Source organism: Panthera pardus, unplaced genomic scaffold (assembly GCF_024362965.1).
Source record: "Panthera pardus isolate Hobbes unplaced genomic scaffold, ASM2436296v1 HiC_scaffold_12, whole genome shotgun sequence".
Taxonomy (NCBI): Eukaryota; Metazoa; Chordata; class Mammalia; order Carnivora; family Felidae; genus Panthera; species Panthera pardus.
The window spans coordinates 70,112,433-70,400,790 of NW_026526677.1; the positions used below are offsets into that span (position 1 = coordinate 70,112,433).

General features: G+C 37.5%; 3 long non-coding RNA genes across 4 annotated transcripts; 1 reads left to right on the forward strand and 2 right to left on the reverse strand.

The window, feature by feature from the left end:
- The first annotated feature begins 1,422 nt into the window (after positions 1–1,422).
- LOC109267319 (uncharacterized) lies at positions 1,423–205,947 on the forward strand. Of its 2 annotated transcripts, none has more exons than XR_008421243.1 (4): positions 1,423–1,647; positions 4,702–4,777; positions 166,470–166,586; positions 205,761–205,947. It is a non-coding gene; the product is annotated as an uncharacterized LOC109267319 (long non-coding RNA). The 2 variants fall into 2 exon arrangements; XR_002080029.2 differs by lacking the exon at positions 205,761–205,947 and adding an exon at positions 169,704–169,814.
- Positions 22,379–29,088, reverse strand: LOC109267317 (uncharacterized). Its single transcript, XR_002080028.2, has 3 exons — positions 29,033–29,088; positions 27,991–28,100; positions 22,379–23,153 (listed from the first exon to the last, which is right to left on the reverse strand). It is a non-coding gene; the product is annotated as an uncharacterized LOC109267317 (long non-coding RNA).
- LOC109267316 (uncharacterized) lies at positions 102,751–117,808 on the reverse strand. Its single transcript, XR_002080027.2, has 4 exons — positions 117,663–117,808; positions 116,117–116,302; positions 113,382–113,472; positions 102,751–103,033 (listed from the first exon to the last, which is right to left on the reverse strand). It is a non-coding gene; the product is annotated as an uncharacterized LOC109267316 (long non-coding RNA).
- Positions 205,948–288,358: the final 82,411 nt, after the last annotated feature.

Sequence of the window (288,358 nt, forward strand, 5' to 3'; positions counted from 1 at the left end):
AGTTTTCAGAGTACAAGTCTTTCACCTTCTTGGTTAAGTTTATTCACAGGTATTTTATTCTTTTCGTACAATTATAAATGGAATTGTTTTCTTAATTTGTCTTCTTGCTCCTTTGTTATTAGTGTGTAGACATGCAGCAGATTTCTGTATGTTAATTTTGTATTTTCCAACTGAATTCATTTATTTTAATTGTTTTTTGGTGGATTCTTTAAGGGTTTGTATGAATAGTATTATGTCATCTGCAGATAGTGAAAGTTTTACTTCTTCCTTACCAATTTGCATGCCTTTTATATCTTTTTCGTATCTGATTGCTATGGCTAGAACTTATAGTGCCCTTTTTCTGTTCTTAACTTTGTATTGTTTTCTTTTTCATAATTAAAAAGAATAAAAATTCAAGCAGTGAATGAAGAATGAAATGTTGGTTTTCTCATCCAAATCCTTAACTACTATCAACTGTCTGTTGTGTAATCTTTCAGTAAATTTGTGTGTGTGTGTGTGTGTGTGTGTGTGTGTGTGTGTTTACTTTCACACACAAAAAAACACAGGTTATTCTAAACATACTGTTCTATATCTTAATTGATTTTTTTCCAAGTAACAATTTATCTTGAAGATTTTTTCACATCATGTAGACCTATCTGCTACATTTTGTTTTTTGTCAATAACTTAGTAGTAGGTATGTTATATTCCTAATAAGTGGAAGTAATACAGTTTATTAGTCCTCTATTAATGCACATACAGCTTATTTTTCCTTTGCTTTAAAAACAATGCAGGATTCATTTATCTGTGCACATTCTTTTTTGCATATGCATACAATTACAAGATGTATTTTTAGAAGTTGAATTTCTAGGTCAAAGGTGTGTGTAGTAAAATTTTGATAATCTCAAAAAGAGGTCCTCCAAGAGAATGAACACATTTATATGGCCACTAGCTATGTATTTGTAATTATCTCTCCATACACTTACCAACACTGTGATAACTTGTTTTTTTACAGAGATTAAGTTTTTCATTGACAGGATTTAGTTCATCCTCTATTAATCATTTTTTTCCCTGTAGGAATGACTTGATTTGACAAACATTTAGTCTCGTAAAACTTTATTGTGTGTGAAGTATAATATTAGATGTTTGGAGAAGTCAGAATTCATTAGATACAGTCTCTGCTTCTGACCAGATGCTAACACAATTGACGGAGGCAGACACATTCTGTCCTCAGATTACCTTTCCCACCATATCTATTTGTAATAACTTTTGTGAGCACTGTGGGACTGAAAATGAGCAAGTTTCATGAATATTTTAAGTGAGTACTAGAAGTTTCATGAATATGTTAAGTAGGTGTGAGAATTTCCATGAATATATTAAGTAGGAGAATGATTAGCATGGATAGTGCAGCCATAGCTCACTAACCTCTATATCCCACAAGCTCATTTGCTACCTTTGCATTTTTTTCACTGTTATCAGCTAGTACAAGGAGATATGGTTGAGGATTTATGACTTACCATGTCTCTTTCATGCCTCTTACAGGTTAGCTGACTCACTATCCCAGGTGTCTATAACTAGATTAAAACACTTCTGTATCACTGAAAAAGAGCTCCCCTCTGGAAAACAATGATGCTTTAATGAGCAGCCGTATACCAAAATCAGGACAACAAGGTAAATAGTAAACATAAATGAGGCTTCTGGAAGCAAAATGGATGGCAGGAGGATTGGAGACAGGTGATGAGAGTTGAGGAGAAACAACAATAGTAGCAAAATAGAAAAATGAAGACAAATATTGGCTACATTTAAGTTCTCATAGGCCTTAGGTTTTTAATATTCATCTTTATTAACTTAGGCTGAATGTGCACATGAAGTATTCTTTAACAGAGACCCATTCCTTATTAAATACTTCAAAGTAAATAAGTGCTCTGGCCTCCTCTTTGACCTAGTCTTGGCCCCTGGGTGATGTGATTAAGGCCACTTTAGCTGTTTAGTGCAAGTAGCTGGATACCCCATAGATGAGGGAAGAGGAAAATGACTTTTTTTCTTTTTTTTTTCTTTTTCTTTTTCTTTTTCTGTTTCTTTTTCTTTTTTTTTCTTTTTTCTGCACACAAAGAGAAAGGAGGCAACTGTCTCCCATCTCTCCTGAAAGGTTTCTTTCTGACTCCAGCCCTTTGATATGCAAATAAAATCACTCCAACTACTTGATAGTCCTTTGCCTCTAGGATTTGTGACAAAGAGGTATCCCAAGGTCAGGGATACTTATTACAGGGATTACTTAATACTTCTTGAAATAGAAATACCTTTGTAGATAATGGTCCCTTCTCCAAGAACCTTTTCACCTAACCTAGGTACCTATCCTGGGACGTACCCACTTGACTTTTGGGGATAAATTTTAAATGACAGATCTAATCTTATGGTATGTAGACATGTTTCCAGAAGTGAAAGTAAGCTTTCCCTTACTTTAGAGCATATACATTTTTGTAGCTCAGAAGGCTAAAGCTTTTTGCAGGATCACTGACAAATTCTGGGAAATTTTATTTCCCCACACCTTGGTAAGGCTGCATCCTGGAATGAATTCACTCAAGCTGTTCCTGGTCTTTACTGAGATGCATTGCTTTGTGAACAGGCAGGGATTGGGAATCCATAAACCCACCTAAATTTAGCAACAGTTTATAATATATACTATGTATATTATATATAATTATATATATTATAGGAATATATATTATATATAATTATATATATTATAGGAACATATATATTATAAGAATATATTATATATTATAGGAATATATTGTATATATTATATGTTATATATTATATATATTATATGTTATAGGAATATATATATTATATTATGTTATAGGAATATATATATTATGTTATAGGAATATATATATATTATATGTTATAGGAATATATATTATATATATTATATGTTATAGGAACATATATATTATATATATTATATGTTATAGGAACATATATATTATATATATTATATGTTATAGGAACATATATATGTTATAGGAATATATATATTATATATATTCCTATATATTCCTATATATTATAGGGATATATTATATAATTATATAGGAATATATATAATTATATAATATATGTAATAGTCATTATATTTCTTGGGAGTAAAGAAAGGGAGTTTAATTTTTGGTTTATTTTTTGGAGGGATTTTGGAATGTGTTGTAGAGGAGCTGGCTCTTAAAAATGGACAGGAATTGTCAAAGAGAAGGGGGTTGGAAAAATTTTCAAGCGGTGCTTCTCAAAATTTCCAGTAGAGGACTCCAAAGAGCAAAAGGCAGTGACCACAAACCTCTGGGGCTGGGATTGGAGAGGTGTGTGTGTGTGTGTGTGCTACCACAGCCACCACCTGTAGTGGTGTTAGAGAGAATAGTTAGAAACAGGCTTATCACTGCCTTGAAATTTCATTTGAATTTTGCATTCAAATTCAAATAATACAGTTTCACTTCCAAATCTTTGTGATCAAAGTTAAGAATGTCCTCGTTTCTCCTCCTTTCTTACATCCTTAGACAATAGTTCGTCTATTTAAAAAAACTGGGACATAGATGGCTCATCACAAGCAGAGTCATGGAGGTTAGACTTGAAGGAAAGTATAGAGAAATGTGAATTGGTTGTTGAGTTGGGATGGGGGAGGCACATCCAGTAGCTAGTGATGGAAAAATGGTGGACCAGGCAGCACATTGCATAGGTCCTTGAATGCTGTACTAAGAAATTAGTATTTGACTTTACAGTGGATGAAAATCTAATAGTCTTGGCAAGTGAAGTGCTGAATAACATAAGCTGCAGGAGGCAGAAGGTGACTTAGAGGCAAAAAGTTCTCTAGGAAGCTATTGAGGATGAGAGAACTGTGGGCCTGAATTGGGACCTTGACTTTGGGAGAAGAGGAGGTGTAGATCTGAGTTGAACTGGGAGATACAACCCACATTGGATACAGAAGATCAGAGTGAAATGAGTACAGGATAATGCCTAGACTTGTACCCAGAGCATTTGAGAGGATGATAAATCTTCCCAGAGAATCTTTCCTTTGATATTTTCTGCTTTGTGTTTTTCTCCCCCTCCCACATTGATGTTCAAATATACAAAGTATTATTATTTTAAGATCAAGTCAAATTATACCCACAATACACTTTTTTTGTTTCTAAATTTACCAGGTAGATCTTAAAATATTATAAAGGTAGATATAAAAAAATTAGTTTTTCTCCCCATCTCACTCAGAAATTACTTCATGGCTTCAAAATCTATAAAATAAAATTTCCTTACAGGGTAGTAAAAATATCTATTAATTCTAATGGAGTGTTGTATCTATTCTAACTGAGGCATAATTGCCAAAATAATAAATGCTTATTGTGGTAAAATCCAAGTTGAAATTTCCATCTCTAGAATCTCCCACCCCCTGTCAAGAAACCCACTCTTTCTAGGTTAAGACTGTTCATGGTGGTTTGGTGCTTATCTCTTCAGACCTTTTATCTTTCTATGAATATTTAGTTTTATATACATGATATATACACAACATATATGTATACACTATATGCAGTTACTACTGTATGTAGAAACGTATATAGTTTGGGTTTTTTTTAAAAAGAAGCATGGATATTTCTCAGTTTTTTTTATTGCTTGCATATAGTTGGAATACATATATAAATGTACCATAATTTAACTGTCCCCTTTTTGATAAACATTTAGGTTACTGACAAGCAAGTCTGCATTTAAAATACATCAGCAACTGGGATGCTAGTCATGGTGCAAATTAAGTCAGCTGGTGAGTGAAAATCCATCTCAAATTTTTATTTTGATAACTTTGCTTAAATTTTGTTGAGAATACTCACATGATGATACCATTGATGGCAAAGATAATTACTCTCAGATTCTGTTAGTAAGAGTGAGAATTTAATTCATACTTAGAAGAAATTTGGCAATATGTATTAAGAGTTTGAAAAGAAATTACAGATCGAAGGAGATAAATCAATTTCTGGGGATAAATTTCAAAGTAATAATGGTGTAGAAAAAGATTTATGGATATTTAATAGTGTTATTAATAGAAAAAACATGAAAACATACTAATGATTAAGTAAAATACAGCACATTAATATGACTGAATTATAGTTTGCAGCCAACATAACCATGTTTTCACATTTAGTTGCATGAAAAATGCTTGTGATACAATGTCAAATGAAAAAAGCTGGTGTAATCTCTTGAAATATTTTATTTATATTTTCAGTTTTCTATAGGAAACGTTTTTTTTTTTTACATAAAGAATAAACCTTACTGTGATAATTTGTGCTGGAAGAAATAACAGATGTTATGAAGGGAAGGTCTTTATGAAAGTTAGTAAGGTGTCTAAGGTGTCTTCAGATAGGGGAGCATCATTTTGTTTCTGTTTGTGTGGCAAGTGGGGCAGCATCATGGGGTCTCACTCTGGATAAGAAGATGAAGGACTCACCAGGGGACTATAACACAGAAGGTGATGTTAGCCTAGTTGAGTTTTCTTGTGAATTTTTCCAGTACGAAGCACATCTCTTTTTCATCTTCTGAAAGCATCCCTCCCATGACTAACACAGATGGAGGACAATGCCCAAATCTACCACTTTGAAATCAGTTTAGAGAATTGCATTGTAAGTGAAAGCACATTTTGGAAAACTGTTCAAACCTCAAAGTTTTGAGACTTAGGGGCCAATATGAGAGAAGCTATTTTACTCTTTGAAGTTTTAAGGTGAAAGAAGGCAGAAATCTCTAGCAGAGATTCTGCTAGAAGGCAGATTTCTAGCAACAGTTAAGAAGTAGCAAGCAAGCACAAAATTTTATGTAGGGTTATTCTACTTGAAACAAGAATTCTACCTGTTACCTATGTCATAATTCTTGGTATTTTTAATTTTTTTTAACTTAAGGGAGAATGTCTAATCTGTAGTTCAAATAAAACTGCCAATAGTTTAATTCCATTCCTTTGGACCATGAAATTAAGACACCTACCATTGCTTGATGGTAACACATATCAGTGTTACTTTTTATGATGGTTCAAAAGGTCTGTAAGATGAATAACCAAACCTAATGTGTAAGATGAACAAATGTAGTAAACTGGTTTCCCAATTTCCAACTATTCATCAAGTGGTTTTATGTGTCCTAACCTCTTCCCCCCCTTCCTACTTCCTATTCCCCACTCTTCCCCCTTTTCCCCTTCCTTTATAAAAATTGCTCCCTCCTCAGCCAAATTATGTGATTTTGGTGTAGGCAGAAAATCATAACACCTCAGTCTTGGGGTGCAGAAATCAGAGTCCTTTCTGAGCATCTTGAATTGCATATATGCAATTCAAAATTGCTTTCTGGCCATTAGCCTAGAAGGATATAAGCTTGAAATTGTTTATGGTTATATTTACAGGCTTGTAGAAAAAACCCAGGGTTGGATTTCTATCTCTTGGAATCAAAGAGTTCTGACTATTTCAATGATTCTATTGGATTAGCAGTCAGAATCAGAGATAGCAGTAGGTATACAGAATTATCCTTGGGCATACTAACTTTATTTAACTCTAAAATCAATATGAGTATTTAAGGAGTAAAGCAGTAGGCATTTTGCAAAAGATGCCAAACTTCAGTTTCTTTGAAACCATTTAGCTGTGGGGAAGAGCTGGAGATGATTAGGACAGGGAGTTTGACTTATAAATAAGAAATGAGAAGGGAGCAGTGATACCCTTCTATAGCACAGAAGCTATGTCTTGAAAAGGAATAGAAGGAATTAATTTAGAATCCCAGGCTTCCCACTTTTCATCTGCTCTCAGAAACGGAAATGTGATTGAATATATTATATAGTGATAATACAGAATTTGCCCTTTTCTGATTATAAGAAAGATAAGCCTGTGGATAGATTTCTTGCCTATTGGTTCAGCTGAAGAAAATCCTCTTTCTATCTTATATTGCTTATATCAGCGAGGGTCCATGGAAGCTGTGGGATCCCACTTTCTTTTGCTTGACAAACACTGGGGAAGTTTTTTTTTCCATCTTTCCTACCACCACGAAAATGTCACTCTCCAAATGGACTATTACCATCTTGGTATCCCTTAAATAGATTTCTGTATCTTAAAACATGTGGAATATATTTGAGATTAATATGTTTCACATCAAAGTCTAAGTGCTATCAGTTTTAAAAGTCAATTTGTGGAAAATCAAGTCCAAGTGGTGACTTTATTTGTACTCAGTAGAATTCTGAATTCCTCAAATTATCATTTTCTCAATTTCTAGTTTGAGATCTTGGTCTAGTCTTCCTCTGGCTAATGTATAAGTGGTATTTTGACAATTGATTCATCACTTGGGGGTGCATCAAGTATTGTCTCCTATGTGTATCTAGTATAGAATATGGGTGGTATTGATGGAAAGAACTTTTCAGACTTTACATAGAGGGAAGCACATATAAGGTACTGTGTTAGAGCAAAACATCTATAATCTTACCCTAATTCCTTAATTTATACACTGTTCCTCTTTGTGCAGGGAAGTACATTGATGAAAAAAAAATGATGGATTACACTGTTGGTACTTTAAAAGTTATTTTCCAGCATGGATACTTCCTACATGATTACATAAGAAGAAGCCCTTGTATAATCTAACAGCGCCAATTAGGCATTGGCAGTCTTTGAAAGCTGTGGATAGTTCTTCTTCCCCTAGTGCCTGTCAGTGTTTGGTGCTGGCAGAGAGAGTTGTTTTGAAAAGATGGTGGTGGGTAAGAAGAACTGCCTCCTACCACACCTTTGAGATGAGGGGAACAGAAGCTGTATGTGACCTCACAGGAAGAAAATGGGGTTTAGAAGAAATATTCTCTCAGGCACTGGAAGGTGACAGTGGGAGGGGCCAGGAACACTGTGGAGCCACTTGGCCTGTACCTCTCTGCAGACAAAGCAGTTATGCTTTGTGGGCACTCTCAAGCCACCTTTGGCTGACCTTGATACAGACCAGTGATTCTCTCTATACATTTTTAAAAATAATTTTACTGAGGATTAATTGATGTATGATAAGCCACATGTAAAGTATACCATTTGGTAAGTTTTGACATAAGCATGTACCTGTGAAGCTATTACCACAATCAAGTTAATAAAAACATAACTCCTAGAAGTTATGCTATCCTCATGGCACCTTCATAATTCCTCTCACTAGCTACTCCCTGGTCTCCTCTACCTTCATCCCATTGTAATGACTGATTTACTTTCTGTTCCTGTAAGATTAGTTTTCATTTAATAGAATTTTCTATATATGAAATCATATAGTATATAGTCTCTCTTTTTTGGGGGGGGTTTATTTCTTTAACTTAGCATAATTATTTTGAGATTCTTCCATAGTTTAACACTTATCAGTAGTTCATTTCTTTTCATTGCTGATTAGTATCGTAATGTATGTATATACCATAGTTTGTGTATTCACTCACATATTGATGGATATTTGGGTTATTTCCAGTTCTTGGCTATTACAAATAAAGATTCTGTGAATGTTTGTGTACAAGCCCTTGGACACAAGCATATGATCATATGCTTTCATTTCTCCTGCATGCATATCTAGAAGTAGAAGTTTGGGTCATATGGTAGGTCACATTTAACTTTTTGAGAAACTTCCAAACTATTTTTCCAAAGTCCTACCAGCAGTGTATGAGATATCTAGCCCTTCTACCTCCTTGCCAACTTTTAAGATAAGCTTTATAATTTAATAATTAAGCTTTAATAATTTAATGCTAATAGGTGGGATGTGGTACTCGTTGTAGTTTTAATTACATTATTCTAAATCTGACTATAATTGTGGATTCATTTTTCCTTTCAGTTCTTAGTTTTTGCTTCATACATTTTGCTTACTTTGTTTTTACATGCATAAATGTGTAGGGTTGTTATATTCTCTTCATGAATTAACCTACTTATCATTATCAAATAACTTTCTTTATCCTTGACAGTATTATTTTTTTAAAAATTGTTTTAAATCTTTATTTTTGAGAGAGAGAGAGAGAGAGAGAGAGAGAGCGAGCAAGGCAGGGGAAGGGGGGTGGTGGTGAGGAACATAGAGAGAGAGGGAGACACAGAATCTGAAGCAGGCTCCAGGCTCCACACTGTCACACACAGCCTGATGTGAAGCTCGAACTCAGGAACCATGAGATCATGACCAGAGCTGAAGTCAGCTGCTTAACCAGCTGAGCCACCCAGGCACCCCTTGACAGTATTCTTTATTCTGAAATATCCTTTGTTCAAATATAGCCATTCCAGCTTTCCTTTGATAATGTTAACATGGTATATTATTTTTCATTCCTTTACTTTTAGTCTGTTAATGTCTTTATGTTTAAAGTGTGTTCCTTTTGGCAGCATATAGTTTGATCTTGCTTTTTAATCCAATATGATCATATCTACCATTTAATCGAGGTATTTAGGCCATTTACATTTAATATAAGTATTGATATGTTAGGTATAAATATACCTTCTTTTTCTTAGTAGTTTCATCTATTCTTTCTCTTCTTCTACTTTCCTTATATTCTGGATTAATTGAATATGATTCCACTTTATATCTTTCATTGGCTTGTTAACTACAACTCCTTGTTTAATTTAGTGGTGGCTTAAGGATTTATAGCATACATCTTTAATTTATTACACCTTTCAAAAAATATTACATCATTTTGCACATAGTGAAGAATCTTAACCATATACTCTCATTTTTTTTCTATAAAGAGGTAGATAGTATTTTAGGCTTTGTGTGCCATATGGTCTCTTGCAACAAATCACCTCTACTGTTGTAGCTCAAAGCAGTCATAGGTGATACATAAATTAATGAGAATGACTGTTTTCCAATAGTAGTTTATTTTAAAAAAAGCAAGAAGGATTTGGTCTTAGTCTGTTTGGCAGCTATCACAAAATATCATAGACTGCATAGTTTATAAACAACAGAAATTTGTTTCTCATGGTTTTGGAGGCTTAGAAGTCTGAGATTAAGGTCAGATGAAGGCCTTCTTCCAGTTTGCAGACTTCTTGTTGTAACCTCACATGGAAGAAGGGGCAAGAGATCTTTCTGGAGCCTCTTTGATAAGACACTAATCCCATTTATGAGGGGTCCACTTCCCAGGACCTACTCATTGCCCAGAAGCCCCACCTCCTAATACCATCACCTTTAGGCAATTCCTGTTGCCAAAATTCAGCATATGAAATTTGGAGAGGTAACAACATTCATACCACAACATAGTGGGCTGTAGTCTGTTGATTCCTGGTTTTAAATAGTCAGTTATCTTTATATAAAGGTATTACCATATCTGGTGTTCTTCCTTCCTTTATGTAGATTCATATTTTCCTCTCCTTCTGCCTAAAGGACCTTTTTCTTAATACATTTATTGTACTGATGAACTCCTGGTGTTGAATTTTTTTAGATTTTCTGTGTGTGAAATAGTCATAATTTCACCTTCATTTGCAAAAGTTGTTTTTCTGGGTATAGAAGTCTAATTGACAGTTATTTTCCTTTTGTATTTAAAAAATGTTATCTCTTTTCTCGCTTGTGTTTCCAATAAGAAGTCTGCTGTCATTCTTGTCTTTATTCCTGTGTACATGTAACTTGTAGTGTTTTCTCTGGCTGCTTTTAAGATTTTTCTGTTTACTATTGGTTCTGAGCAGTTTGATTATGATGTGCCTTGGTATAGTTTTTTCATTTTTTTTGTATTTTGAACTTCTTGGCTCCCTACATTTATAATATCAGTCAAATACGGAAAAAATTTTGTGTCCTTATTCTTCAAATAATCCCCTCCCCTACACACACATAAATTTCAGGGATCTACTTATTTGTATATTTGGACTTTCATGCTCTTTCCTTAATCTCCTCTTTATCCTTCTACATATTTTATTTTTTGTGATTGATTCTGGAGAGTTTCTATCACAATGTCTTCAGGTTTACTAGTCCTCTTTTCTGCAAATTATAATTGGCTGTTTATCTCAACCAGTGCATTTTTCACTTCACATATTTTATTTTTTAATTCTAGAAGTGTAACTGGGATTAAAAAAATACCTTCTATGTTTCTATTTCTTAACATATGGAATAACATTATGTTTTAATTTCCTTTTCTGCTAACTTTAACATTTATGTCAGTTGTGGGTGGGTTTTGCTTTTTCTCATAACGGGTTGTATTTTCCTGCTTTTTTGCTATGTGACTGGATTCCAGACATGGATTTTTTTTTTTTTTTACCTTGTTGGGGGGCTTGATATCTTTGTATTCCTATAAGTTTTCTTGAGCTTTGTTCTGGATACAGTCCTTTTCCTTGGATATAGATTGATCCTTGTGAGTTTTACTTTTAAGATTTATTAGTTGGGTTTCAAGTAGTACTCGATCTAGAGATAACTATTTGCCACTATCAAAGCAAGAGTTTTTGGGTATTCTACCCCATTCCCCATGATTTATGAAGTTTTCCAATATGCCTATGTAAGATCAGGCAGTGTTCCTTCTAATTCTTTGGGTGCCTTTTCCCCCAGTGTTAGGTCATTTCCTTACAGGCACATGTTGATCAGCACTTAGCTAAATAATCTAGGAAAATTTTTTCAGATCTTCAGAGTTCTCTCTGTGCTATTCTTTCCTTTACAGGAGTCTGCTCTCTAACCACCTTGGTCCTTTTGGACTTTTAATTTCATTTCCTCAACTTAGGAAGTTCAGTGGGCTCTGTCTGGTTTCCTCCCCTCTGTATTGAACACTCTCAAGAGAGTTGGGCAACTTTATCTCTTATTTACTTCCTATTCTTAGGGACCACTGTCATTCTTTGCCTGATTTCCAGTATCTTCAAAACCATAGTTTGATATATTTTGTCCATTTTTTGGTTGTTTCAGGAGGAGAGTAAAGTCTCTCCAGACTTTCAGTTATATATATTCCAGATTGTCAGTCTTCCAAGGCAGTAGGTATCACACAGTAGAGTGGTTAAAGTATTAGGTGTTTTAGGAGTACTTAGTAAATAAATTTCTTTGCTCATATTTAGAATGAATTAGGAGATGGTTGTGGAGCCCAAGATATAGAGACTGAGATCAGCTTATTTCTCATAAAATGAAGTTGGAGAAAGTAGTTAAGGTTTGCAGTCAGCTCACTAACATTTCACCTTGATTAAGAGAATAAAAGGCTGCATGGAGGTCCATCTCCTAAACCCTACAGATAAGCAACTGCCACCCCTGGGAAGACCTGGGATAGGCTTTGAAAGAGGCTTTGAATGCCACTGTGTAGGAGAGGTCCCTACCTGTGGAAACTAGAGGAGTGGAGATGAATGATTTTACAAAGAGAGTGGGTTCAGCAGCAAATAACTCTTGGTTCTCCCAAGTGACTTTGTACAAATTAACCGCTGACTTTATTTCTTCTTTTTTGAAGAAAGAAGCTGTTATGCAACCTTCAGAAAATTTATGTAGTGTGTGTTCTCTGACCGTCCTCTACCCCACACTCTCACTCTCTCTCTCTCTCCTTGTTATAGCTACTTACAAAGCATAGGAAATTGTGGGTAGTCATTACTTCCAATTTCACAGAATCATAATCACCCCCATAGTTGTGTGAATGAGAATAATAAATGATAACAAACTTGCAGTGATAATCCTGTCTTACATCAATATTGAGGTTCTCAAGACTATTCAATTTGGAGATGCAAGGATGTCACCAGTGTAAGGTTTGAACTCTGACCCTACTCCAATGCCATTTCCTAGAGCATTCCCCCTGCATCAATACAGTAGTTACTAAGGAATTTGGGAAACATCCTGCCCATCTGGGTCCTATAGCCCTGTGATGGCTCCCTTGCTCTGTCATCTGTCCATTGTCGAGTTCAGAATATAAGGCACACAATCCTTCTGTCAAGTGCTTCCAAATCCAGTGTAAGCAGAAGGCTTTCAGAAGCTCAATAACAATAAACCTCCATTCATTTTCATCTCAGTTAATTAGGAATTAACAGCAGGTTGACAAGGTCTAGGCTGAAATTTACCTTGGCTTTGAAAGGGCTCTCTTTATACACAGTAAAAATTAATTGGGTAAATAGAACATCAGGTGAATGATGGGAGAGAAAAAAAGGAGAAGCATTTAATTGCTCACATGATAAAAAAAAACAGCCTTTCACAAACAAATAACAACAATCTCATATCAGTAGAAAAAGTGGAAAGGGTTGGATATTTAGAGCCCTGAGTGCTCCTCCTATGTCTTCTCTAACTACTGTATCACTTAAGTACAACTACTTTCCTTCCTTGGACTTAGTTGGCTCCTCCATAAGATCCACAGTTGTTCTCCATGCCCTTTAGTGACCTAATACAATGATAGCAATTGATATGCTCCATTTAAAATAAACTCTAGGTCTTCATTAAGCTAGGCAGATACTGTTGTAAGAAGGACAGTTCCTTTCCAAGATGTCTAGATAAATCACCATCACCTTTGCATGCCAGTCTCTCTCAGTTCCAATTTGTTCTCGCTTCTGCCAGTGATCTTTTCTACAGTGCATTCTGACTTGGTCTCTTGGGTCCTGGGATAAAGTCCAAACTCTCTACCAGGGCACATATGAGCTTCCACAAAATCTCCTGCCTTGGAGATCCCGTACACAGGGCTTGAGTGTCAGCCTGCTGGATTATGTACGTTCTCAGAATGCTCTTCATTCCTTCAGACTTGGTGTGTTTGCACCTGCTCTTCCCTTGTTTTGTCCAGGAAATGCTACAAATCTTTGAAACCTTAGCTCAGGCAACTCTTCTGTAAATTCTCAAGTCCCCCAGATAGAATTGGTGACTTCCTCATCAGTCTTTCCTTGGTTGCAGTCACAATGTAGTATGATTGCCTCCTCTGTCAGACTGTGGATACCTTCATCCCAGGGTTTGGTTCTATTCCATCTGTATTTCTGAGGTCCAGCATGGGAATACAAAAGGGCTTATTGCATGGATGAATGAAAACAGCATTTAGAAGTAATAAAGAGGCAATTTTATAGCTATGTCATAATTTTTAAATGTCCTTATTTGAGATTGGCTTTTCTCTGATAATCTGAATTAGTGAAGGGTACTGACATTTCTGAGGATTATCTAAGAACCATTAGTCAGAAATATTCTGTGTGGAAAATTGCATTTAAGATGAAGAAAGAGTTTAGTTAGTGAACTGAGACTGCATGTTAAAGAACAGTAATTTTGAAAAAGTCATGGGTGATTTTTTTTAATAGTGCTTTTATCAGCCATAGTAATACAGCCTGGTTTATTTGATGTTAAGCAGAATTGTAGCCATGTTTCTTGCATGTCCGTTATGAATTGTAATTAATGGTTTTAGAAATGGGTGGGCTTCCCCAGAGTCTATAAAATTTTGGCCCCTGAAGGTGAGGTGTTCAGATAGAGTCTTAAGACTATCTGATGTGGTTGCTGAAAAGGGAATTCATGTATTGAGTAGGAGTACATTCAGATCAAAAGAATTTTTTTGATACTATGAATTTCTAGATTTATAGATAAGAAAAATTTGGCTTGAGAAGGTGCTCCATATCTATTCAGTGAATTCAGGGTTTCTTTTCACTAGATGCCAGTAGCAGCTCCATTCCCATCCCCAGGTGTGAAAAAGGTTTCCATACATCAACAAATGTCCCTTGGGAGGAAAATTGCCCTATTGAGAACCACTGAATTAAATGAATCCATCAGTAAACATCACCTGAGGAAAGCTGAAAGGCTACACTAAATCTGTTAAATTTTTACTTTTGATATTTGTATTAAGATTAGACTCAATAAAGACTTATTCTGCATTTGCCAGTGAGGCAATGAACAAGACACTGTGCTAGGTACTGTGAAATTATAGAGAGCTGAAGAAATCTACTGTCTTGTTAAAAACCTACAAATAATTCTTAAGGACATCTTTGGACAGAAAAGCAGTGCAGAGAGAGCTGATGTAGCATAGCAGTTTATAGCATAGCATCAATGCATGCAATTTACTGGTTTTAATCACAGAATCTGGAACCATATCTGGGTTTCAAATACTAAGTACAATGTGCTCTAGCTGTTAAGTTGGAGAGGGGAGAGAACACAAGCTACTTAACTGTCTTATGCCTTAGTCTTTTTATCTGTAGAATGAAAATGATAATAAAAGACTATATCACAAGGTTCTTGTGAGAATTAGATGAATTAGTAGATTTAAGGTGTGATGCCTACTGCATAAAAAGTACTGTTAACACATTTGTTGAATCAAATAAACCATTGGCTGAGAAATGCATCATCTTTATGCACTTAATGCCACTAAGATAGAAAAAAAGGCTAATAATTGTAATTTAATAAAAATATCAGTTACGGGTTGGGCTCATCCTGATTTCAGAGGTGTAAAAAAAGTGCATTCTAGATTTGATGTAATGTAAATGTTTAGTATTATCATGGCTTAGTAGTCAGATTTGTATTTGAATTCTTGTGCTGCCACTTTTTAGCTTGGTCACCTTGAATCAATTATTTATTCTTTGAACTTTTTTTCTCATCTGTAAAATGGAAACAATAATTGCCATCTCACAGGGTTGTAGCAGACATTGAAGGATTGTAAATCACCTTAGCAAAAATGAGGTGCTTAACACATGGTACCTATTATGAACATAGATGTGTGGAAAACTGGAAATAAATGCTTTGCATGTGACATTTTGTCACATGAGAGAGTTTAATAGAAAGTGCTGTTAGGTAAGAGGATGGTGTCATCAAGGCAGGACATGAAGGTTCTCTGTCAGTTCTAGATACTAAGATCACTTTCTCTTCCCTTCCCCTTTATTATTTGAATTTTTAACGTATGTTCAATCCTGCATATGTGGCATTAGAGCCATATTCCACCAATTCAGAGGACTTACTTGTTAGATGGGAAGATAAGATCAATGGGAGTGGAGAGAAGAAAGGGAGACTACCATTAATGTAGTATCTTCTATATCTCAGAAATATCACTGTGTGCATTGTTGTCATAAAAACACTGTAAGGTAAATCCTATTGTTCCCATTATGGATGAGGAAACCGAGGCTTATAGAGGTTAAAAAATTTGTTTAAGGCCACATATTTAAGAAGCAGAGCTGGATTTTCCACTAAAGTTTTCCTGACCATTAATGCTGTAATCTGTTACAGTGTGGGTAAAATATTTTCGTAGGAATAGAAGGAGTAGCTAATTAAATGCTGTGACATAGGAATTCAAGGGGAGCAACCTTGAGTTGAATTGTCAGGGAAAACTTCATGCAAGAGGGCACTTGGAAAGGAAGATGAAATTTGATTAGGCAGAGGAGAGAATCCTAACTGCTACTCAAGTATGTTAGATAGGAGGATATTACGAATAAAGGTCAAGATTACCATGACTTTTCAAGGGGGTAGTGGGGAGACTGGGCTGGCTGAATCCGGGGAACTGAGTTTTATGAGTCCAAGGAGCATGTGTTGCCTGTTCTCCTCTATACCTCCAGCACCTAAACTGCACTTAGCCCAGAGTAAGAGCTTAGTGATTGGGTAATACTGCTGAAATACAATTGAATGGATAGTGGGAAATGAAACTCAAGTCATGGTTTAGGATCTCAGAAGGCCTGAATGTCAAGTTGAGTGGTTTGGACCTAGCCTGTTGGTAGAGAGAAGCAGGTTTTTGAGCAAGAGAATGGCAGTAATAATTGTACTTTTAAAGTGCTTACTATTTATCAAGCAGTCTCCCAAGTACCTTATACATAATGTTTCATTTACTCTTCACAGCAAATCTATGAAATAGGCACTATTATATTCCACCCTGTTTTTCAGATGGAAAACTGAGGTATAGGGAAGTTAGAAAACTTACCCAAAGCCATACAGCTATTACGTGACAGAGCTGAGATTTGATGCTAGGAAGAGATCTTCTTCCATGTTCATATTCTTAACCTCTACACTCTACTGCCTTTTACTGAAAATGGTTTATGTATGATGTTTCTTGCCAAGGGCCCATTTTTAATGTCTTCTTGCAGTTTATGAATCTGTGAATCAGTGGCATGAATGAGTGTATAAGTAAAGACCTTTTTAAAGTTAAAAAGTTTCTAATCTCTCTCTCCTATGTGTTGTTTATACTCCCCACCCCTGTCCTGAGTTCTTTTTGTGCCCCGACAAAAACAGGAAAAAAGAGAAGTAACGAACATCTTTTTCAACACATTGGTAACCTTTAGTAACTAGTTATCACAGAGAAGATTGAAAACATGAGTCTCCAGAAATGCCAAATTTATTACTTCCCTTCTGATGGTATTTAGATATTGCTAAATTTCTGGGTCCAAGGGAGAAATGAATTCCAACATCACATGCTATTTTGAAAGTAGGGGAACCAGGCATTGAGTCTTCGTCTCCATAAAATGATTTTCTCAGAAAGTCCAGAGTTACTAGATCTGTGCCTGTCCCGTGGCAGGTGCTGTATATTTACTTATTAAAGAAATAAGTAGGGTCATAAAAGGAACAGGGATTCAGACTTAAGTGATGTATATTTAAAAGTGACAGAGGGAGGGGGACAAAACAGAAGAGACTCATAAATATGGAGAACAAACTGAGGGTTACTGGAGGGGTTGTGGGAGGGGGGATGGGCTAAATGGGTAAGGGGCACTAAGGAATCTACTCCTGAAATCATTGTTGCACCATATGCTAACTAATTTGGATGTAAATTTTAAAAAATTAAAAAATTAAAAAAATATTTAAAAAGTGACACCCTGCAGCTATAGGCTATGTGACCTTGGGGGAGTCACTTAATCCCTCTTAGTCTTGGTTTTCTCAACTAATCAAAAGAGATAAGAATAATTACCTTACAGGATGGTGGAGAGGAATTAGTGAATCAAAATGAGATAATTGTGTACAAGTCACCCAGTAAACTGGTATAGATACCTTAGAACCAATTTTACTTAGCCCTATGTCAGGGGCAAACCTCATACCTCTCCCCTTTCTTATACAGCCAGTGCCCAAACAGTAGCTGTAAATCTATTATTGTACTGTAGTATCTAACACATGATATTCTACATAACCTAGTAAATATGACTAGATGTGCAATGGACATAAGAATTGTTACTACTCTTAGTTATTCTTTGGAAAATATTATATCAACAAATGACAGAGAGGCATGGCATAAATTTTGTCTTCACTGGTGTATTATGAAATGAAGAATAAAGATTCCATTTCTAATCTTTGAGAAATTTAATTAATCCCATTTTGAGAAGCCAAAAGGAAGAACTGTAAAATATGGGGAATGAACAATCTTCCAGAGCAGATCCTGTCACTTGACCTTTAATTGGTAGAACCAAGGCAATCAGAAGGGACCATAAAGTTTAACATGATTTACAAGCTCAACAGGGTGGTTGTAAAAATTAAGCAACTAACACATGGCATCTTGCACATGGTAGGTAATTTCAAATGGCAGTTACATTTTCCTCTTAAACATGTAGTAACTCATTCATTCACACAACACAGAGACCCTCCCATCACTTGTCAGTAGAAAGCCTATGTGGTGTAGTGAAAAGTGGGTTTGAAATGCAGGCAGAGAAAAAATTGCAGTGGTCCTCAAAGGGCATGCTCTTTTTTTCTTTGTAGACAGTGGGGTAACTGAATGTTTTTTAGAAAGGGAGTGATAGGAAGTGTTCTGTTGTCAACTCAGTTTACACAAAATAACTGCCACTATTCCTCTCTCACACTGTTCCTCTCTCCTTACACTCTTCTCTGGTATTCTATGGTGTTCTGTAGTTTTTGTTAAGCTTTTCTTCCAGTTAGTTAATCTAATTCCCAAAACAGTATACTGGTGCGTGATTTATTACGATCTGTATTTCACCAGTAAAGAAACAGAGGGTCACGTTAATTTGACCAAGAGACAGAACTTCTACTTGAACCCAAATCTTAGTGTTCCAAGCCTTGTCTTGTTTCTTCTATACTCCACCACCATAAAAGGTGATACTTTTTAATAAGTAAACACTTTTAAAATAAAAGCCAATATAGGCTTGTATGTCATCTACCTACTGGGGAAACATACACTACAGCCCTAAACACCTTGTTTACAGGCCATGAAAATAACCATTAGACCTGGAATACCCTTATTGTTGGGTTTTATTTCAGTACTATTTATTTAGTGACTTTTCTCTCAGTGTATTTCTGATGGCTGTCATTTGATTTACAGACCCACTGAGAAAAGAAGTCATTTCAAATTGTTATTATTTCACAAAATAGCACTGTGTTTTAACTGTGCCAATTTTGCCCCTGGCCCAGTGTCTTTAAGAGTGTGTATTTCCTGGACCCATATCTATTGCAGACAGTGTTCTGAACACTTTAGTATTGTTACTAAATCCTAGTTTAATTTAGCATTGCTACTAAGGTCCTGGTTAGATTTTTTAATCAGGTTCACTGCATAGAAATGGGGGTACCTTTTGTTAGCTACAGTTAACAGGCTTCAGCTCTTGATTCATGCTTTAAGTGCTGGATGGAAACCTCACGATTTGTACAGTGTAGTTGTGCCTTTATGGATAAAGACACTGAGGCCAAACAGGGGAATGGAGGCAGTGACTGAGGTGAAACTCTAACTTAGGTGACCTAGTTCCTGTGTATCACTGTGACTTTAAGAATATCCTGGGGACCAGCAGAATTGATGAAACCTGTGAGCTTTTAGTGATGCAGAATCTGGGGTCCCACCCCAGCCTAAGTGTATCAGAATCTGAGCTGTAGCAAAATACCCAAGTGATTTATACACACATTAAGGTTCAAGAAGCACCATTTTAAACTAACTTGAGCTTTTACTTGCGTAGGTATGTGTAGGTGTGTGGGTATGTATGTGTAGGGAAATGAAGCAGGGAGGGCAAAGAGAGAGGAAGGGAAAGAGAAAGGGAGAGAGAGAATGACTGATTCTGGGGAAGTATGGATGGGCTGAAGGTGATGAAATGCCACATGATGTCCTTTAAACACTTGACAAATGGGGCTGGCAATCAGAAATGAGATCTAGGAAGGGATACTAATCTAGAGGGCATCTCTTAATAGGTGGTAGTTGAAACATGAAGGGATGTGATCATCTAGAGAGAGCAGGAAGGAAACACTACTGTTTAGAAGCTGGCAGGCCCAGCTAAAACGGCTGTAAAGGAAAGGCCAGAAGTCAGCATGAGGACCTCTGTATGTTCTACAGGCAAAGGAGAAGGGTTTCTAATTCTCTGGTTAATGTCCTCAGATAACAAAGGTTAGAGAGATGAAAACTGAAAATTCTCCTTTATATTTGATAACTGGTTGTTTGGCCAGGGGCCTCAGCTAACTGTGTCCTTCCAATTCCAGCACCTGTCATTGGGCGGATGTTTCAAATGCTAACCTCAGGCCATTCTTGCTTTTGAGAGTAGGACCTTGTGTGGCAAGTGCTTCATCTGCCATACTCTGAGGCTGTGCCTGGCTTCCGTCCTGCCTCTCTGTCTCTGACTTCCTAACTCCTAACTTGTCTGCAGGCTGCTGGACTCAACTTCTCATCTGACCCTTTTTCCACCCATTTGTGTATTTCCTTTTTCAGACCATCAGTGCCTCCTGACTTAGGTTTGCTTGGCCTAATATCTAATACCAGATTGTTTCTATTCCCCTCAACTCCTAATATTTAGGTTGAAATTATTTAAGCTGTTAAGTCTCTAGACAAAATAACTAGGACACCAAACTGTGTTTGGGACTTCTTAGTTTAATGTGATGGGAGCATCTCTCCTCTTAGAATAAGTAGCTTATTGTTTAAAATAAACCTCGGGGAGCAGATGGGATCCCAGGAAGAAGTCCTTGGTGCTAATGGCTTAACTGATGCACCAGGAGGGAAGTATTAAAAAGTTAAGCCATTTACTTCAACACAATTGTCTGTACATAATTTTTCATGTATTTTTTTTGGGGGGGGTATCAGCATGATTCTGGAGGGAAGTGGAAAACATTTTACAACTTTTTAAAACCGCTGGTAGAATTTAAATTCCTAGTTACTGATTATTGAAAGTTATTGCATAAACTCTCCAGTAGCTGGCTGCCTTTTCTTTTTTAGGCTGGATTGGAGGCATTAGCCAAATATAGCCAAATTCACTGAGATTATCCCCAAACAATACTTCTTTGTGCCAGGCATTGGGTACTTTCACAGATTATCTTGTTTAGTCCTTACAACAACCATGTACAGTAGGTGTTGTTACCTGTATTTTGTACATGAGTCTCCCCAAAGTTACATAGTATTAGTGTCAAGAAACAGTATACAGACTCAGTGGGTAGTAATTCTGTGTATAATAGGGTAATTTTGAAACCTGGGTCAGAGTCAGTAGAAATAAGTATTATAGAATAAAGGAGTATTTTCTATATTTCCTTTATAAAAAATCAGAAACTTATTTTACCAGAGGCAAGGTAGTCCTTCTAAATCTGTGGTTCAAGGAAAGAGCTACAGGATGGTGACAAAGGAGAATTTCCCCACGAATGAAAGATCCTGGGGCAGCTGGGTCCTCACTCAGCTATGCACTTCCACTTATGCTTGACTGGCTATTTTCTGCACCTGGAATGCTTATCTTCCCTGCTTACCATCTCTTTACATCCATCACCATCTTCAGTAAATGCCTTTGTGAAATCCTCTATGAGGCCGCTTAGGGTGCCATGAACCTCAGCTTCTCCATCAATAATTTGGAAATGATAGAACTAATCCATGACATCATTTGTTGTTTGAATAAGGGTATAACATATGTGGTAATTTTGATAAAGAATAATGTGAAAATATAAAACACTGGGAACAGGTATGGGCCCACATGAAAACTAATCCAAAATAGAAGTTCTGCTGTATTGAATTAAAAACAAATTGATGTGTTATGGAGGTTCAATAACCAAAAATGAAAAAAAGAATGGCTGAAACTAAAGAACACACTTAATTTTTGAAAGAAATGTAGAGAAACCTGTTTAAAACTGTTTTGAAATGGCTAACTGGCCCACTGAGAATTAAAGCTATTTGTCTGGAAACTGCTTTTAAGTATAAATGACACAACTCAGTAGTGAGAGACATTTGAACATTTGAGGCTACCTTGCTATAGTTTAGATATTAATGTCTGTTCTCTTTAAGCTCATATACCACTTATATATATTTTTATTTTTTTAATATTTATTTCTGAGAGAGAGAGAGAGAGTACAAGCTGGGGAGGGGCAGAGAGAGAGGGAGACACAGAATCAAAAGTGGGCTCCAGGCTCTGAGCTGTCAGCACAAAGCCCAATGTAGGGCTCGAACCCGCAGACTGTGAGATCATGATCTGAGGTGAAGTCAGCTGCTTAAATGACTGAGCCACCCATGTGCCCCATCATATACCACTTATCTTATATTTCTTTTGAAGCAGTGGTTAAAATAGACATTTTATCAGAATATCTATACCTGACTCTTACCATAATTGTAATTCAACATAATAAATATTTGGTGAGTTACAAATATAGTCCATGGTATTAGGCATGGTAGAGACCCAGAAAATTCAAACAGAATTTATTTTTATGATGAATTCCATTACAAATGTAAGTCTCATGAGGGCAGACATAGTTTTATTCAGATTTTGCATTTGAAGCCAAGGCAGGAAGCACTGGTATAAGAGGCCAGCAATAAAAGAATTAGCTTTAGGTTGGTTAGCGATTCTGTGTTAACACATAAGTCCAGAATTAGGAAAGGGTTGAAGCATTTATGTATTCTTGAATATACTATATTGTGAATGGAGAAAAAGCTGTTAACATAGGATGGGTAGGGAATGGAATCTTTCTCTGTGGTCATAGTAGACTTTGGCTTTCATCGCTTCTAAAGAAGGTGAAGGTTTTTGTGGCTTTCATTGTCTTGCCTTTGCTAAAAGTTCATCACTGGACAAAATAACAAGCAGGAAATGCAAAAAAAAATTTAGTAAAATAAAGGTAACTAAAACAGAGTATTAGATGGAAAGATGGGGAAGTAAGAGCTGGTAAAAGGGAAAGGCCTGGAACAGTGATATGCAGAGTGTTTCCTTTGTAAATTGTGAAGCTTTGTTGGAAAGGTATTTTTGCTGAGCACCCTCCATGGGTAAGGTGGTTAAAAAATGTAATGAAGGTGAAAACATTTGCTTTACTGACCTGTCTCCTATTTGAGGTATGATGGGGCATTTGACATCATTCCCTTCAACTTTGGTGGTGCTAAGGGTTGCAGACCCAGGAAGGGCCTTGGGCTCTTCTTGAATGACTGACACAGTCAGGTACTCGGTGTTCAAACATTAGTTTGAAGGCTCTTTAAAAGAGAATGGTAAGAAGTGAGAAGATAAGATTAGAGGCTTAATCCCTCTTTAATTACATATGTGATCTTGGGGAAGTGCTGAGGTCAGCTTACTAGTTACTGAAATGGACCTAAGAATACCTTCTCTACCTAATGTTAAGGATAAAATGAGATAATTTCTGTGAAAGTGTCATGTAAACCCCTAATTGTCCAATGAAGTTTCCTATCTCTATTTGTGAACAAGTAGGTATCATTCTAGGGTAGGGTGGAGTGAGGGTGTTTAATTACAAATTATAGTTCTTTTAAAATGTGAAATCGTGTCCACTAATAAGCAATAAATCCATTTTGAAACGTTTTCTTTTAAATAACCCTATACTTTGTCCTAAAGTCTTATCCAAGTATGGTCTCAACAGAATTCTTTGTAAAAAGTTTGGACTCATTTGTTAGAGTTGCATCATATTTCTGTTTTGTTGGAGTATAATTTATCTTTCCATATTCCCACATCTTTCCTGGTTTTATTTGAGTTGGCCAACTATTAAAAATGGGTTTCTCTGAGATTACTCCCTAAAGACCTATCAAAAAAGAGCAGAAGATCATCCTAGAGTGAGCATTAGACACTGAGGTAGAGGACAATGAGCTTTCTTCCCTAGATTTTGAGTTGTCTCTGGTGGTCCAATTAAAAGTTGATCAAAACAATAAGAAAGAAAAATAGAGGCAGAAGAAGGAGAGCTGGGGGAAGGGGTGTTTAGGTAGCTCTTAGTCATAAACTGAACTAGAACAGTTTGGTTACATTTGGGAGTTTTTTTTTTCTTTCAACAAGGCATTTAAATGGAGAGCTTGAAAAAGCTCAGAAAGAAGTTCATTGCAGTAATACAGAATGGAAATGCCTAGCTCAGTAAAGTGAGAAATTTCTGGTGCATTTGGTAACTGAATATGAAATCTTCAAGAAGCTATAAAGACTGATTTAATTGTGCCTCTAGTGTTATGGGAAATAACTTATTGACGCAGCAGGTTTTGTAACTTGAGCTGATGTTACAAGCTGGCTCTAAAATGTTAGAAACCAGACAAGAGTGTGAAGACTAATTAATAAGCTAGACTGATCCCTAAGGTGTTGTCTGTGTCTATGCAGAGTTGTTAGGGAAGTTTGAAAATGTGTGAAGTTCTGACTTACTGGTCATTAAAGTATTGAAAGTATTCTGTCCAAGTCAGCTTGGCATTTGCATGAGAAAGCCAAGCCAATAGGAGCAGGTTTGCTCTCTTCATTTTGCCTCCTCTAATTGTTTCCTGATTGACAGGTGGACAGATATGTGAATGTAAATGCAAACCGCTCTGACAGCTACTGTAAAGAAAGGGTTGCTTATGATGATAAAATATTTGTAGTAAGCAAGCTTCTGTGTCTGTGTTCTATAGTAGGTGGCTATACAATGCATGCACCATGGCTGCTGTCTTAACTAACAAAAACCATGTGCTCATACAGCATGGGATGATATGCAATTGGTTATTAAATGTTCTAATAGGAAATACTTCTAGACAAACTCCAGTTGAGGATGCATAGGGGAATATTGTTAATAATTGTAAAAGTCTTAGCTTTAATAGATCTAAATGTGTCAGGCCCTGGGAGGGGGCAGAAGGTCTCAGTGGCTGTTCCACAGTCTTAGTTCCCAATGCTTGAGCACAGGGTTTGGCTAGTGATGGGTGCTGTGTGAACAGAGCATCCAAGATACAATGAATCCGACATTTGGGAATAAGAGTGCTAATAATAGTAATAACTAAAGTAATAAAATCTCTTCTGATAGTGTACAACTGAGTTGCTGCTTCTTGAATCCCTCTCCTAAGATGAGGTTGAAAGTCTAGAGCAATGACCTCTCAGATCTGCTGTAAGCCAGGCTCTTTCACTCTCAGTGCCCCTGCACACACCATTCCTCCTTGCTTCATGTTGTGTCTTTATAGGCCTCTGAAGTGAACCTTTATCATCTCTTCTGTGTGCCCAGAAACATCAAATATGCCTCCTATTCCTGAAGCATTCATTCTCTACTCTGTATGTCTCAAATTCAGAAAGTGGGCTTTCTCATTTTCTCTTGCATGTGACCTGGGCTCCACCAGTCAGATGCACTGACCCCAGATTCAGAATTGGAAAGTAGAGCTTCTGAGGTGGCAGGTTCATCAAGTTCCAGAGGCAGCACTTGGTCAAGTCCTGTGGCCCAGGACTGGATCTCTGCCCAGAGGTGGCAGTAGCAGTTTCTCCACTGGAGCTGTTCCATAATAAGCTTTGGGGTGTTACTCCTGGCTGCATAGTCTCTCAGAAAACCTGTGAGCTTTCCTCTGATAAAGTGATTTGCTGCTAAAAATAGGCAAATGCATTCTGTTGTTTGTAGCTAAGAATCCTGTGTGATATGCTCAAAACTCCGCACAGAGAACTCACCTCTGTGAAGCTGTCCTTGACTCTTCTAGAATGAGTTTATTTTCCATGTCCATCTCCCTGACCCCTAGGAGCACCTGTAGTTTCATTCAGCACAGGACATGATTGTTGCTTGTCTAAGGGTCTGTGCTCGCCTTCTCCCATGCCCAGCATAGCACCTAATGAATGGTAGTCCCTCCGTAAATGCGTATGAGTCAAGTTATCATCTGATCCAGGTCTTATTGCCTTGTTGGGAGAATACCTGTAGTGCTCTGTAAATCAGCTTGCATACCCTTGCATGGTATGACCGTGAGGAAACCTTTCAGGAAACATGCCTCATGCCTTGATGAGCATTTCTTGTTTAGAAGTCACACTTGGTCTGACTGATACTAGATTCTCTCTTGGTGTCCCCAGTGGTGCTTGCTCATGCTTTATTACATTAGTTTTCTTTACTTTTACTGTTTCCAGCCTGGCCAGGTGCAGCACTCCCTGTTGTAACTGCCTGAATGATTTGTTGAACCCTATTGTGTCTATTATGTGTGTGTGTGTGTGTGTGTGTGTGTGTGTGTGAGTTTTGGACTGGTAGTAGCAATGTGGTATCAGCTGAGGCCTAGGATACTGAAACAAAGAGAATGAGTATTTTTACCTCATCTTGCTGATTCCCCCACAAGCCCCCACCTGTAAGTATACAATTGCTACCCTGTCTGTGAGCAGCTGTGCAAGTATCGTCTTGGTTTCCTCATCTCTCTACAGGCATGGAAATTTAATTTACTACTGTCCCTTGCTCTGTACTGGTATCACACCTTTTTGTGGGATACAGAATCTGCTGTCTCCATCATGCACCTGGAGTCAACCATACTTCTTCATCTCATGAACATCTTAAAAAAAAATCTTTTCCCCCTTTTGGAAACTTTATGCCATAATAATAGTTTCATATTCTTATGAACAAAAAAAAAAAATCAAGGAGGGGGGATGCATCTGTGTTTAACCTCTGTAACGAGCTGTGATCCTTTCATTATTGCTTAAATATATGTCTGAAATTTTGGTGTTTTAAGAGTCAAAAAAAAAAAAAAAGAAAAAAAAGGGTAAGCAGGGTAACATCCAGATGAAATAGTGCAATTTCACCTCACTGTCCTCTCTTAATTAATTTCAAGGTGAAACACACAGGGACCATGAAAAGGTGGAACAAAAATGAGACAGTTCAAGGCCCATTCTATTTTTGTTTCCTGAACTCAGTATATCCTAAAATTGGAAAGCAGAATCAAGGTGTTAGCATGGTATTAGCCTGGGGAGATGTGACCGTGGAGGTCATGCAGTAAAAGGGCACTAAAGTATGCATATTGCATGAGGGATTAATTGCCAGGAGCATGTGAAAAGAATTATGGAAGTTAATATCCAGAGCCTGAGCAAATACTGACATGGCAAAGTCATTACATATCTGCAAATATAGGAGGATTCTAAGGCAATAGATTAAAAAAGAGATTAGCTTCTTTCTTCATATATGATAGAAGATGCTTTGGGGGAAAATCACCAAAGATGAGCTGCATTGGGTAGTTTAAATATTTTCAAGTTATAATTCTCAACAATGCTCATAGTGACGGAAACGCTGTTTAAAAAAAAAAAAAACAACAATAGGGGAGGGGCACTTGCGGTATTTCCTGACTCTGTGGTACACCTTCCAGTCAAGCTTGCTTATTTTGTAAATCTGTAGCTATCGTGCTGTATAGTGAAGATCCAACTTTATCATGCAGAGCCTGAGGCACTATTAGATCCTAAGCACTAAATGGAATTCAATTATGCTCTCTCTATCCTATTTACTAAAGCAGAAAATTGGAATCATTAGTCTTTGAGCAGCATTTCTTACTTGTGGGTAGGGACGGGGCAGAGACCTTTCTTCCTCCAGGAGAACGTATCACTCTCCCAGCGGGCAATATGAAAATATGTATTTAACATTATACAAATTTTCAAATTGAAATGTCACAAAAGGCCATTAGTTTTGTAATGTAAACTGCATCAGAAAAGCTAAAGGGAACTTCTTGGCTGATGGGAACATACAGAAAATAAAATGTCCTTTGTCTCTCACTGATTCCATTATGAAGACAAGAGCAAGGCCTATGGACCTAGGCAGAGAGTAGAAGCTCCAGGAAAGTGGAGATTTTTATGTTCATCAAGAAGGAATGTAGTTTAAAAAACATTGAGAAGCATGGTCCTATCATAGTGTGACATATAACAGGTCCCATAACAAGTATCCCATGTTTACCATTAACTGGAAAAATTCAATCTAATAGATTTCCTGGCCATTTTTGATTAATAGAAGATCAATTTGTTACCCTTTTGATTATATATATATATGTGTGTGTGTGTGTGTAATATACATATATATATATGTATATATATATATATACATATATATATATATATACATATATATATATATATATATATATTTCACCTTAACTCTTCTTGGTAGCATATAGACCTGACCTTCACATAATGGTTTGTTGAAAGCCAGAGGGATTCTTTATGGCACTGTGGAGTTCTTCCTCTGCTGGAAGCAGTTTGCTGGTACAGAAGAAAGAGAAATTACTGAGAACAGATGTCTCTTTTGATTTGATTCTTAGCAAAATGGGGTAATGGAGTGCCCACTAATGCATGGAATCTGTTACAACTATTCTCTTGCTTGGCTTGGAAGAAGCACACAAGTAAGATATGTCTTTTCCTTCATATTTTCATTTCTCACTAAGCTTGTTAGGAGAAGAAATGACATTAAGAAATTCTGTGTAAGTGTTAAATTTGTCACCACTTCCAAATGTAGCCCTGTTTAGAGTTAAAAAAAAAAAAAAAAAAAAAAAAAAAAAACCAATACAGGAATCTGAAAAAAGGAAGAAAAGGATGTAAGCCATGTAATTATCAGATAGCTTGAAAAAATAATGGTTTCAACTGTATTTTCCTTAAAACTCCAAGATCTCATGCCAAAATTAAAATGCAGAATCCCTAATACATGGTTAATCCTTCAAGAATTTTTTTAACAGCTGAGTGTGCAGCTACCATGTTCTAGTAACTTAAGAATCATATTTTTCTCTCCCCTTTACTTTTTTTTTAATTTCAAAGGTGTGTTTTTAAGAAAAATCCTTTCTAAATGTCCTTTTGATGATTAGATTTGCCGTTTTTGGCAGAACCAGGTCCTCTGATACACATGTAGAATCCCAGGGAATCCTTCCATTAAATGCAGCAAGAACTCTGTGCTTAGGAAGGCTTTGTGCTCTTTCTTGTTTTTTTCAACGTAGAGAGGATTGGGAGAGATATAGAAAAGGACAAAGATATCAGCATGAATGAATCTGGATTCCAATGCTAAGGCCAGACATTGTATGGCATATATACTTGGGGGAGAACATGAGGCTAAAGTCACCATATGAAGATGTGGACCAGTATTTTTCACTAGTATGCTGAAGGATGCTAATAGCTTTTTTTTTTAATGAAACATGGCCACTTACATGAAGAGTGAAGCTGTTAAGCATCCTGACATAGAAATGGCTTCCATGAGTATTGCTAATGCTTGTTATGCTGGACATTGTGACATCAAGATGTGACATGACAGTGTGAATGTGTCTTACTGTATCTGGCCCTGGAATTGTGTGAGCAGAGCTTACGGGAAGGAACTGGAAGCCTGTCTGTTGAATGTTCTTTGCATCATCAGATATGTAACATTGTAAGTAGAGAATTCAGTTCACACAGATGCCTACTTAATGCCATCAAAAATAATTTAAAAAAAAAACAATATTTGACCAACCGTGCTAGAAAAAAGGCTCTTTCCATTTATTTCTATCAAAAAATGATACTACAAAATTGTTGTAATATGAAGAGACAACCAGAAAAAACAGCAAAAATATGTATGAGGAAGTATTATAGAAATGGATCACGCAGTAACTTAGTGAATGTATGTTATTTTTCTGACTTCAGTGATGTTTGTGGTATTTGTCAACTTTAAAAAAATTTACATTTTATTAGCATTTCTTTTTTTAGCCTTAATCCATGTTAAAATTTATATCTATCTCCTATTTACTTTTATTCTTTCTCTTCAAAATGGCTCCTCAAACTGTATATGATTCAGTCTTCCCCAAAACTGGATTTGTAACGGTGAATCTGCTATTTGACTTTATAAAAACTAATCCCAGACAAAAAGTCTGGAACCTTTTAGATATGTGCGCAGAGTTTTGAAACATATCCTGAGGGAGGGCATTTCTCAGGTGGCTGTGGACAGCTTTATCTGTTCTGTTAGCATGCTTATTGTTTGTACAATTTTCCATTAGTTAGTCTGGGGTGGATTTGGGCTCTGACAGGGCTCATGATTAAGTAGCTCATCCAATATTTGGTCCTCAGTGCTGTCCAAAAGGATTAATTAAACATAATTTATCAATAAGAAATAAGTCTTGTTAATTCAAATGAGCCAAAATAAGAATAAGAACAAGAATGTTCTTAGAGACCATAATTGTGAATAAAATAAAATGGAAAAGGATGTAAGGACTATCTATCCATTAATAAAGAGTAGTCTTGTTTGCATTGGTTACTGATGTGTTACAGCTGGGTCTTATCTTAATCATTTTAAATCCATACAACTATAACAACAACAAAATGGAGGATGTAATTCATCATTCAGTTGCTGTTTGCCCTCAGAACATAATGGAGCCATAGGACTTTGGTTCCCAATGCGTGATTTCTGTTTGGGGCTTGGTGAGAACTCAGACTCTTTTGGTAGTGATATTAATCTTAATTGAATACACATGATGACAACACAGCCAGTAGAACAGAGAGGGAAGGGCAGCTAAATAGCTCTGCTTGAGTGAGTTTCAGCTTAACACTTGCTTGAGGGGAGAAGCCAGTGAAGCCACAATTGTGTATTTGTCAGGAATCCAGGGGTGATGGAGACGCTGCTCTTCCACAAATGACAGGCTCTGGAAGTCATGACCTCAAATTAGAATTGTGAGTTCCTCCATACTGTGGACTAAGGACTTGGAACACCCACAAGCCCACCTGTGCTATGAACTTATTTTTAGATCTGCCGCCTTCTCTTCACCTTTACGTTTGAAGCCTCCTCTGGCCTTCCCTACTTCTCTCTAGACCACATACCCTAACTTCATTTATTTTTACCATGGTTATTTTCCTGTTATGTTGTTAAATTAATGGTCATGTCCTCTTACATTAATGATAGTAAATGACATTTGTTATTAACGATAGCGATGAAAAGTCTGTAACAAAGAACAATAATAGTGGATGCCATATATTAAATGCCAAACACTTTTCACATATTGTCTTCTTGAATTTTCACAAAAACTTTTTAAAGTAGTTATAATTGTTTCTATTTAACATTTCAGGACACTGAGACTCAGAGAAATAATGTACCCAAAATTATGCAGCAAAGATCTTTTTGGGGGAAGGTAGAATCTAAGTACCATGTTATTTGTATATTCATTTTCTATAGAATAATTTTTTTATTTTATATATCATGTAATTATACTTCATTGGTGTGTGTGTGTTATATGTATGTATGTGTATATACTATATATATACATATATATACATATATGTATGTATATATGTGTGTGTGTGTATATATATATATATATATATATATATATATATATGAATCTATTATGTTTCTCTTACCATAATATGAGCTCACTGAAGGCAGGTATGTCTCCTATTTCAAATTTGTATCCTCAGATGCTTACAGAATCTACTAATCTAGCAAATTCATAAATGGACCTTTGTTTTCTCTTCGAGTCTTTCTGGGCATTTTGTCTGGTGGGTGTCAGAGACTAGAAGAATGTGCCTTGATTTTAGGCAAATTAGTTCAATTATATTTAAAGGATTTGATGTCCAATACTGTACAGAAAAACATCAGATTAGAAACGGTGAGACTCTTATTTTCAGTGCAAGAGTGGGCATACATTAACTTTGTAATTAAAAAGAAATGGACTCATTACATGGGTTGTAGCTTTGCAATTGACTATATATCTGTGTACCCAAGGGTTAGGTTCTTGAAAAATATCTTAGTGTAGATTTCCCTGAAAATAAAGCCTAAGTAAAGAGCTTGAAGACAGGTGGTTTATATGGGAATATGATTCCAGGAGCACAAGTGAAAAAGGAAGGAATGAACAGAGGAGGGAAGTCAGTGCCCACTGGTGATGTGTTGCTTAATCTTGTGGGGAAATGATGTCTAAGAATTATCTACCTGAGGAAAAAAGGAGAAACATTTATCCCTTAGCTGCTAGTTCCATTGGTCAAGGATTGCCACGTGATGTTAAATCTCTTGCTTCTGGATTGTGATATGTAGACAGGGGTGGGGATGGGAAATTCCCGAGTGACTAAAAGAAATGGGTTTTTGTAGCAGTGGGCTGGAATAGGAGATGAAACTGAGAGGGTTTTCAGTAGTATTCAAGAAATGTCAGTTATACTTAGGTAATGAAAAATGCTTTTATCAAGGTTGATGAGAAGATCAGGATATACTGAGCAGGTTAAAAATGTTCTTTTAAATCAATGTATCAATATGAACAAGTCACCAGTTTGAGGATACAAAAGTTTCCAACAATGTCCAATTGATCCAGATGACAATAACGGAAGTCTGTTAGCTATGTTAGTTTCTATCTTCTATATTAAAATTAATTTTTGTATATGAAGTCTCTCTTAAAACCAATGGTATGTCTGTTGTTTCACTAGGATGAGCCACTCACCTGCTGACATCTTTAGATTGTTTTTAGTGAAATGAAAGTTGACAGGATTTTGCTGCTTCTTTATCATTGTAATGTTAATGATTTCTAGTTGGATATGTTTAACTTACAATCTAGTATTTTAAATTTATACACTAAAATAAAATACGGGGATACATGTGAGTTTGTAGAGTATCATCTCTGTACCTCTGAGTAATGTGGAGCAACATGAAAACTGAGGATGCTTTTGAAGGTGAGGAAATCACCTGCATCATGCTGTGATGTGTTATTCTATTCTTTTTCATGACCTGTCAGTCTTCTTGAATAGCACTGTTTTCTAATATAGCCTAGTGACTGAAATAATCTGCATAGAGCTTTGATTGTGGATTGTAAGATCTCTACAATATCATTTTCAGCAAGAATCCTGATCTAACATTATAATGTTTAAGCCTGGAATACCAGATGGGACCTATCACAAAACTCTTAGACCTGGAGAGGTTATCACAAAAGGAAAGATAAAATTTTTTTAAAAAGGAAAAATACTGAAAAGCAACTCAGAACAGTGTTCCATGTGAATGATGGAGAATATCTGAGGAATGGTAACATACATTCTCAGATCATAAAATGCACTGAATATTAAATGTAGTCAGTAAAAACATACCAATTTCTAGTCATAGTGAAAATGAAAAATGTCAAGGAAAAGGAGATAATAAAAACTATCAGATGGAAAAAAGATTGCCTTTAAAAAAACAGTAATTAGGTAAATGGTAGATTGCAGATAAAGAAGAATGGATATGGGAAGGAAATAGAGTAATATCATCCAAGTGCTGTTGGGAACTAATTCTTGGCCTGGAATTTATACCCAGTTAGGTTATCATTATGGAGGGAATAAAGATGAAGACATTTTTAGGCATACAAATATCAAACATAGATCCTTACTTGAACTATTAAAGGATAAATTTCACCAAACAGAAAGAAGAGGATAATGTGATGACACAGATAGTAATAACATTTTTATGATCTTTATTTAAACTTTACTTACACCTTTTTTTAACACTAAAAGATAATTATAAAATTCTAAGCTGGATAGACTAGGAGTATGAAAGCATACCAGTGTTCTTATAATTTGGGAGGAGGATAGAAATACTGAAGTACTTTATATTTCATAAGAAAAGCTAGGGGATTCCAACCTAACATGGCAACATAGGAGGTTCCTAAATTTCCCACTTCCCATGGATGAACCAAATCTATAGTTACACAAGGAGGAATTTCCTCAGAAATCCAGAAACTGTTTGAGTTATTTCACGTATTGGGTGACTGAGAAAATGCCTACATCAAAATAGGTAGACCTGTTCTCACCATAAAATCAACTCCCAATACAGTGCTGTATAGAGTCAGGGGGGAAACCCCAACTCCCAGCTTCTCTCTGAAGAGGGAAAGGTCTGGACCACACATCTAGTGCCCCAACTTTTAAGGCCGTCACCCAAAGCATGGTCCCTCAGATCATTTAGCTGAAAGCAAATGGGGCTTTCATTCATGGGGCCCACAGACCTATAGCAAACAAAGATATCACTTGGCCATGGCTATCCCCACAGAGTTCAATGCAGAGGGAACAGGCAAAAGCACCCATTCTCTTGGTCTTTGTCTGGAAGGGTTTTGGATGAATACAAGTTATTGCCTGAGGATCTGGCATCTGATTAGTAGGCATCTAGGTGTTGACTGTGATTGAACTTGGAACATGAGAGAACTGGTGATCACTCCCCTCCCCACTTTTCTCCCTCTGGTTTTCTCCAACAAAACTGTTATTAGCATCTCCGTGAAAGATGCTTGTCCACATATTTAGCACTTCCAACTTTTATAGCTACCATCTGAGGGCTGGGTCCCTAAATCACAAGGCTTGCATTTACAGTTCTACAGGACTATAGCAAACAGAAAAGGAGTTTTTGTAAGTGGGTGTAGGAACACTCTCCCCCCTCCATACCCATGGCAATACAGCCTGGATTAGTGCAGAGGGAGCAGGCTAAAATGCACAGTTTTCCCCTTAAATGGGTTTGACTGCATACTTTCCCAGCTGCTGACTAAGTGTCTGGCTTCTAATCACACTACATCTAGGTGCTGACTACAAACATCTCATTTGAGACACTGACTGGTCTTGGCATACTCCCAACTACTGGGATTGCCCCAAAACAAAGATGGTGGTTTGAGAGGCAATGAGAAGCATGTGCTGGGCTGATGATGAGGTTCATCTACTACATTAAAATTGTCTGACAAAACTGGGAGAGGTGGCTTTTTTCTATAACATGCAGAAAGAAAAGCAGAAGGTATCTACCCCTCCATATTCATTGAAACATTATTCATTATAGCCAAGATACGGAGACAACCTAAGTGCCCATTGATGGTTAAATGGATGAAGATATGGTATCCATATATAATGGAATATTAGCCTTTATTTTTATTTTTTCACTATTTGAGAGAGATAGAGCGCAAGCAGGGGAGGGGCAGAGAAAGAGGGAGATTCTCAAGCAGGGTCTGCACTGTCAGCCCAGAGCCCAATGTGGTGCTCAAACTCATAAAACTGTGAGATAATGACCTGACCCTAAATCAAGAGTCAGAAGCTTAATCAACTGAGCCACGCAGGTGCTCCACTCAGCCTTTAAAAAGGAGGAAATCCTGCCAGTTGGGTAAACATGGATGAACCCAAAGGGCGTTATGCTAAATGAAATAAGCCAGAGAAAGATAAGTACTGCATGATATCACTTATATGTAGAATCTAAAAAAGGCCAAACTCCTAGAAATAGCAGAAAAGTGGTTTCCAGGAATTGAGGAAAGTAGAAGTAGATTGGTAGAAAGGGTACAAACTTTCAGCTATAATACAAAGAAAGCCCGAGGCTCTAATGTATAACATGGTGACTGTAGTTGATAACACTGTATTGTATAATTGTAATTTGCTAAAAGAATAAAACTTAAATGTTCTTCCATCAAAAAAGTAAACGTGAGGTAGTGCCTATGTTAAATAACTTAATGGTGGGAATCCTTTCACAATATACCTATATAAAATTCATGTTCTGTACTTTCTATTACTTTCTTTGGTCAATTATACCTCAAAGCTGAAAAAGGAAAAAAAGCTATAAATAATGCATGTTAAAATTGAAGGATAGTCTACAGGAAGAGGAAATAGGATATAGATTTTAGTTAACCAAACTCCAGTATATCTTAAATCTGTGGGTCTTTACCTTGACTGTAATTAATGTGACCATGTAATTTTTCATCTATACTGGCACGTTTCTGAGAGTGAAAGATGGTATAGTGGATAACCATGCAAGGAAGTGGGCATAAACTGGGAATGTCCTAGGCCCAAATCTGAACATATAGTCACATGAATTATGATAAATATAACAACTTTTCCTCCTTCTTAATTCAGGCCTTCATGGAAATTGATGCCTCATGTCCCAGTCTTTCTATATCCCCTCTTTTTTTTTTTTTTTAAGTAATCTCTACACCCAGTGTGGGGCTCAAACTCATGGCCACAAGATCAAGAATTGGATCCTTGGCCACTAAGCCAGCCAGGTGTCCCTATATCCCCTCTTCTACTTCATATCTGGCTTATCTGAATTTGCAGAAGTCTCACAGTTCAATTATTTCTCTAGGTCCTTTGCTACAGTGGCAAATCCCACTTTCACATGTATTATTTTCTACAAGCCTGATTTTTTTAAGCTTAATAAATTAGGTCAAGATGACCTATTCAAGCTCATGTAGTCAGTGAGAAAGAAAATATGATTGTAACAATGGACTCTCATACTCTATTGACACAGTGGTTTCTAAACATTTCCTAGGCAACAACCTGATATGTGTACAAATGGAAATAAGGTGCTGTTTTGATGAACAGAATAATGACCTCATTGCTCTTGTGTCCCTTACCTTTTCATTCACTCCCCTTGTGTCCCTTAATTCAAACAACAACAAAGAGAATTGAAGTGGTCACTCATGAGCCAATGCGTTTACTGCTTTGAGTCCGTTCCCCACTCACGGTCTATGTTGGGGGTAGGGGCCAAGGTGGGGTGGCTTATTGTGTAGCCCAACATTCACTCAGAGATTGACTTACATATCTATGACATCTTCTCATATAAGATGTACTTATTTTCTTCCTGAAACTTAGGTCTGGTTTATGTTGTAGGAATTCAACTCAGAGTGAAATCTTAAGCTATTTTGACCTAGGGAGTTTGGAATCACTTCATACCTCGTCGGAAGTGATTCCTCATCTTGACCTGTCAGCTAACAGTCTAAACACTTTAGATGGACAATAGGGCTTGCAACTGCATACTAGCTACCCAAATAAGTTTTCTTCCTTTCAGTGTAATGGTCATAATAGCAATCATAATAAAAAATCAATCTATCCAGGTAAGGGACCCTGTAGTTTTTATCCTTTGTCTTCCCTCTGCTACCTAAACTCGGCTAGTATTTCTCTTTCCTAACATTCGTAAGTTTGCCAAGTTCCTATGGTTTAAAAAAAGAGACATTTCTCTGTGAGAGTGGAATAAGGCAATATTCACTTTTATATTGTGTTATCTTTCCAGAATTTAGTTTGGCAAACCCCCAAATTTTCCAGGGCTTGGTGAGCCCACTAGCGTACATGGTAGATAATGACTATTCTCAGTTGAGTTAAGAGAGTTATTTCACATCTCTTCTGAAGAGCTACCATGGAATGAATAAAGCTTCTTGACTTTTTTTCTTTGTCTTTAATCTTCAGTAAATAGTTGTTGCCTGGGAAGCAAAGCAAACCCCATAAAGCAAAAATGAGAAACTAAGAAATGGTTATTTATCATTAAAAGGCAGAAGTAAGGGAGTAGTGACAAGACAAAATCATTGTGGCTTAATACCTTAAATCTATACAGTGTGGGAAATATTTTGTTTTTATCATCATATTAGTGCTAAAGTGCTCATTTGCTGATGAAAACTCCTTTATTCGTCTGAATGTTTTTCTCACCAATGTTCCTACTCAAGACCCATGAGGGAAGGAGACATCTTCCTTTGCCTGTTATGAAAGAAAATTGTTAATTCCCAGTTTCTTAGCTTTTAGGGTATTTATAAAGAAGTAGCAACTTATTCAGCATATTTATAATTGGTTGCAGTGAAATTTCCTTGTCATAGGTCTTGACCTCATTTCTGCTTTCATTACTAGAAGATCTCTGATAAGTAGATTGGGTTGATGTGGGGGCCTAGAGGCCAGCATATTTGGACTTCCTTTTATTCCATGAAATTGTTCTTGGGGCACTTTTGTGTACCTAGAGTCTCAGTTAGAAAGCCTCAAGGATAAAGCCCAAGTACCCAGTGCTTAATAATGGTAATCTTACCTGCATGAGTAAGTAGAGAAAAATTGATCCTATGGAATTCCAGAGAAGCTAGAGGATGACAGACTAGCCTGGTAAGCTCCCCACTAAGAGAGAGGTAGTGGGGAAAGGTGGACTGAAATGCACACTTTAGAGGCTGTGTGGGGTAGTATGAGGAGCGTAAGTTTAGGAAAGCAGAAGAGAGAGTTCTTGAGATTATAGAATGCTGTGCAATTACAATGTAATTCCCTTTTTAGGACAACCCCAAATCTTCTATAAAGTTACTACATTCACAGTATGATGACTTAAGACATGGGGTGGAACAGAAAAGTGTACACAAGGGAAGCATAGGCAGGGAGAGCATATGGAAGAAAGGTTGAACATTTTTTTGAAGATACTGGTGGGGCTTTCCCACAGGTTAGCCATATCTTTGAGGAATAGGACAGCATGAATTAGAATAGATTCCAGCATCTTGGAATAGATTTTTCTCTAGTACTGAGCCATAAGTGTGCAGTCTCCCCATGTTTGCTGCATGCTGGACACATAGTTCTAAGGAATGGAGCCTGACTCAGGGTTGTCCTGAGAATATTACTCTAAAGTCAGAAGAAAGTTGGAAAAACTGTTCCATGGTCAGAAGAGAAAGTCATCATTTAAAACTTGATGTTTTAGGGGCGCCTGACTCAGGGTTGTCCTGAGAATATTACTCCAAAGTCAGAAGAAAGTTGGAAAAACTGTTACATGGTCAGAAGAGAAAGTCATCATTTAAAACTTGATGTTTTAGGGGCGCCTGGGTGGCTCAGTCGGTTAAGCAGCCGACTTCGGCTCAGGTCATGATCTCACGGTCCGTGAGTTCAAGCCCCGCGTCAGGCTCTGTGCTGACAGCTCAGAGCCTGGAGCCTGTTTCGGATTCTGTGTCTCCCTCTCTCTGACCCTCCCCTGTTCATGCTCTGTCTCTCCCTGTCTCAAAAATAAATAAAACGTTAAAAAAAATTAAAAAAAAATAAAACTTGATGTTTTAGAACGAGAGCTAAATTTATACCTTGTAATGTGAGCTTACTTAGAAACTTCCTTTTAAAACATCAGGCTTGAAGTTGGTATGCAACCTAGCCTCTGTCAATACATGATTCTAAGAAATAGTGCTCTGAGAAGAGGATTTTGAGTTACCACTAGAAATGTTACAGAGATGTGCAGAGCAAAAGAAACAATGCTAGAAAAAATTAGCATAGAAGACTGGGATTGAAGGATGAGTCCTGATCAGGGTCCTAAGGTTCCTGTATCATTTGAGATGAGGCACAGAATACTGGTCAACTTCAGATTTTGTCAAAGTAACCACTAAATAGAAGGAGCATAAAATGTTTAATTTTCAAACCTGGGGAGAAGAGAATTGAAACAGAAATGTTACTAATTTAATAGAAAACAGGAATGAGAAGACAAAGGTGTGGGGGGACAATTTGCAGTGGAGAGCAATTTGGAAAACCCTGGCTGCCTAGACCAAATCTACCCATGCAGCTTTTAGTAAACCTTGGAGGCATTTTGACTTCACCTGTAGTGGGGGAGGTGTCTGCAATTTCATGATTAATGTAGTAGATTCATAGAGAAAGTGGAGCTGCTGTAACCATTGTCTGTTCCCAGAAAGAATTAAATATTAGGGCTGGAAATGGAGGCAGTAATTCAATCGTGGGGGACTGGGGGAGATGTGGATAGACTCGATTTTTTGAAAATCTCTCAATATTGTACAGTCTCTTTATATTTGTTCAATAAAGAATGAATAGTGCTTCCTGGGAAAGCTTATCTTTTTCACTAGCTCATACACTGTGTGCTCAGTTTTCACTCTTCTGTATTTCATTGCACACACCTAAGGACACTATAAAAATAGCTCCCCCCGCAAATGACCCTTTACTTTTAACATTTACAAGGCTAAATTGAAACATAACCTTTAAGAAATTATTCTCATCCCTTTTTATTTTATTTTTTGTCTTTTTAAATTGAGGTATAATTGTAGTACAACATGTTTCAGGTGTACAACATAATGATTTGATATCTGTATATACTGTGAAATGGTCGCCACAATGAATCTAGTTAAAACCCATCACTATACATGGTTGTAGAAATTTTATTGTGATGAGAATTTTTAAGATTTACTCTTCAGGGCGCCAGGGTGGCTCAGTTGGTTAAGTGTCTGGCTCTTGATTTCGACTCAGAACATGATCTCATGGATTTGTGAGATCGAGCCCCATGTTGAGCTCTATGCTGATGGCGTGGAGATTGCTTGGGATTTTCTCTCCCTCTCTACACCTCCCCCACTTGTGCACATGCTCTCTCTCTCTCTCTCAAAATAAATAAATATTTTAAAAAAGTATTTACTCTTAACAACTTTCAAATACGCAATACAGTATTACTAATTATAGTCACCATGCTGTACATTATATACCCATGATTTATTTATTTTATATTTGGAAGTTTGTACCTTTTGACACCCTTCGCCCATTTTGTCCACCTCCCAATTCCCACCTGTAATAATCACCAGTCTCTGTATCTATGAGCTTCTTTCTTTCTTTCTTTCTTTCTTTCTTTCTTTCTTTCTTTCTTTCTTTCTTTCTTATTCTACATGTGAGATAGTACAGTATTTGTCTGTCTCTGACTTATTTCACTTAGCCAAATGCCTTCTAGGTCCATCTGTGTTGTTGTAATTGGCAAGATTTCATTCTTTTTTAGGGCTGAGTAATATTCTGTCACACACACCACATACACACATACATTCTACATTGTCTTTAGTCATTTATCCTTTGATGGACCTTAGGCTGTTTCCATATATTGGCCATTATAAATAATTCTCAATGAACATGGAGGTGCATATATCTTTAAAGTTACTGTTTTTATTTTCTTTGGATAAATATCCAGAAGTGGAATTGCTGGATCATATGGTAGTTCTATTTTTAACTGTTTGAAGAACCCCTCTACCGTTTTCCATAGAAGCTGCATCAATTTACATTCCTACCAATAGTGCCTGAGGGTTCCCTTTTCCTCCCCACCCTCACCAACACTTGTTTCTTGTCTTTTTGAAATTGCTATTCTAACAGGCATGAGGTGATATCTCACTATGGTGTTGATTTGCATTTCCCTGATGATTAGTGACAGTGAGTATCTTTTTATGAGCCTGTTTGCCATCTGTATGTCTTCTTTGGGAAAATGTCTATTCAGATCATCTATTTTTATTTTTTTAAGTCTATTTGTTTATTTTGAGAGAGAGAGAGAGCACACAAGTGGGGAAGGAACAGAGAGGGAGGGAGACAGACAATCCCAAGCAGTCTCCACACTGTCAGCATGGAGCTTGATGTGGAACTTAAACTCAAGAAACCATGAGAACCTGGCCTGAACAGAAATCAAGAGTCGGATGCTTAGCTGATGGAGCCACCCAGGAGCCCTTCATCTATCTGTTTTTAAAACAGATGGTCTGTTGTTGTTGTGGTTATTGTTTTTACTATTGAGTTGTAGATGTTCTTCATGCTTTTTGGATATTAACCCCTTATCAAATAAGCGATTTGAAAAATTTTATCCCATACAACAGGTTGTCTTTTCATTTTGATGATGGTTTCCTTTGCTGTGCAGAAGGTTTTTAGTTTGTTATAGTTCCAGTTATTTTTATTTACTTATGTTTTTGCCTTTGCTTTTAGTTCTAAATCTCAATTTTTAGACGTTAGATGTCTGTATAAAATTTCCCTTAGGTCTAAGGTCTATACTCTTGGGCTCTGTTAGGCTATAATTAGTGATTTAAGAAGGAATAGTTTATCTGTATTATTTGAGAATACATTTTCTTCCAGTTATTCTGGTATGTCAGGTCAAGATAATTAAGGAGTTGGAAGTTTGGACTTTATCTCTTTGGCTTTCTAACTCAATAGACCACACAGACACCACACAGACCACCAAACCAGTGACCACACAGACACCAAACCAGTGTGAGGCAGATTCCCGAAAAGTGCTAGTTGGGACTATGTGAAGTGGAAATGTCCACAGTCTTGTTTTAGTCGCTGTAGGGTAGGCATCATGTAATAGATTGATTTTCGAGGAATTAAAATCAATAAAGAAGAAGAAAATGTAGTGATGAGCTGTTCTCTACCCTGAGCAAGAACACAAGTGTGAAAATACCACTTCCCTTTCTTTACAAATGGCAGAGATGCCATAGGAAGGGGCTGGAGAAAACAGGGCACCCACTAGGTACTGCTTTCTCCCAGTGCATACAAGTCAGAGCCACAGTGGTAGGTCTTCCATCAAGGGGTGGAGAAAGTAGGATCCCTTCTGGAAATCCAGCCCATCTCTTGGTGACCATTTATCCTGGTTTCTCCCTGTGGTCTAGATTCAAATCCTATTTAGAGAAAGTTTAACCTGGCCAGAATTCAAGTGTAGGTTTATCAGACATCCAAATCTATGCTTTTTCTATTGCTCCAAGCTGCCTCCAGGGGCCACTATTACGTTTTTGTTTTTGTTTTTGCTTTTTAATTGCATACAGGCTCCAGTACTATGCCACAAGCCCAAATGGTAATTAATTGGTAAAAGTTGAATGAAAAAAGGAATGTATGAAGAAATAGTTTGAAATCTGAGAAAGCCTATCAGCCCAAAAAAGAGGAAGATGGAAAAGAGAACTTTTACCTAAGGTTGTTGTTCTAGCAATACATTTCCTGTATGGGAGTTATACTCTCACACATTTTGTCTATCTAGTAGCTGTGTTCTATAGATGGCCCCTTGTTCATATTGGGAATAGTAGCTTCTGTGCTTTTTGAGCATCACAAGGTTTGAGCACATTTACTAAGGTCCATTGTCTCACATCTGGCTCTTGGTTGGCCACCTTTACCTTTGGTGCCCAGCCTGTGCAACATTTCTTAAACTGAATTCATCTTTTCTTTCAAGCTTCCACAAGTCACTGTTTTTCTCTAATGACATAAGTCACCCAGCTTGAAGTCCTGCCTTATTTTGTGGACTTCTCCCTTTTCCTTCCCCTTCACATCAATCACTTGGTCAAGTGGGACATGAACACTTGGGAACAACCTTTCACAGTAAGGTTGTTCTGAAGCCATAAAACTCCCTCTCCCACCAGCTATATTTATAGCATGGTCAGTGAGGAACAAATCTTTTCTGAATGATTTATTATTTCCATCTTTCTATCATTATATTCCTGTTGTCTCTTCTCTCACTCACAGTACATTTCTCTTACCCAAGGAACTCTTAACGACTCCCTATTCCTTCCAGAGTAAAGACTGAACCATCAGAACCAAACCTCTAAATTCTTGCTACTGTACATTTTTTTTTTGTTGTTGTTTGAGAGTAGTACTTTCTCTAAACTCTATTCCAGAAAGCAGTGAGACATCATTCCTCTGTGGCCTTCTACATGAGGTTTGTATTTAGAAGAAGCTGAGTTAGGTGGGCCTTTGGACCCCCATCCCTGTCTCAAACAGAGAAGCTCCATTTTGTTTATTGTGATCCGGCATATGTTTTGTTTCAAATAGAGTTTCCATGGATTTATAAAGTTTAAAAACCATTGTTCTTACCAAAAACTGAGTACGTGCTATTTTTAGTTCATACTCCAATGCCTTCCCATGTCTAGGTGCTTATGTTCATGTTCCCCTGTATAGTCTCCATACATGGCAATTTTGTAGTGATTATCACCAAAAACATAGCCTTACCAAGTAGAAAGCCATCAAAGTAGGGTAGGTCTGTACACAGAGGACATTCACACAGAGAGCTTATTTCCCTTCTTCCTACTTGTCCTTTTATCTCTTTTCCAGGTGTGTACCAATGCTGTGCCCTATTCTCAGCATGCTTGGCCTTTCATCTCCTCATAACCATGGCATACTGATGGCCTAGCTCAAATTCCTTTTCCATAGGAAGTCTCCTAAAGCCAGAGCTGAATGTAATCTCTCCCCCTCTCATCACATCTTTTTATTTCTCCTTCTCTTATTTTGCTGAACATTTCCCACATGTGGTTACTTGCCTAGTTATTTCTGTTTAAGGCTCCTTCCTCCCACAACACTACGACTTCAGAAAGGCATGATCTGATTTTGAGTTTGTGTATCCTGTGTCAGTTGCCATGGCCATCTTCAAATTGGCTAATTAAAATAGCCAATTTAGCCATATTTTTTCACTTTGTATAGCTGAAAATTGCTGGACTGACTACATCAATTGTGACACATAATATCAGCACAATAGCACATTTGAACCTTCTGAGACTCTCAGCACAGCTAATTTAATTCCCTCCGGTGTTGGGAACAACCTTTCGCAGTAATCCACATGGTCATTCTGAAGCTGTTAAACTCCCTCTCCCGCCAGCTATATTTATAGCATGGTCAGTGAGGAATAATTCTTTACCTCTGGTGTTGAGAAGGTATCAGGGCAGATGTGGGCATTATTAATAAATCTCTTCAAGGTTTATGCCAGCTCTCTTTTGGAAACCAGGATTTGTAGTTCATTCTAAGCATGTAGTGTCTTTTAATTTTTTTTGGTAAGATTTATATCTAATTCTCTATACTAAATTATCTTTCTAGGCATAGATTTTTCTCACAGTGCACGGGGTTTAGAAAATTCGTAACATAACTCTTATTTTCCACTTTATGAAAGAAAACCAATGGTCATGTTAGTGTTCTTGTCAGTATCCGCAAGACAGAGATAATGTCAGAATCTGTTTGACAAAAATGAACCCGAGGTTTGTGGTTGATGGTAATTGAATAAAAATATTAGCCATGGAGCAAGGATGACATCAACTCCTGAAAACAATGACAAAAATTTAACTGACTGGACTAAGGAAAAAGTTAAATAATTAGAAGAATGACTTTTTTTACTTTGGGAATCTAACCATTCAAGAAAAGATACCACAGGGGCGCCTGGGTGGCTCTGTCGGTTAAGTGTCCGACTTCTGCTCAGGTCATGATCTCGCGGTTTGCGAGTTCGAGCCCCGCATCGGGCTCTGTGCTGACAGCTCAGCCTAGAGCCTGCTTCGGATTCTGTGTCTCCTCCTCTCTCTGCCCCTCCCATGCTCATGCGCGCTCTCTCTCTCTCTCTCTCTTTCTCTCTGTCTCTTAATAATAAATGTTAAAAAATTTTTTTTAAAAGAAAAGATACCACAAATTCACTGTTCCAATAATGGTTTGCTGATCCAGGGAGGTGATTTCGTTGAGAAGGATCAAATATATATGTTGGGTTTTTATATCTGTCATGCCTTGGAAGTCCATCATTGGGTATGGATTGCCATGTCTCCCAAGTGAGAGGAACTGTGCAAGCCTGGATGGTCTACCTTCACATGAGCAGCAACATCAGTGCACTGTGAGTCCCTCAAAAGCTTACTGTAAGTTCATTCATTCGTCAAACATCTATCACATCTTCAGTGTCACCAGCACTGTCTAGGCTCTAGTTGGAAGGCCTTTACAAGAGTAGAAATTACTAGACTAAAAATTACCGCCTTTAGGAAAAGACATTTTAAAATTAATTCAATACCCATTTGTTGAGTATTTATTGTGGGCTGGCCACAATAAAGCTGGGCTGGGTCAGGAAATGATTCACAGTGTGCCGCAGCGTGCTAAGTGCTCTGGTGACCTCTTTAAACAGAGCTGGCCACAGAGTAGTTGCTCAGAAAATGTTTGTGGGGTAAATGAAGAAGGGACAAACTGCTTAAAGATAATTTCCAAAAAAGAGTAAATTTGTTATTCTCATACAGATACAAGAATGAACATGTGTTAAAGATTTTTAACTCATAAAGGAATCAGGTAAATATGATGGACAAGCAAATGTGATTCAAAAAAGAAAATGCAAAAAAAGGGGCATAGTTGTAGACCAGAAATATTGAACTAAATATATAAATGGAGGCAAAACTAATTTTTTATTGGAGTGGGTAGAAAGACAATTGAATCTCTGCAGGGCAAGATAAAACTTAAGTGTTTATAGATAAGAATCATCTTGCATTACTCGCAGTTACTCACAATGTACTCAGTTGCAAAATAGCTTAAAGACAAGCAAAAGTAGAATCATATAACCTGGAGTGGTATTTCTAGATAATACATAGGTTTTTTTTTTTTTCAATTTAAAAATTGTATTTAAATCCAAGTTAATTAACATATAGTATAATAATCATTTCAGGAGTAGAATTTGGTGATTCATATAACACCCAGAATACACAGTTTTTCATGCAAATATAATTTATTTCCCCCTACAGAATAGCTTCGACAGGGTGTGGCTTGCATACTTCACAAGTAGAAGGGAACCGGTGGTGGGTCCCTCATAAATGTTTGAATACCAGAATGCTGGTTCCATATAGCCCACTATATTGGGGCTTATTGTTCTATTTTCTTCATAAAGAATGAACTTTACTTTCCTATGAGATAAAAATGTGGTAAGGTAATGTTTTGACATGATGTTGCTACAAAACACCTCCACAAACATTATTAATTAATTCTTATAACCACCCTGTGGAGTAGTTGGGGAGAAGATGATTATTTCTATTTTGCAGTGAGGGTGATGAGGGCTCACACTGAAGTTGTCACTAAACTGAGGAGGAAATGTTGGTCTTGGGACTCAAACCCTCATTTTCTTGTTTTAAACTTCTCACTCTTGCCATCAAAAGAGGCTAAGATTATCTCAGCAATAAAACATGAGCAAGTTCCTTATGTTTACTTATATTACAGAACTTTGGCCAGGATTTTTATTAGGAAAAGAAAGATATCACGTCTCTTCATCATCTACATAGACACACAAGAAAAGTGAATGTCCTTATCTCTTCACTCCAGATCTTTCTTGAAATGACCCAGGAGAGAAAATGCTTGAATGCCATCACTCTTCCATAAGCACTCTATATGATCATATGCTTAAATGACATAAGTCAACAGTCACTGAGCACCTTCTGCCAACCTTAAAAATAAAATAGTCGGTTATTTTAGTAGCAACATGATTTTTTTCGGGAACAGCAGAGGAAGTGCAATTCAGGACAAGCGAACTTTGGCAAACCACAGGCAAGTCCAAAGAGACAGAAGGTCAGCTTTTATTAGGTGTTAGGAGGAAATTGGGAGGGTTGTTTGGAACAAAATTTCAGGGGAGAACAGGAGTTGAAGGTTGCGACAGCTTCTCGTTGGCTGCAGGTGGTAGTTAGTGCTTTGTTGCCTGGTAGGTAGCAATCTTCCTTCTTTGTTGTAAAAGCAGGAGATGAAGTTCCTATGTGGAAAGTGTCCTGCCTTGTCAAGGTAAGAGTAATGTTGCTGGTTTTGTGGAAAGCAACATGAGAGCTCCCCCCATCAGGTTTCCCATTTTCACACTCCCAACACCTGGAGGTATGAGGTAAAATACACATTTTGTATTTTCTGTTTGGTCTCTTTCTAACTGTTAATATCTGGAGTGGTGTCTTTTCATCATCAGCATTATCGATAACATTGTTTTTATTCTAGATAGAGGACCCACATGAGTGGGGAAGAGGCAGAGGGAGAGAATCTCAAGCAGGCTGTTCACTTAGCGCAGAGCCCAAGGCAGGGCTCCATCCCATGACCCTGGGATCATGACCTGAGCCGAAATCAACAGTTGGACGTGAAAGTCAATGAGCCAACAGGTGCCCCTATTGATGACTTTTATTGAAAGGCTCTGTGGCATATTTTCTCCAAGCACTAATTTTAGTGCATTTAAAAAAAAATTTATCATCTCACTTATACCCCACAGTAATCTTAAGGGAGAGAGATTTTTATACCCATTTTACAGATGATAGAATAAAACCTCATAAAAGTTAATGAACCTCATCAAGATCACACTTAGTGAGAGATTCTGACCTATTTCTGACTCCAGAGCCTGTTATGATTATTGCGACTTGCCCTGCAAATCACTGTTTCCTTTAGGCTGTGTCCAGTGGCTCGCTATTACTGTGTGAGTGATAATCATTGAGAAGAATCCTAAGCACACATGAAATGTTGATACAGTGGGATACATCTGTTAAACTCAAATAACCACAACAAAATGCCAGAACACTGATGCTTAAATCAGGTGAGCACCATTGGGGGAATGGGAAGAAGACTCTGAACTCCATTTTAGACAAACAACAGTGGTGGAGCTGGATTATTTTTAAATTTACAATAAACCTGTGCATAGGCAGGGCTTTTCCCTCGTTCATGATTTTCCATGAGAAAGCTCAGGATCTCCAGATAGGCCTTTCCTTTCTTCCTGTATCGCCTCAGGTATGTTCCCTAAAGCACAATATCTGTATTTAATTATGCAAGCGATGGGGTTCCTCTAATTTCCCTCAGAAGAGAGTTTCCCAGGCTCAGAGTCTTCATGCTTTGCCATTTCTCTTGGTGATCGGTATGCATTCTCTTTGGCTTAATTTTCTTTCCTTAGTCTGGCTCCTTTCCTCTCTGTTATAATTATCCTCATGTGAGCAATAGCATTTTCTGCTTGACTTTTTTTTTTTTTTCCTCCAAAAGGTAATAAGTTCACATGCTGGCCTTTGTAATTTTGCTGAGTAAGCAGTGTCCCCTCTGGACCAATCTCACCCTTGGTGTCACTTCTTCCTGTGTCTTCCTTCCTTCGGCTTTCCTTCCTTTCCCTTTCCCCACACAGGAGGGCACAGAGAATAAACCTCCAGGTAATTACATTCAAGCCTGTTAGAAATAACCAAGCACAAAATCAATGAATACTCTAAATCACCACATTTTTAAGACTTTAAATTACCAAGTTATAAAGTAAAATTCTTAGATTTTTCCTTCTTCCCTTTCTCTCTGGCCATTCACATGGCAGAATGGTCTGATTCACAAGTGTTCTATACACTTTGCTTTTTAAATTTTGTCCAGTTTTAGGATTTTGGGATAAATACCCAGAAGGATTGGGTCCTATTTCCCAATAGGATTGAGCCCTTTTTTAACCAGAGATACACCACTAAACTTTACTGTACCTCAGTTTCCTCATTTAATGTGTAGCAGGAGGTTTTTAAAATGGGAAAATCCTGTTCTCCTTGGGTTAACTCTCCTGGACTCTGAGTAGCATTCTTGGTTCCCTCCCGACAGATATGTAGCCACCTGTCCACCTTCAGATCAGACCTTTGGTTTTCTGGTTATCCAGCACATAAACCTCTGCTCTCCCGTTGATTTGAGAACAGATTCTTGGACACATATCCCCACTTACACTGCTCTTTGCCCATGTTCTCCTAACTCAGTCCTCAGGCATCTATTCCATTTGACCTGCCTCATCTGCTCTGGATCAATAGCAAACATACACAAATCATCTTGAAGTGTAGGGCACAGGATGAAATCTTTTATTAATGTGGGTTACTCCTGAGGACACCGGCAAGTTCTCTCTACTACTCAAACTCCAGCACTGCCATTTGTGTCTTGACTTATAAAAGCAAATATGTAGTTTCTGGGAAGCTCAGTTTCTGCATAAGTAAAATGGAAATTACAACAACACCTGCTTCACATATTTAAGCCAGGCCAAAATGCTTTCTGTTAAGTGCTACATAATTATTTGAAAGTATATTTCCTTGGGGGAAAATCATTAGCTCACTCAAGATGGCATTTTGATAACTCCTATTGTCTGGAACAAATCTATGATTCTTAGATGCTAGAGATTCCACAGGGCTTTAGGCCAAAATCTCACCCTCAAGGGAGATAGCATCTCCACTCATCCTATATTCATATGCTTCTTGAGAAAAAATGGGATTGATCATGAATTTGGTATTTGCTAGATCACAATTCAATTTGTTTCTTCTGCAAAGGCTTTTCTAATAAGACGTGTTTCAACCATTTCATTTCTTCTTCCTAGGTATTTTGACTATTCTTTCTTTTATATTGCTGCACATTCTGAGATTAGACAGGTCTTTAACGTGAAAATTCATGTACCATTTCTCTAGCCTCCATGAAGATGCACAATGATAGCTAGATTTTAAATATACTCATTAATGAATATGTAACTACACCAAGCAAGTTTATTAATTTTCTATTAAAGGATTGGCAGTTGATAATGTTTTAGAGTTACTTTCCACAACAAAATTGCTCTGAAGTGTGCAAACAGTTGGAATGTGATGCTGTGGTATTATTTATTGTAGATGACTGTCTAATTTTTTTTTGCTATCATAATTCATTTTGTGTTTATCTCTGATGAATGTCTTCTTGTCTTTACACGTGATAGATATTTTCTCCAGTATAATCAGTCTTTCAGTGGATATTCTTTCTCATATTTATTTCTGCTAGAAATATAACTCTACCCCAGAAGAGCTGGTATATTTGATTTTAATTGCTTATGTTCTATCTGTTTTGTTGCAATCACAGATGGAAGGAACTTTGAAAAGTCGTTTAATCAGTTACTCTGCCTTTAGGCAAAAAGGATGAAAACAGAATAATTTATAGGATCTATTTAGAAAGATCTGCAAAAAGACAATTGTGTTTCCCTTTTGGACAATCACTTTTTTTGGGGGGGCAATCGCTTTTTCTTAAACATTTTAAAGTTCTTTATTTTTAGAAAGGGCGTGTGTGTGCTTGAGCAAGGGGGGGCGGGGCAGGTGGTGGTGGTGGAGAGAGAATCCCAAGCAGGCTCCTCACTGTCAGCATAGAGCCTGATGTGGGGCTTGATTCCACAAACCTTGAGATCATTGAGTCAAAATCAAGAATGGGACTCTTAACTAACTGGACCACCCAGGCACCTGGGAGGTGGGAAATCACTTTTTAAAGATATAATTACAATCTTGCTTCAGTTTTCTTTCTTTTGGAAAAAAAAAAACAGGTATGCTTTTCCTTTAATAGAATTAGGAGTGCTCATTGAATTGCATTTGTTATAACAGATATAGTTGCCAGTTAGTTTTATGCTTTAGATGCTTTTTATAAAAAAAAACATTAACATTGGGGCACCTGGGTGGCTCAGTTGGTTAAATGTCTGACTTTGACTCAGGTCATGATCTCACAGCTTGTGAGTTTAAGCCCTGGGTTGGGCTCTGTGCTGACACCTCAGAGCCTGGAGCCTGCTTTGGACTCTGTGTCTCTCTTTTTCTCTCTCTTGCCTGTCCCCCACTTGTTCTGTATGTCTCTCTCTCTAAAAATAAAAACATTAAAAAATTTGTTAACGTTTATTTTTGAGACACACACACACACACACACACACGTACACACAAAGAGGGAGGGAGATAGAGAACAATGTGAAATTCATATACACATGTTGGTGGGTCAACAAAAGAAGACCTGTGTGGAATTTTTATATAGAATTCTTGGTGAGGGGTGCCTAGGTGGTTCAGTTGGTTCAGCAGTCTCCCTGAGTTGAGAAGATGGAGTTCAGAATTCAGAGTGGCCACAGTGGGAAGAATTTGCAATGCAGAGAATGGAGAGGACAGAGTTACAGAGAGACCTCTGGAGATCTATAAAGGCAACCCCCTAAAATCCTAGCTAAGTAGTTATCTTCATGTGCATTTGAGGAAAATACTCAAGGCCAGGGAAAAAATTACCAAGTAGTATGAGGCAACACAATCTAGGGAGGGTGCACATGGCTAGGCATAGTTCCTGGTCTCACTAGCCGTGGGAAGAAACGCTCCTCTCATATCATGTAACAAGCAGAGCCCCCAGAGGAGATAAATTGCTAAAGTAAGGGAAAAGGAGAAAGGAATGTATCTGTAGAACCACCCATATCTCTGTGCTCTCAAGAACAGAGAATGTCAAGTGTCTACAATGACATTATTTGAAAAAAAAAAAAAAAAGAAGTTTCCAGTTTGAAAATTCCATCGTTCTGGCTATAGAAACACAACCACTGATTCTGGTGGAGTAAAATTAGTGGGCATTAGATAGTGGGGAAGAAATATGGAGCATACTAAATCCATGGGACAGTAAGAAATCATGAGAGTCTGATAATAAACTGGTTTATTGAATTAACAAAGGCCAAGCGAATACATTCTGGGAGAGGACAAAGGATGTAAAAATGTGATAAATTCCTCATAGTTCATAGGAGAAAGTTACCAGTTGATTTTATTTCAAGTCTGCAAAACTAAACACAGGTATAATTAAAAATTGGACTGACATTTTTCAAATAGCTGTAGGATAAAAGCCAATAAAATACAGAAATCAAAGCAAAACCTTAAGAAAGCCATTTAGGGGTGCCTGGGTGGCTCAGTAGGTTAAGCATACGCCTTCGGCTCAGGCTCAGGTCATGATCTCAGTTTGTAAGTTCAAGCCCTGCATCAGGCTCTGTGCCTGGAGCCTGCTCCAGATTCTATGTCTCCCTCTCTCTGCCTACTCTCTCTCTCTCTCAAAAATAAATAACACACACACACACACACACACACACACGTACAGAGAAAGAGAGAGATATTTAACCCTTGATAGTTATTTATTCTCATTTCATATGCCTTTGTTTTGTCAGATGATACTTAATGTAAAAGTTAAGATTAAGTAGTACCTGCAATAGTCCAAACCCTCCTCTGAGCATCTTAATCTCTTATTTTTCTAAACATCATTTCCCCTCCACAATGATTCTATGAGGGAATATGATTATCATCTCCTTTTTTCCCAGGCAAGGAATTCAAGGCTCAAGGAGGTTAAGTGAATTGTATAAGGTCTCACAGGACTAGCGAAGTGTAGAGCCATGATTTGAACATAGACATTCAGTCATATTAAAATAAATTTGAAAACAGCATGTATAGGGAACTCCTTGAAACTACTGATCATGTCCTACATGTTTTTTAATGTACTCCTCTAGTCCTTTTCCAGTCCCCAGGATAAGAAATGTAAATGTCTAAGAATGACTTTGTGGGATGGCCAAAGCTGTTCTCAGGAGAACTCATAGAGAGGCTAGCTTCTCTTACCTAGTCCCTGCCCAGCATATGGAAAAATTGGCAAAAAGCCCAGCATGAACAGACTCAATCTCCAGAAAATCTGTCATACAGGAAAGGTACATGCTGTGTGAGAAAAATGTGAATGCCAGTCAAACTGAAAAGAGCTTTGTTAGAGAAACTTTGCAACCAAAACAAAACAAAAACAGTTTTTTTCTGAAAATGTCTTCAGATTGAGGATTTTTTATTTTTAATTTATTTTTTATTTTTTATTAAAAAAATTTTTTTTATCCTGTGAGCTTCTTGAAGGGGCACGTTTTAACAATTTCTTGAGCAAAATATGCTAAGCACTGTGTAAATACTTGTATACATTAATACATTTAAACATGTATTTATTAAATAGTTATTGTGAGATAGAACCTTTTTGAGTACTTGGGATACATCAGTGAGTAAAACAGACAAAACTGTTGCCCCCATGGAAAGCGATGTGATGGATAAAGAATGGATGAACTATAAACATAATAAATCACTAAAATATGGAATTTTAATTTTTTTTAACGTTTATTCATTTTTGAGACAGAGGGAGACAGAGCATGAATGGGGGAAGGTCAGAGAGCGAGGGGGACACAGAATCTGAAACAGGCTCCAGGCTCTGAGCTGTCGGCACAGAGCCCGACGCGGGCTCCAACTCACGGACCGCGGACCGCGAGATCATGACCTGAGCCGAAGTCGGACACCCAACCGACTGAGCCACCCAGGCGCCACGAAATATGGAATTTTAAAAGGTGATAAATGCTATGGAGAAAAACAGAGTCAGGGGAAGTGGGACCAGGAGTGACAGAATGAGGGAAAGGGCAGGTATAATTTTCTGATTATTGTTGATATCCTTCATGGATGACATTTGAGCCAAGCTTGATGCTGAGAGAATTATCTATGCATATATGTGTCCTTGGGGGGGGGGGGTTGTCCACCAGCACCGATGTGACTAAACAGTGTGTGCTACATAGTGAACATTTAATTTTTAATTTTTTCAGTTAATTTATTTTGAGAGAGACTGGGGGGGGGGGGGAGGGACAGTGGGAGAAGAGAGAGAGAGAGAGAGAGAGAGAGAGAGAGAGAGAGAGAGAGAGAGAGAGAGAGAGAATGAGAATCCCAAGCAGGCTCCATGCCTAGCATAGAGCCTGAAGTGGGGCTCGATCCTCCAACAACTGCAAGATCACAACCTGAGCCGATATTAAGAGGTGTACACTCAACCAACTGAGCCACCCAGGCACCCCCGTAGTAAACATTTAATGAATAATGGTGGTGATGTTGATGACACATGATTGGAAGAAAGAAGAAAGTTCTTTGCTATTGAGTCCTAAATAATCTATATGAAAATTGATTCAGTAATACTGGGAAGTGTTACTTTGAAGGTGGCTGTTTCAGCTCAAAGTCTACATTTTTGTGAGTGAGAGTGGGTCTAGGGCCCAGGGCTGGGGTCACAGTAAGAGAATACTGTGTCATTGCTGCTGGTTGCTTATCTCACTTCTATCTCTGGAGTTATCAATATGGCTCTTTGGTGATGTTAATAGACTCTTTAAGTGCAAGAACTGAACAAAAAGCACAAGGACAGGAGAGATACAGAGCTAGTCTCAAAAACATAGAAGTGTCAAGAAGCTTATGCAAGATTTCACTGCAGCATGAACTAAGACAGAAAATTAATTTACTAATATCCAGAATATATTTATGGGGTACTGAATCTTTTCCAGTCCCTATGCTGGTCTGTAGAGTGAGGGAGACTGATGAAATGAGGTTGTTGTCTTTAAGGAGCTCATAATCTCTTCAGGGAGACAAACACATAAATAGTCACCACTGGCGGGGCTGTGACTGAACTCTGAGCAGGTATGTGTTGGGCAGAGATTGGGTTTGGCTTATTTGGCTTCATTGTGGTGGTGGTAGAGGCCACTGAGGGGGCTGCACAGCTATGACTTTCAGACACTCCCTCTTCCTGATAGTTTTAGTTTCAGGAAAGGGAATTGAAGTTAGAAATTTCAATAGTAAAATGTATCTGCTACAGTAAGGCTTTTCAGAATTCTTGATACTTTAAGAAACTCCTGGCACCAAAATCTAGATTTGGACAAGACTTTTCAATGTACAGTTTGAATCTATGTATTTGGAAAATGGGACAATAGCAAACCCAGTTTATGTAGTTATAAAGGAATCAGCCTCTTAGAACTGGGCTTCCTATGTTGCACCTCACAGAGAAAACAACAGTCTCTCAGTGTAACAGGACAGCGAGAAACTCATAGGTCCAACTCAGCTTTGAGTATCTTATTCAGAACTCAATAATTTACTTGACAAACATTTATGGAAGTTTTACTATGGTCCAAATACAGTGTAGGTGGTTGGGATGTAATTCTTATCTGAAAGTAGGTCCCAGCCCATGAGGTGTTATGGCATGACCCCAGGTTTGACAATTTGATTCTTCTTCGCCTACTACATGTTTCAGCCAAAATAAGGTTTCTTTACTCCAGGCATTAAAAAAAGAACATGAGGCAACCGTTAATGTCATAAAATATGAAAGTGGCAACAACTTCCCTCCATTCAGACCAACGCTATGGGTCCCAAGGCTGGAAACATCATGAGACTGTCCTTTGCCTTAGAGGTTGATTGATGGCAGACATGGTCTTTTGGTTTTTGTCAAGGATGTACTGGTCTGCTGGTAGAGTTGAGTCTCAGAAGTGTGTACAAATCGGAAGCTATATTTTTCTTACGTGACAACTAATCAATGTTTCCTGTTGAATTGGGGTTCCCAGGAACCTCAGGTTGTGAATTAATAAGAGGAAATGTCCTTTTTTAAATTTAGAGGCTTGAAAAGGTTGACATTTTTTTTTGCTGATGTCAGACCTACTGAAGATTCTGTTTTGGGAAAACATTGTTGATACATAATCATTTCTCTAAAGGAAATCTGTGGATTTATGATATGACCAAAATTTACTTACTCTTTAGTTTGTGCTTGTGGGAGCCATCATTACTTCAACTAAGATTCTGAAGGGTTGAAAACTCTACATTTTGACATGACCATTGTTCTGAGAACAGTTGTATTGCCAATCTACTTTTATTGAAGCCTATCCTTACGTTAGGTTTACATTTTGTTAAATTGTGTGGGTAATAATGACAGTGGTTGCATATGGTTTCAGGAATGAAGTCAGTCCTTTCTCATGTAAAAAATGTCGTATACTACTATAATTCATGCCAGGAAGTCACTATGACTACAGTACCACTTGGAAATGAATATTTTATTCATCATGTGTATGTCAGACACATGTGAGATGTTGAAGCAGGCTATGATGGTGGTTGATACACAGAAGGAGGATTCTGCGGCTCCTTGAAAAGCTCTGCAGATCCCTAAAATCCTTGACCTTCAGGCTGGGAGCTGCAGCACCAATGCCACGTGGCTTCTCAGCTTTGTTTTCTTTCTTTTTGGAGCTTTTTAACAACCAACAGGGCAGGCTATGCTGTTAGAGCTGCAAATTCTATGCCAAGGAAAGCATGCTTAGCCATTAGAGGAAATAAAAAAAAATCCAATAAAGCAAGAAATGCAACTTGGCCATTTTGGTATAAGCAAAGCAATAACTATTTAATGGCCAGTAAATGTAATTGTGGAGACTTTTTTTTTTAATAGCAGCAAATGTAATTACATTTTTACTCTTTGTTTCCGTGGCCAGCTGTGAAAAGCCATTTGTCACTGCCTGGCTGTCTGGGTCGCCTGTTCTGTTCTTGCTGTCAGAGGCACTGCTAACCAGCCCGGATACAAGCACACGCTTGATTGACCCCAGTGAAGTTCTAACAAGTCACCTTCTCAATACTTTCTGAGGAAGAGAAAAACATGAAGCTTATTCAAGCTTTGAGTACTTTGGTTTCACTATTTTAGAAGGTAGATACCTGGCTTAATTTAAAAAACAGGAAGTCTTACCTGACACTACAGTTGTTGTTGTTGTTGGTGGTGGTGGTGGTGGTGGTGGTGGTTTTTAGTCAGACTGGGGTATGGGTGACCTCAAGCTAGGAGAGTTGGCTAGGCATTAGTTCTACTTCCATGCTTAAAATCCCAGAGTGAGAACTTTCTTTTACATAGGCTGGAGATTAATTTATGTCATACTGTGAATATTCTCATTCTGGATTATGTATTGTGGGTAATGTTCACTTCTGTCTTAGTCTGAAGGAGTTTGCTGGGGTCTTTGCTGAAAGCTAAATTTAATTAGGGAAGGGAGCTTGCTCACAGTAAGTATTGACAGGTGTGGAGAGGTTATAGACCCATAGGATGCCAAAGATAGGAGAGCAGGATAACAAGGGGGTAGACACAGCCAGAAACTACTGGGCATGCAACATTTCTATGCATACTGCTTTACTACTGCCAGGGCCACTTAGGTACATCTCTGGACATTGTGAATCTTTCTTCCTTTTTGGAGAAAGCAACAGAAATGTGAGTATTACAGAGATAAGTTGGAGTACAACTCTGCCACTTTATACATGTGTGTGAAATAATGCTATTTCATGGGAGTGTCAGTATTTGAGAATGGATATGGCCATCATTTTCTGAGCATTGATACTTTTTAAGAGTAGCAAGGTAGAATTTTCTGTTGCCTTCGTCCCCCCCCCCCCTTTTTTCCTCTTTATCCCTGGAAGAAAGAAGCCTTTTTAGTAGGGATATTATGTTATTAGAAGCATTCACTAAAAGCAAGATAAAGATTTAACTGCTTTGAAGATGCTCCGCTTTGAAGATTTCATAAAAGCTGTACTTACTGGGGCAGCGAGTATGGTAATTAAGGGAGGGGGTTTTTGTGTCAGATTACGTGAGTTTGGATCCTAGCTTTATCACTTGCTAGTTGTGAGACTTTTGGTCAGTTACTCAATCAGGACCTTATTTTCTGTAAAATGGAGATAATGATAGCATGTCTGTCTCCTTGATTGAGCCTGCAGCCATCTGGAGCTGGTGCATGGGAAGAGAGTTGACATGTAGAAAAGATGAAGGGAAGAAGAAAGGGAGAAACATCAGAGCTAAAAAGGCCTCAAAATGGCCAATGTGGCTAACATGGGAATAAGAAGAAATGTATACACCATCTTCTGGATTCTGTGTGTCCAAAATTGGCCCTTTATTAAGAGGTAATTTCGGTTAATATTTACGTTGCTGGTTGAGTGCATGTGGAAAGAGAGCCTGTCTCATGCCATTATGCTCCGGGGATGTGTTCTTTCATGCTCTGTGACCACACATCTTGCTCAAATGTTGTTAGTCTCTTTCAGAGGGCTTTCTCTGAATAACTATGTTAGGGAAAAAATTAAGTTAGTTGTGGTAACAATGTATTTCAAAATAGAGTATTCTTTCCCAGGTAGCAGCAGACCAGGTCTGTGGGGCATGTTGGCTCCCTGAGGTCACACAGGGAACTGGCTTCCTCCACCTTGTTTCTCTGCCATCTCTAGGACAGTGTCCTTGTCCACTTGGTAAACAACTTTAAGCAACTGAGACAGAAGATGCACATATTACTTGGACTCCCATTTCACTGGCAAGCACTTAATCACATAACCACACCCAGCTGTAAGGAAGGCTGTAAAATAAAATCTCCAGCTGGGTAATAATGTACTTGCATTCAGATGTTATCATTTGAGCCTTGGGTGGGTGGCCCTCCTCCATAGCAAAAGACATTCTTATGTTGCCAGAAGTAAGAGCTTTATCTGCTGTGTTATTTCCCCATTCTGCCAGGAATTATGCTTTATTGGGTTTTTATGTTATCTGGATTCATTTTCTAATTTTAATCATGACACCAGGGGTGCCTGGGTAGATCAGTTGGTTGAGCATCTGACTCTTGATCTCAGGGTCATGAGTTCAAGCCCCGCTGGTTGTGGTGCCTACTTTAAAAAAAATGACAGCAATGTTTTGGGTTCAGCCTTTCAAGGATACTCATTGACACACCAGAGCTCCAACTCAAATTACCTGCCTATCTTTAAATTGGGAACCTGATTGGCTCTTACAAACCCAGGAAGTCACTCACTTGTCTTTGTCTTCTGCATTCCTGGCTCCTTAGATCTATAACTCAAAATTGCAGTTCTACTGCCTGTATGATAACCATTCTGCTTTCCCTCCTATACCCACACATTGAAGAGGCTACACAGTTTTTTTTTTTTCTTAAGCTGCTGTTTCCAGCAGGCTTTACAAATTGGTCTGAGTTGGCTATTTGCCCTCTACCTCTAATTACGTTAGTTTTGGTGACTTCCCACCAAGAATGTCTTTTTGGACAGGAATATGGTTTATTCACTCAAAAGGATTCCAAAATCAGGAGTCATAAGCCTATCTTAGTTTTTGCAGTGTTTGAGTCAGCTTCAGTTACCTTAACAACTCACACTCAAACACATTACAAATAATTCCATTAATACTGTCTCAGCACCTTATATATGGCCTGGCATTGAATAGGAACTCAATAAATATTTGTTAGAAAATTTAGTATATGAATAAACTTTATAGACCTACCTATTCTTTTCACTAATTTTTTGATAAATGTTATCCTATTTTACCATTGCACTGGCCACAATGATAAGAGAGCTATATAGCAGTCACTTGTATGATAAATTGGCCTGGGAAAAACCACCAAGCAACATTCAGGACTATAGGAAGCATTGGTCTTGCCTTCTCAGCATCAAGGTAAACGGTTTTCCTCACATGAGGATACTATAATTTCTCTTTCTCTGATTCTCTAATTCATTAAAACTAAAATTAAAAAAAAACTAAATGTCTCCCAGGACCATCCTAAAATTCTTGGTGTTTTGTGTGTTTCTTTGTTAAGAGCACAGGTTAATTTCACGCCATGAGTGATTTGACTGCTCTTTCAAATATAGTGACATTTTGTTAGATTTTGAATGGACTTTAATATTTTGTCTGGTTTTGCATGGAAATAATTGGTCTACTTCCATCTGGCTTTGAAATAAAACTGGAACCAATGTGTGCAAATATCAAGGCTATCTGAATGTAAGATTCAGGAAAAATTACTGAGCACCTATAACGGGTCACACATAAGTTACATGTTGCCAGATATTCTCACATACAGTGTCTGGTCTAATTATGTCAATGACAACCTCAGTGTCCCTCCTCTTCTATTAGCTATCCAACTTTTGGACAACTTTTTCAGAATTTACCTTTATTTTGGTCTGTGTGAATCTGTTTAAGGACATGTTTATAATTTTAGCAATTGCTTAATTGCTTCTTCTATAACTGATGGGTTATATTCCTTAAAGAGCTTGTTGAAAATAGGGATTGTTTCCTCCACATCATTTATTGCTTAGGGTCTGACACAGGGCATTGACTCAGAATGTGCCTGCTGAAAGAATGAATGAGTGAATGGCACGCGCTCTCGTGCACACACACACACACACACACAATTCACAACCAGTCACATCTTGCACTTCATGGTTTCTCTTTATTCTACTAAATTTAGGGAGTACCATGTGCTCCCTTATGCCATCTGCTAGGATTTTACCCTACTTAAATAAGTTTGACAGTACAGAAAACCGCTAACAGCAGGACAACCACTTAAGCTAACAACTTAGCATAGTTGCTAAGTTGCATAGTTGCTTGAGTGCTGCTAGAAAATACAAAACCTGGGTTAGAGATGAAGGGCTCTCTTATTCACTATAAAATAAGTAGCAGGAATATCAGCATAGTTAAACCAGTTTCCACAGTCCCTGAATTCCACATGCAACAAAGAGGACCAGGTAGAGCCTTCGTGCTCAGTGGGGTGTGCTACAAAACGCTCTGAGATGAGGGAATATGCTGCTTTGTAGCAAGCAGCAAGCAAGCATGTTCTCTGACCAGAGGGAGAGCACATCGCAGCATAGGTCCATGTAGCGCATTCTTCACTTTTCAGCATTCCTAACTGCACAAAAAACCCTGAAAAGTAGTCCAATGACACTTTCACAGAGTGAAAGAATGAGCCTGACATTGTCACTTTGGCCTATGCAGCAACACATTGAAGGGAGTGCGAGATGTCCATGGCAGACTGAATACAACATCAGGAAGCTTGAAGCTTATCTCATGTAACATAGGTACTTTGTAGAAAAGGCTGAGGCTGAAAGGTGAAATGACTTGCTCAAGATTATATCTGTGATGCTCCCAGGTAGAAACCTGTTTCTTCAGACTTTAACACTTCTCATGACCCTAACTTTCCCCTTCTACACAGTTGATTCTTGAATAACACAGGTTTTAACTGCATGGATCCACTTATACATGGATTTTTTAAAATGTATTTTTAAATGTTTGTTTAGTTTTGAGAGAGCATGAGTGGGGGAGGGGCAGAGAGAAGGAGACACAGAATCTGAAGCAGGCTCCAGGCTGTGAACTGTCAGCACAGAGCCTGACGCAGGGCTCAAACCTATGAACCGTGAGGTCATGACCTAAGTAGAAGTTGGATGTTGAACTAACTGACCCACCCAGGTGCCCTGTGGATTTTTAAATTTTAAACAGTACGGTACCATAAATGTGTTTCCTCTTATGATTTTCTTAACATTTTTTCTCTAGCTTACTTTATTGTACAACATATAAACACATAAACATAAAAACATAAAACAAAAAATATAACATGTAACATACAAAATATGCATTAATTAATCACGTTATCAGTAAGACTTCTGGTCAACAGTAGACTATTATTACTTTTGGGAGACTCAAAAGTTATATGTGGATTTTCAACTGCATGGAGAGTTGGCGCCCCTCATTCCTGTGTTGTTCAAGGGTCAACTGTATGACTTCTGTTACTTATATTCCTTCTAGCTGTACCATAATTTTCAACTGCTAAACAAGATTTTCTTGTTTCTTTGCATTATATCCATAAAAGTTAGTGTTATGCTCCTATGGTACAGTACTTCACCAAGTATATTGTGTTGGACACTGGTGCATCTGTGGAAAAGTACTTAGTCCTCAGATACATTGGGAAATGGTACATACACTGCCCTACAGCGAGAGGTTTATAGCATAGGGAGAAAATAGCATAAAGTTTAAGAGCATGGGTTCTGAAGTCAGGGAGGTCTGGGTTCAAGATCCGCTCTTTGGGTCTATAATCCTAAACATAGGTATTTCAATCTAATGAGCCTTAATTTCAACCTCAGAAAAATGTTGATAATCATCTGTATTTTACAAATTTGATTAAAAGATTAAACGAGATAACATTTAAAGTGCTTGGCACATTGTCTGATAGAACTTAACATGGCTCAATAAAGTAGCCATAATTAATGCAGAATAAAGGCTCTGAGAAATTCTCCACTAGAGAAACCCACCAAATAGTAAATCAGAGTTGCTCAAATGTTTGGACCACAGGACGGTAAATTTATTTATTGCATTACTCATTTAACACTGCGTAGGTCTATTACTTCGAAAGGCTCGTTTAAGGAAAATTTACTGGTGGAGCAAAAGGGCTCTGCCTCATTTAGAGTTGGTTAGAACAAGGAATTATAAACTCTGTTATAAACTGTATATACAGAGATAAATTTCATGAATAACTGCCCTAATATCCCTGAATTGCTATATAAACAAGAAAGTTTGGCTTCAGTGATGTTCTTAAACTCGGGTCAGGTTTCTTGGCAGTTTCTGAAATGTGTTAAAACAGCACTTCTTATTGATTTAACTGTATTCCACCAAAGACGTTGATTTCATTCTGCCACCACAGGGGAAATTCTTCTGACAGCAGGTTCACTGGATCTTTATTCTGAGGGCATGTGGTTTATAATCTGAACAAACACACCAGAATGCTGACTACTCTTCCTACACACAGGTAAACATAGGTGCAACTCAGTGGTCAGGCATCTCTGTTCTCAGTGACAAAAGAGCTCTTTGAGCTTAGGTTGGTCTAGACTCCCTGCATGGAATTTAATAAATATTGTGGGTCCTGAGCTCCCCAGCTTTTCAGTAGAATCATTCAGTTTAGAAATCTCTTAGCAGAAAGGTCAAACACATAAGAAAGCTTTTGTCAGTGCTTCTGAGAATCTGCCCTTTTCTGCCAGGGTGTACTAGCTTATAAGAGCTAATTACACATCCCTCTTCTCAACTCTGTGTTCAGGGATGTCTTGTTGAAGCCTTGAAATAGGCCTTTTGGAGTTCTTACACCACAGAAATCAGCAAATGTTATAAATAAGAGTTCCTGCCACCCTCAGAACCAGCTTATCACCACACTGCCACCTTCACTCCCTAAACTGTGTTCGGGTGCTTTCATAATACTTTTACCACCTTATCACACTGGTATTGCATTTTTTTTTTGTCTTGCCTACTAGCCTTAAGGGCAAAAAACTATATTCTAATTTCTCCCATATGTTTAGCGTCTAGCACGTTGGTAGGCATTTACTAAAGTTTCTTGAATCTATAAATGAATGATTCTGTGAACCTGTTACTTATATGTGCTTGAGTTTTCTATGAGAAGTGGAAAGAATTGCATAGATATGTATTCTACGTTATTAAACAAAGTGGTCAGCACAGTCATAGTACTTAATCTTGGATTACATTACAGTGTTTAGAGCTACTCCAAGGATAATTAATATGTATCTTTATCTCCAGAGCAGAATTCAGTTGATCACTATAGCATCACCATTGTGTGGCCATTTGGTGGGAAGAAATCAGAACTAAGTCTAATTTCTTTCCTAGGCCACTAACCCTTCCCTTCCCTCAGGATCTGGATGGAAATGCTTCCTCCTTAGAAGGAAATTGAGGTTACAACTTTTGACAGAATCACAAATTGTTCATTAAGGTAGAATTTCTTGTGTCTGCACAGTGTCAACCAGGATGACCTGTTGAGGACTTTTTCATCAAAAAATCACTGTTCTTAAGATTAAAAAAGGGTGCTGTTGACATTTACTATGACTAGGAACTGGCATTTTAAAGTCAGAACTGAACACAGAAACCATTGCTTTACCCATAATAATATTCTATTATTGAGTGAAAAAATGAAGGCCCAGAGAAGGAAATGACTTATTCAGTTGTATCATTAGGATAGATGAATGACTAGGACCACAGGGTTCATAGTCCTTTACATGCTAAGGCTAGTGGTTTTGGCCATGGCTCCCTGTGATTGGTATTAACAAAAGCTCAATTGATTTTGATAACTTAATTCTGGTAACAATGCAAAGGTTTTATTTGAAGTAATGAAAGTAATCTTTTATTCTATGCTTATTTTTTTTCTTTCTGAGCTGTCAGCCCAGAGCCTGACATGGGGCTCGAACTTGGGAACAGGGAGATCATGACCTAGGCCAAAGATGACGCTTAACCAACTGAGCCACCCAGGTGCCCCACATGTATTTTCACTTTTGAAAAAAGTGAGGTTCAAGGTCAAATATCAGAAACATTTGAAAGAGGTTCTTTTGGGAATTATCATTTTCTTCCAGTCTAGAATTTCCCTTCTTTCTATGTGTTAAATGTCCTGTTGGTGTACATAGTATACATTTGGGAGGAAATGTAGGCAATAAGGGAAGCTGTAATGTCTCTACAATTAAAGTTGAGAGGCTGATGTTCTAGATCTTTCTCTGTCTCTGTGTGAACTCTGGCCTTGTCACAGGAGGTACAAACCAATTTAGTTTGCATAGTGAAAGCAGGGCTTTTTGGAGTCAGATCTAAGTTCAAATCCTAGCTTCTGGTATTTACTTTCTGTGTGACCTTAAGCAAATTACTTCTCTGATCCATAGTTTCTTCATCTACAATATGACAATAGTAGTATCTACCTCATAGTCCCATTGTGCATACAAGATGGGATACTTTACATGAAACCCAAATGGGACAAATTCATGTCAATTTAAACAGACATTCTATGAAAAAACAGTTGAAATACATGAAAAAGTTTCCTGTGCCTCTTAAAAATCACCTCTAACTTTTAAGGTTGTGGTGAAGTACATCTTTAGAACACAGAAAAATAACTTTAAAATTCTCTTTTCATTGCTGATACTCTCAAAAAGCTCCACCTAAGAAAGAGCTGTTCTCCAAAATGTTACTGGTTTCTCACTCTCCTGATATCAAGCAATACTCTTTCTATAACCAGCCCATGAGTTTGGTACTCCCATCTTTCCACAACTGTTATTTTTCTTTCCTGAGACTTTTTTTAGTAGAATAATCCTTCTCTGTAACTCTTCTTTCTCCCCCTCCTCCATGTATTTGTCCAGAACCTTCTCATAACAGCTGCATCAGCATAACAAGGCAACACAGCAGAACAGTGAAATGTATAGGCTCTGGAACTATTTAATTCATAATTTCTGAACTTAATTCCCAGTCCTGTCAGTTACTAGCTATGCCTTTTCTTCCTCTGTAAAATAGGTAACAGAAGTACCTACCTCATAGGGTATGGTAGAGATTCATATATGTAAAGTGGTTGAGACCCATACTTGGCATATAGTAAGCATCATGAATATTAGGTATTATTGTATTTTCCAAAGGCACCTCTGGCAGTACATGAGAAGAAAAATACACAAAACATTCTCTGATGTCACAGGACAGTAAGGAACATAGAGGGACTAGATATATTTTTCTTACACATAAATTACCAGGGAGACAGACATTGATCTTTTGTCCTGACTGTCTCCCACAGGCATAGAGTTTGAGTTGTCTGTCCAACATTGTGACACTCTCAGATCCTTTCCTCATTGACCTCAGTATGTTGCTTTACCTATGGAATGAATTCTAAAGCAATTAGTAGTCACTGTCTGTCCTATGAAAGAAAGTACAGGAAAATTCCCAGACAACATCAACCTATATATTTCCAAGCTCTGCAATCACATAATAAAAATAAGAGAAAATTATACTTCAGTCCTTTGACAAGTTACTCAACTCATTCATTCACTCAACATAAATTTATTGAGTACCTACCATGAGACAGGCACTACGGTTCCTCATTTTATACAAGCAGTAGATAATTTCTAAGATCTATTTATGTTCTTAAAGGCTATTATGTAGGCAGTAGAGCTAGCATGCCAATATGTCCTGGCTAGCCTGGGAACACTGGATTTCTGCCTGCTTTCCTAGCTAAAAGTATTCTGGATTGGATGGCAAATTATATGGCCACCTTAGTGTAGTTACAAAATGTGTAGGCTATGGAACCACACTGCCCAAGTTAACATCCTGGCTCTTACATTTCCTAGCAGTGCAGACTCTGTTCCTTAGTTGCATCATCTCTAAAATGGGTTGATAGTAAATCCATATGGTTGTGTAAGGATTAAATTATTAATATAAATAAAATATATAAAAGAGTACCTGGACCACCACAGATGCTTAATAAATGTTAACTATCACTCTTGTATATTTTTCTATTTTCTTTTATTTGAATAGTTTTTGGAACAAGCACCTAGAAACTTCTTACTGTATTCTTCTGAGTTTGTATTTTGCAATATAAATGTCAGTTTGTCAGAGGTCTCTGTGTTACAATGTGGGAAGACGTCAATTAATATAAGCCATCATCACCTCCATGCATGAAATGTATTAGCTCCTCTGCCAAGTGATTTATGGATGGTTTTTCATTTTTTTCCTCTGAACAACTTCTGAGGAACCTGAGTCAATATCAAGAGTCAGACACTTAGCAGCCTGAGCCACCTAGGTGCCTTAAAACTGGACCACTTTCTTAAACCATACATAAAAATAAATTCAGAACAGATTAAAGACCTAATGTGGAGACTTGAAACCATAAAAATCCTAGAAGAGATCACAGACAGTAACTTCTTTGACATTAGCCGTAGCAACTTTTTTTCTAGATAGGTTTCCTAAGGCAAGGGAAACAAAAGCAAAAATAAACTATTAGGACTTCATCAAAATAAAAAACTTGCTTCATAGCAAAGGAAACAGTCAACAAAACCAAAAGGCAACCTACTGAATGGGAGAAGGTATTTGCAAATGATGTATCTGATAAAGGGTTAGTATCCACAATATATAAAGAATGGATACAACTTAACACTGAGAAAACAAATAATCCAATTAAAAATGGGCAGAAGACATGGACAGACGTTTCTCCAAAGAAGACCTCTAGATGGCCAAGAGACACATGAAAAGATGCTCATCATCACTTATCAGGGAAATGCAAATCAAAACTACAACAAGGTGTCATCTCACACCTATCAGAATGGCTAAAATCAACAACACAAACAACAGGTGTTGGCAAAGATATGGAGAAAAAGGAACCCTCTTGCATTCTTGGTAGAAATGTAAACTGGTGCAGTCACTGTGTAAAACAGTATGGAGTTTCCTCAGAAAGGTAAAAATAGAACTACCCTATGATCCAGCATTTGCACTACTGACTTATTTACCCAAAGAATACAACAATACTGATTCAAAGGGACACATTCACCCTGAGGTTTATAGCCGCATTATTTACAATAGCCAAGAAACGGAAGCAGCCCAGGTGTCCATCAATTGATAAATGGATAAAGAAGATGTGGGGTATGTGTGTGTTTCTGGAATATCATTCGGCCATAAAAAGAAGGAAATGTTGCCATTGGCAATGACATGGATGGAGTTAGAGAGTATGATGCTAAGTGAAATATGTCAGTAAGAGAAAGAACTTTACCATACAATTTTATTCATATGTGGAACTTAAGAAATGATGGGGCGCCTGGGTGGCGCAGTCGGTTAAGCGTCCGACTTCAGCCAGGTCACGATCTCGCGGTCCGTGAGTTCGAGCCCCGCGTCAGGCTCTGGGCTGATGGCTCGGAGCCTGGAGCCTGTTTCCGATTCTGTGTCTCCCTCTCTCTCTGCCCCTCCCCCGTTCATGCTCTGTCTCTCTCTGTCCCAAAAATAAATAAAAAAATGTTAAAAAAAAAAAAAAAAAAAAAAAGAAATGAAATAAGCAAAGGGGAGGAAAAAGACTGAAAAAACAAGAAACACATTGTTAACTATAGAGAACAAACTAATGATTACCAGAGGGGAGGTGGGTGGGGGGATGGGTGAAATAGGTGATGGAGATTAAGGAGTGTACTTGTTGTGATGAGCACGAGGCGATTAAAATAAAAACTTAAAAAAGAATCATCCAGCCTAACAAAGCAGAGTGGAGATTTAATCCATGATCCAAACCATCAGATTCCATGCCCCTTGGAGGTCAGCCTTCGGGGCACAGTAGTGCTTAGTTCCTCTTAGGAGCCAGCCAATTCTCCTAATTCATTTGACTTAACTTACCCCCATTCAGACGTATTTATATTTTCAATCTGTACCATTAATTGGGGCCAGAGGAGAGAAATACATTCTTTAAGTCTCTCATCCACCATGCAGTGGGAAGAGCCAGATTTAATTGGCCCTAAACTTCTTCCTCTTATTCTAAGGAGTTTTCTTGTCCTTTTCTGTCAGAAATGGATGGACCAGTTGGGGTTCTGCTTAGGATGTTCGGGTTTCCAAGCATGTCCTCGCTTGACCTTCCCCCTTCTTTACTAGAGAGCCATAACCTTTTCCTTCTGTGTTCATATGTCCTAGCTTCTCAATCCCAGACGTGTCCATGTTGAAAGTATAAAGGTTGTAGTGCATAAAGTACAAGATTGAATAGAAGCACGTTATGCTTTGTACTTGAAAGGTTATGTACATGAGAGGATGAAAAGGTTACACCATGTATACTCAAGTTGAAAATCACAAAAGCACACTTCTTTTGCAATGACTCTTTACAGTTTTCGCTGAATAAAGTTATTTTCTTTGGAGTCAAGCAGATCTAGGGTGAAATCCTGGTTCTACTATTTCCTTAGTTTGTGACTTTAAGTCATTCTGCTCGCTGGGCAGATTTTCCCCATGTGGACACTCACTCAAGGGCATACGTATGCCTCGTACCTGTGAAACAGTTTAAATCTTCTTCATAGTCACTGTCTCATTGGCACCTCTTAGTGGCCCAGTCCATTGGGCAGCTTGTAGCAGGACTGGGAAGCCAACTCTGAGTTTCCTTTTCCATGTCTAGAAGCAACTGGTACAAAGATTAGGGATTTTTCAACAAGGCTTACCTGTATTTGGAACCCACCTTTAGCATTTTTAGCTTTTTGTAATTCCTCCAAGACTCAGCCCTTACTGTAAAATCCTCATACAAATATTTTACTCTTGGGAGCTGTGAGAGGCCAAATAATGGCCCCTCAAAGATGTCTACATACTAATTCTCAGAACCTATGAGTATGTTACCTTGCTTTGCAGATGTGATTGAGTTAAGGGTCTTGTAATGGGAGTATCATCCCAGATTGCTCTATTAGACCTGATGAAATCACAGGAGTCCTTGTAATACAGTGCTGGGAGGATAAGAGGCAGAGAGGGAGATGGGACCATGGAAGCACAGGTTAGGGGGGGTGTAAGGAGAAGGCCATGAGCCAAGGAGTGTAGGTGCCTCCGGAACCTGAATAAGGAAAGGAAACATGTCCTCCTCTGGGGCCTCCTGCAAGGAAGCTCTGCTGGCACCTTAACTTTAGGAATTTTGGCCTCCAGAATTGTAACATAATAAATCTGTGTCATTTTAATCCACTAATTTTGTGGTAATTTGTTACAGCCACAGTAGTAAATGAATATAGAAGATTTATAATAATAACTAATAATACTTAATGTGATGCGTATGTCACAGGGGTTTTCCTGTATTCTAGATTTTATTTTATATATTATATAGTATGTATTTTACATATTTATATTTTATATGTCTACACTTATGTACACTTTATATGCTATATATTTATATAATCCTCAAAGCAATACTCCCAGAAACATTTTACAGATGAGGAAATTGAGGCACAGAGTGGCTGAGTAACATTCTCAAGGCCACACAGCTAGGAATGAACAAAGCTGGCATTCAAATCTAAGTAATTTTTATTTAATTTTTTAATTTTTAAGAAGTTTATTTTTATTTTGAGAGAGGGACAGAGAATGAGCAGGGGAGGGGCAGAGAAAGAGGGAGAGAGAGAATCCCAAGCAGGCTCTGCACTGTCAGCACAGAGCACTACATGGGGTTCAAACCCATGAACTGCAAGATCATGACCCCAGTTGAAATCAAGAGTAGGACTCTTAACCGAATGAGCCACCTGGGAATCCCTAATGTAACTAATTTTTAAAGCCTCTGCATAGAGCCTGGCTCCTTGTACCTCCTCAGCACACAGAGGGCATTGTTACCATTATTCCCACTACATCACGCTGCTTGTAAAGTTCTCTGTCTGTAGAGGGCTCATTCTTAAGTGATGATGGGCCCTGATGTAGCTTTCTTCTCCTGAATACAAACATAGACCCTAGAGCTGTGGGCCTTCCTGACCCCAGGATCAGAAGGGACAGCCCTACCCCTGCTCTGTGGAGGCCCAGCAAGGACAGAGGACATGTGAGAGAGAGGATGTCATCAGGCTGTGCTGTTGAATCCTACTTGCATTCCTGCCCAACCATCCTTCCTTCTTTGGAAAGCACAAATTGCCCAGCCGAATCCCGGTGACAGGATGATGGAGCTGGGCTGGTGTCTGCAGCTGGGCTAAGTCAATAAAGGTGATAATGAACACTAAGCAGAATTTGAAGAATGACTGGAAAAATTGCTGCTATTGATATTTCTGGCAGCCATCTGCTGCAAAACCAGGCTGAAGTGGGTGGTTTCACATGGCAGATCCTTTTGAGATAAATGATGGCAGCAATGATGAGCATTTGTATTTGTGCCGCTTCCTTAAGCATTTTCACATATATTATCTAATTGTATTGCTAGAAAAACCCTGTGAAGTAGGTCTTATTTCACAGATGAGAAAAAACAAACACACGCGGAGATGGTTGATTTCATTGCCTGACCTCCTGGCCTGGTTGTGGCTTCAGAAACACAGTGATTTTGGAAGTTAAGTAAAGACAAGCTTGGGTGACCTCTGTCAGCATGCTTGGCACATAACTGTGAGGTCGGGGTGGAGGGTTTCCCCAGCTCCTCACCAGGATAGAGGCTGACATGGCTTTTGCTCCACTGACAGCTCCAGGCCAGCGGATCTGTACTTATTTAGGACTGTTCCACCTTTGTAAATGTTAGAGACTTAAATCCAACTCTGCATCTTGAACCTCCTCTCAGTGCTTAGCTTGCTCTCATTGGATCTATCCTAAAGTCTTCTGCACTGCACAGCAGTGAATGCTCTACACTGTACAGTTCACCATGCATGAGCTTGCTCCAGCAGTATGCTCAGCTTTTAGAACTGGGCTCTGCCCATAGTAGGTACGTGGTATCCATTTCTTGAATGGCCATTCGGTCTGGAGGAAAAAGACTCATGAGACGCAGTTTTCTGCTTATGACCTTGTATGCTTATGGAGAACCATTTTCAAATCTAATCACTGGTTTTGTTTTTTTTTGTTGTTGTTCTTTTTTAGTCCTGATTTGTAAGTTATATTTCATAGTTACATAAGAACCCTGAATTATTTATCAGCTTTGTGATACAGCCACAATGTTCACTATTTTAAAATGATAGCATGCCAGAAGGAAGTCCTTGAAACCAGGTAAGAAGACGGGCTTAAAAGGGTGAATTCAAGGTCACACAGGGAATTGCTGGTAAAGTCAGGACAAGAAATAATTACATTTCTTATACAAAAGCACCAAAGTAGTTCATATACACATATGTTATTATATGTGTATATATATGATATACACATACAATATTATTTAGCCCTCAATAAACCTATACGGCTTAGAAAGATTAAATAACCTGCCCATAATACATAGTTTGTAAGAGAAAGATGAAAAGCTTACTCACACTGAGACCTACCTGAGTCCAGGGCCTGTACTTTAAGGAAACAGCTTTCTTGACTTTTCTCTATACCTTGAATTGTTTATGATTTGCCCTTGTTTACTCCTCCATCTTCAGAATCACTCTTTAATTTATGCATCCTATTGGCACAGACCTTTGTCTTCCTGGTTTTGTTAAAATAATTTCCAGCCAGTAGAAGAGCTGATTTACCTCCTTGTGGATAGTCACGAGTTTAAAATACAAATTTTTGAAGTATTTGAGGTAACAAATGAAAAGAGTGACTCTTATAATCCTCTACTATCAGAGCCTTACTACGCCTGTTAGTTTGGTACTTTACACTGTACAAGATACTTTCACATTTGTTATTCTATTGGATCACTGTAACAGCTCTCAGAAGCAGGTATTGTTCTCCCTATTGTCCAAATAATAACCCAGTAGTCTGTGGAGCTTCACTGCCCAAGGACACAGTGCCCAAGGTCACAGTGCTAGGAAACTACAGGGCCAGGGCCAGCCATATCAGGGTTCCACACTCCATCTTTCCCTGTAGGGCCTTTATTTCTGCACTGGCTTCTGATTCAGGTGAGCACAACAGGAGAGGCAGGTGCGTGTTCTAGGAATGGGGAACAGAGAGTAAGCATCTTGGTGCCTCCATCCACCTTAATGCTGCTAGAAGACATGCAGTGCTCTTCCCAAGCCTATTAGGAAACACTGTACTACACAGAACTGCACTCCTCTAAGGTACTGGGTAGGTGGGTGCATTGGTAAGCCCTGTGTCATAGCAAAATACAACAGACCTGGGTGGCTTAAACAAAATAAACTCATTTTATTGCAATTTTGGAGGCTGGAAGTCCAAGATCAAGGTGTTGGCAGGTGTGATTTCTCCTGAGGCCTCTTTCTTTGGCTTGCAGATGGCTGTTTTCTTGCTGTGTTTTCACTTGGCCTTTCCTTTGTGTGTGTATCCCTGGTGTTGCTTCTTAGAAGGACACCAGTCCTACTGTGTTAGGGCCCACCCTAATGACCTCATTTAACCTTAATTACCTCTTTCAAACATGGTCAGGCTACACATTAGAGCTTCAACATACTAATTTGTGGGAGGGGGGCACAGTTTGTCCATAACAGTAGGCATAACAGTCCATAATGCATGGTTGATATGAATCACGTTCAGAGAAAGTGCCCTTCGTTCTCAATGCCTGTTTAAACATATTCTACAGCTGCCAAATTTATGGGCTTGGATGAGTTGTTTTTGAAGTTGCATTGCCTTTTCTCCCTAAATATTGTGCTTTAAAAACATACTATTTACAAATTGAAATGAGAAAGCAAGAAGAAAGAAATGCTGCCATAAACCTTCAACCAAAAGGAAAAAAAAATAAGACTGGAGAAATGGAAATAAGTCAACTGATAATGCTCTCAGAGCTGGAAAAAAAATCAATTGTTACCATATCATCTCTGACAGTGATCTAGTTGAGATCAATTCAGTTAAAGTTAATAACACCTGCATGAGTTCCACGGTAGCAGATTGTCAATTTTATTACCAGTCCCTTAAGTGATGGGTGCCAGCTTCCAAAATGAATACGAATGAATGCTGGGATTTCAACCATCACAAGAGGATTTGTTAAAAAATAATTCTCTTGTTCTTTAAACTACCTGAGACAGCAGTCAGCTTCACAAGTCCTATCACTCCAAGGAGGCAGTTTATTAGAGTCCACACCAGCTGTACTGCTGCCTCCAGAGGCTTGCCATGCAGCACAGGGTCCAGGACTGTCTGACTTTGATGAAGGACGCCAACCTTGTGTCACTGTCTTCTTGTTATTTGATTTTTGTAGTCTACCGAGGACCTGCTCCAAGTGGTAGAACCTTTGCAGAGCCTGTTTTGACAGGTGTTTGAGTTGTGCTTGGTACCCAAAGTTTGAGGCCAGTGTTCCAGGTTGGCTTCCCACACAGGTAGTGTTGGAAACTATGCCTCTGTCTATTGTGATACAAAACCTCAGGTTTGTGCCCTACTATAGCCTGTGTCGCTTCAAACTGTTTGATTAGTCCTTAATTTTTTTATGTACCTATGTCTTAGTTCCAAAGAGTCTAAGATATGTTGCTTCCATTGTCTGAAATGGAGCCTGAGGCACTGGTTAGGAAAGAAGATTCTGGGGGCACCTGGGTGGCTCTGTTGGTTGAGCATCCGACTCTTGATATGGACTCAGGTCATGATTTCGTGGTTTTGGGATTGAGCCCCACATTGGGGTTTGCACTGACAGGGTGGGTCCTGCTTGGGATTCTCTCCCTCTCTCTCTGCCTCCCCCTTTCAAAATAAATAAATACATATATTTTTAAGATGAGAGATTCTGGTCTAAGATTGGAAAGAATTTGGAATTGTCAAGGTTGGGACAAAAGATGTGAATCTTTTAACTAGCATTCTAGAAGATTCTAATGCCTGCAAAAGCTCAAGAACAACTATTTTCTATTAATTCTGTAGGTCCTGTAACACCTGTAGTGTAGAAAAAGGAAGGGACCTAAATTGTGTTCATTTCTTATCATGGCGTAGACTACTAGTTGCTTAGCAAGACCCACACTCTTCTTCCCTTCTTCTGAGGGAACAACAAAACCACATTTTCTAGCCTTCTTTGTTGTTTTATGCGGGCTTGTGTTTTATTCTAACCAATGGAATGTGGCCCAGGATGGCTAGATAAAATGAAGATACCTAGTTAAATTTGAATTTTAGATGTATTTCTCATTATAAATATGTACCAAATACTACATGGAACATACTATTTATACTGAAAAAATACTGTGGGGGTGCTTGGGTGGCTCAGTCAGTTGAGCATCCAACTCTTGGTTCTGGCTCAGGTTATGATCCCAGGGTTGTGAGATTGAGCCCCACATCGTGCTCCACACTGAGCGTGGAGCCTGCTTAAGATTCTCTCTCTGTTTCTCCCTCTGCCCCTCCCCTGCTGCATGCACACTCTCTCTAAAAAAACCAATAATAATAAAAACATAAGATAAATACTGTGTTATTTATGTGGCATTCAAATTAATTAGATAAAATATAGGATGTCTGTTATTTGCTAAACCTGGCAGTCCTAAATGTGAAAGTGACAGTCCCAACTCCCAGGCACAGGCTATGGAGCCTCCTGTGTCCTTCCCATTTGTGCTAGATGGATAGGGACACTACCCAGGAAGATTTTGGAAGCCCCACACTGAAGATGGCAGGACCACACTTTGTGTTCCTGAGCAACTGCACCACCTGCTACCTTGTTTACCCTCACTGGTCTGTGAGCAAGAAAGAAACATCTGTGTCTGAGTTATAATAAATGTTGGGGCATATTTTCTTCAGCAGTTAGTCTTTCCAGCAAATGCACTTAATATATGACAGGTGCCACACATATAAAGTGGCAATTAATCCTCCCTATGACCCCCACCCCCCAGGCTGGTACTGTCTTCATGGGGCAGCGAATCTCAGAGCTGTGAAACAACTCACCAAATTCCTTATCGCTGATTTATTCTAAACATAATAATTATCAAGCTGGTTACTTTGAGAGACTATTTGTGATCATTTGTGAATTTGAATAATTAATACTTCTAGTCCGGAGGTCTTCATAATTTAGTGAACTTCACTTTTACTATTTATTTATTTAGTTATTTTTTTTTTTTTTTTTACTTTTTAAAAATGTTTATTTTTGAGAGTGTGTGTGTATGTGAATGGGGGAGGGACAGAGAGAAAGGGAGAGGGAGAATCCCAATTAGGCTCTGTGCCAAGGTGGGACTCAAACTCATGAACTGTGAGATCATGACCTGAGCTGAAACCAAGAGTCAGATGCTCCATCGACTGAGCCACCCAGGTTGCCCTTTTATTTTGATTTTGATTTTTAAATCATTTAATGGTGGTGGGGTATCCAAAAGTTTCAAAAGGAGAATACAGAAAAATCAGTCTATTACCCAACCAACCAGTACCCTTCCTAGGAAGCAACATCATTTCTGTTTCCATGTGTGCACGTGTACTTTAAAGTTTATGCATATACAAACACATGCATACAATTATATTTTATCCCAAATGATAGTATACTGCTGTGGAAATAAACAAAGACCATTTACATAAGAAAAAAAACCCCTAGAAACTGCTTATTTAGAGCTTGTTATAGCAAGAGAGCCCCTATCACTGTGTTTGACCAAGGGTGGGAAAGTATCTTAGCAAAGAAAAGGGAAGGCTTCAGATGTGCCCTGATGGCAGATTGTTGGCCTAGGGAAGCTGGAGGTGGACTCATTAGAAATAAGGCATCCTAGTGATTGGTTTGGCCTACTCTTGTTGGTCCTGAGTTCGGAAGTGGGGACAGAAAGTAGAGAAACTGACAGTTGTCACCACGTCATGGGCCATTCTGGGCCATTGTTTACAGAGGTTATGGTTTGGCTTCCTGGCTTGGTTGCTGCAGGGGTAATAGATTAGAGTTTTATTGTCATAAAATTGTTTATTGTCATAAAAGTTTTATTGCCTGGACTTGTCTATATATTGTCTCTCACTGTGTACACTTTCTGCACATTGATTTTTTTCTATTTCTGTTAGGCTACAGTTATATTGACTTTTGGGTATATAGTTTCATGAATTTTAATGCAAGTGAAGATTCATGTAACTATTATCTCAATTAGGATACAGAACTGTTCTGTCATCCCCCAAACATTCCCTCTTGCTAGTATAAACAAGCTATCCCTGACTTTTCTACAGCAACTACCTACTGAATCTGTTATAGTATGTCAGTGTCAATTTATTTCAATTTAATAAACATCGAACATATTTTTATACTTGCCTATTACAGAGTTGTAATAAACAGAAGAAGGATGTCACTTAATATAATGAAACAGAGAATGAATATTAAAAGTTGTGATTCCAGAGGCTTGGAATGGCTGGGGCTCTCATGGTCCCCATAGATGTATGAGGAGGGACAAATGGGTATAATCTGAAGAGGGTAAAGTGCCTCCAAATATACATTTCATTGCATGAGCATAAGCAGATCTGGGTAATTCTGTTCATTTTGCAACTGTATCAAATATTCTGTGTTCTGCTTTGTGCTAAGTGATAGGACATGGAAATTAAAGTCACCTACTTACCTCTATAATTTATGTTAGTGATGAAATCTGCCAACCAACCAACCAAACAAAAAAAGTAAGCTCAGTGCTATGAAAGATGTATGAAAACAGTGCAGCTAATCCAGAATGCAGGGCAAAGGATGTCAGGAAAGGATTTACATGTAAGCTGAATCTTGAAGTGTGGTTAGAATTCAGTCAAAGAGGAAAGTGGTATGCATAGCAGGGTATGCTAAGGTTAACAGCTAAGAAAATGTGAAGTGCTCAGTGCAAATAATACTAACATAAAAATAATAGTAAAAGGAAACGTTATTTGGGAGTTTACTAGGTGTCAGTCCCTGTGCTTAGTTTTTATTTAGATTGCTTCATTTGGTTGTCATCACAACCCTATGAAATAGGTAGTCTTCTTTTTTTAAGTTTTTATTTAAATATTAGTTAGATAACATACAGTGTAATATTAGTTTCAGGTGTACAATATAGAGATTCAGCAATTCTGTACATCATCCAGTGCTCATCACAAGTGCACTCCTTAATCCCCATAACCTATTGCACCCCCATGCCCATCAATTCTCCATAGTTAAGAGTCCGTCTTTTGCTTTGTCTCTTTTACCCCCCTTTTCTTGTTCGTTTTATTTCTTAAATTCCACAGATGAGTAAAATCATAGGGCATTTGCCTTTCTCTGACTGACTTATATTAGCATTATACCCTCTACCTCCATCCATGTCATTGCAAATGGCAGGATATCATTCATGTTTATTGCTGAATAATATTCTATTACACATATATATAAACACATACCACTTTTTCTTTATTCATTCATCAGTGATTGTCTCTTGGGCTGTTTCTATTATTTGGCTATTGTAGATAATGTTGCTATAAACACTGGACTGCATATATCCCTCTGAATTAGTGTTTTTATGTTCTTTGGGTAAATACCTAGTAGTGCAAATGCTGGATCAGATGATAATTCTATTACCTTTTTGGGGAACCTCCATACTGTGTTCCAGAGCAGCTGCATCAGTTTGCATTCCCACCAACAATGCGAGATGGTTCCCCTTTCTCTGCATCCTTGCCAACTCTTGTTGTTTCTTGTGTTGATTTTAGCCATTCTGACAGCTGTGAGGTGATAACTCATTCTTATTTTGATTTGTGATATAGGTAGTCTTACTTGCATTTTACAGATGAAGAAACTGAGGTTTAGAGAGACAAAGTGACCTGCCCAAGTTCATCCATGTATATTAACCAGTGTGATCCAAGTAACATTCTTGGTGTAGGTAAAAGGATAGTGTGATGGTAAATTTCATATGTCAATTTGGCTGGGCTATGGTGGCCATATATTTGGTAAAAAATCATCTAGATGTTGCTGTGAGGGTGGTTTTTAGATGTGAGTCATACTTAATTCAGTAGATTTTGAATAATTTATATTACCTGTCATATTGTGGTTGGATCTCATCCAATTTGTTGACCACTTTAAGATGCCTTTTGTTGACTGCCTTCAGATTGCAGCTGCAACATTAACTCTTCTCTGGGTCATCTGCCTGCCTCCAGATTTCAGATCAATCAGCAACCATAGTCACATAAGCCAATTCCTTACAGGTTCCCCTTCTCTCTCTCTCTCTCTACACGTATATATACACGTATATATATATACATGTGTACATATATATACATGTATACATATATATATATATATATATACATGCATACATATGTACGCATGTATATATATACACATATATACGTATATATGTATATACACATATATATATACACACACACACATTTATATATACACACATATATATATACACAAACATACACACACTATATATGCATATCCTGTTGGTTCTTTTAGAATACAAATATTATTACTTCATTCTATAGAAAAGGAAACCGAAGCTTCAAGTACTATAGTTAATAAAGACTGGAGCTTATACCTCAAAATTATTTCTTTCTGATTTCACATCTGGGCCATACCAGTGATTTCTATGTGATGCTCACTTCTCCAGTTTATTTTTAGAAGACAAGGAAAGAAAGGCGATGTTAATAAAGGAAGCTTAGTAGAGCAGAGGAAGGAATCATGAGAAGAGGGTAGAAGCGCAGATTGACACAAAGGAAGCAGCCTTGTATCTAAAGACATTGAAGTTGTCTGTCAGGCTTTCTACGGTGGCTATAATTTGGCATACCTGGTCCCATAGAGCCAAATCACATGGTGATCAATAGGTCCTCTTTAATTCTGTCAGACATATCTCCTTCTGACTCACATACGTTCTTGTTATCCCCCAGCATGTCACCTTGCATATATCCTACATGGCCCTTGCAATGACCTCTCATTATCTTATTTAATTACTAGGTTTATTTGCTTATTGTCCACCTCCCCAGCTAGAATGTACATTCCATGAAGGCAGGGGTATTTTGTATTTTCATTCACTGCCTATCTTTAACACGCTGTAGAAAATGAATGAATAAATGCTGTGTTCATTTTCACCTTCCTGTCTTTACTCCCTCTGTTTTGTTCATTGCCTTCCCAATCTTACGTGGCCTCAAAACCCAACCTAAGCAACCATATGTCCCAAAGCCTTCCGTGATTATATGTCTCAGCCACACCTGCCTTCTTTCAGTGCCTAAAGCAAACTTTGCTCTTCCATGCTTCTGAGCTTTTATGAACATTTTTCTCTGCCTGGAAGGCTCTGCCACCTCTCTTTGCTCAAATAGGCTTGAACATCCTTCCTTCTCTCGGAGGCCTTTCCAACCTTCAGTGTTAATTGCCCATGTTGTACATTGTTGTAGTCACCTTCCCACCCTCTTTCTAGGTCTTCATGATACTTTTCCCCTTTGTAATAGTCAGTACACTTAAAATAACTTTCTATTACTCATCACTTCGAAATAACTTGTTCAGTGTACACCTCGCCCACTATATTTTAAGTAATGTAAGAACAGTCCTATTTCTCTCCTTTTGCTGTTATATCTATAGTCACAGATTCTCTGTGCCTGGAATAGAGATGCTGTTTAAGAAATATCAGTTGGGTAAATGACAGGACAGTGCTCATTGATCTGACCAGTTGCAGAACTCTAAGAACCCCTGTGTGCTCAGTGATGGAATATAAAAATAGTTTTCAATTAATACGTTGTTACTGTGTGCCAGGCACTTTTCTACATGTTTTCTATGTCCTAACTCATTTAATTATTACAAAACTCTAAACAGTAGGTAATACTGTTATCATCCCTATGTCACAGAGTAGGAAACTGAGGGACAGAGAGGTTGTGAAGCTTCCCTGAGTTTGCATGGGTGTCCAGTGACAGAGTTAGGATTGCATTCCTGGCAATCTGCTCCAGAGGTTAACTTCAACTCTATGCTTTAGTACGTAGTTTTGTTGGGCATCAGAAAAGAGATTAAGGAAATGGCTGACAGTCTGAATTTTCATTTGTTTATTTATTATTCACTTATTTATTATTGACTTATTCATTCAACAAGTATTTGTTGAATGCCAAATTCTGTGTTAGGCACTGGAAATACAGTGGTAAACCAAGTCAACATGATCCCTGCCCTCACTCGTAGACTTGAGTATGGTGTGTGGTTCTCAAACTTGGCTCACCTTAGAACCACCTGTGGTGCTTTAATGGATTTCATATAATTAGCTGGCCTAGGGGCTGGGCCTCTACATTTTTAAACTCTGCAATTGATTCTAACGTGCAGCCAGGGCTGAGAACTACCTCTGTAGTGTTTGGTGCTGAACCAATTTGATATCACAGTCACCTGGGAAAGTTATTTGAATCCAGAATACTGCACCATGCTTAAGAAGGAAGGGTTTATAGAGGGCTGCAGTAGTCTGAACCATACTGCTTGAACTGGTCTTCAAAGGAGGAGAGGACTTAGGTATGTGGAAAGGAATAGAGGCTTTCAGTCATGGTATGCATCATGCACATGCTTTATTCTACAGTGTCTTGCTTTAAACACGTTCATTTGATAGGCTTTCTACTAAAAATGTGAACTAGGTATCAGTAGCATGTCTGTGAGTGTGTTAGAAATGTGGCATCTTGGGTTCCACCCCAGAGTCTGCATCTCTAACAAGACCTCCAGGTAATTTGCAAGTTTGAGAACCATGGTTCTCTGTTGACTTGGCCCCTCCTATCCACCCAATAAACTAGCCTAAAGTCCTTGAGGGCCTGGAGCATGATTTCCTAAAACATTTACAGAAATAGTTTAGACACACATTGTTTTATTTAATCTACTCAACAACCCTACAAAGTACATTACTGTTATGCCCACTTTTAAGAAATGCAAATTAAGGCTTAGAGAAGTTAGGTGCTACCTGTTACTTCAAGTTTAGTATTCTTTCTACTTACAGTAGAATTGCAGACTAGAATTTCTATTCATCATTATCCTCCCCAACACCCAATACCATGATAAACAATAAAAATTTAAGTTCTCGAAATTCTTAAAAATCACAGATTCTCTAAGTTGACTATAAGCTTAGAAGAATATGGCCAAACTCTGTTACTTAAAGTTGAAGAAACTAGACCAGAAGCTTTAGGACCCACTCTGTTCAAGGTCACAGAGCTAGTTAGTGAATGATATTATGAAACTAGCATTCAGATTGTCTGCTCTGCATCTGGGCTCTTTCCTCTACACCTTGGCAGCTGCCTTCTCATCATTCCTATCCATACTAATGGAATAGTAGGAATTTTGCCTATTACAAAGATAGCTTCTCAGAATAGCCTCATTTTTAAGTCCATTCTAAGAGCCAAGCAAGCCTTTTGGGTGGAAAACAGTATAAAAATGTACCTGAGTGGGACCTTACCTTAAATAAACTATATTTAGAGTCAGCGTTATTTTACAAATGCAAGAGGATATGTAAGTATGTAAGTATGTCTGATTCTGAGTCCCCTGCTTGGCCAGCTGTTGGCTGAGCTCAGTCACCTAGATTCTTGCTGGCCTTTTAGTTTTTCATCAGATTGCCTTCCAGCCCAGGATAAGCAGTGAATCTTTGGCCTCTTCCTAGCTTGTATAAAATTGTGGTCATAACTTTTTTTCCCCAGGGAACAGACAGTGCTGCCATTTTTTATCACCTTTGATTTTAACCTGCCATTAACATCACATATGCATCAAGGGGGTAATTGCCTAACATAATAAAGGCTGCTGTAGCAAATCTAAGTGTTAGACCAAGTCTTCAAAATCACTTAAGAAGTTGCCCTCTGGATCAGAGTCTGATTCTTAGCTTGTAGGAACTCTGCCATTCTAAATTTTGTTTTCTCCATCTTCCTTGCTTTTCCTTAATGTGTTTTTAAAGCATGCAATCAACTTGAAAGGGCCAAGTGCTCAAATTCAAGGTAGAATTGAGAGCTGCTGCTTTCTCATTTGCTCTGTACTTGAGCAATTCCCTATACCAGTCTCTTATTTTGCTTTGCTGTTCTTCCATAGCCAGCAAAACCATTCCCAAGTTTTTAAATAGCAGTTTGGCTCCCTCCTGTTTTCATTTAACTCAAGGTGGAAGTAATTAATATTCTAACTGGATAGAAAAATAGGGACATTCTTTATGACTAAGCAAGGAATACGCTCATTATCACTGATAACCAAGCTTGATCCTTCTGCTAAAAGTGACACATGCTTCAAAAAACTGCTTGATGTCTTTGGTATCTGTTTAGGGTAAAACCCCATTTATCCAAAAACAAAATTCCAATTCTGAGCTTTTGCATGAGACTTGGGGAGAAATAAACTCTTGCATATTTTACTGAGTACCTAAAAATAGTGAAAACCAACAAAGGCATCAAAACCCTGATGGTTAGGTCTGCCATGTTAGTGGGTTTGCTACATAAGGGGAAAGGGAAATTTTCTCTTAGCTGCCAAGTCCACAGAAGGCCAATATTGCCAAAGAAAGGCTAGGAAGGGAGAGAAAAAAGAGAAAGAAGCAAAGGAATGTTCAGAAGTGGGGTGAGAGCGACTGGTCTTAGGCATGCAGGGGGTTCTGGAGGTTATTAGTTCTAGTTTAGAAGAACCCTCTGGGTTCATTTGGAACGTGTCAATCTGACTTCACACTCAATACAACCGGCTTGTTATCTAGTTTCCCAGTCTGCCAGACATTCAAAGCAACAAATAAGAAATCATGAAAGAGATTGTTAGAGGCAGGCACGCTGACACTAGCCAGAAAGGACACTGCCAACTCTGAAGGGAGAGAGCAGCAATCCTTGACATGCAGGCTGAGGAATCTAAAAAGCACAGGAGTCAAAAGCCAGCTAGTGTTACAAGAAAATATGATAACTAAGGTTCCTAATAAAGATTTAGAGCCTTTGATAAATATTGAGTTATTTCTAGTGTACTTTAAGAAGATAAGGAAAGTGTAACATTTTAAGAAATGCTTTAAAATGAAATATTTTGATGCTTAACGGAAGCCTTTTTATCTGGAGGAGTTACTGACATTTCTTTTCCTTCCTGGCATTTTGTTCTAAAATTTAACAAATATTTTTTGAACTGATAGTTCGTGCCAGGCATTGTGTTATGAGCTGAGGATACATTGATGAACAGAATAAGACATGGTCTCTGCCCTCATGTTACAGTTTGATGTTCAGATTACATAATTAATGTTTAAATAAAGTTCATTTAATAAGGATTATTCCATTAGAATACAGACAAAGGCGAACTTGTGGCATGAAATGGAGAGGCTCCATTATGTGGGATCCCATAGCAGAGGGGGTAATATAGTCAGGGGTTAGACAAGGCTTTCCCAAGGAATGGATCCTGGAGGACGAGAAGTAACTGGTGAAGAACAGGGGAGGCAAGACTTTACAGAGGAAATAGTCTCTTGTGTTGGAGGGGGCCATGAGTTGGGGTCTGAGAGAACATGAGTGTTGGGGGTACAGGGGAGAGGGAGAGTGGGGGGATCATAGGCTAATATGCCCTTGGATGAGACTGGGGAGGCAAGAGCCCAACCACATCAGGAATGGTGGACATTTTTAATGAATCCACTCCTTAATTTGAAACCAAAACCATTTCAGGCCAGCCTGTAAGATGTTCATGTTACAAAGGTCACTGTGGAGGCCATTTGGAGGATGACTTGGTGGAGAGAGGGTTGTGGGCAAGTAAATATGGAAAAAGTAATTGTTATTCAAGTGAGTGCTGGCAGTAGCTTGTTTTAGATTATGGGTGAGATTGAGCAGATTCTAAGGATATTTTAAGAGGCAATTATGAAAATTACTGATTGATTTCATATAGGGAGTGAGGAGAGGGTCACTGAAGAATTCATCCTAGGTTTCTGGCCTGCACAAGTGGATGGTGGTACTCATTCACTGAGACAGGGAGCGCTTAGAAGAGGACTAGGTTTTGGGATTTGGGCTTGTTGAGTTTGGGAGGCTGACCACACCCATCTTGGCCGGGTGCTGTGGGTTCCCTTGGAAACCCCTGTGTACCTCTATTATACACATATCCCAGGCAGAATGTGAATTCTTTGGGAGAAGGCTTGATAAACTTTTGCTCCTCATGGGCTGTACATGGTGGAGATTTAACATGTATGTCTTGAATACATGATGAAGAAGGATAAAGCAGGAAAGACCCTAGAAATGCTAGTTACTAGCTGATTGTGTAAGTCAATCTGTGCCCAATCAATTACTTACCAGCAAAATAGGAGTGATAATATATACATTATACATCCTTTTATGAGGATTAAATGAGATGATACATATAATAGAATTTAACATAATGCCCAATGAAGGGCTGTTATTGTTTTACACCGTTTCTCATTCCCACCCTTCAGTCACTAAGTTCCCTGAAGATACCTATACTTTACACATGTCCGTATTTCCCCTAAAACTTGTTGCAAGACTCCTTCCACCTCTGTCATAGCTTTTCAGAGGGAAAGTCCTATTACTTGGTGCTTATAACATTTGGGGGCCTTGAGGACATTTGGGCTAGTGAGTACCCTAGACATTGTGGAAATATTTTGTATGGAATTCCTGGATAAGCCAGGGCCTCCTACTGTCCAAGCCAATTTGGACAAGACCATTAAGGTTTGGGCCATTTGCTTAAATATGGCCATGTTTGTAATATGATGTAGTATTTTTTATAGTAATATTTGTAATAATATGTAATGAATGTGTCCACGTTTTATAGCTAGGAGGATGGTGATAATCTCGATGCTAAGTAGAGACCAAGAAAGGAGAGAGGTTTGGGGGAAGAAAGAGAGAGCATGTGGATTTTCTCAGTGATACTAAAATCAGCAAATAATAAATTACTAAGAAATGGTGCTTAGCAGAAGAACCAGAGCCTGGAGTAGGATTAGGTGAATGAGGCATTCACCTCAGGAACAACATTGAAGGCAGTTGTCCCCCAACTCAGTAATCAATATACATAATATTTTAATGAAATATTTTTAAGAAATCAAACCAGCAAACTATAGCCCCACTGGCTGGCTCCTGGTTTTGTAATAAAATTATACTGAAAACAGGGCCGGGATTAGGATGGGACAAATAAAACAGGGTTCTCTTTTGGTTACTGGGGTTTTTGGTGCCCCCTTAAACATTGTGCCGATGCAGAATGCCTTACTTGCTTTAACCTAGTCCTGGCCTTGGTCAGAACTATCCTTTTGAGAACATATTTTATATGCCCGAAATGTAACATATACTATCTTATTTGGTCCTCTCTATATCACTGTGAGATAACCACCATTACCTTCATTCTTTGAAAGTAATGAGAAATGAGAAAATGATAAGAGTAACTTGCTAAAATTGCATGTCTGATTCCAAAGTTCATTCTCTCTGACTCTGAAGGCATAACTGACTCTAAATGCTTCTCATACACCACAACTGTCCATACAGGAGCTGGATTCTTTGCATAGGTGGTATCTGGTAACTTTCAGGCTCTCCCTTGCATGCCCCTGCCAGATGACACTACATGGGACAGAGAATTATAGGTCGTGCATTGCTTCCTACTTGGTAGCAGCTAGAAGGAAAATAGCAGATCCTTTTAACTTCAGTGTCCTGGCTGCCAAAGGAGGAAAAGAGAGGCAGCTGTTCCTGTAAGCACATGCTGTGCCTGTTACCCAAATGGACATCAGCAGGCTCCGCGTTGAAGCACAACAGAAATGTTGGTTTTATGGTTTGAAACTATATTCCACTCTGAGGAGCTGATTCATTTAACTGTTTCAGAGTTCCATGGTGCATGGTTGCTCTCTTAATGCCCCAATAGCTAGAATATGCCTGAGTGCCCAAGTGGTCTGCCTGTGCCTAGGAAGATGCCAGATTCTGGAAGTGGGATATTCAGAATGGCCTGAATGACCTTCAGTATAAAATGTTACTATTCCCTTAAAAACATGAAAGTACTGGAAAAGCAAAGCCTGTGAGACATCCTATGACAAGAATCTAGGAGGAGTTCTAATTTCTATTACTCTAAGACTCATAAAGATGGATTGATAACAATAACTGGTATCAGAATCATGTGTCACTTCATGAAACAGCAGGACCACTGGCCTGAAAGAGGGAGGAACATTCTTCTTCCTTTGTTTTCTGTTTCATTCTGGATCAGAGACCCAGGTCTTTATCATCCAGAAAATTATGTCTCTTTTAGGGATGCATGTTTGTTTCCACCCTCCCCCCACCCTCGAAGTTCATAGATTAAAATCCTAACCTGTAATGTAATGGTATTAGGAAATGGAGCCTTTGGGCTGTAATTTGGTCGTAAGAATGGAACGTTAAGAATGGGACTAGTACCCTTACGAGAAGAACACATAAGACACAGAGCTTGTCCTCTGCTACAGGAGGATACAGTGAGAAGGGACAGCCATCTGCAAGCCAAGAAGGAGGGCTTTCACCAGACACGGGATCTGTTGGTACCTCAATCTTCTCAGCTTCCACTACTAATAAAAATAAATGTTTGTTGTTTAAGCCACCCAGTTTATGGTATGTTTGTTACAGAAGCCTGAACTAAGTCACTACGCCTCCTCTAAATGGGTACTATTGTGAGGTAGTGCAAATATTGTCCCTTTCTGCTCACAATTTTTGATCACTTGTTTTAGACTAACAGGACTCAGAAGATAGCCTCTCAGAAAATAAGGAGACAAATGCTGGGAGCTGTGCTTTACACATGTAAAGTGCTCAGCAAATATTTGTTGAATATATGAATAAATGTTTCCAAGAGATGCCAGACTTGTAGTAAAGTATTACAGCTAGGGGTTGAGACTGGGAGAACACTTGGGGTAACACAGCTGAGGCTATAAGGTTTAATTGCATATATTGTCTGAATTAGGAGTATAGGAATGTAGATATGATCCCATCTCAGGCCAGCAGAAGACTTAAGCAGACTAGAACAAGGAATTGTGATTGATCTGTTTCCTGATAACAATATAAGAGGATACCACTAGAACTTAAGTGGTGAATGAGGTCAAGCACCACCATACATTCTGTCCAAAGGCAAACATTAGCCTGTGCAGAAAAAACAAACAAGAACAAAACCCAAACAACAAACAAACAAAATCCCCCAAATTTATAAAACTGGGAAAAAGGCAATTGACCTAAAGACTCAGGAAGAATTTACCTCTGGTAAATAACTTATGAAGATTCCCCCCAGGTGCTTGGAAAACTCTTGGAAAGTTTTGTGAGATATAAAAAGATAAAACTTACATGAAACAAGAGCAGGAAGCTAGAACTGAGAAGCTATTAAGATGCTCTATAAGATAAGTATGATTCATAATGACAAGGGAGAGGGATAAAGAAGATAAAATGAGGAAGAATAATAAAACAGTAAAATTAGGTAGCAAACTTAAAATGGACCCTGGAGGAATGGGTATTTCTTAATTAGGACAGAAATAAAGATACAAGCAAAAGTTAAGGAGTTGCATAAAAGAATAGAATTGGATCCAAGAGCTATTTCTTTGAAAAAAAAAAATGAACTCATCCTTTTGAAAGTCTAATAAAGAAAAGAGAGAAATCCAAATGGACAAAAGCTGCAATGAAAAGGGTTTATAATAACAAGCACAGAAGAGTTTAACATTTGAAAAATCCACTAGAAAACCTGCATGATAATATATAGGAAATTTGGTGAAATGGATGAACTTTGCCTGATGAAAATGTCTTATCAAAGTGACTCAAAAACAAGTAAAAAACTTGAATCCATTAATAACGAAGAACTAAATGGACAAATTATTAAAGAATTATCTCCAAAAACGTTTAGACTGTTAAAGGTTTGGGGGAACAAGTTATGCTTTTATAATATCTTTATCACACAAACTGTATAAAAGTATAGAAAATTGTGAAAAACTATCTAAATAATTTGATAAAGATAGCATATGCTTATCCTCAACTCAGACAAACATAGCACATACCAAAAAAACTGTTTAAAGGAGTTAAATAAACTAGCAGATTGAGCTTGAGTGTTTAGCAAATCATTTACTGTTAGTAGTATTTATATGAAGAATATAAGATGATTGAATTAGCAGGATGTTTATAAGTAAATTCTTCATATTAACAGTTGATAGAATAAAGTATGTGATAACCCCAGTATTGATAAAAATGAACATCCAATACTTAAAGGAAAAAAAACAGGATATCAGGAAACTCCTTGCCAGCAATAAAAGATACCTACCTTAAACCAACAACAGGTATTCGTTGAGTCATTTATTCAACAAATATTTATTGAGGGTCTGCTATTTATTGAGGGTCTGTACTCTTGGAACATAAGTTGGAATGAACTGATGTTAAAAAACAAAACAAAACAACATACATAGCATGCTGATACTTAAGAAGTGTTAAGAGGGAGAATAAAGATGAATGTGGAATAAGAAACATGAGGAGTGAGAGACACTGCAATTTTAGATTTGGCGGCCAGGGAAGGCCTCCATAAAAGTGACATGAGGGTAAAAAACCTGAAGAAGGTGAAGGGAAAAGCTATGTGGGCATCTGGGAAAAATTCATTCACTATAGAGGGAATCCAATATATGATAGAGCCGGGCAACCTGCCGTGGCAGCAGTATGAAATGAGGTAAGAGAGGTGATGGGGGTGGTAGTGAGATGGGGGAATGGTGACAGATCACAAATGGACTTGCAGGCCATTGAAATGGTTTTAACTCCTACTTCCAAGTAAGTGGGCCATTAGAGGAAGCTGGATTGGATCACTCTACTACTGTTTTGAAATTAGGCTCAAGGGGATATGGGCAAAAGCAGGGAAACTAAAAGGGGCCTTTGCAATGACCCAATGGTAGGGGCTTAAATGGGGGTGGTAGTAAAGGTGATGCTGAGAAGCCTTTAGATTCTGGATATATTTGAAAGGCAAGACCAACAAGAGTTTCTGAAATGGGGTGTGGGCTAGGAAAAGAGGATGAAATTGCTGTTTTTTGAGACGGGAAAGGCCTAGTGGAGCTCATTTAGGGGAAATATAAGGAACTCTATTTTGGAAATGTTAGGATTTTCTGTGGTGGTTAGATCTCAAGTGGAGATGTTGTGTAGTCTGTTGGTTATCCAGGGCTGGAGTTCAAAGGAGAGGCCCAGAGACAGACATTTGTGAATTATCACCATCTTGGTGTCACTTAAACTAATGATACTTTCTGGGACAGGCTGCATTCTTGAATTTTCTTTTATCTCTGTATCTTTTCAATCTCCTTTGGAGTTCATATCAGAGGTGGATTGAATGAATGTGTCATGGTTCCAGAGGATAACCTTTCCTTTTTATTTGTTTTCAGATCTGTGAAGAAGGGTGGCAGTCACTATTGCTTCTGTACAAGGGGATACGAGCTTTAAAATCAGACATGTCCGCGTCCCAAGCCCAGCTGTACAATTTATGTGCTTTAGCTTGAATTATGCTTTCAGCCCCATTTTCCTGATCTGAACTATAACATGTCTGTAGTGACAGTAATGGTACCTCCCTCTCAGGGGTGTTGTGAGGATTAAATGGGACAGTATATATAGATAATTAGGGTCTTGGTAACTAATAAGACATGTATAATTGTTTATTAAGTAAATATAAAATGAATAGACTGTTCTAGGACTTGAAGAATATAATACTATGGATATATAAATGTATATATTTATATATACTGATGTGTTCTCAGGATGACAATGGAGCATATTCCCTAAAATAAGATATAATGTGGAAAATCCCCAGGCTGTCCTCTCCATCTGAAGTGGATCCTCTTGTTCTCTCCCCCAGAGCAGCTTCCCGCCTTCTTTGAAATTCAGAGTTTACATTCTTAGTGAGGACACCCCAGACATCCCCCTCTGCCCAAACTTCGAAAACAAAAGATGAGGCTTCTGTGGAGAAAAGGAGTTATGAGGCTGCTGCCTGAGGGAAATATTCCCTTTTCCTTGGCGTTTTATGGTTAACAATGCCTGCGAGTCTCATTTCACATTGTGAGTCTCCTGAGCAGACATAATGTTTCCCTAAGTCTTTCAGGATTTAAATTAGGCTGTCTGCGCCACATGGTTTATACATGAGTTCACGGTTTATAACACAAAGACATAATTGGAAACAGAACAATTCTTGGTGGGCTGTTTGCCCAGGATCCTTCAGTGTCCCAGATGAAGGGAGATGGCAAAATTCCACTGATAATGGGGGCTATACATTCATGTATTCATTCAACAAACACTTGCTAAGCACCATCTGGCCAAGGAAAGATTACCAAACTATTGTTATCAACACAGCCTGCTTCTTCAGGGGTTTTAAAAGAACAACTTTCCTTTGACATATTCAACTGAAGCTTCATGGCTAGGGATGACACAGGTGTTTGCTATTCTTCAACATTCTTAACCCCTCTCCTACCCTGAGAGCTGACAATGGCACAGTCAGTCTTACTTACCACCTGCCCCTCACCTTCATTCCTATAACTCTAAGAGACACTAGGAAGTTTACTAGTACATAGTGTATCTGTTATCTATCTGAAATTACAATTATATAGTTGTGTCTCTATTTTAGTATTCATTTCATGTGCTAATACTAGTGACTTGAGCTTGGAGAAGTGATGAATTTGCTAAAGAAAAATGGGCACGTGGCTCCATATATATGCACATGTGTGTGAATCTTGAATGATTGCATTATTTTTGCTATTTCTTCTAAAATTTTCACATGTGAACATCTCTGCAATCCCAAGAATCTGTATCATATAACCTCACAATTTTTGGTACTTCCTATAGTTACCTACTGTGTATAGAGTACATTTAGCTGAATGATCACACACAGTAGTTACAGATACCTATTTAATAAATAGATCAAAATTTGATTAAACAGAGAAAGGAAAGCTAGAGAAGGGAATGGGATACACTGGATGGGTGGACAGAATGAGAAGTGATCACATGACCTATCAGTGGGTAAGAGAAGGAGAAAGACTTTTCTAGTCTTTGTAAGTCATAGCTCAGGTTGCTAAGGTTGTGAAACTAAGTTCTATGGAGGAGAAGCACATTCTCAAAGATCTGGGATTCTAGTATACCAATCATTCCAGCTCAAAATCTAGGATTCTTAGATCTTAAGAGGCCATGTTATATAATTTTAAGATGCTGCTCTCAATAGGACATTGCCTGTCCCTATTAATGGACCAAGTGTGGAGTCTTGGGCAGGTGGAGGGAATTTGCAGGTCTATAGTTCATAGTACATGATGGCTGTTCAGTCAGTTCTTTATTAATGGGTGGATCAGGGGTTCTAAAAGGGTGGTGGTGGATATGAAAGTGCTCTGAAAGCAACTTTCAGTGTTACCTTGAACCAACTGACTTGGGAAATTACCTGTACTTAATGATAGTCCACCACTATGTACTGAACAGCACTGCTATGTGATAAATACTATCACATAATTGTCTCATTTAAATGCTATAATAACTTGGTAAGTTAGACCATTTTTAGGTGAGGAAAATAAGGTTGAGCAAGGTTGAGTGGCCAGCATCACCTCTTTGGTAATTTGTAGAGGTGAATAGACTTATTTTTCTATATTGTGCTGCCTCTTATATTTACTTAGCCCTGAGAATCATACTGAGCTGCCTCTGTACCTATTGATCCATCAGAATGTACTATGGGTTAGGAGAAGGTCTGAAGAAATTTCCACATACTCCTCCACTGTCATTCTGTTGCATTAAACTAGTTACCACTGAGGTATGAGGCAATATGCTGAGCACTTAATATTTACTTTTCATCCTATTGTAAGATATGTGCTATTACCTGCATTATATAGAAACAGACAAACCCACAACCAATGCTCAGAGGGAAGGAAAACGATTTTTAATCATATCCTTTAAGTGATAGAACCTGTTGAGAGACAATTCTCCATGGATTTCTCATGTTTCTGTTCAACTTGTGAGCAGAGCCACTGATTGCCTTTGTTCTGGACTATCTTTTCAAGCATGTTTTCAGGGTGAAGAGTCTGGGAAAATAAGGATACTATTCCTCGGGGCAGAGGTTAAGCAGGCTTAATGTCTAGTACAATGAAGACAGTAAGATAGGTTCTTCAATAAAGCATAGGACAGGCATGTTGACCACCCATTATAAAAGATTTGGGTTACTCAAACTCAGAGTTCCTCTTCTGGAACATAGCCTACTGTGTGTATATATATATACTAGCTAACCCCATGGGGTGTACATGTACATGTTTGCATCACCCCATGGGAACTGGGGCTTGGAGAACTGATAAAAATGCTTATGCTCTTTCTACTGATATTTTGTGAGTAATAAACTATCCCTTGTCTCTGATCCAGGAGTGTTATGTTTAATACCAGCATCCTTGAAACTGTGATAAGCTAACTTATTAGCTTGCTAGTAGAGTACAAATCTCAGCCCCTTCTAGCTCTCAAAAGAACCTAGCTTTAAACTCAAGGCAGTCATACTCCAAAACCTACATTCTTTACCTCCTCACTCTTGTGCTAGAAGTTGTGTATTTAGAGGTTAAATGATGTAATTAGAATAAAACTATCTTGCTTCCTTCCTCATTGGGCCATCTTTTCATTCAGAGTATTTCTGGGGGAAAATGGCAATTTTGACTTCGACTTCACTTTCTCTTTTCCTGACAATTTAGCCATTTTTATAAGGTGTTTTGGACTCTTACAGTGAACTCCTCCTTCAGTAACTAGGTGGGGTGCAGAGGGAATCCGTGGGTCCTCTGGCTCAGTAGAAATAAGACAGGGGACTTTATCTGGGGCCATAACAGGAAAAATAGTAAGAAATGTGTCACTTGTCTATCTTACTTGTTCTCACAACACAGAGGGAAGGATAGGTCTAAATTATGCAGTCATTGGCTTCTAGTGCCTAGTAGTTTATAGTCTGCTGCTCTGAGTTTGTCCTGCTAGCTGAATTTGCTGATGATATGCTGTATATACATAGTTCTTTACAATTTATAAATTACAAAAAGATAAGCAATCGTACCTATTTGATTGCTGGAATCATTTTTGAAAGATAGAAAACTAAGGCTCAGAGAAGTCAAGTGACTTGCCCTGAGTCCCATAGTTCCAGAATTAGAACGTGAATCCAGAGTTATTGATTTCCTTCTCAGCATCTTCTCTGCAACAATCTCTCTCATTGGATTTTTTTAGCGTGAACTAGCCTCCATCCCCTTTTTAAGGATGTCCATGCTTTCACAAGACATTAGCCTTCCTTAACTGCAAATGGGCAGTAATCAAGATAATTCCAGTCTAAGGGGGAATGGTTGAGACTTTGCCTCTCCATTGTCCCAAACTAAAGGAGAGCTTAAAGGTGCACTTAGGCATCACAGAGCACACAGCAAGCATTTGAGATATATGTAATGGGATTTCTCTATAGAATTATGCATACCGTCTCCACCACCTTCTTATTATTAGATAGGCACATATTTCATTAGCAACTTTATTTCTACCACATAAGAATGTTTTCAAAGTATCTCCAGTGTCTTGAAATTTTCTTTTTCCTTTCTAATTTCCTCAACTCTTTATTATAGATTATGTAAAAGGTACAATGCTGGTGGTTGAGGGGACAACAATGATGAATAACAAGTAATAACCCTTTCCTGGAGTATTTGTGTTCCAAAGGTGATTTCAGATATATACACAACTAGCTCCAACTCAAAAAATAATGAAATTGTACTATTGTAGAGAAAAGGGAAAGTCATGTAACTGAGCAGAAAAATGTTGAGTGATATCCAATTAGTGCTACTGGTAACAACTTGATTAAACAGATGTATTTGACCTGAGTCTTCCTGAGTGAGTAGGATTTTGGTAGTGAGAGGTAGAGAGGAGACCTTGCCTAGCAGAAGGAAAAATATGGAAGTAGGGGTACAAACTGAAAGTGAGTGTTATGTTTGAGGAAAAGGCAGCAATATTGGATTCATGGGAAAATATAAGAGGAAATGAAGATGGAGAAGCAGAAGAGGGCTAAAGAGGTTTGAATGTCACTGAAGGACAGTGTTCATTAATTTGTAGGCTATTAGGAGCCGCTGAAGAAAGTTCCTGGGGAGAGATATAGCATGCTTCATAATCTATTTCATATCTTGCTCTTGACCCAGTGACACTCTTAATTACATGAATTGGCTTCATTTTGCAGAAGCAGAAGTGCAAACTTAAAAAAAAGTAACTTTCTCTGTGTCATAATAGTGGTGACAAAGCGAAGCTTGCAGCCCAAGTCTTTCCTATTCTGTAGCTACCCAGCATGGAAAATGGCCACCTTAATTGTACTTTCCATCACTATTAAGGAATGAAAACAGAGTGTTGACGGTAAATGGCCTGTTATAATTGCAGTAGGGATAATTGGCATTATCTTCTCATTTTCTAAATCAAGGATTCTCAAATTTTAGGGTGCATACAAATGACCAGATTCTGACTCAAGATCTGGGAAAGCATCTGAGATTCTGAACATCTAATAAGTTCCCTGGTGATCAGATGCCTTTGATCCTTGAACCAAATGTTGCATAGTAAGGCTCTCTGACATGCCTCTTGCCTCCTAGCCCTATGTTTGAAAACATACATGTACTTAAAATTTAACATACTGTCCCCAAATTAGCACAGTAATATTCTCCCTTCAGTGTTATTCCATCTGGGTTGTTTCTCTGGATGGTGAAGAAGAATTTAAATTGAATATGCAGAAGCACCTAACAATACCTGACCCATTCTAAGGGCCCAGTAAGTTTGGCTAACTCTGTTCTTATTGGGAATCACTCTTCCTCTACTCTTTTCCACTCATTTCACTCTCTTCTCTCACTGACTCCTTCCAAATGAAAATATGGATTAAGTATTCTGGGGACAGAACCAGTGAAAAATGAAGATTTTTCTTTTTCCTGAAAGTTAAAATTTAAAACTTTAGAATTACCACTTCTAAGCTGAGCTCAGTTGGTGATTTGGAAGTTCAGAAATTAAGCTATGATGCTCTAGGCAGTTTCTGCCTTGGAAGATCTGAGCCCTGTTCAAAGCAGCCCCCAGCCCAGACAGGCTTCTCTCTTTCCTGTATCATCTCTATGAATTCTGATGAGCAGGTTCTCAGCTGGCAGTGCCAACAGCAACACAGCTCTCAGCCTTATTTGCTGTCTACCATTAGCTTGTACTTCTTTTCCATTCCTCTGCCTTGTTTTTCCTTCTTCTCTCTGTGCTTTGAAGGCTGTCTTATTATTTTCCTTTGATCTTTTGTTTCCCTAACTTTTTTCTATTGCCTTTTTGTTAGTTGTCACAGGAATAGTATTAGTTGGGAGAGTGGAGTCATGAGGTTATAGAGAGACCTACTCTTTATTCACAGACACATGGAATGTTTATTGCATCTGGAGAAAACTGTGTGATCCCTTGGTCAATCTCTCATGAGACAAAGAACAATACACCCTGAGACTCAGAGACACAGTGACTTTTCCAAATAACCCAAATCTCCTGACCCTATTAGATACATGAACTTTTCTCTATTCAAGTCCCATTTTACTCCCTGATATGGGGAAGGGAAGAACTGACAGCCACAGAGCCCTTTATATGTTCCAGATACTGTACTAAGTAACTTATGTTTATAACTACTGCAAGACTCACAAAAACTATGGAAAGTGGGAATTATGGTCCCTATGTTGCAGATGAAGAAAATGAGTTTCAGGGAGGGTAAATCCATTTCTTAAGCCTATTCAGCTAATCAGTGGCAGAACCAACATTAAAACTTAAAACTATTGGGGTGCCTGGGTGGCTTAGTCAGTTTGTGACTTTGGCTCAGGTCATGATCTCATTGTTAGTGAGTTTGAGCCCTGCATCGGGCTCTGTGCTGAGAGCCTGGAGCTCAGAGCCTGGAGCCTGCTTTGGATTCTGTGTCTCCCACTCTCTCTGCTCTTCCCCTCCTTGAGCTCTGCCTCTCTCTGTCTCTCAAAAATGAATAAATATTAAAAAAAAATCTAAAGCTATCTAATAGCAAATCCATGGAAATGGTAAAGATTAGAGTGGAGATTAATGAAGAAAAGGAACAAAGAGTAGAAAATAACAACAAAGCAAAAGTTGGTCCATTAAAAAAATCAATAAAATTTATAAACTTCAAACTAGATGAATCGTGAAAATAAGGAGGGAAAACACAAATTATCAGCATCTGAAAGTATTGTATTGCTTAGAAATTCACACAGCATAAATAGAAATGAACAACTGTAAACCCATAAACTGGATAAATTGATTAATCCCTTACCAAAACTGACAGAAAAACAAATCTTAAAAGTACTTTTTATTCACTAAATAAGTTGGTATTATAGTTAACAAACTTCCCGCCAAGAAAATTCTAGGGCCAGATGGGTTCCCTGGTGAAATCTATCAAATATACAAGGAAAAAGGGGTGCCTGGGTGGCTTGGTTGGTTAACCGTGCAACTTTGGCTCAGGTCATGATCTCACGGTTCGTAAGTTCGAGCCCTAGGTCGGGCTCCATGCTGATGGTGCAGAGACTGCTTGGGATTCTCACTTTCTTTTCTCTTTGCTCCCCCACCCCCACTACTTGGACTTTCTCTCTCTCAAAATAAATTTTAAACCTTTAAAAAAACAAGAACAAAAAACATATAAGGAAGAAATAATACAAATCTTATGCAAACTCTTCTAGAAAATATCTGAGGCCTGTGCTCACCTGTTACGAAAACCAGACAAAGATTAGAACAGAAAACTATAGACCCATATGTGTCATGAATAGAAATGCAAAAATCTTCAAAAACGTATTACCAAATAAAATAGAACAATATATCAAATGGATAATGGATCAGGAGCAAATGGAATTTCTTCTGGGAATTCAGGCTTGGCTTAATACTGTTAAATAAATCACTGTCATTCAATATATTTACAGAATAAAAGAAAAAGTATCATTTCAATAGGTGAAAAAAATTTAAATATTCAGTACCCAGTCATCAAAATAAAACAAAAATAAAAACTCTTAGCAAATTAGGAATTCACAGAAGCTTCCTCAACCAGATAAAAGTCATATCTGTCAAACCTACAGCTAACATAATACTTAATGATGAAATATGTAAGACTGTGAAAATTTAAGGATGTTCACTCTTACCATTACAATTCAGTATTTTACTGAAGGTACCAGACAGTACAATAATACACAGAAAAAGACATAAGGAGTAGAAAGGAAAATAAATATTCAGACCACTTGCTTATTATGTTAAAATTCTAATTGTAATTCACTAACAAGTGAATGTATCAAAGATACAATATATACAAGTCAAACAAAAATCAGTTTTATTCTATGAACTAGCAATATTGGAATATGGCATTAAATAACAATAATACAATTTGCTATAACATAAAAATATGACATATTCTATTAAAAATATGCAAGCACTCTACAATTAAAAGGTAAAACTCTATTGGAAAAATTAAGAACTGCCCATATAAATCTTATATATCTATTTTACCTAAGAGCAAAAACAAAACAAACATGTGATAGATCCAAAGAAAACACCTTGTCTACACACAAAAATATTGGTATACATATGTTCAAAACAGGTTTATTCATAATTACTGAAATGTGGAAAGGGCAAAGACATCCAGTAGTAGGTGAAAGAATACATTGTGGCTTATGCACACAATGAAATACTAAGCAATAAAATGGAGCAATTTCTGATAAATCCACCAACATGGATGAATCTTGAAAATACAACCAAGAGAAGTCAGATTAAAAAAAAAAAGAGTACATATAATTCCATTTATGTAGAATTCCTAAGTAGGCAAAGCCAATTGTTGTGGGTGGAAAGCAGATCAGTAGTTGTTTCTGAAGAGGTTACAGTAATTTGCTTGTAAGAGACACCAGGGACTGTTCTGAGGTAATGGAAATGTTCTTTGTCTCAACTGGTATGCATGCTACACAGGTTTGTACCTCTATAAACTTCTTTCTACATATGCACTTAGGATCTGTGTATTTCACTATATGTAATTTATACCTCAGTAAAAAACTGAATAATGTTATTTCAGCTAAAATTTCTCACTGGCTAGACATTGGACATCTGACCTGCTTAAGAGAGCTCTTTGCTAAGGAGATGAAGCACAAAATAGGCTCACTGCTAAGCAGATCTATTGAGACTACTACTTCCCAAGTTATGAAAAATGTGCATGGAACGGATGAATCAAGAGAGTGAGGAAAAATTAGATATGAAAAGGAGGAGATGATTACACGGTCAATGTGACTAAATAAGGGCAAACAGAACTCTGGAGGAATTTAATATTTTCGGTTGTGTTTATTTTCCTCTCTTTAGGGCTTAGTGTCCTTTCTCTAAAACAAACAAACAAACAAACAAACAAACAAACAAAAACCAAAAAACAAAAACGGTTCCAGACTGGGCGAATCTTTCCACTTTGGTCCTCATGATGAGGAGAGAAAGGGGAGATTCATGGAATGCCTCTTGCTCCACAGACTTAGGGGAATTCGTCCCCAGATTTTGTTCATTGGTCGTATATTACTTAGGAGAAACACCTATCCCTTCAGTAGATATCTATCATGTTGCTGTTACATGCTCAGTGCTCATCAAGGTGCTAAGGATCAAATCAGGTGGGGGAACCTGGCTGTCTCAGTCAGTTGAACATTTGACTCTTGATCTTGGGGTTGTGAATCTGAGCCCCACATTGGGTATAGATATTACTTATAAAATCTTAAAAAACAAATCAGGTAAAGTCTCTTTTCTTAGAGGGTTTACATTCCAGTGTAAATATAAAGTCAATAATCAGTAAACAAGGTAGTATATACAGATTGTGATAACTGTGTAAAAAATATTAAGTGGAACGAAGGGGACAGTAAGTTCTGGGACAGGGCAAGAGATTTTTTATATAAGGCAGTCAGAAAGCCATTGCTAGATATACTTCTTTTGAGAAGACACCGTAAGTAAATGGAAGAGTATATGACATGGCCTCTGGTGGGAAGGTATTGCCAGGTAAAGGAACAGAGTGCAAAGGCCCTGAGATAGGATCTGGTTGGTGGTGTGAGAAATAACAAGGAGATCAGGGTGGCTGGTGAAGAGTGACTAATGGAAAGGGTGGTAGGAGTTGAGGCCAGAGAATTATCTGGGCAGATCATGTAGGCCTAGGCCATTAGAAGGACTTTGGCTTTTACTGAATGAAATGGGGGAGACTTCATTTCATTTTGTTTTTCAGCAGAGAGGATTTGGCTTAGGTTTTAATAGGATAACTTTACTGCTGTGGAGGTAATAGACTATACTAAGCAAAGACAGGATTAGGGAGTACAGTTGGGAGACTCCTTCTCCAGGCAGGACATAATGGTAGCTTGGCCCAGGCTGATACTTGTGCCTGTGGGGGATGTCTGGAGTATAACTGTCTATATGATGGGTCAAGGTCTAATGAACTTCTTGCCAGGAGTCATTTAGCCCCTAATGATGTCTCTTTCCAAAGTAATCCTTCTTTCTTACGGCCTAATGTCCTTCAAGGGACATTTCCACTGTAGGTGGGCTCCTGAGTGTCTTGCTCAGCTGCCCTAGAGGGTCTGCAGTACAATGGACATGCACAGCACAGGGACAATCCAGGGGCTGGGGGGAGGCAACCAGACCAGGGCACGGACTTCCCTACACTAGTCTTGCTCCCACTAGCCTGGAATTATATTTTGTAACTGGAAACTGGATGCATTCACACCTTTCAGTTTTTAAAAATTTTCTTCCAAATAAACATGATGAGCTCTCATTATAACAGTTCAGCCCCATTTCCCTGAAGGAGGATGATTGGAGTGAGGGAGAGGTAACAGTATCCACAAAGGCTGATTCTTTCTTTGGAATGTAATGGATGATAAACCCCTAAGGGAGCCTTTGGGACTGAAATATAACCTGAATATTAAACAGTGTGAACTTTGTGAGATACCAAGAGTGCCTTTGCTTCTTAGTCATCGCTGTCTTAAAAAGTCTGACTGATCTCAAACATCTTGATACCATCTGGAGAGAAGTGTCTTGATCACATTCAACTATAAGAATAGATCCACTTTGGTTATCAAGCCTCATTTTCCAATTATAAAGAAATCCTGTCCAGTATAAATAAATAACTTCAATCTCCTATCTAATTCAAACTCTCCTCTATTCCTACCCCCAACCTTTCTCACGCCAGCTCATGCTCTGCTCAGCAATGCTGGAGATCTTAGGAAAAGCCAATTATTACCATCTCCTCCAACTCTGAAATCAGTGATGTGTTGGTGGATGAACAGCAGCCATGGTGGGAGGATCTGCCCCATGGAAGTTGCTTATTGCTATAAATCAAGGTTTTCCTCTTGGAGACAGTCAGCAGCAGACTCCTGCTCAGAGTCATGTAATGGGGAAAAGAACTTTTATTTTTTTTTTACCCCCCCTCCCTTCCTCTCTTTTTCTGGCTCTTTGTTAATCTGGGTAAGGGAGGGATTGAGACTCAGTAGATAAAAGGAAAAGGTGTCACTTAACTGGTGCTATTATAATCTGGCTGTTGCTGCTGAGTGGCAAACCTTCATTGCTGGCTTCCTCTTGGAGAAGGAATATGGGCTCCTAGGAAGCTCTTAAAGGGTCATCACAATGCACCATTCCTTTTGATGGCTTCCTTGGCTGATATTTTAAGACCCTCCCCAGCTTTTGACTTCCTTCAGTAAAACCATAGTCCTTTGTAATAGAGTTCCCTCTTTCCCTTCCCTTCCCGCTAGTGAGTGAGTGAGTGAGTGAGTGAGCAAGCGAACATGAGAGGGGTAAAGGGAGAGGAGAGAGAGGAGAGAGAGAATCCCAAGCAGGATCCTCACTGTCAGTGCAGTCCCTGATGTGGGGTTCCATCTCATGAACTATGAGATTATGACCTGCGCTGAAATCAAGAGTCAGACGCTTAACTGACTGAGCTGCCCAGGTGCTGTGTTTCCTTATTTAAAAGCCCTTTTTCTTGGATAGTGATCCAAGCCTGTTTCCTTCTCTAGCACCAACAAGGGCTCTGGGAAAACTCGGGCATCCTGTGATAACAAAAGATGGGAGTCCAAGCTGCCCCATAGCTGTCTTTATTTACTTCCTTCCATCTACCACCTGCTCCAGCTATCTTTGTATGTTTAAAATTCTCCAGGCCAATAGCAGGCACTAACTCTGGGTTCACATATACCTCAATGGCATTGTCTGGCTCCTATGAACTTCCTCACTATGATCCTGGCTGCTCTGATGGAAGCCTCAGGGTGAGCCCCAGGTCCTGCATCTCAGCAGACCTCTAGGGAATGAGACCAATCTTGCTTTGAAGGTACCACGGTGTCATGGATGGTTGTCTTAGAGCTAACCTTCCCTCAGCCTGGGCTGTACAGGGTGTCACAATTTCACAACCCACAACTCAAATCCTTTTTATTTTTATTCTTCTGTTTTTATGCTGGCTCTATGATTAGCAGTCCTGTGCACGTACACCATGCAAGGGATATGTGCAAGGGGTGCACAGAATAGCCTTGTCATAACCACAATAACTAAGGGTGGCTTGCCTTCAAAGCATCCTGGACTTCAGTGGCTCAAGTTGTAGGGAGGAGAAGGAAGGCTGAATGGGGGCAAGTGGGGTGTCTGGCAGTGCCTGTGTGCTGCCCAAAAGAGGAGGGTAATCTCAAGGGTTAATGGGTTAATCTCAAATGGGTCCAATCCAGGGGTGAGATGAGCAGAAGGAATGTTCAGGGATAGCAATCCTGAAGTGAGGCAAGTAGAAATCTGTCTGTTTAGAGTCATTGTGGTAATAGGAACAGCAGCAGCAGATTTCTATGTCACCAATGGATTTAGGGAGCACCTTGCTTTATGCCAGGCATTGCAGTCAGCCCTTTTATGGATTATCCTTTTACTCTTCATACCATCTCCATGAGTCAGGTACTATCACTGTCTCTGTTTTACAGACAAGGAAACTAAGGCACAGCAAGGTTAAGTGACTTACACAAGGTAACACAGTTATTAAGGCCAACATCGGGATTTGGTCCAGTGTGGTCTGGCCCCACTGCCCGTGTTCTTAATGACTTACCTCTACCGCGTTTTGGGTTAGATCTTAAAGCATATGCCTTGACTTCACATGAGATCTGAGTTTCTAAGCAATCGCAAAAAGTTGCTTAAAGTATAAATGTTAGTAATAATTATCATCTCCACAGGAAAGGAAAGAGAATGGTAACTAACCCAGAGTCCTATGCTCTACTGTTCATTTATCTGTTCATTTACTTATCTCTGTATTTAGTTACATGTCAAGCTATTTACTCATTATTATCTACTGAGTACTTCCTATGCCAGGTACTGCATGGAGTACTTGACATAACATCTCAGCAATCACAATTCTCTGAGGTAGCAACTATGGCTTACTCAATTTTAGAGCTAAGAAAAATGCAGAGGTTATATTTTTATGTACACCCAATTCCAAATATGCTTTTTAGGATAATGTGATGTTGAAAGGCAAGGATTTGATTCATGCGTTTTCAGTACTGTGATTCTGGAGGGTTGTGTTGTAGGGAGGGCAGAAACTGGATGGGCCCTCTCACACGGAGAGGCTCTATTAGCACTGACAAGGTATGAAAACACCCAGGGAAGCTGTCTGGAAAATGAAAGGTGAGTATGATAGATGACAAGCTCCTGAGCCTTCGCCGAAGTCTGTGGAGAGGTTGCTGCAGAAGTCGGGGCAAGGTGAGTTCCCCGAGCCATCCATGTTTCTGCTAGATCAGTATCTGTCAGGCCCAGCACAAGGGAGAGAAACACAAGGAGGTCAGACTTCTCAAGGTTCCCTGAAGTCTGCAGGCAGAGCTCTGAACTGGCATGGATGCATTTTACAAGGACTCGGTAATGTCAGGGGATGGACAGCAGGCAGAATCAGGACTTCCTTTCTGCTTCCATGGTGGCACTTAAGTGGAGAGACGTGGGAAGTGTCCAGGGTGACAGCTGCTCCCAGCAGCAGGTGTCCAGGTGGGGAAGGGTGCTGGGGGAACACAGGCTTGTGTCTGCCATGAGGATGTGCCCTTATTGTTACGTAAGCCCCTCACATTCTGAGGAGCTGGAGTGTCACAGGAAAATGGCTTTTCTGTGACCTTCCTGTCCTCTCACTTCCTCTCTCCTCTCTTGTGCTTCTCCCAGTCAAGGTCCTCTCAAAACCATCTTCCAGGTGTGCTCTGAATAGCCCTGGGAAGTCCCCAGAGTTGTCTTCATGGCTGCAGGAGTCATCAGTGAAGGGAGGAAAGAGAGGATCCAGGAGGGCCGAGCCATCACTATCACTTAACAGAGAAGCTTCATTCTTCTGTTGTACATATGGTAGGCTTTGGCCTAGGCTTTGGTTTCAAGAAAGCCTTTATTCCCCAACACTCCTCTCAGCAAATCCATACCAGTAACATGAGATTCTGTAACCTTTATTAGGACATGTTACCTAGCAGGTACAGGGTAAACAATTAGCCATTATTAAGAATGACACCACATGATAACAATGATATTTGAAGGCACTGGCACTCAAGCTTGCTGATGTTAGGGGCAAAGATGTGTTCCTCTTGCTATCTCATGAGAAGCTGCATTAGGATATGTCCACTCCTTATTCTCCTTCTAGAAGGCATTGTACATCCTTGCTTTTCCTTTGGAATCCTGATTCAAATGGAGCCTCTCTTATCTAAGGAGCAAAGAGCCTGTGATTAAGAAGAGACCATGGATGTCAAGGTGCTTTGTGAATTGTAAAAGGCTGTAAAAATATGTGGTGGTGTTACCCTTATGGTATTTTTATGAGGAAATAGAGTCATAATGAGCACTACTAGTGGGAATTTGGAAGAATTCCCAGAGCAGACAGACTAGAGTTCTCAAAAAGAGCATATGTTCTCCAAGCACTTGGCTCTGGGGCATGGAAGGAGATGCTAAGAAGCCTGTGTGACAGGGTCTTTCGTAAAAAGAGCCTACCAAAAAAACCTCAATTAACCAGAACCATCTGTTGGTGGCTTCACTTAAATAGAATGTCATCATTTTTTTTTCCATCACACTTTTATGAGAAAATTAAATAACAAGATGACATTAAAGATTTAGGGTTTGCCTTGTGGCAGTTCATTCATGCACATTTGTAAGACTGACCTTGACCACTGCCCAGGCTATAGGGAGGGAGGCTGGAGGGAAAGAAGAGGAGAAGGAGTGAACTCAGACCCAGGAGTGGTCCTTGGAGCAACGCAAACATGCAGGAAGATGACTTGAGTGCAAAGTGATGACAAGTGACATATGACAAGTGATGACAAGTGACAGAGCAACCAGGGAAGTTACAGGAGCAGTTTCCTTCCAGCTGGGGGATATCAGAGTGCAGCAGCCCTGCATTTATAGGACTCCTGACTAAAACCCACTTCCATTGGTGCCATTTGTAGCCCTAGGAAAAACTGGGAAATTAGAAAACTATTTTTTATAAAAATCCTTTCTCCAACTTTTTTTTAATTATTGGCTACAAACAGTAGTGTCCTTGTGCTTTCTCTCCACTTCCCTCTAACTCAAAAAGACTGAACGGACCCAAAGGTCCATTGGGAATTTGCCATCAACTAGTGAATTACTTAAGTAAATAAAGCTACCAAGTGCCGGTACTGGGTACTGCTCTTCACCCTTGGGAAATAGCAGAGAAGGAGACAGACAAGTTTCCCTGCAAGTAGGAATAAGAACCATGCAGAGAGTGCCTTTAGGATGTTGTAAGAGATGAAATGGCTACTTCAGACAGGTGGTTAGGAAAAGCCTCTAGGTAGAGGGAACATTTGAATGGATACCTGAATACAAAGATCTAGGAGTCCAGATAGACAGACAGACAGATACATCTACCTATCTTACTTCCAAAACAAAGGGTGTGCCTGAGTGTTTGAATCCTACCTCAGTTACTAGGCACATACCAAGTGCTCAATAAATAGTGCTCATCCACTGAGCAAGGATCAGATCATAAATGAAATCCACAAGGTCCAGATGGTAGAAAATCAGGCATTTCAGCCTGGAGGTGAGGGGATCTGAGGGGTCTTACAGGTGTCCCAGCAGAGCATCCTGTGAAATGGGCACTGTCCCTGGGTCCTAAAGATATTTGCCTTCTCTCTGGCTTTCCTTTCCTCTTTTGGAGGTCTTAGGTATTGGGTTTTTTTTCTCTTCCTCTTACATCTGATCCCCATCCTTTGGGCGTCTCCCCATCAAAGTCTGTAAGCAGAGCCTCCACTGGTCTCCATCCTGCTGGTGCTGTCAAAGTGCACAGGGCTTGTTTCACTGCAGTCAACTGTTAAGCACTACAGGGAAAATAACACAAGCAACAAGCCTGGGAGTGTTGTTACTGGTCTTTCCAAAGCTTTTCTTCCCATTCTTCTTGATAGATTTGGGAGCCTGGCTTCATTTTCTTCCTTCTACAAATGCTCTGGCTCTGCAAGGGGGATACTTTCATCTTTCTAATTTAAATTCTGTTTTTTATTAAATTGTCACTGAGGGAGATTGACAAGGAGATTGACTCAAGCTGTTCTTGACCCTGTGTTCTGTGAGCGTGGCTAAACATGCTGCTGAAAATTGCCTCTCACGTGATTATATGGGAACAATTCACACTTTGATTTTGCAAGCCTGGTGAAAGTGCAACACTCTGTCTGGACTATAGGCAGTCATCATAAAATTCACCTCTTCCTATCAGTTGGAAAATGGCAGAGCGGGGGCGGTTGGAGGATGATCATTAAAAGCAAAATCTCCCGAATTACAACACCTTTCCACATAGGTTCCACATAGGTTACAAGACAAAGCCAACAGCCTTACTATTGAGTAAGCATTAAAGCAGAATGTGATGCACATTACAGGCCATCCCCTAAAGATACTGCAAAGACAGAAAGAAATCACTCTGTTATATAGCAAAGTAGGTGCAACCCATTACACTTATGTCTTCAAGATAAACTTGCTAGTTACCTCCTACATGTATGACTGGAAATAGGTTTTGGAATTTGGAGTCAGGTGATTGCTGAAGTTAGGCTCAGCTCTTCCCCCAAACTGGGAGATTGGGCATTTTATCTTCCTTGGTAACTACATTTCAAAAAGATGGCTCTCTGGTCCTTGAAGAAAGATTCCTGAGTTGTGAGATTGGCAAGAGGCTTATGTAGCATTTGCCTGTACTGTAGGGATCTGGGATGCAGTGTGATCCAGAGCCTAGTAGGTTAGGGTGTAGGGCCCATGAACACAAATTCTAAAAGTGGGTGCTGCGGGCTCTGACAGCTGATCTTTCCAAATTTGCCCAGAGTCCCAAGCTTTAGTACTTTCAGAGTTATTATGGCACAAGTCTCAGCTAGTAATACATGATTCTTTTATAGAATCACTTCTAGAAAACATTTTGAAGAGATGTTATCTGCTTTCTTTGTTAAAATGAAGTTGACTAAATTTATTCCCTCTTCTGTCTTCCCCAACTTAGGAGAAAAACCTGAGGACAATTGCTCCCAGGCAGGACTGAGCAGATAAGATATACTCAGAGTCTCAGATGGGAATCTCTGAGTACCTGTACTTTGAAGGACAGGAATCTGGATCTGGATCCTGTCTCTTCACTCACTTGTGGGATAATTAATCTGTTGGGGCTTCACTTTCACTATCTGTCAAAAAAGATAATAACTGTTCTGTCCCTCACACCTTCTCCATCTTTGCTCAGGTATTTCCTGTTCATTATATATGCTCTTATAACACCCCACACTTCTTTTTAAGCTCATTGCACCTGTAGTTCTTAGCATGTCTGTCTTGCCATACTATAAGGACAGAAGACAGAGACTATTTTATTCATTGTTTATCATTAGGTGTTGCTTATAATAGGGATTTTTTTTTAAACTGTGGAGTGCCTGAGTAACCTGCCTGTATGGATGGTCATAAAGATAGAAAGCTGTAACAGAAATAAGGTTCCTAACATAATCTCTATCCTCTTTGCCCTTCTAGGGAGGCTAAAATACATGGAGCTAGGCTTTCCCCAAGAATAGCCTTTGAGACTTTCCTCACCTTCCGTTATTGCTTTTATTCTTTAGATTATGAATATGCTAAGACACAGGTTTTCCCAAAAATGTTTGGCACTGAATCAAATGCTGTACATAGCAAGGAAATTGGGCCTCTTTCTTTGAGATGTTTTTTAGACAGGAGCTGGGGGAAAAATGGATTCTTACCTATTGATTTATTCACCAAACAATCCAATTAACAACTTCCTTGGGAGCATTTCATTTAGTCAAAGTTTTATTTGGGGAAAAGCACCATGAAAGATTTTACTTAATTTTTTTCTTTGTCTCTGAGGCTCCTCTGGCTGAGATTGCTCCAATCAGCTTATGGGCCAGTGAGAGGAAAGTTCAGGGGAGAGAGTCTGATACTTCCAATAGCCCCAAAGAACCATATTTCCACCATGAGATTTAGTATTTGGAAGCAGTTTCTGATCATTCTGATACTGTAAAACCTGTTGGCTAGCTTCCTTCTGATAGGTAAATGCACCTTCACTTTAAACGTTAGGATTATGAATTCTGGCAAAAAGACTCTTGATCCCACAGGATGCTCAAGGCTTCAAAAGAACAGATGAACATTTGCATAACTTTCCATGTGAAGACAGCAGCCACTGCTGGTTTTTAATTTATTTTCCCCCAGAGTAAATATCTCTTGGTGACTCTTGGTCAGACAGACAATGAAGGTTCAGCAAATCATTTAGGAGTCTGGAGAGAAAAAAGTCCAAAAGTTCTGAAGGTGAAGGGAAAATCAACATCTAGAAAGAACTTTTTTAACCCTATACTTTGGTGTATAAAGAGAATAAAAATAGAAGATTTTCATTGTAGACTTTTTTGAATGACATCAGCATTTTTGAATTTGCTGAATTATCTCTCTTTTGTATAACACCATTTGTTTCAGACTGAATGTTGTGTCTCTCTAAATTCATATGTTAAATCTAGTCCCTGGTGTGGTGGTATCTGGAGGGTGGAACCTTTAAGGGAATAAGTAGGTCAGGTAGTGGAGCCCTAATGAGTGGGATTAGTGCCTTTATAAGAAGAAACCAGAAAGCTAGCTTGCTCTTTTCCTGCCTTGTGAGGGATGCAATGAGAAGTCAGCAGTCTGCAACACACAGGAGGGCTCTCCTCACCAGCACTCAACTATGCTGGCACCCTGAACTCAGACTTTCAGCCTCCAGAACTGGGAGAAATGCATTTAATTGATAAGCCACCCAGTCTATGATACTTTGCTTTAGCAGCCTGAACTAAGACACTGTTCCACTGCCTATTTAATTAAAAAGGAAATTATAATAATAGGTTTTTAATTACTTGAAGAGATATTGCTAGAGATCTTTCCTATGTCTTATTATGGAAATTAGTTCAGACTTTTAAAATAGAATAATTAATCAAAAGAATAATCCACAATTTTGGCCACTGGGTCTGTGCAAATGATTTTTTGGGGGAGGAGGAATATTACACACTAGGCTTTATCTTGGAAAATTTCAATACATTACTACCTTACTATCAATAGAGGAAGAAACCCCGTTGACAGAGCCGTGAAAATATTAATGACCAAAATTTGCATAGTATTTAATCATTTACAATATATGTTTGCTATTATAGTTACCCCTCTCAGCAATATAAGAAAAACATTATTTTATATTGAGGAAGTAATAATAATAAACAGTAAAAGAAGACAAGAAGATAATGACTTGCCCAATATCATACAAATGAGGGCCTAACTGGGACATAAACCCATTTCTTCTGACTCCACAGTTGATGTTCTTTCAATTGTGTTTGAGAATTAAAGATAAATGGATGAGTATGACTCCAAAAGGAGATTTTGAATTGTGGAGTTAAGAAGAATCTTAGGGATCACCTGGCCAAAATTCCCTTAGAAAGATGAAGATTAACAGAATTGCTACCTGCACCTTGACCTTTAGTGGGAGAGCCCAGTCTTAAGGCAAAACCTCTTAAATCTGGGTTAGTGTTGTCCCTTATTGCACTGTCTCTCTGCTCTCCATTCATGGCACATGGTAATACATGCTATGTATGTATTTATTATCTATTTGTATTCTTGCTCATTTTCCTTCTTGGTTGGTTATCTTCCAGGGAGACAAGGTGACATTGTCCAATTAAGGGAAGGCCTAGAAAATTTTCATCTTAGACTGCTACAGACTTAGGTTTTATGTTGGGACAAACATGATTTCCCTATTTTTGCTAAAACAATGAGATGCCAGGATTCTAATTCTAATAAATGAGATAACTTTATTCCTGCCCCCTTCTTTTTCCTGTATCCCTTTCTCAACTTTTTAACTTTTGTTCTGCTGAGGTTTTCAGTATTTTCAAATAAATTGTGTAGAGTGCCAGATGTGAGTCTGTAGATATTGTTATAGAAATAAGAAAAAAATATATAGAAAACTGACCAGTTTGTGGGGTAAATAATGAAATGCTTTCTTTTTGTTGCTGTTTGGTGGTTAGATCAATTTGAATCCAGTCCAATGCTGTTCATGACCTTTTCCCAGCCAAGTAAGTCAATAAATTAGTCAAGGTAAGAACATTGATTTATTGGAGTGGACATGTTTCCATATGAGTCTGGATTTAGACATTGTTGCTGCCCTGTACTGTCACAAAACACCCTGTGTAAATTGTTAAACTGGGTCCTGCAGAGATTTCAAGGAGGTAGAAAATGAGGTAGTAGTTTCCATCATAGGCCAGGGACCCTGGGTGTCGAAGAGTTACTAAAAATCCATAACATTTCCACAGACTGAAAAAATAGTCATGCATCAATATGATGGGCTCACAATGTGTTCAGGCAGCTTTGCGCTACCCCAGCTTCTTGGGTAAGAATTCCTGTGCTCTGAGGGTTGCTGACCCCTGGCCTTTGTGGTTCTACTCAGGGAAGTGGGTAGAGCTATGGCCTGAAAAGAGGTCTTTTAGAGAATGAATCAAGAGGGGGCCGGGGGCAACTGGTGAGATTGAGACCGACACAGCACCTTAGGCTGAGTTTCAAGTAAATTCAAGGAACTCTATACAATAGGACTGGAAAACTAAGGCAATAGCAGGATATTAGGAAAAAGCTGAGGAAAAGGATTTTAACACTTTGCTGTGTGTAACCAATGGCCCTCTTTATGACTCCTCTTCTGGAGGCTTTAAATATGATCTAATTTTTTTTTGGAGCACAATATGTGGCCTGAACTCATGGCCCTGAGATCAAGTCACTTAACCTACTGAGCCACCCAGGCACCCCATGATTTAAATTGTTTTTAACCATTTTTTAAACAAATTTTCAGGACACTTATGTTTTGAATCTAATACTGTTCTTGAATGGGCCACTAAATACACAGGTTGTACATATCCACTTTTTTATTGAAGTATAGTTGATATGCAACGTTACATTTGTTTTAGGTATATAGTGACTAAGTCTATGTCTTATACTATTCTCATCACCAGTGTAGCTGTCATTTGTCTTGATACAACATTATTACATTACCATCCATTATATTTCCTATGCTATAACTTTTTATGATTTATTCATTTCATAACTGGAAACCAATACTTCCCATGCATTTCACCCATTTTGCCCATCCTCCTATCCCCTCCGCTCTGGCAACCATCAGTTTGTTCTCTGCTTCTCTTTATGATTTATTCTTTTTTTTCCCCCACATAAAAGTGAAATCATGTGGTATTTGTCTTTGTCTAACTTATTTCACTTAGCATCATACCCTCTGGGTCTACCCATATTTTCACAAATGACCAGAGCTCATTCTTTTCTTATGGATGAGTAGTATTCTATTGTGTACATATACCATTTCCTTATTGATTCATCTATCAATGGACACTTGGGTTGCTTCCATACCTTGGCTATTGTAAAGTAATGCTGCAATAAACATAGTGTTTCTTTTTCTTTGGGTAAATACCCAGTGGTAGAATTACTGGTTCATATGGTATTTCTATGAGGATCCTCCATACTGTGGCTGCACAAATTTGCATTCCCACCAATAGTCCATGAGTGTTGCTTTTTCTCTACATTCTCTTCAATACTTGTTATTCCTTTTTGATTCTACCCATTCTGACTGCTGATCTCTCATTGTGATTTTGATTTGTATTTCCCTGGTGATTGGTAGTGATCAGCATCTTTTCATGTATCTCTTGGATATCTGTATGTTTTTTGGAAAAAAATGTTTATTTGGGTCCTCTGCCCATTTTCAATTAGATTATTTCTTGTTTTTGGTGTTGAGTTGGAGTTCTTTATATATTTTAGATATTGACCCCTTATCATTTATATCATTTGCAAATATCTTGTCCCATTTGTTTGTTGCCTTTTTGTTTTCTTGATGGCTTCCTTCACTATGAAAAAAACTTTTTATTTTGGTTTAGTCCCAACAGTTTATTTTTGCTTTTGTTTACTTTGCCTGAGGGGACATATCTAGAAAAACGTGGCTAAAGTCAATGTGAAAGAAATTACTGCCTATGATTTCTTCTAGGAGTTTTATGGTTTCATATCTCACAGTTAGGTCTTTAAACCATTTTTGTTTATTTTTGTGTAGGTAGGTAGAAAGTGGTCCAGTTTCATTCTTTTGCATGTGGCTATCCAGTTTTCCCAGCACCATTTATTGAAGACATTGGTCTTTTCCCTATTGCATATTCTTGCCTCCTTTGTCATAGATTAACTGATTATATAAGTGTGGATTTATTTCTGGGTTCTTTATATCAACCTGTCTTTTTTTGTGCCAGTACCAGACTCCTTTGTAGTGTATTTTGAAATCTGGGATTGTAATACTTCTAGCTTTGTTGTTTTTCAAGATTGTTTTAGCTATTAGGAGTTTCTTGTGGTTTTATACAAATTTTACGATTATTCTAGTTCTGTGAAAAATGCTATTGATATTTTGATAGGTATTGCAATGAATTTGTAGATGGCTTTGGGTAGCATGGACATTTTAACATATTAATTCTTCTACTCCATAAGCATGGAATATCTTTCCACTTGTGTCATCTTCAATATCTATTTGGTTAAGTCTATTCCTAAGCATTTTATTCTTTTTGGTGCAATTATAAATGAGACTTTTTCTTAATTTCTCTTTCTGCTATTTTGTTATTAGTATATGGAAATACAACCAATTTCTGTGTATTAATTTTGTATAATCCAACTTTGCTGAATTCATTTATTACTTATAAATTTTTGGGTGGACCCTTTAGGGTTTTCTATGTGTAGTATCATATCATCTGCAAATAGTGACAGTTTAACTTCTTCTTTACCAATTTGGATACCATTTATTTCTTGTGATTGCTGTAGCTAGGACTTCCAGTGCTATGTTAAAAAAATGATGAGAGTGGACATCCTTGTGTTGTTTCTCAGAGTAAAAGCTTTCAGTTTTTTTTACCATTGATTATGATCTTAGCTGATAATATATGATTTTTATTATGTTTCCTTTAAACCACTTTGTTCAGAGTTTTTATCATGAAAAGAGGTTGAATTTCTCATATCCTTTTTTGGCACTGATGGAGATGATCATGATTTTGATACTTTGTTTTGTTAATGTGGTATATTACATTCATTGATTTGTAAATATTGAACCATCCTTGCATCCTCAGCATAAATCCCACTTGATCATGGTGAATAATCCTCTTAGTGTATTATTGAATTTGGTTTGCTAATATTTTGTTGAGGATTTTTACATCTATTTTCATTGGATATTGGCCTATAGTTTTCCTTTTTCACAGTTTCTTTCTCTGGTTTCTGCATCAGGGTAATACTGGCCTCATAGCATGTACTTGGGAGCGTTCCTTCTTCTATTTTTTGGAACATCTTGTGGAGAGTAGGTATGAACTCTTCTTTAAATGTTTGGAAGAATTTGCCTGTGAAGCTATCTGGTTCTGGACCTGTCTGCTGGGAGTCTTTTGATTATGAGTTCAATTTCCTTACAGTAATTTGTTCATATTTTCTATTCATCATGATTCAATTTTAAAAGATTGTATGTTTCCAGGAATTTATCCATTTCTTCTAGGTTGTCCAATTTGTTAGCATATAATTACTTACAGTAGTCTTTTATAATCCTTTTTGGTATGGTTGTTACTTCTCCTTTTTTTCTAATTTTTTTTTTTTTACTTAAGTATTTTTCTTTCAGCGAGTCCAGCTAAAGGTTTATCAATATTATCTTTCCAAAGAATCAGCTCTTGGTTTCATTGATCTTTTCCATGGTTTTAAATTATTATTCTCTATTTCTACTCTGATCTTTATTATTTTCTTTCTTCTACTGACTTTGCATTTTATGTTTATTATTCTTTTTCTAATTCCTTTAGGTGGAAGGTTAGAATGTTTCAGATTTTTCTCATTTGTTGAGGAAGCATGTGTCACCATATATTTCCCTCTTAGCATTGCTTTTACTACATCCATCTCAAAATGTACTGTTGTGTTTTCATTTTTGTCTCCATGTATTTTTTGATCCTCTTTGATTTATTGACCTATTAGTTGTTTAGTCCCTACATACTTGTGGGTGTTTTTTTTTTTCGCCATTTTTTCCTTGTGATTGATTTCTAGTTTCATACTGTTACATGATTATGACTTCAGTCTTCTTAAATCTATCAAGACTTGTTTTGTGGGGTAACATGTGATCCACCCTGGAGAATGTTCTATGTTTACTTGAAAAGAATGTATATTCTACTGTTTGGGGATGGAATGTTCCATATATATTTTTTAAGTCTATCTAGCCCAGTGTGTTTTTCAAAGACATCGTTTCTTTGTTGATTTTCTGCCTGGATGATCTATCCATTGATGTAAATGGGGTGTTCAAGTACCCTACTATTATTGTATAACCATCAATATATCTCTTTATGTCTGTTAAGATCAGGACATGAGAGGGAGTCCATGACCTATTTCTGTGGAGAACTCCAGCCTTGCTTTTTGATTGTGTGCCCAAGTCCAGCCCCTATGGCCCAGTTTCTCCAGACTATAAAGCTTATTCTTCTGTATTCCCCCGGAGACTTATTCTTGTGGATGGGAAGAGGCCCTGGGTGTCTTATTTTCAGGCTCATGTCTTACTACAAGCCTTCACCAATACTTTACCTCCAGTTCCTGAGCCTGACTTTTGCTGGGAGCATTGACTTCCTTCTGCATTGTCTTCTGCATATCAGTCACCACTCCTGCACCAGGGGTCCTTTGTAAAAAAAAAAAAAAAAAAAAAAAAAAAAAAAAAAAAAAAAAAAAAAAAATTCCTATTAGCTATTCTCTGGCCTCCTATTTTATTCTCCATTTATCGAGGTCTTAGGGATTACAATCCATGAGGCACACAGACTACTCACAACAAAGTGTGCTCTGAATTACAATCAGGGAATGCAGGCTTATAAAGGCAAAACCTGCAAGGTTACATAACTTGTTTTGAAAGAAGTATGATTGGTGCTGACAGAGTTAAACTGACTATCTAGTACAGTATTGGCTGTTTAGCTAACAGTTTTTACATTATGTCTATTCCAGTCCAAAGTAGGAGGTGTTCCAGGAAGCGGTCCTCGTGCAACTGACAAGTTGTAATTGACAAAAGTCAAGAGTTCTTGGTGTTCTAAAAATTGAAACGGGAGATGTTCATAGGCCCTGCTTCCTGAACCTCTCCCCAGCCCTATTTTGAATGACTCTTTTAGCAATGCTTATACGTACTTCACTTTGGAATCTTCTTTTACTTATTCTCCTTTGATCAAGATGTTTCTGGCAGGAAAGGATTGATGATCAGTTGTTAGACCCATTTCACTGCAGAGTGGTTGGCAACTTGTATTGGATATATTATGTCCTGCCGACAAGGAGTTTTTTAGGTTATTGATATTTGAGATGTTCAACAATCATGATAGGTTAGAGTCTTATGGCCACATTTGAGTAATAAGGAGGTTTGAAGAAATAAGGTGTAGACATCAACTAGGTTCTCATTACCTTTAGTCAAAAGGTACACCTGATGAATGTTTTTGAGTCTGACATTTTAAGTAGTAGAACAACAATAACCAGAAATACCTGGCATAAGCAATTTGAAAATAGCAAATAAAGCACAAATTAAAATAATAATCAACAATGTAATTTAAAAACATGAATGCAAGACAGCTCCAAGCCAGTTAAAAATGCAAGAGAACCTAAGACTGAACCATCCTGGGTTGTGAAAATTAATAAATGTAAACCTCACTAAAGTAGACTAGGGATGCAAGAGGGGGAGCCCTATCACTTAATGTCAATTACAAACCCCAATAGGGAAAGCATCTCCTATGAGAAATCAAAATCAACTATCCCTGCAACTCAGCCAATGAAAAACCATCATCACCCTGAATTCTTGCTTTTTTCCCATGGACTTTCATTCAAAACAATCCTTGATAAGATCCTCCTTCTTCTACATAAAATAATGTTCGTCTACATTGTTGAACTTACCTATGGCTTTGCCTTAAGGTGCTAGTCCTGAATTTCCATTTTCTTATTCCTTAATAAGGAAAATAACTTTCAAGGTAAATGTTATGTAATTATAAGAAATAGGATCCAGAGGCAACCCCCAACAACTGTGAGGCTGATGTGCAAATAGGAAATTATACTCACAGCACTAATTGGGCTCACTGCTTTTTTTGTTGACTCTGGAATTTGAAGGGTAATTTTCTTCTGGGTTTTGAGCTCTGCTCTCTTTGTGTTTTGGCTCTTCAGGCTTTCTTCAAGATCTGTTTTAAGGCCTTGTCCTTTCTAAGGGTACTAATTTGGCCTTTAGTCAATTCCTTTTTGGACTCAGACTATTCCTATTAGAACTGTGTTGGCTTTCAGTTTGACTCCTGTGCTGGCATTTTATCTGATTCCTTTCAGAACTTGCTGTTCCTATTCATACTGTACTGTTGAGGAGTTTTCCTTTTGCTCTAGACATCAAAGTGTTTTGAACACCACCTACCCCTCTGCCTCTTCAACAACTAGACCCATGGCACAGGGATAACCCCTTTACCTCTGAGCCATTCCTGCCATTTTTAGTTAAGGTCACTGAAGAAATAATATGGGATTCCCTTTAACTATCCTTGTAATCAGGCTAAGAGCAAAGCTGAAAACATTTATATTGATAGCCAGTTTTCCTTTGGGATAGCTCATGACTTTGGAATGTTATGGAAATAATGAAAATTGTTGTTGTTGTACTTCTACTGGGATAAATTAAAAATGGCCCCATGTCCAAAATTTATTAGATGCCATAATTTTTTTAATGTTTATTTGTGAGAGAGAAAGAGAGAGAGAGCGCGAGCAGGGGAGGGAAAGAGAGAGAAGGAGACACAGAATTGGAAGCAGGCACCAGGCTCTGAGCTATCAGCACAGAGCCTGATGTGGGGCTTGAACTCACTAACCATGACATCATGACTTGAGCTGAAGTCAGACGCTTAACCGACAGCCACCCAGGCGCCCCTTGATACTTTTAAAGGTGGCTCTGGCTATTATTAAGGCCCTGGGCCTTCCAAATTCAACTCACTGGAGTTCAAAGGAAACCACCTCACTGACATTTCTGCCTGAAATGCTACTCTCAAGGAAACCAATAGCCAAATCTCTGTAATGATCCAAAGAAGTGTTCTTCCAAATGATAATTTGGAAAATTGACAAGAGATATCTAGTAATTGCTAATTCAATAAAAGGAATTCTAGTTTTGACCAATTAAAAGATCTAGCCCTACCAGAAATTCTAAAATTTTCACTATTTACCACTATTGCTGCATTAAACCATTAGACTACTAACACAATGATAGCATTCATAAACCAATATTGGTAGGGAAATATTAATAAGGTCACAAAAAGTGTTCACCTCACTTGTCCTACCTATTCAAAATACAATCCAGGGAAACTTGTTCACCAAGATGGATTTCAGGGGTACCTGGGTGGCTTAAGCAGTTGAGCATCAGACTTGATTTCAGCTCAGGTTATTATCTCACTTTTGTGCAATCCAGCCCCACATCAGCTTCCATGCTGAACATGACACCTGCTTGGGATTCTCTCTCTCCCTCTCTCTGAAAATAAATAAACATTAAAAAAAATGAAGATGGATTTCGTATATATTTCTCATGTCATGGATGTTTTAGTCCTTGCATGGTTTCTCACCAGACTGAAGCTATCCCTTGTATTCAGGCCACTGCTGCTTCTATAGCTAAAAAATTCTGTTAAAAAAAAATTATCTTTACTTGGGGAAATCCTCTTGAACTTCAGAGTGATAGGGGAAATCAATTTACTGGTCATGTGCCTTGGACAGGTCTACTCTGTTTGGCTAGTTTTATGACACTTTGTGTGTGTGTGTGTGTGTGTGTGTGCAGATCATCCTCAATCATCATGGTTAGTTGAACACACTAATGGCACTATTAAGACTCAGTTGGCAAAATTTTTAGAGACCCTTCAAATACCTTGGCCCAAACCCCTACTGTTATTTCCTCTAAATTCCATCCCCTTTGAAACTCAGACTCTCATCCTTTGAGATGGTCACCAGGGTATCCAATGCACTTAGCCTCTACCTCCTCTGACCCACGGCTAATAAAAGGAGATATATTTCTTAAAATTTCTCAACATTTCTCAAAATTTCAAAGTCTGCTGTGCCTACTCTAAGACATGAACCTATGATTCTAAGATATTATTTAAACTCATCTCTGGTAGAATATCTAGCAGGAAGTTAGCAGCATTGGCTATGACCATAACTATTGTCTTCATATCCTGAAGGTTCCTCATCAGGGTAAATATCAAGTATTAACAATGTTCTTTTTCTTGTGTGAGATTTGGCAGTAGTGGCTGTAGTCATTTTGAGAATAGTGAAGGAAGATAATTAAATTCTCCCCAAAACACAAGCTATTAAGGCCTCTCCAACTGTTAAGACATTTATAAGCCCAAGATTGATGACTATATCCAGAAACAAAAATATATCAAGTGCACAGAGCAAGCCAGACATGTTGACAGTATTTATAGATTCATTTACAGGAAATGAAGAGGAAAAAAACTCAAGTCAAGGATCAGTCTTAGGGAGTTGCCCACAAGTTTCATTAGGCTGGCAAGCTTGGGAAGGGGTAGTCAAGTGAATGGGTCAGGTAAGCAAGTGATGAATTATTATCAGACAAATATGGGTCTGTGCATTTGTGTTGCAGATACAAGGGCCTAGAATCTGTCTTCTAGGAGTTTAATAGTCATTATTTGGTTGGGGGGGGGGGCAGGGAGGAAAAGCTAGATAGGATATGGGATATCAAGAGAAAGCATGGAATAGGAGTTTGGGGATGAAAGCTTGGACTCTGTAGATTATAGCAGAAGGCTCTTTATCAAAAATTATGGTAAAGTTGGGAACATCTGAGAAGTTCAGAGATCAGCATACTACTAGTTGTTATTTATTTACTTTGCAAACTTTTAGTAGAGGAATTATGGCCAATCCACTAGTGATTGATATATTTGAATAATAACATTAACCATTCGAGGTACCAAAGGAGATGAAAGCTGGAAGAAAAATTAGTAAGATTAAAAAATTCATCATTTGGATATATATACATATAAAATCAGGGAGGGAACAACAATAGGTATACAGAAAGCTTTGAGATTTGGCTACCACAGGGGAAGAAGTCCTACTGAGTATCAAACAGCAAAATTCATAAGAATTCCTACCCAGGTAAACAGTAGAACAAAGATCTCAATGAATTTAAAAGTTTTCATTATACTTTTGGCAAATATTAAAGAGTTATTGTACTGACCTGGTCCTGACTTTCAGGAAAGCAGTCTATTCAGATGTTGTCTGCTTCTTCTTTCAGAATATAGTCAATTTGAGGTCTCCAGTTGATTTAGTAGTCCAGCTGGATATGAGAGCCTTTTTAAAAAATAAGAAACATGAATCGGTGCCTTCTAATTTAATGGTGTAAAGGTTGATTAGCCATATCTTGTATGGTCCCTTCCAGTGAGACTGGAGAGAACCTTTGTGCAAGTGTTTTTTCCAATAAATCATGTCTCCAGGTTGATGGTTGAAATGTTCAATGTCTTTTTATTTCTAGAGAATGCTGTGGAAAGACTGTTCTTTGGTAGAACATACTTTGGTAGTATGATTGGTCTCTATGGATTTGATCAGGCTTTTGTAAAATTGAAGTGTATCCCTTTTTATCAGTTGTGGCTCAAAGGAAATAGGGGTAGGAGTATTGGGCATACTGCTATAAGGAGAAGATTCTCATTAAACTTATGTCAGAATTTTAGAACCTCCATATAATTTTTGGAACACTTACCATACACTTACACAAATACAACATAAAGAGGGTTTAGTATTCTTATTTGACAATGCTTCCCATGTAATTTAACATATCAAATAAACTTAGTTTAATAGAACTTTTAAATATTCCAGAGACCCTCTAGAAAAAAGTCCCAAAGTTTCTTTCAGGTCAAAAAGACTTCATTTCAAACTTGATTTGGGAAAGCTTGTCCAAAAATGTCAAAGTTTCATTAGATGCATGGCTACTTAATTATCTACTTCACTGAAGTGACAAAAAGATTTCAAGGACAGATATAGCTGCAAAAGCCTTAGCTCTTTTTGAATAGAGAAAACTCAGTTCGTTTTTTTTTTTTTTGTTTTGTGTTTTGTTTCCTTTTAACTAATCGAAGATGTGATGCAGACAAAACATAGAATTTTTGTTACCCAGGCAGATTATATTAGTAGTAAAGAAACCACGGGGCATCTGGGTGGCTCAGTTAAGCATGGGACTCTAGTCATGATCCCACGGTTTGTGAGATCGAGCCCCACATGAGGTCCCAGGCTGACAGAGTGGAGCCTGCTTAGGATTCTCTTTCTCCCTCTCTTTATACCCCTCCCCCACTCATTCTCTCTCCCTCTCTTTCAAAATAAACAAATACACTTAGTAAGGAAAACTTGTTTAAAATTACTTAATAAACATCAAATTTTCTTAGATTATAGATCTGTTTAATTTTTAATTTAAGTATAATTAATATAGATTGTGTATCACTTTCAGGTGTACAATACGATTCAACAATTTATATACTTCTCAGGGGTCATCAAGATAAGTGTATTCTTAATCTCATTCATCTCCCCCCCCCCCCCACTTCCCCTCTGGCAACCATCAGTTTGTTCTCTGTATGTGATAGTCTGTTTTTATGTTGGTTTCTTTTTTACTTTGTTCATTTTTTTTTGTTTCCTAAATTCCACATATGAGTGAAATAATATGGCATTTGTCTTTCTCTGACTTATTCAACTTAGCATTATACCCTTTAGGTCCATCCTTGCCATTGTGAATGGAAAAATTGCATTTCTTTTATGGCTGAGTAATATTCCATTGTGTATATATATACCACTTCTTCTTTACCCATTCATCTGTGGATGAACACTTGGGCTGTTTACATGTCTTGGCTAGTGTAAATAATACTGTAAAACCATAAGGGTACATATATCTTTTTGAATTAGTGTTTGTTTTCTTTGGATAAATATCCAGTAGTAGAATACCTGGATCATAGGGTAGTTCTGTTTTTAATTTTTTTGAGGAGTTGCCATATTGTTTTCCACAGTGGCTGCACCAGTTTGCATTCCCACCAACAGTGCAGGAGGGTTCCTTTTTCTCCACATCCTTGCCTACACTTGTTTCTTATGTTATTGATTTAGCCTCTCTGACAGGTGTGAGGTGATATCTCATTGTGGTTTTGATTTGCATGTCCCTGATGATTAGTGCCTGATGAATCTCAAGAGTATTCTTTAAAAGTATTTTCCCATTTGTCATAATAATAATAAAATTCATTTGGCCATTGAGTACATTGTTAAATTTTTCACCAATATGCAGTCTTAGGATAGTTTTACATAAATCTTTAGCTAGCTTAAAAGCTCCTGTTTTATCTGTAGCTTCTTGCTTAGAAAAGTCTTCAAAAGGCTTTGTCTACCTTACTTTTTCCATCTATTCCCTTGCATGCCCAAGTATATGGATAAATTGATAAAGGTGAGAATACCCAGGTTCATAGGTCAGAGTAAATAATTTCTTTAGCAAATCCTAAAGGGTCCTCAAGGCCACAGAGAAGTCCTTAGTAATGGCTTCTAATTCTGCCTTAGTCCAAGAAGTACAGGTAACTGATGAAGTCCTTTCAACATCCTTCATTACATTTAACTTTAAAAGGAACCTGGATGACTAGGGGTCTAGAGAAACCTCTGAGTTGTCAATATTGAATGGAAGTTCAGCTAAACTAGGTTACACAGGTGGAGGAGGTGGAGGTAGAGAAAGGGTTGAGAAGCTTCAGCTAAGTTTGAGAATCACTTGGAAAGGTTCAGATTAGCTTTCAAAAATTTGGAGTTAACTGCCTGAGTGCACAGAGCGCAATGGGCCATTGTTCTGACCTTACCCAAATGACAACAGTGCTACAGATGGCGGTCAGGCACTTTAGATCCTGCAGATTAGGCCATGTAATGTTGCCCAAGAAGATCAAGAGACAGGAAAGCAACCAAAAATATTTCTTTAAGGTCTTAGGAATTGCAACCCAGAAGAAGCAGTCTATAAAGTCCATTGAAATAAAAAATGTGCTCTGAATTGCAAACAGGGAGTGCAGACTTGTAAAGGCAACACTCAAAAGGTTACATAAATTGTTTTGAAAGAATTATGGTTCCTACTGCCAGAGTTAAATTGACTGACACAGTATTGACTGTTTAGCTAGAAGTTGCTCCATTATATCTCTATTCCAGTCCAAAGAAGAAAGATGTATTGGAGGAGCTGGTCCAGGTGCAACTGACAAGTTGAAATTGACAAAAGTCAAGAGTTCATGGTGTTCTTAAAATTCAAACAGGAGATGTGCATAGGTCCTGCTTCCTCAGTATCTTCCTGGCCCTATTTTGAATGATTCTCTCAGCAATGCTTACTTTGGCATCTTCTTTAACAAATAATAGTGACCATCTAATAGAATTGTTATGAAGATTGAGTTATTACATGTCAGGTGCTTAAAACAGTGTTAGCACCTGGAAAGTTCTCAGTAAGTATTCATTATTTATTAGTATTATTACTCAATATGTCATATATCCTATAGGACCCGATTCAGAGTTTATACATGTTAGGAGTTCCAGAAGACATAAAGGTATGTTATAGCAGATTGAGCCTCTATTTCCCTGCCTAAATACCATGCATACTTTTTGCTTCCCCTTTCCAATGTATGCAAAACATAAAGAAAAAAATTTCTTTTTAGAAACAATTTAACCATGTCTGGACAGACTTGTATTTTTTTTTTCTGATTTCTTGTGGAATTGTATTTGAAAGCTATTTTAAATTGCTTGAGGTCATAGTCTTCTTGTCTTCTTGATTGCATTTCATGTCCGGTAAGTTCTAGGACAACTGATATTGCAGAAGCTCATACTTGGGAAAGAATTCAGTAAGATTCAATAAGCTTAATTCTACAATTTGTTTAAATAGCCCATATCCAACCATTTCCCCAGTAGCTTCTAAAAATTTTACCAAAATATGTGTGTTCTTCTGCACCGGTGAACTTTTATTTCTTGGCTCAGTAGTGCCCAAGAAAACTTCACGAAATGTGGCTAAGCTGCCCTAGAAACTTCTGGACAGACCTACTATCATGTGAATCCCTCTTTCTTTTTCTCTGAGGGTACCTTTTGGCCTGGAGGAAATAAAACATAAAATTAAATAGTTGAAACATTGGTTGTGAGACTCTTTGATGTAGCCAAACCTATTGTGACTCTAATGCAACAACTCAGGCTGATTTTAAATTAGACCAACCTTATCTTTTCTCATGGAGCCTATAACACTCACCCACCCCAAACAGCAGGACGCTAGAAATACTTTCAATTTCTGGAATCAATCCTAACTTTAAGACATGGGTATGAGGATTGTAGACAGGGGGCAAAGAATGAGTGTGCTTGTAACTTACTGGGTCTTTCTCTGGAGACTTGATGGACAACTTTAAAAAAGTAAACCAACAACCTGAGCAACAAGGCTGAGTGGGATACAATCGCAAATCTACATTTATTTATAGGCCTGGACAGTTATGCAAATATTTGGCACTTATACTCTCCTTACAATGGACGTCAAAAATAAGTGGCAGTACTTACCAACACAGAGCATCAGTCAGACACCTTCAGTTGGGTAAGGATGGCACACAGGAAGTAACCTCCAGCCATAAGTGGCAGAACTTATATGCTCAGCAGGAAGGCTGGCTGGCTTTTAAAGAATCATTGTTCCTTTTTGCAGATGTCTTAGAGGGATCTGAGGGAGTGATGGACCTAGGCAAAGAAGCAGAGGCAACATTCTATGACCTCAATGAAGGATGAAGCCAAACGAACCCTTGTTTTCTGACTTTTCTTTTTCCAAAGATTGGTTGTCTTAAAAATTATAAATTAATATTCCCAATCATTAATATATGGGACTTGCATATATTTTCTTATGACGTAAAAGAGTTGAACACTCCATATTAAGGATAAACTACTACAAAATAAGGGACACATATCCAAACTATATGTCTAATGAAGATTATTTATTTTTGAGACAGAGCATGAACGGGGGAGGGTCAGAGAGAGGGAGACACAGAATCTGAAACAGGCTCCAAGCTCTGAGCTGTCAGCATAGAGCCCGACGCGGGGCTCGAACTCACGGACCGCGAGATCATGACCTGAGCCGAAGTTGGCTGCCCAACCGACCAAGCCACCCAGGCGCCCCTCCTTTGCATTTTAGATTAATGTCTGCAACCAGTTTGTTTAGTCCTATAATATTTTAAATGCTAAGCAACTTCTCACTCTCTAGAATGCCTGGAGCGTCTTCCTATTTACCTATTTTCAGTAAGAAGTACTTCATTGTTCATGTTTCAAATCATCATTGATGGCTATAAAAAAAAAAAGACATGCTCTGGATTTCACTCTGTAACCCAAGGAAAGGTAAGCAACATCTTTCTTCCTCTACAGAGGTTTTTTTTTTTTTTTAACGCCAATATCCAACGATTACTCAGTCATTCCATGAGCATTCCAAGCACTAAAAGAATTTGTGCATAGACTCAATATTCCTAATCAATGTGACACTTGAATTAAGCTAATTTGTTCAGTGCAAACATGACCTTGAATTATAGAGTAATATTTTAATGTTGCACTAAGAAACTTTACCTACTGGGAAGAATTTTAATTAGAGTATGATAAGAAAACACACATAATTTGGCTCATTGACTCGTTGCTGTTCAGAAAATAATTGGCACTGTTTGGAAGTCACATGGAGGGTTTCACATTAAAGAATCATTTGGACAAATGGATAACCAGGTACACTTTGGAGGGGGAGTAAGTGAGGTCTGAAGTTTATCGTTCGCTTGTTCATTCATGAATGAAATTAAACAATGCTGAAGGTTAAAAAACCTCTCTACTTAAAAACATATCTTTGGTGGGGGATCCAAGTTCTTGCTGTTCTTTTTCCCCTTCAGCATCCTGAGGACATTCACATGCAATGAGCTATTTAGAAAGGAGTCCAAATGTCTGTATTTTGAGTTTATTCAAACACATTTATGTAGGGCCCACCAAGTGCTTAGCAGGGTTTTGGTGTCTGAAGCACAGTAGTTAAGGCATACCTCTGTCTTCCAGAGGGTTCCAGCCTATTGGAAGAGATCAACATATAAATGGGCATTACCATGTAGAATCATGACTGAAATAACAGGTACACCACAGGGCTGTTGTCACCTCAACACACCTCAAGTGAAACAAAGTAGTGTATCCAAGGCTATTTCAAATATCTCATTTATTGTGTTTTTTTAAATATAAAAAACAAAGCTTATTATGGAATATAATGTAAACCTGGAAAACCACTGGAGCTACATTATAAAGTTAATGACTCATAAATTCAAGCATCCCTTTTTAACACCCTTTTCATTTCTCACAGACATTTTCCTTGACTTCCAGTCTAGAGGAAGAAAGAAAAAACTTTTCAAAGGGCCTCAATCACAGCACTATGAAACTTCTCCTTCAATGCTCTTGTTATTTAGACAGTTTTCCATTAGTCTGTGAAAGTGTTTGATTGATGTCTATTTCCCACACTATATTATACATTCTATCAGGGCAGAGACACATCTCTTTTTTCATTCATCTTTGTATCCAGTGCACCCTGAAAAGTGCTTGTCCCACAGTATATATTTAATAAATATTTGTTGGATAGGTGGGTGAAACAAGTATCCTAAGTACAATTCTTTTGGAAAAATGAAGGTGATCTGGTTTAGGGAAGTAATATTGGAACTGAAAACAAACTCTATGGATTTAAGAGATGGGAAAGTAATGCAGGATCTGGTTATTTATTAGACATACGAAGTGAGGGAGAAACAGGTGACAAGGACAACATCCTGATATCCTGAGTTATTGGTAAGATGGTAGTGCCATTCCTTGAGACAGATAAATTATATACCATTGCATTAAAAGAATTTAACAGACATAATGAGAAAACAACTGTGAGAAATGAAAGAAAATGAGAGAGGCACTAAAACATGGGAGATCAGATATGTTCTTAAGAGTCTTTAGGAGAACTAAGAAACTCTGAATCTTGATTTAGTGAGACATTTAATCTGTTTGTAATAATTTTCTAGGGCTGACATAAATTATTACAAAGTTAGCCATTATTTTTAATTATATATCAACTACTTTATATGCCAACTGTTATTATTCAATTAACTTTGTAGATCAGGAATTTGAGGCATGTAGGGGTTAAAGAAATTGCCCAAGATCTCAGCTTGTAAATAGTAGAGACAGCTTTGGAATCCATCCAGTTTGCATTACTAGCTACTAAAGAATGGTACTTCTCAGTAAATTAAAGCAAACAAAAAGAAATACCAAGGTTATAGAAAATTTGAATAACATAATCAATAGCTTGATCTAATGGATATTAGTGCCTGGGTGACTTGGTTAAGTGTCCAACTCTTGATTTCAGCGCAGGTCATGATCTCACGGTTCATGAGTTTGAGTCCCATGTCAGGCTCTTCACTGACAGTCTATCCCCCTCTATCTGCTTCTCCCCTGCTCATACTCTCTCTCTCCCAAAACAAATATATAAATTTAAAATATATATATTCCTTTCAAATTATGCATGATTCATTTATGAATATTGATCATATTTTCAGGTACAAAATATAACTTAAAACCCAAAATCAGAATTTTACAGACCATGTTTTATGACATTATAATTACATTAAGAGTCACTTTTATGGCTGAGTATCCCATTGTATATATATACTACATATTCTTTATCCATGCCATTTGAAACAACATGTATGGACTTAGAGGATATTATTCTAAGTGAAATAAGTCAGAGAAAGACAAATATTATATGTGTGAAATACATTTAAAAACCAGAAATGAGCAAACAAAACATCAACAACAAAAAAAGACTCCTAAATATAGAAAACAAACTTGTAGTTGTCAGAGGGGAGGAAAGTAGAGTGGTAGGCAAAATAGGTGAAGGTGATTAAGAGGTACAAACATCCCATTATAAAAGAAGTTATGGGAATGAAAAGTACAGCATAGGGAATATAGTCAACAATATTTTAGTAACTTTGGTGACAGATGGTGACGATATTTGTGACATTATGATATGCTTGTCATGATAATTGATGAATCATTGTGTTGCATACCAGAAACTAATATAGTATCATGTCAACTGTACATCAATTAAATTTTTTTTAATGTTTATCTTTTTTTGAGACACAGAGCATGAGTGGGGGAGAGGCAGAGGGACAGGGAGAATCAGAAGCAGGCTCTGAGCTGTCAGCACAGAGCCCTACGTGGGGCTTGAACTTGTCAACTGAGAGATCATGACCCAAGCCAAAGTCAGATGCTCAACTGACTGAGCCACCCAGGTGCCCCTACTGTACATCAATTTAAAACAAAAGGAAGTAGATAATTAAAAACTATCCCCAATACAATTTTTTCCCAAAAATACATATTGCTAAATAATGTGTTGATTAAAGAAGGAATCATTATAGAATTTGGAAAATATTTAGGTCAAAATGAAAATATCAAAATGTATATGACTACATATACTATTTATAAAATATATATGTAAATATATGTATATATATATACATATATGTAAATATATGTATATATATATATATATAAAGTATCAAAACAAATTATAGTAAAACATTCTAAGAATCAATAAAAGCTTTCATATAAAAGAAAAACCAAAGATTAAAAAGCTAAGAATTAAAAAGTAAAGAATTAATGACATAAAACAAATAGTAAAGCATATCAAAAAATCCAAAAACTAGCTTCTTACAAGACTAATTGTTAAAATTCTGTTAAGATTATCATGAAAAAAAGTGAAGACTGTTAGATATTTCTAAAAATCATTAGAAATGGCATGAACAATTGAGGGCAATGATTTGGAAATTTGGATGTAATGGGCAATGCCATATAAAATTCTAAGCTCAAGTAGACATAATGAAAAACAGAAAACTCCAATAGGCCTCAGTTAATTAACAAAAATGAATGAATTGTTAAAATTTTCCAACCACATTCCTTTCAAAATGCATCAGATCTGCATGGGTTTCCAGGAGTTTTCCTGAAGATTCAATCTCAACCTCAAATTATACAATTTTTTCCCCAGAGAACATAGAAGAAACGCTCCTAACTTATTTGTGAAGCAATATAGTCATTAATATTTTGATTCTCTCCCTTCTTGGAACATGGGGGTTGCACTTACCCAGACAGGCATGGCATTGTGACTTATTTTGGCCAGTGGAATAAGTGTGAAATTAACAGGTTCCTCTTTTAGGTGAAAATGTGTAATTCATTGTGTTTGCTTCATCTACTGGAATGCTCACAGATCACTGGTGGAGGCAAAGTACCTGCCAGTTTGTGTTCTGGTATGACTTAGAAGAAGAACTGGCCCCTGCTAAGATAGTTGTGCATGTTGTAGGAGAAAAAAAGTTGCATTTAACCACTGATTTTTTTTCAGCTTAGATTATTCTGATTGATAAATGCAGTTGGTCTTACATTATATGAAGATCAATCAAGGGCATCATAATAAAAATAAACTATACAGACCAATTATAGGTCAGAGAACAAAATTGCTAAAGTATTACCAAAGTAAATTTAGCAATGTTAATAAAAGAATCTTGACCATGTTTTGTTTTCTGAAGATCCAATGTGATTCATTTTATTAGCATATTAAATTATGTAGAGTATAACAGATGCAAAAAAAAACTTTAATCCAAAATTCATTTATGATGAAAAATTTTAACAAAGTCAAAATTGAGTGAAATTTTCTTAACTTGATAAGGAGTATGTTTCAAACTCTAAAGCTTATATAATTATAAAATGACAGAATAGATTCCTTTAAATCAGAAACAGTTAAGGACAATTTCTCTTACTGCTTCAGATTAACTACATTGGAAGTCCTAGCCATCTCAGGGAGAAGAAAAAGGAATGAAAACTGTAGCAATTAGAAAGTAAAAACAAAATAATTTGTTTTTATTGGTGATATAATTCTACATATAAAATATCCAAGAAATCCTATGAAAAAAATTTAGAACAGAGTTTAGTAAGTTTGATAAACACAATTATATGAAATTATAGTTGACCCTTAACTCAGATTTGAACTGTATGGGTCCACTTACATATGGAATTTTTTTTTTATAAAAACAGAACAGTGCTGCAGTGCTAACAGTCTCTTTGTTATGACTTTAATAACATTTTCTTTTCTCTAGTTTACTGTAAAAATATAGGATACATACAACGCACAAAATATGCTAATTGATTATGTTATTAGTAAGACTTCCAGTCCATAGTAGACTATTAGTAGCTAAGTTTTAGAGGAGTTAGAAGTTATACACAGATTTTCAACTTTGGGGGAACTGGCAGCTCTAATCCCCATGTTGATCAAGGGTCAATTTTAATTGGATTCTTAAACACACAAGAATAAATAATTCAAAAATATAATTTATAAAATATAAATTTATACCATATTTATAAAATTATAAAATCATAAAATAAAAATATAATTTATAAAATAACCATAATGATTCTAAAAAGACCTAGGATTTGATCTAAAAACTATGCAAGGTCTAGTCTTTTTTTGTTGTTGTTGATGATTATCATGTTTTGTCTTTTTTTTTAAATCTATTGTCAAATTGGTTGCTTGTGGGAATGCAAACTGGTGCAGCTGCTCTGGAAAACAGTGTGGAGGTTCCTCAAAAAATTAAAAATAGAACTTCCCTATGACTGAGCAATAGCACTGCTAGGAATTTACTCAAGGGATACAGGAGTGCTGGCGCATAGGGGCACTTTCCCCCCAATATTCATAGCAGTGCTTTCAACAATAGCCAAATTATGGAAAGAGCCTAAATGTCTATCAACTGATGAATGGATAAAAAATATGAAAGGTCTTTGTAAAGAAAGTATAAAACTACTGAAATAGATAAAAATAAGTCACATTAAATTCAAAGATAAATCATATTCATGGGTAGAGAGACAATATTAAAAGTCCAGTGATTGTTCTGAAAATGAAATTGGAACATTAAAAATTCAGTAAAAGTATACAAGAGGATTAATTTGTTTGAAACTAAGTAACTGTAAGAACGAACAGATGTAGAGGTCAGGGCAAGCATGATAAGTCTTGCTGACATAATTTAGTCAGTAAGACAATGTGACTTTGATGCAAGATAGATGACTTTATCAGAAAAAAAGCACAGAAACAGATCCACTATATATAAAAAATTATAATATAGGTTGCATAAAAACCAGTAGAAAGAGAATATATTATTCAACAAGTGGTCTTGGAAAGAAGTAAACTGTAGATAAATAAAATGAGATTTCTATTCTAGCACTGTGTACAATGACTTCCAAGTGGACTAAATACATAATTATGAAGAGCCAAACCTTGAATGCATAACATAAAATACACTGTGCACAGAAGAATAATTTGTTTGATTTTTATTATCTATTTTGAGAGAGTGGGAGAGAGAGAATCCCCAGCAGGTTCCATGCTGTCAGTATGCAGCCTCACATGGGGCTCAATCCCACAAAGTGAGATCATGACCTGAGCCAAAATCAAGTCAGACACTCGAGGCACCTTGAGTCCCGCATTGAGCCCCTTATAGGCCTCTGAGCTGGCAGTGCAGAGCCTGCTTGGGAGAGAGAGAATCCCTCTCTTTCTACCCCTCCCCCCCTCTCAAAATAAAAAAAAAAAACAAAAAACAAAACTTAAAAAAACCCACACTTTTTTAAAAAGTCAGACACTCAACCAACTGAGCCACCCAGGTACCCCCAAGAATAATTTTTTGATAAACAGAACATTTAAAAATAAATAGATTTGACTGCATTAAAATTTAAATCTTTTATGTGGCCAAGACATCTAAACAAAGTGGAAGATAAACCACAGACTTGGAGAAGCTATTTATAATATATGTAGCCAAGAATTAGTGTGCATATGTAATAGCTATGAGTAAAATTTTATAAACGACCAAAAGAAAATTGGAAAAGGGGATTGAAAGTTCCTGAAAAGAGGAAAAACCCAGATCTGATAAATGCACAAAAAAAAAAAACAAAAACAGATCAAATTCATTAATTATGAGGGGAAAACAACACAATGAAAATATGCCATGTTACTTCAACAAATTGGCAAATACTGAAAGGTTGAAAATACCAAGTGTTGGCAAGGATATGAGGAATGGAAACTCTTATCCTTTGCTGGTGGGAGTATAAATATGTACAACCACTTTGGACTTAGCAAGAACTAGAGGTTAACAGTAGTGCATACCCTACAACAAAGTGATTCCTCTGTGACTAGATTGTAGGTTAGAAACATTCACACATGTATACATGGGTACCTGTATAAGAATATTTATTGCAGCCTGGCAATAATATACACGCATGGCAATAATAAAAACAAATTTCAGGATATTTTCTGGGATAGACGAGGAGAATAAACTCGGCCTTAACAAAATTTGTTTTTAATAAAAATGTCTCGAGCAAATACAACTATTGTATGGATATATTTCACAATAAATATTAAGGTTAAAAAAGAAACCCTAAGTTTCTTAAGTGAATATAACAATAATACAGGTTTGAAATATGGGTGGGATTTTAACAGGTTGAAAGGGGGAAAGAATTCCAGGTAAGAACTTGGACAAGGGCCAAGCCACAGAGATGGCGATGTGTGGGGTACTTGGAAAAATTGGGGGAGAAACCATATGCCCTAAAAGAGACAGGGTGGTGCAGTGGTGAAGAGTAAGGCCTTCAGAGTCAGAGAGAAGGCTTGGTTCTATGCCCTGCTCTAGTGTCCCCTCCATGAGGCTATTTGAGAGTTTAATCAGGAGTACAGAAAAAGTTAGAGCATACTGCTTGCCCCTACCACTTTCTCTACAGTGGCAGCCCTTACTGTTGTGGTCATGGGAAGGTAGAGGGAGTATGGATGACAAGGGGAAGACAGCTTGTAACTAGAGTCTCACACACCTGGAAAGCCCTGACTTTATCCTGAAGACAGCGAAAAGCCATCAGCAATATTTTATAAGAAAGTAAGTTTAGAGTTTGGGGAATGTGGAGGAGGAGGTTCCTAAGCTCACCTCATCCCATGGATACACCAAAGCAATAATTGCATGTGTTACAACTATGAAAAAGACCTCAGAAGTCAGAATAAATCTTCCACAGCTAGTCAAGAGAAGGACACATCAAAAATGGCAGAAAGTGGGGCATCTGGGTGTTTCAGTCTGTTAAGTGTCTGAATCTTGATTTCAGCTCATGTTATGACCTCATGGTTTGTGAGATGGAGCCCTGGGTTGGTCTCTGTGCTGACAGAGAGAGCCTACTTGGGATTCTCTTTCCTTCTCCCTCTGCCTCTCCCTCCCCACACTCTCTCTCAAAAAATAATAAACATTTTTTTTAAAAAATGACAGGAGGCATAGAGACATTGTCAGGCACCAACCTCCACCCACCCCCCCCCCCCCCCCAAGTACAACTACCCACTAGGAACCTCACGGTCACAGAGAATTAAGAAGATAGACACCACACCAGGCACCCTCAGCCCTGGGGACCTGCACTGGAAAGACAGAAAACCAAGTACCCACCATTAAAGGGCTAGCACGCTAAATAACTCAGCCTCAGAGATAGCATAGAAGCAGCAGTTTGAAAAGCTCCTGAGGTATGATTGGTAGAGATTTACTAATTTTAAGACATGTGTCTGAGGGGCAGGGATCCATAAGAGATTTCTCCAGGAACATAAGCTCTAGCAGACAATTTTCCTTCCCCTCCATGAGCCTAGATAGCTGTGTGCTTGTGGGAGTCAGTGTTTCCCCACAGACATGTCTCACCTAATCTGCTTGCTGTAGCAGGTACCCCTTCAAAGCAGCTCCTTCCCTGCCACACCTGGAAAGCAACCCCTGCTGAAACCAGCACCCCTCCAAAGTGAAACCTGCCCTTTATGTGTTGGGGGATAGATAACACCACATATCATACCCACAGTTCCTACAGACAGATCTCTTAGCTACCTGCATAGGGAGCATGCCCTGCCCTTCAATGAGCCTGAAGCTATCAAAAAGGCTAAATGCAGATAGCTCGCTGAGTGTTGAGCCCACCTAGTTCTTTTGCCACACAGGGACCAAACCCTGCCGAATGTGGGCAAAGTGGGTCTTGCAGCCAGCTGAGATGAGGGCCAGGCCCATCTACCAGTGTGCCCATAGCAAGCATGGCTTAGCCATAGTGAGAGGGTACACAGAGCCCACACCGAGGATACCGCTGGTAATCAGGGAGTATTGCTCTACAGGCTGCAACAGGACCTCTACAACACCACTACTTTCAAGACCAGGCAATGTAGGTGACCTAATATACAGAAACAAATCTAGAGAGTGAGACAAAATGAGACAGAGGAACATGTCCCAGATAAATGAACAAGACAAAAATCACAGAAAAGGAACTAAACAAAGCAGATATAAGCAATATGCCTGATAGAGGTTTTTTTTTTTTTTTTTTTAATTTCTTAAATGTTTGTTTATTTTTAACAGGGAGAGAAGGAGGCACAGAATCTGAAGTAGGCTTTAGGCTCCAAGCTGTCAGCTCAGAGCCCGACACAGGGCTTGAACCCATGAGCCATGAGATCATGACCTGAGCAAAAGTCAGATGCCCAACTGGCTGAACCACCCAGGTGCCTCATGAGTTTAAAGCAATGGTCATAAAGATACTCATTCAACTTTAAGAGTGAATTAACATAGTAAGAACTTAAAGAAATAGAAAATATAAAAAAGAACAAGTCAGAGCTGAAGAATACAATACTTGAAATGAAAAATATACTGGATGGAATCAACAGGAGATTAGAAGATGCAGAAGAATAGATCAGTGATCTGGAAGATAGTGCAATAGTAAGCAACCAAGCTGAATAGGAAAAAGAAAACAGAATGATAAAAATGAGAATAGGCTCAGGGATGTCAGCGACATCATCAAGAACAATAATATATTCACTACAAGAGGGCATAAAACATATTTGAATAAATAAAAGGTGAAAATTCCCCTCATTTATGGAAGGTAACAGACATTGATGGCCAGAAACATAGAAAGCTCCAAACAAGATAAACCTAAGGATGTCCATACCAAGACACATATTAATGAAAGTAGAAAAAATGAAAAATAAAGGGGGAATTTTAAGAGCAGCAAGAGAAAATAAAACAATTACATGCAAGGGGAACTCCGTAAGGCTCTTAGCTGTTTCTTCAGCAGAAACTTTTCTGCTACAGAGAAAGCATTACATATTCAATGGCATTATACATTCAATGTGCCGAAAGGGAAAATAAAACCAAAAAACCCAAAAACCTAAAACCCAGAAAATACACAAAAATAAACCAAAAACCCACAAAAAACTACAACCAAGAATACTTTAGCTGGCAATGTTATTCAGAATTGAAGGAGAAAGATTACCAGACAAACAGATGTTGAAGGAGTTGATCATCAATAAACCAGCTTTATAGGAAATGGTAAGGGAACTTCTTAAATTGAAAAGAAAAGATCATAAACTGAAGAAAATTACTAAAGAAAAAGATTCCACTGGTAAAAGAAAACATACAGTAAATGTGTAGATTAATAGCTATAAAGCCAGTGTGGTGGTTACAACACAAAAGTAGTAAAAATGGTTATATCTACAGAAATTAGTTAAAAGTACACAAAATAAAGAGGTAAAATATGCCATAATATACATAAAATGTAGAGGGGGGAGTAAAAAATTAATACTTCTAGAACATGCTCAAATTCAACCATTAACTTGACACAGACTCCTATATACACAGGATGTTACATATGATCCATATGATAACCAAAAATAAAAAAAAAACTTACAATAGATACACAAAATATAAAGAGAAAGGAATTCAAGCATAACACAGAGAAAGCTATCAAACCTCAAGTGAAGAGAACAAAAGAACGGAGAAGAACAAAAGCAACCAGAAAACAATTAACAAAATGGCAAAAAACACTCCTTCAAAGTATCAGTAATTACTTTAAATGTAATAGACTAAATGCTCTAATCAAAAGACATAGGTGACCAGATGTATTAAAAAAAAAAAAGGAAAGACCCTTCTAAACGTTGCCCGTGGGAAACTTACTTGAGACCTAAAGGCCAATAGTCTGAAAGTAAAGGGGGGGAAAAAGATATTCCACGCAAATAAAAGTGAAAAAAAAAAAAGCTGGATAGTAATACTTACATCAAAATAGACTTTGAGACAAAGAATGTAATAAGAAACAAAGAAGGGCATTATATAATGATAAAGAGATCAATTCAACAAGAGTACATAACAATTTTAAATATCTGTGCATTCGAGAGAGACACACCTAAATATGCAAAGCAACTATAACAGACATAACCGACAACAAAACAATGATATTAGTGGAACTTAACACCTCACTTACATGAATGGGTACATCCAGACAGAAAATCAATAGGTAAACAGTGGCTTTGAGTGATACATTAGACTAGATGGACTTAACACACACACACACACACACACACACACACACACACACATATATATTCCATGTGTTGTTGAAAAGAATGGGTATTCTGCTATTTTGGGAGGGTTCCCTCCCAAAATAGCAGAATACCCATTCTTTTCAACAACACATGGAACATTCTTCAAAACAGAAAAACAGATAACATGTTAAGACACAAAACAAGTCTCAATAAATTTAAGACAACTGAAATAATTTTCAGTCACAAGAGTAAGAAACTAGAAATCAAATATGAGGGAAAAAAACAGCACAAATACATGGAGGCTAAATAGCATGCTACTACACAACCAATGGGTTAATGAAAAAAATCAACGAGGAAATTAAAAAATATATATACATGGAGACAAATGAAAAGGAATACACAGTCTTCCCAAATCTTCAGGATGCAGCTAACACAGTTTTAAAAGGGAAGTTTACAGCAATATAGGTCTACCTCAAGAAACAAGAAAAATCTCAAACAATTTAACCTTAACCCCTAACAGAGCTAGAAAAAGGAAAACAAACAATGCCCTAAGTTAGTAGAAAGAAGGAAATAATAAAGATCAGATCAGAAATAAACTAAATTGAGATTTTTAAAAAAAGTAGAAAAGCTCAGTGAATTCAAAAGCTGGTTCTTAGAAAAGATCAACAAAATTGATAAATCTTTAGCCAGACTCATCAAGAAAAAAGAGAAAGGACATGACTAATATCAGAAATAAAATGAAAGTAACAACTGACACCAGAGAAATACAAAGACATACAGGAGACAGATGCAAAAAATTATATACCAACAAATTGTACAACCTATAAGAAAAGGGTCAATTACTAGGAACATACTACTTTCTAACTAAATCAGGAAGAAATAACAAATTTGAACAGACCCATTACTAGTAACAAAATTGAATCAATAATAAAAAACTCTCAAAAAGAAGTCCACAAACCAATGGTTTCACTAGTGAATTCTACAAAACAATTGAAGAACTAATACCTATTCTTCTCAAATTATTCTGAAAAATAGAAGAGGAAGGAAAATGCCCCAATTTATGCTATGAGGACAGCATTACCCTGATACCACAACTAGACAAACACACTACACAAAGAGAACTAGGCCAGTATCCCTGATGAACATGGATGTAAAAACCCTCAGCAAAATATTAGCAAAACAAATTTAAGACTATATTAAAGGGATTATTCACCATGGTCAAATGGGATTTACTCCAGGGATTCAAAGATGTTTCATTATTCACAAATCCTTCAGTGTGTTACCTCACGTTAAGAGGAGAAAGAGTAAAAACAATATGATCATCTCAATAGATGAAGAAAAAGCATTTGACATAATTCAACATCCATTCATTAAAAAAAATCTGTATAAAGTGGATTTAGAAGGGAAATGCTTTAACATAATAAAGGCCATCTATGACACAACCACAGCTAACTTCATACTCAATGATGAAAAACTGAAAACTTTCCAAACTCTAAGATTGAGAACAAAACAAGGATGTCTGCTGTCTTCATTTTTATTCAACATAATAGTGGAAGTCCCAGTCACAGCATTAAGACAAAAAAAAAAAAAAAAAAAGCATTCGAATTGGTTAGGAAATTGTAAAACTGTCACTATTTAGATGAGATGATGCTATATAGAGAAAATCCTTAAGACTTCACCAAAAAACTATTGGAACTAATAAATTCTTTAAAGTTGCAGGATACAAAATTAATACACAGAAATCTGTTGCATTTCTTTACACTACTGATGAAGCAGCAAAAAGAGAAAACAATTCCATTTACAATGGCACCATAAAGAATAAAATACTTAGGAATAAATTTAACCCAGGAGGTAAAAACAAAACAAAACAAAACAAACAAAAAAAAACCTTTATTCTGAAAATGATATGACACTGATGAAATAATTTGAAGACAACATAAACAAATGGAAAGATATTACATGCTCTTGGTTCAGGAGAATTTATATTGTTAAAATGTCCATACTACCAAAAGCAATCTATAGAGTCAATGCAATTCCTATCAAAATACTATTTTTTTAACAGAACTAGAACAAAGAATCCCAAAATTTATATGGAACACAAAAGACCCTGAATAGCCAAAGCAAGCTTGGGAAGGCAGAACAAAGCTGGAGGTATCACAATCCCAGATTTCAAGATATACTACAAAAGCATAGTAATCAAAATAGTATGGTACTGGCACAAAAATGACACATAGATCAATGGAAGTGGATAAAGGACTCAGAAATAAATCTATGCCTATTCAGTAAATTTATCAGTGACAAAGGAGACAAGAAAATACAATAGGGGAAACATAAATAGTATCACTTCAATAAATGGTGTTAGGAAAACTGGACAGCTACATTAAAATAATGAAACTGGACCACTGTCGTACACCATACACAGAAACCCAAAATGGATAAAGACCTAGAGGTGAGACCTGAAACCATATAACTCCTAGGAGAAAATGTAAGCAGTAATCTCTTAGCCATTGGCCTTAGCAACACATTTACGGATCTGTCCCTCAGGTTAGAGAAACAAAAGGAAAAATAAGCTGTTGGGAGTATACCAAAGTTAAAAGCTTCTGCACAGCAAAGGAAACCATTAACAAAACAAAAAAAAAACAACCTACTGAATGGAAGAAGATATTTGCAAATGATATATAACCTAACACCCAGAAAACAATCTGATTAAAAAATGGGCACAGGACCTGAATAAACATTTTTCCAAAGAAGACATACAGATGGCCAACAGACACAGGAAAATGTGCTCAACATCACTCATCATCAAGGAGATGCAAATAAAAACCACAATGAAATATCACCTTACACCATTCAGAATGACTACTACCAAAAAGACAAGAAATAATAAATGTTGGTGAGGATCTAGAGAAAAGTGAAGCCTCATGCACCATTGATAGGAATGTAAAATAGTGCAGCTACTGTGGAAAAGAGTATGGAAGTTCCTCAAAAAAAAAAAAATTAAAAATAGAAGGGCACCTGGGTGGTTTAGTCAGTTAAGCATCCGACTCTTGATCTCAGCTCAGGTCATGATCTCTCAGTTTGTGAGATCAAGCCCCATATCAGGCTTCGTGCTGATGATGTGAAGCCTGCTTGGGATTCTCTCTCCCTCTCTCTCTCTCTGCCCCTCTCCTTTTCACTCTTGTGCACGCTCTCTCTCTCTCTCTCAAAATAAACTTAAAAAAATTAAAAACAGAAATAACATATGATCCAGTAATTCCACTACTGGGTATTTACCCAAAGAATACAAAAACACTAATTTGAAAAGATATGTGCACTTCTATTTTTATTGTAGAATTATCTACAATAGCCAAGATATGGAAACAACCCAAGTATCCATCAATAGATGAATAAAGAAGATGTGGTATACACACTCAGATATCACCTCACGCCAGTCAGAGTGGCCAAAATGAACAAATCAGGAGACTATAGATGCTGGAGAGGATGTGGAGAAACGGGAACCCTCTTGCACTGTTGGTGGGAATGCAAATTGGTGCAGCCACTCTGGAAAACAGTGTGGAGGTTCCTCAGAAAAATTAAAAATAGACCTACCCTATGACCCAGCAATAGCACTGCTAGGAATTTACCCAAGGGATACAGGAGTACTGATGCATAGGGGCACTTGTACCCCAACGTTTATAGCAGCACTCTCAACAATAGCCAAATTATGGAAAGAGCCTAAATGTCCATCAACTGATGAATGGATAAAGAAATTGTGGTTTATATACACAATGGAATACTACGAGTGGCAATGAGAAAGAATGAAATATGGCCTTTTGTAGCAACGTGGATGGAACTGGAGAGTGTGATGCTAAGTGAAATAAGCCATACAGAGAAAGACAGATACCATATGGTTTCACTCTTATGTGGATCCTGAGAAACTTAACAGAAACCCATGGGGGAGGGGAAGGAAAAAAAAAAAAAAGAGGTTAGAGTGGGAGAGAGCCAAAGCATAAGAGACTGGTAAAAACTGAGAACAAACTGAGGGTTGATGGGGGGTGGGAGGGAGGGGAGGGTGGGTGATGGGTATTGAGGAGGGCACCTTTTGGGATGAGCACTGGGTGTTGTATGGAAACCAATTTGACAATAAATTTCATATATTAAAAAACATTTTTTAAAAATAAAAAAGAAAAAAATAAAAGAAAAAAGAAAAAAGAAGAAGATGTGGTATAGTTTATACAATAGAATATTACTCAGCCATAAAAAAGAATGAGAGCAACAAATGTTGCTATTTGTGACACCACAGATGAACCTAGATGGTATAATGCTAAGTTAATTAAGTCAGAGAAAGATAAATACCTTATGATTTTACTTATATGTGGAATCTAAAAGACACAACAACCAAATACAAAGCAATGGTTGCCTGAGAGGAGGTGAGTGAGTCAAGCAAAATAGGTGAAGGGGATTAAGAGGTACAAACTTCTAGTTATAAAATAAATAAGTCATACATATGAAAAGTACAACATAGGGAATACAGTCAATAATATTGTAGTAGATTTTTATAGTGACTACACTTACTGTGGTGAACATAGAGTAATGCATAGAATTGTTGGATCACTATGTTGTATACCTGAAATTAATAAAATGTTGTTTTATTTTTAAAAAGAAAGTTGAGGAGGCCACCGTAGAACTGTAGGTGTGAGGGGATAAACATAGATGTGCAAGATCTTCCTAAAGGGGGCCACTCAGTGTTTGATGTCACAAGGGAGGAAGGGTAAGTAGGTTAGCATAGGACATTGGAGTTTCTAGTCTGAGTGAATTAAAAGGGAAGGTACTATTAGCATAGATAGAAAAGGGAGCATGCAAACATCTCCCTTATTTGGAGATAAACTGTTTTATAAGAAACTTTAAAAATAGTATTATTGGTCCAAACCTTCATCTGTGTCCTTTCCTCATGTGACAACAGTGTAGGAATCTCAGTTACACCTGTAAGCACTCTTTCCTTCTTTTTACGTTGGGCAGCATAACCCTGCAAGTAGTGTATGTGATTTGTGTCTGAAATACTTGAGTTTAAATTCTGGCTCTGCTAACATATTACCAGTCTCAGTTTGCTCATCTGTTGAATGGAGATAATAGTATCTACTTCTTAGGATTCTTGTGAAGATAAAATGCAGTTTGTTCCAGGTCCATGATTCTGCTTTGAAACGTGCCCTGGGCCTTTAATAAGAGAGAAGGATGAATTTTTGCCAAGAACTCTAAAGTGAATGGGCTTCCAGTTGATTGCAGGTTTACAGAAAAATGATGAAAATTTCTGGCTTAGATAGTAATGAAGAGGTTCAAAACAGCAATTCTTCTTTCACACAGAGTAGTAATTTAGCTTGAGAAAGTTAAAGCACTTGTGAATAATTGATTGCAAAATATGCATTATGATGTGCATAATTTAGTTAAATAAAAGCTCATGAAAAAGTCAACTTCAAAAAGAGATGTATTAACTCAGACTATAGGCATAGTCTTTCTATCTAAAACATCCCTTGAAACTTTAAAGCAGTTAAATTCAGGGAAATTGCCAATTATTTATTTGAGGAGAAGCAGTTTTCTGTGCATATGAAAGTATGTATCTTATATAGTTAAATACTATTATATATTCTATTAGCACAGATACCATATGTCCAAAATATTATATATGGTAGTTTACCTTATAGTCAGTATAATCATATTTTTTGTAAATACTATCTGTGTATAGAAATATATATATGCTTGAAGTAGGCATCATTACATAACCACATGGAGTATTATATCCTAGTGTGTGTGCATGTGTTCTATATACATATCCTATATATATATCTATATAGGTACTCTGTATCTGTTAAAAAAGAAAACCACAGGACCAAAATGGCATCACTTAGGTTAAGGTTCAAGTCTAGTAAACCAAGATTTAACACCTAACTTGACTGTAGTTTCAAATCCCCAGAAATGTAATGTGCCATATTTGCCAAGAGACCAAAAATATAGAATATAAAATACATAAATTAAAAATTATAATATGAAATATATATAATGGATTATTATACTAGGATTTTTTAAATTTCTAATATAAAAATGATCTTCTCCCTTCCTGACAATTATTTGTTCAGGGTTCAACATCTTCAGTGAACTGTATCTACGGATCATGACTACTCTGATTAAAACCAAATAAAAAAATTTAAAAACATGATCTAGCTCATACTGAAAACCATCCTTTATATTTTCTAAAATATCTAAGCCAAAATAAGCCTTCTCAGATTATTGAGATGATGAGTTATTGCATGTTGTAAAATATGCTTGTCATAAAATACTGAGCCCTTTAGAAGGCACTCCATTTAGCTTTCACCTGAGCTCTGCCTCCAGAGCTCTGGACCCACTTTGGTCACAGACTCTGGCTTTCTGATGAGTCAAGAGTTAATTGCCCTGAAGGCCTTTGGTGTTCACAGGCTGAAATCTCAGGAACACTGCTGAATAAGAAGCCATTGCAGGCCTGCCTTTTGGATGGATGGATGGATGGATGGATGGATGGGCAAGAAGATCAACCCTGTTCCACAAGGGTAGGACCCTCGTGCCACCGTGTCTGGAGCCTGCCATGTCTACAGCAGCATGCGCTCTGTCTTCTAGACCTTGGAATTGTCATAGAAACTCAAAGTATCTTAATTCTCCTGAGTTGACAGATGGCAAGGGTCTGTGATGCTCAGCAACACTTCCCTGTCTTATCCCAATTGACTTAATATCAATACCAACATGGTCTGTTGCAAACTTTTTCCACTTTGATCTGAGCACCTGACTGCCTGAGTTTTCAGCACTTCAGTACATGAACAATTATACATTTGTGTATGTAACTAATAACTAGTGAACACTTGCCTTGCATGGTGAGGAGACTACATGGTGTTATTGTGAGGAAGGGTGGGAGAAGTGGACTCCAGGTTCAGGCTGTTTCATGCTAGACAGCAAGCTGTACTAATCCCAGGCTGACAGCAAATCAGCTTGGATTAGTTCCTCCAAAAAAGTGAGGCTATAGAAAGGAGCTGCCTTCAACCCTGACATCTATAAAGCTATGGACTCCTGTGGGGCTGGGCAAGTAATCACTTTGATGTTAATTGATGCCAATTGGAGAGCATTTACAGTGATTTGGAAGATCAAAGAAAACACTTTAAAAGTAATTTTTAAGATCAGGCCACATGGCAGTTGAAAGTGGGGGAGAAACCAGTTCTAAGGGATTCAGTACCAATTCCTCTAGGTTATTACTTCAGGGGCCTGCTGATCTTGGAGGTCTCCACTCAGGGGCACTCAGTCAGCAGGGGACACACTAAAATGTCATCCAGGACACAGAGAACTCTGTTTTGGCCCTACCTGTCACAGATAGTAAGATAATGAAGGGAGGCTGGTGCTGAAAAGCACTCAGAACCCCTCCTGTCTCCCCGTTTCTGACAAATAGAGGACCACAACCACAGTCCACAAAGCAGAGAAGCCTTAATAATGTTGCCCGGAAGCCAGCAATGACAGCTGCATGCTGTAAGGGACCAGACTCACAGCCAAAGTCTCTATGCTCGGACACTATATTTTCCAAATAAAAAAGCCAGGGCATATACTCTGACAAAGGGATATATTCCAACTTGTGATTAATTTTCATAGAAAGACAAAGGGAGAAAATATTTGTAGTGTGAAATGTCCTGGGAGATCCACATGGAAAAGAATGCAGTCTTAGGGACATGCCATAGGAGAACAGGGAATTGGCTGAAGTGGTTAGAGAGGAGTCTGTTCCAAGTTGCGGTGTTATGTTTGAAGGGATGGGAGTGTCAGCCACAGCAGGACAAAAGACAGAGAGAGACATTGCCTAAAAAGAATGCATTCAATAAATATTTATTACTGAATAAATGAATAAATTAATAATAACAGTCTGTATGAGGAAAATAGGCAATAGGAGATAAACAGTGTCCCAGGCTGTAGAAAAAACTAGTCCTGCTCCCAGGCTTTCCTACTCAAACATGGTCCCTAAGCAGCAGCAGTGGCCGCATCTAAGAGCTTGTTAGAAATTCAGAATCCTGAGCCCTACCCTGCTCCCAAGATGACCTTATACACATTAAACTTTAAGAAGAATTGCTCTAAGGATGTGCCCAGTCACAGTCAATAGAAAGGACAGATGGATGGGATCCAGGGTTATCTGAAGCTAACCAATCATTGTGTACAGGCTGGGAGGACAGGTGGTCAAATCACAGGTTTCATGGAGGAGAAACACACAGAATACGGACAGAGAGAAACAATCAAAAGTTGAAAAAGATAATCATAGTCACAGATTACATAGAGACAGATCAGGTACAAGAATAAAATAAATGAGAAGTGGCAACATAAGGGTATATACAAGTATAGAAAAAAATTGAATTTAAAATTTTCTCTGGTTCCAAAACAGAAAGGAAAGTACCCTTTCCATTTTCTTTTAGCATTCTTTTAGAAAACTTGAAGTTGTAAATGCTTTCTCTGTCTGCTTCAGACGTATGTAAATCTTTTAAAAGCTAAATAAGCCTCTGGCCAGCTCTGCCTCCTGAGAGTGGTTTTCCTGGGAGGCTACTCGCATCCCTTTGGAATGTGAACATGGGGAGAATGGTACCCAGGTCTCCCTGTCCCTGTGTGAGTTTAGCTTAGACACCTGACTCCAATTGTAATTATCTGCTTGTCATAAAAGCTTATTTTCCTTGGGATAAAGATAATTAACATGTATATAATGGAATGTATCTGCCCATCTATTATGAAGGGTAAGGTTTCTTTTTGTCTTTGTGATCTCTTTAGCAATTGCCTGTGATCTGCATTGCAGCCTGGTTTAATGCTTAATCACCAATAAAACTGTTTCATTCTTTTCTATATTTTGTAGAGAGGATTTTCTTGGGTTGGCAGGAGATTTTTTGTTTTTCATTACTTCCCCAACACCAATCACAGGGGGCATGAGGATTGGAGTGTCAGCTATCAACAACATATAGGTAAAATGATTCCCATCATGGCTGTAGGAAAAGGGAGGAGAGTCAAAAGTGGATTACCATTTCATTTTTATTTGATAGTTCATGATGTACAATAGGTCTTCATTACAAATCTTAAAATGTAATGAAAACTATGTGACAATGGAGATGCAGGAACTCTTTTTTAGGTAGAAGAATACAATTCTGAAAGCCTACATCTTTTGGAATCCCTTTCCTGCAACCAGGAAAGAATAGTGGCCCATGTAGTTCTACAAGTCACAAATGATGACAAGAAGGGGTGAAAATCTGGTTGCTCTCCTTTGCCACCAGAGACCTTGCCCTAGCCTGGTATGGACTGGTGTCACAAATTTTGCACAGGGTGATTGGAGCAGTGTAGTCAGCTACACAGGTGGTATCATCTCCTCTAGAAGAGCTCCACATGTGTTGGTGGTCCATTTATTTATTCATTCACATCCCCAAACACTTATTAATAATCATAAAGTACCAGTTTCAGCACTAAATATTGCAAGTATAGTGAATAAAGCTCAGGTCTGAAGACATCCCAGTTTACTAAGGAAGAAAGACATATGAAAGATTATGTCAGAGAGTGGTTAAGTGTCATAACTGGAATCTGCACAAGAAGTGATGAAAAATCAGAGGACAACTGACATCCTGGGACAGGTCAGCAAAGTCTTCTAGAAGATAAATTAGTTGAGCTCTGTCCTGAAGCTGGGAGTCCAATTTCTATAGCTTGGGTTCTCACATTTCTTCCCTTTGGCTGGCTAATTCCTAAGACCTGATCTTCTAGATCTTAGCTTGTATAACCTCCACCAGGAGGCTTCAGTGGCCTTGCAAGGCCAGAATAGGTGATGCTTCTTTGTGCCTTCACAGGATCCTGTGGTCCCCCATCACAGTATTAGTCTTTACTGTCAGTGCCTATTTACCTGTCAGCCCCACAACACACTGGGAGCTCTCGTGGGGCAAGAACTTCATGATCTTCACCTCTGTATCTCCAACACCTAGCAAAGTCCCTGGCACACAGGTAGTACTTAATAAATACTGTGAAGTGACTGGATGTTAGGTGAAAAGCAGTATGTGAGAGAAGGATTGGGAGGGAAGGAGAAAAGTTATTGACATTCTCAGTAGAGAGAACAGCATGAGCCTATGAAGGAAAAAAAAAAAAAAAAAAAAAAACTCCAGCTAAGTATTGTGTGTAGGGAATGACAAATATTTTAGAGTCGCTGGACCATGCACTGCAAAGGAGAGAGTGGCAGGAAATAAAATTGGAAAACTAAGTAGAGACCCTGCTTCAGTCTCAGGGTAAATGAAGCCAAGTACCCTCCATTGATCTCTGTTTCCCTTTGACAGAGTCTTGAGGATTGCTCAGTCAAGTTGATATCTGTCTAATGTGAATGTGGTACAGACAATTTTCCCTACCAGGTAACCTACAAAGATGCAACATTTATAGCAGTTGAAACAAATATGGTGACCTTAACTATAGCCTACTCTGAACCTTTGGAGGACCCTTCTCCAGAGTTATCCACACCAGAGGAGATCTGTATGCAAATAGGAATTGGGTACAACATACAATCACATATATCTAACTAGAAACTAATTTGTGCCAAGTTGCAGAATGTCTGGCAAGACCCTGTTTGGCCACTGGGCATTTTCAGTATAAACTTGTTGATGGGCTAATTCCATGGTTATGGAGGATAAGAGGCCAACGGTGGCTCTGTGTCTATATATCCTGATCTGACCCAATTTTGAGGCTATAGTATGATCCTTATTGATGTAAGAACTGACCTCAGAGATGGTCTTGGGAGGAACAATGGGGATCAGCCAGCCTGGTGCACTAAGATGGGGTGTGGATGAAGGGTCAAAGAATCTGAGTTCTTTTTCTTGCTGTGTTTCAAATGAGTTCTGTGGTCACTAACAAGTCATATAGGTCTGTTCTTGAGACTGCAGTGATGCAGAACTCTAAAATAGTAAATAATTTTAGCACTTTATTACTTATAAAATCAGTGTTGAAAGTGATCAAGCAATCTCTGTAAGCCCAGCCAAATACAAGGGAAGAAAGGGATACAGAGAAGCAAAACTTTGTATTCCTACCCTCAAAGTTCTTTTTACTTTGACAGTAAAGACAAAATCAACACACACGTAATAGAGAACAATTAAGCACTGACTCTTAAGGCAATCAGTTCAGATAAGAGAGGAATCACTGAAAGATGGAAATGTGAGGAAGGTTGCCAGGTGAGTGGCACCGAATAATTTTACCTTTTCCTCTCTTCCTGTCCTTTCTTATCCTTTCCTATTCTCACATTCAGAAAAAAAAAAAAATCATAACTGTCTATACTGATTCATCATAAAAACTCTCAGTAAACTAAGACTAGAAGTGAACTACCTTAATTTGACCATAATCATTTATGGAAAAACCTGAAGTCAATATCATATTTTTTGTTTCACACTTTAATTCTTCATTCTATCAGGAGTTCTAACAATGCAATGGAGCACTAAAAGCTAATGAAAGTCACTACATGTGAGGAAAAAAGAAGTGAAAATGTTTCTTATTGCAGGAAACATGATTCTCTCTATAGAAAATGCTAAGGAAATGACAAAGGAAGTAATAGAACTAATGAGTGAATTTATCAAGGTTGCAGGATAAAAGTTCAGTGTACAAAAATTGTAGCTGTATACACTAGCAGCAAACTTTTAGAAAATGAAATAAAAGTATTCATAGTAGCTTAAAAGAGGAACATAAAATATTTAGATACAAATTAACAAAATGTTTGATACCTATATACTGGAAACTACTAAACATTGCTAAGAAAAACTCATTTGTCCTAAATAAAAACAAGATATACCATGTTCAAGGATTATGAGATACCACGGACAATTATCTTCAAATTATTTAAAGTTCTAGAATAGGGGAAATTAATCTATAGTTGAAAACATTCAAAACACTCTGAAGATGTAGGCATGTTAATTTGGAAAATATATCTAGAAATGTTCTGAAGTTATGGAAATATTCTATGTATTATTATTAACAGATGTGTGAATCATGTATGCATTTGTCAAAACTCATGAAATTTTATATCTAAGGTTTTTGTGTTTAATGAATATAAATTTTATAAGTAAAAATGTAAATCATATTGAACTTTAGTTAGTAGGTTTGATTTATGCTGTGGTATGGAATAGCAATTCTGAAACTATGTTTTATGTATTCCAAGCTTGACTGAATGAGTAAATGTGTTGAGAAAACCAGGTTTCTCACTATTATGTATTATGAGTATTTGTGTGTGTGTGTGTGTGAAATATTCCCTAGGTATGTCTATCGAGATGGTCTAAAGGCCATGACATATTGACATATTAACAGCAATAAACACACCTTCAGCACAGATCTTCATTCATAAATATTTTTTTCTATTAAAAAAGAAACAAGATTCCTTAGGAAAATGGACAGATCCAAGACTGAGGCAGGGAAATCATGAGTTGACCCTGAAACATCTTGCTTTGCCAGAAAATAAGGAATTATTCAAAGAATAATGAGAACATTATAAGCAAAACCAGAGACAAGTTTAGCAGCTTCATTGGCCAAATCTATGACAATTTACCCATTAAAAAAATGCATGAATTTATACCAATATAAAACATGAATAAATAAATAAATGGGAGAAAAGGAAAAAAACTTTCAGTAGAATTGCAACACATATAGAGAGATACAAAAGAAGTAGTCTTTGATGGGTATTAAGGTATTTACATAATCTCAAATTATTTCCCCACAAAATACCTATTAACAAGGGAAAATGGCACGTTTATAATGGAGAAACCTGGTAGGCATTGCCTAAATCAAGTGATAATATTAATATCACCAATATCAGTACAAACTGCTATTATGTGCCTCCTATGGGAGACATAATGTCACTTTTCTCGCATCCTGACAAAAATACATAACTTAAATGTAACCATGATAAAATATATGATAAACCCAATTGAGAGTATTCTACCAAACAATTGTTCCATTCTCTTGAAAACTCTCAAGGTCAAGATAGGTGAAAAAAGACTGAGAAATGATTCCAGAGTAAAGGAGACTACAAAGAGATGTAACAAATAAAAGAAATTGGTGGTCCTGGGTCAGATCCTGGACTAGGGTGATCAAGGCTTATAGAATATTATTGGAGAAGTTAATAAAATTTAAAAATGGATGAGAAAACTATTATGGCAATATTAAATTTCTTAATTTTGGATAACTCTATGTGATGATGTGAGAGAGTGTCTTTATGTTTAGGGAATGAATACACATTGATCTTGTTCTTAGGAAAGAGGCACATTGAGGAGCAAATGAGAAAAGTAATTCCACCTTCTTCTCAAATAGTTCATACATATATAAAATGATAAAACAAATAAGTAAAATGTAAACAAATGGCAAACTTGGGTAAAGTATATCCAAGATTTCCTTATACTATTCTTCCAAATCTTCTTTAAGTTTGAAACCATGTAAAAATAAAAATCACCAAAAAGTGGCAGGATGACTAAAACAAGAGTCAGGATAAGGGTTACCTCTTGAGGAAAAAGGAAAGAAGGGAGATGCTCATGGGGAAGGCCATATCGAGGCACAAGGACCTTTTCACATACTCGTATTCTGTTTCTTAGTCTGAGTATTAAGTATATAGTTGTCTATCTTATTATTTTTGAAACCCTCAACATATGTTTTATACCTGCTTCTGTGGGTAGGATTTATTTAATAATAGAAAATGAGACACTAAGAGGATAAAGAACCATCCAAAATATGACTACTTATCTATGGTGAAGTAGGAGCTAAAAGCCAAATCTTTGGAATCCCATCAAGTTTGCTTCTCTGTCTTTTAACAATGTTGTGAATCATAATGAGGTTAATATGTGTTTGGCCAGAGAACTCCTAAATCCTGACCTCAACCAGCCATTCCTGACTACAAGGTCCTAAAGGGAAATGTGTGCATAGAAAAATGTCCTATTTACTGATGAAGCAAAACTTCAGTGCTAAGTCCTTCAGCCCTAAACCCAGTATGATCTCTGGTGAGTAAACTAGAACAGATAGAGAAGTTCTCTTTTCTAGGCTGCAAATGGCCAGACCCTCAAATCACAGCAAGCTGATGGGTCTTTCTCACTCCATTCTCCCTAACTACACCCAAGTCTTGAATTGTGTGTGACCCCAATGGTGATGGCTTTTACCATGGCAGGCCAGCCACCAAGCAGAACAAAAAGTATCTCTATATGTATTTGTTCATAACCTGCTACAACCCATTTCTTCAAAAAAAAGCTGCCCAATTAGAATCCTTGCCTTTGAACAAATAAAAATGATACTTTTGAGAACAGAGTCAAAAGTGAGTTGTGAAATTGTTCTGGCCAATAGACACCACTGTCTGTTCTTATTTATAGGCTGTCTTCAGGCCAACGAGAACACAGAGATAGGTACATAATTGAGACCCACCTGTCCTGTAAATATAGACAACTTGAGGAATTCAAGCCTATGGTATACTGTGAACAAGTCCAATCACAACATATCTTTATCTGCTTTTGTATTATGTGACTGTAAAAAGATATCAAGAGTATATTTACATTTCCTGTAGAGAGAAAATATGCAGATCATAATGAAGGTAAGAATATGCTTATAACCATATGTTTATTCTTACCAAAAAAAAATCCATTTTGAAGTTTTAGTCACCACATGGTGGTGGTGGGTTGAAATGTCTATGGTGAGTTCTTTTGGTTTTTCTTCTCCTCATATTATATGTTTATATTGTTTTAATCTAAAGGTTTCTATCTCACCACCTCTTCCCTCACCTCCTCCCTAACCCCCCACCTTGCTCCTTTGTATTAAGGTACGGCCTAAAAACACATTCCAAACAATGTCATATTCCATATACTTAGAGACAAAGGAAACGGTTGCCTAGCAACAAGGTCCTGTTAAAATTTTTGAGCATTCTTTTACTTTCCATTTTAGGGCAAAACCCAGGAAGCTGTTTGCAAAGAGATCCAAGACTAGGATCTCTTTGTCTAAGAGCTCTGTCTAAAACAGAAAAAGAAGGAGGAGGGGGAGGGGGAGGAGGAGGAAGAGGGGAAGGAGGAGGAGGGGGAGGAGGGGGAGGAGAGAATTAAGGTCCTTTTGTCACAATCTAAGTGGTGTTCTCTGTAGCAATGGGAATGGAGAGATTTGGCCATAGGTGGGATGGAGTACTTCACTTTTTCATTCCCCTTCTGGTTCCTCCATTGTTCCCCAAACTTAACATGGGATTCTAGTCAATTAACCGAGATAGAAAAGCACTAAGGAAGGCCAACCCTTGCTCTGTCAACTATCCAAGCTCCCTGGTTTTGAGGGCTTTAGGCACAGCATGGGAGAGGCAGCAGTTTAAGGTTCATTTTGGCTGTTATTAGGCCTCCTTAAAATGTCTGTCTGCCCTCTACAGGATGAGTATTGCTATATTTTTATTGATTTTCTATCAAGACATTTTACTACATTATTCAATATTTCATGAAAATAGGGTTGTTCAGAAACTTATGCTGTAGATATTACATGACTGACCTATCCATTTCTAATTGTACATTTAGTTTATTCTGAACAATATGCTGCCATTGATGTTGTTTCTATGGTTTTACTATTATATAACTCATTACACCTCAGAAAATTTCTATAAAATGGGTGGCTAATAGAATTTGGAAATATCTTAAATTTTTTTAATTGTGCATTTTTAATATGTTCTTGATATTTATAAACTGTTTCCAGAAACATTGTACTAATTTATCAGTAAATATTTTCTGAATTGATGGAAAATAATATATTGATGATTTGTTACTAGTTTGTTTATAGTCCATTTCTTTTTTTTTTTTAATGTTTTTATTCAGTTTTGAGAGACAGAGAGAGACAGAGCACTAGCGAGGGAAGGGCAGAGAGAGAGAGAGGAGGAGACACAGAATCCGAAGCAGGCTCCAGGCTCTGAGCTGTCAGCATAGACCCCGACATGGGGCCAGAACCCACAAACCATGAGATCATGACCTGAGCCAAAGTTGGACACTCAACTGACTGAGCCACCCAGGCACACCATACTTCATTTCTAAGCCTTCCTGAAGTTTCTGATCATGTTATTTCCCATTTGTTTCCTGTTTGAGTGTTGTCTTTTTTATTAATTTATGAAAGCTCTTTATACACCACACACACACTCACACTTATGCACACATGAATATGTATCCTCTATACAGACTACTAAGATAAGGAGAATAGGAACAAAGAGGATAGACTCAAGTAAGGGACATATATTTATGGTCATATCTGTTGAAAATATTTCTCCCAATTTGTTATTTGCCTTTTACTTAACGGGAGTTTTAAAATTTTTTACCTTATGTTTTTTTTCTTTAATGATTTTTAGCTTAGATCTACAGTTTATTTTTTTGTAGCATCCCAAAGAACACCATGATAAAGAACAGAGGCTCTGTTATTTCACTGGGTTTGAATCCTTGCTCTGCCATCTCTATGCTGTGTGATCTTGGTCAAATTACTTTAACAGCTCTCTGCCTTACTTTTCTTCTCTATAAAATGGGCATATTAATTTCACTTAGTTCATAGTGGTTGATAAATTTTCATCAAACAATACATAGATAAAGCAAAGAGTATAATGGCTTGAACATCTTAATAAATCGCCAATATCATGTAACAAATATCCTAATTTGTTCCTTTGTGTTTTCTCCCATAGCTTTTATCCTCAGAGAGTCTACATCCAAAGAAAAACTATAAATATTCATTTATATCTTGTTTTATTTTCATCATTATATATTTACTTACTCACTTTTTATGTTTAACTCACTACAATTTATTTTGGTATATGGTAAGAGGTAAGGTAACTTGATATTTCCCTGAAATGTTCAATGGTTCTTTTGGCAATTAACCTTTTCTCATTGGTTTATATAATTCCTTTATCATTTACCAAGTTTTAATATACACTTGGGTCTGTTTTTGATTATTTGTTCTATTCTGTTCCTCTGTTCCTTGATTTCTATCTAAGTGCCATGTTGCAAAAAAAATCAGTGTAAGTTTTATTATTTACTAGATCAGTTCTGATTGCATCATTTTCAAAATTATTTTACCTATTTTAGACTGTAAAGTAGTCCAGGTGATTATCTAAACCATTTTATTATGTAAAAATATTACTGGGATTTTGAATAGGATTACACTGATCAATAAATTGATTTGGGGGAACCAAAACTTTTGAACTGTTTGGTTTCTTCATTTACAAAATGTTTTAGATCTCTCAATAGATTTTTTTTAGTGTTTTCACAAAGTTTTCCACACATTTATTAATATTTTCATATTTTCAGCAGTTAACATTTTTTTTTTTTTGCTAATTGTAAAAAGGACTTATCTCCTCTCTAGTTGATAATTAGATGTAGGAGACAAGTTATAGTCCCTTCTCTACTCAACCTCAGTTTTTTTACTTACATTATCTTTGTATGCTCTTTTTGTAAGATTTTTTTATTCTGAACCAGGAACTACCTGCCAAATATCATTTCAACTTCAAGTGGGGATACTCTATACCTAGAAAGTTATTTTTTCTACTGAAAATAAATTTTGATTGTATGCCAGATACATGTAAGGCTTACTTGCAGAGATAGAAATGGTTCCTGCTACAGAGAAGATACAGATAATGAATTTAACCATAGCTGTGATAAGAATTAGGGAGGATGGCTGGGCACAAGATGAGGGTCCAACCTGCAGCCTAGTTTCATGCGGGGCCACAGCGGGCAATCTTTAGGAGGTGATATTTGAGCTGAGCTCTGAGAGATCAGTAGGAATTAACTAGGCAATGCATGGATGCTCCTGAGAGAGGGATGAGCTAGAATGCAGGATGTTCAAGGAATTAAGATAGGATTTCTGCATCTCTGTGATGCAGAAATGAGTGAGGTGGAAAGGGACATTAGGTAAGTCAGAGGAAAGGGTTTTAGCCTTCAGAGGAAAACAAAGTCACTTTGAAAAAACCTTATATAGGTTTGTTCCTGTGGTTATATTGTCCTAGTCCTTGAGGAAATAGCACTATAAAGTTAATGTTTTTTTAGAAAAAACATTTCCTCCTGGAAGGAGGTAAGTCTAGTTTCTTCCCTGGATTTCCTGACAGAGTTTGTAGCCCTAGTCAAAGACCAACCAGGGCAGCCTGCCATGGATGCAAAAACACGGAAAGCAATTACTCACTTAAGTCCTGTCTGCAGTTCTTGCTACTATTATCTTGAACAAACCTCAGCCTGTTTTGTAAAAGTAGTTGTCTATGGAACAATCATGTTTGTCTCTTCTGTGAAATCTATGGATGATGAGTGCCAAACAGATTTATGAAAGGTCAAATCACCAGCACAACCTAAAAGACAGCCTATCCTCTAAGTGAGACAAGAAGGTTAGGGTAGCGTTCCTCAGTGTTGGCAATATTGACATTTTTCTCCAAATAATTCTTTGCTATGGGGGCTGTCCTTTGTCTTATAGAGTGTTTAGCAGCAGAATCCATGGCTTCTACTCACTAGATGCAAGTAGCATCCCCCTCCAGTTTTGACCATCAAATGTCCTCTAAGGAGCAAAATCTCCCAGGTTGAGAGACACTGAGTTATAGAGATTATAAAAGCCCTGTTCTTCCTGGTTAAAACTATTATACCCATTTTTGTTTTGCCATGAATTCACTCACACACTGTAACATTTGACAAATGAGATTCAGAATTATTCCTAACTGCTAACTCTCCTATAGTCTACAAAGCATTGTCATATATATCTTTTATTCATTCATCTGGGGTGAACATGTATTTAACACATGCTTTGTGTAGGCACTGTGTGGGTTGCTACAAGTTCAAATGAGATAACTCTGCAAGCCACCTCGAGTATGGGGCAAGACAAGGCATAAGTGTCTATCAGAGGCACTGTTTAGAAATGTGGCAGCATTCTCCTAAGACATGAACAGAATGCTTAGAAACCCAGGTGAGGGGTGGAGCTCCCAGGAGTTTAAAATAGAAGTGAAGCTCTGTGCTGCGTCTGAAACATGGTATTTTTTCAGGGTGATGGATTTAGGGAGTGGTTGGGGAGCTGTGAGACCTACAGTAATACTTTACGACATGTATTATGATCATCTCTGTTTTAAGGATGAGAAGACTGAAAGGTTAAACATTTAGTTTAGGGTCACTTAGATAGCAACAAAATTAACCTTTCAATTTAACTATTTTCTGGATTCACATTGTTGCTTTCTCCAGTCAAATACAACGTTATAAGAGAGACTCAGGGAACAGTTTTGACAAATAGTCCTCTCATAAATTTCCCCAAAACTCTAATGACAAAAATAATATTCCCTTTTATTAGTACATTTTACAAGGCACATTCACAGATCTTGTATCCTGTGATCCTTCCACCAACCCTGTCAAGTTCAGACAGTAGGCATGCATTATCATCTCTGCTTTATAGAGAGAAAGGGAACATTCAGGGAGCGTGTTTATGTATAGTGCTCACAAAGCATGCTGCCCTTCTCAGCACGGATACATAGCTCCCATAGCGCAATGTAATGGTTCATTGTATTTTAGCTTGTCATTGTATTTTAGCACCAGGATACTGCCATCATTTTGCTATCCCTAAAAGCAGTTCAATTTCTACACTTAGAGCTGAAATTATAGTGTCTCAAAGCTAAATTTAAAAGAGCAATTTACCGCTGTCCCCATGAAGAAACAGAACCAATCAATGTAATAAAAAAAAATTAAGATCATTCTGTACTCTGTACCGTTGCTTTTGCAGTCGTGTGACTCATAAGGAGCAGCAAACTGCCTGTGATTAGGGAGTATTTAGAAAGCAGGACAGTGTTTGGCCTGCGGAAGGTACTCAAGAAATGTGTTAGAAGGAGAATTGGATGGACAAGTGCATGGATGGATGAGAAGGTGAATGGAAGGATGGTTGCTGTCAGGGTGAGAGATGGTGACTTTCCTGTTGTCTATCTGTTAGGAACGAGCTCCGTGTCACTGGCTTCCACAGGGTTTTTAATCCCGGTTCTTATTTGAACGGAGGGCAAGAACAAGTGAGAAATACTCAAATCAAGGGCAGCTCTTTCATCTAGATATCTCCTTTCTAAGGAGGAGGGTTCAAGACCCATTGGTTGCCAGAACTACTGCAATGATCAGGCTCAAAGATGACCCCCTCCCCACTTCTTTCTACCATCTGTATCCAATTAGTGACCAAGTCCTGTTACACCTTCCTCTTCAGGGGTGTTTCAAAAATGTCCTCACTTCACTTCTGTCCTTGTTACTTCAGCTCAGACCCCTAGGACCTAATTTCAGGGCTGTTACCCTAATGTGTTACCTGGTTTGTCTTCTTCATGTTCTTCTTGAGCACCATATTCAAACTAAAATTTAAATACTTCTTTTGTTGCTTCTTCTGTCTTCCGAAACTTTTAATGGCTGTACATGATGAAGTTCAAATTTCTTATTCTAGCACACTAGGCTTCCCTTAACATAATACAGCCCTTCGTATTTTCTCTTTACATAAACCTACTTAAACCTGAATGGCCTCTTTGTTGTACCCAGAACATGTTTTACATATCACCTCCTACCATGTATTATTTTGTTGAATATTTACCAAGAGCCTTCTATGTAAGCTGTGGTTTAAAACATGAGTATTAGGGCACTTGGGTGGCTCAGTCGGTTAATCATCTGACTCTTGATTTTGGCTCAGGTCATGATCTCATGGTTCCTGGGTTCAAGGCCCACATTGGGTTCTCTGCTGTCAGCATGAAACCTGCTTTGAATCCTCTGTTCCCCTCTGTCTCTCTCTGCCCTGCCCCTGCTTGTTCATTCTCTCTGTCTCAAAAACAACGTTAAAAAAAAGACATGAGTATTAAGAAAAAGAGTATGACAAGACAAAACTCCCGCCCTCAAGTGGCTCAGTACCCTAGGGTAAATGAATAAGCTATTTTATTAGGGAGTGAATGTACCGCCATCATTTAAGAACAAGATGCTGAAGGAACTCAGGGGAAGGACAGCCCTAGACCAAACCTCATGCTTCCTGTTTCGGATCACTTCTGTATCTGTTGCTCAACACTTCCTGTATTATAATTTCACTTCTACCCTGTTTTAGAATTGTTAATCATCCCTGAAGTCAGAGATGACATCTCACCTCTGGCTCCTGCAAACCCAGTTCTGTACCAGACCACCACACATCAACACATACAACAATGAGCAGTTGCTGGTTACTTATTCTCTGAGAAGTGCCATGCCGGAAGCTTTATACACATTTTCCCAATTGATTTCCACAATGCAGTAGGCATGATTGATCTATTTGTAATATCTCTATTTTACATAGTGGTATCAAATAAGTTGCCCAACAACTAGTAGATCGAAGAGCCAGGATCAGAACCCTAACAGTGTGATGCCAAGTCCTATACTCTTTTTTTAAAGTTTATTTATTTATTTTGAGATTGAGTGAGTGAGAGAGAGAGAGAGAGAGAGAGAGAGAGAGGGTTGCTCTTAATCACTTCCAAATCTTTGCATACCAATGATATACTCATGAAAGAGTGAATGTCCCTCTTTCTCTGTAGGTGGTTCCTTTTCCACCAGGATTTCATAAAGCCTTGGAAGAGGTCAGACACATCCAAACATTTTTCTTTTCCTTTAAAATGAGAGATGTTGAAATTGAATTGATAAAAGTGAAAATAGTCATTCCAGAGAAGCCACAAGCTCTAGGTACATGCAATGACATGGTAAGTCCTTGGGACAGGGGCCAGAAAAGTGTGATGAGTACTCAATGTTGACCTGAAAGGACTGGAAATGGAGATCACGAAGTTATCTATATGGGATCACATTATGTGTTCTGTTCCATGTGACCAATAAATAATGAGACCAGGGTGACAATTCCAGGGGATGGAGATGGTTGCTTTCTGGAAAGCTTCCCCAAGTTCCCCTCCTCCCCTAGCCAATGCAGCTGCCTTACTTTGCCCTCTCTTCTGAGAGAGGACTTCTCATTCTTCTCCAGCTGCAAAGCATTAAAGGGACAGAATTACAGGGAGGAAGCTCGCCTGTGCAGAGGGAAAATGAGCTGCACTGGGTTTGGCAGGATTTGGCAGCTGTTCCACATCGGCCACTGTAATAAGGTAAGGGAAGAGGGATTGTGCTAGTGAACAATGCTGGTCAGTTGGCTCCTACCCCACCTCTCATCTGAGCTTGTCTTTGGGCTCTGGAGAGGTTTTTATAGCATTAGGGCTTTTTAAATCGTCTGATGATGTTGACATAGCTGAAGCAAACCTGGAGGATACATTCTAGGTCAGAGCTATCAGAAGGAATTATGATAAAGTGGAAAGAACATAGAACCTGACTTCAGGAAATGCAGTTCTGACAGTGGTTTGGCCTCTTAGCAGTTCTGGGACTATTCCTGGCTTCAGCTTAGTGTCTGCAAATGGAGATAAAAATCCTAGTAGAAGGGTTGTTTTGATGATTACATACAATTGTACTTATGGGAGAGTCTAAAACATGAGAGACATTTCATGTTTTTTTCTCATCTTTAGACACCCAGTTGAAGATTCCTCCCACTCTCATCCTCACCCCAGTGGATTTGGGTGGAGACTGGTCTTGGATGACCAATAGAAATAAGTAATTAGAACTAAGATGCAAAAGCAAATAATTGTACAATTGGGCCCCAAACCATGTGTGAATAAATATCTCCAGCCTTTTTCCTCAGTCCCTAAGGAAAATTACGGCATTTTCTGCTCTTCTCTGTGATATGGTTTGTCAAATTCCCCTTTATAGGTCTGAAGACCACTGGAATTGATCGAACAATTAACAATTTTCCTTGTTTTCCTGTAGATTTATAGCTTTTTTTTTCTATTTAATTTACCCTAAGAACTGAAATCTCATCCCAAGTGAATTAATAACATAGAATGCAGTAAGAGATTAGAATATGTAATGATTTCAAAACACTGAGATTTGCCTTTGTCCAAAAACTATATTGGCTTTCTGCTTGAAAAATAGAAAGTGACTTGCTCATAGAATTTGCCTTAAATCAGGCAAGAGATTTACAATCTTATTTTGTCACAGTCCACAGTTGTGCTGTAGGTGATATAATAAAAGACAGGACTGAGCTAGCCCACTGGAGGCCTTGGTACAAAGTACCCTCTCTGGATGGAAGCAGGCCAGCAACTTAATGTGAAAAGTGCCAGCTCCATTCCAGCCCTTCCCAGGTTGGTGCTCATGTGGGAAACCTGGACCACTGTTCCTGGTGGCCCTGATTAATGGGATCACAGAACCCCAACCTCATTTAAAGACTTTGTCTGTGGTATCAATAGATAATGATTATAGGTTGCATGTAAACCTCCATGTGTCTTACTCTAATATCAAATATAAGTTAAGGATTGATCAGAATTATAAAGAAAAAAATATTGATTAAAGTATTAATAAAAATTTATTTAGTACCTATGATGTGCTAAATATTGAGATAAATGCTTTCAAAAGCATTGTTGCATTTGAATCCACAGTAAACCTGGAGGAAGTTGTTATTGTCCCTATTTTACTGCTGAAGACATTGTGGTTCAGAGGTGAAATAAAATCACACAGGAAACAACTATCAGAGTCAAATTTTGACTTGTATTTTTTTAAATACATTATGCTGCCTCAAAACTTTCTATCTGTATGATACTATCAAATTCCCTTTATCCCAGCATAATTTGTCATGTAGATTATTCTTCCAGGACAAATATGTAGGAGATAGGCTGATATTAAACTGTATCATGGCTTTAATTTGGATGAATTCTTTTTTTTCCTTTTTTGATTGATTATATCTTCACTTGCCAGTGTCATGAACTGGTCAGAGAAAAATAAGCAATGATCTATTTGACCTATAAGCATCCATGAGGCAATGTGCCTAATAAGAAATATATTCATTCATTAATCATTTGTTCAACAAATAAACATTTATTAACATCTTATTTTGTTTTACACTTGGCTGGACATCATTCAACATTATGAAAATAAGAATGGGATTTCAATAAAGGATTGTGCTCAAGTAGGGAATACAATCATGTAAACAAATAATTAGGATACTCATCCTACAAAGATCTGCCAAGCTGTTGTCATCTCTACAAGTCCTCTTCAGTTATATTACATATCTTTTGTGTTATGATGGCACACATACATGCTTTGTTAGCAGTTAGCCATATAATATGGAAATTTTCTGGTTATATTTTATCTCCCAAATGGAAAGTATGCTATTCACTGGCAGGGATTTTCTCTTCTCTTTATCCCATGCCTGCTATGTGTTTGTGACTATCAATATTTAGGTAATTAGGTCACATAGTACAGAAAATGTACTAAAAACAGAGTAATGTACCAGCTTCAATGGGAGCATGATGAAAGAGTTGGGAAATTCTCAGAGGAAGTCACCCTTGAGAGAGAAGAAAGGGTAGCTAACAAGTGCAATAATGGGAATTTTAAAAGAATGATGGAGGAGGAGGAAAAAATCTAGGACATGAAGTTAGAGTGTATGGTATAATCAAAGAGAGCCATGGATGTATGAGTGTGCTAAGGGAACAATGAATGATCTAAGAGACAGGAATGAGGGGTGATTAAACATGGATGCACAAGGGGTGTGCCTGCATGGCTCAGTTGGTTAAGCATCCAGCTCTTGATTTCAGCTGGAGCATGGAGTCAGCTTGGGATTCTTTCTCTTTCTTTTTCTTTGCCCCATACGCTGCTCACACACATGTTCTCTCTCTCTCTCTCTCTCTCTCTCTCTCTCTCTCAAAATAAATAAACATTTGAAAAATAACAAGAATTGGCAAGAAATGACAACAGGTAGGTACAATGATAGACTTTTGAAAGTTGTATAGAGGGATCAGAGTTTAAATCATGTGATGTATGGTAATGAGGGGTCATAGAGGGTTTGCTAGGTCTGAGACTGACAAATAAGACTGGCATTTTTCAAAGATCAATTGTCAGTTTACCATTTTCATATGTGTGTTTCTGTTCTTTGGATTTTTGGGGTGGGGGAAGTTGTGGGAATAACACAAGGGAGGTTAAGTTGCAAGGAGCAGTCATGGTAGGGGTACTGGAAAGGTTATCATCTAAACTTATAATCTTATTTTAGTTCACAGGAATTATAAAAGAAACTGCATATGGGTATAAATGTTGAGGGTGGGATTTGTAGCTCTTATTCAATGATGTCTGCCAAATGAGAAATTTCTGTGTCTTTATTAAATTCCCCCAGAATATTAGTTGGTGGTTTTCTTTAAGACTGTTGATAACTCTGGATTTTTAGAAAACTGCTCTGTTCCCATGACTATCTGAGTAGTTTTTATAAAAATAATAATCAAAACACAACAAATTTATTCATTGTAATCTCATTAGGCAATATTACCCTCTCTTCCTCCTTTTTGTGGATCTGTTTCTAACTCTGCACAAGTATCAGGTTTTTCCTATGGGTTTGTTTGCCTGTGTTTCATGTTGTCAAACCACTGTATAATTATTGAGTCATATCAACTTCTTGACATTACATGATGACAGTAGCAAAGAGTTGGCTCATCTGCACAGTATGTTTTACAAATTGTGTACATTTAACTGTTACTGATTGATGGTTGTTACCATGAGAGCTTATCATTAGTCATATAGGATAATGCAGTGTAACAAGTCTTAACTAAAGTCAGAACACCCATGTTTTACTCCCAGCTTTACCAGCTCATCCATAAAATGTAAATCATGCTAAAATGGAAACTATACTTTTTTATATCTCAAAATATTTCTGTGTGAAACCTGAACAGATGTAAAAGTCAATCACTGTGCTCTAGCCCCCAGACAGAAGGCATTGGTTCTGAGATAGAACTTAACTAGATCTCAAGCCTATCAGAGACAATAAGCTCCATGAGAACCATTTCAGGCCAATAATGGGCTGTAAATTATAGGCCATGTGAAAAAAATTGCTGGAAACTTCTTCATTATTTTTCTTAAAAATGGTGGTAAGGTATTTCACCCCAATAAAGAATAAAGGTTAAAACTGCTGGAATGGGTTAGACTGTCAAGAGTAATGATGGATAGTATTGGAATGAAGGTGATAACATGAAGGTGAAGTAGCGATGGGGGAAATTTGGATTTTTGTAGACATTTTGGCCACTACATCAAGTGTTATTTAGAGACTCTTTTCTGAATTGTTCAGTTATAGAAGACTATAAATTTTCTTTTCTTTTCTTTTGGTTTAAACCATTTTGTGGTAGACTTTTCTATCATTTTTATTTCAAAGAGTACTACTAATTTTGATAAAGTTGATTAGATAAAATAAAAATTAGATAAAATTATCTCTTGGTCTTTAGGCTATGATTTCTCAGCAAAGCTAATTTGGAAATGTTACCATCATATTGTTTGTGGGATCACTGGCAATCCAAGCAGATAATGCAGAAGAGATGGTCCCTTTCAAATGGCCATTCAATTACTGGTTTCATTATTTTCTAGTTTTGAAATTATTTTCACATCACATAATCGGACAGTAAAAATTTTGAAGCATTATAGTATATAATTAACCACAGAGACTAGTTATTTGAGTTATTTCCTATAGTCTTTTAAAGATCCCTGGGAAACACTGGGGGCTTTTTTTTTTTTTTAGATATAATTGTATTTGTGTATACACACATATTTGTGTGTGTGTATGTATGTGTATATGCACACATATATACGACCATCCACATAGATATATGGAAAAGTACACATACAACCACTTTTCTTTATGTGCATCATTTTACAACTTTGGGAGTACTTACATATTATTTAATTTGATATTTATGATAACTCTAGATCAGTGTCTAGTCTTAGTTTTAGCATCAGTACTGGACTGCTGCTAGCCTCTAAGCTTACTTAAATGATAAAACAAATCTTTCTACCACTAAAAACATTGAGTAGACTTACTTTTTCCTATTTCAGCTCCCAAGTATAGTTAAAAACCCTGGACATTATATATCAAACAAACATAACTTTGAAAAATAGAAAAAGACAAACAGTCTAGGGCCTGGGGAATCCAAGGAATAACATAGTGGTAAATTCCTTGGATTTTCTTTTGCATCATATATCCCAAGCTGCATGTAGAGAAATCAGCAACTCAGTAACACCAGTGGGTACAGATTTAAAGAAATACCCCAAGAGAAACCCACTCTCTTTCTCTCACCATAGGACAAGGAAAGGGACATCATAGCAAGACAAAAAACTTTTAGACAAGGACATGCTCTGGCCAAACACCACAGAAAAGAGCTGAGGTCCTGTATGAAATTCCAGGTAGCATAGATGGAGTGGAAAGTCTAAACCTTCACTATTGACAAGCTCTAATGATATGCCCCAGCCCCAGTGGCAAGGTGAGCAGAGGCCTACAGTCGCTGGCACTTTTATCCTGCTAGGTGACACCTTTTATCCAGACAGGTGACAGGCCACCTGACTGTCAGTGGAGACCACATAGGGAGCTGGACTTCCATACCCACCTGACAACAATGAAGCATTCCCCACCCCTCTTGCTGGGGTTCTATCAGAGGTGGCCTGGTGGAGAGTCAAGAATTTATTACCACGCAGTAGTAATGAGGCCATCTCCCTCCAGGTCTATCTAGTAGGAGCCAGGTGGAGAGCAACAAAATGGCACCATTCCTCCTCCCAGCCATGTGGTATCAGCAGAATTCTAGTGGAGAGCATGAGCTACCATCCATGTGTAGCAGTAATAAGGCATCTCTTCTTTTTTTTTTAAATGCTTATTTGTTTATTTTGAGAGAGGAAGAGAGTGAGTGGGGGAGTGTCAGAGAGAGAGGGAGAGAAAGAATCCCAAGGCAGGCTCTGTGCTAGCAGCACAGAGCCCATTGTGGGGCTCAAACTCACAACCCATGAGATCATGGCCTGAGCTGAAATGAAAAATCAGACCCTTAATGAACTGAGCCACCCAGGCACCGCAATAAGATATCTCTTCCTTTTGACAGTGTTAACTGAAACCAAGTGAGGCACCTGGACTTCTACTCAGTCAGTCAGTAATGACATGGTTGACCTCTCCTTCCCCTGCTGACACAGTGTCAAAGGCAGCCCACTAAAATAAGATTTAAATAAGACCAAGAGCCTCATAGAATCTAAAATGTCTAGGTTTCAATAGAAACTCACGTATCATACAAAGAACCAGGAACATCTCAACTTGAAAGAGAAAGATATTAATAGACACTAAGGATGAGGTAACACAGATGTTAGAATTATCTAAAAGGGATTTTAAAGCAGTCATTATAAAAATTCTTCAGTGAATAATTATGTATATATTTGAAACAAATGAGCAAAAGGAAAGGTTTCAGGAAAGAAATGAAAGATTTAAAGAATGACCAAATGGAATTTTAGAACTGTAAAATACATGAACTAAAATAGAACTCAGTAGACAGATTCAACAGCAGAATGGAGGGGGCAGAGGGAAGTATCAGTGAAATGGCACAACATTTTCCCAGGGCTGGAAAAAAAAAGAACTGTCAATTTACAATCTTATAGCCAACAAAAATATCCTTCAGAAATGAAAGAAAAAAAAACACAGGACAGTTTCAGATGAAGGAAAACTAGGGAAATCTGTTACCATAAGTCCTACCATAAAAGAATACATCTAAAAGGAAGTTCTCTACACAGAAATTATAAAAGATTCCAGAAATACCAGGAAAGAAAAAAACAAAACACTGTAAGGAATTAAATTTTATGAGTAATGACAATAGACTTATCATTTTGTATTTTATTTTCTAAATTAGGCTTGACAGTTGATACGAAATTTATAACACTGATGTAGTTATTGATTTATATTTTTTTAAATTGTATTTTATTTTAATTCTACTATAGTTATATAGTATAGTTATCATACAGTGTTATATTAGGTTCAGGTGTACAATATAGCGATTCAACAATTCCATACATCACCTAGTGCTCATCACAAGGGTTATTGGTTTTTGCAAAGGAAAATGTAAGACATTTAAAGTATAAATGGGGGGGGGGAGTGAAAGGACATAAAGGGAGGTGAGGTTTCTATCCTTCACTGAGCTGATGAAATGTCAACCCCAGCAGACTCTGATAAGTTATGTATGTATAATACCTGAGAGAAACCACTAAAAAAGCTATGTGAAGAGATATACTCTAAAACATAATAGATAAATCAAAATGGAATTCTAGAAGATATTCAAATAACCCAAAGGAAGGCAGGAAAAAGAAATGAACAAACAAAACCAAAACAAATAAAATGGATTCCATTTATATAATATTCTTCAAATGACAACATTTTAGAGCTGGAGAACAAATTATGATTGTCATGGTTTACCAGTGGTAAGAGGGAGTGGCTATAAAGAAGGAGCATGAGGGAAGTCTTAGCAGTGATGGAATAGTTCTGCATCTTGTTTGAAGCATTAGTTACCTAGTCTACACATGAAAATATAACTCAGAGCTAAACACCATTGGGGCAACCTGGATGAAGGGTGCATGAGACCTCTTAGAACAATCTCACTATTTCCTGAGAATCTCTATTTCAAAATAAGGTTTTTAAAAATAATGCAATAATTAGAACCAAAACAAGACTTTATGTCTCTCGTGTCCCAGACCAACTTTCCTCTCCTGTATTACATGGCTATTGAAATAGCCAATGGTAAAACATTAGGGTTATGAACATCCTACACATCTGAAATGTTAGTTCTTTTTTTTTTATTAAAAAAAATTTTTTTGAGATAGTGCACATGCACTCACGTGCAAGCAGAGGAGGGGCAGAGGGATAGGGAGGGAGAGAATCTTAAGCAGGCTCCATGCTCAGCGTGGAGCCTGATGCGGGGCTGGATTCCACAACTGTGAGATCATGACCTGAGCTAAAATCAAGAGTCAGACGCTTAACTGACTGAGCCACTGAGGCGTCCCAAGTTCTCTTTTTCAAAATTACAGCTCTGTCAACACTTCTTTCCTTATTACACTATAGTTGTAATATCAGAGTCACCAGGTCTCAACTATTCCATGAGAACATTCCTAACTCTGCTAAGAAGTTACTGATATTCAGAATTTCTATGAACTCAAATTTATCCCACACCATGTAACATGGGCATATGCAGCCTAGTGCTTTTCACTGGGTCATGTTTGCTAGCCCTACTTACCTAATTAGTTTATGAGTGCCTTAAGATCAGCCACAAGGGTTATATTTTTTCCTGTCTGTACACCTGGCTCAGAGGTATTTGTTAAATCCCTTATAGGCTGATGGAATGATAGTCAAGTGCATTCATTAAAAAGTTGTTTGTAAAATTTTCAAAAGTAAATTCTTTTCAAGATTGACTTAAATGGCATTCCAGAGATAGATTTTCCAAGGAATTCAGATGTTTCCCCAAGTAGTATCTATTTTTTATTGCCAAAATTTTAGCCACAGCATTTCACACAGGACCTTAATGTTGCAAGGAAAGAAAATCCAATTCAAATTGTCTTGAACAATAAAGGACATTCAATAAAGGCTAATGTAACTGAAAGTTTAGTAGTAATTCAGTCATCGCCTGATCTGGGGGCCAGGTGCTGCAACAAGGATCTGACTTTCTGATCTCTGCAAGGTTGGGTTCTGTCACAGATTTTACAGTGCCCTGGTCACTCCAGTGTTCCCCCTGATTATCATGAAGTGCCTGCTGGCTTTATTTTTGACACTTTTACATCACAATCCCCAGAGAAATAGTTTCAAAGAAGAGAGAGAAATCTTTTCTTTCTCAGGTTATACAGCAAAAGTCACTTTGCATCTCTTTGACCCTGACCGACTAATGTGCCTCTTTCCAAATTCTATCATCACAACCAGGAGGATTAAAAACACAAATTAGCTTTAGCAAATCATGAACGACTCATGGATCTGAGGGTGGGAATCAATAGAACTCAAATTAAGTGGTTGAGAATATATGGGTAATGATTCCTCCAAAGCAAAATTTGGGTATATTGATGGTTGGAAGATGATGCGGATGCTGAGAACATAACCAACAATGTTCACTGCATCAATATTGGGGAAAGCAGAGACTGTGACTAGGCAGGACTTCAGAATCCCTTTGCTTTGGATCTGGGCCAAGAATCTGTAAATATCAGTTTTAAGTCTGACTTGTATTTTGTTGCACTGGGAAATTCAATTAACTTCTGAGTTCTAGCCCTAAAAATGTATTTTGGTGGAGATATTGCTGCTTTACTCAATGCTTGTGAGGACTAAATGAAATAATGATTGCAAAAGTGCTTTAAAATCTGTATTTAGTATTAAATAAAGATAAAATGACTGTGTATCTCCCACATGTATGCCTGCATGCTGGTATATTTATATATGTATTTTTCCTTTTCTTATTTTCTTTTTCTTAGAGTCCTTTTTATTAAAATATCTTTAAAAATCCCATAAAATCATGTTTGTGAAAAAATATACTGTTTTTTCTTCATTTATAAATGCAGAACAATTTTATTGCTGGTCAATAAAGGAAGGTGTTTGTGAGGAATGAATATCTGTGAGATATTTTACATGTGCTATCTCAGTAAATTTTCCCCTGCCCGCCATTCCATGAGGCCAGTACAATTGACCCAGCCTTCACAGATGTGGAAACTGAGTTGAACTATCTCATCACACATTAGCAAACAGCAAATCTAGATTCAAACTCAAGTCAACCCGACAACGAGTCTCTACTCTTTCAACAACAGAATGTATTTGCTAAAAGGAAAATCTAAGTTCCCTCAGAGCAAAAGAATATTTGAGGTTTAAACAGATATCCCCCTAAAATTCAGGCTGTCTAAAGAGGTATTTTCAGTGTCTTTAGCTCCTGTATAGCTGCTCATATGTCTAGTATTTAAGATTTCAGTTTAGCCTAATCATCTTGCCATCTGCTCTGAAATGATGAGCCCATCTGTCAAGATATTCAAGACAGTATCAAATTCCATTTATTCTATGAGAAGACAATGACTCTTGAAATACCAAATTTGAATATGTCTGATTACAACATTGTGTTATGCTCAAGAAACTGCAAAGCCAAGTTCCATATTTGAATGATAGCTGAAGTCCCAGCATCAGTAAGGTGATGATGAGGCAACCAAATTAGAAAAATCTAGACTGTCAAACACTGATTTGGACATATTTCAGTTCCAGTATGATGACCACTATCTTAATTATTCCTTCATTATGTTGAAAAATATGCATTCTCTAGAAGTTTTGGAAGCAATATTCTTATACTTATTTATATATCATTTTTCAAAGTATTTTTAATTCAATTACTTATGTAATCTTCATTTAATATAAATATACACTATTATTACTTTCCATTTTACATATTTTTATATTTATTTTAGAAATAACCAAGTCATGTTCTAAGTGGAATTGCCAGTACGTACTTCTAAAAGGAAAACACATGAACCATGGGAGTTCCCCGCCAGGAACAAAGATGTGATATTACAAAGGTATAACAGGTAATGCCACTATATCCTTTACTACTACTACTACTACTACTACTACTACTACTACTACTACTGCTAGTCAAATCAGTTTGAACAAACAGGCCCTTAGAGTTTAACATGAGTTGACTTATGAGTGTGTTTTTAGGCTACATTGGTAGAGATTATCCTCTCTTCACACCAACCTTGTAATAAAGCAAGTGCTTAACTGTAGGGTCATTTAGTTTATAAATACAAATTAAAATTTCTCAAATACTTTCTCAGTTTTTAAGTCAAAATAGTTCCGCAAATATGTATGAACCATCTCCTACATCCCACCTGTGTCTCCAATTCTGTTCCATTTTAGCCTTGGGTTGCCTGTCGCATCAACACTTTTTTCTGCAGCTGCTGAATGGATTTCTTACACTAGAAATGACACCTCCAAAGTTCTGATGTTCTCATCCTAAATTACTCCAATAAACTCCCAAACTTGTAGAGGGGTAATAGGACACTTAAATAGATCATAGGAGAAGCCTATATACACCAAATTTAAGAAATTGCACCATTCCCAGAATCCTAGGTATGTTACAAACTGGACACATAACACTATTATTAGTTTAGACGATTAAGATACTGCGTTAGTGTAAGAAAGCGATAGACAAGAATTGAAGGAAAAAGAAAAAAATCTCCCATGTTTATGTTTCCCAATATTCCAGTCTATTTTTCTCTATTGAGTTCATGATCCCTAAAATTAAGAGAAATAGTTGAGAGTATATCTCAGAAGGGTTATCTACACTACCAACTGTATCTCTCCCATGTTGCTGAAGGCCACGGTGTCGTGAAAACTCATGCTGTTGCTGTTGGTACTTTCATATCTGAGGTCTTTAGGGGCTTGCTCACTCTTGTCCCTTTCTGATCCATCTTTAGAAAAGAACAATCTAAAATAGAAATCTCATCAGATAGCTCCTCTTTAAAAAAAAAATTGTTTGCTGGGTCCCCTCCATTATCATCATGAGAAGGGAGGATACTCAGCTGAGGTGTTCTGGCCTTTGTATCCCATTCTAACAGTTTTGCATCTCTTTTTGCACTTATGCTATGTTCCAGCAACACTTTAACCTATGGTTCCCTGGAACAAACCATGACTGAGTCAGATCAGGTCTTAGGTCTGCTTAAAACCATCTTAATGGCTGCCCATAGCAATTAAGGTAAAACCTGAACTTATTCTGTCTGTGTAGCAGACACTGCATGATCTGGATACTGCCCTCCAGCCTCTTCTCTTACTGCTTTATGCCTGTCTTCTATTTTAATTACATTCCAAGCTCCCTCTTCCTGTGAGACTTTTATATGTGCTGTTCTATCTACTTGAAATGGTCTTTTTGTCCTTCCTTCCCATGACCTATCCCTCTTATCCTTTAGATACCAGCACAAATATCTTCTTCTCAGAGTCCATCCATGCCCACTCTATTTAATGTAATAATCCTTTATAAAGGAATCAAATTATTTTACTCATTAGGACTTACCAGAGTGTCAAATAGTTGTTGAATAAATCAAGTTGAATTTCTTCCTCAGATTCTTTTAGTTTCCCTCTAAAGTCTTTGCTAACCATCTATATGGAATCCATTTTTCTGTTGCTTCCTGATGGCATATTGTATATATTCAAGTGTGTTGCATTTAGTTATTTACATCCCTATTATCTCTACCAGTCTTTGAGGTTCCTGAAGCCTATATCTCATACATATTTGTATTTCCAGGACTTGAAAAATACCAAGTTTTCAATAGTGCCAGCTGAAGTAAAGGAATGAATGAATCCCATGAGCAAAGTTTGACTCTATGTTTGAGTAACTTAGGATCTCATGGCACCAAATATGTGTTAGTATACAGGTTCATGGTCAAAGTATAGAACCATATTAAAGGATTTAGTCTAGCAGACAAATATGTCTTATGTTTACCTTTCTTCTTTTTCTACCCCAACTCCTACAAAGACATATTCAACTGGGAAACTTTTCTTAGCCCCCAGGTGCTAAGGAAAACATGTCTTTTCTGAACAATACCAAGCAGATTTGCTATGCCCTGCATACCCAGACAAACCCTGCTATCCTATGCCAGAAGCCTCATCTCCCACTCCTTTACCAGAGTAATGCCACTATTTGGGTTCTCTCAGCCCTAGCCTCCCTTCTCTGGCATTGTCTGCTAGGACTTGATGAAGGAGTCCATCTAAATGACTGTATTTGTATAAGCTGACTCAACTTTTGGCCAAAGATGGTTGAACTAATGTGGAGACTGACTCAAGCTCAGCCAAACAGATTCATTCATCTCAAGGCAGAAGGTAGTAGTGTGGACACGAGCAACACCACTTTTCAACTAGACAATAAGGCTTCAAAATCCTGTTTCCCTTTTCCCACCCTCCTTCATTGCATGCATATCAGAAATTGAGACTTGCTAAGTATGGAATACAAATTAGGATCAGAACAACTGGTAGCAGTTGTGGTGTTTGTGGGGGAGGGGAGCGTGGGGGAACAGTTTGTGGATTCTGCATCCTTCCAGAACTAAGCTTCTTTCCTTCCATATGAGCAGAAAAGCAATGGAAACAAGAGAGGATGCATGAGTGCATCAGTGGAACAGCTATAACACTTGGTAAGATAGGCCTGGAGTTCAGAATCCACATCACTCATGGACTGGTACTCCTGCCCTGCCCACAGCCAGTCAGCACCTGCTAGCAGCACTGACCAAGTCCAGAGCTTAGAGATACTAGTCTGAGTCATGTATTATGTAATCTTGGGCAAAATCACTTGATTTCTTGAATTGTCAGTTCCATTTCCTTTTAAGTGCAAGCCACCACATCCGTCTTCCTTTACTCACCATTTTTTTGTGAATATCAATAAAAATAATGCAAAGAAAATTAGACTTCTTATTTGGTAGAATAATGTAAGGTCTGGGTCATTATTCTCAAGAAAGAAAACAACCAAACATATAACAAAGGAATAATATGTGAGGCTGAATGCTGTGCCTAAAAACATAGGAAATCTGACAGGAAGATGAAAAGATTTTAAATGCACCCTCATGCTCTGTAGAATGCAGCACTGCAGAGACCGTTCACCCCCCAGTAATGACTGGTAAATAACCAGAAGCCATTCTTCCTTCATTCCTTCATAGAGCTATTTCCTCCTGTTATTCTTCAATCAGAAAGACAGACATGGACAACAAAAGAATAATATGACTTTACCTGGAGTGATTCTGCAGTAAATTAAAGCCTTTGGTATTTGATTCTTTTTGATAATTATTGCTCTGCAAAGAGAAGAGAATGGGAGGCAGGGACGGAGAGGAGAGAGACAAGAGAGCACCAGCCTCATCCAAAAACTTAAATCTTCCTTATTCCTTCACCGTCAGGTTCAAAGTGAGGTATTATTCTTTTAAGTTTAAATGTCCTAAATTCTTTCCCTTAAGCTCAAGTACTTCTTCACTGAATCACTTTCTAAGGGAAATGAATACTTTTTCTGGATTGAATTTTAAAATTCTAGATTGCAGTTTGGATTTCCTCAAGTTTCACATTAAGGGTAAGAATCTTTGCCAACTGCACACAATTACATTCTTTTGTATTTCACAGTAAAATAACAAAGTTGTTTTAAAAGTTTATATGACTCATTTTTAAAAATATATAAACTCTGAAGTTTGGAGGAACTTTCTCTTCTAATAAATTTCTTGTGTTAACACATTCCCATCTCTAGCATTCTGATGATTTTTATTTTTATCTCCAGGTCAGAGTCATATATCCATGTACTCCTACTGTGGGCCAGATACTTAATAAATAGGACCCCACGTAGTCCTAAGAAAAAATTTATGATGTTGTTATTCTTCCCCTATTTTAAAAATGAGGAATATAAGGATTTAAGAAGTTAATAATTTTACTGAAAATCACAGGTAGTAAGTCGAAGAGTTCAGATTTGAACCCAAGTATTTCTTTCCTTCTAAGCTTCAAAATTCAATATCCTTCCTGGGACATAAAAATAAGAGTTATCTGTATTCTAACTGGAGACAGATCTGGAGAGACAGCACTGAGTACAAAGATAAACACAGTCCCTTCTCTCAAGGTGTTTATAGTCTAGTAGTGGAGACAGATACAGACATAAACTGATAATTGCAAAATTATGTGATTAAAAAATACTACCACCTAAAATTTACTAGTGCATTCTATTTGCAAAGTACTGTTTTAATTGATTTCTTGTGTTGATTCATATAAACAATGATAGAGGAATGCATGAGGAGCATAGTGGCCAAAGAAAGGAAGGAAGTATATCTTTTGAAGGGATCCATTTCATCATCATAAGCATCATCATAAGATAATGTGCCAAGGCAGGTGCCAAAGGATAGGTAAGAATCTGAATAGATATGTTTGAGTAGGGATATTGAAGACAAAGTGAATATATGTGCAAAAGCTGAGGGGCATGGAGAAGGCTGGCCTCACAGTGGTTCCCAAGTAGAGTACATGAGGGAGAGGTATGGATCCATTTGAACAGGTGGCTAGGCCTTAGATCCTGAAAGGCCACACATGCCCTGTTGTAGAGTCTGGGTGTTATTCTACTGGCAGTGGAAGACCACTGAGGTATTTTAAATGGGTGAATGACATGGGACCTCAGCCCTCTAATCATACCTAAGGTGGGTATCTTTCCCAAGTATAAATGCTCAGGTCATGGAACAAAAGGCCAAGGTTCATTCCATGTCATATAACCACATGACCAGCCACAAGGCTTGGACTCTAGCCTTTGATTTTGTCAGCACATGGGCTGGTGCTTCCCCAATCATGCAGCTGAAAAGTCCCAGTGCCTATCTTCTAGTGTCCAATGGCCTGCCAACTAGATCCCTGTGTACTGCACCACAAAGTGATAGGCAACAGAGAATCCACAAATTTGCTACTTCTCCTGTCTTCAGAAATTTGCCCCAATAAATGGAAAAAAAATACTCCATTTAGGTAAATACTCATATAAATCACTCCTTAGAGGGCTTAGTGGAAGGAGCTCCTTTGCTCCAAGTTAAGCAGATCTTTACTTCTACCCATGTTGGCTCAGATGTCATTCCCCCTAACGTCAGGGGAATAGAACAAAAGGTTTTTTATAGTCTCTCCTGACTGTTTTACAATAGGCCTTTCTCTATTCTGAGGTACACGGATCATTTAATTCAGAGAAAAGCAGTCTATCTGGCTCCAATTTACTATTACCATTTTTCCAACTTCAATCAGAGATGTCTTCAGAGCTTGCAGTCTCAGGCAGATGTGGGATCCTGGTGTCATTCACAGAAGTAGCTTGATTACAATCACATTCCCTTAATGATCTCATTCTAACTAGGCAACAGCTTGATGCCCCTATTCCCTTCACAAATCTGCCTTGTGAGGTCTGTTCAAACTTCAATTCTGGATGTCTCTCCTATTTCTGCTTTATTTTTTTTTATTTTTTAATGTTTATTTATTTTTTACAGAGAGAGAGAGACAGAGTGTGAGTGGGGGGAGGGGCAGAGAGAAAGGGAAACACAGAATCCGAAGCAGGCTCCAGGCTCTTAGCTGTCAACACAGAGCCCAACGGGGGGCTCTAACTCACGAACTGTGAGATCATGACCTGAGCCAAAGTTGGACGCTTAACTGACTGAGCCACCCAGGCACCCTCTATTTCTGCTTTCTTGCTATTCAGGAGAGCTATGATTTTCTAGTTATTAGACACCCAGTGTTTATGAAACACCAAACTTTCAAGGGAAAAAGTGAGCCTTTCTTTCTTTTCTTCTGGGGCCAACCGTTAGGGAGGGGGTAATAAGAACAAACCTAATTTGTTACTGAGATCATAAAGACACACCCCTCCTACAAGGATTCTTTCCACTAGCCACTTTCTTTTTCCTTATGCCAAAGACACTTAATATTTGGCTCCTTAATTCCTCCTGAAGCCCATCTCATGTCCTGATTCCTCCAACCTCATTTTCTAAGCCAATTATGATCCTATTATCTTTGTTAACTTGCTACATTATACACACATAGATTATTGAAGACAGATTATGATCTTTATATTTAATTGCTTTTCATAATGTGGTATTTGTTTGGAAATGAAACTCTGATGAGGTGGCATTTCTCTATTATATACCATCCAATGACAGTCAATTAAGTGCAAAAGAAAACAAAACAAAATCCTAGTTGTGAGTTTTAGGGGGAAAAAGGTGGGGGGGTATTTCTGTTTAAGCCCAGAAAGCAGACATCTAGCTATTTAAAATCAAAATTGGAACATGGAGACCTTAAAGAGAAAAATTACACCTCAGAGCTATAGAAAACATTCCTTCTACCATGAAAAAACCAGGGTGGATATGGTAGAGGAAACCTGATTCTCCATCAACATAGACATTCCAGATATGTAGCCCAGAATCCTATATCCAGGCCATTTATTCATGGACTTTCCTCCCATTCAAGCAAACTGATTTACTTATCAGTCATCCACTCAAACGTTTATTGAACACTAGTTGTCTGCTAAGCACTGGAAGTGGAGGTTAAACAAGTTATAAACAGCCTTTGCCATCAAGGCTCTCACCTTGTATTTGAGGTGGCAAAAGCACGAAAAAGGGCCACACAGTAGGAGAGGATTGATGCATAATGAGGATGCCTGTGATCAGGGAAGGGATGACATGCTGAGTACTTAAGATTTAGTTGAGCTGAATGAGACAAAATAAAAGGGGAGAGACATTGGTGATACTTGAATGAGCAAGCATGGAAACATTAAGGGTTATCATCTGGCAGCCTGCAGTTGGAATAGTGCTTCAGAGCAGTTGTTTGATCTTAACACAGGGCTGAAATTTGACTTACAATGCTTTTCTGCACACACGCCACACTTTCCCCTGCTCTTTACCACCTTACATCTAGGCTATTTTACACACTTGTGTTACTCACTTGGTCTCTAAATATGTTTGAGTTTTCAAATGTCAGCAGAGAGATAGCAAATAGAAGGACACATCAGAGAAGGCTCAAGTAGCTCGGTACAGGCAGAACAAAGGGTGAGTGCAGGCAAAGGAAAGAAAGGAATCTGCAGAAGTGCATGTGACTCTGAATATGAAGAGCCCTGTATACAATGATAAAGAATCTAAATTTTATCCAGAAAATTAAAGGAAGCAATTAAAGTAGCTCAAGCAGGAAGTGTCAGAGTCAGAACTGCTTATGGAAAGATCATGAGGCAGCAGTAGACAGGATGGATTGGAAGAGATAAAAAATAGAGACATGCATAAAAGTTCTAATGTTATTGATTAAACACAGGCTGGGTATCATAAAAGCCTTACCCAGTAACAATGAGAATAAAGGAGTGGGACATACCTTTTGAGATAATAAAGAGGTTGAAAGAATGAAACGCGGCAGATGATTGTTGTAGGAAATGATTAAAAGGGAAATGTTTTGGATAAAATCTATTTTTCTGTCTTAGACAGCTGGATTCAGTGTGGTGCCATTTGCCAAAACAGGGAAAGAAGATTAAATTGTAGGAATTAAAAACCCTTATTTTTTTGTCCTTCCTCATCAGGCCCTCACCTAGATAGTGAGTGATCTGCCTATGTCTATAATCCTACCTTTCAAACAAGATATCAAGGAGAGAGATCATGACTTCATGAAGAGAGTATTAGATCTGTAACCAGGACACCTGGTGTCACACCATCACTTTATGTAATCTTGGACATATTTATTATCTTCACTGTGCCTCAAGTATCTCATCTGTCAAATGGAGATACTAAAAATTTCCCCCTAACTCAAGGCTTGTTTGAAGATAAAATGTGCTCTAAAAAAAATGAATTTACTTTGGAAGTTGCCAAGTGAAAGGAAATATCTAAGAGGTTAATTAAGTTGCTTAGGCTCATTCATGTCAGGAAAGTAAGAATTGACCCACAGGTCATCATGTAGACAGATTAAAAAGCAGTGTGATATAACAAGTTTGCTGTGTCAAAACCAGGAACAAATGACACTAAAATAAACAAACTATCAACTGGTGAGATGGAATGAAATCTTGAAAGTCAGATTCAACTGACAGGAAATAATCTCTCTGGGCAGGCAGAGGAAAAAAAAAAATCTGTGAGCAAGGATGCTGGATTTGCTCCACAGTTTTTCCTCCAGAGAAACGCAGCCTGAGATGTTCATTATGAAGATCCATCTGCTGGCTGTTTAAGTCCTTTGCACCTGGGATGTAAGTGTTTATGACGTGGCTTGTGAGCCATGGAGTAGCTGGAGGTAGAGTCCAGCCTGTATCTCTCTCAAAAATGCTGCTGCATTTGGGGCTGAAGGTTCATTTGTTAGTGCCAAGGATCCAATGCAAGAAACAGTGATCCCTCAGACCCGTCAGACCTTTCTGCAATCCTCTCCTCAAGCAGATGTTAATGCATCCCTTGATGCATTAGGCAGGTCCTAAGGAGGTTGCCCAGACATAGGATGGTTTCATTGATTCGATTATGGATGAGGTGGCTATAAAAAAGTCTTCTCAAATACAGTAGCATGAACAAGGGAGAAGTTTCTTTCTGCTTTAGAAATCTCAGTAGGTTTTCCAGGACTGTGAGGTGGTTTACCAGAGAGAGAATCCAAGTTCCTTTTGTATTAATGTTCCCTCACTGTCTTATCTGCATTTTTGAGATTTGCTCAACACCACATCTGCTGGGAGTACATTTTTGCATAGCAGAAAAGGGTAATGGGGAGGAGAAAGTATGGTGCCTCCCTTTTAAGGTGATAATACAGAAGTTACACACATTGCTTATGTTCAGTTAGGCCAAACCTAATCATGTGTCCACATCTACCTTCAAGAAAGTCTAGGGAGTGTGGTCTTTAGCTGGTGATCCATGTGCCTAGCTAAACTTGGGAATTACACAAGCAGAAGGGGTGATGAGATACTAGGGAGTAATTACCAATCTCTGCCATAGTGGTAAAAGCACTTTTGGTTGGAACTTAAGCAATAAAAATTATCTCAGAATTTGTCCTTATGGCTATCCTTAAAACTAATCTTCAATCTGAAGAGATACAGTGAGATACTAGTTTGATGAAAATGTAATTGTAGCATCTGCTATATTTTATTTTTATTATTGCATATAATTTATATATAGTCCAAGGTACAGATCTTAACTATTGCAGTTCAATGAGTTTTGGTAAGTTTATATACTGACCTAACTCACACCCTATTAAGATAGTGAGCATTTCTATCACCCAAGAACATTTCTTTATGCCTCTTTGAAGTCAATCCCCAACACCCAGGCAACCACTGTTCTGAATATCATCATCATAGAAATGATGGTATCCACAGGAAAAAAAAAATGAGTTTTAAGATTCATTTGTGTTGTTGTAAGTAGTGTTCCATTATTTGAATTACCACATTTTGTTTTCCAATTCTGCTATGATGAACATTTGGGCCATTTACAAATTTGGACTGCTATGAATAGAGTGACTATGAATATTCATGTATAAATATTTTCTGGACATTTATTTCATTTCTCTTGGATAAATACCTAGGAGTTCAATTAATGGGTCACAGGGTTGATGCATGTTATGTTCCTAAGAAATTGCTGGTTTTCCAACCAGCAATTTATAAGAGTTCCAGTTGCTCTAAATCCTCAGCAATATACACCACTGGCAGAATTTTCAACAGAAGCTCTACTAATGAGCCTATTGGGTTTTGAAAGGGTAAAGATAAAATCTGGTTTCTGATTCACATATTATCGTATTTTCAACAACTACTTTCCACAGGTAGCAAATAAATACCAAGGAAATGTGCATAAAATATTCTGAAATACACAAGATATTATACAGAAAATGATCCTGTGACAAACATTTTTATAAAAAGGACTCTTTTTTATTTAATCTTATTCTTATTTATCTTTAATTTCTCTAATGTTTATTTTTGAAAGAGAGAATGAGAGAGAGGGAGACACAGAATTTGAAGCAGTCTCCAAGCTCTGAGCTGTCAGCACAGAGTCCAATGTGGGACTTGAACCCACAAACTGTGAGATCATGACCTGAGTCGGAGTCAGACGCTTAACCATTGAGCCACCCAGGAACCCCCAAAAAGGACTCTTTTTATTAAGACTTTATAGTGTCATGGCATGCTTGGAAGCAGAAAGCCTGGGTCTTCTCTCTGAGCCCTAATCTTTTCATCTACAAAATAGAGATAGTGATAGCCTTTTCAAGGTTTTTATGAAGTCTAAATAAGACAATTTGCCTAGCATCAACATAGTGCCTAATATAGGTCAAAGTATCATGTTTTTATAGAATCTAAGATAAAATAGTCTTATTCATATACTCATGATCGTGATTATCACCATCATTGCTATCATCATGTTCTGTAACCTTACCATATCCTAAGTAGTGCTAAGCACTTGTATATTCTAATTAAATTCTCAAAATACTCCTTAACTTCAGAATTGGTATGTTAATTTGTCATGCAACTGCTGACCTTTTTTATCTTGGCTTTCCAGCTTGTACCAAGTAATGCCTGTGGCTCTGTGCCCTTTGTTTGATAGAAGAGATATTTTATACCAGCAGCTGTGCAAGCACAAATCACTTAATGCAGACTAGAACTCATGGCAGAAGGGTCAGCAGCGGCACAGCTACTGCATTTCCTTGTCACTTTGTGACAAGAGGATCCTTTCGTGGACCATAACTCCATGCTGTGTCCTGCTATGGCTCCTCCAAAGCATGCTCTTTGCAGTGTGCTAAGGAAACTGGAGACTTATCCCTGTGTTCATTCTCCTGACTATAGCTGCAGCTATAGTGTCACCAGGTGACACCATAAGGGTTTGTATAAAAACATTGCATGCACCATATAATAGACGATGAGACTGCATTCAAAAAAAGGTACAAGACTTGCTCAGGCTTGCAAAGTTAGCAAGTTTAAGAACAAAATTCAGACCCAAGCTGCATAAATCAAAGCCTCTATTCTAAGTTGCTGAGATATAGACTCCTTTATTGAAGCTTTATTTATTTATTTGTTTTTAAACCCAACTGGAACTTTAAGTTTCTTTGTACAATACGATACAAAATTTTCTCATGCTATGTGCCTGAATAGGCTAAATCTGAAATCAAGCACGTGTAATAAATTTGCACGTGCAGTAGCATAAAGAGAAAACAATATTGATCTAACGATGACCCTTTGGGTAACTAAGTCATTTTAAAGCAAACCTCTAGGACACTACTGTGTTTCAAAGATTAAAGAAAACACAAACTTTACTCAAACAGATCTGGGTCAGAATTACAGTTTTTCCACTTACTGGCTATGTAATCTGAGACATGTTACCTAAACTTTTTAGGACTCAGTTTCTTTATTTGTAAAATAAATATATTGAGACTTCTTCATAGATTGGTGTGAGGATTAAATATAAATATGCTGTCATATGTTATTGATTTGAAGAAATCATTGATGAAAAGAGCATGCATTATTTCATTTACAACTAAGAAAAATGTCAATCAATTTTAAGTTATCACTGATTACAAAAACCCACAAAATGTGTATCTTAAATATCAATAAAATGCTAAGTGCCTGGTACATAGGCTCCCACTAAATGATAACTACCTTTGGAAGTTGTGTTACTACCACTATTATTGCCTCTTTGTAAGCCAAAAAAAAAAAAAATTGGCACAGTGAAGAGTTCTAGTAATAAAATGCCTTCAAACATGGAAGGAAATTTCCTTGATACCCTCAGGTGGTCACAACTCTATTCACTGTTATCTCAATCTTTGCGATATCAGGACCTCACACAACTGTAAACTAGGATATCTGTTTATTTTATTTTTAATATATCAGAATTAAATCATTCTTGGTGACAGAATTCTGAAAAGGACAGCAGAGGACTTCTTTTACTAGCAATAGAAGAGAAACCAATTATTGCTAGTCCCTTTCAGTTATATGTGTTGAATACAGGTGTCATTTTTAAAGTTAAAAGTTACATTCATCTATTATCCATAGGTATGGAGGGAAAAAAATCCAGACAACAGAAAAAGTATCTCTTTTTAAAGGTTAAGTATTAATGATGGATAGAAAGATATTCTGTTAAACAATTTCTAAGGAAAATAACTTATTAGGGAAAAATGTTTATTTGGGCTCAAATCTGGAGATTTAGGATTTACTAGTGCAAAGCACTAAGCAAGTTACAAATTCACTCTGTGCCTCAGTGTCCTTAGCTCTACAGTAACAGAACAACACTTGCCTTTTAAAGTTGTCTAAATGAACTTTTCCCATGAAATTTCTTCTTTTCCTCTCCTTCTTGCTTTTACTCCTGACCTCTACCTATACTTAACCTCTTAATTCAACTGTCTCCTCCATCAGGAACTATAGAGAGGCCAAAGTAATTCTCCTATTTAGACATTATAATTTTATTTTAAATAATTACTTTTATCCTAAAAATATACCGTATGGTCCAGTAAATCCACTACTGGGTATTTACTCAAAGAAAATGAAAACACTAATTTAAAAAGATATATGAACCCATATGTTTATTACAACAATATTTACAGTAGCCAAGATATGAAAACAATCCAAGTGTCCATCAACAAACGCATGGTTAAAGGTGTGGGATGTATCTATAATGGAATATTACTCAGCTATAAAGAGAATCAGGTCATGCTATTTGTGGTAATCTGGATGGATGTAGAGGGTATTATGGTAAGCATAATAAATCATAGAAAGACAAATACCATATGATTTACTTACATATGGAATCTAAAAACAAAACAAAGAAATAAAAGAACAACAAACAGACTCATAAATACAGAGAACAAATGTTTTTCCATAGGGAGTTGGGATGAGGTGGGAAAAACAGAAAAAAGGAATTAAAAGGTACAAACTTGCAGTTATAAAATAAGTCACCGATGAAAATATAGCATAGGGAATATAGTCAATAATATTTTAATAATGTTGTATGGTGACAGATGGTGACTACACTTACTGTGGTGAGCACTAAGTAATGTATAGAATTGTTGAATCACTATGTAATAAACCTAAAATATAATACTGTATGTTAATTATACTTGAATTCAGAAAAAAATTACTTTTGTAACAATGTGTCTAACATTTGTTTCCTCTACTAGGTTATGAGCTCTGTGATGTTAGGGACCATGTATATTATTTTTTTATTCCAACCCCTTACTATAGCACCTGGCACACTGTAGGTGCTTTATCATTTTCCCAAAAGAATGAATCAGTGGATGGAAGAACAAGTGAGGTAAGATGCCTGACTTAACTCCTGGCTCAAAATAAGCCTCCAAATGGTAGTTATTATAGTTTCTCCAATAGTTCAATAGTTCAATTTTCATGAAAAACTTTGGAAATTCTATTTTATCTTTTTTCTGTCTTGCTATATTGCAATCATTTTAGGTATATTAAGCCTGCCTATCTGGAGCCTCACTCTATTTTCTGGGATCATTTGGATCCATACAGCTGAAGGAAGGTTTCATAAGTATGTTTGTCATTTCATGGTGGCCTGTCACAATCCATATCTATTTGATTGTACTGAAGATTTGTTTCCTTAGAAATTAAAGCATTTTTCCCAGTTGTGAGTGAGCGTGAGTCAATAGCTGCTGTGGAAATGCCAACACTCATGGATACTTCCCAATTATCCATGAAGCCTGGTGACAGGAAAGACCAACAGTCTTTACTTAAGGAGTTTCTTGGGGGAAAAGCACAGCCATTTGCAAATGCACGGAACAAGTGGATTTGACAGAAGAAATGAAAATATATGAATAGAACCACAGTCAGCAGGGTGGCTTTCATCATGATAATCTCTGCCAAGTTCAGTCCATTATTCTCAGGGTGCAAAGAGGCCTATTTTTGCCTGGCAAAGGATGTACAGAATGAGCTGGAAACAGTCTCAGGATTTCTGAAAAATAAAGCAGCTTATTTTGATGTATATGAATTGAGCCTGCAGAGACCATTGACCAAAGCTATGGCACCACCCTCTTTGGATCTAACAACGGAGCTTTTTCTACTTAGCCTAGATTCTGAAGTCAGACCATGAATCACAGACCCATGACTTATTAGATGTGTCTCTTAAGAAGATTCCTTAATCCCTTGGTATCACAATCTCTTTGTTTTAATGGGGGAAACTATAGTACTTCTCTCAAAGAGTTGTTGTGAGAGACCAGTTGTTATACTTAATGTGGTGAGCTACTACCATTATTATTAACAGTTATTCACCCCTTAGACTTCCTGTCTGTGATACTGTAGTCAATAAGTGTATATGGTGCCCTTCTTATTGTGGTCATGGTCATCATCACCATCACATATAGGTATGGTGTTTTATAGTTTTTAAAAAGCAAGCCTATTCCTTAATTTAGTTAATCTTTCTAACACTCCTCTAAGACAAAGAATTATAACTCATCTAATAAAACACATAACCTAACTTATGTTTGTCAGGTCCATTAGGCCCTGGATTAATATGTCAGGAAAAAATTCAAAAAAGTTAAAAGGAGCTTTCATACTAGTAAGAATAGAGAGGTTTAGAAACTAACACCTTTGAGTAACTACAATGTGGCAGACCTTTAGCTGGGTGCATTTATCAGTGTTATTTGAGTCATTATTATCACCATGTAATCCAAATCTTCTTCAAATAGAGGTTTCACAGATAGTATTGGTCAGAATGAATTTTAACCCTATTATATCTTACTGGAAAGCCCATGTTACTTCCACTATGCAATCCTCATTCAGATAATAATATTAACTGAAGTGTGTGTAAGTGCCACCCATCATAAGCAACCTGGCATGAAGTGTTTGTGACAGAGTTGCACTGTTACATTCAGTGTTTGGATTCTGAGGATGAGTGGCTTGGAACTTCAGGGACCAGTCCCTAATCAATCACCTTGATTTCCTTACTGCCTATGACAGGACATGGTGTATGATGGGGACTGAGTGAATGTTGGTGTAAGGATGGGGACAGAAAAGGAAATAAGAAGTCAGGAAGGGGACCATTTTGGATGGGAAAATATCCCATTTGTCTTCTATATCCCTATATGTTTCTATTGTTTTTTGTGCATATTTTTCAAGTCACTAAGTATTTTCTTGTCTCTCTCTTGTGTACACCTGGTTTTGTCAATATTCCAGGTGTGAACACACTTTCCAGGTGCTACATGCTGCCTGACATATGATTGATACCACATATACAAGGATTATTGTTTCTGTTAGGCCATTATATGTTTCTCAGTGCAACCTAGGGCTAAGAGAGATTTTTATCAACTGCATCCCACTATTCAGGTTTATTCCAAGCTTATTGTTAACTGAAATCTGAGAACTTTTTGATCAAAACCCTCATATCCTACACATGTGTGATTTTTTGAGTGGAGACTCAGGACTTGACACTTAGTTCTGTTGCGCTATTCATGGAGAGATATGGTTTTGTTTGTTTGTTTGTTTTCTTGTTTGTTTATTTGTTTGTTTTGGAAAGAAGCAAAGTTTTATGAATGGTGATAAAAGGGGGTAGGTTGAATTTAAATGCAAGTAGAAAAGGCCATCAGGCTGAGTGTATGTGTAGGGATGGCTGAAAAGATTGATAAGTAGCTTTAAGTCCAGGGAACTGACCTGATGAAGGAAGGGACCCTGCTTGAGAGGACATCTTGCAGGAGAGGGTGAAGGGGTTAGAGAATACATGGACTGCAAAGAAGAACAGCCATAAGGCCTGGTAAAGGCTGTGGGGACTTGAGCTCTGAAAGAACATAAAGTCTCTTATCTTCCTTATTTCCTCAAACCATCATTTGGGAAGATTTTCTGTACTGTACTCAGAAGTACCAAAAAGAGGTTTTCTGTATCTAGTAAATTGGAATGTCTACCTTTATGAGTTAAAGTTAGAATAAAAATGCCTTGGGGCGCCTGGGTGGCGCAGTCGGTTAAGCGTCCGACTTCAGCCAGGTCACGATCTCGCGGTCCGTGAGTTCGAGCCCCGCGTCAGGCTCTGGGCTGATGGCTCGGAGCCTGGAGCCTGTTTCAGATTCTGTGTCTCCCTCTCTCTCTGCCCCTCCCCCGTTCATGCTCTGTCTCTCTCTGTCCCAAAAATAAAAAAAAATAAAAAAAAAAATGCCTTGAACCAGGCCAGCTTGATTCAAGGACAGCATTTCTTTTCTCAGTCCCATATATCGAGGAGGATTCCTAATTACAGTGGACGCTAGAAATAGGAAAGCCATTGTGGCACCGCAGAGTGCTAGTACATTCAATTATTGCCTTTTGCATACTATGCCTAATGAGTCCCAGCAGTTAATAGCTAATATAAGAAGCATAAAGCCATTTGTCACAGTTTAAAAATATTCCATTTCCTTCTGGCTGCTTTTGTGGCTTTCTATTCTGAAAGCTAAGATTTACCCTCAACACCCTTTCATTCCTTCTTCTCATCTACTCTAAAGAACTAATTTTCTTAGTGCCCTGACATCATTTCCAGCTCTTTTTTTAAAAAAATTTTTGGAGGGAGTTTAACAAAGCATTTGTTTCATAGCCTTAAGATTTTGGTAGAGACACTATGATATGTGGATTAAGGGCAGGATTCCAAATTAAAATATATTTAAAAGAATTATTATTGAGTCCATCTGGCTTCATCTATCAAAAGCAGAAACTATTCTTGCTTTCAAATGCTTAGAATATTATCACTGAAAAATTGTAGCAAAATGAAAAATTTAGTGATTTCACAAAGATTAAAGGAAATGGTGCTCCTAGCATGCTGCCATTAATAGCTCTTCTGAGAACAATGCCTTTATGAAAGCTACCCTAGAGAACACAAAGGATGAGGGTATTTGGATCTCCTCAGTCATTGGTCCCCAAAGTGTAAGAACACTGGTGTACTCACACAGACCCCTTCAGGAGTTGCACAGGGCTTGGCACTGGCTGACTGAGGGGTTGCCTTTGGAAGTTATATAATCACCCAATCTGTCACAAGGAGCTTAAGATCCTCATCTCTAATATAATCAAGGTATCCAGGAATAACATCTTGGAAGCCATTGTTTCCAAAGACATCAATTTGTGTATTATTCTTTCCTCTTCTCCTGGCTCCTCCCTTTCTTAGGACCCCTGTCCAACCATAGCAACTGATCCCAGGTTGTTTATCATTCAGAATGGATTTACAGCTTTGCTGTCCCATAAGTAGATCTCCTGGACCCTGTGGAATTGTGACGCTAGCAAGTAGAAAATTGGCCCAGTCAAATCCACTGGACAGGTCTGTATCTGTGATGGAGAAAGCAGATTTGTACCTTATTATCACCTCATCCAGGAGTATGAGAGGAAGGACACGGCATCAGTAGGGTTCTATGAGCCAGAATCCTGGGGTGTATGCAATATTCTAGATAGAATCCTACATCCAGGACTAAGCAAAGGCTGGAAGGAGTTTAGGATTCAGGAAAAAGGAATGCCTTGAGTTGTTATGGGCACTTGGTAGCTGGAGAGGCCTTATTTTGTGATCCAACACAGCAAGCCACCATAGAGGGCCATCCTAAGAATGTTGAAAGGGTCTGGAGAGAGGCAGGTAATGTTTTACATACACATGAGCCTAACTGCTAGTTCTGTCTCTACAAAAGTATTTTCAACAATAATGTATACATGGGAGCATATTCTTTTCATTAGTACAGCCATAGATATAGAAAGAAAAGCTAGAGAGTAAACTTCCTAAGTCTCAAACCAAGGAAGAGTATTACATAAAAAGAGGGGAAAGCAATCCCCCAGGATGTCTGGAAATAGGGCAGGAAGGAATAAATTTATATCTCCACAAGGAAGTTTAGGTTAGACTTGAGAAAGCAAGAGTATTTTCTGAAATAATTACATGATACTAGAAAGTTTCATAAGTTGTGGAATCCTTGATAAAATGTCCAATCGTTTCCATTTATGCTCCTGATTTTTACCTTGAATTTTCTGATTTTGAGACTGAAAAACCAACGAAGTCAAGAGCCTGGTTAGTTTATGTTTGGATTTTACATAAGATCAGATAGAAAGTAATTTTTATTTCTATTCTTGTTAACATCTTTTCATGGTCTCTATGAACCTACTGCCTCTGCCTTAACAAGTATAGTGAATATTAGTGAAACTTCATTGTTGAGTGAAGATACTGTAGTGATTCACTGACCATTGTTTCTAGTCTAGCCAATGAAAGATTCACAGGAAGGCATGCAAATGGTTGGTCATAGTGAGGTCTGTGGCAAGATGATATAAAGACTCACACCCTGTCCCCAGAGTGTTTATAAGTGTTTTTCAATTTAGTGCAAATGTTGTAAACAGAGACAATGCTCAAATGAAGTAAGAACATCTAATGTTCAAAGTATAGAAATAGAGAAAGACATAAAGGATATTTGTGATGTAACAGTAAGTTTCAGCATCTGGTCCTAGAGATGGAATTATACTAACTGCTAACTAACTCAAGGACAAATAGTAGTTGCTTTTTCAGTAATTTCTTCATTATCTTGTTTTTCTATTTCAAAATTAGAATAATATGTTAAGAAAGAAATATGGTAAACTACCTGGCATCCTTCAGTACATACTTTTATGGTGAAACTGAGTAGAGTTTGAGTTTAATTTGAGCACATACCATTTAAATACTCAACTTGTATCTGAATACCAGAGATGAGACAATTTAGTGTATTTTGTATTTCCTAATTTTTTAACATATTTTTTTAATGTTTATTTATTTTTGAGACAGAGAGAGACAACGTGCAAGCAGGGGAGGAGCAGAGAAAGAGGAGGACACAGAATCTGAAGAAGGCTTCAAGCTCTGAGCTGTCAGCAGAGTCTGATGTGGGATTCAAACTCACAAGCTGTGAGATCATGACCTGAGCTGAAGTTGGATGCTTAACTGACTGAGCCACCCAGGCATCCCTAATTTTTTTTAACTTTGAAGCTTTTTTTTTTTTTAATATTTATTCTGAGAGAGAAAGAGAGAGTATGGGGGGTGGGAGGGGCAGAGGAAAAGAGAGAATCTCAAGCAAGCTCCATGCTGTCAGTGCAGAGCCTGACATGAGGCTGGATCTCATGAAATAATGAGATCATGACCTGAGGCAAAATTGAGTCAGATGCTTAATGGACTGAGCCACCCAAGCGCCCCCTTGGCTTTTTCTTTTAATGCTTTCCACACCCTGCTCTTTTTTCCAGCAAGAGCACTTCAGTATTAGAATAGCTGCTGGTATAAATCTAAGAGTCACAAATCAGAATGACTTCTTAGAAAATTAATTCTTTTTCTGAGGCAAACTTTCGTCTGATTAAATACACACCCAACACCTCTTCTCAGTTTATTTTCTAAGGTTAAATCTGAGAAATTTTGTGTCACCCTGACCTGATTCGTTGAAATAACTGATAGGATCAATTTCATGACTTACTGGCTTCATGCCTGATCCCTGAAAGGCTTGTGGAATCACCAGGCTACTAAAGCTATCATGAAACCATGTTAAAAATGAAGTCTATGAAAAGAAGGTGCTATTTTTCAGTCTTTGTTTCTAGAAGTTTTCTTTCCTTCCTCCCTCTCTCCCTTCATTCTTTCCTCTCTCTTACTTAAACAAAGACAGATGAATGGACTCAAGTAAGTTCAACTATGAAAATCTAGAATGAGTCCAGTGCTGCTTATGTCATGACCCTTGTTAATTCCTGGAATGGAAAGAAGCAGAAGTAAAAGCTAAGCACAGATACTGGTGGAATGTCAGAAATTAACTCCACTTCTTCCTTTAGTTCACAGAAATCTATCTTCTTGATTCTGCTCATATAGGTTTTCTGTTCTGAAGCCAGAAAAAAGTAGAGAGATGCTGGTTCTCATAAACTTTGACTCCATATCTGACTTCATTCTTGGGGCTCATGCTTATTATCAATTACCATAACACTTGACAATTCCCCCCCGCCACCAGCCTCAAAGATGAGAACTTCATCCTTCATATCTTCAGTTGATAGACAATCTTATATTAATGTACCCATCACATTGAATTTCAGTCTTTTAATTATATCACTTTCTTTTCTAGTATATTGAGGACTACTTTATAGAAAAGAACATGACTTACTCATGTTTGTGTTCCCAGTGAGTAGCAGAGTATCTAAACATGGTAGGTTCTCATAAACTGCAAATGAATATTGAATGAATTGATCATTGCATAGATGAGTGGATAGATGGGTAGATTCTGATCTCTTATTTCCCAGGACCTTAACATTCTCTTCTGAAGAACAAAGGTTTGATGAATACCTCTAAGATCTTTTTTTGGCATTCTGAGATTCTATGACAAAACATAATTCTGTGTTCTTAGTCCTTTTTTTTCTCTCTCTCAGCTCAGGGTCTTGATCACTATTGCCTGTACCATGTGGGAGTCTAAATACTCTCTTGCCTATTGAATAATCCTGCACATTCCTGGCTTTGCTGACTTGTTTGGTTTGGGCCTCATCTATTTAAGTCACACTGCCTCTGCCCCTCCTTGCTCCTCTCCAATGAAAACCAGAGAATGGCATCCTTCCAGGAAATGCTACTCTAGAATTGAACAATGATTAACTATCTCACAATGGTCTCAACATATATATCATGAGAGGGCATGGCCATAATGTTTTTATCCTTCCAGCCATCCATCTTTTCCATACTATTTTTATAAGTGGGTATTATGTGCTGGATACACATTATATATGTTTTTTGCCTAATATTAATGATGAGTAAGTTGAATACCTTATCTCGAAAAGCTTAGCATCTACTAAAAATAGACCTAAAAATCAAAACCATAATACTGAGTAGTACTGAGTACTGTGGGAGATCAAAGAGAGAATGATGAATATTATCTAAAGGAAAAGACAGAAAATATTAAGCTGAGCTACTGAGGAACTGTAAGGAGGTTGATATGATTGGAAGTTAGAGCATTAGGAAAAGGAGCAGTCCAGAGGCTGCTACAGGGTCCACATCACAGCTTGACCTTTCCCTCTGCCTTCTCCTGCTCTTCTTCCTTCAATGGATGTTGACCTCAACACCCTTAATGTTGACCATTAAGGGTTTGCTTCACTGAGAACAGAACCTACTACCTAAGGAGGTTTTGTGTACGTGATAAAGAGACATGAACCAGGAGAGTGCCATGATAACACCTGTGCTTTAGGAATATCACTTTATTAACAATTTGGTTTAGTAGATCAGTTATTAGATTATTTCCATAGTCCACATTAGAGTTGATAAGGGCCTGAAATTAGAAAGGAGGGGAATCAAAGGATTGCTACAAGATACAAAATAGGAAGAAATTGTTCCTCAACATAATACAGAGAAAGAGGGAAAAGAAGTTGAAAAAAAGAATGAGACTCGCTGAGATACACAACTCAGGAAGAAGAGATTGATCTTGGGTAAGGGAGGTACACAACAAAATTAGAGTCCTGATGTAGCTATGTTAAGTGTGAGTGCCTGTAGAGTATCTGGATAAAGGTGGCCAGGACACGTGGGGTGGATGTGGATTTGAGTAGTGAGGTCTGGCTGGGGAAAGGAATGCGGAAATCATTGTCCCTTGTGTGGAGAGAAATTGAGAGAAGGAAATGAGTCTGCTCTGTATCCATACAGAAGAGAAAGTAGTTATGAACTGAACTTCAGAAAATATACATACTCAAGATATTGGTAATGAAAAGGACTGAAGAACAATCCTCAGTAGATGGATAAGGAGGACAGAAAGTTGTGAAGGAATGGCAGGCAACAGCATTAGTGGTCACGTAAGGTAAGGACTGAAATGTTACCTGGATTTGACATGTGGTGATGAACCATTTATTCATCTTCTATCATGTTACAAGCACTCTGTGAGGCACAGGATATTTAGAGCAGAATAATGGTAACCACATTCCACTAAGAGAAAAATACCAACAAACAATATTTCTGGTCAGTGTAATATGAACTTTGAAGACACACACATTCAGTGCTGAAAATGGAATTAGGAGAGCCAGTCTAGTCTTCTTGGAGCTACTCATAAATGGAGGGGCACTGGGAAGTAAGTTCTCACCAGTGGAAAAGCAGAAAAGTATTTGGGGTAAGGATGAGAGGTATGAGAAAGCCTATTTCAAAATCAATGACTCATTATCTAATAGGCCCAGAATTTCTTGTAAAGAACTGAGCATTTAAAATACATTCTGAAGTTCCAGCAAGCTTGCCACAACTCTCTGAAGCTTCCCTTCACTCTCTTCTGCAAGGTAACCTCCAGTGCCATTTTCTCTAAAAGCAAATCACACAAGTCACATCTCACTCAGGAGAGGTCCAAAGAGTAAAAGATTCTTCAGAGTTTATTGGCTAAAGCCACCACTTTCTCTAGGGCCTAGTCAATAAAATTTTATGTGTAGCAAATGTAGTCTTTAGTTTTCAACAGCTCAGAGACCATAATTCTGAGTTTATAGTTATCCCTTTTGATTTTGAAGTGATAAATTGCATGCTTACAGGAAAGAAAATTAAAACTACCTGTGGCCCCAGCACCCAGAGATAGCCAGTTCTAACAATTTGACAAATTTATTCCACTAATTATTCTGTGTTTTTCCATATCACAATTTAGTTTGTGTCTTTTTTTTTTATTTAACATCTTTAGAGAAGCATTTTCCTATCATATTTTCTTCTAACTTCTGAATGATTAACTTGATTTTTTCCATTAAGTGATGTCTCTAGGTAGCATATACTCTGTTTAATCTGTTACTTTTTCTTACAAACCTCTCCTTGGGGCGCCTGGGTGGCTCAGTTAGGCGTCCGACTTCAGCTCAGGTCATGATCTCACGGTTTGTGAGTTTGAGCCCAGTGTCGGGCTCTGTGCTGACAGCTCAGAGCCTGGAGCCAGCTTTGGATTCTGTGTCTCCTCCTCTCTCTGCCCCTCCCACGCTCATGCTCTGTCTCTCTCTGTCCCTCAATAATAAATAAATGTTAAAAAAGTTTTTTTTTTTTTTTAAATAAAAAAAGAAATCTCTCCTTAAGGGCTTATTTCCCCATAGGATTTAAGGTTTTGATTTTATTCCTTGCCTTATACTCTCATCAGCTGTTTCCATAGGACCTGAGAGACTTTGGACCACTCTGAAGTGTATGTTTGTTGCTGATGTGCTCCAGGGCAAGAGAAATGTCTCGTTAACCTTTGCTTTCTTGTAAATTAGCCTGGCACGTGATATACTTTTATTATATCTGCTGACTTAATAATGATTCCAAAGACATCATGATAACTACCCTTCATTTTTGAAAGACTGAGTGGAAAGCATTGTGCCAGGGATCTTACCTATTTTGTTGCTAATCTTCATCACAGTGTTCAGAGTCACAGGTGAGCATTATTATCCTATTTTTTTACACAAGGAATCTGAGATTTGATTTTATTGAATCAAAGATCTATATTAAAAAGAGTAACCTGAACCAAATAAATCACTATGCTGAAGCTCCAGACCCATTTCCCTCATGTGAGCATAAAGTCAATGCCAGTTATTATAGAAGCTACAAAATTGAACAAGAGATGGAAATTATTCTCTAAAATTTAGCAATATGACAGGAAAAACACACCTATAAGGGTGAATCAAGGAGAGGAAAAGATGAAGCTTCCTACTGAGAGGAGATTATTTTATCTTGGATATCATTTAGAATTGCCGGCATATAGTGGTAATAAAAAAAAAAAAAGCAGATAGCCTTTAGTTGGCTTTTATTATTATTTTTAATTCTCTGTAGGCAATATATCCATTTATTGCCTACATCTTCACAGATTCCTCCTGCCCATCACATATCTTAGTATGCTCTGCATTTAAAAACACTGATTTTAATGTGGTTATGTTTGGAAAGTATCAAATGAATAGAATGAGCATAAATAATGACATCTCCTATTTTAATCAAATATTACAATTTACTCCCTCTATTCCATTACTTGAACACTAGATCTTTAGGCCAAAGATAATGAAAAGAGGAGGCCGGCACTGCAATGAGGACACAGAAGTAGGCAATTCTAAGATTAATTTAGGATACTGATTTTTGGAATCAGGTATGTGGAAACACACACATCCTGAAGCTGCTTCCTGAATGTCTCTCAGCTGTGTCCTTTTAGGGGCATTCAGGGTTCTCCAGTGACATGTCATTATATGTATGCATTCTTGTCCCTAAATACCCTAAGCACATTCATTCTTTGGTAATAGCAAGAATAATAGATGCAATTTGTTAAATACTCACTTTGAGTCAGACACTAATTTGTATAGATTCATTTATCCTAAGAACAAACCTCTGGGGAATGCAAAATAAACTCCATATAATAGCTACTAAGTAGGAGACCTCAGATCTGAACTCCAGGGCATATAATGCCAAAATCATTTCTCTTTCAATTTTGCCAACCCTTTTCTTGATCTGAAACCTTGCTTGAGGTGAGCATTCTGCTTCTTGAACATCTGTTTTCAGTTCTTCTACTAAAGGCATCTGATTTCTCCATTGGGGAATTGCATCTTTTCTATTAGATACATTCATAGTGAGTCTGTCAATCAAAATGCCTCACCACCCAGCTGTCCTGACATAGGGGTGACCCAAGGAAAGCCAATCAAGTCCTCTATCCCTAGATTTAAAATTTTGAGCAATAGAGAATGGCAAGGTCATTGATGGGATTTACTCCTCCCTATGGTGAAGCCCTAAGGAGATTCTTCATTAGTTTATGCTAAATTTCAGCATTGGCCTACTTCTGGTCCTTTCTGAGCCCTGTTCAGATTTTTATTTAATTCTGTGAGCTATTTCACAGATTTCCAATAAATTACCTTTGGCATAAATTAAGTAGAGTTGATAACGGGATATCTATTGCCTGCAACCAAAGAACTTCAACAAATATTGCCTTGTACTATGCTTTGTTTAAAAACAAAACAACAACAACAAAAACACCAAACAACAACAAAAAACAAAAAACAAAAAGAAAACACGACAAAAAGAAATTAACAATGATTCCCTAAGGGGACACTTGCTTTGTTCTATGCTGCACTCTTACCCTGATTTCTTCTTGTTTTAGAACATTCCACTAGTGAGAGTTGGGGACCCCACTAGATTCATATAGATCTATAAAGAGGGCAGAGGATCCTGGGAGCTCTGAGATATATTTCAGGCTTATGATACAGACATGGAAACCAAGGAAAGAATGAGTAAAATATTTAATCAGTGCTAGAGTAAGTTAATGGACAACCTGGAGCCAGGCATCAGCTGTCCACTCTAAATGTCGACTTCTAAGAAAAAAAAAAAAAAAAAGCGAGAAGGAGATAAACCGAGAAACATTCTCTTAACTATGGAGAACAATCTGATGGTTACCAGAGGGAAGAGGGTGGGTGTGTGGGTGAAATAGGTGATAGGGGTTAAAGAGTATACTTATTATGATAAAAATAAATAATCTTTTAAAAAAGGATGGACTTTTATATAATGCTTAGGCAATATAATTACTTTTTTTTTTGCCTTCCAAATAGTGATATTTATTTATTTATTTATTTATTTATTCATTTATTTTAATATATGAGATTTATTGTCAAATTGGTTTCCATACAACACCCAGTGCTCATCCCAAAAGGTGCCCTCCTCAATACCCATCCCCCACCCTCCCCTCCCTCCCACCCCCCATCAACCCTCAGTTTGTTCTCAGTTTTTAGCAGTCTCTTATGCTTTGGTTCTCTCCCACTCTAACCTCTTTTTTTTTTTTTTTTCTTCCCCTCCCCCTGGGTTTCTGTTAACCATATGGTTTCACTCTTATGTGGATCCTGAGAAACTTAACAGAATATAATTACTTTTAAAATGACTTTAAAATGACTTTACATTTAAAATTACTTTATAATATGGATTCTTCCAAACTTTAGCCAAAATTTGCTTTCTTTCCCCCAGAAAATTGTTTTACAACAAAATCTTAGTTTAAACTAATTCTTAAAACTGATATTACAGATTTATTGTTTTTGAAGAAGTAAAATGATGTATTCATTTATAAAATTATAGAACATAGATTAGGTAATAGAGGCTCCATCTCTCTTTGAAGATACCTTGGATATCAAATGGCCCAGATGCGTGGTTTTAAGAAGTATCTTATTACTTTAATCCATGTGCTAAAGATAATTTGGTTTTTGGCCAGAGCCCCAGTATTGGTTAAGAAATTAGTTTGTCATCTTGGGAGTATTACTTGTTTACAAAGGATGTCCTTTCTAATGAATTCAAGATAAAACATAGCTGAGAATAATTCATTTGTTTACCCATTTATACATAGGTACATTTAATTCATCAGCACATACTATTGAGTGTTTTACAGAGGGATTAAAGGTGACAAAAGTAAATAGGATTTATCACCTTAAGGAGCTATAACAACAATTTATACGTGCAACAATTTCCCTAAGTAGTATATGCTGTCTATAGCTATAGAATATATAAAAGCCTCCTTACTGCTTTTATAGCTCTATGTATGTGTCCTAAATTATTATTTACAATGCACTTTTTACTACATGGAATTACACTCTCAAGCATTTAACTATTGCCTTAATTATATGATCTACACTAGAATAGAAGATGAAGGAGGGCAAGAACCTTGGTTCATCTCTGTATTTCCAACAGTGGTAACAGTCCTTGGCACAAAGAAGACAGTAAGTATTGACTCCATGAATGAATGAGCAATGAACTTTACCTAGAAAGTCTTGAGATTCCCAAGACAGATGACTGAATGGCATCACAAAACCTCAATTTAACTTTAAGGGTAAAGTCAATGGGGTTGGGAAGACATTTAAGGAAGTAACTTATTTCAGAGAACATAAAGACATGAGGCAGGCAGAGATTTAGAGATTGGTGTGTTGAAGGAAACTAATAGCTCAGGTTAGCAGAAAGATTTGAAAGAATTCTTGGAACTTTCAATTTTAGCTTCTCAAAAGCCAGGATAGTCCCTTAAAAGTTTTATGAAAGGGAAGAGAGAGGAAGCAGTCTGCTGAGGAATCATTCCTGCAGCACTACAGACATTGACTGAGGGCTTGGATTGGATCAGGGAGACCATTTAGGAGGATAGTGTAATAGTCCAGGCAAAAGAGCATGGCCCCACTGAAAGTAGGAGAAGAGAAAATTCAAATTAATGATTCTGTGTTCACTGGAAGTCTGATTACATGGGCCATCTCATTTATAGTACTTTAGCCACTGAAGAAATTAAGTGCTATCAGGCACACCTGCTTTTAACTTGAGCATCACTCAAAAATAGAGCTCAAGCTAAGTAAAATGCAATTTTCTCAATATGGGACATTAGCTAAAAACAAGTGAGCACAGCAGCTCCTAATTGTTAGACTGCTGACTTCTTACCAAGGTGGGGAGATCAGTTTGAAATAACAACAAAACTGGATGCATTGTGTAAAAAAACATCCCTCTAAAGGCAATCTGGTGAAGGGAAGGTCTGCAAACTCCAAACCTGCTACAGACAGTAAATTTAAATTTTTTTTCAAGTTCCTGGGAATAGAACAAATATGCACAGTGTAAATGACATTTCTAATGTTTTTAGCACACTAATTTGGGGACAGTTACGGTCGTAATTGCTGCCTTTTGCCATCATCCTAAAATATTTAACTGGTAGAGACCTATTCTCCAATCACATACCTTTCAGATCACAGTTAAAATGTTGGCACACAACACACTGGGGAACAGTGAGGGAGGGGAGGGAATAAAGGCTGTCACAAATCAAATTTCTATTAAAAAGAGTTAAAATGTGGAAACGTAAATCTTTTACTTATTTTCTTTGACTATAGCCAATTCAAAACTATACCAAAAATAAGATCACTCTCCTCTTGTGGCATTATACCATGCTTTCTTGAATGTAAAGGAAGAAACCAGTATGCCAGGTTACTAGGGATTTTCATCACACTGCCTATTTCCATGGGAGAAAGTGAAAATGTGATGTTCCAAGTTTTTTTTTTAAGTTGGTTATCAATGACCACAAGATGATATACTTCAGATTCTTTCAATTATATTTAACCTCAGGGAAGGAGAGGGAAGATGGCAGAGTAGGGGGATCCTATGCTCACCCATTCCACAAATACTTGGAGGCAAGAACTATATGTATTGCAGCTTACTCTGAAAACAAAGACTGACAGAACAGATCTTCCACAGCTAGTTGTAAAGAGAAAGTGACATCAAAAAGAGTCGATGGGGAGCAGATGCAAACAGGAACCAAATCCCCAATTGGGACTATTCACAAATAAGAGGGCCATCACAAGCACAGAGGAGTGAAAGGATCAGACTGATACCCAACACCAACATCCCTGGGCACCTGCACTGGAAAGACAAGTCCCCATAATGTCTGGCGTTTAAAATAGGTTGAGCTACACTTTGGGAGCTAAAACTCAGTAGGCTCAACTCAGAGAACTGGAGGGCAATTAGGAAACCAAGTCCCACCCTTAAACAGCTAGCATACTAAATAACTCAACCTAAGACAGCACAACAGCAGCACTTTGAAAATCACCTGATATATACATAAAGAAGATTTTTTGACTGATTTTAGGATATGTGCACGAGGGGCAGAAATCTGCAGATTTCTTCAGGAACAACAGTGTTGTCAGGCACCATTTTTCTTGCTCTTTCCCAGTCCAGATAGCCAATGCTTGAAAGCCAGTTCTAGCACTCGCCGTCTACCTTGCTGGAACCACATGCCCCACCTCAGCGTTCCCCTGCAATCTGTCCCACCTGACCTGACCACCCCAGCAGACAGGCCTCCAAAATAACTCCTGCCCTGAGTAGAGGGGTTAGATAAACCCACACACCAGTGCTCAAATTTCCTGCAGCAGACCTCTTAGGTGGCTATCCAGGGAGCAAACTTTGCCCTTTGGTTCACCCCTGGCTATCACAGCAATTTCATATTCCCAGGCTGTGCCCTGGACTTACCCACCAGCAAGCCTGCAGCAACTGCAGCCAGGCCTTTTAACAACACAGTAAGCAAATGCTGCCCAGTACAGCAGGTGAACTGTGTCATTGCATCCCCATCCAATAGCTTGCTCACGGCAATCCCAGCTCAGTCACAACAGTAGGGAGCATGGAGACCACACAGGGAGCAACCCTGGAGTACGGGTTCCTGGTGACCAGGGGGGTTGAATAGGACACAACAAGGACCTTTCTACACAAGACTAATGCTTTCTAGACAGGGAGATTTAGCTGACTACCTAATACATAGAAACAAACAGACAAAATGAGGAGACAGAGGAATGTGTTAAAAATAAAATAGCAAGACAAATGTCACAGAAAAAGAGCTAAATGAAACAGAGATAGGCATTATGCCTGATAAAGAATTCAAAGTAATGGGTCATAAAATGTTCATCAGACTTGAGAGAACAATGGATAAACTCAGTGAGAACTTCAACAAAGAGAAAAAGAAGAATGAGTCAGAGCTGAAAAATAATTAAAACATACACCAGAGGGAATCAAGAGTCAATTAGAAGATGCAGAAAAAATAGATCAGTGATCTGGAACACAGGGTAATGAAAAGCAACCAGCTGAAACAGCAGAGAATAATTAAAAAATTAGGATAAATTCAGGAACCTCTGTTACATCACCAAGTGTGGTAATATTACTATGATAGGAGTTTCAGGTGGAGAAGAGAGACAAGGTGGAAGGTTACTTAAAGAAATAATAGCTTAAAACTTCCCTACTCTGGGTAAGGAAATGGACATTCATGTCCAGAACGTACAGAGACCCAAAACAAGATGAACCCAAGCAGGTCTACACAAAGACACATATTAAAATGGCAAAAATTAAAGAATTAAAAATAAAAGAATTTTAAAAAGCCACAAGAAGGGTACCTAGGTAGCTCAGTTGGCTAAGTGGCTGACTCTTGATTTTGGCTCAGGTCATGATCTTAGGGTTTGTGAGTTCAAGCACAGCAGGCTCTGCACCGACAGCACCCAGCCTACTTGGCATTATCTTTCTCCCTCTCTCTGCCTCTCCCCTGCTCATGTGTATACACTCTCTTTCTCAAAATTAATAAATATTTTTAAAAAGCAACAAAAGAAAACAGTTAACATGCAAAGGAAACTCAATAAGGCTATCAGGTGGTTTTTCAGCAGAAATCTTGTAGACCAGAAGGGAATGGTACACTATATTCAAAGCATTAAAAGGGAAAAACATACAATGAAGAATATTCAGCAAAGTTATTCAGAATTGAAGAGATATAAATGTATTCCCAGGCAAACAAAAGTTCATCACCACTAAATCAGCCTTACAAGAAACATTAAAGAAAATTCTGTAAGTGGAAAAAAAGTCCACAGCTAGAAGAAAATTATGAAAGGTAAATGTTTCACTAGTAAAAGCAAACACATAGTAAATATAATATATTAGTTACTTATAAAGCCATTATGGAGATTAAAACATAAAAATAGTAAAAATCAGTAGTATCTACAAATATTAGTGAAGGAATATACTAAATAAACAGATGTAAAATATGACATAATATACATAGAACAGAGAGTAAAAATTGAGTGCTTTTAGAAATTTTTTGAATTTTTAAAAAATATTTATTTTTGAGAGAGAGAGAGAGAGAGAGAGAGAGAGAGAGAGAGACAGAGCATGAGTGGAGGAGGAACAGAGAGAGGGAGACACAGAATCCAAAGCAGGCTTCAGGCTCTGAGCTGTCAGCATAGAGCCTGATGCAGGGCTCAAACTCACAAACCGTGAGATCATGACCTGATGCTGAAGTCAGACGCTTAACCAACTGAGCCACCCAGGCACCCCAGAAATTTTTTGAATTTAAGTGATCACCGACTCAATATAGACTGCTCTACATGTAGAATGTTATGTATGAACTCCATAATAACCACAAATTAAAAAAAAAAAAACTCTAGTAAAGAAATAAACAAGAAATAAAGAGAAATGAATCCAAGCATAATGTTAAAGAAAGCTATTAAACCAATAGAGAAGACCACAAGAGAAAGAAACAGAAAAGAACTACAAAAACAACAAGAAAACAATTAACAAAATTGCCATAAGTAGGTACCTATCAATAATTACCTTAATATAAGCGGACTAAAACAATAAATAAATAGAGTGACTTAGAGTGACTTAATGGATAAGGAAAACAAGCCCCATGTATGTGCTTCCTATAAAAGACTCACTTCATATAGACTAAAAGTAAAGGGATGGAAAAAATATATTTCATGCAAATGGACATTAACAACAAAAAAAAAAACAGGTAGGAATACTTTTATCAGACAAAGTAGACTTTTTTTTTTTTAATGTTTTTATTTATTTTTGAGACAGAGAGAGACAGACCATGAGCAGGGGAGGGGCAGAGAAAGAGGGAGACACAGAATCTGAAGCAGGGTCCAGGTTCTGAGCTTTCAGCACAGAGCCTGACATGGGGTTTGAACTCACGGACTGTGAGATCATGACCTGAGCTGAAGTTGAACACTTAACTGACTGAGCCACCCAGGAGCCCCCAAAGTAGACTTTCAAACAAAGACTGTGACAAGAGATAAAGAAGGGAATTACATAATGATGAAAAGATCAATCCAACAAGAAGATTTAACAATTATAAATATCTATGCACCCAATATAGGAGTACCTAAATTCATAAAGCTAATATTAATAGACATAAAAGGAGAAATTGAAAGTAATATAGCAATATTAGGGGACTTTAACACCTCACTTAAATCAATGTATAGATCATACAACTAGAAAATAAACAAGGAAACTGGCTTTGACCTACACATTAGACCAGATAGACTTCACAAATATACAGAACATGCCACCCATACACAGAATACACATTCTTTTCAAGTGCATATGGAACATACTTCAGAATAGATCACATGCTAGACTATAAACAAATCCCCCCAAATTTAAAAAGAATAAAATCACATTAAGCATCTTTTCTGACCACAATGGTGTGAAGTTAGGAATCAAAAGAAAAGAACTGGAAAAAAAAAACCAAGAACATGGAAGCTGAACAATAGGCTACTAAAAAACTAATGGGTCAATGAAAAAAATAAGACAAAATAAAAAATACATGGAGACAAATGAAAGTGAAAAATACAATGGTCCTAAATCTTTGGGATACAACAAAATCAGTTCTAAAAGGCAACTTTACAGCAATACAGGCATACCATAGGAAACAAGAACATTCTCAAATAAACAACTGATCCTTACACCTAAAGGAACTAGAGAAAGAAAAAAAAACAACTTGATAGAAGGAAGAAAGTAGTTAAAATTAGAGTGGAAATAAATTAAATCAAGACTAAAGAAACAATAGAAAAGACCAATGATTCTCAGAACTGGCTCATTGAAAACAAATTTGATAAACCTTTAGCCAGACTCATTAAAAAAATAGAGAAAATTCAAAATCAGAAACAAAATAGAAATAAAATGGACACCACAGAAATACAAAATATTAGAAAATATCTCAACATAAAAAGTTATATGCTAACAAACTGGACAATCTAGAATAAATATATAAATTCCTAGAGATACACAATCTTTCAAAACTGAATTAGACAAAACTGGAAAACTTAAACAGACTCTTTATTAGTAAGGAAATTGAATCAGTAATCAAAAACAAAACAAAACAAAAAAACAAAAAACTCCTAACAAATAAAAGTCCAGGACCAAATGGCCTCACAGTTGAATTTTACCAAACACTTAAAGAAGAGTTAATACCTATTATTCTCAAACTATTCCAAAAAAAAAAATAGAAGAAAAAGGAAAATTACCAAACTATTCTACACACTATCACTACTGTGATACCAAAACAAGACACTCCCCCTCCCCCCAAAAAAACAACCCTGATGAACATAGGTGTAAACATCCTCAAAATATTAGCAAATCACATTCAACAATTCATTAAAACAATCTTTTACCATGATCAAGTGGGATTCATTTTAGGAAGGCAAGATTCAATATCCACAAATCAATCAATGTGGTTTATCACATTAACAAAGGAAAGGATGAAAACCATATGATCATCTTGAAAAAGAAAACCAAAGCTGGATGTATCACAATCCTGGACTTCAAGCTATATTACAAAGCTGTGATCATCAAGACAGTGTGGTACTGGCACAAAAACAGACACTCAGATCAATGGAACAGAATAGAGAACCCGGAAATGGACCCACAAAGGTAAGGCCTACTAATCTTTGACAAAGCAGGAGAGACTATCTAATAGGATAAAGACAGTCTCTCAGCAAATTTTGCTGGGAAAACTGGACAGCAACATGCAGAAAAATGAACCTGGACCACTTTCTTACACCATACACAAAAATAAACTCAAAATGGATGAAAGACCTAAACATAAGACAGGAAGCCATCAAAATCCTAGAGGAGAAAGCAGTCAAAACTTCTTTGACCTTGGCCACAGCAACTCTTACTCAACACGTCTCTAGAGACAGGGAAACCAAAGCAAAAATGAACTATTGGGACCTCATCAAAATAAAAAGCTTCTGCACAGCAAAGGAAACAATCAGCAAAACTAAAAGGGAACTGATGAAATGAGAAGATATTTGCAAATGACATATCATATAAAGGGTTAGTATCCAAAATCTAAAAAGAACTTATAAAACTCAACACCCAAAGAAACACATAATCCAGTGAAGAGATGGGCAAAAGACATGAATAGGCACTTCTCCAAAGAAGACATGCAGATAGCTGACAGACACATGAAAAAATGCTTAACGTCACTCATCATCAGGGAAATACAAATCAAAACCACAATGAGATAACACCTCACACCTGTCAGAATGGCTAATATTAACAACTCCAGAAACAACAGATATTGGTGAGGATTTAGAGAAAGAGGACCTCTTTTGCACTGCTGGTGGGAATGCAAACTTGTGCAGCTACTCTGGAAAACAGAATGGAGGTTTCTCAAAAAAGTTAAAAATAGAACTACCCTGTGACCCAGCAATGGCACTACGAGGTATCTATCCAAGGGATTGGGTATGCTGTTTCAAAGGGGCACATGCACCCCGATGTTTACAACAGTGCTATCGACAATAGCCAAAGTATGGGAAGAGCCCAAATGTCCATTGATGGACGAATGGATAAAGAAGATGTAGTGTGTGTGTGTGTGTGTGTGTGTGTGTGTGTGTGTGTGTGTGTATAATGGAATATTACTTGGCAATCAAAAAGAATGAAATCTTACCATTTGCAACTACGTGGGTGGAACTAGAGGGTGTTATGCTAAGTGAAATTAGTCAATATCATATGACTTCACTCGTATGAGAAGTTTAAGATACAAAACAGATGAACATAAGGGAAATGAAGCAAAAATAATGTAAAAACAGGGAGGGGGACAAAATATAAGAGACTCTCAAACAGAGGGTTTCTGGAGAGGTTGTGGGAGGGGGGATGGGCTTAATAGGAAAGGGGAATTAAGGAATCTACTCCTGAAATCATTGTTGCACTATATGCTAACTAACTTGGGTGTAAATTAAAAAGTAAATTAAAAGAAAAAAACCCCACATGATCATCTTAATAGACACAGAAAAGACATTTGAGAAAATTTAATGTCCATTCATGATAAAACCTCTCCACAAAGTGGATTTAGAGATAACATACCTCAACATAATAAAGCCAGTATATGGAAAACCCACAGATAACATCATACTTAATGAGGAAAAACTGAAAGCTTCTCCTCCAAGACAAGGTACAAGATAAGGAGGTCTTCCCACTACTTTTATTCAACATTGTACTGGGAATCCTGGCTGTAACTATCAGATCAGAAAAAGAAATAAAAATCACCCAAAGTAGTGTAGAAGAAACAAAACTATCACTATTTGCAGATGAAATAATACTTCATGTAAACAACACTAAAGACTCCACCAAATAACTGTTAGAATGAATAAATGAATTGAGTAAAGTTTCAGGATACAAAATTAGCATACAGAAATTTGTTTTCTGTATACTGACAACAAAGTAGTAGAAAGAGAAATAAAGAAAACAGTCCCAGGGCACCTGGGTGGCTCAGTTAAATGTCTGACTTTGGTTCATGTCATGATCTCATGGCTCATGGGTTTGAGCCCCACATTGGGCTCTGTGCTGATGGCTCAGAGTCTGGAGCCTGCTTTGGATTCTGTCTCTCTCTCTTTGTCCCTCCCCTGCTCACACTCTGTCTCTCTCTCCTTAAAAAAATAAACATTAAAAAATTTTAAATAATAAAATACCTAGGAATAAACTTAACCAAGGAGGTGAAAGACTTATACTATGAAAACTTTAAGACATAGATGAAAGAAATTGAAGATGACAGAAACAAATGGAAAGATATTCCATGCTCATGGACTGAAGGAATCAATATTGTTAAAATGCCCATACTATACCCAAAGAAACTCACATATTCAAAGCAATCCCTATTAATATACCAACAGCATTTTTCACAGAACTAGAACAAATAATCCTAAAATTTGTATGGATCCACAAAAGACCTTGGATAACCAAAGCAATCTGGGGAAAGAACAAAGCTGAAAATATCACAATTCCAGATCAAGATATATTACAAAGCTATAGCAATTTGAACAACATGGAAATGTCACCAAAATAGATATATAGATCAATAGAAAAGAATAGAGTCCAGAAATAAATGACACTTATATGGCTAACTAATCTATGACAAAGAAGGCAATAACACAATGGAGAAAAGACAGGACTTCAGTAAATAGTGCTGGAAAAACTGGACAGTTACATGCAGAAGAATGAAACTGGACCACTTATACCATGCACAAAAATAAACTCAAAACGGATTTAATACTTAAGTTGGAAACTGTAAACCATAAGCCCCCTAGAAGAAAACATAGTAATAATCTCTTGTATATCAGCCTTAGCAACATACTTGAGTATGTCTCCTGAGGCAAGGGAAACAAGAGCAAACATAAACTCTTAGGTCTGCATCAAATTAAAAAGTTTTTGCACAACAGAGGGAACCATCAACAAAACAAAAGTCAACCTACTGAATGGGAGAAGATAGTTGGAAATGATATATCCAACAACAGGTTAATATCCAAAATATGTAAAGAACTTATACAAGTCAACACACACACACACACACACACACACACACACACACACACACACACACACACACACACTTACAAATAGTCCAATTAAAAGATGGGCAGAAAACCTTAACAGACATTTTTCCAAAGATACATAAGTGGCAAACAGATACATGAAAGATGCTGAACATCACTCATCATCTGGGAAATACAAATCAAAATCACCATATTACCCCACACCAGTCAGAATGGAAAGTATCAAAAAGACAAGAAATAACAAATGTAAGCAATGATATGGAGAAATAACACAGCTGTTACTCAGCCATAACAGAGAATGTGATATTGCCGTTTGTGACAACATGGATGGACCTAGAGAGTATTATGCTAAGTAAAATAAATCAAAGACAAATACCATATAATTTCACTTATATGTGGGATCTAGAAAACAAAACAATGAACAACAACAACAAAAAAAAACAGACTCCAATACAGAGAACGATCTGGTAGTTGAAGAGGCAAGAGGGGTGGGGAAATGGGCGAAATAGGCAAAGGGAATTAAGAGGTACAAATTTCTAGTTATAAAATAAAGCACAAAGATGAAAAGTACAGCAAAGTTATTATAATCAATAATATTGTGATGATGTTGTATGGTGACAGATGGTGACTATACTTATGTGCGACATTGTATTCCAAATATATTTCAATAATTTAAAAAGAAAAAACAAAACTTTAGACCCAGCTCTCAATCTCCCGTTCTTCCTCCATGATCTTTATGCCCAGGACACACTTGATGTTTGACATTCTTGGAATATATTACACTTATTTACCTCTGTTTCTTTTGCCCTACATGTCCTTCCTCTTCCTTCACCCCCTTGTCTCTTTGAAGTGTTATCTGACTGTTCTACTGTAAGCCATGCCCCCAGCATCCTCACATACCTGTAAGTGAAACACCTATCTTGCTTTACAAGATTTGTGAGTTTGGGGGCTCTCTCCACTAAAAGACTGCAAAGCTCTTAAGGGGAATGACTATTTTTCTTACATTTGCAGCATGCCTGACTCATATCAGTGCTTAATCAATGTTTAGAGAAGTTTTAGTAAATATTGAAGCAGGAACATCAGGAAGTGTTATATTTAAGATAATTTTCTATGTCACAAGCTGAATGAAAACATTTTTAAGACATCTATTTTGACATGTGTCTTTTCTTCTGCTGGAAATATAATTACTTCTTATCTTGGTCCTGTTAATTTAGCAAGTATTTCTTGAACATTTCTGAGTCTAAACCTTGTGATGTTGTGATCAAAGTTGAATAAAATTGTGTCCTCACCCTCACAATGAGCTTCTGAAGAATAACAGTTCATTAGGCTATGCTAAAATGAGTTCATGGGGTCAACCCTATGCTCAGACAGCAGAGCTGAGAAAAGGAGAAATTAATTATAATGTTAATTATGATTAGAGATTGGGTCTGGGAGGCTTCCTGATTTAGGTAGATAGTAGCTTACACTGACTTCTTAGATTTGAGTCATATTCTTTTACAGGCTTGGAAAGTCATAAGTCCTCTGAGAAATGGAAAATGGAAGTCCTCAATCCTGCATATAATCTTCTCTTCTCTTCCCAATTAAACTGAAACACTTGAAAGCAGCCTTTAAGAGATTGCTTGAGGGGTAGGGTTTTTTCATCTTAACTCTGAAGCTCAGTATTTGGGATTTAGTCAGCAGTAGGAGATGGATTATTAAGACAGTGAGTGAATACTATGTAATGATTACTCTGTAAAAGTTAAATGCATAATGGAAAAGAGAAGAAATAAAGGTATTGATGAGAACATCATTTAAAGTCTCAAAGCCTTGGCATAAACTGCTTATATACTAAGTGGAATCAGTTTCCAAATGCTCTGACCTAGGTAGCAGGAAGGAGACCTGTGTGCCACAGCAAGAGATGTAATTTTCAAATGCTTTTGGAAGATAAGCAGAAACTGTGGGTGCCTTAAACAGGATATTTCAAATATCCAGGCTAGGAGCTGATTTGGAGGATGCTGAGGGTTGTTTTTTGACTTTAGTCAATCCCAGAAGATCTATCATGGATTCAATATGATAAATCATATGGAGCAATGGAAAAAGCATAGGCTTTTGAGTCTGGCAGACTTGGACTGGTTTCTAATGCCACCACTCTGTGCCATTAGGCAAGCTGCTCCATTTCCCTGAGGCTCAGTCACCTCATCCACACAATAAATATAAACTGTAATTCGCATGCTTTTGCCTCAGTGCTACTTACTGTGAGCTTAATGAGGGATGGTTGTTTTATTACGGTCCTATGGGCAGAGGCTAAGAGATTAACTTGGGCAAAGATAGAAGCCACACACTAGCAACCTCATCATAAGGACAGTCATCATTTATTGACCAGTAGCCATGTGCCAAGCACTGTGTGCTTCATGTGTTTTATCTGAGGCTTTTAATCTGCACTGTTGTAGGGCATGGCAGGAGGGAAATAAGCAGGAAAATGGCACTGAGTTCTCAGGCATGTGAAGAAGGCCTTGATCTTGAAAGAGACCCTGAATTTTCTCAGTCCCATGCTTTTGCTCAAATGGTTTTCTCTTAGAAATTCTTTCTCTACTGTAAATATCCTACATGTGCTTCAAGGCACTACCTATATGGCACCTTATCCATATGATGGCTCCCTAAACATCCCCCATGAGTTAGCTGCCACTCCTGTGTTCTGGTAGCACCTGCCCATATAGCGTTTTTATAGTTACTAGCTATGGTGTAACTGCTTAAGTTGCCTGTGTCCTATGTCCCAATAGCTTCACGGGAGGAAGAAATGTCTTATTCATGTTTGTATCCTCAGTATCCTACACAGAGCTTGACACACAGTAAGTGAAAAGCATATATTGATTTTTAAAATATATAAGTTTGCTTTGGAAGCATTTCTACCTATCATGTTAGTGCCCTTTCCTTCGTGGCATAAACAGCCCAGCATCAACACAGACCTCTGTCTTCAGTTCCACTTGCAAAGAACCAAATATTAGCAAGAGATAAAAATGTTCCCTCTGTATGTAAACAAATGACAAGGGCTGCTGGAGTTTATGAAATAGTATTTTGTTGCATTATTTAAATAACAACTGGACAAGCAGGTGATAATTTAAGTGAATGTAAATGAAGTCTGGATGCCCTGAGGTCTTCATTTCCACAATTATTTCCTATACGAAGCTAAGTTCATGTAGGTATCCACTGGATTTCAGTGACCAACCAAGGAAGACCATTAGGGAGCTCTCCAGAGAAGATAACTCTCAGCCTTGGGACTGGAACAAAGTTAATTTCTCTTTTAACAAACTGACAGCTTCCTCCCTCTTCTGTTTTCTAGTGCCTCCTTCAGTTCTGGCTGCTCCACATTGACCCACCAATGTTTGTATCCTCAGAAAAGGAAACTGAAGCAGACCAAAGACCCAGCATCAGAGGAAACTCAATTCCAAGATGCCTGCTGTGTGGTGGCCTTGCTTTCCCCATAATGTCAAAATAAATATAAAAGAATTACCTCAAAATGAAAGGCATCACAGTCAAGGGTTAACTCTGTATTCTGAATGCTCCTATATCTGTTTCACAGATAAAGGTGAGGAGTGAAAACTCCATGAAAGGCAGTTCTCACCAAGGCTTCTAAATGCTGCAGCAAGCACACGTTACCATCTGAAACCAAGGTAGCCTCATTGGCTTACTGAACAATTACTGTATACTAGTGGTTATAATTTATTTATCTCATTAATCCTCATGACAGTGAGATAAGTGCTATGATGATGGCTCCTTCACAGAGGGAGATAAAATTTTCCTTTCTCTTAAATAGGATCTTGTCTTGTGTTCCCTAGACTTTAGAATTTCACAGGGTAGTAAAACATCCCAATAAAATTTGAGGTTGTTAATTTTAATAAAAGTGGATACTTTCTTCAAAGCAGCAAGTGCTATCTATAATTAGCATCATTTAATTAAAATGGGCATTTGCTACCATAAAAGAGCATATTTAAGAAAGAATAAAGAGAGTCCTTCCACCGAGTGCATCTTTCTGTGTGGAAAACACGCAGACTCTAACATCCAGCAATTCTACCTCCAGGTTTTTATCTGAGAATGACTATTGTCAATATACCCCAGGAGATATGTGCAGAAATGTTAAGGCAGCCTTCGTCATACTAGAAGTATCTGGGAAATAATACAGATGACCATCTACAGGAGAATAATAATGAATAAACATGTGAAATATTTAACATAGTTAAATAATACACAACAGTTAGGATAAGTGAACAGCTGCACGTAAAAAATATGAATCTTAATAAAAGATATACTTTTAGGGATTCCATAGAAGTGTTTATGCATATATCTGTGTATATAATTGTTTATTTTATTATTTTTAATGTTATTTTTAAGAGAGAGAGAGAGTGTACAAGGAAGGGAGGGGCAGAGAGAGAGGGAGACAGAATCTGAAGCAGGCTACGGGCTCTGAGCTCTCAGCACAGAGCCTGACCCACGAGGCTCAAACCCATGAGCCTCGAGATCATGACCTGGGCGGAAGTCGATGCTTAACCCACTAAGTCACCCAGGTGCCCATATATAATTGTTTAAAGGGTAAAATATCATAAGTAAAGGGAAGCATGGGAATGAGTTGAGTGGGAATTACATATACAAATAAAAGTTATGGTCCATGTTCTAGTTTCCATGTTGGGTAGGAGATATAAATTTATTTATTGAATTCAATTATTTCAAACAAGCAAAGAAAGAAAGAAGGGTTATGCATGGATGTATGATAGGAATATGTCACAAGAATTGTAATTATTAAAGTAATAATATTAATCCATCATTGTCACCTGAGATCCAAAGGCAAACTGAACACAAGACCACAAATCCCTCAGTATATTTTTTTTTTCATTTTCCTAAGGACCAGTTTTATATTATGGATTAGCATTAGGCAGTATGTGAATCCACTTATGGAATAGTAATGTAGCCCAACCAACTTAATTTTCCAAGAGATTAAGACTGTAAATGAATTTGGATAATACCAAAACTTCTAATAGGGAGTTTGGATAACAAAGGACAGAGACAAAGGAAAACTCTGCTAAATGCACAAAGGACAGGCAAGAGATGACCAGACTTAGAAATGTTCAAATAGCATAAAGGTGACAGCCAGAGACACTGGGTAGGAAATAAATGAAGGGACAGCTGGAAAGAACATAATCATCTATTAACAGTACTGCCACTAAAATTACTTATTAATTTACATCTCTTTCCTCTCTGAAATAGGAAATTTACTCTAATGTAGAAGGAAGACAATGGGGAGCTATAGTTCTCATGGACTTCCCCTCAGCACTGTAGCAGATAAAGTTTCCACTTATTCTACTTAATGGCAGGACTTGTATGGGGAGAACTGCCAAAGTTATAATCCAGTTTACAAAATGCTATAATAATTAGTTTAACTGCCTTTTCAGTGATTGATCTCAACTTATCACTACCCTATTTCAACCTCATCATCAGCCTTCACAGATTGTAGGATAGAGTTGAATCTCCTATAGGGCATTCTATGATGTGGCCTTGTCTACCTGCCCAACTTTATCCACCTCTTTCACAGGCACCTTATCCCAGTTTCCTTGAATTGACTGCTGTCTCTTGACTGCATCATGTACTCTCACTCTTTGCACATTTTGCTACTGGTAGTCTGTTTCCTCCATTATTATCTAAGTAATCCTGACAGTCCTCCAGTATATCCAGCTCAGGCATCCCATCTCCAGGAAACCTTCCTTAACCACCCAGGCAGAAAGGCTGCCCCTCTAAGCACCTCTATGATATTTACAGTAACCATGGCTTACATTTTGGCATCTGCTCCACACTTAGTGTTTTTTGAGGAAGATATTTATGTTGTTCAGTACCTTTTGGGAATGAGGCAAGGTGTACACACAACTGTGTGGTCATTTTATGTCTCTACTGCCAGTATGAAGCCAATGTGTATGTTGTTCAGTAAACATTTGCCAAATGGATGGAATGTCGAAGATAATTCTATAGCCAAAAGTAACATGCAGTAAGTAAAATGGGGTTTACTTTAATCTGGACATTGGCAGATTTGGTATTTAATTTAGCTAGTGGGTGGGTTCAGAGAGGGCCTAGCTATCTGTACAAGAGGGAGGCTATGGAAGGGATTTAAGCATCACATTTTTAATGGAAGGTTGTACTCTGCCAATGTTCTCTAGCTGTCCTGACTCAGGGTTTCTAGGACCTTTTGACAGTGCCTTTCATCATTTGGTTCTGAGCTAATCTGGCATGTGGTACAAGATAGGCTTCTAGACCCTGATGCACAGGTATATCCACTGTAGCTCAATCTCAGAAGGGCAGTTTGGCTGCATATACTAAGTGTGCACACAGAGATTGCTGGATCTCCCTTTCAGATGTAAAGGGACTTGTCACTAAATAACATATCTTTTCAATAGACAGCAATTTGAAGCATCCTATTTGAGTTTTTTTCTGGGGAACAGTTGCAACAGTACCTCTAAAATGCCAGTGAATCATCTCTGACTAGAGCCTAAAATTGTAAGATGAAGCCATCTGTATTGCACTGGGAAAATATCATGTGGCATAATTAATTCTTTGGATGTGATGATTACTTAGGATCACAGAAATATAGTGTTACAAGGGCCCTCGGGGCCTTATCAAAAATTCCCAGATTCCTCCATAGACCTGTATTTAAACTTACCAAAAGCATAATTACACTGTTCTTTAGATTATCTAGTCACAACTTACATATTGCCAGTAATAAGCTTATGAAATTAGACAGATAACTTAATCTCTCTAGGCCTCAGTGTATCATTTTTAAAAGCGGGGGCAGGAACACATTTTTTTTTCCAAACAGACACTGTGATGCGAGTGTCTGTATACAGCCCCTTCACAGTTATTGGAAAATAGAGGATTACCTAAGGTAGATAGCATTCCAGTTTTGTATTGTTTAAAACACGGAATCTGCTATTTTCTTGCATGCTTCTGCCTCTGATTTTGCTAGGAAAAAACACCACAAAATTTGACATTAAAGTCACAGTCACTAGAACTGGCAATGGCCTAACTATGTCCTAGTTTCAATAGTCATTGCATTACCAGCCCCATTGAGACGTGATCTGGTGTAGACACTACAAGATTTGAGCCATAAAATAGGATAAGGATAGAAATCAGATGATCACCATCTGTGAGACTCTAGGTAAGTCACAGCATTGTTTATCATCTGGACTTCACATCTAATAATAGCTTTCTGACAGAGCATCTTATCTTGGTTCCCCACGAAGCAGGCTCTGAAACAAAGGCTTTTGTGGGAGTACCCTACTGGGGGGTGTGTGATTCCAGTAACACACATGAGGGACAGGGGAACAAAGCAGGAAAGGAGCCAGAACACATAGAGGAATATATTATTGTATTAACAACATGTAATCTATATTAATAATACCATATATTAATAATTATATAATTAATATATAATATATAATATAATCATATATTATATATAGGAATAATATATATGATTATATATAATATATAATATAATATTATTAATTATAATTATTATAATTATATAATAACGTAATATATTATTGGCTGTTTGATCCAAGAACATCTGAGGAGCAGTGCAAAATATGCCTCAGTGATGTCTTTCAGGAGGAGTAAGGAGAAAGCGTTTGTCCATTGGCTTCTATCTCCCATTGGTAAAATATTAACTTTGTAGGTTAACTGTTTCATACTTCTGATGTGCACATGTGTGGGCACATCACATGCAGGTGATTTGCCTTCCACTGTGGGGCAAAGCAAGGGGTAAGTAGCAGGAGACTGGTGAGTCAGTTTGTAACTGTATGAAGTTGGTTGGAACCTGTACCAAAGTGGTCAAAGCAACCATGGCTGTAATAAGAGGTGTAGCTGAGAAGATTTGTAACAGTGCATTAGAGGTATTTTCTAGATTTCTTGCCCATTCTTGATCCACCTGTGCTCTCAACCAGTCTACTGTGGATGTCCCTTCTAGATGGTTAGCAGCCACAATCTCTGCAAAGACAATGAGAGGAGTAGGGGAACAAAATAAGCTATAATCCCCATGGCCAAAGCTGCTCACATGGCTGTAATTAGTATCCTCATCCTCTCCTCTACCAGCCATTCTACATATTGCTAACCCTTGGTCAGCACTTGAGTTGGTCTAGGTCATTTGTCTGGTGGGATAACCCACATCTATATTCCAAGTAATCTGATTTCTTCATCACTTTGCCTTTGTTAGGACTTCTTTCCAACATGTGTCTATTTATCCTTGAGTAAAAAAAAAAAAAAAAAGACACCTCAGTAAACCTCCTGGACTTCAGATCTACTCATTCTTGCTCCCATTCCATTTTGTGGCAGCAGTTCCATCATCATGGTCGTCAGAGTCAGTTACTCCCAATGTGAGTTATTTTCTTTGCCTGCTGGTTTAGGGATTTTGAGAGCCTCACGATGTCATCACAATTTCAAGTTGAAAGGAATCCTTACAGTTTCTTTAGTAGAAATTTCACCCACTGAAAAACCTGGCCTCAAACATAACAGACCTAAGATTTTAGAGACAGAACACAAAATTCTGCAAGTGGATAACTTGGAATGATGATGGTTAGAGATAATACCATGTTCACCCTTGGTTCCTGGAATTGTGTATTCTAGTCATTAGAGACACAGCACCATGAGCATAGGTTTACTGCATGTACTATAACCTGGAGTACAGTCTCCAACCCTGAACTGGCATATTACTACGTATCAATACGTCTTCCACTGTTAAGTTATACTGCTGGATTATAGGTTTAGTCTATAACATAAGACAGGTGGATGCTATGGTCATATGTCAATTGTCTCACCCTCTTTGTTCACCAAGATTAACAGATGAAACATTTGATCAGACTTGACATGATGGTTCTGGAAGAATTACTGTAGGAAAAGAGGGGAAATACATATCCAGAGAAGGTTTCCATGTTGGTAGGGTCAAATCACACATCAGGTTACAATACAGATAAAGTAAAATAAAATAGAAAAGGTCCAATGTACTCAAGCTCTCACTTGGCTGGCTGGGCTTCTCAAGAAACTGTTACATAATGAGGAATTATTACTGGCTTCTGCTTGGGCAGGTTTGTCATTTCATAGTGGCAGCAGCTAAATCAGTTTTTTCCCCAATGAGAGAGATTCAAGAAGAAAACATTTGCCAAATAGCTTCCTATCAAGTGCCAGAGGCTATGTTGACTTGTAAAAATACCCAGACCACACCCAGCCCAGAGGCTGAGATTGCTGCCACCTGTTTAAGTTTACAATGCTCCTTCATTATCAACCACAATCCTCCTGGGTTTTCAGGGGCTACTGGTTAATTAAATGGCATCTACCACTTCTTTATATCTTTGGCAATGTCACTAATCTCTGCAATTTCTCTTTGGATAGGATGTTGTTTCTAACTTCCTACCCTGGTTAGTAGGAGATGAACAGTTTCAGAGACTTGTGCATGTCCATTGCTATAATAGTGGCTTTTATTCCATAGGTATATAGATCAAAGAGAAGATTCTGTCAGCTAGTCTACAAACCATAAATGATAAACCAAGTAAATAACCATAAGATAGATTCTCAGGCTCACTGGATCCACTGTGAGTTAAAATTATGCCATAATTCCAGCTGATAACAAGTATTCCTAAATAATTGCATCTCCCTATTCATAGAACTGGGAGCCTAATTTCTGTATGAAATAGTCTGAGATTAAGTCTCAATGATTTCAGCTCAAAGTCCCCTATATCTCCAGCCTTTATGTTAAAAATGTCTTTGAGAGTTATTGGTAATAAACACATTCTGTTCTTAACCAAGATACCCTCCAAGGGTAACTTATTTGGTCATTTGCACATTAACAATGGGTATATCTGAACTTCATTTAATTCAATAAACTTTAATACTCTCCACCCCATACCTATCCTAAAAAGGACATTGGGAGGGAGAAATTCAGTGATCTAAGGCTTGTTAGACAAGGGTAATAGTTCATGGTAAGATGATGTACACACAAAGGCTCTTTTTTTTTTTTTTAAGCTGAAAAATCACACTCATTTCAAGCAAGCTAGTTGTTGAGTACAGTTGTTAGGCAATAAGTAGGTTTCTGAGATAGGGTAAATCATCCCATTCTAAGTGTTTCTTCACCCTTCCCTTCTAAAATCACACTAATAACTGGCACTTACATAATAAGTTATAATTAACAAAACTTCCGTGCTCATTATATCTTTACTCAAAACTATATCATTACTCAAAACTACATCATTACTCAAAACTGTATCTCTCCCTTGCTCACAAAGCCATCAAATGAAATCTTCTTACTCCGTCTTCACTTGTTTTCAGGTTTTTCCATACTATCTCTGTTGACCTTTTAGAGGTAGAGGGGCTCCTGGGTAGCTCAGTTGGTTAAGCATGTGACTGCTGATTTGGGCTCAGGTAATGATATCATGTTTCTGGAGTTCCAGCCCCACATTGGGCTCCACACCTCCACACTGTGCAGTCCACAATGCTTGGGATTCTTCCTTTCTCCCTCTCTGTCCCTCCCAATGCTTTCTTTCTTGTTGTCAAAATAAATAAACACACTTAAAAAAAAAGCAGGAGCGCATGGGTGGCTTAGTCGGTTAAGCATCCAACTTCAGCTCAGGTCATAATCTCATGGTTCATGGGCTTGAACCCCATGTCCAGCTCTGTGCTAACAGTTTGGACCCCCAAAGCCTACTTCAGATTCTGTGTCTCCCTCTCCCTGCCCTTCCTCCACTTGTGTTCTCTCTCTCGCTCTCTCTCTCTCTCTCTCTCTCAAAATAAATGTTAAAAAAGGCAGAGATACAATAGTATAGTGAGTAGAAGTACCACGGAGAATAAGGGAAGTCACTTAATACATGAAGTTTTCTGAGAAATAATGGAGAAATGTATGGGCTTTCAATATTTCTATTCAACATTGTCCTGTGGGTTCTAGCCTATGTGACAAACCCTCCTTTCAAATAAAGGAGAAATAAAGGGAGAGAGAAGGAAAAGGAGAAGGAAAGGATTTATTGTGTCAGATTTGAAATGAAGAAAAACTTTCTTTATGCTCAGACATTATCCAGTATATAGAAATGAAATATAGGCCATCAACAACAACAACAAACCAGATATAACTAATAAACAAGTTTAGTAAGGTTACAGAATAACTGATCAATATATAGAAATCAGCTATATTTCTATATTCTAGGTAGCAACAATCCAAAAATGTAATTAAGGCAATAGTTCCATTCATAATAACTTCAAAAAAAAGTAAATGTTGGGAAATAATTGTAACAAAAAATGCAAGGTTTATACACTTTATAAAACACTGCTGAGAGAAATTAAAGATGTAAATCAGGGGTATAAATTTTAAAAAATAGTAAAAAAATTAAGAGAATTAACTGAAAGACAATTAAAAATAGTTGAATAAGATAACAAAATAAAAATACAAAAACCAATGTCTTTCTTATAGTCCAGAAATAAGCGTTTAAAATACAAAAGGGGAAAAATATTTATCTTAGCAAAATAAAGTACAAACTAGCAGACAAAAAGTTTACTTCAAATTTTAAATAAGACAAAATATAATATTTAAAAAGATGAATGAATAACCTTTTAAAAAACTATTAACACACACTATTTACTTGAAATTAATTTCTAAATTTGATGGAAGTCAATAAACCTTTGAAGAATTTGGGAGCCGGGGGTTGGTGGGGAGTGTCAAAGCAATTCTAAAATTCACCTGGATAAACAAAAGATTGAAAATTACTTGAACACTTCATTTAAAAATGTGGGAAAAAGAGAGAAAAACAGCAGAATAGAAGGACCCTGAGCTTGTCTTGTCTTATGAACACAGGGTGACAACAACTACATGTATTGTATCTCACTCTGAAAACAACCTGAAACAAATTGGACAATCAGTCCTTCCACAGCTAGTTATAGAGAGAAAATACCTTAAAAGAGAGAGAGAGAGAGAGAGAGAGAGAGAGAGAGAGAGAGAGGCAGAGATAGGATTTAGAACCAAACTCTGATGTGGCCACCCATAAGTGCAGAGAGGAATGAAAGGATAAATTTAAGAAGATGAAATTATACCAAGTATCTTATCTGACTATAATTATGTGAAATTAGAAATTAATTACAAGAAAAAAAAACTGGAAAAACTTACACACATGGAGGCTAAGGAATATGCTACCAACCAACCAATGGGTCAGTAAAGAAATAAAAGAGGAAATAAAAAAAAATGTATGGACACAAATTAAAATGAAAACAACAGTCCCAAAATCTTTGGGTTACAGCAAAAGCAGTTCTAAGAGAGTAATTTCTAGCAATACAGGCCTACTTCAACAAGAAAAATATCAATCTAACTTTACACCCAAAGCAACAGGAAAAGAAAAACAAAGCCTAAGGTTAATAGAAAGGAGAAAATAATAGAGATTAGAGAAGAAATAAATGAGATTAAGACAAAAAAATCAATGAGACTAAGATCTGGTTCTCTGAAAAGATGAACAAAATTGATAGACCTTTAGTCAGACTTCTCAAGAGAAGAACAACATAATCATAATGAAATAACATAAATAACAACTGGTGCCAGAGAAATACAAAAATTTTTAAGAAAGTATGAAAAATTTTATGCCTACAAGTTTTACCATCTAGAAGAAATTGATACATTACCATAAACATAAATCTTCCAAGATAAAATCAGGAAGAAATAGAAAAGCTGAATTGATAATCAAACAGAGAAACAAAACAAAGATCCGGGAACAAATAGCTTTATGGGAGTGTTCTACAAAGCATTTAAGGAAGAGTTAATACTTATTCTTCTCCATCTATTCCAAAAAATAAAAAAAGGAATGCTTCCAAGTTTGTTCTATGAGGCCAGTACTACCCTAATAAGAAAACCAGACAAAGACTCTATAACAGATAAACACTATAGGTCAATATCCCTGATGAACATAGATACCACATCCTGACCAGAATATTGGCAAACTGTGGTTAACAATAGATTGAAAGGATCACTCACCACATTCAAGTAGGATTTATCCTGGGGATATAAGGATGGTTCAATATCCATTAATCAGTGAATATAATATATCACATCAACAAAATGAAGGATATGATCATCACAATAGATGCAAAAAAAAATCTCACAAAATTCTACATCTGTTCATGATAAAAACTGTCAACAAAGTGGGTTTAGAGGGAATATACCTCAACATAATGAAGGCCAGATATGAAAATTCCACAGCATACATCATACTTAATGGTGAAAAGCTTAAGGCTTTTCCCCTAAGATCAGAAACAAGACAAGATGTCCACTCTCACTACTATTATTCAGCACAGTACTAGAAGTCCTAGCCACAGCAATCAGAAAAGAAATAAAAGGCATCCAGATTGTAAGAAAGAAAATTGTCACTGTATACAGGTGACACACTATACATAGAAAACCCTAAAGACTTCACAAAACTATCATAACTAATAAATGTTTCCGGATACAAAACCAATATACACAAATCTTTCTATACACTGGTAATGAAAAAATAGGGAAAATTAAGAAAACAATCCCATTTACAAGTGCACCAAAAAGAATAAAACAATTAGCAAGAAATTCAACCAAAGAGGTGAAAAACTTAAACCCTGAAAACTATAAAACATTGATGAAAGAGATCAAAGATGAGACAGAAATGGAAAGCTACCCCATGATCATGAATTAGAAGAATATTATAAAATATTATAAAATATAAAATATCTATACTACTCAAAGCAGTCTAGAGATGTAATGCAATCCTTATTCAAAATATCAACAGCTATTTTCACAGAACTAGAACCAATAATCTTAAAGTTTCTATGGAACCACAAAAGACAAAAAATAGGAGAAAAAATCTTAAGGAAGAACAAAACAGGAGGTACCATAGCCCCATATTTCAAATTATACTACAAAGCTGTAGTAATGAAAACAGGATGGTAATAAGCAAAAATAGATACCTACATCAATGGAACATGTTAGAGAACCCAGAATAAGCCCACAATGATAGTCAATTTATGACAAAGGAAGGAAGAAACAAAATGGGGAAAAGACTGCCTCTTCCATAAATGGTGCTGGGAAGACTGAACAGCTACATGCAAAAAACAAAAAAACAAAAACAAAAAAAACTGGAACACTTTCTTACACTACACACAAAAATAAATTCAAAATGGATTAAAGAATTAAATTTAAAACCTGAAACCATAAATCTCCTAAAATAAAATATAGGAAGTAATCTCTTGGACATCAACATTAATATTTTTCTGGATATGCCTCCCCAGGCAATGGGAAAAAAAGCAAAAATAAACAATTGGAACAACAAAAAACTAAAAATCATTTGAAAAGCAAAGGAAGCCATTAAGCCAAAAAGGCAATCTACCTTACAAATGATTTATCCAATAATAATATCCAAAATATATAAAAAATACATATAACTCAACACCAAAAAACTCCACACAAATATGATTAAAAATGGGCAGAGGACCTGATTAGACATTTTTCCAGACAGACAGATGGTCAACAAACATATGAAAAGATGATTAGCATCACTCATCATCAGGGAAATGCAAATCAAAACCATGGTGAGATATCACCCCATACCTATCAGAATGGTTACAATTAAAAATACAAGAAGCAATGCGTGTTAGTAAGGATGTTGAAAAAAAATGAGCCCTGGTGCGCTGTTGATGGGAATACAAACCATTGGAGCCACTGGGAAAAACAGTATGGAGATTCCTTTAAAAATTAAAAATAGAACTACCATATGATCCAGTAATTCCAATGTACCCAAATATGAAAACACTAACTTGAAAAGATATATGCATCCCAAAAGATATATGCTGCTAGGTTATATAGCAATAGCCAAGCCAAGATCTGGAAACAGCCCAAGTGGCCATTGATATATGAATGGATAAAGATGTGGTATATAATGGATATATATGTATACAATGGAATATGATTCAGCCATAAAAAAGAATGAAATTTTGCCATTTGCAACAACACGGATGGATCTAGAGGGTATAATGCTAAGTAAAATAAGTCAGTCAGAGAAAGACAAATACCATAGGACTTCACTCATATGTAGAATTTAAGAAACAAATGATCAACAACAAAAAGAGACAAACCAAAAAAGATACTCTTAAGTATAGAGAACTGGTGGTTACCAGAAGTCAGATGGGTGGGTGGTGAGTGAAATAGATGAAAGATATTCACAGTACACTTACATCACTTGGGCTCATGATGAGCACTGATTAATGTATAGAATTGTTGAACCATTATATTGCATACCTGAAACTAATAGAACACTGTATGTTAAATATACTGGAATTAAAATTTTTAAAAATCAAATGTTAATTTATTATTTTTGAGAGAGAGAAAGTGAGGAAGGGGTAGAAAGAGAGGGAGAAAGTATCCAAAGTGGGGTCTGTGCTGACAGCAGACACCCTAATGTGGGGCTCAAACTCACAAACTGCGAGATCATGAACTGAGCCAAAGTTGGACACTTAAATGACTGAGCAACCCAGGTACCCCTAAAATAAAATTTTTAAAAATCCTCATGAAAATACTGGGAAACCAATTTTAATATGAAAAACATATGCTATGATCAAATGTCATTTATTCCAGGGATGCAAGGACGGTTCAATATCCAAAAGTCAACCAATGTGATATACCACATTAACAAGAGAATTGATAAGAATATTATCATCTATGGAGCACTTGGATGGCTCTGTTGGTTAAGTGCACAGACTCTTGATTTTGGCCCAGAGATTTGAGGTTCATGAGATCAAGCCCCACGTCAAGCTCTGCACTGACAACACAGGGCTGTTTGGGATTCTCTCTCCCCATCTCTCACTCTCTGCCCCTCCCCTGCTTGCATGCTCTCCTTCTCTCAAAATAAATAAAATTAAAAAAATTATGATCACTTAGTACATGCAGAAAAAACATTTGACAAAATACAACATCTGTTTATGATAAAAACTCTCCAGAGTGAGTTTCGAGGGAATATGCCTCAATATGATAAAGGACATAGATAAATAACCTACAGTTAATGTCATACTCAATGGTCAAAAACTCAAAGCTTTTATCCTAAGATCTGGAATAAGACAAAATGTCAACTCTTGACACTTTTATTTAACATAGTGTTGGAAGTCCTAGCTATAGTAATCAGACAAGAAAAAGGAAGTGATCTGAACTGGTAAGGAAGAAGAAAACCTGTCACTCTTTTCAGATGACATAATACTATATATAGAAAACCCTAAAGACTCCACCAACAAATTATCAGAATAAATGAATTCAGCAGAGTTGCACAACACAAAATTAACATACAGAAATCTGTTTTGTTTCTTTACAATAATAATGGAAAAACTAAAAACGAAATTTAGAAAACACACCCATTTACAACGCACCAAAACATCTAGGAAAAATTTTAACCCAGGTGGTCAAAGACGTATACACTGAAAACTTTAAGACATTGATGAAAGAAATTGAAGACAACACAAAAACATTAAGTTATTCCATGCTGATGAATTGGAAGAAATGTTGTTAAAATGTTGTTAAAACTACCCAAAGCAATATACAGATTCAATACAATCCCTATCAAAATACCAACAGTATTTTTCACAGAACTAGAACTAATAATTCTAAAATGTTATGGACCCACAAAGACCTTGAATATCCCAAGCACTCTAAGAATAAAGCTGAGGGTAACGTAATCCCAGATTAAGATATACTAAAAAGCTATAGTTATGAAAACAGAATGGTACTGGCACAAGTATAGACCCAAATCAATGGAACAGAACAAAGAGCCCAGAAATAAACCTATGATCATATGATCAATTAATCTAAAACAAAGGAGGCAAAAATACACAACGGTAACAGACAGTATTCTCAACACATGGTGCTGACATAATGGCACAGCAACATGTAAAAGAATGAAACTGGGCCACTTTCTTACACCATCCACATAAATAAACCCAAAATGGATTAAAGTTGAGACCTGAAATGATAAAAATCCTAAAAGAATATGTAACCATTAATCTCTTAGACATTTGTCTTAACAATGTTTTTCTAGATATGTCTCCTCAGGCCAAGGAAACAAAAGCAAAGGTGAACTGTGGAACTACACCAAAATAAAAAGCTTTTGCAGAGCAAAGAAAACCATCAACAAAAGGAAAAAGGCAACCTAATGAATGGAAGAAAAATTTGCAATTTATATATTCAACAAGGAGTTAATTTCCAAAATACATAAAGAACTTATGCAAGTCAACACAAAAAATAAGTATAATTAAAAAGTGGGTGAATGACCTAAAAAGACTTTTTTTTCCCAGAGAAAACATACAGATAACCCACAGATACACGAAAAGATGTTCATTACTAGTCTCCAGGGAAATGCAAATCAAAACCACAATATGGCACCAGTTCACACCAGTCAGAGTAATTAGTATCAAAAAGACAGTAAGTATAGAGGAGCCAAGATGGTGGAACAGCATGGAAATTTTTGCATGTCTTGCATTCATGAAATACAGCCAGACCAACACTAAACCATCCTGCACACCTAGAAAACTGATCTGAGGATTAACACAACAATTTGCACAACCTGAACCATAGAATTCAGCAGGTATGCAGCATGGAGAGGTGAACTTGGGGAGACAGAAGTCACGGAGGGCAGGGAGCCACTTTTGCCGGCAGAGAGAGGACAGAGACAGGATGGGGGGAGAATATGGGAAAAGCACCCCTCCCCAAAAGCAGCTGGAGAGAAAGTGGAAAATTGGAAACAGCCACAGGGACTGAACTAAAACGGGAGAAAGGAGAAAGGAGAGGGTTTAAATTCCATTAAGACTGTAAACAAGGGGAGTTCAGAGCCTGAAACTCTGCAGCTCAACCTGGTGGTGCTCTGGTGGGAAGGGTGAATCCCCAGGAACAGAGTAGGGTCTGGGAGGTTCTTGGGCCATACAGGGAGAAGTGGTTCCACTGCTGGAAGGACATTTGGTAGCGGTTGTGAGGCCACCTTGGCCCAGTAGACCCCCAGAGAATGGCCACATGTGCTGGTGCTGGAACAAGGTCATTGGGGGTGCCAGATGTGTGTTATGATTTTCCATAATCCCTGAAGTGCTGCTCCTACACTGTCTTGTGAACTTTTTCTGGGGCAGGCTGGCACCTGGCTGCAGTCTCTGGGCATCCGCAGCAGCACAGTCCCACGAACTTTCCTGGGTGTGGCCGGCATTCAACCATTGCTCCGTGAGACCCTCCTCAGAGGGGAGGAGTGGGTCAAAGCTGCAGTCCCTCAGAAGTGGGGGGCCAGGGAAAGCAGCCACATCTGAGACAAAACTCAGGAGGGAGGTGTAGCCTGGGCCTTGGTCACAGACAGTGTGGAAGCAGGGAATGGACGGAAGCTGAAGACAAAGGATGGGTGTGCAGCTGTTGATTGGGGACAACAGAGTTCCAATACTAGAGACTGGGTAGCTGGGTGACACCATTTTCACCACTCCCCTGCATACACCTACAAGCGCCACAACAATCCACCCCAGAAGGCTAGCAGCACCATGTTGTGGAGAATGGAGCTGTTACACTAAGCCCCACCAAACTGTGCCAACCTTGCTCTTCAAGAACACAAGTTTCACTGCCTGCTTAGTATATGGACTATAAAGCGCTTCATGGTCTGACTTCTAGGGGAAAATGAAGTAATTTCAGTCATATTTCAGTCTGTTAGCCAGTCCATTTGTTCAGTTTTCTTTATTTCTTTTTTTTCTCTTTCGTTTCTTTTTCTTGAATACAGAAAGACAAAAAATTCATTTTTATTTTCAATTTTTATTAAAAATATTTTTCTTTAATTTTTCTACTATATTTTTTTACTTTTGTGTAAATTTGTTCAAATTCTATTTTACTTCCATCATTTTATTTTAGTCTATATCAGTGTATTCATTTTTTCAAATTTTAATGATTTCCTTTTTCCTTTTTTTCCTGTTTTTTCTCTATTTATCAAGCCACCATCAACACCCAGACCAAAACATACCTAGGATCTAGCATCATTTATTCATTTTTGTGTGTGTGTGTTTTTAATTTTTTAATTTTATTTTTTTACCCCATTAATTCCTTTTCTCCCTTCAAAATGACAAAACGAAGGAATTCACCCCAAAAGAAAGAGCAGGAAGAAATGATAGCCAGGGACTTAACCAACACAGATACAAGCAAAATGTGTGAACTAGAATGTAGAATCACGATAATAAGATTACTAGCTGGTGTCAAAAATAGATTAGAATCCCTTTCGTCAGAGATAAGAGAAGTAAAAGCTAGTCAGGATGAAATTAAAAATGCTGTCACTGAGCTGCAATCTCGAATGGATGCCTCAGCGGCAAAGATGGATGAGGCAGAACAGAGAATCAGCGATATAGAAGACAAACTTATAGAGAATAATGAAACAGAAAAAAAGAGGGATATTAGCACAAAAGAGCACGATTTAAGAATTAGAGAAATCAGTGACTCATTAAAAAGGAACAACAGCAGAATCATAGGGGTCCCAGAAGAGGAAGAAAGAGAAATAGGGGAAGAAGGGTTATGTGAGCAAATCATAGCAGAAAACTTTTCTAACCTGGGGAAAGACACAGACATCAAAATCCAGGAAGCACAGAGGACTCCCATTAGATTCAACAAAAATCAACCATCAACAAGGCATATCATAGTCAAATTCACAAAATACTCAGACAAGGAGAGAATCATGAAAGCAGCAAGGGAAAAAAAGTCCCTACCCTACAAGGGAAGACAGATCAGGTTTGCAGCTGACCTATCCACAGAAACTTGGCAGGCCAAAAGCAGTGGCAGGGTATATTCAATGTGCTGAATCAGAAAAATATGCAGCCAAGAATTCTTTATCCAGCAAAGCTGGCATTCAAAATGGAGGGAGAGATAAAAAGTTTCCAGACAAACAAAAATTAAAGGAGTTTGTGACCACTAAACCAGGCCTGTAAGAAATTTTAAGGGACTCTCTGAGGGGAGAAAAGATGAAAAATAATACATACATACATACATACATACATACATACATACATACCAAAACCAACAGAGATTATAAAGGACCAGAGAACACCACCAGAAACTCCAACTCTACAAGCATCATGATGACAATAAATTCATATATTTCAGTACTCACTCTAAACGTCAATGGACTCAATGCTCCAATCAAAAGACATAGGGTAACAGAATGGATAAGAAACAATATCTATCTATATGCTGTTTACAAGAGACCCACTTTAGACCTAAAGACACGTTCAGATTGAAAATAAGGGGATGGAGAATGATGTATCATGCTAATGGTCAACAAAAAAGCCAGAGTAGCCATACTTACATCAGACAATCTAGGCTTTAAAATAAAAACTGTATCAAGAGATGCAGAAGGGCATTATATCATAACTAAGGGGTCTATCCACCAAGAAGACCTACAATTTTAAACATTTATGTGCCAAATGTGGGGGAACCCAAATATATAAATCAGCTAATCACAAACATAAAAAACTCATTGATAGTAATACCATAATATTAGGAGATTTCAACACCTCATTCATAGCAATGGACAGATCGTCTAACCAAAAAATCAACAAGGTTGGGGCACCTGGGTGGCTCAGTCGGGTTAAGCATAGGGTTTCAGCTCAGGTCATGATCTCACAATTCATGAGTTCAAGCCCATATCAGGCTTTGTGCTGACAGCTCAGAGCCTGAAGCCTGCTTCAGATTCTTTGTCTCCCCTCTCTCTCTCTGTCCCTCCCCTACTCATATTCTCTCTGTATCTCTCTCTCAAAAGTAAATAAACATAAAAAAAAATCAACAAGGAAACAGTGGTTTTGAATGACACACTGGACCAGATGGACTTAACGGATATATTCAGAACATTTCATTCTAAAGCAGTGGAATATACATTCTTCTCCAGTGCACATGGAATGTTCTCCAGAATAGACCACATGCTGGGACAGAAATCAGCCCTCAGCAAGTACAAAAAGATTGAGATCATACCGTGCATATTTTCAGACCACAATGCTATGAAACTTGAAATCAACTACAAGAAAAAATTTGGAAAGGTAACAAATACTTGGAGACTAAAGAACATCCTATTAAAGAATGAATGGGTCAACCAAGAAATTAAAGAAGAAATTAAAAAGTACATGGAAGCCAATGAAAATGATAACACTACAACCCAAAACCTCTGGGTCACAGCAAAGGCAGTCATAAGAGGAAAGTATATAGCAATCCAGGCCCTCTTAAAGAAGGAAGAAAGATCTCAGATACACAACCTAACCTTATGCCTTAAGGAGCTGGAAAAAGAACAGGAAATAAAACCTAAGAACAGCAGAAGGCAGGAAATAATATTAGAGCAGAAACTAATGCTATCAAAACCAAAACAAACATACAAACAAACAAACAAACAAACAAACAAAAACCAGTAGAACAGATCAATGAAACCAGAAGCTGGTTCTTTGAAACAGTTAATAGAATTGATAAACCACTAGCCAGTTTGATCAAAAAGAAAAAGGAAAGGTCCCAAATAAATAAAATCAAGAATGAAAGAGGAGAGATCAGAACCAACACAGCAGAAATAAGAACAATAATAAGAGAATATTATGAACAATTATATGCCAACAACATGGGCGATCTGGAAGAAATGGACAAATTCCTAGAAACATATACACTACCCAAACTGAAACAGGAAGAGATAGAAAATCTGAATAGACCTGTAACTAGTAAGGAAATCAAATTAGTAATCAAAAATATGCCAAAAATCAAGAGTCCAGGGCCAGATGGCTTTCCAGGGGAATTCTATCAAACCTTCCTGTTAAAGAAGAGTTAACACCTATTCTCTTGAAGCTGTTTCAAAAAATAGAAATGGAAGGAAAACTTCCAAACTCTTTCTATGAAGCCAGCATTACCTTGATTCCAAAATCAGACAGAAACCCCACTGTAAAGGAGAACTATAGACCAATTTCCCTGATGAACATGGATGCAAAAATCCTCAACAAGATATTAGCCAACCAGATCCAACAATACATTAAAAAAAATATTCGTCATGACCAAGTGGGATTTATACCTGGGATGCAGGGCTGGTTCAATATCCATAAAAAATTAACGTGATTCATCACATCAATAAAAGGAAGGACAGGAACCATATGATCCTCTCAATAGATGCAGAGAAAGCATTTGACAAAATATAACATCCTTTCTTGATAAAAACCCTCAGGAAAGTAGGGGTAGAAGGATCATACCTCGAGATCATAAAAGCCATATATGAACGATCCAATGCTAATATCATCCTCAATGGAGAAAGACTGAGAGCTTTCCCCCTAAGGTCAGGAACCAGACAGGGATGTCCACTCTCGCCACTGTTATTCAACATAGTATTGGACGTCTTAGCCTCTGCAATCAGACAACACAAAGAAATGAAAGGCATCCAAATCGACCAGGAGAAAGTCAAACTTTCAGTCTTCACAGATGACATGATACTCTATATGTAAAACCCCAAAGATTCCACCAAAAAACTGATTCATGAATTCAGCAAAGTTGCAGGATATAAAATCAATGCACAGCAATCAATTGGATTCCTATTGACCAACAATAATACAACAGAAAATCAAAGAATTGATCCCATTTACAATTTCACCAAAACCCATAAAATACCTAGGAATAAATCCAACCAAAGAGGTGAATAATCTATACACTGAAAACTACAGAAAGCTTATGAAAGAAATTGAAGAAGTCACACACAAAAAGGAAAATGATTCCATGTTCCTGGATAGGCAGAATAAATATTGTTAAAATATTGATACTACCCAAAGCAATCTACACATTCAATGCAATAGCTATCAAAATAACACCAGAATTCTTCACAGAGTTAGAACAAATCATCCTAAAATTTGTATGGAACCAGAAAAGACCCCAAGTAGCCAAAGCAAACTCGAAAAAGAAAACCAAAGCAGGAGGCATCACAATCCCAGACTTCAAGCAATACTACAAAGCTGTAAACATCAAAACAGTATGGTACTGGCACAAGAACAGATACTCAGATCAATGGAACAGAATAAAGAACCCAGAAATGGGCCCACAAATGTATGGCCAACTAATCTTTGACAAAACAGGAAAGAATATCCAATGGAATAAAGACAGTCTCTTCAGCAAGTGGTGCTGGGAAAACTGGACAGCGACATGCAGAAGAACGAATCTGGACCACTTTCTTACACCATACACAAAAATAAATTCAAAAAGGATTAAATACCTCAATGTAAGACAGGAAGCCATCAAAATCCTCCAGAAGAAAGCAGGCAAAAACCTCTTTGACCTTGTCTGCAGCAACTTCTTACTCAACACGTCTCCAGAGGCCAGGGAAACAAAAGCAAAAATGAACTATTGGGACCTCCTCATAATAAAAAAGCTTCTACACAGTGAAGGAAACAATGAGCAAAACTAAAAGGCAAACTACAGAATGGGAGAAGATATTTGCAAACGACATATCAGATAAAGGGTTAGTATCCAAAATCTACAAAGAATTTATCAAACTCAACACCCAAAAAACAAAGAATCCAGTGAAGAAATGGGCAAAAGACATGAATAGACACTTCTCCAAAGAAAACATTCAGATGGCCAACCGACACATGAAAAAAATGCTGAATGTCACTCATCATCAGGGAAATACACATCAAAACCACAATGAGATACCACCTCACTCCTATCAGAATGGCTCACATTAACAACTCAGGCAACAACAGATGTTGGCAAGGATGGGGAGAAAGAGGATCTCTTTTGCATTGTTGGTGGGAATGCAAGCTGGTGTAGCCACTCTGGAAAACAGAATGGAGGTTCCTCAAAAAATTAAAAAAGAACTACCCTATGACCCAGGAATTTCACTACTAGGTATTTATCCAAGGGATACAGGTGTGCTGTTTTGGAAGGACACATGCTCCCCCATGTTTATAGAAGCACTATCAACAATAGCTAAAGTATGGAAAGAGCCCAAATGTCCATTGATGGGTGAATGGATAAAGAAGAAGTGGTATATATATACACAATGGAGTATTATTCGGCAATCAAAAAGAATGAAATCTTGCCATTTGCAACTATGTGGATGGAACTGGTGGGTATTATGCTAAGTGAAATTAGTCACAGAAAGACAAAAATCATGACTTCACTCATATGAGGACATGAAGAGAAAAAGCAGATGAACATAAGGGAAGGAAAAAAAAAGTAATAAAAACACAGAGGGGGACAAAACCTAAAACTCTTAAATATGGAGAAAAAACAGAGGGTTACTGGAGGGTTGTGGGAGGGGGGATGGGCTAAATGGGTAAGGGGCATTAAGGAATCTACTCCTGAAATCATTGTTGCACCATATGCTAACTAATTTGAATGTAAATAAAAAAATAAATTAAAGGGGTGCCTGAGTGGCTCAGTCGGTTGAGCGGCCGACTTCGGCTCAGGTCATGATCTCACAGTCCGTGAGTTCGAGCCCCGCGTCGGGCTCTGTGCTGACAGCTCAGAGCCTGGAGCCTGTTTCAGATTCTGTGTCGCCCTCTCTCTGACCCTCCCCTGTTCATGCTCTGTCTCTCCCTGTCTCAAAAATAAATAAAACGTTAAAAAAAAATAAAAATAAAAAAAAATAAATTAAAAAAAGTAAACATAAAAAAGACAATAAATAAAAAATGTTGGTGAGGATGTGGAAAAAAGGTAATCCAAATACATTGTTCATGGGAATGTAAATTGGTGCAGCCATTCTGGAAAATAATTTGAAGATTCTTTGAGAACTAAAAATGGAAATACCATATGATAAAGTAGTTCTACTACTGGGTGTTTACCACCTGCACCCAACCCCCTACCCCAAAAAAAGCACCCTGAAAACACTAATCAAAAAGATAAATTCAGCCTTATGTTGAATGCCACATTATTTACAATAGCCAAAATATAGAAGCAGCCCAAATATTCACCAATAGGTAAATGGATAAAGAAGATGTAGTATAGATTATGTACATTTTTATACATGTGTACAATTTATACATACATCACAGAAAGTCTGGACTATTTCTCAGTTATAAAAAAGAATGAGATCTTGCCTTCTGCAGTAACATGGAGGGACCTAAAGGGTATTATACTAAGTGAAATAAGTCTGACAGAGGAAGACAAATACCGTATGATTTTACTTATATATGGAGTAAAAAACAAAAGAGATGAACTCAAAAAAAAAATAGAAACACACTTATAAATAGAGAACAAGATGGTGGTTGCCAGAGGGGCAGCAGGTGGGGAGAATGGGCAAAATACTCTAAGGAAATTGAAAAAGACCAACTCTACTTGTAAGTCACAAGGATGAAAAATACAGCCTAGGAAATATAGTTAATGATATTGTAATAAGTTGTATGGTGTCAGATAGTAATTACACTTACCATGATGAACATTGAGTAATGTATATAATTATCAACTATTAAATTATGTTGTACAACTGAAACTATTACAATGTTTTATGTCAACTATACTTCAATTTTTAAAAAGTCTTAAAATCAGCCAGACTAAGTACCTTTCAAAGAGCAACAACTAAAATGACAGCTAACTTCACAAATTAACATTAGCAGTGCAAATTAGTGCAATTTGGTCTTCAATATACTGAAAAGAAGTATTTGACAGTATGGAAACCTATACACAATGCAAGTATCTCTTACGAATGAAGGTGAAATAAACACTTTTTCTGGAATAAAAACAAATGAGAGTTCACAGCCAATAGATCCAGTCTACTAAGATTTCTCAACATGCAGTTGAGGTAATATGAACACTATACCAGGAAAAGCTCAGAAACGGATGAAAGCAAAAAAGCAAATGAAGCCATAAAAATGGTGGATAACTCTAAAATAAAATCAAGTATAAGATACTCAAAATTCTGTAGAAGATATCAATATTCATATGTACATGAAACATGAATATGAATATATTGTCACACATGTATCATTTAAGTGCATAACAACAATTTCCTATCCATTATGAGGAATAATACAATCAAAGCATTCTAAGTTCTTTGCATTTTCTTGGAGGAAAATAAAGACAGCAGTTAAAACTAAGCTTTAATAAATTAAAGATGCATGCTAAAGGTTAATTGTGAAAATAACAGGTAGCATATAACCTCTAAACTAGTAGAGGGGAAAGAATTGGAGGTGCCAAATGCCATCAATCAAATGGAAGACAAGAGCAGTGAGAAAAAGGAATACAGAAATAGCAATGACAATGCATATAATAAAACAGTAGCTTTAAACACAGATGAGAATAATTTCATTTAATATAAATGGAATAGCTGATCTAACTAAAAGAAACATTTCTAGATTGGAAAAAACAGTAACAAAATTCAGTCATATGCTATTCACCAGAACCACATCTAAAATATAAGGACAATGAAGTTTTGAATGTAAGAGGTTGTAAAAGATTTACTAGGAAATCCTAACAAAAAATGGCACAACTTCTATTTTGTCCAGACTACAAAAAAATCTTCACATTCAATCCTTCAAATGTAGTAGACACTAAATCTTTTCTTGGTCTTGAACCAAAGCTGCAGGCTGGGGTTCTGCCAAGCTGTGCCTCCAGCAACACAATGGTAAGTCATGGCGTCAGACTCTTGCTTACCATAACTTCATGCAGCCTGTTGAACTGGTGTGAAGTTGGACTTATAATATCAAATCAAGACACATATTCACATCACCCTGGGAAGACTTCTCATTTTCAGAGGGACCATGATAGTACTTTCTAAAAGAATTAACCAGAGGGACAGAAATTACCTATAGCAAAAGCTCTGGGGAAAAAAAAATCAAGAGGGTTAATGGTTATGCCCAAAACCAGTTTTATTTTTCTGTCCTTTTATCCTTCACTTCCATCTTATCTGCTTAAAAATTTGGAGGACACTAAGTCCAGAAAATAAAATAACTGACTATAATATTGAGGATTTATTTCTCAAGCTTTTTCCTACTCTTTATAAACTAGAAAACATAGGTTTATTAATTTCTTACATATCTCTTTTGCATGTAAAAGTAATAAAAGGAATTCAGATATTAATTGAAGTTGCTGCCTGAATAAGCTACTACTTTAAATTGCATGCCAATCAAATGTTGTCCAAATTCTGTCACCTCTCAGATATGTTAAAAAAAAAAAGTTAGGAGAAAATATTTTCCCATCAATACCTAAAAAATTTCTGAAAAATTTAGATTCCCTATTAACACAAAGTCAGAGAGGAGGCTTAAGTTGCAAAACGAGCTCAGATTTTATTTTAAATTAGCCAGGAATCATGAAGTTGGAGGATATCCAACCCTAGCTACATCTTTGTTATGAATAATTCTGGAACTCAGTGGCTACATTCTTTGTGCTGTGAGAAGGGCAAAGTTCTATTAGCACAAATGGAGATAGTAAGTAGAATCCACTCATAAATCTTTCTTTCTGAATTGCAAATAGGATCATATACTCACCTGCTTAAAATTTTCAATGTTATCATGGTGAATAGAGAAGACCATACTCAACTATTGGTCTCTTCTTAACTCTTCATGAGTATTTTGCTCCTCAATTCCTCAAGAATCTCCTGGGTCTATACCTCTTTTGAGTGCTAGACCCTGTATTTCGAATGCTTACTCCATTTCCCACATTCTTTGTAATATTTTAGGGGCTGGTTGTCTTACTTCCCCTGTAAATTTTTTTCTTCTGTTCTCCACCTCTACATATAATTGTTCTTCATTTTGGCTGCCTTACTCAAGTCTTTGTTTTACCATTTTATTGCTTTTTAAAATTCAGGGAAAGGGGCCAAGATGGCTGAACAGCATGGAAGTTTTTTTGCATCTCTCATTGTTGAAATGCAGCCGGATCAACACTAAACCATCTTGCACACCTATAAAATTGATTTTAGGATTAATACAATAATTCGCAAAACCTGAACCACGTAACTCAGCAGGTACTCAGAAGAGAGAGGTGAAGTGGGGGAAAGAGAAGCCAGGGACAGCAGGGAGCTGTTTTTGCTTATGGAGAGAGGAAGGAGATAGGGGGAGAGTATAGGAAAAGCACCCCCCCCCCCATAAACAGCTAAAGAGAAAGTGGAAAAGTGGAAACAGCTGCAGGGCTGAACAAATAAAGGGAGAAAGGAGAAAGGAGAGGGTTTAAATTCCATCAAAACTCTATATATAGAGTTCAATATATGACAGTGCTCTGGTGGGAAGGGCAAATCCCCAGGAGCAGAGAGTGAGGTCCAAGACGTCCATGGGCCACACGTGGAAAGGTGGTTCCCCTGCAGGGAGGACATTCAGTAGAGGCTGTGAAGCCAACCCACAGGCAAAGTTCCTAGCAGACCCCAGAGAACAACCACATTCACTTGTTCTGGAACTAGGACATTAGGGGGGAATCCTGGCTCCAGATGTGTGTTGTGATTTTCCATAATCCCTGAAATCCTGCTGCTACAAGATCAAGTGAGCTTTTTCTGGGGCAAGCTGGCACCCAGCCACAGTCTCTGGTCACTGGCAGCAGCACAGTCTCATCAATGTTCCTAGGGATGGGCCCGCACCCAGCCACTGCTTGGCAAGACCCTCCCCCAGAGTATCTGAGCGGGTCAAAGGTGCAGTTCCTCAGAAAGGAGGGGTTGGAGGGAGGGACTAACATGGCAGAGAAATAGCGGAATCCAAAGTTCCATCATCTCTCAAAGCCCTCTTGAGGCCAAAGGACTTTGAACCCCAAGATTCTGGGAGGAAAAGATGCAGAGCTGCTTCTAGGGACCCATGGGGACAACCTGATGGGCCATAGGTGGGACACTTCAGGGAATAGACAGCGTGCCCACAGTGGAGGCAGGGCCCACTTACACCAAAGCACACATCTCTGTGCCTGGTAACTGCATAGCTACTGGAGCTGGACTGACGCTGATGAACCAGACAGTCCTGTTCCAGACCAGTGCTATTGCACTGCCTGGTTTAATTTTCGGACAATTCTTATTATTTATATTCTTCCTTCCTTTTCTTCTTCTTCTGTCTTCCCTCCTCCAGTCTGGTTACTCTGGTTGTTTGTTTAAGCAGACAAATCCATTCTCTTGATACATGTTCTACACCTCCATCCTTATTTTCCTTTCTCTTTCTCTGGATTAAGCCATATAGTTTCTCAGTTTGGGAAACTTTATCTTTTCTTTTTCCCCACCTCCTTCCTTATTTTCCTTACTGTCTCTCTGGATTAAACTGTATAGTTTTTTTGATCTATTTTATTTTCTCTTCTTTTACCCCACCCACTTCTTTATTTTCATTTTTCTCTCTCTCTGGATTAAGCCTATAGTCTCTCTGCCTGGTCAATTTTTATTTTTTCTTTTTCCCTGCCCCTATCATTTCTCTCTTTGTATGGGATAAGGCCTCTTCCATCAGCACTACCTCTACCCTGTCATTTATTTGTAGCTGGTGTTTCTGGTTTTTTGTTTTGTTGGTTATGTTTGCTTGATTTTTTTTGCTTTTGGATTGTGTGTGTGTGTGTGTGTGTGTGTGTGTGTGTGCGTGCAAGTTTTTGTTTTCTGTTTGTTTTTGTCTGTTTGTTTTCCTTTCCAGGGCTACTTCAATGAGCAAATCATAGCACACCTGGTGGAGGGTCCAAAACATCACTAGGGGAAGGGAGATAAAGTAACCAAAGTCACAACAACAGAGAGCAAGTAACCCTCTCCAAAAAAAAACAACAACAACAAAAAACAACAAAAAAAACCCTCCTGAAGGGCCAGGCACTGGACAGTGTATATCCCCTCTTTAATATTAGTGATAACAGGTTCAGGGCACATAACAAGCTTTTAAAACACATAAGGGACAGAAAACTAGCCAACATGAAGAAACAGAAGAATTCTCAAAAGAAATTCCAGGAAGAAATGACAGCTAAAGAATTGCTCAAAACAGATATAAAGAATATAACTGAACAAGAATTTAGAATAATAATCATAAGATTAATTGCTGGGTTTGAAAAAAACATAGAAGACAGAAGATAATCTATTGCTACAGAGATCAAGGAACTGAAAAGTAGTCATGATGAGTTAAAAAATGCTGTGAAGGAGGTACAAAATAAACTGGAGGCAGTGACAGCAAGAATTGAAGAGGCAGAGGGGAGAATAGGTGCAATAGAAGATGAAATTATGGAAAAAGATGAAGAAGAGAAAAAGATAAAAGAAAATTCTGGGTCATGAGGGGAGAATTAGAGAACTAAGTGATTCAATGAAATGGAACAATATCTGTATCATAGGAGTTCCAGAAGAAGAAGAGAGAAAGGGGACGAAGATGCACATGAAGAAATCATAGCAGAGAACTTCCCCAATCTGGGGAAGGAAACAGGCATTGAAATTCAGGAGGCACAGAGAACTCCTTTCAGACATAACTTGAATCGATCTTCTGCATGACATATAGTGAAACTGGCAAAATGCAAAGATAAAGAGAGAATTCTGAAAGCAGCTAGGGATAAACAGGACTTAACCTACAAGATTAGACACATATGGGTAGTAGCAGACCTATCTACTGAAACTTGGCAGGCCAGAAAGGAATGGCAGGAAATGTTCAATTTGATGAACAGGAAAAATATGCATCCGAGAATCCTTTATCCAGCAAACTTGTCATTCAGAATAGAAGGAGAGATAAAGTTTTCCCAAACAAACAAAAACTAAAGGAATTCATCACCACTAAACCAGGCCTGCAAGAGATCCTAAGGGGGATTCTGTGAGTGAATCCTTGCAAGGGCCACAAAGACATCACTACAAGCATGAAACCTACAGATAATACAATGACTCTAAACCCTTATCTTTCAATAATAACACTGAATGTAAATGGACTAAATGCGCCAATCAAAAGACATAGGGTATCAGAATGGATAAACAAAGAAGACCCATCTATTTTCTGTCTACAAGAGACTCATTTTAGACCTGAGGACAGCTTCAGATTGAAATCGAGGGGATGGAGAACCACCTATCATGCTGCTGGAAATCAAAAGAAAGCTGGGATAGCCACACTTGTATCAGACAAACTATATTTTAAACTAAAGGCTATAACAAGAGATGAAGAAGGGCAGTATATAATAATTATGGGGTCTATTCATCAAGAAGAGTTAACAATTATAAATGTCTATGCACTGAATTCAAAAGCACCCAGATATACAAAACAACTAATCACTAACGTAAGCAATCTTATTGGCAAGAATGTGGTAATTGCAGGGGACTTTAACACTCCACTTACAACAATGGACAGATCATCTAAACAGAAAATAAATAAATAAATAATTTCCCTGAATGATACAGTGGACCCGATGAACTTTACATATATATTTAGAACTTTTCATCCTAAAGCAGCAGAATATATACATTCTTCTTGAGTGCACATGGAACATTCTCCAAAATAGATCACATACTGGGTCACAAAACATCCTTCAATAAGCATAAAAGAATTGAGATCATACCATGCACACTTTCATATCACAATGCTATGAAACTTGAAATCAAACATAGGAAAAAGTTTGGAAAACCTCCAAATGCATGGAGGTTAAAGAACATCTTACTAAAGAATGAATTGATCAACCAGGCAATTAAAGACGAAATTAAAAAATACATGGAAACAAATGAAAATGAAAACACAACAATCTAAACCCTTTGGAATGCAGCAAAGGCAGTCCTAAGAGGAAAATACATTGCAATCCAGGCCTGTCTCAAGAAACAAGAAAAATCCCAAATACAAAATCTAACAGCACACCTAAAGGAACTAGAAGCAGGACAGCAAAGAAACCCTAAACCCAACAGAAGAGCAAAAATAAAGATCAGACAAGAAATAAACAATATAGAATCCAAAAACAAAACAAAACAAAACAGTAGAACAGATCAATGAAGAGTTGGTTTTTTGAAAAATTAAACCGAATTGATAAACCCATAGCAAGACTTCTCAAAAAAAAGAGAGAGGACCCAAATAGATAAAACCATGAATGAAAATGGATTTATCACAATAAATCCCTCAGAAATACAAGCAATTATCATAAAATACTATGAAAATTATATGCCAACAAACTGGACAACCTAGAAGAAATGGACAAATTCCTAGATACCCACACACTACTGAAACTCAAATGAGAAGAAACAGAAAATTTGAACAGACCCATAACTAGTGAAGAAATTGAATCAGTTATCAAAAATCTCCCAACAAATAAGAGTCATGGACCAGATGGCTTCCCTGGGGAATTCTACCAGACATTTCAAGCAGAGTTACTACCTGTTTTTTTCAAGCTGTTCCAAAAACTAGAAACAGAAGGAAAACTTCTGGACTCATTCTATGAAGCCAGCATTACCTTGATTCCCAAACCAGTCAGAGATCTCACTAAAAAGGAGAATTACAGGCCAGTATCCCTGAGGAATATGGATGCGAAAATTCTCAACAAGATACTACCAAACTGAATTCAACAGAATATAAAAAGAATTATTCACCATGATCAAGTGGGATTCATTCCTGGGTTGCAGGGCTGGTTCAACATTCACAAATCAATCAGTGTGATACATCACATTAATAAAAGATAAGAACCATACGATCCTGTCAATCAATGCAGAAAAGGCATTTGACAAAATTCAGCATCCTTTCTTAATAAAGATCCTTGAGAAAGTCAGAATAGAAGGAACATACTTAAACATCATAAAAGCTATATATGAAGAACCCACAGCTAATATCATCCTCATTGTGGAAAAACTGCGAGCTTTCCCCTGAGATCAGGAACACAACAGTGATGTTCACCCTCACCACTTCTGTTTAACATAGGGTTGGAAGTCCTAGCATCAGCAATCAGGCAACAAAATGAAAGCAAAGGCATCAAAATTGGCAAAGAAGACATCAAACTTTCACTTTTTGCAGACAACATGGAAAACCTGAAAGATTCCATCTAAAGGCAGCTAGAATGATACATGAATTCTGCAAAGTTGTGGGGTACCAAATCAATGTACAGAAATTGGTTGCATTTTTATACACCAGTAATTCAGCAACAGAAAGGGAATTAAAGAAATTGATTTCATTTACAATTGCACGGAGAACCATAAAATACCTAGGAATAAACCTACGCAAAGATGTAAAAGATCTTTATGCTGAAAACTATAGAAAGCTTGTGAAGGAAATTGAAGAAGACACAAAGAAATGGAAAAAACATTCCATGCTCATGGATTTGAGGAATAAATACTGTTAAAATGTCAATACTACACAAAGCAATATACACATTCAATGCCATCCCAATAAAAATTGCACCAGCATTCTTCTCAAAGCTAGAACAAACAATCCCAAAATTTGTATGGAACCACAAAAGACCTTGAATAGCCAAAGTAATATTGAAGAAGAAGAACAAAGCAGGAACCCAGACTTTAGCCTCTACTACAAATCTGTAATCATCACGACAGTATGGTACTGACTCAGAAACAGACACATAGACTGATGGAATAGAATAGAGAACCCAGAATTGGACACAAAAGTATGGCCAACAATCTTTGACAAAGCAGGAAAGAATATCCAATGGAAAAAAAGACAGTCTCTTTAGCAGATGGTGCTGGGAGAACTTGACAGCAACATGCAGATGAATGAAACTAGACCACTTTCTTATGCCACACACAAAAATAAACTCAAAATGGATGAAAGACCTAAGTGTGAGACAGGAAATTATCAAAACCCTAGAGGAGAAAGCAGGCAACACACTCTTTGATCTCAGCTGCAGCAATTTCTGGCTCGACACATTTACAAAGGCAAGGGAACTAAAAGCAAAAATGAACTCTTGGGACCTCATGAAGATAAAAATCTTCTGCACACCAAAGGAAACTATCAACAAAACTAAAAGGCAAATGACGGAATGGGAAAAGATATTTTCAAATGACGTATCAGACAAAGGGTTAGTATCCAAAATCTATCAAGAGCATCCAAAACTCCACACCCAAGAAACAAATAATTCAGTGAAGATCTGGGAAGAAGACATGAATAGACACTTTTCCAAAGACATCCAGATGACCAACAGACACATGAAATGATGCTCAACATCACCCATCATCAGGGAAATCATAACCACACTGAAATGCCACCTCACACTGGTCAGAGTGGCTAAAATGAACAACTCAGAAAACTACAGATGCTAGCGAGGATGTGGAGAAATGGGAAGCCTCTTGCACTGTTGGTGAGACTGCAAACTGATGCAGCTGGCTCTGGAAAACAGTGTGGAAGTTCGTCAAAAAATTAAAAATAAAACTACCCTATGACCCAGCAATAGCACTACTGTGAAGTTATCCATAGGGTACAGGAGTGCTAATGCATAGGGGCACATGTACCCCAATGTTTATAGTAGTGCTCTCAACAATAGCCAAATTATGGAAAGAGCCTTAAGGTCCATCAACAGGTGAATGGATAAAGAAGATGTGGTTTATATATACAATGGAATACTAGTTGACAATGAGAAAGAATGCAATCATGTGATTTGCAGCAACATGGGTGGAACTGGAAGGTATTATGCAGAGTGAAATAAGTCAGTCAGAGAAGGACAGATATCCTATGTTTTCACTCATATGTGGATCTTGAGAAACTTAACAGAAGACCATGGGGGAAGGGAAGGGGAAAACATAGTTACAGAGAGGGAGGGAGGCAAACCACAAGAGACTCTTAAATACAGAGAACAAACTAACGGTGGATGGGGGGGTGGTGCAGGGAGAAAGGAGAGGGGAAAATGGGTGATGGGCATTGAGGAGGGCAGCTCTTGGGATGAGCACTGAGTATTGTAACGTAAGCCAACTTGACAGTAAATTTTATTTTAAAAATTCAGGGCAAAGGAAAGGGCACCAGAGATTGTACTTATTGTTTTAAAAATTCTAACTGTATCTTCTCTAAATGATTATTATTACTATGTTACAAATATCCAAGAATCATCAAATGTAAGAAATGTACCAGTGGTCTTTCACGTGTGAGAGGTGATAAAAATCTGGAAAAAGCTTAAGGTGTATAATTTCAAATTGTAGTTTAAACAGGGAGTAATTACCAAGGAACCATCCAAATTTTCTTTGTTTCTGTTACAAAATACACACCTTTTGTATCCTCCTAGAATTTCAGAACTATCTGGCTCCAATGATTTGCCATAGATCAAACTATGGGCCTGGAGGTTGGTAGAGAGTTTCAGACTGGTTAAGCAGTGTTCACTAGGAAGCAGAGCAGAATTCAGCACTCAGGAATTAGATCTCAACTTCACCTCCAGTAAACTTGGGCAAACATCTTCTTTTTCTCATTTGTAAGATGAAGAGCGCTGACCTAATGAGGGTCACCTAAATTTAAACAAAAATCAAAAACTTTTTTGCTAAATGAAAGAGCTTTCTGTTAATCTTGGTGAGGTTCTGATTTGCCCTGAGAACAACCCCCTCACCCCTCCATCACCAATGATTAGATCACCTCTGAAGTGGTGTTGAGTATTTCCTGTGTGTTGAGTATTTCCTATGTGTTGATCACTGGCCTGAGACTATTTTGTCTCATTTAATGTGCTCTACATATATATAAAAGTTCAGGCTATGAAAAAAAGAGACAGTTTATAAGAGTGAAGAAGACACTTAGTTGCAGGTTTTTGTGGGGAAATACTCTATGTACATCTATTACTTATATTCAATCAGAAAAAGATAACATGATGGAGGGCTTTTGGGGATACCTCAATAAATGGGGATGTGTATGCTTGACTCTCAAGCCCCTATTTGGGTCTTGCAGAAGGCCCAGGCTTCTCATCATATATCTTCCATTCATTTCACCAGCAGAATAGACTTCTCGGCTTTTGTGAAAAATGCTTAAACATTTAATCCTCATGTCAGTAATTTCTGGTTGCTTGGAAACAATTTTCATTTTGCCACTGTTAAAAAATTTAGGTCAGCAGTTCATTAATCCCCTACAAATTAGAGAAATATAGCCAATCATGGATTCTAAATGGTCTTGTTGAATACAGGAACTGGGCTCTCCCTTTTCTTTCCCCATGGATGAAAAAAAAAAAACAAATTTAATGACTATATTCTAAAGAAATTCCCTGAAAATTAGCAATGCCACTTTATAGCAAGAAATTCAAGCTTTTATAAAAGAAAGACACACTGCTTCCCACCAGCCACAGCCAAAGCCATAGTTGTTTTCCCACTCCCAATTAGTAACATATAGCAGTAAAGAGGAGTGGCGAGGGGTAAAATTTTGTGGCTCTGTAAGATACCTTAAATCTAAGAAAATGCATATGGTATTTCATATCTTCAGTCCAAGAAGAACAGCAGAAAAGACCATTTGAGAAACTTCAGAGGAATTTATTCAAGCGATGAATTTTATAAGATATGAGGAGGAAGATTTCCAAGCCCTTCAAAATCCACCCAGGCATTAAGGTAGCACAGTATGTTGATGGAGAACTGTGCCAGTCTGAAGGTGAAATCAATTTATTATGTTCAAGGTTAAGACTGTTCTTTCTCTCTTTCCAGGAGGCATGTAACCAAGGGGAGAAGAGTAGGAGAGAAAATCAGATAAAGAGCCCTTAGTTTATCTGCTCTGATGCAGGAAATGAAGGTACTTTGGGTGGGTGAGCACCAGAATGTGCTTATGCCCCCAGAAAGAAGTCTTAAGATTTGAGATAGAGGACAACAGTTGCCAAATGCCTTTCTCCACTTCAAGGATTAAAGTCTTGAGTGATAGTGTAAGATCTAATGTTTGCATTCAGGCATAGGATTCTCAAAGAGCAATGCTCTCACAAGTAGTCACAATCTAGATATTAACAGTTATCCCCTCTTCTATCTCTCCTGTTCTTATTAAGTGAAATTGTTTAGAACAAAAAAGAAAAAAAGAAAAAAGAAAGAAAAATAACCCCACTCACCAGAGCCTCTTAAAACATTACCAAATCCAGAGTGGTCACCCAATCTTGGGGATCCATTTTAGCTGACTCCTGAATACCCGTTCTCTGGTCTTCACTCTCAGCTTTCCTGGTTCCTCCCAGTTTCTTGGTTTTGGCTGTGTGCATTGACTTCTTTTCTTAACTCCTTTTGTGGAGAAACAAGTTTGGATTTCTTCCAGCTTAGCTCCCTTCCAGGAGATGTATAGCATCGCAGGTACTTTTGACAATCACCCAGTCTCTTGCCCCACCTAGGCCCTTGGAGATCCATGTAATTGCTTCTCTGTTTTCTCCAATACTAGGGAAATAAGTCAAGGATATTTCCCAGGATCTTCTGGGAGAACATGGTGTCAAGCGTGGCTCCTGAAGCACCAAACATATGCAGCCTCATAGCTCTTCTTCTCAACTATGGTTAATAATAATTAACAAAAGCAGCAGCAATGTATTGAGCACTTATGGACACAAGGTTAGATATTTCACCTGCATTTGTTCGTTGAAACTTAAACCCATTTTACACATGCAAAAACTTGAGTTCTACAGAGTATAAGTTACTTGTGCAAGGTCACACAGCTTAAAAGTGACGGGGAACAAGGATACAACACAATGTATCGATCTGATTCTATTTATTAAGTTTTGACTACCCCAGGAAGCTTCAAGTACACACACATACCCTCTCCTCTGTTCTTATGCTTCTTGCTCTGGTTTGACAAACCTCATTTCTTTCCAAAAGCCCCAGACTTTGATATTTTCTCACTCCATCAGATGTTTGCTTTGGTTCTATTTGCCAGGATTTTAATTTAAATTTCAACCCCGGGTACATCCTTTCACACACGTTTGTCTTCAAACTCTGCAGATCACACTCCAGTCTTAGTCTTTCCACAAACCAAATTTAAAAGCCTAAGACCTCAGACCTTGGGCTGTCATAGATATTCTCACTTGTCCACAAGGAGATGAGACAATGACGCTGAGCTAGTTTATGAGAGAAGTACTGTAAGGAACACAGAATCCACATCTTTTCGAGAGGCCCACCTTGGACTGAAGCAGTCTGTGTAAATTTGACACAGCACCCTACCTCATGAGGAAGCAGTGAAAGAACGGTCTTTCCAGTCAGAGAGACTTGGATCTGAACTATGGATCTATTACTAAAAAGTTGCACAGGCACGCCTGGATGGGTCAGTCGGTTAAGCATCTGACTTCAGCTCATGTTTATTAGTGAGCTCAAGCCCCATGTCGTGTTCTTTGCTGTTAGCTTGGAGCTCGCTTTGCATCCTCTGTCTCCCTCTCCCTCTTTAGGTAATTTACCTGAGGAATCTGAGGTTCAAGTGTCTCACTTGTAAAGACCTCAAAAAGTTTTTTGAATTAAATAAGATAATCTTTATGATGTAGCTACATGGTTTCTGAGTGACAGGGGCTCAAAAATGTTAGTTTGGCTGCTTCTTCCCAACCTCTGACCCATTTAATCTTGGCCCCAGTCCCCTGATAGTGACTGGGCACTAGAATCAGGTTCTGTGTTGTCTTTCCCCATGTGTACCCCCCGCTCCCCCCACACTTTTTTTTTTTTTTTACTTATAAGCATCAGCAATACCTACAGCATTAAAAGTATTAATAATGTAAGGTAAATAGTGATGCCTTTTCTTATATACCACCTACTCCTCAAACCACTCATGGACTCTTCCCACAACCCCATAGTCTTCCAGGTCTCTTGAGCTGTACATAGCTATTGAGAAGAGGGTTAATTGTGCTTAACCTCCAAAAGGCTACAACATTGCTCTTGGGCTTTATGCTTAAAAAAAAAATCCCAAACCCCTAAACAAAACTGCTCTCCCTACTTCTTCATATCTGTCCAATTTACCATTCCTTCTCCTTCTACCCACTTATTTGGTCAAAAACTACGTGTTGCTATTAAGATATTTTTTATGTTGTGACTCACATTTAAATCAGTATACTCTGAGTAAAGCAGATTATGCTCCATGATATGGGTGGGCCTCATCTAATAAGTTTAAGGCCTTAAGAGCTAAAGACTGAGCTTTCTTGAAGAACGAATTTACCTAAAGATGACAACATAAAACCCTCCCTGAATTTCCAGGCTGCTGCCTTGTAGAATTCAGATTCAAGACTGAAGCATCAATTCTTGTCTGAATTTCTAGTTTGCTGGCATTACTTAAAATAAATGTATTTCTCCCTCTCATTCTGTCTTGATATCTATCTTCTATTTGTTCTATTTCTTTGGAAAATCTTAATACCTAGAATGAGCTGTATTCCAAATACCTAGGAAGCTTATTAAAAATGCAGATTTGGGCCAATACAATACTTTCTTGATGATTATAACTTTGTAGTAGAGGCTAAAGTCTGGGATTGCAATGCCTGCTTTGGTTTTCTTCCTCCATATTACTTTGGCTATTGGGGATCTTCTGTGGTTCCATACAAATTTTAGGATTTTTTTTTTTAGCTTTGAGAAGAATGCCAGTGCAATTTTGATTGGGATCGCTTTGAATGTGTAGATTGCTTTGGGTAGCATTGACATTTTAACAACATTTATTCTTCCAATCCATGAGCATGGAATGTTTTTCCATTACTTTTTGTCTTCAATTTCCTTCATAAGTTTTCTATAGTTTTCAGTGTACACATATTTTACATCCTTGTTTAGGTTTATTCCTAGGTGTTTTATGGTTCTTGGTGCAATTGTCAGTGGTATCAATTACTTGATTTCTCTTTCTGTTGCTTCATTATTGGTGTATAGAAATGTAACCGATTTCTGTACATTGATTTTGTACCCTGTGACTTTGCTGAATTCATGTATCAGTTCTAGCAGCCTTTTGGTGGAGTCTTTTGGGACAGCAACATGCAGAAGAATGATACTAGACCATTTTCTTATGCCATACACAAAAATAAACTCAAAACGGATGAAAGACCTAAGTGTCAGACAGGAAATTATCAAAACCCTAGAGGAGAAAGCAGGCAACAACCTCTTTGACCTCAGCTGCAGCAATTTCTTGCTTGACACATCTCCAAAGACAGGGAACTAAAAGCAAAAATGAACTATTGGGATCTCATCAAGATTAAAAGTTTCTGAAAATCAAAGGAAACAATCAACAAAACTTAAAGGCAACTGACGGAATGGGAAAAGATATTTGCAAATGACATATCAGACAAAAGGCTATTATCCAAAATCTGTAAAGAACTTACCAAACTCCACACCCAAAAAACAAATAATCCAGTGGAGAAATGGGCAGAAGACATGAACAGACAATTTTCCAAAGAAGACATCTGGATGGGCAACAGACACATGAAAAGATGTTCAATGTCATTCATCATCAGGGAAATAGAAATCAAAACCACACTGAGATACCACCTCACACCAGTCAGAGTAGCTAAAATGAACAACTCAGGAAACTACAGATGTTGGTGAAGATGTGGAGAAATGGGAAGCCTCTTGCACTGTTGGTGGGAATGCAAATTGATGCAGCTGCCTCTGGAAAACAGTATGGGGGTTTGTCAAAAAATTAAAAATAGAACTACCCTAAGACCCAGTAATAGAACTACTAGGAATTTACCCAAGGGATACAGAAGTGCTGATGCATAGGGGAATATGTACCCTAATGTTTATAGTAGTGCTTTCAACAATAGCCAAATTATGGAAAGAGCCTTAAGGTCCATCAACTGATAAATGGATAAAGAAGACGTGGTTTATATATACAATGGAATACTAGTTGACAATGAGAAAGAATGCAATCATGTGATTTGCAGCAACATGGATGGAACTGGAAGGTATTATGTGTAGTGAAATAAGTCACTGTCAGAGAAGGACAGATATCCTATGTTTTCACTCATATGTGGATCTTGAGAAACTTAACGGAAGACCATGGGGGAAGGAAAGGGGGAAAACATAGTTACAAACAGAGAGGGAGGGAGGCAAACCAGAAGAGACTCTTGAATGCAGAGAAAAAACTGAGGGTTGATGGTGGGGTGGGGGGACAGGAAATTGGGTGATGGGCATTGAGGGGGGCACTTGTTGGGATGAGCACTGGGTGTTGTATGTAAGCAATGAACCATGGGAATCTACCCCAAAAACCAAGATCATACTTTACATACTATATGTTAGCCCATTTGACAATAAATTATATTTTTTAAAAATGCAGATTTGGTAGATCCACCTTATCTCTGGAAGGAGACCTGAGAATCTATTTTTTAAAACGATTATCAGTCCAGGTGATTCTGATACATGACAAAGTTTAGAAACCACTGTGCTGGAACAACAATGACATGTATGTGGAGCTCTTTCTATGTGTGAATCAAGCATTAGGTTTATTAACACTGATAACCTTATGCAATCCTTGTAAGAACTTTATGATAGGTAATATTAATATACTTATTTATGAAATAAAGATATTGAAGGTCTGCTGGACAGATAAACAACCTCAACCTAATTGGGATTTTCCATCTGCTCAAATCAAAAGCTTCTGTATAGCTACTAGATGCCAACAGTTTCAGGAACTGCTGTGAAGTCTACCAACTTGATAGTTTTTGTGGAGATCTCAAAAGGACTTGCTTAAAATTTTTATCAAGTTAGATGTGGGTCTACTCCCAAAGGACTCCCAAAGGGCTTCCAAAGGACTTAAACATTCTATTTCTAAATGTAAATAATAGTTTTCCACATACTCATTGCACCATTCTTTTCTGACAGCTAGGGGAAAAACAACAACAACAACAACAACAACAACAACAACAACAACCACAACACTAAGAAATCAACTGAAATAAATAACCCCCTTTGTTTTATAGATTAAGTAAAGAGATTTAGGAAAGGTAAATAACTTTAAAACTTTTAGGGAGATTTCAACATTTAAACCATTTAAACATCCTTATTTGTTTAACAGTCTTGATAAAAATGATTTTAATTTCATTGCCTCTCTTTTGACTTTGGTAAAATGAGTGGTTTAATTTTCATTTTTGAGGATGGTGTTACATTAATCATACTGAGGCTCAGATGCATGGAGTTTTGTTCTTGCATTGAAGCAGGCTAAGTCTGAAAATTTGCCAATGTGTCATTTTCCACTTATGAACCCACACAAACAATGTGCAACTTAGAAAAAGCCTTACAAAGTTGATTCAAATAATTCCTAGTCAGAAAAATTAATCAAATGTTAGGTTTTCATGGAGAAATAGAGGCTAGCCTGTTTTTTTGGGCACCTCAAATATTCTGTCTGCTTCAACCCTGGAGAAATTCCAGCAGTGTCTTCTAATGGCTATGATAATCACAGCATTACATCTCATTCCACAGAAGAGCAAATCATTATAAAATAATTGATCATTTCAAATGCAGTCAAGACAAAATGATTAACTCTTAATCAAGAATCTGAGTGATTAGATGGGCCCATAGAACAAAGTGATTGCATCACCCACTTGAAGACATGGAGATTGATTCTAGAAAAATCAGTGTCTCAGGATTGGTTCCAAAAACATCCTTTGAGCAGAGTTGGCCTTGGGTAAAACTGGGAAAGACAACGTTTTTTCTCCCACACTAATGCTTCTTAAACTTTGGCGTGAATCAGAATCATTGGAGGGCTTGTTAAAACACAGATGGCTGGGCTCCATCCCTAGAGTTTCTTATTCAGTACATCTGGGATAAGTCTTGCTACTTTGTTTTTCTAACAAGTTTTTAGTTGATGGTAATGCTGCTAGTCTGGGAACCACAGTTTGAGAACTACTGCCCTAAAAGAAAAAGAAAAAAAATTACTCATCCTTGTATATCCAAACACTAGTATGCTATATTTTAAAATTAGTGAATGAACATAGTGATAGTAATTAACACTTACTGAGCACTTACCTAGTACTTACTATGCCCTTTGCCATAGGTCATTTAATTCTCTTAAGAATCCTCCTAGGGTCAAGTAAGTAGCCTGAAGTCACAAAGATAGTAAAAGATACAGCTGACTTTTGGGCTGGGCAGTCTGACTCTGGAGTACAGTGTTGACCTCTGCTCTTCATAAACATCTCTTACAGAGAAATTGTTATACAGTGACAAGAGAACAGGCCTTGAAGTCAGAATTGCAGCAGAACCTAAACTTCACAACACGTTTGCAAACTATAGATAAGAGATTAGTATCTTTTAACTGTTGTGCCCTTATAAATCAAATGGGTATCATATCTTGGCAGGAAGGTTCGAAAATAAAAATCAAATAATGTAAGTAAAACACGTAGATGAAAGCCTAGCATGCGTGGTGGTCCACAAATGGTAATCATTCCCTGCTCACAGCAGCTGTAACTGCAGACACATCAAGAATTAACTTCCCAAGTCTACTATCCACCCATCCAATCATATGTTAAATATTTATTATGAAACCAACATGGGGTTGTTTTCCAAGAGCTATAGATCTGTATCTATAGATCTAAACAACAGGATCATTCTATGAGCACTACAAATGAAGTGGATTCAGGTGGAGACCAGACAACTGCAAAGGGTAGAGGCCCTGTTTACCAAATGGGGTTGGGCATTTTCTCCTGAGCAGCCCTCCCAGCAGCCCTTTGGCCTGTTCATTCCAAGTACCAGCTCATTACCTATGTATTCAGTTGTTCAGGACAAATGCCTTTGTGAACTTTGATATTGCCAATAAACAAGCAATGTAGCCTACTTGATAGTTGCTTCAACCTTCGAAGTGGTGAATCCATTTGCTTAAGGAGTTTTTACTTGCCTCCTTTGGCTGTAGTAAATTTGCCATATGGTACACTGCAGATGTAGTGCTACCCGGTGATTCATGTCTGCAGATATATGGGGAGATTTCCATGGCAACAGGGCACCAGAAAAATGAGACAATAAAAAGTCACTGTTATATAACAGGATTTTTTTATTTTGTTTTTGTTTTTATGCTGTGAGGGCAACTGGTTTGCGTTTCTTATGGATTTAAATGAGGTGATACACTGAATTAATAATTACATTAATAAATTTCTCCTGTATGTTATGCCACAGAAAACATACATTATGTTCCACACCTGAAACTAAAATAATGTTATATATCAATTATATCTCCATTAAAAAAGAGGAACACAAACACTTAACAACAACTGAACCAATTAATGAAATTTCAAATTCCAATCTCCTTATCTTTCCTAATCATAAGTCAGAAATGTACTGCATAAGTCAATCAATAAAGGGCATGAAACATGTAATATGATGTAGAATAATATCCTACTCATATTTATTTATTATTTATAGGGATATACGAAATCCCTATTATAAGCCAGCCACTGAGATGAACAACGGTCTATACGAAGCTCCAAGTCTAGTAGGAAAAAGAAACACCAGCAAGTACATTCAATACATTATAATTGATAGTGTGGTATCAGCAACAGCAGGAGTGTCCTTATTGATAACACAAGAGGTCAGTTTCTTGAATCAACCTTCGCTGCTAAAGCAACCTAAAAATCCTGGATAAGATATTAAAAATAAATTTGAAGGAGCACCTGGGTGGCTCAGTTGGTTAAGCGTCTGACTTCAGCTCAGGTCATGATTTTGCTGTTTGAGCCCCATGTTGGACTCTGTGCTGACAGCTCAGACCTGGAGTCTACTTCAGATTCTGTGTCTTTCTCTCTCTCCCTCTGCCCTTCCCCTATTTGCACTCTGGTTCTCTATATCAAAAATAAATAAACATGAAAAAAATAAAAATAAATTTGACTACATTTATTTGAATAAATAATCAATATTTATTTATTATTTATTAATCCAAATATTAATTTGAATAAATTTGAATAAATTCTTAGTTTGAAGAACTAAGTAGAGCTCTGTGGCTGGAATTCACTCTAAGGACAACTGCCAAACTATATGAACTTGAGTTCTGGCTTTCATAGACTCAAGGAATGAAAAAGACAGGAAACAAAGCACAAGTACTGCCAAAAACAGGGAGCCAAATGGATTTCTCTGGTAAAGCTAGGGCCCATAAAAATATAAGGACTTCTTCGGGATAAGGATGATCTAGCACCAAATCCAAAACCAATAAAATCTCTTTCAGTGGACTGAAAGGTTTTTGTCTTGAACCTTGACCCTGAATCCCAAATGAAAAATGACCAAGAATTGACAACCATAACATAGCCTTTACCCAAGTTTTTGATATGTAATTTCAACTTCTGATTCAAAAGAAACCCAGTCACAGATTTAGAGTGGTCCAGCATTTGGCCAGTCACCTCTGTAGTATTCACTTTCATCTCAGGCCTCAAATAATTCTCCTCAAATAAACCTCCAAGGAAAATAAGCTCGTGAAAAAGAAAATAAAAATAAAAACTAGATTCACAAGGAAACAAAGTACCATTAATAAGTACTGTAAACAACATATAACAGATCCAGTCTTAAAAAAAAAACACAGTAAATGATCACATATAGATTTCAAGTAACCGTGCTTAAAATAAATTATATGCTTAAAGAAATAAAACACATTGAAAATGTCTAGAGAGGAGGAACTAAAATCAACAAGATTAAAAATAGCTTAAAATTGAACAAGCATGTTGAGCCAAATATTAGAGTGAAAAGAATAGGGAATTCATAAAGTAGAAGATGGATCTGAAGAAATTATCTCAAACCAGTATGGAGAAATGACATGGAATATATAAAAGAGGAGCAAAAAGACACAGATAACTGGAGTAAGAACATCTAACACATCTCAGAGTTCCAAGAGAAGAAAAGGGATGGACATTAGCAAAACTGAACTGAAATTCTGCTGACAATTTTGTAGTACAAATAAGAAACAAATCCACACTTTTATGAAGCCAAATAAATCACAAGCAGGATAAACAAAAAGATCCTACATACATTACAGTGAAACACAGAACAATAAAGAAAAAGAGATCATCTTAAAAGCAGTCAGGCTTTTAAAGTAGTGATAAAAGGGGAGCCAATTTCTCAGGAGTTACAATACAAATCAGAATGATATATTCCATGTATTGAGAGAAAATTACTACAATCTAGATTTCTAAGCCCATTAGAAACATCTCTGAAAAACAAGAGTAGAATGAAGACATTTTCAGACAAACAAAAACAGAAAGCCTTTACCAGCAATAGCCCTACACAAAAGAAATTCTTAAGGGTGTATTTAAAACAGAAGGGAGTTTCTCCCAGATAGAACTGCAAGAAGCAACTAAAGCAAAAGAAGTAGTAAATATGTGGCTAAATATCAACAAACACGGACTACATAATAAAATATTGGAGATTCAAAAAATAAAAGGTAGAAATATAGGATAATGATAACATTAGGGCCCATGCTAATGACCTAATTTTAACTTAATCACTTATTTTAAGGCCCTATCTTCAAATATCCTCGTATTCTGAAGTACTGGGGGTTGGGGGCTTCAACATGAATTTTAGAGGGACAGAATTCAGTCCACGAGAGAGACCTAGAAATCTCAGGAAGCAGTCCCAAGTGATCAAAAGCACAAGGGGTCTAGGAAAGAGGTCTGTGGAAATGGGGGTGGTGCAGGGAAGACCATTGGATGCATTTGCTATTAAGAGGTAATTGGCTCTTTCTTGGGAGAGTTTGAGAAGAAGCAATGAGAGGTACATAATCTTTGAAGAAACAAATGATGTAACAATGATTAATTCCAGGAAACCAAAATATACAAGATAAACATAATAAACTGCATAGTGAAGGTATGAATTATACTTAATCATAATAACAATGTGGTATAATGATTTAATGAAAACTCCTATAATCTAACTGTACTGAGAGGATGGACAAAGATATTGGAAAATTAGGTTGTGGCTCAAGAGAGAAGTGGTCCAAGACTTTCTATACTAGAAAGCTGAAAGAAGATGGAAAAAGGGAGGAATAATATGTGCATGTTATTTAGAATCTCAAATGGGAGAAACAATCAAAAGATTTGAAAATAATATGCTTTGGGGATCAGGATTCAGTAGTTAGGGAGTGGCAGAAAAGGGAAATATGTGCATGTGTTACTTTGATAAAATAAATTTAATGTGGATGGTTAGAACAGTATTACATTGCTTTCTTCATTTCAGATTCGAAAATGCATGTTATAGAAAGTTTGAAAAATACAGAGGTGTTGAAAGAAAACACTCCACTGTTAACATGGTTATCTCACACATATAATGTACCTGCTATTTTATAATCTCATTACTTAAAAGCATATGATGATTCACCTATGACAATCCTCTATGTTTTTTTTTTAAGTAAAACAAAAATGCAATGAGACCCAAAGTAAAGGCCACTAATTCTCCATGGAAAAAAGAGGAAGACTCCACAGAAGAAATGACATTGGAACTGGGTCTTAAAATATACTAACAAAATAACTGAGCTGTGACTATGGATCAGACAGTTAGCTAAATGCTTTCCATGCACCATACCATTTAATTCTCATAATAAATCTGAAAGCTAGTTACTATGATCAATCTCAATTTAACATTGTTGGAATTAAGGCTTAGTGGAGTTTTTGTTCAAGGTCATTTGGCTGATATACAACAGTGCTAGAAGTTTAAATGCCATGACTACATGGTAAAGAGTGTCCTACATGTTGGTTTAGAGTAGACCAGATGCCCAGCTTCCCTGACTCCAAGGCCTATGTCTGTAATTTCTTCATCATACACATGAATTGGTAGGTGAATAAAGTTGGAAGTACATTGAAGACAGAAAGAACCACATATTTATTAATTCAGAAGTATGAAGACTTAAGTCCTGGAACTAAGACATTTTTCTCCTGAGTATAAAATATAATAATGTTTGTACAAAGAGATTTGGTTAAAGAGGTTAATCAGGGCTGCAATTAAACAAACACCTGGATTAGCATGGACTTCCATTAACAGGTCTGCTCATCAAGAAGGGACAGCCATACCCTCAACCATCAGGGTGCAAGATGGTTTATGAAGGCACAGGATAAACAGAACTCAGTTTTGACTTGGTATTAAATAATTTAAAACACTAATTTTATATGAAAACAAAGCAAATACATCATGGAATAAAATGCAAAATGTATGACTTTTTAAGTCAAAGCTAAACACTTCAAAGATATATGTATTTTTTTCTCTTTTGGAAGGCTCTTTTAATAAGCTGCCAGATCTCAAGGGTCCGAGTTGGATTCTCTCTCTCATTAGTAGTCTTTAGTGTAAAGTTTTTAAGAAGTACTCCATGGAAAATATGAATCTAATTGAGAAGAACATGATTGGTCAGATTGTTTTAAATGTTATTTACCCCTAAGGAAATATCATTACACATAACCATAATAATAAAATTTAATCAGTTTTTTTCTTTTATTGACCCCATACTGAAAATATATTCATCTGAACCAATAGTAGTGTTGATTTAGGAAAAATGTCAGTGGGTGAGAAGCTCTGGTCTAAATTAGGAAACAAAAATCCCCAAGTTGTTTTTTTTTTAATATATTTTTTTAACGTTTATTTTATTTTTGAGACAGAGAGAGACAGAGCATGAATGGGGGAGGGGCAGAGAGAGAGGGAGACATAGAATCGGAAGCAGGCTCCAGGCTCTGAGCCATCAGCCCAGAGCCCGACGCGGGGCTCGAACTCACGGACCGCGAGATCATGACCTGAGCTGAAGTCGGACGCTTAACCGACTGAGCCACCCAGGCGCCCCAATCCCCAAGTTTATATTACTGCTGTATACTGACCTATCTCCAAAAATTTCTTAACACCCAGTTGGTCTTCCCACTACCAAAATAATTAGTTCACCTAGAGACAAGACTTATTTGCAGAACTTTAGACAAAACCCATCAGCAGATTGAATGTATCTCTTTTCAAACAAGTTCTAGCAACATGAAGAAACTGCTGTAAACTGCACCTTACAAAATGAAGAAATAGGTTGTCTGCTATAGTTAGCTTTCTAGAAACCCAGCAGCTTCTAAATACAGTGTGGTGTCCTGGGTTGGATCTTGAAATAGAAAAAGGAGTTCAGTGGAAAAACTGATGAAATTCAAACACAGTCTAGAGTTTAGGTAATATTAATTTACCAATGACAGTTTCTTAGTTATGACAAATGTGCCATGGTAATTTACAATTAGCATCAGAGACAATGAATGAGGAATATATGGGAACTTCCTGTACTATCTTTACAACATTCCTGTAAATCAAAATTATTTTGAAATAAAACATTAAAAATAGTTAAAATCATTGACTTCAACCTTATGAAAACAGAAATATTTGCTGATCTGATGCTAAATCACCAAAGAGGACTTAAAATTATTATAAAGTATGTTTAGATTTTCTAAAATTTTCTCCTTCTTACTTAGATATTCAGAATGCCTTATTCATTCATTATTAATAACTGTTACATTTATTAGATATTTGATCTAGTTCCATCTGGATATGTTAAGGCAGGTATCCATTTTTAAAACCCTACTCAGGTTGGCAGTTAAAAATGTTTAAGATATATGACTATCTTCCATCTGTATTATAGGGATGTGGGTTTGCATCCCTCCCTGCTGGCATAAAACACCTAAGCATGTTAGGAAACTAAAGGTGAGAGAAGTATTCTCTTCCTGTGACTCTTTGTTTAGATTCAAAAGTTTCTACTTGTAAATCACTCAAGGTCTGCACCACAGAATATTCACAGAGAATTCAGTCTGGTTCGTATCAAGCCTGGAGCCTCCTTGGGAACATAAAAGCAAGGCTCTTGGGAACATAAAAGCAAGGCTCTTTGAGGACTGTGTGATGCTAAACGGGACACGCTGAGTAATCCCTCTAAAGACCCCTCCACCTAAAAGACACCTTGCCTCAGCTTTTCTCCCTTATCTCTCTGGCTCTTTCAAGTAACTCTTGCTCCTTGATGTCCACAGATTGCCAGCTTTGGACACAATTTCTCTTTTGGAGAATTGACTGCTTCATCAGCATTTCTTGATCATGTCTTTCTATCATCCTTGAACTCAAATCTTCTAAGTTCTCTAAATTCTGCATAGTGACTGCACTCTCAAACCACCTGTTTTAATATGTTTGATGACGAATCGCAATGTTGTCAAATATATATACCACACGTCTCTTCACAGTTACTATATATGAGAAAGGCATTCAAGATGTTTCCTCAAATTCCAAGAGAAAAAGTCATTAATGGGTAAGAGGGCTCCAGGGCCTATAAGGAACAAAAAAGACTATTGCCCAAAGCAGGTATGAACAACAACAACAACAACAACAACAACAACAACAACTCAACATTTTTGCCAGAACGGAGACACTGATCTTTCTGATTAGAAGCCTTTGAAAATAGCACTTTGTTATCTTTTTGAAATCTCAGGTTGCTCATCAATAAAATGGGATATTACCTATGGCACAGGACTATTTTGAAGATTAAAACTGTAGCATTGGGGCACCTGGGTGGCTTGGTTGGTTAGGCAACCAACTCTTGATTTTGGCTCAGGTCATGATCTCATGAAATTGAGCCCCCTGTCAGGCTCTGTCTATGCTGACAGCACGGAGCCTGCTTGGGATTCTCTCTCTCCTCTCTCTGCCCCTCTTCAGCTGGCTCTCTTTATTTCTGTCTCTCTCAAAATAAATAAATTAATATTAAAACAAAACATGTGGCATTTAGTGGTACTTTTACAGGCAATAAGTAGTACTCAGTGAATGGTAGTTATTTTTCATGATTTTTATCATTATGTCTGGATGATATTTTAAAATATTAACAGATTTATTTTTCAGTCAAGCTTGTTGCCCTGTAACTTATTCATTGACATGTGGTCCATGTCATCCACTGATTCAGGGGAGGGAAGTTCTAATAAACTTATAGAAAAGTACTTCGAGTTTCTGAAGTTCAAGTCCTATAGAAACATCGAACACAGAAAACAGTCTCAGAGATCTGCATCCCACCATAGAAACTAGATAGCATCCTGACACAGGAATGGAGGGAAAACTTTAAGGAAAAGCTAGAGTAAAAGTGGGGCCCTTAATAAGGAGGAATTTTTATGCTGCCTTCTGGACATGGTCCAAGCGAGGGAGAAAGAACCATAGGAATCACAAACAGATGCAGACCAATTTTCTCAATGGTGGGCCACAAAAAGCTCTTTAAGTGCAGAACTGAAAGAAGAAATCGAGACAGCTAAGGCAGGCTGTAGAGAGAAGTATGGTAAGGAGGAAGTAGCCCACACAGAAAATTCTGGATAGGCAGTAACAAGGGTAAGACAATACTGGTAGATCTCAGTGACTCCAAGCAGTCACTGGGATTACAGCCTGGTGACAAAGGGGTAGAGTGAGGAAAAACAAAAGACTAGTGATAATAAAAGGACATCAGAGCCCACAAGTCCCTGTGATCAGATTGAGGAACTTAGACTTTAGAAGGATAGAAGCTACAGAGTGGCAGTACTTGAATAACATATTTTAGAGGATCATTCTGACTACTCTGTAGGAAGACACTGGAAAAGGGCAAGAACAAAAGCAGGGAAACTGAGAACTCAATGAAACCATCCAAATAAAAGACTTATTTGGGGCAATGGGAATAAAGATAACTGAACATATTTGCTGTATATTTTGGAGACTGTGCTAGCCTGAATAATCCAGCCCACACCCCTAGATGTTCATACCCTAATCTCTAGAATTTGGGAATATGTTATGGTACATGGCAAAAGAGACTTTGTAGATGTAATTCAGGTTATGTACCTTAAAATGAGGACATTACCTTGTATTATCCATGGAGGTCCGATCTACTCTATTCACATTAATGCTTAAAAGGAGAATTCTTAAAACTCTGTCCAGCTAGAAATAGAAGAGGACTTTAGAGACATGTGGTTAAGGAGACGTCAGATATTCAAAGTGTGAGAATGATTTGACAGGCCATGCTGCCTCCTGAACATAGTATGGGCTGTGCCTAAACTGATGGGTTTAACACAGCTCACAGAGTTCCAAGGTACCCCAGTGTGGGCAGGTGCAGCAGAATGTCTCCTGTGTACCCAACAGAGTCTTAGAGATGGTAAAGGATGAGAGATAACACCAGAGGGTTTTTTTTAATTCCCAGATGGCTTAAGAATATCAGAAGGATCTATAGACAGGAATAGAAGCTGGGTTGAAAGAGTGATGAATCCTAAAGGCCACCCACCTACACCCCATTGCCTTGTCACCATGTGATAACACAGACACAACCCTGGGAAAAGAGTCGGGGGAGATTTCAAATGGACTTGGAGGAACTGCAACTTGAAATAGAAATGTGATTTAGATGCAGAAGAATAAAATAAAGGTACATTTTCTTGAATATGTATGTTTCTAGCCTGCCATTGATACTCTTGTCATTAAACTACTGCCATCATCACCGCTGTCACCATCAGTCTTTATTATCATCATCATATAACACTGAGAGGTGAAGTAGGAGTCCAAAGAGTGAAACAGGGCAAGAGGAGGTGAAGATGCATGGTAGAAAGGGAAAGCTATGGTAGTCCATTTCATTCTCTGTCTGGCATACTGCCAGCAGACGAGGAGGCCAGGGGAAGTTCACTAGGTTGTTCTTGCTCAAAAGGCAAGTGCTGGACAATAACACTGCAGAGACTCATCCTGTGCACGTGGGCATGGGCTCCATGCTCTAACTTCCTCATTTACTCTTTTACTATCCAGTGATTGCTTATTCATTTTCTTTGTCTCTATTTTTTTTTCCCAATTTATTCATCAGCTTTTCTGATTACTAAACAACATGCTTTAAATTTGGCACACTGACTTTGTGATGAATAATTATAAATGCACATATTTATTTTCTTTCTTAAACATTTTTAAAAGCTAATTCATCTACAAACTTCTGTTTGAACAGTACAATCACTTGAATGGATTTAGGAAAGAGCATGCTCTATAATAATCTTTAGTGATACATTTGAGATTTACTACCTTCATGAGAATTAATCTCTGATTCACCTTGAAAATACTCTGACAGATCTCTGCTCTTTTCCATCTATGCCTATAAAGTTATGCTGTCCTCAAATTAACTTTGGTTATTATATTGTGTAGTTTATTAAATTTTTGGAACATTCCTACAAAAAACTTGTATTTGCTCATTCTCAAAATAAGGAAATAGAGGATTGGAAAGGTAAGTAATGACACACACAGAACATTCTGGGAAAACCAGACAAACTCTTCCTAGTAGGTACCTCTGAGCTGTGGGAATAGTGGGAGGTGAGGATAAAGGTCATATTACCAACTTTCTCTATTGCTGGAATTTCTTTTTTACTGAAAACACATGTTAATTAGCAATTTAAATTTTTCAAAAATAAAATTATCCTATAATCCTGACTTCCCTGTTTCTTAGCTTGATTTATATACACTGGAATAATTTGTGGCTATCTTCATTTCCCTAATTAATTCTTGGCTTCTGTCAATTGAATGTTCAGTCCAGTTGATAATTCTTTTGAATTTTTTAAATATTTATTTTTTTTATAAAGAGAGAGTGTGAGTGGGAGAAGTGCAGAGAGAGAGGGAGACATAGATCTGAAGCAGGATCCAGGCTGTGAGCTGTCAGCACAGAGCCTGATGCAGGGCTCAAACCCACAAACTGTGAGATCATGACCCGAGCCAAAGTTGGACACTTATCCAGCTGAGCCACCCAGGCGCCCCCAGTTGATAATTCTTTGAACCTTTTTCCCCTGATTTTCCTTTGCTAGATTAGCCATCTGATATAGCTTATTTTTCAATAATTCTTTAGTGAGGGATATTTATCCAACACCCACTATGTGCTCAGCATTGTAATAGACATTGTGGAAGACACAGAATAGTGGTTAAAGTAGTAAAAAATAACAATGGATAATGTGTATCACACACTTGTAGGCCAGAAAATATTTTAAGAGCTTTACACAAATTTATTTCCCATAGCAACAACCCAATGAAGTATATCATTATTCTCTCCTTTCTATAGACAAGGAAATTAAGTTTTAGAGAAATTAAAGAAATTCCCCAAGGTCAATCAGCTTGTAAGATATAGGTGGGATTTGAATGCAACCTGTTTGACTCCAGAGGTCAGCTTCTCAAGTGACTCTGCAAGGGGTTTACTGTAGAGCTGGCAAGACTCATACCCACACATATCAACGAGCCAAAAACTATCTCCAAAACAGTATTGAGCAAAGGTCACAGTTTATGCCATGAAAAATATTTGTTATATAAAAGGCATTCAGTTTAGGACTGTGGAATACACCAGATAAATAAATACAAAAGAGCATGGATCAGAGTTCAGTTCTATGGGAATTCAGAGACCAGCAATGGATATCGTAGTTAAGGAAAACTTTGTGAGAAGGAGGTGGGTTTTAAAGCTGAGGCCAGAGCAAAATTTACAAAGGGGAGCCAGAAAGGGTATAAGCAAAGGTCTAGGGTCATAGTCTAGGCTGTTTCTCCAAAAGAAAAGAGATGGCTTTGCTTGCATGATGGGTACATACTGAGGAATGCTGAGAAACATATCTGGGAGAACAGGGGAAGTGTCTGTGACACTGGCACCTTGGAAGCTTGGCTCAGCAGATTTAATGCAGCATAGAAGCAGGCGTGATGGTAATAATAGTAATAACACATAGGCTTTACAGTTGGCCCTGTTCTTGCAAAGACATTGTCTCACCTAATGTGTTTGTGGAATATTAATCTGGTAAGAAATTGATTGGAAGAGAGAGGGCTTAAAGTCAGTGAAGCCCATTAGGACATTAGTATTAGCCAGAAGTACAATGAGGACAGTCTGAACTGGGGTCAGGATAATTAAGGGGAAATGGAGGATTTAATAGCTACTGAATGTCAACTGCACATCAGAGACTTTATATACACTCTCCAGTGTTCAGAACAATTCATTATAGATGGTGTTCTTGCATGATGCCAAGGCCTGGTTCAAACACTAATTGTGTGACATTAGTCAAGTTATACAAATTTTCATTGTCTCGTTTTTGCAACAAAATACTTATTGAGCACCTAGTATAATGCTAAACAGTGGAATAGGTCTCTGGGGTAGAGTGGTGAGCTAAACAATCCCTGTGCTTATGAAACTCTCAGTCTATGAGGATAACTGATATCAATATATAAATGCAGCAGTTTCCTATTGCTGCCATAACAAATGACCGCAATGAGTCAGTTTAGTGGCTTAAAACAAAACAAACAAAAACAATAAATAAAGACCTGAAAAAAGTTTGTTACTCACTGTTCTGTAGTTCAGAAAGCTAGGCTGCTTCAGTTGGTGTCTCTGCTCCTGGTTTCACAAACCCCAAATTAAGGCATCAGCCAGCTGGGCTTTTACCGGAAGGCTTTGCTTCCCGCTCATTCGATTGTTGGCAGGATATAGTTTCCTGTGGCTGTAGGACTAAGGCCCATTTCTTTGCTGGCTGTTAACTGGGGGCCTCCCTTAAATTTTCAAGTCTCTCTCCAGCCTTATAAACAAGGCCCTCTGACAGAACGAGCAACAATCCGCCACATCATTCTCAAGCTTGGGATCTCTGACCTCTCTTTATACCTCGTCTCTTTGAAGCCCTTTTCTTCTTCCAGCTGGAAACAATTCTCTTCTTTAAGAACTCATGTGATTAGATTGGATCTACCTGGGTAATTGCAGCTATTCTCCCTATGACTTTAAGGTCAGTAAGTTTGATTATATCTTCAAATTCCTCTTTGCCACGTAACATAACGTATTCACAAATTGCAGACATTTGGATATAGGTATCTTTGTGTGAGGACATTATTCAGCCTACTAAAACCTTCAAAATATATCTCAAATATATTCCATTCTATCTCCACTGCCCAAATCAGTCTTTCAAGTGCACTGTTCCCATGGTCTTCTAACCAGTTTCTCTGCTTTTTGCTTGACTCTTTCCAGTCCCTTCCCACAGATCTTCCCTTCATACTAAGTATCAATTTGTAACAATAGAAAAAGCATAGCACTTACAAGGTACTAGGCAGTATCCTAAAAACCATAAATACAGTGATGCATTTAATTTTACCAAGAATTTTATGATGCAAACAATATTATTACTTCCATTTTACAGGTGAAGAAACTGAAGCACAAAGAGGTTAACTAACTTGTCCAAGTTAATAGCCAATAGGTAAAAGAACTTCAAGGGGTCCAGCTCCACAGTGTATAACTCTTAATATGTAACATTGCTGGGGTGTCTAGGTGACTCAGTCGGTTAAGCGTTGGACTCTTGATTTCTGCTCAGGTCATGATCTTACGGTTCATGAGATCAAGCCCCATGTCAGGCTCTGTGCTGACAGCATGGGGCCCGCTTGAGATTCTCTTTCTCCCCCTCTCTCTGCCCCTCCCCTGCTTGCTCACTCTCTCAACATAAATAAACATTAAAAATATGTAACATTGCTATTATCTATGCATAATAAGAGATTTACCTGTCAGCTTATTATAGTAGGCAAAATAATTTCCTTCCAAAGAAGTCCATATCCTAACACTCAAATCTGTAAATATGTTACATTACATGGCAAAATTGATTTTGCAGAGGCAATTGTGTTTTTTTTTTCTTAGCTGGCATTAAGATGTGAAGAGTATTCTGGATGGACTCAATCTAATTATATAAGGCCTTTCAAAGCAGAGAATTGTCTCCAGCTGGAAGCAGAGGTATACAGTACAAGGGGAAAGCAGGGGTAGTCAAAGCATGAGGGAGCTCTGAAGCCACTACTGCTGAAGGGACCCTGCAGAAGGTATGAGAAGAAATGCTATCAATTTCTAGGATCAAAAACCAGCCCCCAATTGACAATCAGCAACAAAACTGAGACCTCAGTCCTATAACCACAAGGAACTGAACTCAACCAGCAGTCTTAATGAGCTTGGAAAAGGATTCACCCCCAGAACTTCCAGAAGAAAACTCATCCCTGCCAACATCTTGATTTTAGACTTGTGAGACTCTAGGCTATGAACGAACTCAGTCATACTGTGCCCAAACTTTTGACCTTCAGAACTGGGAGAATCGATGTTGTTTTAAACTGCTAAATTTGTGGTAGTTTATTATTGTAGTAATAGAACACTAATACAGAGGTGAACTAATCAGGGCTTAGTTATGATTAGAAGTAGGAGAAGTGAGTTATCAATAATAACAAAGGTTTTAGGGTTGAAAAACTTGACTGTCTTCATTTATTGAGTCAGGGAAGGAATCAGAGCTGAAGAGTTAAGTTTTTTTTTTTTTTTCAATATATGAAATTTATTGTCAAATTGGTTTCCATACAGCACCCAGTGCTCATCCCAAAAGGTGCCCTCCTCAATACCCATCACCCACCCTCCCCTCCCTCCCACCCCCCATCAACCCTCAGTTTGTTCTCAGTTTTTAACAGTCTCTTAGGCTTTGGCTCTCTCCCACTCTAACCTCTTTTTTTTTTTTTTTTCCTTCCCCTCCCCCATGGGTTTCTGTTAGGTTTTTAAGGGAGACCTGGGTAGCTCAGTCAGTTAAGTATTCAACTCTTGATCTCAGCTCAGGTCTTGATCTCAAGGTTGTGAGTTCAAGCCTCACACTGGGCTCCATGCTTGGTGTGGAGCTTATTAAAAAAGAAAGAAGAGGGGCGCCTGGGTGGCGCAGTCGGTTAAGCGTCCGACTTCAGCCAGGTCACGATCTCGCAGTCCGTGAGTTCGAGCCCCGCGTCAGGCTCTGGGCTGATGGCTCGGAGCCTGGAGCCTGTTTCCGATTCTGTGTCTCCCTCTCTCTCTGCCCCTCCCCCGTTCATGCTCTGTCTCTCTCTGTCCCAAAAATAAATAAAAAACGTTGAAAAAAAAAATTAAAAAAAAAAAAAAAAAGAGAAGAAGAGTTAGTTTTTAATACATTAGGTTTTCAATATGTCAAAATTGTCATTGGGTATATTGGCTTAAGCTCAAAAGATAGGTTTTGGGTTTGAGACAAGCATTTGGGGAGTCATTGGCATGTAGCATCATTTTCTTCATCTAAAAAACTGATATTAATATTAATACTAATTATGGTCATGGGTTGTTATGAGAAGCAAATGGCATAACGTATATAAAATAACAGAACAGTGCCTAGAATTTGATAGGTGCCCAATAAATGTTTGGTATTACATGATTTCCAATTTCCTTATGAGGAAACTGATGCTCAATTTGAGAAACTTGTGCATGTTTCTGGCAAATAATGGAGCCAAGACTGAAACCCAGATCTGCTGGCTCTGTAGTCTGTTCTTGGTCCTGTACCATAGAAGAGAGTAAGTCTTAATTCAACATGCAGAAAAATCTATGAATGCTTTTTTCTAGTTGTCAAGGGTTTAGATTAGAAACATTAGAAACCATATATGATTAACTGAATTAAAGAAAGTAAAGCATTGGGTGCCTTGTAGAATCCTAGAAAAGCTGGAGAAATAGGCTAAAAGAATGGGCAGAAACCAAGGATGCCAAGCAGCTGGAAGCAGCCAGAAGAACTACTAAGTGAGCCTACCAGTGTCAGCAGCTGGAATTAGGCCTTGTGGTTGGCACTGTCACCACTAAAGGCACTAAGTATTGGGCATGCTGTCACCACGAATCTGGAACCTGGATGTTGTGACTAATATCTCTGAAACCTCTGGAATAAACTCCCTACTGTCTCTGATTTTGGCTTAGGGTGTATTAACAAAGATACTATTATGGGCTGAACTGTGTCTTCCCTGCCCCTAGTGTCATATATTGAAGTCCTAACCCCCAGTACCTTGGAATGTGATCATATTTTGACATAGGGTCTTCATAGAAACAATCAAATTAAAATGATATCATTAGGGTTGGCCCTAACCCAATATGACTGGTGTCCTTATAAGAAAGGAAATTTGGTCATAGGCATGTACAGAGGGAAGGCCATGTTCAGACATAGGAGAAGACACCTCCAAGCCAGGTGGAGAGGCCTGGAACAGATCCTTCATCCAGGGCACTCAGAAAAGAACCAACTCTGCCAACACCTTGATTTTGACCTTCCAGCCTTCATAATTGTGAGAAAATAAATTACTATTGTTTAGGTTGTTGCCTGGTCTGTGGTACTTTGGTAGGGCAGCCCTAGAAAACCAATACAGATACAAAAGACAGTCATCCAGTACTTGGTCTGATGCTTGAATTTTCTCCATTGACGTCAGGACATCTACTCTTCTCCACATTAGAATTAGGTCCAGGATACTAAATATAGCTTTTAACATGCACTTTTCCTTCAATAATTCTTAAATTTTCCACATAATCTACAGCCATGATAATGCAGGGAATGCTTATATGGTAATGCAATTTCCATTACAAAAGTACTGATAAAATCCTTCACACTGACTTTTTTTGAAAGACTTGAACCTTTCAGACAAATTATCCTTTGAAAATCCCATTTAAAACCAATTTTGGTGTTGCACAGATAGTTGTACAATTAGATAATTAAGCTCAATATATTTCTCTTTAATCTGTCCTTTCTCTGGCACTCCCTTTTCCAACAAATGAAAATTCTTTCCACCTGGCTTCTTAGTCCAGAAACCTGTGAGATATTTTTGACTACTGTCTCATTCAAATTCTTCAGTTAATCACCATCTGCTGTTGACTCAACTATCTAAAATAGTTGTCTGCCCCATCCACTTTATCGTCCTTTCTGCTCCTACCTTAGGCCACTGAAAAAAATCCTAATTGTCCGTTTTCACTACTGACTGCATTCCTCCAATCTTATCTCTGTATTCTAGCTAAAATGTTTTTTCTATACTGCAAACTCAGCTCTGGCAAGTATTTAAATCCTTCACTGACTTTTCATGGTCCTCTAGAGCGCTGAAACTTCTTTGCCTGATGTATTCAGTTTCTGAGTATCTGGTCTTTGCTTCCCTTTGAGGTTTTACCTCTACTTTCTCCCCCAGTCCCACTCTTAGTTCCTATTACACTACCAGTCTCTATTTTTGTGCTATCTCTGGCCCTTTGTACTCAGAATGCCCTCCGCCTAAAACCTTTTTCCCCTCTTCCCAGAATTCCTCTTTTAACTACTTAAAGTTTCTATTTAGATATCAGATCTCTGTGCCTCATTTACTAGATGTGTCATTATAAAAATACCTAATGGGTACTTTATCTTCTTCATCAACAAAATGGGTATAAAATGGAATCCTCTTCATTGAGACATTGTATAGAATAAGAGGGTTAAGTTTTATAAAATGACCACTGCAAGCACTCAGTAAATGGCTGCTGTTGCAATTCTTTTCATTATTCTCTTTTAGCAAGATTTCCTTGATCACTTCACTCCTGAACTCAAAACTGACCTTGGAATGCCTGGTGTATACTTCCATTGGACCACACATTTCCCCCATATGAGCACATATACCTTGTTTAAAGTACTGTATGGCTTATCCGTGAGCTCCATGAAGGCACATTTGTATCTTTAATGCCAAGCATAATGTGGATACCTAATACATTTTTTTGAAGGAATGAGATTTTTCTGTTGTCAGTTCTTCCAATAGAGGCATCAAGGTTGACCTAGAATTTGCTTTGGCAGGCATGACTTAAAACTCGGTAATGTCCCTCTGATTATCTACACCTGAACCAGTCATAAGTATTTAGCAGAAAATTAAAGGCATAAGTTAGTGCCATGAAGAGAGGGCCAAAGTAAACTAATGTTTACTGAGGTCAAAATGATGCTAGCCAATGGTTATGACTCAAACTTTATAACAACTAAATGAGTCAGGCATTTTTCCTCCAATTTTATAGATGATCCAACTGACGACCAAGTAAATGAAGACTTTTGTTCCAGATCATACAGATAGTGTTAGTACTTACCACCAAACTAATTTTTGACTAAAGCTTTTGCACTTCCCATCTTACTAGGTTAAATAGTCATTCCCCATAGGGGAAAGCAGTGATGAAAATATAGAATATTAAGCACATATATAAAGATATTTGAAGATCTTCCTGGCATCTAAGATTACAAATCAATAGTTTTACCTTTTTTGAATAATCTTTCCACAAATTACCTACTCTTAAACAATCAGTGTTTGGCACTTAGCAAGCTATCAGTAAATACTTGGTGAATAGTCCATGTGTGAATGTTGCTTAATACCTTGTGATATGTGTCCAGCACTTCCAGGTGAATTCAATATAGGAAGCAATGCTTGTTCTCATTTTATGCAACAACTGGACTCAGGAATCAGTAGCTACTTATTAACAATAATCATCTTTCACCCACGAATTCAAACCGATGTTAGATCTTTCTTCAACTAGTGAAGATGTGACTCTGGGCGATCTGACTTTTTCTGTAGAGATGAAAATATCTAAGAGGAATTGAGTTATCTCCCTGAAATCTTGGTGTTCTTTCTTCCTTTATCACCAAGAAGTATCCTGGATAGCCCAAAGCTTTTCTGGGATGAAGAAAATGCCAATGATGTGGGTATGTCTGAACCTCATGGTGGGCATTTGTCATTTCATATTTCTCTGTTTTAATTCAAATCCTATACTATGGAAACAACATATGACATCCTAAAATAGTTCTGCCAGCTCATCTTCCGTTAACTTTAAAAATAGCTAACATTTACTGAGTGCTTACTATGTGCTGACACTGAATAAAACTCATTACTGTCACCATCTTGCTTAATCCTAATAACAATGCTGGTAAATTTTAGTATTTTGTCCATTTTACAGGTCACTTATTCAAACTCCATCAGCCAACAAAAGGCTTAGCCAAAAGCCCATGTTTCTAACCACTATGCTATATAATTGATTTGGTAAAGAGTGCTACTATCCACAGGATACTAGAGAGCTGTTAGAATGGAATAACTTTTATGCAGTCAACAGTCTAGTAAAAGATCCTCTATTTAATGGCTTTCATAAATTTTGGTACTAGAAAGTGAATTACTGGTGCTTTTGTCTCTGCCTCTTTCTTTTATATGTATTTAATAGATTTCTGTCATGTATCTTTTGATCAAGGACCATGGTCTTATTTGTTGATATCTCTAATTACGTTATATAAAGCTTTGCAGGTAAAGACACACAATAAATACATTGTTAATTAAATGACCAGAAATGCTGCAGAAAACTCATAATTCATGCAGATGGTTGTCCACATGTTTCAGTTCTGACCTGTGGTTATCAAACATAAGAATACCAGACTATAGGTTATACTCGGTTTCTTTCTAATTGTGACTGCCTGGTTTTTCAGTTACTGTTCTTCAGTGTAAAACAATTACCAAACTAGCCAAGCTCTTTCCTTAATTACATATTACCAAGATTATATTGAGTAGAATGAGTAAAATTATGTGATTTACTCTATATTCATGGGATAACACTATTAAAGTTTCTAAGTGACAAGTAGGAGTAGCAGGATTTTTATCAAGATATATTTGAAGAAACCCTCTTAATATTACTATTAGAAAAAAAAAAAACAATGAAATAGAAGATAGGAGATGCATCTGATTTGGCCACTAGTAAATTTGGGGCAAGGTTCTTGTGCTAGCACTTGGGCCAGCATAATCCATTCATAATAATTTATTGATAACCAAGTTAATACCAGAAATTGAACCAAACTCTTAGTATATACCAAGAGTGAATCTTTATGTAGCCAGTACAGGAAAATGTTCCGGTACCTCAAATGGCTTCTGTCAGGTTGATCGTCGTGATGTATGTCATAGCTTCACTATGTAGTCCAGTGAGTCTACATAATGTCATCAGTGAGATTGAGCCCCAGGAAATAGGAAAATAACTTGCAAATTCCTTTGCTCAAAAAAACCCCACCTTCTTTTGGAGGCTAGAAATATTCTTATCTTTGTGAAAAGAGGAAGAGATAAGGAAAAGAAAAAGAGGAAAAGGACAGAGAAGTAATAACAGAAATAAGAAAGAGGGAGATGTTAGACATTACAAATGAAAATGGATGGTGATTGCTGAAGGGATTATTAAACTTTGTTGGGGCTTGAACTAGAGAAGTAAATTCCCTTCCTCCTTTGGTGACATTGAAAAACATGGAAAGTTAGCATGAGCCTTTGGTTTCAAAGTAAACAAATAGCACAGAGCTAAGATGCCTAAGTAAGTTTTAAATAATTGACTACTGGTTTCCTGAATATCAGAGAGTGGGACACTCCTGAATGATAATCAGGATGATTTCTTTTCTACAAAGTCTAATGGAAGGACTGCCCACCTGTTTATTCAGTACAACATAGGTTCTCTACTCAGAATCACTAGTACAGCATCCTGGGAGGAAAGCTTATTTGCAATATTTTATACTGATCCTAAATTAAGGTAGTAGTTAGTCACTGTTTAATCCAGTGATGTATCTATTTTAAGAGCTTCTGTTTCATATTAATTCACTTTTTAAAATTCCAAAAGTGAGAAATGTGCTAAAATGGCATTATCATCAAAATTAATGTAAAATTTATTGATGTACATAAATATTTCTTTTGTGTAAGGCGTACATAAATCTGACTTAGAGCTTTTCAGACAGTTATCTATATAGGGTGGTTCACACTCAACTATTATTGTTTGTGTACATTTTCCATTTTATTCACAACTAATTTTCTGTTCCTTACCCCTCTTAATAACATCTTTTGCTTGCTTGCCAGAGAACACCTGTATAAATACTAAGGTCATGCTTAACCCCTAGACCAAGAACAATTCTGAAAACAGCCTAACCCCTAGACCAAGAACAATTCTGAAAACAGCCTGCTTGGGTCAAATCCAGATTCCCTTATTCTTGGCCACCTGGGACTTTGACCTCTTGTTCACCACCTGTAAAATGATAATGATAACAGTAGGTTCTCATCTTATGGTTTTTGTAAGGATTAAATGAATTAATATAAAGTTCTTAGAATGGTATCTGATACTTCTAAGCATTTTTAAAAATATAAGCTATCATTACTATTCTGTTCAAGTAATTATACTTTACATTTAATCATTATAACTCCTCTAATATCTATATTTTCATCTCCATTTTGTTGGCTTGATTTTATAGATGAAGAAACTGAGGCTTAGGAAGTTTGCATCACAGCCAATACATAGTGCATACGGGTCTTCAACTCAGATGTGCCTGGTTCTAAAGTCCTTCCCCTTTTCTCTGAACTTAACTTTATTTACATCCATTAACACATTAACTTTATTTACATCCAAATCCCCACCCTTCTCACCCACTCATCCCCAAAAACACACATGTCCTGAATAGAGATGTTCTAATCTCTTATTTGGGCTTGGTTTTGTTCCTAAATTGTAGCTACCTGGTAAATACTCTGGGCACGAGGGTAGAATCCCTTCCAAAAGATGAGTGAATGTTCTCTGTCTAGAACACATTTTCTTGATGAATGTTTCTGAGCTTGGATGTTTGTCTGAAGACCAGGCCTCCCAAAGACCAGAGACAGTCTTGAATTTCAGATATTCTGTGCCTGCTTCTCAGAATGTACAATTCAACTTTGATATGAAAAACTCATTCTTCTTATCAATGGGTAAACAAATCTAGACACCGTGGAGAATAAAAGATGGTGCTAACTGGATTGGATGTGAGGACAATCATAAACCAGTATGTCCTGGGCAATATTGGATGTGTGGTCACCTCACCTGCAACTTACTTCTGCTTTCTATTAAGGGACATTAGAAGGATAAATTATATAAGTAGTTCTCTGTTCTCTGAAATTTTCCTGGATATATTTTATCTTTCCTTTCCTCCCTTTATTTTCCCCTTTCTTTTTGTTGTTTGATACATTTTGTCACAGGAAGAGAGGCTGATAGGGCTCAGAGGCTGACGGATGAAATTATCTTTGAATAACTTGATTTTTTGCTGTCCAAATAAAGTGAAATTTGAGAAGTGTCATGAATGAACAAAGAAAAACATCCTAAGGGGTTGTTCAGAGAAAGAATAAGGATTTTCAGCTTACTATACCAGAGTAAATAATGTGGAAGAAGAAGATGACAGGGGAACCTGCAGCCCTAGAGAAGGTCAAGAATTTCCCTAGAGAAGAAACAATGAAGCATCATTAAACTGTGTTAGTGAGAGAGAAAGAGAGAAGAAAAAAATAAAATTTTAAATTGTTTGTGCTATATTTTGGTGAAAGGTCACATGAGACAAGTTGAAATCCTGGATTCCAAGTAAAGTTGTGCGAAAAGGCTCTTAGGCCCCCCCATTTAATGACATCCTAAGCCCAAAAGGAACCTCTTGTACAGTTGGAGGCTTCCATTCTCACTGACCTATTCAGAGAGCAACTCCTGATTGGTATCTGGAAAATTAACGTGTGCCATAAATAGCTCTACAAGTATGTGTATCCAAAAATTACAATAAACTGTGAACTACACAAATGAGTGTACTCTCTCATAGTCCGTTGACCCAAACTAACTGGTTCATTATTTTCTTTTTGCATATTATCTTTTGCATATTATCTCTACTTCAATCTGACTCTCCTGGAAATGACTTTACTTTGAAACATACAAGTTTCCGTGTTGGTCAAAATAGTTTGCCCTTATCAGCAAACCTCCACCTCTACCATACACACGATCCACTACCATTTGAAAGGCATTTTTCATAAAAAGTATGATATTTGTCTCAATGGGAAGTTTATATTTGGCCAGGCTGGGCTTTGAAGCCATGGAAACAAGCTGTAGGAGAGTGTATTGGCTGAAATAGGCAGAGTGGGGGCTTTAGCTAGGGGATATCAGAGCTTTTCCCCACCTCCTCCATATTCCCTACATTCTGAGACCCAGAAACATTTTTTTTTCTTATATCATAGATTCCTTGTTTAGACAGCTCATTTGGCCCTACTGAGATGCACTGAGTAGGGGGCACTACAAAACTTATGTTAATGCCTCCATGTTTTGTAGACAGCTACACCCAATTATGTCCACCTCTCCAAATCCCACACTGGTCAGATATAGGATTGGAGTACCTGGGTGGCTTGGTCAGTTAAGTGTGTGACTTTGGCTCAGGTCATGACCTTGTGGTTCATGAGTTTGAGCCCCGTGTCAGGCTCTTGTGTTGACAGCTCAGAGCCTGGAGCCTGCTTTGGATTCTGTGTCTCCCTCTGTCTCTGCTCCTCCCCACTCCCACCTCACCCCCACCTGCTTATACTCTGTCTCTTTCCCTCTCAAAAATAAGTAAACATTTTCAAAATTTTTAACAAGAGAACAAGGATTCTGATTCTTTCAAGTTGATGTGTATGGAAACTAAAACATACAGAAACATATACTCACTTTGAATTCAAGGTTTTTCTAACCCATAACACTACCATTATTTCAACTTGTTTCAGGTGCTCTTTTAATATTTTCTTGCAATATATTGAAAAGTCATTATGTGTAAGGCCTTATGCCAAGCAGTTTGCACAATTATATGGACTTCTCATGAGAACTTTATGAGAGAGGAATCATTATTCCCAATGTAGTTGAGTAAATTAAGGCTCAAATAGGCTAATTTCCCAAACATTACAGAGCTATATTATAGGAGATGTGGAGCTTTATTCCAATTTGGCCTGATCCCAGGTCTTATGCTCTTAACCAGTATGCTGAACTCCCTCTCAGATTTATATCATGTCCTTTACTTTTCTCAAAATATACCTTACTAATTTTCATTGGCTATTCTTGCCATTTTCAGCATTGAGCTTTCTACAACTCTTCATCCATAAGCGGCTAACTTGGAAGTAAATCTAAAACAAAAGTTCACTTTCACCTAATTAATCTGCCTTGTGTATTTGGGGAAATTTAAAGTTAATTGGCAAACCTTAGCCAAAACTCTGAACAAACATGCATGAGACAGACCCGAAGCAACATAGCACAGACCTAGATAACTGAGCTGAGGTTTGAACCACTAACACAAGACTGCACCTAACTCATGAAATACAAATGGTTGGGCAGATTCAAATCATCACAGCAAAAGTTTTGAAAAATAAATAGATTTGGGTCACCTGTACAAGTCTCAGAGTAATTTTTAAATTATGAATTCCAATAATACTTATAAACAAGCATAGCAATGATTTAAGGAACTGAACTGAGGTTTGAACCACCACCCACAGGAAACAGGACAGAACTTAGGGTCCATATCTCACTTGTTGATTGTCTGCTAATATAAAAATATCAGTGTTCTACAGAATATTATAACAGGTCATAGAGTCTGATACAATCCAAAATTATGTGACATACAAAGGACCAGAAAAATATATCCCATCTCTCTCTTTCTCTAAAAAAGAAAAAAACAAAAAAAAGCAAGGTATACAATGCCAACATGACAAAGATTAAGGCAATACTATGCTCTATGAGGTCAAAAACAAACAAAATAAATCAAACACATGAAATGAGATTAGAAGATAAGAAATCTCAACAGGAAATAATAAAAATAATATTTTCAAAAAGGAAATTTTTATATTAAAATTTTAATATCTGAAATAAAAAATACACTAGATAGACTCAAAAGCAAAATGGATATGACAGTGGAAATAACAAAGAAAGAAAAAATTGGACAGATCCTCAGGGACATATAAGACATCTAAGGTCTAATATATGTATGTTTGGAATTCCAGAAAATGAAAGATATTGGAACAAAAGAAATATTTCATGATATATGCCCAATTCTCTTAAGAAACATACGTTTATAGACTCAAGATGATTGGTGAACTCTAAAAAGGATACATTCAAAGAAAACAACACTAGACACATTACAAATAAACTTCTAAATTCAAATATGAAGTTCTGAAAACATTTAGAGGAAAATAACATACTGCTTACAGGAGGACAGCAAGCTCCAAGGCCAGAAGACAAATATCTTTAAAGTGATAAAAGAAAGAAAACTATGTTATTGGATTGTAATGCTACATCCAATGAAAATATCCTTCAGAAATGAAGATGAGATAGAGAAATTTTCAGATGAAATAAAATGAAAAGCACTGTACTAACAAATCTTTCCTGTAGGGAATGCTAATAGAAATTCTAAGTAGAATTCTAATGTAGAAGGTGAGTTATGTACATTGTAATCCCCAGGGAACCACTACAAATAAAACATCCTCCACTCTGGAAAACAGTTCCTCAAAAAATTAAAAATAGAACTACACTACAACCCAGAAATTGCACTACTAGGAATTTATCCAAAGTATGCAAAAATGCTGATTCAAAGGGGCACATGTACCCCAATGGTTACAGCAGCATTAGCAACAATAGCCAAATTATGGAAACAGCCCAAATGTCCATTGACTAATGAATGGATAAAGAAGATGTGGTATACAGATACAATGGAATACTACCTGGTGATTAAAAAGAATGAATCTTGCCATTTGCAACAATGTGGATGGAAATAGAATGTATTATACTAAACTAAATAAGTTAGTCAGAGAAAGACAGTTATCATATGATTTCACTCATAGGTGGAATTTGAGAAATTCAACAGACAAACATAGGGGAAGGGAAGAAAAAAGTAAAATAAAAACAGAGAGGACAGCAAACCATAGCACACTCTAAATACAGAGAACAAACTGAGGGTTGCTGGGTTAAATGGGTGATGGGCATTAAGGAGGGCACTTTTGAGGATAAGCACTGAGTATCATAGGTAAGAGATGAATCACTGGGTTCTATTCCTGAAGCCAACACTATACTGTATATTAACTAAACCAACTTGAATTTAAATTTTTAAAAAATGACCCCCCCCACACACAAAGTTGCATATATCAAAAAAGCCAAATAATAATTAAAATGAAATACTAAAAATATTCTCCCAAAAAATAAAAAATAAGGAAATATAGAAACAAAAAACAAATAAGGAAACATCAGGACTAAACTAAAATATGTTAATAATTACAGGAACCATTATTGGTTTTAATACTGCAATTAACAAATAGAGACTGATAAATGGGTAAAAACAAGACCAAACTATATGCTGCCATAAAAGTCACACATAAAATATAAAGACACAGAGAGGTTTCAAGGAAGTAGATGAAAAAAACAAGATATGCAAATAGTAACCATAAGAAGGTTGAACTAGCTATGCTAATATCAGATAAAATAGACTCTAATAAAAAGAGAAATACCACAGATTACATTTTATAAAAATAAGAGAAATAATCAGGAAGAAATAACAAACATGTCTACACAATTACAGAGCTTCAGTATACACAAATCAAAAATTGAGAGAATAGGAGATAATTTTTTCATCAAAATAGATTTGAGCAACTTTCTCTGAGCAATTGATAAAACAGCTAAGTAAAAATTCAACAAGGACATAAAGGATCTCAAAACCACTATGAACCACTTTAATCTAATTATACTTATAGAGTACTCCATCCAATAACTGAAGAATGCATATTCTTCTCAAGTACGCATGATAGATTCACTGAGACAGACCATCCTCTGGAATATAAAACAAGGCAATTAACTTAAAAAAATCTGAATCATGCAGAGTGTATTCTCTAACATCAGTGTAATTAAATTTGAACTACATAACAATAAATATTGAGTTAACCTTATTCATCTGGAAATTAAACTACACCTTTTAAATAATTCATGGGTCAAAGACTAAATTACACAAAAATGAGAAAAAAAAAAAAAAGATGGAGGCATAGGAGGACTCTGGGCTCACCTTGCCCTGCTGATCGCTCAGATTCCACCCACATCTGCCTAAATAACCCAGAAAACTGCCGGAAGACTAGCAGAATGGACTCTCCAGAGCCAAGTATAGACAAGAGGCCCACAGAAGAGGGTAGGAAGGGTGGAGAGGCAGTATGTGCTACATGGACTGGTGGGAGGGAGCCTTGCAAAAGTGGAGGGGCTGGACTCTGTGAGTTCTGACAGCCATCAGGACTTAACATCTGGAATGTTAAAAATCAACAGCTTTGCTCTCGGAGAACTGGGAGGGCGAGAGGATGCCAGGAGGGAGAGTTGTTGATTCCTGGAAGACAGAGCTCAGCTGGGCGAGGAACAAAGGCGCTGGCAAGCGCCATCTCCCTCTCCCATCCCCCAGCCGAAATCCCAAAGGGAACAAGTTCCTGACACCGAACTTGCTTGAACCTCGCAAAAACCCCAATGCTGTGCTTCTGTGGATCCATCCCTCCCAGGGGCCTGCTCCTTCCAGGTGCAGCAGGGCCCCTACCACAGGAGACCACCAAAGACAAAGCGAGCTAAGCCTACCCCTCCCACCTCTGTGTACCTTGCTAATCCACCCTGGCCAATACTACCTTGGCCAGATCCCATCAAAGCAGCACCACAAGCCTGGCAGTGTGCAAGGAGCCCAGACAGGGGCCACACCACTCCACAGTGAGTCCTGCCCCTGGGAGAGGGGAAAATAAGGTACACACCAATCTGACTGTGGCCCCAGCAGTGGGCTGGGAGCAGACATTGGGTCTCACTGTGGCCCTGCCCATCAACACAAGTTACTCCGGACAGCACAGGAGAAGTGCCTTACAGTTTGGAGCTACCACAGAGACTACCCAAAATGATGAAATGGAAGAATTCTCCTCAAAAGAACTCCAGGAAGTAGTGACAGCTAACAAATGGATCAAAACTGATTTAAGCAATATAACAGAACAAGAATTTAGAGTAATAGTTATAAAGTTAATCTCTGGACTTGAAAAAAGCATAGAGGACAGCAGAGAATCTACTGCTACAGAGATCAAGGGACTAAAAAAAGTAGTCATGAGGAATTAAAGAATGCTATAAATGAGGTGCAAAATAAAATGAAGGCAGCCATAGCACGTATTGAAGAGGCAGAGGAGAGAATAGGTGAATTAGAAGATAAAATTATGGAAAAAGAGGAAGCTGAGAAAAAGAGAGATAAAAAAAAATCCAGGAGTATGAGGGAAGAATTAGAGTACTAAGTGATGCAATCAAACAGAACAATATGCATATCATAGGAATTCCAGAATAAGAGAGAGAAAAAGGGGCTGAAAGTGTACTTTAACAAATCATAGGTGAGAACTTCCCCAATCTGGGGAAGGAAACAGGCATTGAAATCCAAGAAGTACAGAGAACTCCCATCAGATGTAACTTGAATCGATCTTCTACATGACATATCATAGTGAAACTGCCAAAATACAAGGATAAAGAGAGAATTCTGAAAGCAGCTAGGGATAAACAGGCCATAACATACAAAAGGAGACACATCAGAGTAGTAGCAGACCTATCTACTAAAACTTGGCAGGCCAGAAAGGAATGGCAGGAAAACTTCAAAGTGATGAACGGAAAAAATATGTAGCCAAGAATCCTTTACCCAGAAAGTCTGTCATTCAGAATAGAAGGAGAGATAAAGGTTTTACCAAACAAACAAAATTGAAGGAATTCATCACCACTAAACCAGCCCTGCAAGAAATCCTAAGGGGGACTCTGTGAGTGAATCCTTGCAAGGACCACAAGGACATCACTACAAGCATGAAACCTACAGATAATACAATGGCTCTAAACCCATATCTTTCAATAATAACACTGAATGTAAATGGACTAAATGCTCCAACCAAAAGACACAGGGAATCAGAATGGATTAAAAAACAAGACCCATCTATTTGCTGTCTACAAGAGACTCATTTTAGACCTGAGGACACCTTCAGATTGAAAGTGAGGGGAAGGAGAACTATCTATCATGCTACTGGACGTCAAAAGAAAGCTGGAGTAGCCATACTTATATCAGATAAACTAGACTTTAAATTAAAGGCTGTAACAAGAGATGAAGAAGGGCATTATATAATAATTACAGGGTCTATCCATCAGGAAGAGCTAACAATTATAGATGCCTATGCACTGAATATGGAGGCCCCTAAATATATAAAACAATTTTTAAAAAATTTTTAACGTTTATTTATTTTTGAGACAGAGACAGAGCATGAACGGGAGAGGGTCAGAGAGAGAGGTAGACAGAGAATCTGAAACAGGCTCCAGGCTCTGAACTGTCAGCACAGAGCCCAACACGGGGCTCAAACCCACAGACCATGAGATCATGACCTGAGCCAAAGTCGGATGCTTAACTGACTGAGCCACCCACCCAGGCACCCCTATATAAAACAATTAATCACAAACATAAGCAACTTTATTGATAAGAATGTCGTAATTGCATGGGACTTTAATACCCCACTTACAACAATGGATAGATCATCTAGACACAGGATCAATAAAGAAACAAGGGCCCCGAATGATACATTGGATCCGATGGACTTGACAGATCTATTTAGAACTCTGCATCCCAAAGCAACAGAATGTACTTTCTTCTTGAGTGCACATGGCAGATTCTCCAAGATAGATCACATACTGGCTCACAAACAGCTCTTAATAAGTAAACAGAATTGAGATCCATGCACACTTTCAGACCACAATGCTATAAAACTTGAAATCAACAACAGGAAAAAGTCTAGAAAACCTCCAAAAGCATGGAGGTTAAAGAACACCCTACTAAAGAATGAATCAGTCAATGAGGCAATTAGAGAAGAAATTAAAAAATATATGGAAACAAATGAACATGAAAATACAACAATCCAAATGCTTTGAGATGCAGCAAAGGCAGTCCTGAGAGGAAATACATTGCAATCCAGGCCTATCTCAAGAAACAAGAAGAATCCCAAATACAAAATCTAACAGCACACCTAAAGGAAATAGAAGCAGAAAAGTAAAGCCATCCCAAACCCAGCAGAAGAGAAATAATAAAGATCAGAGCAGAAATAAACAATATAGAATCTAAAAAACTGTAGAGCAGATCAATGAAACCAAGAGTTGGTTTTTTGAAAAATAAACAAATTGATAAACCGTTAGCCAGGCTTCTCAAAGAGAAAAGGGAGAAGACCCAAAAAGATAAAATCATGAATGAAAATGGAATTATTTCAACCAATCGTTCAGAAATACAAGCAATTATCAGGTAACACTATGAAAAAATATATGCAACAAACTGGACAACCGGGAAGAAATGGACAAATTCCTCAGTACCCACCACTTCCAAAACTCACACAGGAAGAAATAGAAAACTTGAACAGACCCATAACCAGCGAAGAAAGTGAATCAGTTATCAAAATTTCCCAAAAAATAAGAGTCCAGGACCAGATGGCTTCCCTGGGGAATTCTACTAGACATTTAAAGCAGAGATAATACCTATCCTTCTCAAGCTATTCCAAAAAATAGAAAGGGAAGGAAAACTTCCAGACTCATTCTATGAAGCCAGCAATACTTTAATTCCCAAACCAGACAGAGACCCAGCAAAAAAAGAGAACTACAGGCCAATATCCCTGATGAATATGGATGCAAAAATTCTCAACAAGATATTAGCAAGTCGAATTCAACAGCATATGAAAAGAATCATTCACCATGATCGAGTGGGATTCACTCCTGGCCTGCATGGCTGGTTCAACATTTGCAAATCAATCAATGTGATACATCACATCAATAAAAGAAAAGATAGGAACCATATGATCCTGTCAATAGATGCAGAAAAAGCATTTGACAAAATTCAGCATCCTTTCTTAATAAAAACCCTTGAGAAAGTTGCAATAGAAGGAACATACTTAAACACCGTAAAAGCCATTTATGAAAAGCCCACAACTAATATCATCCTCAATGGGGAAAAACTCAGAGTTTTCCCCCTGAGATCAAGAACACGACAGGGATGTCCACTCTCACCACTGTTGTTTAACATAGTGTTGGAAGTTCTAGCATCAGCAATCAGACAACAAAAGGAATTCAAATGCATCAAAATTGGCAAAGATGAAGTCAAACTTTCACTTTTTGTAGATAACGTGATACTATGCATGGAAAACCTGATACACTTCACCAAAAGTCTGCTAGAACTGATACATGAATTCAGCAAAGTCACAGGATACAAAATCAATGTATAGAAATCAGTTGCATTCTTATACACTAATAATGAAGCAACAGAAAGACAAACAAAGAAACTGACCCCATTGACAATGGCACCAAGAATCATAAAATACCTAGGAATAAACCTAACCAAAGATGTAAACGATCTGTATGCTGAAAACTATAGAAAGCTTATGAAGGAAATTGAAGAAGACACAAAGAAATGGAAAAACATTCCGTGCTCATAGATTAGAAGAATAAATATTGTCAAAATATCAACACTATCCAAAGAATCTACACATTCAATGCAATCCCAATCAAAATTGCACCAGCATTCTTCTCGAAGCTAGAACAAGGAATCCTAAAATTTGTACGGAACCACAAGAGACCCCAAATAGCCAAAGTAATTTTGAAGAAGAAGACCAAAGCGGGAGGCATCACAATGTTCAGAGTGGCTAAAATGAACAAATCAGGAGACTATAGGTGCTGGAGAGGATGTGGAGAAACGGGAACCCTCTTGCACTCTTGGTGGGAATGCAAATAGGTGCAGTCACTCTGGAAAACAGTGTGGAAGTTCCTCAAAAAATTAAAAATAGATCTCCCCTATGACCCAGCAATAGCACTGCTAGGAATTTACCCAAGTGACACAGAAGTGCTGATGCATAGGGGCACTTGTACCCCAATGTTTATAGCAGCACTTTCAACAATAGCCAAATTATAGAAAAAGCCTAAATGTCCATCAACTGATGAATGGATAAAGAAGTTGTGGTTTATACATACAATGGAATTCTATGTGGCAATGAGAAAGAATGAAATCTTGCTATTTGTAGCAACGTGGATGGAACTGGAGAGTGTTATGCTAAGTGAAATAAGTCATACAGAGAAAGACAGACACCATATGTTTTCACTCATATGTGGATCCTGAGTACTTAACAGAAGACCATGGGGAGGGGAAGGGGAAAAAATGTTACAGAGAGAGAAGGAGGCAAACCATAAGAGACACTTAAAAACTGAGAATAAACTGATGGTTGGTGGGGGGGTGGGAGGGAGGGGAGGGTGGGTGACGGGTATTGAGGAGGGCACCTGTTGGGATGAGCACTGGGTGTTGTATGGAGACCAATATGACAACAAATTTCATGTTAAAAAATAAAAGAAACAAATTACATAAAAATTTATAAAATATTTTGAGCTGATATGATTAAAATACAACATATCAAAATGTGTAGGGTGTAGCTAAACATAATAAGTGGGAATTTTAATACTCATATATTAGGAAAGAATAAAGATCTACAATCAGTGTAAAACTCCATCTGAAGAAACTAGAAAAGCAAAACAAAGTCAATAAAAGAAAGTTAGTAAAGAGCATGAATAAATTATATTAAAAAGAGATAGGGGCGCCTGGGTGGCTCAGTCGGTTAAGCATCTGACTTCAGCTCAGGTCATGATCTCGCAGTCCGTGGGTTCGAGCCCCGCGTCAGGCTCTGTGCTGACAAGCTCATAGCCTGGAGCCTGTTTCAGATTCTGTGTCTCCCTCTTTCTCTGACCCTCCCCTGTTCATGTTCTCTCTCTCTCTGTCTCAAAAATAAATAAACGTTAAAAAAAATTAAAAAAAATAAAAAGAGATAAATAACAAACTAATAATATGAGCAATGAATACTTATTTTAGGATTTGTCACCACAGACTCTACACATTAAAAGAAAAGAGAACTTTGGGATACAAATGTGAGAAATTACATGAAATGGACATATTTCATGAAAGATAAAACATAGTAATTGACACGAAAGGAAACCGAAAAGCTGAATGATAGTCTTAATGCCAAGCAAAGAAATTGAATTTGTTACCCAAAAGTGGAACTCCAGACTTAGGGTTTTCACTGTGAGATAGGCAGTCTTCTTGGAATACACTTCCTCTGGGGACATCACTGCATATTTCCTATAGGAGGTGAGGAGGGAAGGGTGGTGGGAGTATGGAGCCAGTATACACGGGGCTGTAGCAGGACAAGGCTCATGTAGAGGATGCTTGAATTCTTGGCTAGAAAAAAAATCCTCTCTCTAGTTACACTATCAATTTAACCTGGGCCACAAATCAAGGCAGAGAAATGGAAACTCAAAGGAGGGAAAGACCAGTCCTTTCACTGAGAAGCAATAAATAATAAATGTCAGTGTCCTGAAGCAAACTTACCTACATTACTTTCCCTAAAGAATACAATGTAGGGCAGAATAAAAGAGCTAAGAGAAAAAGAAGCATTGAGATCCTTAACCAAAGGCCAACAATCTCTAATAAATGAGTCTCTAAACATCAAGGAACACAATTAAATCTAAGAGATCTTTATTCTATTATAATCATTTCCAAACTTAATTTTTCCACTTTTTTAAAACAGGAAATGGTAACCAGTGAACCCTCAATTTCCTATGCCTAGTTGTGCTTTTAATCTAAATTTGATCCATCACCTTCCTATCCCATCCCTAGTTTGTAGCTTTACCATCTAGGGGAATAGATCACCTTCTACTTAGCATGTTCATAGAAACAGGGGTAAAGAAGGTACCAAAGGACAGGCAGCATCTAGTTTCCCCTCCCAGAGGTTTCTTGCTACTCAATTAGGTGTATCCTTAATGTTAGTGTGCAGTCTTTGACCCTCTCTCCCAATCTCTCCTGGTCTGGTGATTTATAATAACAGAAAAAACAAGTTGTTTCTCCTAAAAATGTTGGAAGTTAGTATTCCTTCTGATAATAAGAAAGGAATGGCAATTAAAATTACTTTATTAAGTAAGCCTAATTAATTGACTATCTCAGCATCAACCTTTTTATAATTTATGGTTTTACTTTTATTTATATTTTATCATCCTATGTATCTCCCATTCAAAATCTCAAACATATGTTCACATGCCTCTGTTTTCCACAAGATCTAGCCAACAAAGACTTAAAATAATAAACACCAAATTTAAAAATGCTTTTCTTTCACATGCTAATGAATGTTCAATAAACACTAACACTTTGTGCTCACACAGCTTTGAAGTTTCTTATCTCTCCAGGCTACCAGAAAAAACAGTAAAGCTTAACCAAGGCACCAACCCACCAGGTCCACACATGAGACTGAAAAAGCTTTAGATGGTTTAGAAACAGATTATCAGAAAATCATTGCATACCTTAGGAAGAAAAGGAGTTATTAGTTTAGTGCATAGGAACAAACAATTTTACCATTAATTTAATCTTTGATTCACATAGTCAACCATTGAGTCCAACATTAATATTGCTGTATTTGTAAGTCAGGTCCTCTTTTATGCTGATAAAAATGGTATCTCTAGACCACTGGTGAGAAGGTGTTTTTTACTGTGGGCTCAGGAATAAGTTCCAGTTTCTCACACCAGGGCTTACTCAAATCCCAGCAATACTTTGTATTCCTCACAACAAATCAAAGGGACCCAATATCATGACTTTCACCACCACAGAGTATTAATTTCAAATCAGGGAGTTCATACATTGGTGCAAAATTTTGTGCACCATGGAAACTGCTGTAGCAAAAGAGACACACCACCCCATTAATCCAGTTCAAATGTCTAGGGTTTTGTACCCCAGTTTTCCCAGGACAGCCTCAATTTATGCTTCTTTTCTTGGTATAATTATTAATAGCAATCTTCTCTCATACTACCACTTTTAAACAGCTCTTCGTTTGGGTTGTAAGTTATAAGGTCCCTTTATGGTATCAGTGTAATGCCTCAGAAGGGTTTCAGCACCAGCCATGAACCCTTTGCCTCCCTACAACAATATGGATTTTCATGTTGAAACCAGATAGCTCACCCCTTACTTATTATGAATATTATTTGGAAGGCTTTGTTGTCCTTTTCTGCCAGCTGGCTAGAGTGCTTAATAACTTTAGTCTTCGAAGAGAAATAATCTCCATCCTGCCATCTTTCCTTCTAGAAACTTACCTGAAAAACTAGGTCAAATAAATGAGAAATAAGTAAGGATCCTGGAACTTCATCTTCAAATAGGATTTAAAGCCTAGAATTTCCCAGAGCCAAAAAAGGATCCTGTTCCCCTACCCCCACCAGCCCAACCATGTGTGGGTATTCACTTTGCTTTCTGTAACAATAGGATCCTTATGATGACCTTTTAAAATAGTAACATTCTGAGGCATCTGGGTTGTTCAGTCAGTTAAACATCCAACTCTTGATTCCAATTCGGGTCATGATCTCACAATTCATGAGAATGACCCCCCCCCCCCGCTGTGCTGACAGCATGGAACCTACTTGGAATTCTCTCTCTCCTGTATCTCTGCCCCTCCCCTGACTCATGCTCCTGCTCTTGCTCCGGCTGGCTCTCGGCTCTCGCTCTCACTCTCGCTCTCACTCTCTCTCTCTCTCTCCCTCTCCCTTTCCCTTTCCCTCTCCCTCCCTCAAAATAAATAAACATTTTAAAAACCAGTAACATTTTGGTCACACGTAGCTTGGTCATGCCACCATTATCAACAGAAATAGCAAGCATCTTTAATGGCTATTCTCTTTAAAAGAAAAAAAAAAGTTCTGCTCCACTGTGAACTTCCTTTTAAGTTCACATATCTTCTCTCTCTCTTTCTCTCACACACATGCACACACACATCCTACATTAGCATCTTTCAAAGTTAGCAAAGTAACTCGCTCAACCAATTTAATTTTGTCTGCAAAAGTACCAAGTCATCATAAAATAAACCACAACTAAAGTACCAAAGTGCTGATTCAGCAAAATATTATCAATTCTGCTGCAGCCTCTTTCCCCAGGAATATCATCCTATAGTAGTTGATTTTTCCTAGAAATGTAAAGAGTCTCTTTCCTTGCCTCTCCCTTTAACACACACATATGCACATTTCATAAATTTAGAGGTTCCAAATCCCTCACTGAATCCCCATAACTCTGTTGCTTTTAACTATACTTCCCTTCCTCCACTTATAATCCTTCTAAAGAAGCATCTGTGGGGGGTGGGTGCGGGGGTGATGGGGTCTTCCTCTTTGTGGTGGGTCAAAGTCTCACTCAATTTTGCAGTCCTTGGGTTGCTAGTCAAAATATTTTAGGCACCGCATATATTTTCTTAATCTTTTCTCCCAACTCCCAAAATTTGGCACCAAAAACTGATTGAAGAATTAAATTCTGATGATCCAACGAATAATGCCTGCATCCTACCATCAAAGTGTTAAAAGTACTTCTTTGTGTTTAAGAATTTTAACTTAATGCTTCACTGATTTCCAAAACACATATCACCTGCATCTTGGAGCATCAGAGGGCTTGTCCTTTTCATTGAGCTGTGTAGAAATTCATTGCTATTGTTAAAATTCAAATACACCCATTAAAACCAATTTAGCTTTGAGGGTCTGCATTTCATGGTTGGGATAATAGCTCCAGATCTGGAGGTAAAAGAGCAGGATGCTCTTAGACCTTAATGCAGTATGAATTTCCAGCCTTTCCTCTGGAAAAAATACAGTCTCACAGAAATTTCCTATACCTCCAATTGAAAATGATAGTAAGACAACTTATGAGACTGAATTTAGTATCTGTTAACCTGAGGGCACCTATTTGTTGCCCATCTTCCTTCCCCAACACCCCACAACTAAATTGTAAACCCTTTGAATGTAGAGGCCGTGTTTTGCTGACTTCAGCATCTAGCATGACATGCGTTTATTTCAAGGCACAGTAGGTGTTAATGAAAATGAACTGAACTGATTTTGACATCATAGAAGCTATACTATTTTATTTTTATTATTTTTAAAATATTTAATTTTGAGAGACAGAATGCAAGTGGGGGAGGGGCAGAAAGAGAGGGGGACAGAGGATCCTGAATGGGCTCTGCACTGACAGCAGCATGCCCCATTCAGGGCTCAGATTCACAAATGGTGAGATCATGACCTGAGCCAAAAGCAGACACTCAACTGACTGAGCTACCCTGGTGCCCCAAAGCTACACCATTTTAAATGAAAGTGAATTACAAGTTATTTTTTCCACAATTTACAGAGCCTTTACTACCTACAAACAGTGTTTAGAATGGCATTTCATAGCTAAATGAGTTGATGATTAGAGGTTAACTTTTTGTTATTGTTTGTTTGCTTGGTCTGAATTATCTGGGTCATTTGCTTACCTCACTCTTTCCCAGTTATTACCTACATATGAAGACAAGTTAAACCTAATGGCATTGAAACACCAAGTAAGAAAAACTGCTGCTACATAGCTGGAAAGGGAGAGTAGTTTCCATTTTCTAAATTTAAAAAAAATATGTGAGGTAAAAGTTGTCATATCTTAATCCCAAGATTAACTTTGCCATTTGTATCTCTCTGCAGAGCCTGGATCCTTCTGCAAACTCACCATTTGTACAGACCCTTGGTCCTTCTGGGGAACCTACCACCTGGAATGGTCAACTGACCTCGGAAATTCACTGACATCTGCTCCTAATCATTTTACTTTTGTTTTTTCCTTTTTACAGATGTTGGAAATGACAATATCAAAGCAAATTTGCTGCTGAAAAGAAATTGCTGTTTGAAAAGATCCTGAGCAAAATATTTTTTTTTTTTAGTTTTTTTTCTTTCTTTTTTTTTTTCTTTCTGAGCAAAATATTTTTAAGAGAATGATGTTTGTTTCTGGTCCTAATGTATCTTTCTTTTTAAAAATTTGTTTTAATTTTAATTACAGTGTAATTAACATAGAGTGTTGTGTTAGTTTCAGATGTACAACATAGTGATTTGATAATTCTATACATTACTCAGTGCTCATCAAGTTAAGTGTACTCTTAATCCCTTTCACCTATTTCACCCATTCCCCCAGTGACCTATCCTCCAGTAGCCATCTATTTGTTCTATATAATGAAAAGTTAGGTTTTTCGTTTGTCTCTTTTTTCCTTTGTTCATTTCATTGTTTTGTTTCTTAAGTTCTACATATGACAGAAATCATATGGTATTTGACTGTCTCTGACTGACTTACTTTGCTTAGCATAATACTCTATGGATCTACCCATGATGTTGCAAATGGCGAGATTTTGTTCTGTTTTATGGCTCAGTAATATTCCGTTATATATATATATATATATATATATATATATATATATACACACATACATATATATACACTATATAATAAATATAATAAATATAATATAATATATACATACATATACACACTGTGTATATATATATGTGTGTGTGTGTGTATATATATATATATATATATACACATTTACACCACCTCTTCCTTACTGATTCATCTATCAATGGACACTTGGGCTTATTTCACAATTTGGTTATTGTAAATAATACTACAATAAACATAGAGTTATGTATATCTTTCAAACTAGTCTTTTTGTATTCTTTGAGTAAATACCAAGTAGTGGAATTGCTGGATCATACAGTAATCCTACTTTCAATTTTTGAGGAACATCCATACTGTTTTCCACAGTGGTTGCAACAGTTTGTATTCTCACCAACAGTGTACAAGGGTTGCTTTTACTCCACATCCTCAATAACACCTGTTGTTTCTTTGTTGTTGATTTTAACCAGTCTAACAAATGTGAGGTGATGTTTCATTCTGACTTTGATTTGTATTTCCCTGATTAGTAATGTTGAGCACCTTTTCACATGTCTGTTGACCATCTGTATATCTTCTTTGGAGAAATATCTGTCCATGTCTTTGGCTGATTTTTAATTGGATTATTTGTTTGGGGGTGGGGGGTTGAGCTGTGTATGTTCTTTATATATTTTGGATACTAACCCTTTATCAGATATGTTATTTGTAAATATTGTCTCCCATTCAATAGGTTGTCTTGTAATTTTGTTGATTTTTTTTCCTTTGCTGTGCAGAAGCTTTTTATTTTGATATAGTCCTACTAATTTATTTTTGCTTTTGTTTTCCTGGTCTCAAGAGACATATCTAGAAAAATGCTGCTATGGGCAATGTCAGAGAAATTACTGCCTGTGATTTTTATGGTTTCAGGTCTCATAATTTAGATCCTTTATCTATTTTGAGTTTATTTTTGTATATGGTAAAATAAGGTGGTTCAGTTTCATTCTTTTGCATGTTGCTGTCCAGTATTCCCAACACCATTTGTTAAAAAGACTTTTTCCTGTTGCATAATCTTGCCTCCTTTGTTGAAGATTAATTGACCATATAATAGTGGGTTTATTTCTGGGCTCTCTTTTCTGTTCTATTGATCTATATGTCAAAATCACTGATTTGAAGAGATTCATGCACCGTGATGTTTAGAGCAGCATTATCAACAATAGCCGAATTATGGAAAGAGCCCAAATGTCCATCAGCTGATGAATGGATAAAAAAGTTGTGTGTGTGTGTGTGTGTGTGTGTGTACAGTGGAATGTTACTCAGCCATAAAAAAGAATGAAATCTTGCCATTTACAATGGCATGGATGGAGCTAGAGAGTATTATGTTAAGCTAAGTAAGTCAGTGAGAGAAAGACAAATACCATATAATTTCACTCATATGTGGAATTTAACAAACAAAACAGATGAACATAGGGGAGAAAAAAGAGAGGCAAACAAGAAACAAAGTCTTAACTATAGAGAACGAACTGAGAGTTACTAGAGGTGAGGTGAGTAGGTAGATGGGTTAAATAGGTGATGTGTATTAAGGAGGGTACTTGTGATGAGGACTGGGTGTTGTGTGTAAGTGATGAAGCACTAAATCCTACACTTGAAACTAATATTACACTGTTAACTAATTGGAATTTAAGTAAAAACTTGCAAATAATATGTCTATTTTTGTACCAGTGCCATACTGTTTTGATTACTACAGCTTTGTAGTATATCTTGAAATCTGAGATTGTAATACCTCCAGTTTTTTCTTCTCTTCTTTTTCAAGACTGCTTTGGCTATTTGAGGTCTCCTGTGGTTCCATACAAAATTGATTTTTATTTTTAATGTGTATGTATTTTTAAGAAAGAGAGAGAGAGAGAGAGAGCGCGCACCTGAGTAGGGGAGGGGCAAAGAGAGAGGAAGAATCAAAATCTGAGGCAGGCTCCAGGCTCCAATGCTGTCAGCACAGAGCCTGATGTGGGGCTCCAAATCACGAACCACAAGATTACGACCTGAGTGGAAATCAGACATTTAACCAACTGAGCCACCCAGGCACCCCTAGATTTTAGATTTATTTGTTCTGGTTCTGTGAAAATGTTATTGGCATTTTGGTATGGATTACATTAAATCTGTAGATTGCTTTGGATACTATGGAAATTTTACCAGTATTTGTTTTTCCAATCCATGAGAATGGAATATCTTTCCATTTGTTTGTGTCGTCCTCAGTTTCTTTCATTAATGTTTTATAGTTTTCGTGGTACAGGTCTTAAGTTTATTCCTAGGTATTTTATTCTTTTTGGTACAATTGTAAATGTAGTTTATAATTAATTCTCTTTCTGATTTTTCATTATTAATACAAAGAAATGCAACAGATTTCTGTATTGATTCTATATCCTATGATTTGTATCCTGAATTTGTTTATCAGTTCTAGCAGCTTTTTGGTGGAGTCTTTAGTGTTGTCTACATATACAATCACGTCATCTGCAAATAGTGAAAGTTTTGTGTCTTCTTTACCAATTTGGATGCCATTTATTTCTTTCACTTGTGTAATTGGTGTGGCTAGGACTTTCAGTACTAAGTTGAATAAAAGTGGTGAGAGTGGATATCCTTGTCTTATTCCTGATCTTAGGGGGAAAGCTCTGAGTTTTTCACCATTGAGTAAGATGCTTGCTGTGGATTTGTTGTATCTGACCTTTATTATGTTGAGGTGTTTCCTCTAAAACTACTTTGTTGAGGATTTTTATTATGAATGGATATTGTACTTTGTCAAAAGACTTTTTTGTATCTACTGAAATGATAATGTGGTTTTTATTCTTTCTCTTGTTGATGTAATGTATCATATTGATTGATTTGTGAATATTGAGCCACTTTTACATCCTGAGAATAAGTCCCACATGATCATGGTGAGTGATTTTTTTAATGTACTTTTGGATTTGATTTACTACTATTTTGTTGAGGATTTTTGCATCTATGTACATCAGAGATATTGGTCTGTAGTTCTCTTCTTTTGTAGTGTCTTTATTTGGTTTTGGTATCAGAGTAATGGCAGCCTCATAGAATAATTGTGGAAGCTTTCCTTCCTTTTCTATTTTCTGGAATAATTTAAGAAGAATAGGTATTAACTCTTTTTTAAATGTTTGGTTAATGTGTCTTTCTTAAAATTTATCCTAAAGATTCTGAATTGAGATATGACATGGTTCAATGATGGGAAAGAGATTGTAATTCTAATAGAAAGTTTCAGTGTAAAAATAAGGTCTTCTTTCTCCATCTCTGCATTAAGTATCTTTTATATTTTTTTCCACGGGGCTAAAATCAAATGATGCTGAAAAGAGGATGGTTTACATATTCAATAAATAACACTGAGGGTTAGGCAGAGTAGTACATAATATAGTACAGCACACACTCTTGTTTTTCTCCTCTCCCCTTCTGTTGGTTTGCAAAATAGCCCCTGTACATGGAATTCAAGGAGAGACTGGAAAAAAAAAAAAAGAGGCAGACTATTCCAGATTGGTAGGAAGAAGTTTTAACAAGCAAGAGAACTTACATACAAGGCTTGTCTCAGGCAGCAGCAAGACAAGTACACATCTGCATCTGCTCACCAGAATCTGATGAGTGTATACAGAGACCTTAACAGGATTCAGTGGCATGTACCATCTATATGGTCTCAATCTCTCTCAAGTTGGGTCCCTAAAATGGCTCCAGTTATGGAAACAGTGGGTGTACATTCCAAGGACAGGGCAGGGAGGGAGGACTCTCTGATAGCCCAGATTTAGCTTGAAGGTCAACTGGTGGTCATGTCCTCCTGATGATCTCCTCTAATACCTTCTCTTGTTCTCCTTTTACTGCCTTTTTTTCAAATCCCCCCTGGATCTCTCAATGATGCTTCTTCCATTAAACACTATCCTTTATCTAAAGCCTTGACATTGCCCAAGATCCAGATCTTGGTGCTACACATTTACCTGAAGTTGACTCTTTAAGATATATTTCACAACAAAATGGAATGCTTCCTAACGAAAAAAACACTTTTAATAATTGTGAGGTAAATTTTAAAGTCTGCCTATTAAAATTAAATTATTAAAATTAACAGGTAATAGTTGTGATATCACAGGTGGAGTAGAACACACATTTGGATTAAAAGAAAGGGAATGGTCAGCTATATTTGGGAAGATTTGTGTAGGTTGCACAAAAGACATGACATTTCATTTAAGGCAGATGTGGTAACATGGGCCAAAGCGTGAAAGCATAAAATGAATGCTGTGGTCTGGGAACCAAAAATTTGATCGGAGCAGATATTTGTATTATGGGTGTAATAGAAGATGGAGCTGCCAAAAATTTGAATCTTTAATTCAGAAAAGTCTTGGATGGGACTGAAGTGCTTGTATATTATTTTTCTATGGCTGCTAAAACAAATCAGAAAGTTAGCATCTTAAAACAATACAACTTTATTATCTTACAATTCTGTAGGCCAGAAGTATCACATGAGCTTCACTAGCTTAAAACCGAGGTGTCAGCAGAGCTGTTGCATTCCTTTCTGGAGGCCCTAGGAAAGGATCCAATTCTGATCATGTAGGCAGAATTGATGACACCCCTCCACCCCTTTCCCCCCTTGGTTTCTTACTGGCTGCCAGGTGAGGGCCTCTTCAGTTTCTAGAGGCTGCTCAAGCCTATGTTCTCTCACTCCATCTTCAAAGCCATCAATAGCAGATGGAGTCCTTTTCACATGGCATCTCTCTCCACATCAAGGAAAGATTCTCTGCTTTTAATGGCTCATGGGTTAGATAGGACCCACCTAGATGGTCCAGGACAATCTCTCCATCTCAAGGTCCTGAACCATGATCACATCTGCAAAGTCTCTTTTGCCCTGTAGGGTAATGTATTCACAGGTTCTAGGGATTAGCATGTGGACATCTTTGAAGGACTATTACTCTGCCAACCACAGCTGGTAAATGAAGAATTTCAGTTGATTCTATACAACTTGACTGAAAATGTGGTATCTGGATAATATTCAAGCCTAATTTGTCCTTTGAACACATAGAAGAGTGTTGGCTGTGAGGATCTAGGAAATTGGAAGAATCTACTTTCTTTTGCTTTAATTTCTTTTCTTACCTCTCCTTTCTATGGAATAAACTTAACATGTGATAGTGAATGGGGAAATGATTCATTCTCAGCATGTAAAGTTGCTATTTAAATATGAATTTTGAGAAAATTGAGTATCTAATAGGAAGCCATTTCTCTTCCCTAGGTCTTTTGACTCCCCCCCCCCTCCCCCGCCTCCGCCATGGATAACATCCACAAGTAAAGCCATAAGTGAAGTATTTTATTCCTAGCAGCGAAATTTTATAATTGGACCTCTGTTTACAAAAATAAATTTTATGCCATAGAAGTACCAAAATTTATTTTAAAAATAATTGAATTAAAAATAAAACATCTTGTTTACAAAC